Source organism: Triticum aestivum, chromosome 7B (assembly GCF_018294505.1).
Source record: "Triticum aestivum cultivar Chinese Spring chromosome 7B, IWGSC CS RefSeq v2.1, whole genome shotgun sequence".
In the NCBI taxonomy this organism is placed as follows: domain Eukaryota; kingdom Viridiplantae; phylum Streptophyta; class Magnoliopsida; order Poales; family Poaceae; genus Triticum; species Triticum aestivum.
The window spans coordinates 444,068,016-444,356,373 of NC_057813.1; the positions used below are offsets into that span (position 1 = coordinate 444,068,016).

The 288,358-nt window shown below is 45.9% G+C and overlaps 1 protein-coding gene and 1 long non-coding RNA gene across 2 annotated transcripts; both read left to right on the forward strand.

Annotated features, from left to right (window-relative positions):
* Positions 1-190,768: 190,768 nt before the first annotated feature.
* On the forward strand, positions 190,769-194,364 carry LOC123157117 (GDSL esterase/lipase At5g45910). The gene is made up of 5 exons (XM_044575365.1): positions 190,769-191,114; positions 191,777-191,992; positions 192,078-192,226; positions 193,454-193,730; positions 193,844-194,364. Exons 1-5 carry the CDS (start codon positions 190,865-190,867, stop codon positions 194,059-194,061), a joined length of 1,110 nt encoding a protein of 369 aa, XP_044431300.1. The 5' UTR covers positions 190,769-190,864; the 3' UTR covers positions 194,062-194,364.
* A 32,450-nt stretch (positions 194,365-226,814) lies between these two features.
* Positions 226,815-228,893, forward strand: LOC123160484 (uncharacterized). The gene is made up of 2 exons (XR_006480238.1): positions 226,815-227,157; positions 227,917-228,893. It is a non-coding gene; the product is annotated as an uncharacterized lncRNA (long non-coding RNA).
* The last annotated feature ends 59,465 nt before the right edge of the window (positions 228,894-288,358 follow it).

Below are 288,358 nucleotides of genomic sequence, written 5' to 3' on the forward strand. Positions count from 1 at the left end.
CGGATTATACGCACTCTCACCCTTCCACCATTCCTAGCCTCTCTAGTACCGCGCAACTTTCGCCGGTACCATACACCCACCATATACCTTCCTCAAAAAAGCCACCATACCTACCTATTATGGCATTTCCATAACCATTCCGAGATATATTGCCATGCAACTTTCCACCTTTCCGTTTATTATGACACGCTCCATCATTGTCATATTGCTAGCATGATCATGTAGTTGGCATCGTATTTGTGGCAAAGCCACCATTCATAATTTTTCATACATGTCACTATTGAATCATTACACATCCCAGTACACCACCGGAGGCATTCACATAGAGTCATATTTTGTTCTAAGTATCGAGTTGTAATTCTTGAGTTGTAAGTAAATAAAAGTGTGATGATCTTCATTATTAGAGCATTATCCCAATGAGGAAAGGATGATGGAGACTATGATTCCCCCACAAGTCGGGATGAGACTCCGTACTAAATAAAAAAAGAGGCCACAAAAAAAGAGAAAAGGCCCAAATAAAAATGAGAGAAAAAGAGAGAAGGGACAATGCTACTATCCTTTTACCACACTTGTGCTTCAAAGTAGCAACATGATCTTCATGATGAGAGTCTCCTATGTTGTCACTTTCATATACTAGTGGGAATTTTTCATTATAAAACTTGGCTTGTATATTCCAATGATGGGCTTCCTCAAAAGTGCCCTAGGTCTTTATGAGCAAGCAAGTTGGATGCACACCCACTTAGTTTTCTTGTTGAGCTTTCATACACTTATAGCTCTAGTGAATCCATTGCATGGAAATCCCTACTCACTCACATTGATAACTATTGATGGGCATCTCCATAGCCCATTGATAGGCCTAGTTGATGTGAGACTATCTTCTCCTCTTTTTTTCTCCACAACCACCATTCTATTCCACATATAGTGCTATGTCCATGGCTCACGCTCATGTATTGCGTGAAGATTGGAAAAGTTTGAGAACATCAAAAGTATGAAACAATTGCTTGGCTTGTCATCGGGGTTTTGCATGATTAAATACTTTGTGTGATGAAGATAGAGCATAACCAGACTATATGATTTTGTAGGGATAACTTTCTTTGGCCATGTTATTTTGAGAAGACATGATTGCTTTGTTAGTATGCTTGAAGTATTATTATTTTTATGTCAATATTAAACTTTTGTCTTGAATCTTTCGGATTTGAACATTCATGCCACAATAAAGAAAATTACTGTTAGGACCCCGACTCAATGCCACATCGATCTAGCATGTAACACCTCATATCACTTTGCAGCCTCACGCACGGTATTTCCACGGGTGTCGCCTTACCTTTGCCCGGGACCATTTGCGCCTTTTGGCACACGTATATGATAGTGTCGCTAGCATCCATATGATAAGGAGCCCGGGCTAACATGGCTAGTCGTAAACCCAAAGTGGCACAAACTTACAGGGACAGGCATCCATGACCCAGCATTGAACGTGTCGGTCATCAGCGAGTGAATCCAGGCTGTAGCACTGGGCTAGCAGGACTCCGGTGAACCGGGTTGTAGCGGGCTAACAGGACTCCGGTATTCATCGCGTGACATTTCCCCAAGGAGACAGACACAGGAACAAAGAAGGACACATGCCGGCCAGCCTAAGTGTTCCGGAGCAGTAGCAAGCTACCATGGCTCAGTGGAAGCACTAGGAGACATTTCCCGGTAAGAGAGGCTACTAAGGATAAACAACTAGATAGTCAGATCCCACACATACCAAGCATTTCAATAACATACACACAATATGCTCGATATGTGCAAATACAACATGGCATCACAACATGACTCTACAACTCAAGTATTTATTCAATAGGCTCCAAGGAGCGAGATATTACAAACATGGGTCTCTCGACCCAGCATTCAGAGCATACCAGTCAAAGCACAAGCAGAAGCTTAAGATGTCTGAGTACAGACAACTATAAATGAAAAAGGTTGAGAAGCCTGACTATCTACCAGATCCTGTCGAGGGCACAAGATCGTAGCTGAGGTAACAAGCTAAACGTCGAAGTCCAAGCGGAACTACTAGCGAGACTGAAGTCTCTCTGCAAAAACATAAAATAGGCAAACGTGAGTACAAATGTACCCAGCAAGACTTACATCATAACTAGCTACATATGCATCATTATCAACAAAGGGATGGTGGGGTTTAACTGCAGCAAGCCAGCTTTGACTCATGGCTATCCTGAACTACGACTGCAATGTAACTCTTTTGAGGTGGCGCACACGAGTCCACATATTCACCATATCAATACACCACTATGGATCCGCTCCCATCTCCCTACGAGAACGCCATCCATAGCACTCACGCTTATCTTGCGCATTTTAGAGTATCCACTTTCACTTGTCTATGAACTGTATAGGCAACCCAGAAGTCCTTTTCCGCGGACACGGCTATTCGAATAGATCATATTAACCCTGCAGGGGTGTACTTCTTCACACACACGCTCTCGCCACTTACCGCCATGTACACCTCGTGTATCTCGGCAACCTTCAAGCGGAAGCCTGGCGAGGGAGTCGGCCACGACCTGACTAACCACACAAGTCTCTCGTATAGGTTTATCGCCTATTCGGGTTCCGTCCGCAAGGAGATCCGGTCGGGGTGTCGCTCACGGCCCCAAACGATGTGAGCAGGGTTCCCAAGCCCACCATCTGGGTGCGACTTGGTACACCGTGCCACTGTGCCTAGTCTGTCCCAAGCCCACCTGTACCGGGTGCCACTTGGTAGACTACTAACACTACCTACAAACACCAGAAACTAGTTGCAACTCCTGGACAGAGATCAGGTTGATTAATAAGTCAAGAGAGCTTGGAGCGCCCGGAGCCCAATGTGAGGTAGTAACTGTTCATGGATCACAAACACAGAACTCAGTTCCTGAGGACGGCTGCAATGAGACAACCCACCATGTACTCCTACATGGCCTCTCACCGCTACCTTTACCAAATCGTGTTCACACACTTAGCTCTCAACAGTAGGACATGTTCACCACATTCCAATTCATTCTCGATGAATCAGACCTGACTCAACTCTAAGAAGTAGCAGGCATGACAAACAAGCATGAATGAGTAGGCACATCAGGGCTCAAACAACTCCTACTCATGCTAGTGGGTTTCATCTATTTACTGTGGCAATGATAGGTCATGCAAAGGAAAGGGGTTCAACTACCGCAGCATGTAACAGTTGATTCGTTGTTGTCCTAATGCAGTAAAAGAGAGCAGGAGCGAGAGAGTGGGATTGTATCAGAATGAACAAGGGGGTTTTGCTTGCCTGGCACTTCTGAAGATGATATAGCTCTTCATCGGTGTCATCGAGCTCATCGTCGAAACCACGTTTATCGAGAGGGGACAATTATCGGCAACGGAGAAGGAAGCACAATCAATGCAATGCACAATATGATGCATGATCATGACATGGTAAAATGAGTGTGTTGGGCTAATGCAACTAAAACCAGGTGGGTTTGAGTCATTTTGAACCAATGGTTCAACCCCAAACTCATCTTATGAATTTATATAGTGCTTATCATGTTTTGCACTAAACAGCAAGGTTAATTTGTTTAAACATGCATGAAACTAGCACAGATGGATAGATTGGATTTTTCTGATCATTTTTCATATATAAATTATTTCATTCTAAGCTACGGTTGATTTTCTATGATTTTTAGAAGTTTGGGACATTTTCTGGAATTTCCTGAATAAACTTAAATCCAAAAAATGCTTTATTGCGTCAGGGTGACGTCACTGTGATGTCAGCAGTCAACAGGGTTGACCCAGGTCAAACCTGACCAGTGGGACCCACTGGTCAGTTACTTAGTTAGTTAACTGAGTTAATTAGAGTTAAGCTAATCCTAACTAAATGTCAGCAGGGATGGGCCCACATGTCAGTGGCTTAATTAATTAACTAAATTAATTAGTGTTAACTAATCTAACACCTAAGTAAACAGTGCCTAGCCCACACGTCAGAGAGACAGAGCGGGTCAAAGTGCGGTCAAACCCGGGTCAAACTCGCCGGAGTTGACCCGCGGCTCGTCGCCGGCGACGCCAGCGACAGCGGAGGGCGTCGGAAATGCTCCTCAGACGACCAAATCAGCGGCTGAGGGGCTCTATGCGTTGCTGGTGCTCTTACGCATCCAACTGGACTGGAGTTAGCGGCAGGGGTGGCCGGAGTGGAGCGCGGCATCGACCTCGGCGGCGGTCGGAGTCCGGACGAGACGCGAGCGAGAGCTAGGGGGCACGGGAAGGCGAGCTGGGACGTGCTACGGGCTCGTGGGGAGGCACTGAGTGAAGTGGTGTGATCTATTGCGAGCTTCAGCAGCCTTAGCCACGGCGGCGACATGGCCGGCAGCGAAGAGCTCTTGGGCTCGTTGCGAACGGCGGCTAGAGAGGGAGGTAGAGCACGGGGAGAGGGGGGAACGATGGCGGAGCTCACAGCGGTTGCAGAGGTGGCCTCGGCATGCTCGGGGAAGCACCGGAGCGAGCGGGGCAGCGAGAGGGATCTCCGGCAACCCGAGAAGGAAGAAAGAGTCGGGGACATCATCATGGAGCTCCTGGCGGCGCCTGGCTTGGTGCAGAGGATGCAGGGGTCGAGGCAGAGCTCGTGGCATATCCGGAAGGGCGTGGGGAGGTCGGTGGTAGCGGCGAACGATGACGGTGGCGGCGGCTCCGTTCGGTGGTTGCGCGCAGGAGAGGCAGAGGAGGGGAAGAGAGAGCAACGAGTGAGGGAGAGGGACAGGGGCTTCGAGGTGTCTCCGTGGCGCTCTCAGAAGAGTCGGGGCGTCGCGGTGGAAGCAGGATCTGGTGCGCGCGCGGCGACCACACTCCCTGCCTACTGGCGCGGGGAGGAAGACGACAGAGGGGTTGCGGTGGTGGGCTGGGCCAGTTGGCTGGGCCGGCCAGCTGCGGTGCTGGGCCGCACAGGTAGGTGGGCTGCTCAGGTGAGGCCAGGTAAGCTCTCCCTCTCTTCTGTTTTCTAATTTGTTTTTGTTTTCTAATTATTTGCCTCTGTTTTGAGCTTAGGAAAAATACCAAGGCATTTCCTAAAATCCTGAAAATATTCATGGACACTTGCTGAATTATTTCAGTGGCCCAAAAATAGTTCCAACATTATTTGAACATTTAAATTATTTATAGTATTTAAATGCCCAAAGTCAAATACAATAAGATTCAATTCAAAAATCCAGAATGGCCTAGAAATATGTGCATCATTTTTGGCAGAGGTTTTCACCTTTAACAAAAATCATGAACTTTTCTAAAGGGCATTTGGGTTCATTGAAAATTATTTCAGGTTGAACCTATTTGAATTCCTTTTGATGCTAGGGTTTGAACATCCCCATTTCAAATTTCCATGAAAGTTAAACATGATGCAAGCAAGATGCAAACACTAGGCAGCAGCAGAAGCTAGGGATGTGACAACTACATTGATAAATATGCTAGGTAGCATTCCACATCAAAAATTCTGCTTTTATCATTTACCTACTCGAGGACGAGCAGGAATTAAGCTTGGGGATGTTTGATACGTCTCCAATGTATCTATAATTTTTGATTGTCCCATGCTATTATATTATCTGTTTTGGATGTTTAATGGGCTTTCATATGCTCTTTTATATTATTTTTGGGACTAACCTATTAACCGGAGGCCCAGTGCCAGTTTCTGTTTTGTGCCTATTTTAGTGTTTTACAGAAAAGGAATACCAAACGGAGTCCAAACGGAATGAAACCTTCGCGAGGATCTTTATTGGACCAAAAGCAATCCAGAAGACTTGGAGTTGAAGTCTGGGACTCTACATGGAGGCCACGAGGCAGGAGGGCACGCCCAGGGGGGTAGGCGCGCCCCCACCCTCGTGGGCCCCTCGTAGCTCCACCGACGTACTTCTTTCGCCTATATATACTCGTATACCCTAGAAACATCAGGGGCAGCCACGAAACCACTTTTCCACCGCCGTAACCTTCTGTACTCGTGAGATCCCATCTTGGGGCCTTTTTTGGCAATCTGCCAGAGGGGGAATCGATCACGGAGGGCTTCTACATCAACACCATTGCCTCTTCAATGAAACGTTAGTAGTTTACCACAGACCTTCGGGTCCATAGTTATTAGCTAGATGGCTTCTTCTCTCTCTTTGATTCTCAATACCATGTTCTCCTCGATGTTCTTGGAGATCTATTCGATGTAATATTCTTTTGCGGTGTGTTTATCAAGATCCGATGAATTGTGGATTTATGAACAAGATTATCTATGAATATTATTTGGTTCTTCTCTGAATTCTTATATGCATGATTTGATATCTTTGCAAGTCTCTTCGAATTATAGATTTAGTTTGGCCTACTAGATTGATCTTTCTTGCAATGGGAGAAGTGCTTAGCTTTGGGTTCAATCTTGCGGTGTCCTTTCCCAGTGACAGTAGGGGCAGCAAGGGGTTTATATGTCATCTTGCTTAATGCGTTACTCCGTTATTATGAACTTAATACTCTAGATGCATGCTGGATAGCAGTCGATGTGTGGAGTTATAGTAGTAGATGCAGAATCGTTTCGGTCTACTTGACACGGACGTGATGCCTATGTTCCTGATCATTGCCTTAGATGTCTTCATAATTATGTGCTATTCCATCAATTGCTCGGCAGTAATTTGTTTCACCCACCGTAATCCATGCTATCTTGAGAGAAGCCACTAGTGAAACCTATGGCCCCCGGGTCTCTTTCTTATTATATTACATCTCTTTTATTTACATCGCATCTCGTTTACTATTTTGCAATCTTTACTTTCCAATCTATACAACAAAAATACCAAAAATATTTACTTTATTATCTCTATCAGATCTCACTTTTGCAAGTGATCGTGAAGGGATTGACAACCCTTTATCACGTTGGTTGCAAGGTTCTTGATTGTTTGTGCAGGTACTAGGTGACTTGTGTGTCATCTCCTACTTGATTGATACCTTGGTTCTCAAACAGAGGGAAATACTTATGCTACTTTGCTGCATCACCCTTTCCTCTTAAGGGAAAACCAACGCATGATCAAGAGGTAGCAGTACCGTCTATGATGCTAATTTTGAAAGGTTCTAGATGTTGCATGTGAAACTTGGTGCTAGTGCAGTTGTGTAATGGGGTAGCTGAGTGCTGGAGATATATATCATGTTGTACTCTGATGTATTTCAATTATGAAATCCTGCTTCCTTAATATGGAAATGAAATATATTATGTGCTTAATATGAATGTCAATTAGATTAATAAATGGATTATTAATAATAAGGCAATTATCCTGCTAATGGCGAATTAGCCTGCTAATTGGATTTTGCTATTGCAAACAGTTATTGAGAAAATACCGTGGGCGATGACCTCAGGCAATGCACGTAGTTTCTAGGAATAAATCATGTTGGACCAATGAACAGTCACACACGACATTCTCTTGAAAACTGTTTGCGTTAGGCCACCTTGCGGAAACGTTTACCACATAAAAACTGTGTGTGATGGACAACTTTTGCCACACAGTTTGTTCTACGCACCGTGTGTGATGCATTCAATAACGCAAACGATAAAATTGTTAATATTGTGTGCAATGGCAACGCTATCACAAATGATTTAATGGGGAAAATTGTGTATGATATACCTGCGAACGGAAATGTTTTCCTTGGACCGACTGTGTGGGATGTATATACAAACGGAAACGTTTAGCGGGGACTGACTGTGTGGGATGTACCTACGACCGGAAACGATTTCTCCTGTATAATTGTATTTTTTTAGCACTATTGTACGTATAACCGTATTTGATCGCTCGCTGGTCACACATGACCTCATTTTGTCGAAGATGTGTGCCAGGAGGGCATATCCCCGACTGCTTCTGGGTCATGTGGGAAGGACCCCCTATTGCAGTCACTCACTAGGTGACGGTTCAGAACGCCGTCGCGGAAAGGGGTTAAAACCGTTTGTATAGCATCTGTTGTACCAGTGCCACCTCGATCTCGAAGATGTCTCCGGATCCTAGAATCTTGAAACTGTTCGGGACCGGGTACTTAGAGCGGGTTCCGGACAGTGTTCGGTGAAATTGATACAACTTCAAGTAGAATGAAGGAATGAAAGAACTCGTCTCAAAAGCCGATGATGTGAAGATTCCAGAACACAATCCCTGACGTTGGAGGCAAGTTCGGGGGCTACTGAGGGAGTCATGGACTAAGGGGTCCTCAGCGCGACGGCCCATTGTACGTGGGCTGGACTGTTGGAGCCACATATTGACAGGAGATCTATGAAGCCGTGGTGTGCCCCCCGAGTCAAGAAGGCGCAGGATCTCTTTAAACCCTTGTTGTAATCTATCTTCGGGAACCCTAACCCCACCGGTGTCTATATAAACCAAGGGTTTTTAGCCTTTGGGGGGAGATCTACATTCATCACCTCATAGCCTTAGGGTTTAGTTCATGCTAATATCGAGGTAGATCTAATCTGTAAACCATGTTAAACATTCAATACAATCAAGCAGGACATAGGTTTTTACCTCTTCGAGAGGGCCCGAACCTGGGTAAACACAGTGTTTGTCGTCCCTTGTTAACCCATTGATCCTAGATCTACAACTCGGGATCCCCTACCCCGAGGTCTGCCGGTTTTGACACCGACGATGGTGGAATGTTCATAGGACCTTAGAAACACAAGAAGGTTAATTTGTACGGGGATACTAACTCGCACGCATGTGGATGAAACAATTCTAATTACGGTGGAAGACAAACATACTGAAACAATAAGGATTCCATGCAAAGACAGTGCCACGAGTGGTGGCAGCAAACACAAGATGCTCGTATTAAATTGCATCAGAGTACTCATCCATGTACAAAAATTGATTTTTGAGCAATATCCATCGAGGCATGGAAGTAAGGACGGCAACAAGCTTGTCGAAGATAGCAACAACATGATAGTTCGTGTAATCCCAAGAGAGGTTGGTAACTCGACAAATTGCTATCTTCTGTAGAAGACAGTCACCATGATCGTATTTGAACATATGTAGATCATTTGTGTGCTCAACCGCAGGGCACTTTGAGATTTTTGTAAGTGGAACTCGGTGACGAGTGTACACATTCACAAGTTCCCACTTGCAATTGTACCCAATATAAACAACCCAATCTCCATTTGCACCTGCCCAAGCCTTACCCTTAAGCGATGGCATCTTAACATTACACGTATAATTATCAAGCGGCATCAACTTGCACAAGGCAAGGCTTCCATCGTCCCCGCGCCAGCGAGCAGGGTGATGGCGAAGAAGATAGGGGAGATCAAACCGCTCCTGAACCCTTGGGTTCTTTGTAATTATGTTACTTGTTGAGTCGAGAATGCTCTTGAACGAACCTGCCATGCTAGCTGAGGGGAAGATGTCACACCGATCAATGAGTTCCTCCACCATGTCATCTTTCAGATCGGGGCAAGAATAACAGGGTCGTTTTCGTCCTTTCCCTCCATGGAGAAGACGATCAAACAATGGCAGAAGGAAGGGTGAAGGCAAATGGAGGGAGGAAGAGCATGTGGCAGCAGTTCCAAATCAAGAGGGAAAGGCGGAGAGGCGGTGGACGGTTGCCACGGTACAGGAAGAGGCGCCCCAGCCTACATAGACGCCCGTTCAGAAATTGTACAGAAGGACTCGCCGTTGTCTCACTGACATGTTGGAACGGGGCCACATGTCAATGAAACATGGTGTGTAATTTCTCGTGCAAAATGCGATCTGGCCGTGTTGGCCCATGGTGCCGCATTATTTCTCTACTTTATTGTTTTAATGGTGTGTCGTTCGGTTTTGAAGCACAACTAATCGGTACTGTATGTAGAGAAATATAAACTACTCTACCACTGCTCCACCTCTAGTACTAGTATCAAAAAAGATATATAGGCTGGAGCTTCAGCGCTTGCTTGCTAAGTGCTGCCCACTTGCTTCTCACACTATCACCCTCTCTCCAGATCTCAAGAGACGGCGATGGCCCCTCTCTCTCCCTCCTCACCGGTGGTCACAGATCCGCTAGGATCCCGTCCATTGGGGAAGAAAAGGACGTGCAGCATTGACGCACTTGTCGCCGGCGAGCGAGGTCACACATTGACGATAAGGCCGTCCTCTCATACCTAGCGCCCGCGCGGGATGGGCTCCGTCCCCAAGCTCGCTGTCGTAGTGTGTGCGGAGGACGACGACCACGAGGGAAGCCACTTCCCGCCGACCCTCAGGTATGCTACCTCTTTTCGAACCATACCCTTGTTCTATTACTCCATCTGCCACGTTGCTCCATGTGGATATTTTTCCACTCCACCATCTCCCCAATCTGCTATCCTCTGCTCTGCTGGTCACGCAGACGAAAACCTTAAATTGCACTATTAAAGGAAACCCTACTTCATGCAGACTAATACATGCCTGGGTTGAATAACGAAAGGAAAGGAGAAAGTAATGTCGAAGAGAATAGGTATCGAACCCGCATCTAGGTTGAAAAGGGGAAAATCAGTAGCTAAGGAACGAGTCTCGTGTCTCTTCGTTGAAAAAGGGTAGAAAGGCATGGCAACACAACAGAAAATAACCAGGTCGATCAGTTTGTTGTCCTCACTTATGAAAAAGGTGGCTAAAGAGAACAAAAATGGGACGTAATCCACATATGCTGCCTGGATATTGGTTGCTCTGGGAAACCATCCCTCCCTCACCACTCTATGCGTCTGTGGAGGTACATCGCACCGGTGCGCCCACTGTCCGAATGGGCCTCCCATGCTCTTATTGCCACTTTTTTGTTGTTAGTATAACTCCACCGGTAAAGTCAAGCAATGCTACTGCTAAAGTGATGCCACATTTAACTAATGCCGCACTCAGTCTAATGCCATTGATAAATTTAAGCAATGTCATTTAATGTCACTGGATTATTTCAGGGTAGCTGTTGATTGTGGATGTATTAAAGATTTTTCAGCTAAGGCATTCTAATGCTGTTGCACAGCCAGTATACCAATGATGAAACTTGTTACTACCTTTAGATTTTTGCACTGATGATGCTTATAGATTACATACCTCACTTTCATGAGATAAGTCAAAAAAAATTCTAAAGTGTCACCAAAATGCCAAGGCGCTGATGTCATTTTATTTCGGTTAAACTGCATAAAAAATTATGAAGAGAAGAGGAAAGGTCAAGAGTGGGAACCTCCTGCTCCGGTTGTTTTCTTGATTCGTTTGATCAAGTTTTTATGTTTGATCGATTATCAAGATTGAGATAGAATTTTTTAGGTCCCCTCGAGTTCGAAATGATATTTACCTTGAAGGTACATGGTTTGCAAAAAAAATTATACTTTCATTAGTTAATAATGCTAGTTACCATCAGACTTTTGTATTTGGTTTAATGTTGTTGCACATCTAGTATACCAATGTTGAAACTTGTTACCTTTACATTTTGTATAGTTAACGCTTATAGAAATCTTCTAGTGCTAGCTTATGGAAATTTGTTCAGTAAAACCATTGTACTATACCCCATAATAAAAAAAACTACTCTACTGTTGCACTAGCCACTGGATTAGTTTATATTTCTACTATTTGAATGGTGTTGCATTAGCATATGGACATATATAAGGTGTGGCAAGCTTTCCCAGATATGTGCTCAAGAAAACTACTACTTGTTTTTCTAAATACTAGACATTTGGGTACTTTAAATTGAACTAGGAAAACGTCTTATATTAAGGAACAGAGGGTGTAGAGTTCACTCAAAGTATGACGGTAAGTCTAGTCACACCTTTGTTAAAATTAATGTTCATTATGTTATCGGAGAAGGTCTGCATGTTTGTCTCTAATGCCTGTCGATTACATACCTGACATCATGATGTAATGGTAAGTCATTTCTTTTTGTAGAGTGTGACTGAATTGTCAAGGCAGTGATGGCATTTTATTTTAGTTGAACTGCACAAAATATGCTTAGAAGAAGAGGAAAGGTCAGGAATGGTTCAATCTTTCAGAAAATACTATGTATGCCTTCCTGACATCAGCCACTGTTGCCTTATTTATTCCTTCAAACAGGTGGTTAGAAATAGTCTTGCTATCTTTTCCCATTAAGAAATTGGAATGCATATGTTTGTGAGTCTATGCTTTAAATAGTGCCACTTTTATAGTAATCACACTTTCAATATCTGTGCAAACAGGGATGCTCGATTTAGTGGAACTGCACAAAAAGTCCAAATGGTTCAACATTATGAGCATGTTTTTGTCGGATTTCGGGTTCCGGCAGAACCTCGAGGTTCGAACTCTGGGGTGCACGCGGAAATCACACCTCCTGCCTACCCACATCTCGTCGCCTCGCAAGGATCTAAACTACATGAAGAACAACACAAGGGACACGAGATTTATACTGGTTCAGGCCACCATTGTGGTGTAATACCCTACTCCAGTTTGTGGTGTGGTGGATTGCCTCAGGGGCTAATGGTGAATAGTACAAGGAAGAACGGCCTCGCGAGGGGTTGTTCTTGGCTGGTGCGATGAACTGCTTGGGTTAGTTCGGTCGCCTTTCTCTCTCCCTTGTCTACCCAAAATCTCCCCCCCCCCTGCTCTGCGTTGGCTAGCTCTATTTATAGAGGGAGGCCCTGGGCCTCTTCCCAAATATTGAGCGGGAAGGGCGCCAACAATTGGCCAGTTTGAAGGGGAACATCTAGTACACTTATCCTGACTAAAGTCGGTCCTCGCCTGCCAAAGACCCTGACGGTGACGCCGGCTCGGGCTCCATGATGACCTCCATCCTGCCGTCCTGCTGGTCTTGGTCTTGTTGCACCGAAATGGTTGCCTTTGCTTGATGCTCTTGCCTGTGCTTGCCCCCTTTGCACCAAAGAGGAAACAAGGACTCTGCGCAGGCCGGCGCCCGCCTGGACTCGGTCGTCATGGCTTGCGTCATGGGCACCTCGTGAGGTACCCCGCCTTGATCTCTTCGCCTCCTCGCGAGCCAGCTTGACGAGGTTGTGCCTGAGGAAGCCTCCTGTCGTCCGTCCCGCGAGGCTTGGCCCCTCGCGAGGGTCTTGAGCATGTGTTGATGAATATGTGCCATACTGGGCCACTCCCTGGGCCACGCCGCAGGCCGCAGGCAGGCAAGTCAGGTTACCCCCGTTCCCAGAACGCTGACAGTAGCCCCTGGGCCCAAGGCGCGCCCAGACTTGGCTTAGCAGAGAAGCGAAGGGGTAAGTGTGAAGCGCCGCGGGCCCCATCAGCCTGTGGCCTTGGGCGCTGCGTGGCGGTTGATTGGACGTGGGCATCCTGGCTCCCCCACGACGCCTCGGTAACTGCACGATTTGACAAGTCCCTGCACGCAAAACGGGTCATGATTACCTGTGATCATGGTGGCCGGCGGTTGGCCTCCCTTGGCTATATGCATGGGACGGCGTGAGCCCTTCCAGTTCATCCCATCTTGCTACTCCCCTTCTCCTTCTTGGCTGCTCGCCATCCCCATGGTCCCGCTGAAGAGGTTCTCGGCCGTGGAGAAAGGAAAGGCTCGCCAGGAAGGGCTCGGCTCTCCTCCGGCCAAGCGTGGCCGGGGCCACCCTCGCAAGCACCCTATGGCCCCTGCTGCGGCCTCCCGTGGCCGCGGAAATAGCCCTCTGCGCGGCGGTGGGCGTTCGGCTGCCAACGAGAGGTATGCTGGAGCTGCACGACCCCCAAGGCCGCGCTTTCGCTCGGCGGAGGTGCTGCAGGAGTTCGTCGTGTGGTCGATGGACCCGACCGGCACCTGGCTCCAGCTCCCCCGCTTATTTATAGGTGAACTTCCGGCTGGTGCCCCGGGCGTCCTTTGGCTTCAGGTAGTTGGTTGGTGCAGCAGGGCCTCCTGGGCTACTCTGGAGGTCTCCACCACCGGGGAGGCGGCCATGACCCGCGGCTGGCAAATGTTTGCCCGCGCGCGCGACCTGAGCCAACGATTCACTCTACACTTTAAGTTCAACGGCGATGCCACCCTCTACGTGAGGGTGTTCGAGGGAAGATGGCCGCCACGCCGGATGCTGCCCCGAAGATGATGACCGCGGCCGCACGCCCAGCCCCGGCATTGGTCGGGATGAAGGTGGCGGGAGGTGCGCGGGCAGCGGTGCCCGAGGCCCGCCAAGCTCTGGTGACTCCCCCTCGGATGGCAGCTCCTCCAGTGGCGGTCGCGACCAGCCCCCTCGTCGTCGCGCTCGCCTGGGAGAGGGCAGCAGGTCGGCCCGACACCGCGCTCCGGTGAAGCGGGAGGCGGAATCCAGCTGAGCTCTGGAGGCAGTACGAGCCTTTGCCGAGAGTTGGCGTCGGGCAAGTCGTGCCCCCTTTTGCTTTCCTTTTTCTCCTGCGCAAAAAGAATGTAATCTGGTGCCCCACGGGGCGTGTTGAACTGTCGCTGTTTAATTGGTGCACTGTTTCTACTGTTTCTACACTATGTTTTCGTTCTGCGTGTTTATGCGTGGAAATCACTTATCTTGGGGGGAAAGCTCGTTGCGGTCCTCCCCTCCCGAGGCTAGGGCCTCTTCGTGCACCTTGTGTCCTGCAGGGTTTAGTCGGTAGGGGTAGTCTCCTGCCTTGGTAGCGAGGACAACCAACCCAAGCCCCGTGATCGTGTCGCGATGCCCGTGGGGCACGGAATAGGAGGGGTGCTCCTGCAGCGGACTCGGACAGGGAAGTTCCAAACCACCGGGCAGAAAAACACTCGCGAGGGTGCCCATGTTCCTCCCTCATGAGACTTCGCGCGAGAGAAAACGAAACAAGCAAGTGAAATGGACGAAGGGTCGCGAGCTCGAAAGTAACAGCCTCAGAAAAACTTCAAATAGAAACAAACAAGCCAACTGCGGAAAGCAAATGAAAGAAGCCGCGTTCGGCACCTAGTCTAGTCTTCGACGTCTTCTCACCAGCGCGGAGCTAAGTGCTGCCACTGGGCGTGGGCGGGAGCCCCGAGGCCCGAGGGCGTCTCTCTGGAGACTCCGGGGCGTGTACAGCCCCACTCATTATTACGTGAGAGTGTCACGGGCGGCGAGCTTCACAGGCGTTTGCCTTCTTCATAAGCACCGGGCCTTTTCCAAAACGCGGGTACTTCACAGGCATTCGCCTTCTTCACAGGCACCGGGCCTTTTCCAAAACGCGGCTACTTCACAGGCATTCGCCTTCTTCACAGGCACCGCGCCTTTTCCAAAACGCGGCTACTTCACAGGCATTCGCCTTCTTCACAGGCACCGGGCCTTTTTCAGGGGTAAAATCTTCGGAGATGTTGGATGTTCCACGTGTTCTGGAGGGGCACCCCCTCCTGGGTCTCCAAGCGTGCGGAGCCGGGCCTGGAAACATGAACAACCTTAAACGGGCCCTCCCACATGGGAGAGAGCTTGTGCAGTCCCTCCCTGGAGAGAACCCGCCTGAGCACGAGATCCCCTACCTCAAGAGTCCTGGGGCGGATGTTGCGGCAGTGGTATCGCCGCAGTGCTTGTTGGCACCTTGCTGCTCGCAGTGCGGCTTCTCGGCGATGCTCCTCCCCCAGCACGAGATCCACCCCCCGCATGGCGTCCTGCTACACTTTGTCGAACGCCAGGACCTGTGTGGAACGACGTCTGACCTCGTGAGGGAGAACGGCTTTAGCTCCATAAACTAGAAAGAACGGGGTCTCGCCAGTCGGCTTGGTTGTGGTCGTGCGGATAGACCACAGCACAGACTGGAGCTCGTCGTACCAGCCCCTGCCGCAGGCCTCCAGCTTCTTCATGAAGGTCCTGGTTTTGGGGCCCCTCAGGACCTCTGCGTTGGCTCGCTCGGCCTGACCGTTGCTCCGCGGGTGCGCCACCGAAGCGTAGCATATCTGCGTTCCAAGGTTAGCACAGTATGTTTTGAAGAGGTTACTGGTGAACTGCGAACCGTTGTCGGTGATGATGCGGTTCGGCACACCAAATCGGCTCACGAGGCCCTTGATGAACTTGACCGCGGAGCCTGCGGGGATGGTGCGGACATCTTCCACCTCGGCCCACTTGGTGAACTTGTCCACGGTGACGTAGAGCTAGCGGTAGCCTCCTGGCACCCGAGGGAACGGACCCAGGATATCCAGTCCCCAGACTACGAATGGCCATGAGAGGGGTATAGTCTGCAGACCTCCCGCCGGCTGATGGATCTGCTTGGCATGGAACGGATAGGCCTCGCAAGCTTTCACCAGTTCCACAGCGTCATTGAGTGTCGTGGTCCAATAGAACCCGCTGCAGAACGCCTTGCCAACGAGAGTCCGTGACGACGAGTGATGCCCACAGTCTCCACCGCGTATGTCTGCCAGTAGCTCTTTCCCTTGCTCCCTGGAAATGCAACGTAAGGACACATCATTCGGTCGTCTCCGGTAGAGTTCTCCATCCTTGAGGCAGTATGTCGTGTCCTGCCGTGCCACACGCTCCGCTTCCTCCTCCTTTTCCGGCAAGGTGCCTCGTGTCAGGTAGCTCCTGAGCTCTGTGATCCAGCACCCTTCCTGAGGCTCCAGCGCCAGGAGCAGGCGCGCTCCTGAGGTCAGGCCGCAGACCGGGGCTCCCGAGGCAGGTGGCTGGGGGAGCTCCTCCCAAGGCTGCGCTGTGCTTAACAGTGATGGCGTCGTCGAGGGCTTGAAGAGCCGCTCCTCGAAGACGCCAGGCTCCTGAGGTAGCCGCTTGGATGCCCTTTTGGCGATGTCATCAGCCTCTTGATTGATGCCGCGAGGCACATGCTACAACTCCAGCCCCCAGAACTGCTTCTCCATCCTGCGGACTTCCGCGAGGTAGGCTTCCCTGTGCTCGTCCTTCGGCTCATATACTTTGTTAGAGAAGTTGACGAGGAGCTGCGAATCACCCTTGATGGTGAGGCGCTTCACCCCCAGGGCGACTGCGGCTTTCAGGCCTGCTATCAAGCCTTCGTATTCTGCTATGTTGTTGGAGACCTTTTCTCCGTGCTGGAAACAGAGTTGCACGGCGTAGTAAAGCTTGTCTTGAGTGGGAGATACGAGCACCGCACCAGCCCCCGCGCCATGTCGGGAGAACGCCCCGTCGAAGTACATGACCCAACCGTCCGGTGCCTCGCTTCTTAGGGAGAGTGATCGATCCTCGCCAGCCTCAAGGCCTAGTGCTTCTGCCCACTCCGCCATGAAGTCCGCAAGCGCGGCCCCCTTGATGACTCTGGTTGTGCTAAATTCTATCTGAAACACTTGCAGCTCGATGTTCCACTCAGCGACTCTTCCAGCTGAGTTGGGGCTCCTGAGCACCCTTTCCAAGGGATATGCTGAGACGACCTTGATGGGATGGCCTTGGAAATAGTGTCGCAGCTTGCGCGAGCCTACCAATAGCGCGAGGAGGAGTTTCTGAGGCATGGGGTACCACGCCCTCGCGTCCCACAACACCGTGCTGACGAAGTACACAGGGTGCTCAACGAGGTGGGGAGTGCTGGCGCTGCTAGCGCCCTCCGGAGGCTGGGCACCTCCCGAGACAATGGAGCCCCCAGTGGCTGGTCGCTCAGAGGAGGAGCCTCTTCTGTCCTGGGTGTGCTTCCCTGCAGCGGCTGGTCCTTCTCGGCTGCAGTCGCGGTCTTTGTGAGGCCCTCTTGGTCCTGCTTTGCTTTGACCCGGACGGTTGCTGCAGCCTTGGTCCTACGCTCCTCCCTAACAGCCACCAGGGCTGCGCTGGCAGAGTAGGGGGTGGCCGCAAGGTAGAGCACCACCTCTTGAGGACGCGGAGCCACCATCACCGGAGGGCTGGTTAAGTACCTTTTGAGATCCTAGAACGCCTTATCGGCCTCTTCAGTCCATTCAAAGGGGCCCTTCTTCTTCATCAGCTTGAAGAAGGGCAGCGCTCGTTCCCCTAGCTTGGAGATGAAATGCCCTAGTGCGGTCACGCGCCCGGTGAGCTTCTGCATCTCTCTGAGGGTCTTCGGCGGGCTCATGTCCTCGACTGCTTTTATCTTTTCTGGGTTGGCCTCGATACCCCGGTGGGATACGAGGAAGCCCAGGAGCTTGCCCGAGGGGACTCCAAACACACACTTCTCTGGGTTGAGCTGCAGGTCCACTTCGTTAAGGCTCGCGAAGGTTTCCTCCAAGTCGTGTATCAGGGTTTTTGCCTCCCGAGACTTCACCACAATGTCATCAACGTAAGCCTCAGCATTCCTCCCGAGCTGCCGACCCAAGGCGATGTGCATCAGCCGCTGAAAGGTCGCACCTACATTGCGCAGCCCGAACGGCATGCATGTATAGCAGTACACTCCACACGGGGTCAGGAAAGTCGTCTTTTCTACATATTCTACTGCCATCTTGATCTGGTGATAGCCGGAGAAGGCATCCAGGAAGCACAACAAGTCGCACTCAGTGGTGGAGTCGACGATCTGGTCGATGCAAGGGAGTGGGAATGGATCCTGCGGGCAGGCCATGTTGAAGTTGGTGAAGTCGACACACATGCGTTCCTTTCCCCCCTTCTTTGGCACGACAACTGGGTTAGCCAACCAATCTGGGTAGCGGACCTCGCAAATGACCCCTGTCGTCTCCAACTTGCGGGTCTCTTGGATGATGAAAGCTTGCTTCTCCGTGGACTGCCGCCTCGCCTTCTGCTTCACGGGACGCACGTTGGGGCACACGTTGAGGCGATGCTCAATTACGCCCCTCGGGACCCCTGCTAGCTGATCAGGTTCCCACGCGAATACCTTCTTGTTCGCGCGTAGGAACTTCACCAAGGCCTCTTCCTACTCGGGCTCGAGGTTGGCGCCTATGGTGAAGGTGGCGCTAGTAGATCCGTCCTCGTCGACCAGTACCTGCTTGGATTCCGCCTTGTCTTGGGTGAATAGCTGCTTCTTCTTGGCCGGTGCAGCCCCCTTGGGCTCAGGGGCATCTGAGCCAGCGGGGTGCGCCACCGCCGCGGCCTTGAAGGTAAGCTTGAGCGCTTGCAACACATCCCCGGTGTCTCCAGGCACGGTGAGGACGCCGCTACTCCCGAGCATCTTCATGAGGTTGTACGCTGGGTGAGTTGCGGCCATGAACCGGGCTAGTGCCGGGTAGCCGAGGATGGCGTTGTATGGGAGGCCGATGGGGGCGATGTCAAAGTCGATTAGCTCCGTGCAGAAGTTGTCGTAGGTGCCGAAGGTCACCGGAAGGCGGATCTGCCCCAGGGAGCCGGTGGAGCCGCCTCCGATGCCCAAGAAGGGCTTGCTGGGCTGCAGCCGCTCCGGCGGTACGTGGAGGAGGCTGAAGGCCTCCACCGAGAGCACGCTGAGGCCAGCACCACCATCGATGAGGGTCCTGGTGACGGCCACCTGACAGATGGTGGGGTTGCACAGCATTGGGAGCGCGCCCGAGTAGGCTGAGTTGGATGGGTGATCATCTGAGCTGAAGGCCAGATCGGCTTTAGGCGCCGCCCAGCCCGGAGGAGACCCATGCAGCGCGGAAGCAGCGACGATCTAGCGGACGAATGACTTGATGTGGCGGAATGAAGGTGGTGCCTGCGACCACCTAGGAGAGCTGCGACGACCGGGTGCGCCAGTGCTGCGTACTAGGCGAGGAAGAGGCCGCGCAGCCCCCCCCCCCCCAAGAGGCCACGGAAGCCGTCAGCAGGTGAAGCAGCCACATGCACGGGACGCCGGTGAGGGCCATGAGAAACCAGTTAGCCATGACCCTGTCGTCGCCCCCGGCCTCGAGGACGGCCTCCTCGTATGCCAGCAGGAAAGCCAGCGGATCGGCCGTGCCGTTGTAGCGCGGTGGCATCTCCGGCTTGAACTTGTTCGGCCATCGCACCTGTCGTAGGGCGGGGGACAAGGCTCGGAGCCCCCTGGCCCCCGTGTTGGCGTTGGCGACCGGAGCGGGCGGCGCGTTGCCCATCATGAGGGCGAACCGCGGTGTTGGCGGAGAGCGGGTCGGTGGAAGGGAAAGCTCCGGCGCACCCCTACCTGGCGCGCCAAATGTCGGATTTCGGGTTTCGGCAGACCCTCGAGGTTCAAACTCTGGGGTGCACGCGGAAATCACACCTCCTGCCTACCCACGTCTCGCCGCCTCGCAAGGATCTAAACTACACGAAGAACAACACAAGGGACATGAGATTTATACTGGTTCAGGCCACCATTGTGGTGTAATACCCTACTCCAGTTTGTGGTGTGGTGGATTGCCTCAGGGGCTGATGGTGAATAGTACAAGGAAGAACAGCCTCGCGAGGGGCTGTTCTTGGCTAGTGCGATGAACTGCTTGGGTGAGTTCGGTCGCCTTTCTCTCTCCCTTGTCTACCCAAAATCTCCCCCCCCCCTGCTCTGCGTTGGCTAGCTCTATTTATAGAGGGAGGCCCTGGGCCTCTTCCCAAATATTGAGCGGGAAGGGCGCCAACAATTGGCAATTTTGAAGGGGAACATCTAGTACACTTATCCTGACTAAAGTCGGTCCTCGCCTGCCAAAGACCCTGACGATGACGCCGGCTCGGGCTCCACGATGACCTCCATCCTGCCGTCCTGCTGGTCTTGGTCTTGTTGCACCGAAATGCTTGCCTTTGCTTGATGCTCTTGCCTGTGCTTGCCCCCTTTGCACCAAAGAGGAAACAAGGACTCTGCGCAGGCCGGCGCCCGCCTGGCGCCCACCTGGCCTCGGTCCTCTTGGCCTGCATCATGGGCACCTCGTGAGGTACCCCGCCTTGATCTCTCCGCCTCCTCGCGAGCTAGCCTGACGAGGTTGTGCCTGAGGAAGCCTCCTATCGTCCGCCCCGCGAGGCTTGGCCCCTCGCGAGGGTCTTGAGCATGTGTTGATGAAGATGGGCCGTACTGGGCCACTCCTTGGGCCACGCCGCAGGCCGCAGGCAGGCAAGTCTGGGTACCCCCGTTCCTAGAATGCTGACAGTTCTTCCAAACCGTTATATCCGATTGGTGGCACTATGATTTGTTCATTACGAAAGTACATGGTTTGCTACTATATTGCTACTCTTTTTGAACTATCATTAGATAGTAATATTAGTGGTTTGCATGTGAATTTATTAGCAGGGTGGACCTACATTGGAGGTGCAGGACATGATTCAATGATTGGATGCTCAATTTTGGTTGTATCAATTTCACCTCTTCCATCACTACGAACATGGATATCCTTGGTCTGATGAAGAATAGGCGCTATATTTCTTCTCTGTACCAGCAAATCAATTCCGTACGAAATTGTCCAGGGAAAAACATGGCAGTATCAAATTGAGTACAAAACATGACAGATGCTAAGCGGAAACGACTAGCAGAGATGTGTTTAAACTGAAAATACAAGGTGGGGTATATGTTTACTAGCTGCTTGATATTTGTGCAAATAGTGTCTGCCCATTGCTATTTGGCAAACAAACAAAGTGGCCTCAATTTTGGTGGAACTGAACAAGGGAATAGTATAGTCACTGCATGCAGTGCCATTTGAAAATAGACATAGAAAGATTGGATAGTCACTTCATGGACTGCACAAAAGTAGTATTGTACTATTTATTGGCCAACACTAGGTGCTTCATTACTTTGGTCTGATTATACAATGGGCATCATTTTTCCTAAGTTAAAGTTTGTATTTCAAAAATAGTCTCACCGTGTGATCGAGAGAAGACCAATTCATATTGTAGTGGATGTTCCTCCATCATCTGTGGTTCATTCTTATGGTTCCAGCTGTTGCTGAAACCACTTACGTTTGCAAGAGAAAATGTAGACTTCACAAACAAATTTGTCTTTCACTCTATACTAAATGTTGTCCCAGAGAAGCATCCATGTTAGTATCAAGAACAGATATTTTTTCTAGATCTTTGCTTTAGGAGCTACATATTTGTATAGGATCTGTGAATCATTGAGATGCATTAACATGTTGATCTTATGTATGGGAATTGTATTAGTTGGTTGTGAATTTGGGCTACTAACGTGAACATATTACAATGCCAGGCTTGTGAGTCTCGTGTGAACATTTCGAACGGATCGACTCTTACTACTGTGCACAGCATGATCCTTATTTCTGTGTGCTCAGTGTTTACAAGTTACTAGCAATTCCTTATTTCTATTCACTCAGTGTTTACAAGTTACTGATCGATCACTAGCTAGCCTACTAATACGCTCCTGGCAGTTTCAGTTGCGACGCAAGATCTGAAGGTGGCAGGTTTTTTGAATAAAAATGCCTACCTCTAAAAAAACTAACATGATGTTCTGAAGAAAACTCCATGCGAATCTGAAGAAACTGCTAGCAAAAACGTTTGCAAATGCCTTATCTCCCAGCGAACGTTCATCAGGTATTGTGATCCTATACACCTACACTATCCGACCGACTCGATCCTACGCGAATAACCAATGAATCATGCATGTACCTCATCAGGATGAATCTAGTGCACTCGTTTGACCATCATGCCGATGTGTGACCCAACACGGATGGGACACACCACTGACGGGACGGGACGGCACAGTCATAATTTCAATTTTTCTAATTTTCCACGGCATTGAATTTTGATGACCGTGATGATCGTCACGTTTCTGTGACACACTGGTTCACCTACCTTCCGCCTATAATTACTGGTTCCCGGCGTTCTCCGGTGGCACCATCACCCAACTCGCCCTATACTCATAAGCCCCCACCGGCCCGATGTTGCTTGCCACTTGCCCTCGCTCTCGCCACGTCTGTCATGCCCCCGGCCATCCGCAATAGGCGATGCCGGAGGCGGTCACCGCCGGAACTAGTGTTTGGTTTTTCACCTGAAGGCCGACGGAGGGAGGAGGCATTCTATCGGTTTTTAGATGGCAATGAAGAGTATGAGGACTTGTTAGAGCGTGATCGCCTGGCGGAGGAGCAGCGTATCGCCGATTTGTGCCGCCAGTAGGGCATGGAGCACCAGCGCAAAGACGCTCTGAGTCGCAAGCAGAGCGCCCGCAAGTGGGCCGACTACATGGAGGCCGACGCCCGGCAAATAGACCTGGAGGTTGTCGGGCACACACGCGTTCACGATGCCAAATTTTACTACCAGTTCGTCAACTGGATTTCCCGTTTAGAAGTCGAAGCTTCGTTGGACCACGCCGGCATGGAAAGGGCCAACGCGAGCGAGCAACGCACCCTATCACACCTCTTGCAAGTCTGAGGTGAGGAGGAGGACGTCGGTGCCGGCGTTTATTGTGTACCGCAGATAGTGGCTGAAATCGTCTAGTTAGCTAAGAGTAAGTTAGTAGTTGTACACTAGAGTATTAGTTGGAGTAGATAGTTAACTTGGCTATGATGGGTGTCAACGTGGAAGTTTAGTACTCTATATCTGGATCAGACCTGTTACTTTGCTCTGAATGTTGAACTTTCTGTTTGAACGCCTGGAATGGGCTGTTATTTTTTTAAATGGATGTATTTGTCCGCCACGGGTTTAGAGGTTGACTTGTGGGCCTACTAGATTGACGCGTACACAATCAGGAGATGATTGTACATGGAGAGGATGACAATAGGGACCCACCAAGGTCATGGCAATACGCAAGCAAGTGCCTCCTTATTTCAAGCAAAAAATGGTTCCTCCTAATGAATTTCTGACATCTGAGTCCCATGCAATTGTCAACGTAGTCAATAAACGAGAGGATTGCACAACGAGTGGCTGACACCAGGGACCCAGCAGCTCGCCCAGTTCTATTTGTTTTTGAGATGGAGCAGGGTGTCAACTGGGTTGTGCGGGGCACTCCGGCCTGTCCAGCCAACCTTTTATTTTATGTTTACCAAAAGACCAGTACAGTAGCTTTCTGAAAATGGCTAGCCCGGTTTTTTTTGTTCTTTTGCAGAATACCCAACCGAGGCCTACTTGCTTTCGTCAGCCCTACTGGGCTGTAAATCTTTCAAGACGAGGAGTGTTTTATTAGGCTTGCCCAGAAAATGGGCTATCAGTAATGAGAAATGGGTTGTACATTTTTAAAACACAACAAACCAACAATTAATTTCAATTTTTTTTCATTGCTACATTTTAAATTCCATTGATTTTTATGCGTGGACAATTATTTGGATTTTATATTGATATAAATTTACTTTTCAACTTAATTTGAACGTGGCTCGGAATTTCGGGATTAAAAACAGTTCGGACCACACCGAAATATGCAAAATTTCATAAAAAATTTTAACTGTGGCCGCAATATGGGCTGTGATGCTAACAAAAAGAATATGGGCTTCAAAATAATCCTTAAGAATTAGCAAATGGGTTGTAAATTATTAGAAATAATGGCAGATGGGTTGTATGTTGTTTTCCACATATTTAAGGTTGACTTGTGCGCCTACTATAGGTTGACGCGTACGCTTTCCTAAAAAAGGTTGACGTGTAAGCAAGGTTGTGCCAACTTAGTCAACACAAGATAGCAATGACCGTTGGATGTCCATCCAACGGCTGTCGTGCTTCTTCAATCTCTGATCTTCCTGCTCCACCTACCCAAGCCAGCACCGGCAGGACTGCCTGCTCCCTCCTCCCATGACCGGCTATGCTATCGTGCAAGCCTCACCGGCCGACCCTACTGCCACCGCTAGTCAGGCCATCCCTCTACCCACCCGCACCTCCTGTTATTTTCCGGTAGCGCCAGCCTCACCCCGCAGCCGAACCAGTCATAGCCCTCGTACTCCCCTCAGCATGGGCATCCACTACTGTGGCTTCGCCGGCTCCGGGTTGTTCCCTTCCTAGGCCTCTCCGTCATGCACCGCGTTGATGCTCTCGGCGCAGCGTGGTCAACGTGGTCAACAAACGACAGCCATCGAAAGAGGGATGTAAGTGAAGATCCTGATAGTAGGGACCCACGTGGTCCATGGCCGCACGCAAGCAAGTGCCACCTTATTATGCGAAAAAATGAATCCCCCCTGACAGTTGGGACCCACCAGCTATATCTTTGCATGCAAGAAAGTGCTTCCTTATTAAGTGAAAAATAACGATTGCTCCCATTGACAACTGGGGGCCATCCCTACTCAATTGACGTGTATGCAGGGTTTGTCAACTTAATCAACAAATGATTCTAACAGCAGTGACCGTTGGATATTAATCCAAACATCCAACAGTTGTTCTGTTTCTTCAACCTTTGATTTTCTTGATGTAGCCACCTAAACCAGCGCCGGCGGTACCGCGTGCTCTGGCCTCCCGTGGCCAGCTGTACTGCTGCCCAGGCCTCACTGCCCCCTCCTACTCCAACTGCTGGTCATGCCATCCCTCTACTCACCCACAACCCCTATTATTCTGCGGCGACGCCAGCCTCACACTGCAGCCGAAGCAGTCAACCCTCGTACTCCCCTCTGTGTGGGCATCCACTGCCGCGTCTTCCCCGGCTCCGCGTCGTTCCCTTCCTAGGCCTCGCCGTCTTCCATCGCCTTGCTGCTCTCGGCGCGGTGTGGTCAACGTGGTCAACAAATGACAGCCATCGGAAGACGACTGTACGCGGTGACGCTGAGAGTTGGACCCACCAGCTACATCTCCGGACGCAAGGAAGTGCCTCCATATTACGCACAAAAAATTGATTCCTCTCGCTGACAGCTGGGACCCACGAGCTATATCTTCACACACAAAGAAGTGCCTCCTTATCCTCCCTGACTGTTGCGACCCACCCGGTCGAAACGTACGTAGCGTTGTTTGGCTGGTCGCCAACATGTACGTACATACTGGCCGATCGGTGTCTCTGCAACGATGACCCGTGGCGGAGCAAGCAGCGACACGTGTGGTAGTAGAGCCCCCGACGTAGCAGTTCAGGCAGTCCAGTGTAAACCATGTACAGGTACGTACAATCAGATGCCAAAAATACGGCCAAGTACATACATACGGGCGGGGTCTCGAACGCCTACTCGCGCATACGTACGGTCAGGGCTCGTGTACATGGAGAGGCAGCGGACAGCAGAAATGGTGTCTTGTTCATCGATAGGCAACCGGCTGGATTGGAACAGAGAAACTGCGTCGCGTTCATTGGGAGGCAACGAAATGTGTCGTGTTCATCCGGAGCCAACCGGCTTGGACAGAACAGCCGAAACGAGGCCTGGCGTACCGTAGAACGGAGGAAACGGAGTTGTGTTCGAGCTCCTATGGTCGAAACGGGGTGTTGTTGATTGGGAGGGGTGCGGCGTACCGCAAAACGGAGGAAACGGGCTTGTGTTGGAGCGCCTACGGTCGAGACGGGGTCCTGGTCATCGGGAGGGGTGTGGCGTACCGCAAAACGTGACTCAACGGGATACTGTTCATCCACCATCTACTGCCTCGCTCCAGCCTCCACGGGCTACTCTTCATCCACTGTCGACTTTCTCCAGCCTCCACCTGCTACTGTTCATCCACCGCGTCTTTCTCCTGCCTCGAACAGCTACTGTTCATCCGCTCAGAACTAAAAATGTCACCTAAAAGTTCGTGTGTGCCACCCTCCCTGGCGAAAGTTCGCCGGTTATCAGCGTCAAAAGAAAAAAAACTGCAAGCTGGCTTGTTTAATCACCACCTGGCCTTGTGAAACATTCGTTGCTAGTGGAGCGCCTAAAATGTTCGTGTGTGTCACCCTCCCTGGCGAACGTTCGCCGGTTATCAGTGTCAAAAAGAAAAAAAAACCGCAAGCTGCTTGTTTAATAACCACCTGGCCTTGTTAAACATTCGTTGCTAGTGGAGCGTTGCACAGATTTGACCTTTGGGAGTCTAGTCCGACGGATCTGGCCTTTGGAAAGTCTAGTCCGGCCATACATGTCTATCCACTCATGCAGCTGGATCAACCGATAGGCTCAAATCCTCTTTGCCGCATATATATCTGACCACGCTGACGCGACAAGAGAGCTCTTTTCTTGTCGTCTTATCAACACATCCCACGTAGACGTCGCATCATCATGCATGAAAAGTGCCTAACGGCCGGATTTATGCCTACTAAATCGAATCGAAGAAATCAATATCAGATGCCCACCACCATGCATCCGTACGACGGAGATCATGCGTTAGTTAAGCCAGCTGAACCAACAGGGGTTTCTTTTTCTTTTTTTGCTGGGGGAACCAACAGGGGGTTCGCTATGCCCATGTTGCCAGCTGGTTATTCGACCGAAAATCTCCGCTCCAAACTACTCCCTCCGTCCGGAAATACTTGTATCAAAATGAATATAAGGCCTAGTTTTTATTTATTTTTAAGAAGCTACAAGGCTTTTTTTATATATATAAAAGAGAGCTCCCTCTCCAATCTCGTTTAACAGAAATCGCAGTGTCTTGCGATTACAAACTAAGCAAGGAAAACAAAAGAAACCCCAAAAGCATGCTACGATGCACACGACCACTGAGAAACAAAGGACCCATCCCTCCCTCCCTCCCTCCCTCCCTCCCTTCCATGGGAGGCGGCTCCTCTACCATGCCCCTGAGCACGGCACGTCTGCCGTGCCTTCTTCGACGCTCGCGGATGCATTGATATGAAATTTAGTAACAACTAATCAGCTCAGCCAACTGTTAGATGTACACACGCCTGAACTAATTAACTATGCTCTTGTCTTGAAAAAAATTATGCTCAGCCAACAGTTAACTACAATTTGTTTGTAAATATAAGACAGAGATTTCAATGCAGACTACATACAAATGTATATAAACATATTTTAAAGTATAGATTCACTCATTTTGCTTCGTATATAGTCTATATTGGAATATTTAAAAAGACTTATAGTATTTAGGAACGGAGGGAGTATAATTAATACATGACCAATACTATAAAATGAAAATGATCTAGGCATGCACTGGGCCCTTAGCGAGGATCGCCACGCTGGATCCCTCCGTGGTCAAGAACCGTTCTAAATCCCTTTTCGGCCTCCATCATCTTCACCAACGCCCTCATCGAGCAAGGGATTCCTACATCATGTGATGTTTAACTGTAGTTAAGTACGACCAATGAACATGCAATTTTTGTAGGGTTGCAAGCGGACGGCGTCCGCATGTCTACGACCGTCCACGAAGCAAAAATGCACTAATCTTTGTTCCTTTAATAACCGCGTCAGATTAGTTTTGTTATGTTCTTGGACCGTCGCGGACTTGTGGACATCGTCTGCTTACATCTCTACCATGGATGGACGTACCACTGTAGTTGGGCACGGTAGAGATGCAAGCAGACGGTACGGTGTCTGCATGTCCGCGATGGTCCATGAACAGAAAGTAAACAAACTAACATGGTTATTAAAATAATAAAAATTAGTGCATTTTTTTCCTTCGTGGGCGGTCCCTGGACGAAGAGATCTAATGAGCGATCCTCACTCTGATGGCCCAATGCACGGCTGGGCTGATTAGTTTTGGCTAGTTTCTAGCCCATTCCAATGCGCCCGCGAGCGTCCGAAGAAGGCACGGCAGCCGTGCCGTGCTCAAAGGCACGGTAGAGGATCCGGCTCCCCTTCCATGATCGCAGAGGATCTGCCTCCAACACATCCAACAGAGGCGGTCCAAGCCATAGAGGGGTACACGCACACACCCTGTAACCCAGACTGGGACGCAGATCACCCCCAACAAACTGATATTAGGTTTTTAATACAGCAAAACACTGAAAGATAAAACAGGTCTAAGGACTTGAGCGAAGTAGGAAACATGCAGGAAACCAGTCTTCAGCAGTTGGGAACACGTCGGTGGGGGCTTTAGTTCAGCCTTTGAGTCTGCCAGCTCCAGATCTCCACACATGCATCGCCCTGAAGACCTCTCCTGCTACCTGCTCAGCCTACCTTACGTCCGCTGTCATTTGTCTTATTTTTTTCTTGGTTTGTCTACAAAACATTCCATTCGTGGAGCCATTTTAGAATCAGGTTTACCGGAACACAGTGGTGAATGACCCTGTCTTTATCAAAAACCAACTTATTTCTTAATTTCCACATGGTTCAAAAGACAGGAGATACCAACTGTCATCAGATCCCTATCACTTTTGTCAAATTTCGTAATCCAGGAACCAAATAAGTCTTTCACATTGTCAAGGATATTAAACAGATTGAAAGCACATTCATAACATTCCATAAAAGTCTAGCAACCCGACAGTGAAAAAACAAATGATTAATATTTTCCTCTCCGCCACAGAAGAACATTTGCTATACCAAGACCACCCCCCAGGGGCGGAGACAGGGGGGGTGCGAGCAGGGGTCAGACACTCCCCATCGCCTCGCCCCCCCTGTGATTTTTCGTAGGTACTAGCGTATCAGTCCAAAGGCCCAGCACTTATATGAATGGCCCGACGTTCCAGTCCAAAGGCCCAATACTACAGAATCGGTAAGTTGTACGCACCACGAAAATAGGAATTCCTAATGTGCAGCCGTTCAGATTTAGTAGCTTCGTCCAGATTGACGGTTTCCTTTCGTTCGTGGCTTCGTGCATCCTTTTTCGCCGCCTCACGGCTCTGCCTGCTCCTCTCGTTCAAATTGAAAACCACTCCGACGATCGAATCCGCGGCAGGTCAGCTGCTTCACGGATCAATCTTGGAATCATACATTCATACCTCCACTTCAAGGTATGCCATCATACAACCGCAAGCTACTAATTTATCAGATTGTTTTTTTACCTTTCTTTTCTAGTTTGTAGTCTGGGAGTCGGTGGCTGCTAGATGGCCTAGTTTGTTATATTTCCTGTCACTTTGGATCTTTGTTTGCTTGGAGATTTACCTCGCCTGAGCTGGATGATGTTCTCTATTCGTGTTTGGTCAATATATGAAATCAGACGGGAAACCCCTCTTTTGCTCAAAGAACAAGTTATCAGATCGATTACACATTAGAGATTATAGGACCATTTTTCTTAGTGAATTGGTATCATTGCTACAAGTCAAAGGTTCGATTCACTAATTAGATGCAATAAGATTTCAAATTGTACATCCAATTTCACCTTTCGTTTAGTGTTTGCACGTCTTCTCTATTTCTGAGAGCCCTTATCAACCATACACGATAGCATCACCGACTCCAATATACGAGTGTTTATTTTTCATCCGATTGGATAATCAACATGTTCGACCATGGTTCTTGTAGAGCAAAATTTGAACTAAAAGAAATGTATATATTTCTTTACATTACAGAAATATATGGCAGGACATTCATATAAGTGCCATATTTTCAGACTATATTCTTGTGACGCGTCTCTTGAGCGATCATTATTTTTCTCGCCCCCCTCATGTTCAAATCCTGGCTCCGCCCCTGCCACCCCCTACATATCAAGCTATCTTTAGTAAGAATGCTATTTTTTAGAGCGAGCCACATAAAAACTTTGACCCATGGAGGCATTTTGACCTTCCACAAGAATTTGTGTGGATATTAATTTGTATCCAGATTGAATCAACAACCTATAGCAAGATTTGACTGAACATATCCCATTGCTAGTCAAAGACCATCTAAGAGCAACTCTAGCAGACCCCGTAAAAGACGTGAAACCGTAAAATTCCGGCGAGTAGGCGGGTTCGGCCCAATTTTTCGGTCAGAACAGAGCTCGCCCGGCCCGTAAAAAAATTTGCCGCAGCCCACAAACCGCACGTCCCGACCACTATATCTACGGTTCCACGGCGCGTTTCCGGGTCGAAACCCTATCCCCCGCCGCCGCCGAGCCACGCAATCCCCCCCCCCCCTTCTCCACATTTCTCGCCGCCGGCGACCACCTTCCCGCCTCCAGCTGCCATGTGGGGCCGCATGTGGAGCTCCAGACGCGGCTCCGGCAACAGATCTGGCGGCGGAAGCGACCCCGAGTGCGAGGAGCCCAAGGAGCTCGGCCGCCGCGGCGTCGTCGGGCCGGAGGATTACGTCGCCGACGTCGACGCGGTTGCGGCCGCCATTGCCGAGCGGAGCGTGCGCGAGGAGGCGGAGCGCCGGCGCCACGCCGAGGAGCTCGAAGACCTCCAGTGGCGGCAGGCGGTCGCGGCCAACCGCGCCACCAAGGAGAAGGACGATGAGTGGCGGCGCATCCGCGAGGAGCAGAGGGCGAAGTACATCGACCTCTGCAGCTCCGGCGAGGAGGATTGAGCTCCTCCACGGCGCCGTCCATGGCTGCGAGCTCGCCGCCGTTAGATCCCCAGCCCCCTAGTACTAATACTGATGTAGTATGTAGTATGAACTGGTGTTTGCAGTGCTTGATCATGTAGTATGTAGTATGAACTTCCCGCGAAACTATATTTTCAAATTATGCAGTTTCATCTACAGTTTCTGTTCGGCTGCGCTAGTTTTCGACCCGGAAACGAGATCTTTGTGAAACTGCAAACGTGTTTTGCGGGTCAAGATTTTGCGGGGTCTGCTAGAGTTGCTCTAATCACATCTTTTTTCTCATTCAAGCTCACATTCTCACAAGCATTTTTACTATGTTCCGAGAGCTCCAAGGATTCTCCATGCAAGGTTCTTCTGAACCTGACATTGTGTAATCCTTGCTCAAGAGTTGTTGCCACAGATTTATTTTTGTCAAAACAAATGTGTACAACCTGGGGAACCATTTTTGTAATGAATTAGGACCAATCCACCAATCTTCCCAATATCTAAATTTTTTCCATCTCCCACCACAAACTTGCACAAAGAAAAGAAAAATCCCACAAGGCTTTGTTTGGATGTCCAAGTTTACTATTTGATGATAAAACTTTTGTAAAGGAAGTATTTAGTTGATGGTTACACAGTTATAATCATATGGAAGTGCTTTCAAAAGAATATTTTTTGATAAAGAGCAAGTTTATAAACTCAAAATGTAGGATCAAGAATGCTTTTATAGAGACGGTCAAATAATACATTCTGTGTCATACAAACTACATGGTATTGTCAAAGTATGAATATTGACGGTCAAACTAAACGGCCGTGGTAGTATATATATATATATATGGTCTGCTAACGGTGCATGGTGCTCAGCTGATTTAACAAGAAGAGTGCATACATTTTTCGTACTCCTCATTCAACCGAGACTGATCAATCGACTGAAGAAATCAAATCAAGTTCCCTATGTCTAAGTAATCTTTGGCGGACTGTTCACATTGCGTTTAATATTACTCCTCCGAATAATATCAACACGTTATTTGGGACGTGGCTGGATGGGATAGAGACCCAAACAACTAAACACATTCTTGTAGGAGTATGTGCTTTACTTTGGGCAGTCTGGAACTGCAGGAATGATTTGGTTTTAACAGAACAACAACTACTCATTTTTTGCAGGTCATCTTCCGGGCTACCACGTTGATCCGTTTGTGGTCGCTACTCACTCAGACGGAGGCCAGGGAGCATTTGGTTACTGGATCTGCCCGATGGGAGATGATAGCTCGGGCTATATTCAGCCGATTTGGATGGCAGTCATGTAATAGGATAGGCAATTAGTTTTCCTATCGTTATGTTGCATGCCGGATGTGGCTTCTATTTTGATGCTCTTTGTGAGCCCTTTGCGGACTAGTATGTAACGGAGTTACAGATCTTTGTTGGACCTATTTGCTTTTAATAAATGTGGTCGTATGCATCTTTCTGATGCAGAGGCCGGGGTTGCGCCCCTTTTCCAAAAAAATGTCTAAGTAATCTTCTTGTCTCATGGTGTGTGCTCTGATTTGTTTTTTTCAACCAACTACCAGTATAAATAAAAGCATGAGTAAGAAAATCTGCACACTTACCATCCAAGAATCCGAAATCATTGAACCGGTTTCATAATTCACACATATCTTGGTCATTCATCTACTGAGTCTCATGGTTATAATTATTCCTGCTAATAACTCGCCTATTTTTGACATACATGATTGTATATTCGTAACTTGAGCACCTATTCTTACAAATTTTCCAAAATTGTTTAGCAATTAAGATGAAATTATACATATTTATGTGCAGTTCTGAAATTATCTGCCCGTTAGTAAATACTTTTTCCTTTCTAAACTAAGACTCTATGAACATGCATGATTAATTATTTTCTATGGCCGTCTTCCAATTATGAAGGTAAGAAAACATACACAAATAAGATGTAACCCCCCCCCCCCCCCCCCCCGTCTGTAAATACATGTTATTTCCAGAGGTCTCCAATATATATATATATATATATATATATATATATATATATATATACACCCTACGTTACTTTTCATGTGTACATGTTAGTAAAAGAACATAAAAATAATTAATATATATATAAGTATATTTTATGACAAACCTAAAAATATTATTTTACCTTTCTTATATGTACTTCAAAAATATTTTTACAGTCAAAGTTACATAAGTTTGACGATACATTCTTTGACGACATGCATTTACGAAATTTCGAACATATGCAGTAAATTTTAAGAAAACTGTTTTTGGTTTAATATTTGTTAATTGGACTTGCTTTGCATGTGCATGATTAATAAATACAAAGTTGTACTCCCTCCGTCCTACATACAATATAAGACATTTTTGCAAACTATGTACATATCATTGTGAACGAAGATACTTCTTTTACGCAGTGATCCCACTACAACCAAGGTTAAATAATTAAAAAACTGAGAGAAAGTTACAACAGTTGTTACCGTACATATTAGCACCACACAAATAGGCCCCACTGGATTTATGGATTTATTACAGGCGAGCTGTGTAGTTGTGCTTTCTATGACAGGAAGTGTCAATATGCTGCTGCTCCTAATTAACTGATTACACTCTGTTCAACCAGAACCATGCAATTCTCTGGCTCAATCTTTGTGAGGTGCTCATAGAGGTAGAGCATTGGTACGTGTGCGTTTATAGGGGTGCGTGTAAATGTGTATGTATGAGCGTCCGTGTATTTACTGTAAGAAGCACTATTCCAAGATCCACTGGCTAGTCAAAGGTGGTGTAAAGCCGTAGTACACAGTCAGACTATCCGAATCAGAGTCATTTTGTACCTGTATTGCTGGCTCACATTATGCTTTGGTGACATCACACATGACACATCTCACTCACTGTCACATCTACCTAGCTAGCAAAGCCTGGCTTTGGCCTCCATAAGCAAACAAGGGTTCGACAGAGTATCAGGTTGCGCTGCACTAGCAGGGTACTAAACTAATGCTTTCAGGGTGCACGCCCACGATTAACCGCCAGCTCTGGATTTATCTGAATGCACGATCGGGGTCGTTGCTATGCCGAAGCGACCCCCACTACCTTTCTCGCATGTATGCCCTCTCCCTCCCTCTAAAAGATCGTCGCATTTTCGATCCGCCTACGGATGCTTGATCTGTTTTGCTTTGAATGTTTTGCTGAGTATTTAAGCCACGATTAGTTAACGTCGCCATCGGTCCAACCGACTGGTGTTTCCTCACCTGGACCGGCCCGCGTGTATATATAAGGGTTTCCAAGTGCATCCTTGGCCCATCACTCGCTTCCTTCCTTCATCATAGGATAAGACAAATATCTCAGGGATTGATAGCAATCGAGTGGCAGGCTCGCGGCTTAATTTGTCAAGTAAGGTTTTCTGTTCGTTCATGGCTTCTTCGAGGGTGGCCGTGCTGTTGTTCTTGGTTTGCACTCTCGGTGTCGCTAGGAAGATGGAAGCGGCAAGGATGATGCACAAAGGTGAGGTTGTGCTGGGTAATGGAGGAGGCGGTGGCGGTGGCGGTAATGCGCTGCAGCACGGGCTCGTCGACGGCCACCGGCCAAGGCATGTTGCGTCGTTCACGACGGGGGACGACGTCGTCGAGGCGCCGTCGAGCCAGGCCGCTGGCGGAGACGGCGCGAAGAGGGAGGTGCCAGGCGGGCCTGACCCGATACACCACCATGGCAGCGTGCCGCCAACTTCGGTCGCTCCATAGAGGCATGCAGTCAGAGAGACTCTGCGTGAGGGAGAGATGGTCAATGAATGATGACGTCACGTCTTCGTGCATGCATGTTATCCGGCGAAAGTGTACGTACGTGCCCGCGTACGTACGTCCAGTTGATCGCAACGCCACTAGTAGTACGTCCGAGTAAATTTGTTGTAGTAAAATGCATGCATGGTTATTACGTTAATTTGAATTTGTGTGTGGAGCGGACGTGGCCGTCTGCAGGTGTGCTGTCATCGGTGTGATGACAACCACAAGTTAGTTGGGTTGAGATTTTACATATGATGAAGTATTTAAATCCCATGATATTTTGTACTCTCCAAGTATTTAATTTCCAGCGATACATACCGTGGCTGCAAGGGATGCGTGGCTAACAATAAAAAAAAGGACCGTCTATACATCAGGTAACTAAAAAAACCATCAAACAATTTTCTAGGCCGTTGGATCACCGTCCAACGACCACTATCCTCCCACACATGTCCATCTTCAAGGTTTCAACCACTCTCATCTTCTTCCTCCCGAAAACCCTCGGCCTACCCCGTTCCATCCACCTGTTACACGTCGCATGGCTGGCAGCTGGCAGGCACTGCCACACGCTGCCTCGTCGCCTCGCCCTCCCCTCAACCTCAACCTCCTTCACTGTCATTGTTTGCCATCGCTGCGACCATCCCTCCAAGCGACCCGCACCCGTCAACCTGCTTCCTCGCATCTTCCTGGGACGCGCATCATCATTTCCATCTTGGATTAGGTCTTGGCTTGTCCTCGAGCAAAGCAAAAATTCAGCGACGCTCGGAAAAAATAAATTCAGGCAAACAGGCATACAATGATTAGCAAGCGCGAAGAAACTAGCAGGCACAAAAGACTTTCATGAAAGATCGACTCACTCTTTTTTTTTTTACAGTATGCTCGTTTTGTTTAAGTGACCGGTATATCCGGTTTGTACGTACATACGTGTTTGGGTGATAATGGCACGTCATTGCGTCCATGCATGCACGATGCCTGTCGCCAAACAGATAAAGGGGCGGTAAGGTCACTGACCGAGTGCACTCTCAATAAACTAGTTGGAAATTTTGCTTTTGGGTATGTTCTCAAAAAGAAGTTGACATGCACATGCCTGTCTTGGACAGACTAAAATGAAAAAACAAAAACAAGAACCAGCAAAGGTTTGGGGGAGCTCCTATTGGATGCACTCGCGTCAAACGATAGTTGTGTCGCACAGGGCGTGCCCAACTGGGCCACCATCACTCCGGGCGTACTGTACTGATTCGACCGGTACAGCAACGACTCGGACAGTACTATAGCGACTCAACATGTCCTGTAGCTTCATGACTTAAAAAACACACTTTTTAAATAAAAACTATGATTATTTATAAAATTTTCAACCTTTTAGATAAAAATAAGGGCATTTGTGAAAAATAAGAACATTTCTTAAGAACAAAAACATTATTAAAGATTTAATATTTTTGGAAACTATGAACAAGTTTTTAAATATTTATTGGAGAAGGCACACTTTTTTTATTTTGAGGATTTTACGAACTTCCGATCAAGTTTCCAAATTTTGAAACATTTTGTTGAGATTTGCTGATAATTCCAAAATAAATGATGAGCATTTGTAAAAGCTTATAAATTTTTTTTGAAATTCCTTAAAAAATAAAATTATGGAAAGAAGAAAAGAAATACATGAAAAAACAAAAAAATATACAATATAATTCTAGAAGGTTTCTGAAACCTAGTATACAAGATAATTATACAAGAACCTACCAAAAGGCTCCTAACACCGAAATCATGTTGAGTACGTATGCTGGCAAAAAACTGTAGGGCCATCTGAGGGCTAGCTTTTGCTTCATCTTTGTGAAACGCCGGAATTTGCCGTTCAAAGCTTAAAAAAAGTATCTTCGAAAAGAAATATTCATATTTCCTTGAAGAGATGTTCATGTTTAAAAAATAAACATTCAGCTCTACCAAAAAACATTGTGAATAAGGTTCATGTGTTTTCTGAATATTCTTTTATTCTGAATCTTCGGGTATTGTACAGAAGAAAGTCAGATTCTAAAAATATGTTCATGTTTCTCAAAATTATATTCATGTAATTTGTAGAATTAAATATTCATCAATGGCAATGAAATAATAAGGACAAAAGAAATTCTAAATAAACATTAAACACAAAAAATAAACAGAGAAAATAGAAACGGAAAAGAATCAAAAAACAAATAGGAGAAAGTAAATAAACAAAAACGAGAAACGAAAATAAAGGAAGATAAAAAAACTAAAAACCGTCTTCCTAGGTTGCGGCCCATGTTCGAGCGCGTGTAGGCCAACCGAATCCAATTTTGCCGTTTACCTACTACCTGGGCGCTCCTGTGTCTCACATATAGCGAGATATAGGGAACCCTCGCGTGAAGGCGAGTGCCAGGTCGGCCTAGGCGCACAGGAGGCCACAACCTCGTTTTATTCTCTTTTTTTCATGCTTTTTAGTTTCATGTTATGCTTTCTTTTACTTTAGAAAAAAAACACTCTACATAAAGAATTTAAAAATGTTAGACAAGCATTTGACAAATATCAAAAAACATTGTACACAAAAATTACAATGTTTATGAAAAATTTGATCATGTAATTTAAAAAATGCAAATGAAGCATTTGAAAAGCTGTTGAAAATTATTTGAAAAATGTTGATCAACCATTTAAAAAATGTTAAATGTGTATAGGAAAAAGGGTTGACCATTTATTTAAAAATGTTAATCTTGTATTAAAAAAAGTAGGTCACGCATTTGAAAAAAGGTTTAAGACAATTAGAAAAAATATTGCCCATATCCTAAGAAAATGTCAATCTTGTATTTCAAAGATGTTAACCAAGCATTTTGAAAATATTCAAAATCTGCATAGAGAAAATGTGGAATATGTATAAAAAATGTTAAAATTTTATTTGAAAACGTTAAATGTATGTTAGACAAATTTATTGAATATATAGCAAGAAAGTACAATGCCCATCGAAAAAAGTAGACATAAAAAATATAGGATTTCAAAAATGTTAATAATGTATTTCAAAATTGTAAACCGGTATATAATTTTTTCCTGATGTATACGAAAAACGTTGAATGTGTATTAAAAACCGAGAAAAACTAGAAAAAGAAAAGGAAACAAAGAAACAAGAGAAGCCAAAGAAAACAAAGAAAGATATAAAATACTAAAGAAAAGAAACAAAGGAAAACAATGAAAACATAAAAATAAAAATAAAGCCGAAGATAACAAATGCAAATGAATGAAAAATAGGGAAACGACGAAAAACGAAGAATACTGATGAAAACCAAGATAGAAACAAAGAAACCCAAAGAAATAATGAAGAAACTAAGAAAGGCAAGAAAATCAATGAAAACCAGGAAAGAAACAAAAAAAGGAAGTGAACAGAAAAAACCAGTTGAAATCGATAAACAAACGAAGAAAATCAGTGAAAACAAAGAAAATATGAGAAGACTGGAAAAGAAACAAATAAAACTTAAGAAAACATAGAAACAAAACAAAAAGAAAAAAAAAAGTGAACGAAACCAGCGATGCGAGCGAGCAAACTAACAATACTAGCGGTCTGGGAAAAGCTTCATACAAGGACAGCCTATATCTCGCTTACATATCTTACTATAAGCGAGATATAACTTCCGTGCTACTAGCCCCTTGTGTCGAGACCAAATGAAATGTTAGTTGCCTAAATTGACTAGCCCAACTATGCATCGTTGTATCAATCTCTTTGGAAAAAAAATGTTGATCACTCTTATTTATCACGTGGACTGCGGGATGGCGAGCAAACGCGCCATCCCTATGTGGCACTATAGTGCTACATATAGTGTTATTCATACATGGGACTCATCTCCCTAGTGCAAGTCAGTAGTGATGAGCATGCCCATCTAAAGTGGTCGCAGCTTGCATTTACATACGCTCCCACCAACCGCTTTTCGGAAGCTTTTGTTCGGTTTTTTCTTAGGTTTTATTAATTTTATGTTCAATTTTTTCCTTTTTATTTTTTCTTTTTCTTTTCTAGGATATTTTGGTTAACGTGTTTTTCAAATGTGTGAACTTTTACAAGTACATGATTTTTTAGTTTGTGAACTTTTAAATATTTTAATATTTTTCCAAATTTATGAACCTTTTCAAAATCCACAAAACATTTTAAAAACTTATGATGTTTTCCAAATTTATGATTCTTTATAATTCATGGCTATTTTCAAACTAATGATTTTTTTTAAAATTTTGTGATCCTTCTTCAAATTCCAAAAGTTTTTTCTAAATCCGTGAACATTTTTTAAATGCGTGAACTTTTCTCAAATTCATGAATACTCCCTCCGTCCGAAAACGTTTGTCCCTCAATGGTTAGTGCTAGATACATCCACTTCAGAGACAAGATTTTCCAAACGGAGAGAGTATTTTGTAAACTTGTAATTCTGATTATTTTTTAATATTTTCTAAGCTTTTTAAGTCAATAGAAAACGGCCCACCGAAGGGTCAATTATCGAAGTCAATAGTCATGGTCAACCAACATCGTTTCCCCGCTTAGAAAAAAAGCATGAACTTTAATAAAAGAAACAGAACTAGGAAACAGGGGGAACGAGCGACCCGACCGACCAGCAGACCGAGCGCGACCAACAAGGGAACCGTTATTTTGCCACAGCACATTTGACGCTGCACGAGCGCTAGTTGACAAAGAAGCGCTCTAAGCGCCGTATTGGAGCTCCAAGCAAACATATACCCCCAACAAATCAGTAAGCGACGGACATTTTGTAAATAATAGTAAAAATTGAATTAAAGAAATTTTTGGAAATCATGAATTTTTTTTAATTTGTTAACAGTTTTTTAATACACTAACATTTTTTTAATTCGTGAATATTTTTTAAATGACGAACATTTTTTGAATTCCAGAACCATTTTTTTTAATTCACAAACATTTATTGAAATCATGAACATTATTCACTTTGTAAGACATTTTTTGTATTCCCACATATTATTTCGAATTCAGAAACATTTTTTCAAATCATTCACATTTTTTTATTGACAAACCATTTCTGAAATCACGAGTTTATTTATGAATTCTTGAAAATAATTCGAGACAATAGGCATTTCTTTTGAATCCTTGAACGTGTTTTGAATCTATGAACAATCCTAAAATTCATAAAAAATGGAATCCATGATCATTATTTGAAATCATAAATACTTTTTCAATTCACAAACCACAATTTTTGTTTTCGTGAATATTTTTAGAATTTTCTATATTTTTTGGAAATAGCAAATATTTTTCAGATTCACGAACAAGTTTCGAAAGCAAGAAGAATTTTTTCATAATTGCGAACATTCTGTTGAATTCACAAACATTTTTTAGTATTTGCTAACATCTTTGGAATACACAAATGTTTTTTTTCAAATTCAGGGATATCATGAGAACCATGAATATATTTTTTGAATTCATTGATATTTAAAACGACATGAACATTATTTTTTTTCATGTACATTTTTTCAAGTTCACCAATATATTTTAATATTTGCAAATTTTTCTTTAAATTTTGTTGAAAATAAGAAGGAAAAAAGTGGGGAAAAACATAAACAACAAAATTAAGGGAAAAGGAGATGCCCCCTGCGCTGGGCCGGACCACAGTGCGCGGGTTGTGCATGCGTTTGCTCCCTTTCCACTGCATTGGTCGGGAAATAGGAGCTCCCATCATTGTTCAATGAAGTGCGACGAAGTTTTCACTAAAAAAATAACTGTGCATCGTAAGTTCTAAAAAAAACACTACGCATCACAAAGACGAGGCAGGCAATGACAGCAATCCGACGACATACACAATCATGTACTCCCTCTGTTCCTAAATGTAAGTCTTTGTAGAGATTCCACTAGGTGGACTATATACGAAGCAAAATGAGTGAATGCACACTTAAAATGCATCTATATACATTCGTATGTAGTTCATAATGAAAATCTCCACAAAGACTTATACTTAGGAACAGAGGGAGTACTATCTAACCTTTAGCCTCTCATGGTACTCGACAAATATCGCGAACTTTTCTATTCCGTTGGGCTATTTGTTTTAGTCTACAGACATACAAACCAGCTCTTCCAACTTTGATTAGAACCAACTAAGGGCCATAACGAAAATGTCTCTATTAGTTATACTAGACGTTTTGTGAACCTACGTCCATGGGATTTTTTCCCTACTTTGAATATTCGTTTCCCTCTCTCAAGGCGACTAGGAAAAAGTTTTTCTTCCCACGATCTCCGCCGACGAGCTCATGGATTCAGCCCCTCTGCTTGCTGCTTCGACGACCTATGGCTCGAAGGGAAGTCCTAGTGTCTCGGTTCCGGGTAGTAGATACATTAGGCTTTCAGTCCTTGCGGGGAGGCACTCAGAGGAATGCTAATGCTTCTTCTTTGAATCTTCTGGGCTCTGGTCCTCCTTAAGTTCCTTCATCGGGACGGAGTGGAATTCCCGTGCAGATTGTTGTCGGCTTCTCAAGGCGGCAAGATTAGGGTTTCTTGTAGTGCATACACAACATGGTGTTGGTTTTTCAAATCAATTCAAAGGTTCAACTTCGAGGGCTATGGCCCCAAGATCATGGTCCTTAGAGGTACGTGCATAAAGAGTTCTTGGTTGCTATCGACAAGATCAGGTCAACTCTGGTATAAGAGCGGCAACAACAACGTGTCGACGGCCCGTTCGGACGGCAAAAGAGGTAGTTCGATGGTTTAAGGACCTCCGTGTAACTTTTGTTATGTTGTTAGGTGCATTTTAATTCTAGTGAGCTTTTTAAACCAGCTTTTTAAAAAAATCTACTGTTAAATGCCTGCGCTTGCCATTGGTCTAGACTACACCCTCTATTTGGTCTTACATTTTAGAACCGAGGTAGTAGCTCTTAACATCATGTTATTACTTTGCATCTAGGCATTAAGTTAACAAAAATATACCCACTAAAAAGACTTAATAGTATACTACTCCCTCGGTCTCATAATGTAAGACTTTTTTTTGGAAGAATGTAAGGCATTTTTTACACGAGAGTAATATATTACCCGTGATAAGAGAAATGATGCACGTGTACACTCCTGTGCACCGACACCGCATGCAGCGGCAGAATTTCACCCGCGACTTTCTTTCCCGGGAGGTGTAGAGGGGCCGGCGCGTCACGTGAGTTTCAGTCATTTGTCGACACAAAATAACATTCAAACCACAAGGCGGTCAGCACAGCAGCGGTGCAGTAGTATATTCACGGGCGTGCCAGGAAAACCAGCATGGCCCGGCCCGAGCTCCATGGTCCCGTGTAGCAGCTCCCCGTTCCCACCGTCCCGTCCGGACCCAATCGATTTATTGAGGTTGGTTCGATGCCCAGATGCAGGTGGATGGATGCTTCCTGAAGAGCTTTATCGCGCTCGCTGGTAGTGCTAGTGCACGGATGGCCCCAGCAAGCAACAGAACCACCGGACCGGGGAGAGATACATGGTAGATCTCCGTTTTGGGCTCCGCCCATGCTGTTGCATCTGCTCGTCGCGCTGGGGCACCACAGCTTTCAACGAAAATTTTCACGTTCCCTTTCGCTCTCACGCCCGGGCTCGGCCGACGACCGTGGACCATGGTTTGCTTGGCTGGAAGCTGAGTTACCAGTTTCCACGCAGGTGAGTGCGTGCCTGCGTGCGCAAGTGCTGGCATAGTGCCATTGTCTGCTGCGTTTGGACGTACGCGCTGAGGCTTGAGCAGGCTGGTCGGAGTTCTAGAAGAGCTAGGCCTACTCACTTGGCACAAGTGCCGACTTAATCAGCTACTGCTGGTAGTCTGATTGTACTAGTAACGAGTAGTAGGAGGTCATTACACAAGCTGCATTCTGCAACGACCAAGAGCGGTTGTTTATCACACGGTATATACTCGGAATTCATGTTTTTTCCTGACGTGGCAAGGATATTCTGAGAGTAAAATGTTCCTACGAGAGCTAGAAAGCACAAGACACATGCAAAACAGAGACATTGACAACATGCATGCTCCACTGACAGCATTTCCAGCGGCGCACCTCAAAGGTTTGGACAGGACGGACTGGAAAAAAAAACACCCGGACGCCCCCAACCGTCCTCAAAGGTCTGTCTGTCCGGCGTCCCACATATTCAGCCCGTCGGGTCGGACGCGCCCGGGCACGTCCGCCGCGTCAGCCCGGCCCACCGTCAACCCCAGTCCATCCCCACGAAATACTCCAAATCGGAAACCATACGCTCATTACGCTCCGCTCAAGCTTCGTTTCTTCTCCTACCCTTCTCCGGCTCGATTCAATCTAGTCTCCGGCGAGCATGTCGAGCTCTGGCAGCCGCTCCGACGATGATGGCATCGATGTGGATGAGGAGCTAGCCCTCCGCATTGCGCTGGAGCGGTCGCGAGTGGATACCGGGGGGGGGGGGAGTTTCTAGGTTTGCTCCATCGCCGCTCGCCTATCGATGCAGCGTGTCGGAGCTAGCCCCTCCCGGGCTGCGCGCAGCTCCGCGAGGGCTGCTCAATCCGCACCGCCCCTCCGTTGTTCACCTCCCCTGCTGGCCGCTGCTCCGCAAGGGCAGCGGTGGGTTCTAGTGCATGCTCTGCCTGCCCCGCAGACGCGCATGCCGAAATCGGAGGCGCACGCCGTCCGCAGAGGGAGGCGGTGGAGCAATCCTTTCGCCACCGCTGCGGGTTGTCGGCCGAGCCCGGTGAGGAGGAGTGGCTCCTTTCTTGGGTCTATATCCGTCACGTACGACGGCGGAAACGGGGGCTTGCCGGCTCCAGAGGAAGAGTGCCAAGGTTCTCCGGCTAGCCATTGAGCAGTCCGATCGCAAGGCGGCGGAGGTAGGACCAAGGATGGCCAAGCTCGAGCAGTAGCCAAACCGGGCTGTCCGGAGGATGAAGGGTTTGATCATCAACCACGGCTTCGACTCTGACGATCCACCACCTACCGCGGACGCCTACAGCCATGTCGGCGACAGGAAGTGCAAAGGGTCGGCGAGGAAGTGGTGAAGCTCCATCGTCTTCTTCTCTATTTTCAAGGTTTAACTAATCTAGTTAAAAGAGTCTGTCATTTATGTGGATATGTGAACTTTGGCTACCTTTTGGAGATCCGTTGGTGATCTTTTGGTGATCGAAATGTGCATTATATGTTCGATTCTATCTCCGTTTGAAATCTATGTTGTTTATGAAGGAAATATGCCCTAGAGGCAATAATAAAGTTATTATTTATTTCCTTATATCATGATAAATGTTTATTATTCATGCTAGAATTGTATTAATCGGAAACATGATACATGTGTGAATACATAGACAAACTTAATGTCACTAGTATGCCTCTACTTGACTAGCTCATTAATCAAAGATGGTTATCTTTCCTAACCATAGACATGAGTTGTCATTTGATTAACAGGATCACATCATTAGGAGAATGATGTGATTGACTTGACCCATTCCGTTAGCTTAGCAGTTGATCGTTTAGTATGTTGTTGTTGCTTTCTTCATGACTTATACATGTTCCTACAACTATGAGATTATGCAACTCCCGTTTACCGGAGGAACACTTTGTGTGCTACCAAACGTCACAACGTAACTGGGTGATTATAAAGGAGCTCTACAGGTGTCTCCAAAGGGACATGTTGAGTTGGCATGTTTCGAGATTAGGTTTTGTCACTCCGATTGTCGGAGAGGTATCTCTGGGCCCTCTCGGTAATGCACATCACTATAAACCTTGCAAGCAATGTAGCTAATGAGTTAGTTACGGAATGATGCGTTACATAACGAGTAAGAGACTTGCCGGAAACGAGATTGAACTAGGTATTGAGATAGCGACGATCGAATCTCGGGCAAGTAACATACCCATGACAAAGGGAACAATGTATGTTGTTATGCGGTTTGACCGATAAAGATCTTCGTAGAATATGTAGGAGCCAATATGAGCATCCAGGTTCTGCTATTGGTTATTGACCGGAAATGTGTCTCGGTCATGTCTACATAGTTCTCGAACCCGTAGGATCCGCACGCTTAAAGTTTCGATGACAGTTATACTATGAGTTTATGAGTTTTGATGTACCGAAGGTTGTTCGGAGTCCCGGATGTGATCACGGACATGACGAGGAGTCTCGAAATGGTTGAGACATGAAGGTTGATATATTGGATGCCTATATTTGGATATCGGAAGTGTTCCGGGTGAAATCGGGATTTTACCGGAGTACCAAGGGGTTACCGGACCCCCCCGGAGGCTTAATGGGCCATAGTGGGCCTTAGTGGAGAAGAGGAGAGGCGGCCAGGGCTGGGCCGCGCGCCCCTCCCCCTAGTCCGAATAGGACAAGGAGAGGGGGGTAGCGCCCCCCTTTTCCTTCCTCTCTCTCCCTCCTCTTTTCCCCCTTCTCCAAGTCCAACAAGGAAAGGAGGGAGTCCTACTCCCCCTCGCCCCTTGCTCCTTTATATACGGGGGCAGGGGGCACCTCTTGAGACCACAACAGATCATTGATCTCTTAGCCGTGTGCGGTGCCCCCCTCCACCATAGTCCTCCTCGATAATATTGTAGCGGTGCTTAGGCGAAGCCCTGCGACGGTAGAACATCAACATCGTCACCACGCCATCATGCTGACGGAACTCTCCCTCGACACTCGGCTGGATCGGAGTTCGAGGGACGTCATCGAGCTGAACGTGTGCTAGAACTCGGAGGTGCCGTTGAGGGAGTCCTGGATTAGGGGGTGTCCGGATGGCCGGACTATCATCGTTGGCCAGACTCCTAGACTATGAAGATACAAGATTGAAGACTCCATCCCGTGTCCGGATGGGACTTTTCCTGGCGTGGAAGGCAAGCTTGGCAATACGGATATGTAGATCTCCTACCATTGTAACCGACTCTGTGTAGCCCTAGCCCTCTCCGGTTTCTATATAAACCGGAGAGTTTTAGTCCGTAGGACGAACAACAATCATACCATAGGCTAGCTTCTAGGGTTTAGCCTCTTTGATCTCATGGTAGATCTACTCTTGTACTACCCATATCATCAATATTAATCAAGCAGGAGTAGGGTTTTACCTCCACCGAGAGGGCCCGAACCTGGGTAAAAACATCGTGTCCCTTGTCTCCTGTTACCATCCGCCTAGACGCATAGTTCGGGACCCCCTACCCGAGATCCGCCAGTTTTGACACCGACAGTCGTGCTTTCGGTGCTTGATCGGTCGGGCCGTAAAGACGTACGACTACATCAACCGCGTTGTTCTAACGCTTCCGCTTTCGGTCTACGAGGGTACATGGACAACACTCTCCCCTCTCGTTGCTATGCATCACCATGATCTTGCGTGTGCGTAGGAATTTTTTTGAAATTACTACGTTCCCCAACAGTTTAGTTCTATGTTGCATGCATTAGTATGTATATAGGGTACCGGATATGAGATACACGGATGTGGAGGACGGAAATTGAGGAGCGCTCTGTCAGTGTCTGCAAATGCGTCGGCGTCCACAAGCGTCTGATGGGCGGGATTTGATGACCACGCATGTAGATGCTCTGACGTGCACTTGATATCGTCATAGAAAGGGCCTTCAAACTGTGACATTTTTCTTTGTCAAAATATACTTCAGATAGCATGCTTTCTTCCTGCTTTATGGATAAACTTACATAGTTGAGTGATATCAGTTATTGAAAATCCTCTTACAAAATAGTATATCAAAGAAAACACAGACAAACAGAAACAACAACAACGCAAAACGGTGCACAAGGAATGCATCATTGTACGCCATCAACTCATGTCGCACATGAGTATATGAGTTGTCGAATTAGGACAAGAAGTTGAAATGACGTGTTTGGTTATCTGCACCATTTTTTGTCTCTTTGCATGTGTGTCTTAGATGGGGTAAAACAAGCCAAAAATCATCATCCTCACATAGTCACTATATAAAAATACTTCCATGATGATACATGTTTGCTAGAGTTGGTCATTTTTTCTGTCACATATGTACATCTGTGACGATTTTTTGACAGAATCAAAAAAGTCATACATGTGTTGTTGATTTGTTGTAAAAAAGTTCCATGACAATACTCAATTTATTGTCACGGAAGTGTTCACTTCGGTGACGATAAAATGCGTCATGGAAGTGATTTCGTCAAGGGTAACCGATATATGGCAGTCAGCGTAATTAGTCACTGTTAAGCTATCAGCGCCGGTTTTGGATCTGGTACCCGTTAACAGCCCCAACTAATGACGATTTTCTATATGTCATCATCTCATTTGCCAGTGGAACCACGTGTTAGCTCTACGTTGTGACAGATGTCATCCATCCAATGGACAAGATGCGCCTATGAAACATCGACATGTGACATGGCCCAACAGTGGCCCGTTTACATAAAAAAGCCCGGTCCAGTCAAAATTAGCGGGCCGGTCCATTTAGTGCCTACTTATGTCTCGCCTATTTACAACCACGACCCATATGAATCCTGCCAATTCGGCACATCAATTGCCCGTTAATGATTTTGTATCATTGTGGCCCATCGTTAGTTCGGGCTCATTAACACCCCGCTATGTCTTCCGGCTAATTTGCGGCCTGAGGTTCTTTCATCCTCTTAGAGCATCTCCAGCCATTCGCCCCCTAGGGCGCCGAAAAAGAGCGTCCTGGGGGTGCGCCGGCGATAAAATCGGCGCTGGGGGCGGTTCAGCACCCAGCCGTTGCCCCCAGGTCGCCCCCAGGCGCCGAATTCAACCCAGCTTCCGGCCCAAATATGTCCAGAAACGGCCCGATAACTGCGCGAATCGGCCCATATTCGGCGCGGTTCGGCGGGTTTCGGCGCCTATTTTCGCAAACAAATAGGAATCAATTAGCTCCTCACATAGTTCGGCGTGTTTTCGGCTTGTTTCAATACATAAATCAAAATAGTTCAATACAAATTATATCTTTTAACAAATCAAAACTCAAGTTTCATCTCCATTCCCGGCCTCACCCTTGAGCCTTCATAGGTGCTCCACCAGATCATGTTGAAGTTCTTGATGCACCTGTGGGTCTCGGATCTCCTGACGCATATTGAGGTAGTCAGTCCAGTTCACCGGTAGCTGGTGATCAACTTGGGAAAGAGGACCCTGCAAGTAATATGGTTCAGTGTCAAACACTGGCTCTTCCTGCTCGCTCTCAATGATCATGTTGTGCAAGATGATACGACAAGTCCTGATCTCCCACATTTGATCTTTCGACCAGGTATGAGCAGGGTACCAGACAACAGCAAATCGAGATTGGAGCACACCAAATGCCCGCTCGACATCCTTCCTGCAAGCCTCCTGAATCTTCGCAAACCAGACGTTCTGCCTCCTGGCACAGGGTTTGATATGGTCTTCACAAATGTCGACCATCTCGGATAGATGCCATCAGCTAGATAGTACCCCTTGTTGTACTGCCGCCCATTGACCTCGAAGTTCACCGGAGGAGAATGACCTTCAACAAGCTTGGCAAAGACTGGGGAGCACTGCAGGACGTTGATGTCATTGTGAGTTCCTGGCATCCCAAAGAAAGAGTGCCAAATCCAGAGGTCCTGTGTGGCCACTGCCTCAAGCACCACACTGCAACCGCCTTTGGTGCCTTTGTACAACCCCTGCCAAGCAAATGGACAGTTCTTCCATTTTCTAATGCATGCATTCGATGCTTCCAAGCATCCCAGGAAATCCTCTTGCTTCCTTCTGTGCTAGGATCCGAGCAGTATCTTCCGCATTGGGTGTTCGCAAGTACTGCGGTCCAAACACTGCCACCACTGTTGGAAATATGCCCTAGAGGCAATAATAAAAGGGTTATTATTATATTTCCTTGTTCATGATAATTGTCTTTTATTCATGCTATAACTGTATTATCCGGAAATCGTAATACACGTGTGAATACATAGACCATAACATGTCGCTAGTGAGCCTCTAGTTGACTAGCTCGTTGGTCAACAGATAGTCATGGTTTCCTGACTATGGACATCAGATGTCATTGACAACGGGATCACATCATTAGGAGAATGATGTGATGGACAAGACCCAATCCTAAGCATAGCACAAGATCGTGTAGTTCGTTTTGCTAGAGCTTTTCCAATGTCAAGTATCTCTTCCTTAGACCATGAGATCGTGTAACTCCCGGATACCGTAGGAGTGCTTTGGGTGTACCAAACGTCACAACGTAACTGGGTGACTATAAAGGTGCACTACAGGTATCTCTGAAAGTGTCTGTTGGGTTGACACGGATCGAGACTGGGATTTGTCACTCCGTATGACGGAGAGGTATCTCTGGGCCCACTCGGTAATGCATCATCATAATGAGCTCAAAGTGACCAAGTGTTTGGTCACGGGATCATGCATTACGGTACGAGTAAAGTGACTTGCCGGTAACGAGACTGAACGAGGTATTGGGATACCGACGATCGAGTCTCGGGCATGTAACGTACCGATTGACAAAGGGAATAGTATACGGGGTTGCTTGAATCCTTGACATCGTGGTTCATCCGATGACATCATTGAGGAGAAACTGGGAGCCAACATGGGTATCTAGATCCCGCTATTGGTTATTGACCGGAGAGCCGTCTCGGTCATGTCTGCGTGTCTCCCGAACCCGTAGGGTCTACACACTTAAGGTTCGGTGACGCTAGGGTTATTAGGAAGACTTGTAAGTGATTACCGAATGTTGTTCGGAGTCCCGGATGAGATCCCGGACGTCATGAGGAGTCCCGGAATGGTCCGGAGGTAAAGATTTATATATGGGAAGTTGTCATGCGGACACCGGAAAGTTTCGGGGCATATCGGTATTGTACCGGGGCCACCGGAGGGGTTCCGGGGGTCCACCAGGAGGGGCCACCCCTCTTGGTGGGCCACATGGGCCGCATGGGGCAGGGAACCAGCCCCTGGAGGGCTGGGCGCCCCCCCTTTGGGCCCATGCGGCTAGGGTTGGGGGGGAACCCTAAGGGGGCGCACCCCCTTTGCTTGGGGGGCAAGCCCCCTCCCTGGCCCCCGCCCCCCCTCTAGATCTCATCTAGAGGGGGCCAGCCCCCTTTCCCCTTCCCCTATAAATAGAGGGGCGAGGGGAGGGCTGAATACCTGATCCAAGGCGCAGCCCCTCCCCTCCCCAACACCTCTCCTCCTCCGTTGTGCGCTTGGCGAAGCCCTGTCGGAGTACTGCCTCTCCACCATCATCACGCGGTCATGCTGCTGCTGGAGCCTTCTTCCTCAACCTCTCCTTCCTCCTTGCTGGATCAAGTCGGAGGATACATCGTCCGTCCCGTACGTGTGTTGAACGCGGAGGTGCTGTCCGTTCAGCACTTGGTCATCGGTGATCTGAATCACGGCGAGTACGACTCCATCATCACCATCCCCTTGAACGCTTCCGCACGCGATCTACAAGTGGTATGTAGATGCAATCTATCTTCCTTGACTCGTTGCTTAGGTGAACTCATAGATGGATCTTGGTGAAACCGTAGGAAATTTTTTAATTTTCTGCAACGTTCCCCAACAGTGGCATCATGAGCTAGGTCTATGCGTAGTTCTCTATTCCACGAGTAGAACACAATTTGGTTGTGGGTGTAGATCTTGTCAACTTGCTTGCCGCTACTAGTCTTATCTTGCTTCAGCGGTATTGTGGGATGAAGCGGCCCGGACCAACCTTACACATACGCTTACGTGAGACCGGTTCCACCGACTGACATGCACTAGTTGCATAAGGTGGCTGGCGGGTGTCTGTCTCTCCCACTTTAGTTGGAGCGGATTCGATGAAAAGGGTCCTTATGAAGGGTAAATAGAAGTTGACAAAATCACGTTGTGGTTATTCGTAGGTAAGAAAACGTTCTTGCTAGAACCCAATTGCAGCCACGTAAAAGATGCAACAACAATTAGAGGACGTCTAACTTGTTTTTGCAGCAATTGTCATGTGATGTGATATGGCCAGAAGTTGTGATGAATGATGAATGATATATTGTGATGTATGAGATCATGTTCTTGTAATAGTAATCACGACTTGCATGTCGATGAGTATGACAACCGACAGGAGCCATAGGAGTTGTCTTTATTTTTTGTATGGCATGCGTGTCATTGAAGAACGCCATGTAAATTACTTTACTTTATTGCTAAACGCGTTAGCCATAGAAGTAGAAGTAGTCGTTGGCGTGACAACTTCATGAAGACACGATGATGGAGATCATGATGATGGAGATCATGGTGTCATGCCGGTGACAAGATGATCATGGAGCCCCGAAGATGGAGATCAATGGAGCTATATGATATTGGCCATATCATGTCACTACTATATAATTGCATGTGATGTTTATTATGTTTATGCATCTTGTTCACTTAGAACGACGGTAGTAAATAAGATGATCCCTTACAAAAATTTCAAGAAGTGTTATCCCCTAACTGTGCACCGTTGTTAAAGTTCGTCGTTTCGAAGCGCCACGTGATGATCGGGTGTGATAGATCCTTACGTTCACATACAACGGGTGTAAGACAGTTTTACACATGCAAAACACTTAGGGTTAACTTGAAGAGCCTAGCATGTACAGACATGGCCTCAGAACACGGAGACCAAAAGGTCAAACACGAATCATATGGAAGATACGATCAACATGAGAATGTTCGCCGACGATGACTAGTCCGTCTCACGTGATGATCGGACACGGCCTAGTCGACTCGGATCGTGTAACACTTAGATGACTAGAGGGATGTCTAATCTGAGTGGGAGTTCATTATAATAATTTGATTAGATGAACTTAATTATCATGAACTTAGTCTAAAAACCTTTGCAAATATGTCTTGTAGATCAAATGGCCAACGCTCATGTCAACATGAACTTCAACGTGTTCCTAGAGAAAACCAAGCTGAAAGATGATGGCAGCAACTATACGGACTGGGTCCGGAACCTGAGGATCATCCTCATAGCAGCCAAGAAAGCATATGTCCTAGATGAACCGCTAGGTGAAGCACCCATCCCACAGAACCAAGACGTTATGAATGTTTGGCAGACACGTGCTGATGATTACTCCCTCGTTCAGTGCGGCATGCTTTATAGCTTACAACCGGGGCTCCAAAAGCGTTTTGAGCATCACGGAGCATATGAGATGTTCGAGGAGCTGAAACTAGTTTTTCAAGCTCACGCCCGGGTCGAGAGATTTGACATCTCCGACAAGTTCTATAGTTGTAAGATGGAGGAAAATAGTTCTGTCAGTGAGCACATACTCAAAATGTCTGGGTTGCACAACCGCCTGTCCCAGCTGGACATTATCCTCCCGGACGAGGCGGTCATTGACAGAATCCTTCAGTCGCTCCCACCAAGCTACAAGAGCTTTGTGATGAACTACAATATGCAAGGGATGGTGAAGACCATTCATGAAGTATTTTCAACGCTGAAGTCAGCAGAGGTTGAAATCAAGAAAGAACATCAAGTGTTGATGGTCAATAAGACCACTAAGTTTAAAAAGGGCAAGGGTAAGAAGAACTTCAAGAAGGACGGCAAAGATGTTGTCGCGCCCGGTAAGCCAGTTACCGGGAAGAAGTCAAAGAATGGACCCAAGCCTGAGACTGAGTGCTTTTATTGCAAGGGGAAGGGTCACTGGAAGCGGAACTGCCCCAAATACTTAGCGGATAAGAAGGCCGGCAACACTAAAGGTATATTTGATATACATGTAATTGATGTGTACCTTACCACTACTCATAGTAACTCCTGGGTATTTGATACCGGTGCCGTTGCTCATATTTGTAACTCACAGCAGGAGCTGCGGAATAAGCGGAGACTGGCGAAGGACGAGGTGACGATGCGCGTCGGGAATGGTTCCAAGGTCGATGTGATCACCGTTGGCACGCTACCTCTACATTTACCTACGGGATTAGTTTTAAACCTTAATAATTGTTATTTGGTGCCAAGTTTGAGCATGAACATTGTATCTAGATCTCGTTTAATATGAGATGGCTACTCATTTAAATCCGAGAATAATGGTTGTTCTATTTATATGAGAGATATGTTTTATGGTCATGCCCCAATGGTTAATGGTTTATTCTTAATGAATCTCGAGCGTAATGTTACACATATTCATAGCGTGAATACCAAAAGATGTAAAGTTGATAACGATAGTCCCACATACTTGTGGCACTGTCGCCTTGGTCACATTGGTGTAAAGCGCATGAAGAAGCTCCATGCTGATGGACTTTTGGAGTCTCTCGATTATGAATCATTTGACACATGCGAACCATGCCTCATGGGCAAGATGACCAAGACTCCGTTCTCCGGAACAATGGAGCGAGCAACCAACTTGTTGGAAATCATACATACCGATGTGTGCGGTCCAATGAGCGTTGAGGCTCGCGGAGGATATCGTTATGTTCTCACTCTCACTGATGACTTGAGTAGATATGGGTATGTCTACTTAATGAAACACAAGTCTGAGACTTTTGAAAAGTTCAAAGAGTTTCAGAATGAGGTAGAGAATCAACGTGACCGAAAGATAAAATTCCTACGATCAGATCGTGGAGGAGAATACTTAAGTCACGAATTTGGTACACGCTTAAGGAAATGTGGAATCGTTTCACAACTCACGCCGCCTGGAACACCTCAGCGTAACGGTGTGTCCGAACGTCGTAATCGCACTCTATTGTATATGGTGCGGTCTATGATGTCTCTTACCGATTTACCGCTATCATTTTTGGGATACGCTCTAGAGACAGCTACATTCACTTTAAATAGGGCACCGTCTAAATCCGTTGAGACGACACCGTATGAATTATGGTTTGGGAAGAAACCTAAGCTGTCGTTTCTAAAAGTTTGGGGATGCGATGCTTATGTCAAGAAACTTCAACCTGAAAAGCTCGAACCCAAGTCGGAAAAATGCGTCTTCATAGGATACCCTAAGGAAACCGTTGGGTATACCTTCTACTTAAGATCCGAGGGCAAGATCTTTGTTGCCAAGAATGGATCCTTTCTGGAAAAAGAGTTTCTCTCGAAAGAAGCAAGTGGGAGGAAAGTAGAACTCGATGAAGTACTACCTCTTGAACGGGAAAGTAGTGCAGCTCAGGAAAATGTTCCTGTGATGCCTACACCAACTGAAGAGGAAAATAATGATGATGATCAAGGTACTTCGGATCAAGTTGCTACTGAACTTCGTAGGTCCACAAGGACACGTTCCGCACCAGAGTGGTACGGCAACCCTGTCCTGGAAATCATGTTGTTAGACAACGGTGAACCTTCAAACTATGAAGAAGCGATGGCGGGCCCAGATTCCAACAAATGACTTGAAGCCATGAAACCCGAGATAGAATCCATGTATGAAAACAAAGTATGGACTTTGACAGACTTGCCCGATGAACAGCGAGCGATAGAAAACAAATGGATCTTTAAGAAGAAGACGGACGCGAATGGTAATATTACCGTCTATAAAGCTCGACTTGTCGCTAAGGGTTATCGACAAGTTCAAGGGGTTGACTACGACGAGACATTCTCTCCCGTAGCGAAGCTGAAGTCCGTCCGAATCATGTTAGAAATTGCCACATACTATGATTATGAGATATGGCAGATGGACGTCAAAACGGCATTCCTTAACGGACATCTTAAGGAAGAACTGTATATGATGCAGCCGGAAGGTTTTGTCGATCCTAAGAACGCTAACAAAGCATGCAAGCTCCAGCGATCCATTTATGGGCTGGTGCAAGCATATCGGAGTTGGAACATTCGCTTTGATGAGATGATCAAAGCGTTTGGGTTTATGCAGACTTATGGAGAAGCCTGCGTTTACAAGAAAGTGAGTGGGAGCTCTGTAGCATTTCTCATATTATATGTAGATGACATACTCTTGATGGGAAATGATATAGAACTTTTGGACAGAATTAAGGCCTACTTGAATAAGTGTTTTTCAATGAAGGACCTTGGAGAAGCTGCTTATATATTAGGCATTAAGATCTATAGAGATAGATCGAGACGCCTCATAGGTCTTTCACAAAGCACATACCTTGATAAGATTTTGAAGAAGTTCAAAATGGATCAGTCCAAGAAGGGGTTCTTGCTTGTATTGCAAGGTGTGAGATTGAGCTCGGCTCAATGCCCGACCACGACAAAAGATAAAGAAGAGATGAGTGTCATCCCCTATGCTTCAGCCATAGGATCTACTATGTATGCCATGCTGTGTACCAGACCTGATGTAAACCTTGCAGTAAGTTTGGTAGGAAGGTACCAAAGTAATCCCGGCAAGGAACACTGGACAGCGGTCAAGAATATCCTAAAGTACCCGAAAAGGACAAAGGACATGTTTCTCGTTTATGGAGGTGACGAAGAGCTCGTCGTAAAGGGTTACGTCGACGCTAGCTTCGACACAGATCTGGATGACTCTAAGTCACAAACCGGATACGTGTATATGTTGAATGGTGGAGCAGTAAGCTGGTGCAGCTGCAAGCAGAGCATCGTGGCGGGATCTACATGTGAAGCGGAGTACATGGCAGCCTCGGAGGTAGCGCATGAAGCTATTTGGGTGAAGGAGTTCATCACCGACCTAGGAGTCATACCCAATGCGTCGGGGCCGATCAAACTCTTCTGTGACAACACTGGAGCTATTGCCCTTGCCAAGGAGCCCAGGTTTCACAAGAAGACCAGGCACATCAAGCATCGTTTCAACTCCATCCGTGAAAATGTTCAAGATGGAGACATAGATATTTGCAAAGTACATACGGATCTGAATGTTGCAGATCCATTGACTAAACGTCTCTCGCGAGCAAAACATGATCAACACCAGAACTCTATGGGTGTTCGATTCATCACAATGTAACTAGATTATTGACTCTAGTGCAAGTGGGAGACTGTTGGAAATATGCCCTAGAGGCAATAATAAAAGGGTTATTATTACATTTCCTTGTTCATGATAATTGTCTTTTATTCTTGCTATAACTGTATTATCCAGAAATCGTAATACACGTGTGAATACATAGACCATAACATGTCCCTAGTGAGCCTCTAGTTGACTAGCTCGTTGGTCAACAGATAGTCATGGTTTCCTGACTATGGACATCAGATGTCATTGACAACGGGATCACATCATTAGGAGAATGATGTGATGGACAAGACCCAATCCTAAGCATAGCACAAGATCGTGTAGTTCGTTTTGCTAGAGCTTTTCCAATGTCAAGTATCTCTTCCTTAGACCATGAGATCGTGTAACTCCCGGATACCGTAGGAGTGCTTTGGGTGTACCAAACGTCACAACGTAACTGGGTGACTATAAAGGTGCACTACAGGTATCTCCGAAAGTGTCTGTTGGGTTGACACGGATCGAGACTGGGATTTGTCACTCCGTATGATGGAGAGGTATCTCTGGGCCCACTCGGTAATGCATCATCATAATGAGCTCAAAGTGACCAAGTGTTTGGTCACGGGATCATGCATTACGGTACGAGTAAAGTGACTTGCCGATAACGAGACTGAACGAGGTATTGGGATACCGACGATCGAGTCTCGGGCATGTAACGTACCGATTGACAAAGGGAATAGTATACGGGGTTGCTTGAATCCTCGACATCGTGGTTCATCCGATGACATCATCGAGGAGCATGTGGGAGCCAACATGGGTATCCATATCCCGCTGTTGGTTATTGACCGGAGAGCCGTCTCGGTCATGTCTGCGTGTCTCCCGAACCCGTAGGGTCTACACACTTAAGGTTCGGTGACGCTAGGGTTATTAGGAAGACTTGTAAGTGATTACCGAATGTTGTTTGGAGTTCCGGATGAGATCCCGGACGTCACGAGGAGTTCCGGAATGGTCCGGAGGTAAAGATTTATATATGGGAAGTTGTCATGCGGACACCGGAAAGTTTCGGGGCATATCGGTATTGTACCGGGGCCACCAGAGGGGTTTCGGGGGTCCACCGGGAGGGGCCACCCCTCTTGGTGGGCCACATGGGCCGCGTGAGGCAGGGCCCCAGCCCCTGGAGGTCTGGGCGCCCCCCCCCCTTTGGGCCCATGCGGCTAGGGTTGGGGGGGGAACCCTAAGGGGGCGCACCCCCTTTGCTTGGGGGGCAAGCCCCCTCCCTGCCCCCCCTCTAGATCTCATCTAGAGGGGGCTGGCCCCCTTTCTCCTTCCCCTATAAATAGAGGGGCGAGGGGAGGGCTGAATACCTGATCCAAGGCGCAGCCCCTCCCCTCCCCAAAACCTCTCCTCCTCCGTTGTGCGCTTGGCGAAGCCCTATCGGAGTACTACCTCTCCACCATCATCACGCCGTCGTGCTGCTGCTGGAGCCTTCTTCCTCAACCTCTCCTTCCTCCTTGCTGGATCAAGACGGAGGAGACGTCGTCCGTCCCGTACGTGTGTTGAACGCGGAGGTGTTGTCCGTTCAGCACTTGGTCATGGGTGATCTGAATCACGGCGAGTACGACTCCATCATCACCATCCCCTTGAACGCTTCCGCACGCGATCTACAAGTGGTATGTAGATGCAATCTCTCTCCCTTGACTCGTTGCTTAGATGAACTCATAGATGGATCTTGGTGAAACCGTAGGAATATTTTTAATTTTCTACAACGTTCCCCAACAACCACTGCCCTGCAGAACTTGTAGAAACACTCAATGATGGTGGACTCGGCCATGCGCCCATAGTCGTCGAGTGAATCACCGGGACCTCCGTATGCAAGCATCCTCATAGCTGTCGTGCACTTCTGGATCGAGGTGAATCCAAGTGTGCCGGTGCAATCCTTCTTGCACTTGAAGTAGCTGTCGAACTCCCGGATAGAATTCACAATCCAAAGGAAAAGATTTCGGCTCATCCGATAATGGCGCCAAAATGTTTTCTCACCGTGCAATGGAGCGTCGGCGAAGTAGTCCGAGTAGAGCATGCAGTAGCCTTTCAGACGATGTCGGTTCTTTTCTTTCACCCGCCTAAGCGCCGAGCCACCTCGCCGCGGCTTCTTTTTTTGAAAGAAAAGATAGATAGCTTCCTACCTTATGCATTCAAAACGGGCAAAAAAACCGAGAGGCCAGAGGCCGATTACATGAAGGTGGTGTAAACATGCACTGAGAGTGCATCAGGCCACCACCAATCCTGTGGAAGGAAGTTACATGAGTTGGGGGGGGGGAGAGGGGGGAGTAGTGGTGATGTTTCTACGAAGCTAGTAGGTGATCGGCCTGGCTTCTAATCGTAGAGCGATCTTCCGTTGATTTGGTACGCGAGCTCCATAATGTAAGAAGATCGAAGACCTCATGGAGCGCTCTTGTAGCATGCCAGCACTCATTATTGAAAACCCGAGCGTTCCTCGCTTTCCATAGTCCAACTGCTACTGCTGCGAGCAGTACGTTCTAGAGTTTCCCATAATTGGCAGTTGGCGGGTTGCTGCACAGGAAGTCCTGCAGGGAAGGCGCTGCCATGGCCGATGCAAGCAGTCCTGTCTTGCTCCACACCTTGTCAGCTTGCATGTCACACCCTAGCTAGTCATGCATTAGAGTGTTGCATCATGTTTACTCATTCATCAGAAACTTGAATTGGGGATGACAGAACCCCCAGTCCCCTCTGAAACCAACTAGGGTTTACTAAAATAATTTTCAATGAACCTGAAATGCCCTTCTAAAATGCCCATCATTTTTGCCTTGGTTCAGAACCTCTGCCAAAAATGGTGCACACTTTTCTAGGCCATCCTAGGGTTCTTGAGTTAAATCATAACTATTTGAATTTGGGCATTTAAAATAATATAAAATATTTAAATGCTCAAATATCTCCAAACCAAAATGTTTCATGTTGGAAATAATCCAACCATGAGCCAGGAGTAGTTTGGTGATTTTTGGAATTGCCTAGGTATTTTATTTAATTCAACAAAGTTGCAGTTATATTAAATAAAACAGAAAACAGAAAAAAACTAAAAGGGAGAAGCTTACCTGGGCTCCTCCCTGTTCAGCCCAGCCAGCTGGCCGGCCCAGCCAGCAGCCGGCCCAGCCCACCTCCCTCCTCTGTCGTCTTCGTCCCGACAGAGGGAGGGGAGTGTGGCCGGCGCGCGCGCACGGCCACCGCGCCACGCCACCTGCTCGCCTGCTTGCCTGCCCTCCCCTCCTCGCTCGACGCCCTGGACGACGCCACGCCTCTCCCCCTGCCCCCTCTCACTCTCCCCCGTTTCTCCCTCGCTCTCTCTCGCTCTCGGCCGAAGCACACCGTCGCCGCCGTTCGCCTTAGCCACTGTCTCCGGCCACCCCTCGCTCCCCCGAGTAGCTCAGAAGCTCCGCCTCGACTTCCTCTTCCTCCCCACCGCTCCACGAGTCCCCGGAAGCCCTGCATCGCCGGCACGTCGCCGTTCCCCTCTTCGGACTCCGACCACCGTCGCCGTCAAATTCGCCGTCTCCGACGCGTCCCCGAGCCCGCTTCGACGCCCACTGCAACCGCGGTGAGCCCCCGAGTCGTTTCCCCCTCTCCTTCCCCTCGTTCCCTCACCGTAGCTGCATCTCCACCACGGCCGAACCTCCGCCGTCGCCGAGCTCGCCGTCGACACAGCTCCGGTGACCATTTGGTCACCCCGGCGAGTCCAACACGTTCGCAAGAACCAGTAGAGCATCCCTAGCGCCTCACTTTGCTCGACTTCGAGCTCCAGCACCACTCCCGTGCACGACCGAACCCCGGTGGCCGCAGCCGAGCTCGCCGCCGTCGACTCCGGCCACCCCGACCCCAACTGACTCCGCCAAGAGCCGCGGGTCGTCCTCAGCTTCACTCCGGTGGTCGCCGCGTTCCATTTGGTGGTCGAAACGACCAAAACCACTATCGCCGCCGCACTGTTGGTCGCCGCCGGCCAGAACTCCGGCGAGCTGACGTGGCCCAGCTAATTAGCCACTAATCCACCACCTACTGACGCTGACAAGTGGGCCCCAGGGCTTAGTCAAAGCTAACCAGCCCCGGGTCAACGCGGGATTAGCCCCTGTGACACTGACGTGTGGACCCCACACGTCAGGTTTGACCCGAGCCAGCCCTGTTGACCTGCTGATGTCACTGTGACGTCAGGCTGACGCAGTAAATGATATTTCTGGATTTAAATTAAATCAGGAAATTCCAGAATATTATTTAAACTTCAAAAATTCATAACTTTTATTCTGTAACTCCAAATTGGACAAATTATATATGAAAAATGATCAGAAAAATCCAATCTATCCATCTGTACTATTTTCATGCATGATCAAACAAGTTAAATTGATGTTTTAATCAGAACAAGGAAAAGCACTTTAAAAGGCCATATTTGAATTTGGAATTTGAATCCTTGATTCAAATTTGCTCAAACCCTACTGGCTTTAGTTGCATTAGCCCAACACACTCATATTGCCATGTTTCATGCATGCATCATATTGTTGCATATTGTTTGGTAATGTTGTGTATCGGTGCTCTCTGCGGCAGGTTCCGTCCCCGAAGAGTACCGTGATTACCCTAACGAGGAATCGTATCCGTGCAACGAATCATCAGGCAAGCAACCAACCATTTGATCATATCGATACAATCCCATGTTCTCGCTCCTGCTCTATTTTACTGCATTAAGACAACGCGATTCAAACTGCTGTGTGCTACGGTAGTTGAACCCATTTCCTCTGCATGACCTGTCATTGCCACAGTAACTAGATGAAACCCACTAGCATGTGTAGGAGTTGATTGAGCCATATGTATGTGTTGTTCCTACCTTGCTATGCCTGCTATGCTTAGAGTCGTGTCAGGTCTGGTTCATCTGGGTGATGGGCTAGAGTGAAATGATTATGTCGGTAATGAGAGTGGTGTGGTGAACACGATTTGGTAAAGGTATCGATGAGAGGCCATGTAGGAGTACATGGTGGGTTGTTTCATTGAAGCCGACCTTAAGCACTGAGATCTGTATGTGTGATTTAAGAATCAGCTACTACCATGCATTGGGCCCGAAACCAATGGACCCTCTCGACTTCTTATTCACCCTAGTTCTCCGTCCAGGAGTTGCAAGTAGTTTCTGGTGTTTGTAGCCTACTGGAGGCCATGGACAGCGCTGACCGTAGGGGTGGGCTGTGATGCGGTAGGTACGTGGCCGGGTGTACCGAATACCCGTTAGGTATCTCGGGAACCCTGTTCACATCGTTCGGGGCCGTATGGGAAACCTCGGCCGGACTCCCTGCGGATGGAACCTGAATAGGCGATAAACCTGGACTGGAGGCTTAGGTGATTAGGTAGGTCGTGGCCGACACCCACGTTGGGCTTCCGCTTGAAGGTTGCCGAGTACATGTCGTGTAAACGACAGTAAGTGGTGAGAGCGTGTATGAAGAAGTACCCCCTGCAGGGTTAACATGATCTATTCGAATAGCCGCGTCCGCGGAAAAGGACTACTTGGTTGCCTATACAGTTCATAGACAAGTAAATGGAAACTATTAAAAGCCTCAAGATAAGTGTGAGTGCCGAGGATGGCTCTTCCGTAGGAAGACGGAGGTGAATCCTCGGTAGTGTATTGAAGTGGTGAATAGTGGACTCGTGTGCGCTAAACTGTTTCAAATGGAGTATCGTAGGATAGTCTAGCCAAGAGTCAAAGCTGGCTTGCTGCAATAACTCCACCAACCCTTCTTGATACTATGCATGTATGTAGGATCTGATGTAAGTCTTGCTGAGTACCTTTGTACTCATGTTGCTATAATCTACGTTTTACAGAAGACGCTGCAACCCCTTCTGATGGGTTCTATGTAGACGTTGACATCAACGAGTAGGCTAAAGACCCAGGTGGTGACCCTGAGCTTGTGAAGGACCACATAGTATAGCCAGGCTTTCCAAGCCTCTTTTATTTTACTAGTTGTCTGTACTCAGACAAGTTACTTCCGCTGTTGGCTTGTATGATTGTATGACTTGTATGTTGGGTCGTGAGACCCGTACCTTTGTGTGTATGTTATGTATGGCTCACTGAGCCTTAAATAAAGTACTTGTGTCGTAGAGTCATGTTGTGATGCTTCGTTGTATTTGCACATATCGAGCATATTGTGTGTATGATTGAAATGCTTGGTATGTGTGGGATCTGACTATCTAGTTGTTTATCTTTAGTAGCCTCTCTTACCGGGAAATGTCTCCTAGTGTTACCGCTGAGCCATGGTAGCTTGCTACTGCTCTGGAACACTTAGGCTGGCCGGCATGTGTCCTTCTTCGTTCCTGTGTCTGTCCCTTCGGGGAAATGTCACGCATTGAGTACCGGAGTCCTGTTAGCCCGCTACAGCCCGGTTTACCGGAGTCCTGCTAGCCCAGTGCTACAGCCCGGACCCACTTGCTGATGACCGACACGTTCGAAGCTGGGTCATGGATGCCTGTCCCTGTAAGTCTGTGCCACTTTGGGTTTACGACTAGTCATGTCAGCCCGGGCTCTTTATCATATGGATGCTAGCGACACTATCATATACGTGAGCCAAAAGGCGCAAACGGTCCCGGGAAAAGGTAAGACGACACCCGTGGGGATACCGTGCGTGAGGCCGCAAAGTGATATGAGGTGTTACCAGCTAGATCGATGTGACATCGAGTCGGGGTCCTGACAGCGTTGGCATCAGAGCCGGACTGCCTGTAGGTTCTCCAAGCCAAACTGGTCGATGTTGAGTCTAGAAATTCTTTAGTTATATGTAGGGGAATTGTTTGTGGGATGGAACGTAAGGCTCTTTTTACTCCTTATACCTTATGACATTCTGATCTGAGTCAGTCCATTCTTCCACCGGGGGTTAGGGAATTAGGATCTGTTCTCTCTATCAGGATCACGTGTTACTAATCAGTAGTACCTTATGAGTTTGATGGTTATCAGCCTAGTTCAGTTCTACTACCACATTATGTTGTAGGAATGGTTTCAAGACTTGATACGATGATGTTGAGTGTGTACGAAATCCTTTGTTAAATGTCTCAATATCCTTTTTGAGCATTTACAGCTGTTATGCTGCCGAAATTTTGCTAGAAATTCTAATGCCTTTGCATTATGATTATGCTTTCAGATGGCCACTCGCGACCTCAATCAAGTGGTTCGCCTGACTCGATGCCTAGATGTACCCGGCCATACTGCTAAGTTGGTCAGGGTAATGACTGAGGCTGGATACCGCTGGTATCCTGAGTACACGGTCGAAGAGCAATTCCGAGACTTCAACCAAAGCCAGTATCTCTGCACTGTCAGGATATTTCCATCTTATCCTGGATCCACTGAGCCTCTTCACTGCTCCTATGGACTCGGGGTTACTATCGAGATGGCTGTGCAGGATGCCGCCTACTCTATGATGACCATTATGCGAGTCAGATCTGGTCTATTTCGGGACTCTGACTTCCGGTATATGCCAGGATCACTTCCGGGAGCACAAGGGTATCTCCAGGCTATCTATGCTGACTCCACTCAGGAGGATTCACGGACTCGCACCACTGCTGAGATGCTCGAGGATAAGGACCGTGAAAATCGGGCCTTAAGGCTAGAGCTCTTCAATACCCATGCCGACCACTGGGCCACTTTGACTCGGTTCGCACCGGCGATGCAAGCTGGATTTTCAGATATGCGCGATCTCTATCCAGTGAGATCTGCTCTGCCAGACGTGATGGTTTGGCGTGATGTAGGAGGCATCACCCCACCTCGCGGTCCCCGCAGGCCACCGTTTGTTGGTCCACGACCTCATCCTAGCCCCTATGGTCCACAAGCTCCGCGAGATCGTCTGTTTCCGGATGATCATGTTGAACTTCCGGGCTATGGAGGTGACTTCTACGAGGACTACTACGGATCGGTCTGAGTTAGTAGTAGTATCACTAGTTCGCACTAGCTGTGTCATCTATCGTCCCGCGTGACTCGTGGGTTATGACCTAGTTTGTACTCTTCTGGAGATGTAGAAAAATAATGTATAGGAGCTTGGAATGCCTCCGATGAGATGTAATCCTTTTCTCACCGTAATAGTACTTTGTTTGGTCTTGTACTAAACCTTGTATGGTGTGTATGACGATGGAATAAAGAAGCAGTTTCTGTATCTACCATGTCATACGGATGATCATCTTGCATTCCGAGTTATTCTTACATTATGTATTCCATGTCGGAATTTCATCATTCTGACTAAATCGTTGTCTTGTTTACCTAGGATGGTCAACACGCGCGCTAATCCTGCTTCCCAAGAGCAGGCCGAAGGCAGTGAAGCCAGGAATGAAAATCTGCCTCATCCTCCTTCTCTAGCCGAAGTAATGATGGAAGCTGAGAGAAACAAGCGGGAGACAAACCGGTTGTTGGAGCGTATTGAACAGAACACAGCACACCATCAGAGGGTTAACGTGGTGTCACTCAGCGATTTTATCAAATTGCATCCACCCACGTTCCACCACTCCGTCGAGCCTCTCGACGCTGATGACTGGCTTCGCAGTATCTCTCACAAGCTGCGTTCTGCGTTGGTAGCGGAGGCTGACAAGGTCACCTTTGCTGCATATCATCTTGAAGGCCCCGCCAGTTTATGGTGGGAGAATTATGGAGCCATGCGCCCAGCGGGCCATGTCACAACTTGGGCTGAATTCAGCGACGCTTTCCGTGAACATCACATTCCGGAGGGTCTCATGGACCGTAAGCGTGAAGAATTTTGCAATTTCACCCAAGGCCGACTTTCTGTGGATGTCTATAGCAGGGAGTTTGGTAATCTTGCACGATATGCAACCGAGGAAGTTTCTACTGACGCCAAGAAGCAAGCAAGGTTCCGCAAGGGCCTTAGTCCTGAGCTTCGCCGCGACCTCCGTCTGCATGAGTGCACATCTTTCTCGAAACTTGTCAACAAAGCCATCAGTGCTGAAACTGGTCAGACTGACTATGACGCAACACGCAAGCATGGACGTGACACGGGTTCCTCATCCGGTGCTGGTCCTCAGAAGCGCCGCGTGTGGGTACCCAACACCGCCCTGCCACCCAGGTTCACACCGAGGCCATCTTTCCAGGCGCCTCGCCCTGTTCAACAGTCTGCACCAGCCAAGCCCTATGGGGGTCCAACCAATAATGCTCCTTCACGTACCAGTTCCGTGACTTGTTTCAAGTGTGGGGAATCTGGTCACTATATGCGTGAGTGTCCCCAGACCAACCCCAATCAATCTGCTAAAGCTGTTGGCCGTGGCAAGCCGACAGGGAAGGTGTTCCATGCCAAACCGGTCACCGCTTCACGTGGCCAGGTCAACTGTATCTCTGCCGAAGAAGCTCAAGAAGATCCCAACGTCGTTCTCGGTACGCTTCTTGTTAATTGCCACCCGGCATCTGTTCTTTTCGATACAGGAGCCTCTCATTCTTTTGTATCTGAAAGTTATGCTCGTTTGCATAACGTTGCATTCTGTGCCTTGCCATCCACTATGGAAATCTCTACCCCTGGGTCTAGATGGCAGACCTCTAGGGTAAGTAATGGAAATGAGATCCAAGTCGACAGACTTGTTTTCCTTGCATCTTTGATAGCCCTTAAATCTTCAGATATTAATATCATTTTGGGTATGGACTGGATGTCAGCTCATCATGCCAAAATTGATTGCTTCTCTAGGACTGTTCAACTCACCCATCCTTCGGGGAAGATAGTCAATGTCTTGACCCGAATAGCCAAGCGACAGTTATATTCTCTTAACGCCAGCCCTTTGCCAGACCTTGAGGACGTTCCGGTAGTCCGTGACTTTCCGGATGTCTTTCCAGAGGAATTGCCAGGTGTTCCACCTGACAGGGATGTTGAGTTCGTAATAGACCTCATTCCAGGAACCGTTCCGATTGCTAGAAGACCTTACAAAATGGCACCCCTAGAACTAGCCGAGCTTAAGAAACAACTCGATGAATCCTTGAAAAAGGGTTTCATCCGACCTAGCTCATCTCCGTGGGCTTGCCCCGTCCTATTCGTCAAGAAGAAAGATGGTACGGACCGGATGGTTGTAGATTACCGACCTGTCAACTTGGTCACAATCAAGAACAAATACCCGCTTCCCAGGATCAACGATCTGTACGATCAGCTCGCTGGATCCTCAGTCTTCTCCAAGATGGATTTGAGGTTGGGCTACCATCAAATCAAAATCAGAAACGGGGACATTCCTAAAACGGCCTTTGTTACTCGTTATGGCCAATACGAGTACACCGTCATGTCCTTCGGATTAACCAACGCTCCAGCCACCTTTTCTCGGTTAATGAACTCAATCTTCATGGAGTATTTGGATAAATTCGTCGTAGTTTATCTCGATGATATACTCATCTACTCCAAGAACGAGGAAGAACATGCCGAACATCTAAGGCTAGTGTTGAAGAAACTTCGAGAGCATCGCCTTTATGCCAAATTTTCAAAATGTGAATTCTGGTTGTCAGAAGTGACCTATCTGGGTCATGTAATATCTGGTAAAGGTATTGCTGTTAACCCTGAGCGAGTTCAAGCCGTCCTTGATTGGACTCCACCCGAATCGGTCAAGCAAGTTCGGAGTTTTCTAGGCTTAGCGAGCTATTGCCGTCGCTTTGTCGAGAACTTCTCCAAAGTTGCTAAACCCCTAACCGAACTCCTCAAGAAAGATAAGAAGTTCGAATGGACTCCACAATGTGAGCACAGCTTTCAGGAACTGAAAAGACGCCTGACTTCTGCTCCCGTACTGGTACCGCCAGACTTCTCCAAGGACTTTGTTATCTACTGCGACGCCTCGCGACAAGGACTAGGTTGCATTCTTATGCAAGATCGACACGTAATTGCTTACGCTTCACGGCAATTGCACCCACATGAGGAGAATTATCCTACTCATGATCTAGAACTTGCAGCCGTAGTCTATGCACTTAAGACCTGGCGACATTACCTCCTCGGTAATCGTTGCGAAATATTCACTGATCACCAAAGTCTGAAGTATATTTTCACCCAACCGGATTTGAATCTCAGGCAGAGACGTTGGGTTGAATTGATCACTGACTTCGACTTAGGAATAACCTATACCCCAGGGAAAGCCAACGTCATGGCTGATGCGCTAAGTCGTAAATCTTATTGTAACAACCTGATGTTACAACAAAGTCAACCGCTTCTCCATGAGGAATTTCGGAAGCTTAACCTTCACATTGTACCTCAAGGTTTTCTCTCCACCTTGGTGGCAAAACCTACCCTTACGGATCAAATTATCAAAGCACAGAAGGTAGATCCGGGAATCTCCCGCATCAAGAGGAACATTCAGAAAGGAATTGCGAATTGTTTCTCCGTTAATGATCAAGGAGTCGTATACTTCGGGAATCGACTAGTAGTTCCCAAAGTGCGCAACCTAAGGCGATTAATCCTTAAGGAAGCTCATGAATCTCCTCTCACCATTCATCCCGGTAGCACTAAGATGTATCAGGACCTACGCCAGAGGTTCTGGTGGACTAGGATGAAGAGAGAAATTGCTCAGTATATTGCCAATTGCGACGTCTGTCGTCGTGTAAAAGCAGAGCATCAACGGCCTGCTGGCACCCTTCAACCATTAGCTATTCCTGAATGGAAATGGGATAAAATTAGTATGGATTTCATTACCGGTTTTCCCAGGACCAAAAGAGGGAATAATGCTATTTTCGTCGTGGTCGATCGTCTTTCCAAAGTAGCTCATTTCTTACCTGTTCGTGAGAGTATAACCGCTAGCCAACTGGCAGATTTATACATCTCCCGAATAGTGTCCCTCCATGGTGTTCCTTTGGAAATCAATTCGGATCGAGGAAGTCTTTTCACCTCTCGATTTTGGGAAAGTTTCCAAAATGCTATGGGAACCCGTCTCTCCTTTAGCACTGCTTTCCACCCTCAGTCAAGTGGTCAAGTGGAACGCGTCAACCAAATTCTAGAAGACATGCTTCGAGCCTCCGTTATCTCTTTCGGAATGGACTGGGAGAAGTGCCTTCCATTTGCCGAATTCGCTTACAACAACAGCTATCAATCTAGCTTGGGTAAAGCCCCTTTTGAAGTTCTCTATGGACGACGATGTCGAACACCCCTTAACTGGTCAGAGACCGGGGAAAGACAATTCTTTGGCCCGGATATGATTCAGGAAGCAGAAGAACAAGTTCGTATCGTTCGTGAAAAGTTGAAAACAGCCCAATCCCGTCAAAAGAGTCAATATGACCGAAAACATAAGGCTATGACTTTCGAGGTTGACGAGAAGGCTTACCTTCGGGTCACCCCTCTGAAGGGAACCCATCGTTTCGGTATCAAAGGCAAATTGGCTCCTTGTTACATTGGACCTTTTCGCATTCTTGCCAAACGAGGAGAAGTTGCCTACCAATTGGAACTACCTCCGCACCTCTCCAGAGTTCACGATGTCTTCCACGTTTCTCAACTCAGGCGTTGCTTCTCGGATCCTATCCGTGAAGTGGACCACGAAACGCTTGATCTCCAAGATAATCTTACATATCGGGAGTACCCCATTCGTATCCTTGATCAAGCCGAGCGTACCACGCGACGTCATAATATCAAGTTTCTCAAGGTTCAATGGTCGCACCATTCTGAAGATGAAGCAACTTGGGAAAGGGAGGATCGTCTTCGACTTGAGTATCCCGCCTTCTTCTCGGAGGAACCCAAATCTCGGGACGAGATTCTTTTGAGTGGGGGTGAGTTGTCACACCCTAGCTAGTCATGCATTAGAGTGTTGCATCATGTTTACTCATTCATCAGAAACTTGAAATGGGGATGACAGAACCCCCAGTCCCCTCTGAAACCAACTAGGGTTTACTAAAATAATTTTCAATGAACCTGAAATGCCCTTCTAAAATGCCCATCATTTTTGCCTTGGTTCAGAACCTCTGCCAAAAATGGTGCACACTTTTCTAGGCCATCCTAGGGTTCTTGAGTTAAATCATAACTATTTGAATTTGGGCATTTAAAATAATATAAAATATTTAAATGCTCAAATATCTCCAAACCAAAATGTTTCATGTTGGAAATAATCCAACCATGAGCCAGGAGTAGTTTGGTGATTTTTGGAATTGCCTAGGTATTTTATTTAATTCAACAAAGTTGCAGTTATATTAAATAAAACAGAAAACAGAAAAAAACTAAAAGGGAGAAGCTTACCTGGGCTCCTCCCTGTTCAGCCCAGCCAGCTGGCCGGCCCAGCCAGCAGCCGGCCCAGCCCACCTCCCTCCGCTGTCGTCTTCGTCCCGACAGAGGGAGGGGAGTGTGGCCGGCGCGCGCGCACGGCCACCGCGCCACGCCACCTGCTCGCCTGCTTGCCTGCCCTCCCCTCCTCGCTCGACGCCCTGGACGACGCTACGCCTCTCCCCCTGCCCCCTCTCACTCTCCCCCGTTTCTCCCTCGCTCTCTCTCGCTCTCGGCCGAAGCACACCGTCGCCGCCGTTCGCCTTAGCCACTGTCTCCGGCCACCCCTCGCTCCCCCGAGTAGCTCAGAAGCTCCGCCTCGACTTCCTCTTCCTCCCCACCGCTCCACGAGTCCCCGGAAGCCCTGCATCGCCGGCACGTCGCCGTTCCCCTCTTCGGACTCCGACCACCGTCGCCGTCAAATTCGCCGTCTCCGACGCGTCCCCGAGCCCGCTTCGACGCCCACTGCAACCGCGGTGAGCCCCCGAGTCGTTTCCCCCTCTCCTTCCCCTCGTTCCCTCACCGTAGCTGCATCTCCACCACGGCCGAACCTCCGCCGTCGCCGAGCTCGCCGTCGACACAGCTCCGGTGACCATTTGGTCACCCCTGCGAGTCCAACACGTTCGCAAGAACGAGTAGAGCATCCCTAGCGCCTCACTTTGCTCGACTTCGAGCTCCAGCACCACTCCCGTGCACGACCGAACCCCGGCGGCCGCAGCCGAGCTCGCCGCCGTCGACTCCGGCCACCCCGACCCCAACTGACTCCGCCAAGAGCCGCGGGTCGTCCTCAGCTTCACTCCGGTGGTCGCCGCGTTCCATTTGGTGGTCGAAACGACCAAAACCACTATCGCCGCCGCACTGTTGGTCGCCGCCGGCCAGAACTCCGGCGAGCTGACGTGGCCCAGCTAATTAGCCACTAATCCACCACCTACTGACGCTGACAAGTGGGCCCCAGGGCTTAGTCAAAGCTAACCAGCCCCGGGTCAACGCGGGATTAGCCCCTGTGACACTGACGTGTGGACCCCACACGTCAGGTTTGACCCGAGCCAGCCCTGTTGACCTGCTGATGTCACTGTGACGTCAGGCTGACGCAGTAAATGATATTTCTGGATTTAAATTAAATCAGGAAATTCCAGAATATTATTTAAACTTCAAAAATTCATAACTTTTATTCTGTAACTCCAAATTGGACAAATTATATATGAAAAATGATCAGAAAAATCCAATCTATCCATCTGTACTATTTTCATGCATGATCAAGCAAGTTAAATTGATGTTTTAATCAGAACAAGGAAAAGCACTTTAAAAGGCCATATTTGAATTTGGAATTTGAATCCTTGATTCAAATTTGCTCAAACCCTACTGGCTTTAGTTGCATTAGCCCAACACACTCATATTGCCATGTTTCATGCATGCATCATATTGTTGCATATTGTTTGGTAATGTTGTGTATCGGTGCTCTCTGCGGCAGGTTCCGTCCCCGAAGAGTAACGTGATTACCCTAACGAGGAATCGTATCCGTGCAACGAATCATCAGGCAAGCAACCAACCATTTGATCATATCGATACAATCCCATGTTCTCGCTCCTGCTCTATTTTACTGCATTAAGACAACGCGATTCAAACTGCTGTGTGCTACGGTAGTTGAACCCATTTCCTCTGCATGACCTGTCATTGCCACAGTAACTAGATGAAACCCACTAGCATGTGTAGGAGTTGATTGAGCCATATGTATGTGTTGTTCCTACCTTGCTATGCCTGCTATGCTTAGAGTCGTGTCAGGTCTGGTTCATCTGGGTGATGGGCTAGAGTGAAATGATTATGTCGGTAATGAGAGTGGTGTGGTGAACACGATTTGGTAAAGGTATCGATGAGAGGCCATGTAGGAGTACATGGTGGGTTGTTTCATTGAAGCCGACCTTAAGCACTGAGATCTGTATGTGTGATTTAAGAATCAGCTACTACCATGCATTGGGCCCGAAACCAATGGACCCTCTCGACTTCTTATTCACCCTAGTTCTCCGTCCAGGAGTTGTAAGTAGTTTCTGGTGTTTGTAGCCTACTGGAGGCCGTGGACAGCGCTGACCGTAGGGGTGGGCTGTGATGCGGTAGGTACGTGGCCGGGTGTACCGAATACCCGTTAGGTATCTCGGGAACCCTGTTCACATCGTTCGGGGCCGTATGGGAAACCTCGGCCGGACTCCCTGCGGATGGAACCTGAATAGGCGATAAACCTGGACTGGAGGCTTAGGTGATTAGGTAGGTCGTGGCCGACACCCACGTTGGGCTTCCGCTTGAAGGTTGCCGAGTACATGTCGTGTAAACGACGGTAAGTGGTGAGAGCGTGTATGAAGAAGTACCCCCTGCAGGGTTAACATGATCTATTCGAATAGCCGCGTCCGCGGAAAAGGACTACTTGGTTGCCTATACAGTTCATAGACAAGTAAATGGAAACTATTAAAAGCCTCAAGATAAGTGTGAGTGCCGAGGATGGCTCTTCCGTAGGAAGACGGAGGTGAATCCTCGGTAGTGTATTGAAGTGGTGAATAGTGGACTCGTGTGCGCTAAACTGTTTCAAATGGAGTATCGTAGGATAGTCTAGCCAAGAGTCAAAGCTGGCTTGCTGCAATAACTCCACCAACCCTTCTTGATACTATGCATGTATGTAGGATCTGATGTAAGTCTTGCTGAGTACCTTTGTACTCATGTTGCTATAATCTACGTTTTACAAAAGACGCTGCAACCCCTTCTGATGGGTTCTATGTAGACGTTGACATCAACGAGTAGGCTAAAGACCCAGGTGGTGACCCTGAGCTTGTGAAGGACCACATAGTATAGCCAGGCTTTCCAAGCCTCTTTTATTTTACTAGTTGTCTGTACTCAGACAAGTTACTTCCGCTGTTGGCTTGTATGATTGTATGACTTGTATGTTGGGTCGTGAGACCCGTACCTTTGTGTGTATGTTATGTATGGCTCACTGAGCCTTAAATAAAGTACTTGTGTCGTAGAGTCATGTTGTGATGCTTCGTTGTATTTGCACATATCGAGCATATTGTGTGTATGATTGAAATGCTTGGTATGTGTGGGATCTGACTATCTAGTTGTTTATCTTTAGTAGCCTCTCTTACCGGGAAATGTCTCCTAGTGTTACCGCTGAGCCATGGTAGCTTGCTACTGCTCTGGAACACTTAGGCTGGCCGACATGTGTCCTTCTTCGTTCCTGTGTCTGTCCCTTCGGGGAAATGTCACGCATTGAGTACCGGAGTCCTGTTAGCCCGCTACAGCCCGGTTTACCGGAGTCCTGCTAGCCCAGTGCTACAGCCCGGACCCACTTGCTGATGACCGACACGTTCGAAGCTGGGTCATGGATGCCTGTCCCTGTAAGTCTGTGCCACTTTGGGTTTACGACTAGTCATGTCAGCCCGGGCTCCTTATCATATGGATGCTAGCGACACTATCATATACGTGAGCCAAAAGGCGCAAACGGTCCCGGGCAAAGGTAAGGCGACACCCGTGGGGATACCGTGCGTGAGGCCGCAAAGTGATATGAGGTGTTACCGGCTAGATCGATGTGACATCGAGTCGGGGTCCTGACAGCGTTGGTATCAATAGGCGATAAACCTGGACTGGAGGCTTAGGTGATTAGGTAGGTCGTGGCCGACACCCACGTTGGGCTTCCGCTTGAAGGATGCCGAGTACATGTCGTGTAAACGACGGTAAGTGGTGAGAGCGTGTATGAAGAAGTACCCCCTGCAGGGTTAACATGATCTATTCGAATAGCCGCGTCCGCGGTAAAGGACTACTTGGTTGCCTATACAGTTCATAGACAAGTAAATGGAAACTATTAAAAGCCTCAAGCTAAGTGTGAGTGCCGAGGATGGCTCTTCCGTAGGAAGACGGAGGTGGATCCTCGGTAGTGTATTGAAGTGGTGAGTAGTGGACTCGTGTGCGCAAAACTATTTCAAGTTGGAGTATCGTAGGATAGTCTAGCCAAGAGTCAAAGCTGGCTTGCTGCAATAACTCCACCAACCCTTCTTGATACTATGCATGTATGTAGGATCTGATGTAAGTCTTGCTGAGTACCTTTGTACTCATGTTGCTATAATCTACATTTTTACAGAAGACGCTGCAACCCCTTCTGATGGGTTCTATGTAGACGTTGACATCAACGAGTAGGCTAAGGACCCAGGTGGTGACCCTGAGCTTGTGAAGGACCGCGTAGTATAGTAGGCTGTCCAAGCCTCTTTTATGTTACTAGTTGTCTGTACTCAGACAAGTTACTTCCGCTGTTGGCTTGTATGACTGTATGGCTTGTATGTTGGGTCGTGAGACCCGTACCTTTGTGTGTATGATATGTATGGCTCCCTGAGCCTTAAATAAAGTACTTGTGTCGTAGAGTCATGTTGTGATGCTTCGTTGTATCTGCACATATCGAGCATATTGTGTGTATGATTGAAATGCTTGGTATGTGTGGGATCTGACTATCTAGTTGTTTATCTTTAGTAGCCTCTCTTACCGGGAAATGTCTCCTAGTGTTACCGCTGAGCCATGGTAGCTTGCTACTGCTCTGGAACACTTAGGCTGGCCGGCATGTGTCCTTCTTCGTTCCTGTGTCTGTCCCTTCGGGGAAATGTCACGCATTGAGTACCGGAGTCCTGTTAGCCCGCTACAGCCCGGTTTACCGGAGTCCTGCTAGCCCAGTGCTACAGCCCGGACCCACTTGCTGATGACCGACACGTTCGAAGCTGGGTCATGGATGCCTGTCCCTGTAAGTCTGTGCCACTTTGGGTTTACGACTAGTCATGTCAGCCCGGGCTCTTTATCATATGGATGCTAGCGACACTATCATATACGTGAGCCAAAAGGCGCAAACGGTCCCGGGAAAAGGTAAGACGACACCCGTGGGGATACCGTGCGTGAGGCCGCAAAGTGATATGAGGTGTTACCAGCTAGATCGATGTGACATCGAGTCGGGGTCCTGACATTGCATCTTAGGACGATACGGTCAATGATCTCCACTGCTGGACATATGTCGCACCCATTATGTTTGGCGATGTTCGTCCAGTGCTTGTTTATCATGTTGTCCTTGGTGTTCAATCTCGCTCTCAGTGCTAGCCAAAGGAAGACCATGTGCTTCTTTGGAATGATATGATCCCATATGCTTGGTGCAAGAGGGCAGTCCACCCCTCGAAGGGATAACAAGCCTGAGAAGTACTTGGTGGAGAGCTTGCCATTCACTGCCGTTGGTACCCTGATATCCCCCCGGGACGGGTGCAGTTGCTCCGAACTCAGAAAACCAAGCAAGGTTTGGAGCTCGTTCGTGGCCGAGTTGGATAAATTGGGGTATAGATGCAGTGCCCATTGGCCCTCACTGTATTGCGAGGCCACCGTGCAATTTTTTGACGAAGCAAAGGAGAACAGCACAGGGAAAGCAAACTGTAGCCTTCCACATGGTAGCCAAGAATCGAACCAGAAGGAAATCCGTGTGCCATCTCCGAGTTTGCACTGTGTTAAATGAAGAAAGAGATGCAGCGAGGATTTCAGGCATTTCCACATGGTGGTATCTCCGATGTGTTTAAGGAATGAGATCTCCTTTTGGTAATATTGTGAGACAAACCAGTTGAAGCATGGGACTTCACCGTGCTGCAAAATATTAGCCATTAGCTTGCATATCATTGCCATGTTGTGAGCTCTGAGGTCTCTGATGCCCAAACCGCCATTATTCTTGGGTGTGATCATTGTTTCCCATGCAACCAAGCACTGTCCGCCCGTAGCTGAATTTTTACCCTGCCAAAGGAAGCCTCTCAAAATTTGCTCCAGCTTGTCCATTGATTTCGCTGGCCATAAAAAGCAGGCCATGAAATAATTGGGAATGGCCGCCAAGACCGAGTTTATGAGGGTAACTCGGCCTCCCCAGGATAGAAAAGTAGCCAGCCATCCTGACAAGCGTTTGTCTACCTTGTGTATGACAGGGATCAGAAGACCATGTGAGATTTTGTGGAACGATAACGGTTTGTCCGCGGCTTCTCACTGCTCGCGAGCAGGCCAGCGAGCACCATGAGATGTTCCTGCTCCTGGACGTCGACTTCGGCTTCCTCATCCAGCAACGCCGTGAGCGCCTCCTCATCTTCGGAGTCCATCATCGGGCCGGGCAATTCAACGAACACCTTGTGGTGAGGTGGGCGCAAGCCGGCCGGCGTACAGGCCCTGCGCGGCCGGAGCGCCGGAAAAGGTGCCGGGGCGGCGGCGAAGAGGCTGCCTCGGCGACGCTCCTTCTTTTTCTAGACTGGAGACGGTCTACCTGGCTGCGGCGGGCTGTGGTCGGCGCCGGGATCGGCAGGGTGGCGGCCGAGCGCGGGGGGCAGGAGGGCGAATCTGGGCGGGTGGATTGACTTTTCGCCTGTCAATGTGGCCCTAGGAACACTTTTCTCTTGCGCCGGAGCCCCCGAGCGCCCCCAGTGCGCCGGGTTCGGCCTGCGAGCGCCGGGCACAAAAACGGCCCGAGCCGGCGAAATTCGCGTCCTGGAGGCTCGACTGGACCGTTTTTTCGGCACCGACGCAAATAAATCGCTTGGGGAGGCCTTCCTGGAGGCGCGGCTGAAGATGCTCTTAGCGGCCCATTCTAGAGATGGGCCAATTTCCGGGCCGTACCCCTTCGGGCCTTTTAGCAGCACATTCTAGAGTTGGGCCAATTGCCAGCTCGGTGTGTCTTTCGGCTTGTTAACGGCACACACCAGAGTTGGACCATAGGTGTTTTTTTTTCTCAAATTCTTTTTTAAAATATTTGTGCAAAATATTACATCCAAAAAGCATTTTATGATATTTAACGAGAACTACAAACCCCGTAAGCACCGGCCAAACTACCAATCCAACAAAAAGTACCACGCAACACTGCCTCCAGAAATAAATAAATGAATGAAAATCCGCTATTTGGCATCTAACCTTCTCCTAGATCCCAATTATTTTCTCTTTTCCAACATTTTGGAAGTTTCCAATGGTCCAAGAAAAAGACTGCAGGCTGATAGATCGGGCTCACCCACTGCTACCGCTGAATGTAGTATTGTGCAGTATGCACTGAGCATTATTCACATCTTTTTTGCTGGCGATCGATCGATCAAGGCCCACACGAACGCACATGGGAAAAAGGACTCCCATTTGTTATCGCTGCTGTACGTAGGAAACTAGGAATCGATTCTGTTCCAGGCTGGTGGCTGCATGAATGGTTCTTCGGGTAAACCCCAATCAAAGCGCTGAGCATCTGCAACTACTAAACCTTGCTAATTTTAGCCTAGTGCTAGCCAGTAAAGATGCGCACTAGCCGTTGAGTTTCTGACAATAGTGTCCTCCGTTCAGTAAACAGCTGGCTAATCCAAACTGTATCTTCCACGGGCCACTGCAAATAAATACTAAAATGGATGACATGATCTCGAGTTTCGTGATGGTGTCAGTACGATTTGCAGCCAAACCGTGCGTGCATGTTCTATTGAGTAAATTGCACAGAAGTACCACAATTGGGGCATTGGAAACAGATTGGTATCAAGATTGGTAACTTTTACGTGTCAGTACCAAGATTGGGGCGAGCCATTGCAAAAAAGACTAAAAGTGTGTTTTATACGTATTGACAGAAAAGCTGACCGGTTGGGCCCGCCCGTCAGGCGACACGCTGGCCAGTGCGCGCGTGCCCGCGCGCTGACTGGGACGAGGCCGTCTCCCTTTTAGGGCGCGGCTGGTGCGGTCGAGCCACACCCCGCTCACTCCCCCCGCTCTGCTCTGCGTTCTTCTTCCTTCTCTCTGCCTCGCCGGCGGCTGCGCCCGCCCCCGCCGGCCGCCACACGACGCTGCCGCAGCCATGGTTTTTGAAGACGAGAACAGCGACGAGAACTCAAGCCCCCCGTACATGCACTCCGAAACCTCCACCGATGGGCTCAACCAGGTCAGTTACTCCATTGGAGCTAGGGTTAGGGCTAGGTTTAGGAAAAATTGGGGATTTTTCTGTCTAGGTGGTCTTTGCTGTGAGGATTTCGTTTGATTTGCTTTGTCCTCGTCCTCTGCACATGATGCTAACTTGGATTTTGCTTGGGCAGGTGCCTTTCTCTCTTCAGGACCCGGATTACAATGGTCTTGAGCTAGATCTGATAGTGCTGTGCGAGAAGCATGGGAAGCCATCAGAGAGGCTTGTTGCATTTGAAGGAACAATGACTGGGAGAAGGTTCTTAGCATGTGCAGAGCCGGTATTTTTCTTGCCTTATTGATTATGCACAGGATATGTTCATTTGGAAGTCACATAGTCTTGTTTGCCAATTGTGATTCAGTTATGTGATTGGTAATTTTGTTAGTCATATATGCCATACTGTAGTGCTCATTGTAGGAATGGTGAATATTATGGTCAGTGGAGTGCATTTAGGCTAAATATAGGCTCAAGCATGCTCTGCTGTGTGCACATGAATGCTCTGTTTGTATGCAATGTTGCTTAGTACTCACATTAGCCCATTAGCTGATGTGTGACTCTTAATAAGTAACTGTTGCTTACTGCTGACAGTAGGTACTGTCATTAGCTAGTTTGTTATGCAGGCTAATGTAGTGTATTTAGCTAGGCTAATGTAGGATTCCATTATATTAATGGACAATTGTAAGTTGGTTATTATGCAAAGTTGAATGTAGTGTTACTCTGCTAATTATATACTGATCACCCTCTTGCTTAGCACATGGATGTGCAAATTCAGTGTTGGTCAGTACCAACATTAGCTACTGGCATGAACTAACTGTTGCTTACTACTATTAGTAGTTGTATTGTACTAAATTTTGCCTTGTTATTTTTCCAGGAAGGTCAGAACTGTGGGTTTGTTCAGTGGGTTGATGAGCAGTGGCCCCCAACAATGGAGAACGCATTGCTGAAGCTTTGGTCAATGGTTGAACAGAGCAAGTTGAAGGAAATATGCCCTAGAGGCAATAATAAAGTTATTATTTATTTCCTTATTTCATGATAAATGTTTATTATTCATGCTAGAATTGTATTAACCGGAAACATGATACATGTGTGAATACATAGACAAACATATAGTCACTAGTATGCCTCTACTTGACTAGCTCATTAATCAAAGATGGTTATGTTTCCTAACCATAAACATGTGTTGTCATTTGATTAATGGGATCACATCATTAGGAGAATGATGTGATTGACATGACCCATTGCGTTAGCCTAGCACTTGATCGTTTAGTATGTTGCTATTGCTTTCTTCATGACTTATACATGTTCCTGTAACTATGAGATTATGCAACTCCCGTTTACCGGAGGAACACTTTGGGTGCTACCAAACGTCACAACGTAACTGGGTGATTATAAAGGAGTACTACAGGTGTCTCCAAAGGTACATGTTGGGTTGGCGTATTTCGAGATTAGGTTTTGTCACTCCAATTGTCGGAGAGGTATCTCTGGGCCCTCTCGGTAATGCACATCACTATAAGCCTTGCAAGCAATGTGACCAATGAGTTGGTTACGGGATGATGCATTACGTAACGAGTAAAGAGACTTGCCGGTAACGAGATTGAACTAGGTATTGGATACCGACGATCAAATCTCGGGCAAGTAACATACCGATGACAAAGGGAACAACGTATGTTGTTATGCGGTTTGACCGATAAAGATCTTCGTAGAATATGTAGGAACCAATATGGGCATCCAGGTTCCGCTATTGGTTATTGACCGAGAATAGTTCTAGGTCATGTCTACATAGTTCTCGAACCCGTAGGGTCCGCACGCTTAACATTACGATGACAGTTTTATTATGAGTTTATAAGTTTTGATGTACCGAAGTTTGTTCGGAGTCCCGGATGTGATCACGGACATGACGAGGAGTCTCTAAATGGTCGAGACATAAAGATTGATATATTGGAAGCCTATGTTTGGACATCGGAATAGTTCTGGGTGAAATCGGGATTTTACCGGAACACCGGGGGGTTACCGGAACCCTCCCGGGGGTTAATGGGCCTTAGTGGGCCATGAGGGAGAAGAGGAGGGCCGGCCAGGGCAGGCCGCGCGCCCCCTCCCCCCTAGTCCGAATAGGACAAGGAAGGGGGGGGGGGCGGCGCCCCCCTTTCCTCTTTCCCCTCCCCCCTTTTCCTTCTCCACCAAGGCAAGAGGGGGAGTCCTACTCCCGGTGGGAGTAGGATTCCTCCAGGTGCACCCCTAGGGGGCCGGCCGCACCTCCCCCCTCCCTTCTTTATATACGGGGGCAGGGGGGCACCCCATGAGACACAAGTTGATCTACGGATCGTTCCCTAGCCGTGTGCGGTGCCCCCCTCCACCATATTCCACCTCGGTCATATCGTTGCAGAGTTTAGGCGAAGCCCTACGCTGGTAGAACATCATCATCGTCACCACGCCGTCGTGCTGACGGAACTCATCCCCGAAGCTTTGCTAGATCGGGGCCCGGGGATCATCATCGAGCTGAACGTGTGCTGAACTCGGAGGTGCCGTACGTTCGGTACTTGGATCGGTCGGATCATGAAGACGTACGACTACATCAACCGCGTTGTCATAACGCTTCCGCTAACGGTCTACGAGCGTACGTGGACATACACTCTTCCCTCTCGTTGCTATGCCATCACCATGATCTTGCGTGTGCGTAGGAATTTTTTGAAATTACTACGTTCCCCAACAGTGGTATCAGAGCCTAGGTTTTATGCGTTGATGTTATATGCACGAGTGGAACACAAGTGAGTTGTGGGCGATACAAGTCATACTGCTTACCAGCATGTCATACTTTGGTTCGGCGGTATTGTGAGATGAAGCGGCCCGGACCGACATTACGCGTACGCTTACGCGAAACTGGTTTCACCGTTACGAGCACTCGTGCTTAAAGGTGGCTGGCGGGTGTCTGTCTCTCTCACTTTAGCTGAATCGAGTGTGGCTACGCCCGGTCCTTGCGAAGGTTAAAACAGCACTAACTTGACGAACTATCGTTGTGGTTTTTGATGCGTAGGTAAGAATGGTTCTTGCTCAGCCCGTAGCAGCCACGTAAAATTTGCAACAACAAAGTAGAGGACGTCTAACTTGTTTTTGCATGGCATGTTGTGATGTGATATGGTCAAGACGTGATGCTATATTTTATTGTATGAGATGATCATGTTTTGTAACCGAAGTTATCGGCAACTGGCAGGAGCCATATGGTTGTCGCTTTATTGTATGAAATGCAAATGCCCTGTAATTGCTTTACTTTATCACTAAGCGGTAGCGATAGTCGTAGAAGCAATAGATGGCATAACGACAACGATGCTACATGGAGATCAAGGTGTCGCGCCGGTGACGATGGTGATCATGACGGTGCTTCGAAGATGGAGATCACAAGCACAAGATGATGATGGCCATATCATATCACTTATATTGATTGCATGTGATGTTTATCCTTTATGCATCTTATCTTGCTTTGATTGACGGTAGCATTTAAGATGATCTCTCACTAATAATCAAGAAGTGTTCTCCCTGGGTATGCACCGTTGCGAAAGTTCTTCGTGATGAGACACCACGTGATGATCGGGTGTGATAGGCTCTATGTTCAAATACAACGGGTGCAAAACAGTTGCGCACGCAGAATACTCAGGTCATACTTGACGAGCCTAGCATATACAGATATGGCCTCGGAACACGGAGACCGAAAGGTCGAGTGTGAATCATATAGTAGATATGATCAACATAGTGATGTTCACCATTGAAACTACTCCATCTCACGTGATGATCGGACATGGTTTAATTGATTTGGGTCACGTGATCACTTAGATGACTAGAGAGATGTCTGTCTAAGTGGGAGTTCTTAAGTAATATGATTAATTGAACTTTAATTTATCATGAACTTAGTCCTGGTAGTATTTTGCAAATTATGTTGTAGATCAATAGCTTGCGTTGTTGCTTTCATATGTTTATTTTGATATGTTCCTAGAGAAAATTGTGTTGAAAGATGTTAGTAGCAATGATGCGGATTGGATCCGTGATCTGAGGTTTATCCTCATTGCTGCACAGAAGAATTATGTCCTTAATGCACCGCTAGGTGACAGACCTATTGCAGGAGCAGATACAGACGTTATGAACGTTTGGCTAGCTCAATATGATGACTACTTGATAGTTTTGTGCACCATGCTTTATGGCTTAGAATCGGGACTTCAAAAACATTTTGAACGTCATGGACCATATGAGATGTTCCAGGAGTTGAAGTTAATATTTCAAGCAAATACCCGAGTTGAGAGATATGAAGTCTCCAACAAGTTCTATAGCTAAAAGATGGAGGAGAATCGCTCAACTAGTGAGCATGTGCTCAGATTGTCTGGGTACTACAATCGCTTGAATCAAGTGGGAGTTAATCTTCCAGATAAGATAGTGATTGACAGAATTCTCTAGTCACCACCACCAAGTTAGTAGAACTTCGTGATGAACTATAATGCAAGGGATGATGAAAACGATTCCCGAGCTCTTCGTGATGCTGAAATTGACGAAGGTAGAAATCAAGAAAGAGCATCAAGTGTTGATGATTGACAAGACCACTAGTTTCAAGAAAAGGGCAAAGGGAAAGAAAGGGAACTTCAAGCATAATGGCAAGCAAGTTGTCACTCCCGCGAAGAAACCCAAAGCTGGACCAAAGCCTGAAACCGAGTGATTATACTGCAAAGGAAATGGTCACTAGAAGCGGAAATGCCTTGAATATTTGGTGGATAAGAAGGATGGCAAAGTGAACAAGGGTATATTTGATATACATGTTATTGATATGTGCCTTACTAGTGTTTATAGTAACCCCTGAGTATTTGATACTTGTTCGGTTGCTAAGATTAGTAACTCGAAACAGGAGTTACAGAATAAACGGAGACTAGTTGAAGGGGAAGTGACGATGAGTGTTGGAAGTAGTTCCAAGATTGATATGATCATCATCGCACACTCCCTATATTTTCGAGATTAGTGTTAAACCTAAATAAATGTTATTTAGCGTTTGCGTTAAGCATGAATATGATTTGATCATGTTTATTGCGATACAGTTATTCATTTGAAGTTAAAGAATAATTGTTATTCTGTTTACATGAATAAGACCTTCGATGGTTATACACCCAATGAAAATAGTTTGTTGGATCTCGATCGTAGTGATACACATATTCATAATATTGATGCCAAAAGATGCAAAGTTAATAATGATAGTGCAAATTATTTGTGGCACTGCCGTTTGGGTCATATCGGTGTAAAGCGCATGAAGGAACTCCATAAAGATGGATTTTCGGAATCACTTGGTTATGAATCATTTGATGATTGCGAACTGTGCCTTTTGGGCAAGATGACTAAAACTCCATTCTCCGGAACAATGGAACAAGCTACTCACTTATTGGAAATAATACATACCGATGTATGCGATCCAATGAGTGTTGATGCTCGTGGCAAAGTATCGTTATTTTCTGACCTTCACAAGATGATTTGAGCAGATATGGGTATATCTACTTAATGAAACATAAGTCTGAAATAGTTGAAAGGTTCAAAGAATTTCAGAGTGAAGTGGAAAAATCATCGTAACAGGAAAATAAAATTTCTGCGATCTGATCGCGGAGACGAATATTTGAGTTACGAGTTTGGTCTTCAATTAAAATAATGTGGAATAGTTTCACACCTCACGCCATCTGGAACACCACAACGTTATGGTGTGTCTGAACGTCGTAACCGCACTTTATTGGATATGGTGCTATCTATGATGTCTCTTATTCCGTTAGCCTAGCTCATATAGTCACTAGTATGCCTCTACTTGACTAGCTCATTAATCAAAGATGGTTATGTTTCCTAACCATAGACATGTGTTGTCATTTGATTAATGGGATCACATCATCAGGAGAATGATGTGATTGACATGACCCATTCCGTTAGCCTAGCACTTGATCGTTTAGTATGTTGCTATTGCTTTCTTCATGACTTATACATGTTCCTGTAACTATGAGATTATGCAACTCCCGTTTACCGGAGGAACACTTTGGGTGCTACCAAATGTCACAACGTAACTGGGTGATTATAAAGGAGTACTACGGGTGTCTCCAAAGGTACATGTTGGGTTGGCGTATTTCGAGATTAGGTTTTGTCACTCCGATTGTCGGAGAGGTATCTCTGGGCCCTCTCGGTAATGCACATCACTATAAGCCTTGCAAGCAATGTGACCAATGAGTTGGTTATGGGATGATGCATTACGTAACGAGTAAAGAGACTTGCTGGTAACGAGATTGAACTAGGTATTGGATACCGACGATCAAATCTCGGGCAAGTAACATACCGATGACAAAGGGAACAACGTATGTTGTTATGCGGTTTGACCGATAAAGATCTTCGTAGAATATGTAGGAACCAATATGGGCATCCAGGTTCCGCTATTGGTTATTGACCGAGAATAGTTCTAGGTCATGTCTACATAGTTCTCGAACCCGTAGGGTCCGCACGCTTAACGTTACGATGACAGTTTTATTATGAGTTTATAAGTTTTGATGTACCGAAGTTTGTTCGGAGTCCCGGATGTGATCACGGACATGACGAGGAGTCTCGAAATGGTCGAGACATAAAGATTGATATATTGGAAGCCTATGTTTGGACATCGGAATAGTTCTGGGTGAAATCGGGATTTTACCGGAACACCGGGGGGTTACCGGAACCCTCCCGGGGGTTAATGGGCCTTAGTGGGCCATGAGGGAGAAGAGGAGGGCCGGCCAGGGCAGGCCGCACGCCCCCTCCCCCCTAGTCCGAATAGGACAAGGAAGGGGGGGGCGCCCCCCTTTCCTCTTTCCCCTCCCCCCTTTTCCTTCTCCACCAAGGCAAGAGGGGGGAGTCCTACTCCCGGTGGGAGTAGGATTCCTCCAGGCGCACCCCTAGGGGGCCGGTCGCACCTCCCCCCTCCCTCCTTTATATACGGGGGCAGGGGGCACCCCATGAGACACAAGTTGATCTACGGATCGTTCCCTAGCCGTGTGCGTGCCCCCCTCCACCATATTCCACCTCGGTCATATCGTTGCAGAGTTTGGGCGAAGCCCTGCGCCGGTAGAACATCATCATCGTCACCACGCCGTCGTGTTGACTGAACTCATCCCCGAAGCTTTGCTGGATCGGAGCCCGGGGATCGTCATCGAGCTGAACGTGTGTTGAACTCGGAGGTGTCGTACATTCGGTACTTGGATCGGTCGGATCGTGAAGACGTACGACTACATCAACCGCGTTGTCATAACGCTTCCGCTAACGGTCTACGAGGGTACGTGGACATACACTCTCCCTCTCGTTGCTATGCCATCACCATGATCTTGCGTGTGCGTAGGAATTTTTTTGAAATTACTACGTTCCCCAACACAAGTCTGCTAGGGTGGATGATAATCTTCAAAGTTCTTTAACTATTCACCATTTGACAGAAGAAAAGAAGAAGCTGGATGCAGAATATGACAAGTTAGTGAAAGATGTGCATAAACTTGTGGACTTTCAGCAGGATAGGGTTGTGGATTTCAGTTATCTGCAGTCAGCAGTCACATATCAGCACCAATGCAGAGCTGAATTGGTGGCTGGTATGAATGCAGAAATGGCAAAGAAAGATGCATCTCTAGAGAAGCTTCAACAGAAGTTTGAAATCCTGTGCAACCTGACAAGTGCTCAAGCAACTGCCATCCAAAACCTCAAGTTGAAGAATATGAAAGAGAAGCAATTGAGGAGTGAGGCTCAAGAGAATTTGGAGCTGAAGAATGCAGAGTTCACAAAGTTTGAGGAGAAGCTCACCCAAGAGAAGCTAGAGTTGAAGTTCCAGGTTGCTGATCTGCTGAAGCTCAAGGAAAACCATAATGAAGAGAAGCAGATGCAAGAGTTTAAGATTACTGAGCTCATGAAGGCAGAGGAGAAGCTGAAGGAGAAGATCAAGGGGATCCAGGCCATCTTGGAGAACTGAACAAGATGAATTAAGATTAGTGGGCATTGTAGACCTTTTGGGAAGGATGGCTGTGCAATGGCCTAGTAACTTAGAATTATGGTAGTGTAATGTATGGTTCTAGAACTAATTGTGATCTCTGGCTGTTTATGTACCTAGTGATATGCTATTCATCCTTTTGTGAGAAAAGGATGGATTGTGCATTTGAACTCCACTATGTAATGTGAACAATGGTTGTGTATTCCTATAATGTGTTGAACTCCAGTTAGTATCATTTGCTTTCAATGTTAGACTGAAAATGATGACATAGTGATGCTTATGTTAGACTGAAAATGATGGTTAAATGCATTTGAGGAATAGTTACATATGTTAGAGTGATGCTTAAATGTTTAAATGCATTTGCAAAAGGAATAGTTTGTTATGGTACAGTGATGCTTTAGGTGGTTCCGTCGACCCCGAGACACCCTAGACCCTAGTTGATGGCTTTAGGTGGTTCCGTCGACCCCGAGCCACCAAAACCCAAAATGATGGCTTTAGGTGGTTCCGTTGACCCCGAGACACCCTAGACCCTAGTTGATGGCTTTAGGTGGTTCCGTCGACCCCGAGCCACCAAAACCCAAAATGATGACTTTAGGTGGTTCCGTCGACCCCGAGACACCCTAGACCCTAATTGATGGCTTTAGGTGGTTCCGTCGACCCCGAGCCACCAAAACCCAAAATGATGGCTTTAGGTGGTTCCGTCAACCCCGAGACACCCTAGACCCTAGTTGATGGCTTTAGGTGGTTCCGTCGACCGCGAGCCACCCAAACCCAAAATGATGGCTTTAGGTGGTTCCGTCGACCCCGAGACACCCTAGACCCTAGTTGATGGCTTTAGGTGTTTCCGTCGACCCCGAGCCACCAAAATATAGACAACATAAAAAGGACCATTTTGAGCATAGACAACATATCAATAATAAAAAGAACCATTTTTATCATAGACAACATATCAATCATAAAAAGAACCATCCAAGCTTGCATAATCAATAACTCCAGCATATCAAGATAGTCCATTCCACGCATTCACTCATAAGTTGCATCCACATCAACAAAAGCCATATATGGCATTGATTCTTAAAGTACACCACCAAAGCAAAGATGACATTGTACACCACCACATGAAGTATCTAGTTACCACTTGCATAGAAGTACCTCCCCCATCCAGTATGTCTACCACCAGCACCTCTCCCAGCAGCAGATGTGGAGGGAGCAATAGATGTGGAGGGACCAGATTGTCTTGGGGCAGAGAATGCACCTCTCCCTCTCCCAACACCTCTTGCAGCACCTGGTGCAGCACCTCTTCCAGCAGCTTGAGCTGCTGCAGCACCTCTCCCAGCAGCTGCAGCTGCAGCACCTCTCCCAGCACCTCTCCCATCACCTGCAGCTGCAGCACCTCTCCCAGCTCCTCTCCCAGCTGTTGGTGTTGTTGTAGGAGCTGCATGAGAGGTTGTTGCTGCTGGTGTAGTAGCAGCACCACCACCATTGGAATTCCTTGCAAGAGGCTTGCATAAACAAGAAGGAAAATGAGTTAGTACTTAAAAAAATGGAATGTACAAGAAGGAAAACCACTTCTAAGAGGATTACCACATGTTTGTTCTTCCTCAAAGTCAGCTCAGGCTTCAACTGCTTGAGGCAGCTTGTGTACCTATGTCCTTGCAATCCACAATTGCCATATGTAATAGTCCCCATTCTTGATGTGTCCTTAGGCTTTGGAACTTCAAATTTCCCCTTGATCCTCTTCCCTTTCTTTCTTCCTCTCTTCACTTTAAATGCAGGTGGGTCAATGTCTGGACTAGGGGTCTTTGTCCAGTCATGCTCATCAGGAACTGGATAGATCATTGGTTCATAAGCTGCCACATAAAATTCTTTCTTGAAGAACTTGCTGACATAATCCTCTGGTTTTCTTTTGCCCTTGTTGATTGGTGAGATGACATGGTTACATGGGATGCCACTGAGGTCCCATTTTCTGCACCCACATGTGTGCACTTGCAAGTTAACAGCATGGGTTTGCTGCCCACTTGTAACCTGCCACAAGTTCACACCAGCTTGAATTGCTTTGCAATATTTGGCCCTCTCCTTCTCAACCTCTAGCTTCTCACTATAATGGGGTGTTATGTCCCATCTAGCTGTCTTTGCACTCTCCCTATTCCTATGCCACCTCATCATCTGTTTATCCTTTATTCCATCACACATTGTCCTAATTGGTTTCTTCCTAACATCTAGGACATACTTGTTGAACACCTCAGACAAATTGTTAACTACAAGGTCAGTCTTGCAGTTTGTGTCAAATGCATGCCTTGCCCATGTTTTCTTGGGTATTTGACAAAGCCACTCCCAAGCTTCCTGACATTCAGCTCTAAGGTCATTCATTGCAATGTTAAATTTGTGTTCACTATATGCATAGGCAGCATTATCCATACACTTCTTCAGATCTTCCCCCCTAAACCCATCATTTTGGAAGTTTGCATAGATATGCCTAAGGCAGAACCTTTGGTTGCACTTAGGAAAGACAACATTCACTGCATTTAGTAGGCCCTGGGACACACAATTAAACTAGCTAAGCTACTATCTAGCACAAAACAACCATATAGGAACAAGGACATAAGATGCACGCACATACCTTTTGTCTATCTGACATTATTGTATATGGACCAAACTGTCCCTCTTCTCCTCCTAGGCAGATTTTAAGTTGGTGTAGAAACCAATACCAGTTAGGTGTGTCCTCTTGCCCAACAATACCAAATGCTAGTGGGTATATATTGTTGTTGCCATCTCTACCAGTGGCAGCAAGTAGTTGAGCACCAGTAGTTAACTTAATGAAGCACCCATCAACACCTGAATGAGCAAGCAAATTCAATGTTTAGAACATTCAAATGCATTTCAAGATGAAACAATATGCAACTAATGCACAAGGTGAACAAACTAACCAATGAATGGTCTGCACCCCTTGAGAAACCCCTCCCTTGCTCCATTGATGCTATAGAACATAGCATGGAATCTTGGACCTGGATGGGGGATTTTTTCAGTGGGTGTTGGAGTTACAGTAGTGACTACTACTCTACTCCTAGGGTTTGTATCCATCACTGTCTGAGCATAGTCTTTCAACCTAGGGTATTGCTTCTTGTGGTCTCCTAGCACAGCATCAATAGCTATGTTCTTTGCTCTATATGCCATTGACTTGGGCACATCCACACCATACTTCTCCATGCAAGCATCAATCAAAGTCTGAATGCCAGTTGTTAGATCAGATCTGAACAGTGACTCATACTTCTGTGCAAGCCACTTGGCACTTACCCTTGTTGTCTCTATACTAGTAGGGCAAGTGTGCTTAATTCTCATCTTCTTAATTACAAAAGTAGTTTCACCTTTTATAACTGCTGCCACCATAAAGAAGTTGCAATGTTTTTGGTTGCATTCTACAATTATTCTTTGATCTGAGTTCCTATGATACCTGAAGTTTCTTTCTTGAGTGATGTGTAGGTTCAACAAAGCCTCTCTGAATTGATGTTGATCCAAGAAACACATGTGTAGACATAATTGCTCATGTGGTGCCTCCATTTTCTCATTGTACCATTTTCTAGGAGGCCTCTGCTTTGCCCTGCTCTTCCTTTTCTTTGGCAGCACAAATGACAATGGCTCAAAACCATCATCATCAGCCTCCTTCAACAATCCTTTCTCTTCTTCATCAGATGAAGGTTTGAAATCAGGTTCCTCCTCTGGTACTACACTTGAATGTGACCTTGTTGTAGGCCCTCTCCTAACTGGAAGCTTTTGTTTCTTCTTCTTCTTCTTCTTCTCTTCATGTACAATTACAGTTTCTTCATCCTGTGAAACAACTTTGTCATCTTCATCCATTTGAAAAGGTTCCTCAACCTCTGTGTCACCCTCATAATGCACCACTTCTTCCTCCTCAGATTCTTCATCATCTGTTTCTTCCTCTTCCATTTCATCATACTCTTTCTGTTTCTTTCCCTCAGCCATCTCTATGTCATCAGCATCACCCATATAAAAAGGTGCTACATCAATGTCCTCTTCACCTTCACAATCAGAACCACCACTGCCAACATATCCCTCTTCTTCTTCTATTTCCATAACAGCTTTTAGTTTTCCTTTTACATTCTTGCTCTCTTGTGTGCAAACACCAGTACCATGAGCTACACTGCACCTGCTACTCTGACTTTCAAATGCAACTCCTTCTTCATTAACAGCATAGATGGGTGGCTCACTGAGATCATATAACACAGGCTCTTCATACACAACAGTGGATAATTCTTGCCTCTCAAACTGGCTGCAAGGAGGTGGACATGCCCTCACTAGCAAATTTAAGACCTTAGACTCCTCAACCTGCTTCTTTACTAATTGCAACTCAGCATTACACTCTACCATCTGCAATCCTTTCTTCCCTAATTGTGGATTCTCAATGTGAAACAGCAGATCATATTCACTAAATCCTTGGGTTTCCATCACTGCAATCATATTCAGGTATGTTACATCTGAACTGCAGAGCTTCAGCTCAAACATTTCTGAAGCATCAAAATAGAACCTAACATCCAAAATGTCATCATACAAACTGCAAAATGAAATAACAGAAAAAATGATTAATAAACAATTTTACTTAACAGATAGGCTAACATATAAACAAAGCTTTGTTTAAGTTAACATATAAACAAGTTAACATATAAACATAGTTTGGTTTAAGTTAACATATAAACTAAACAATTACTAAAAAATCAAACAATGTAAACAATTATTACAGAGTGGGTACTTAACTGACAGCAAACTGATGGTTTGTATCTTCAGATAAGTAGTTAACAGAATTATCCACTAATGGTGCTCTGCTCTAGTTAGGAATGATTTAATCCACTATGCTTCTCTGCTCTGCTCTGCTCTAACTAGGTAACACCTAATGCTGCTCTGACAATTTGGACTAAGAAATAACAATGTAATCCACTAATGTTGCTCTGCTCTGCTCTAGTTAGGACTCATGTAATCCACTATACTTCTCTGCTCTACTTAGGAACTAGCAATTAGAGTGCTAAACATGCAGACAGTAAACCAGGCAGTAAACCCTAACCCTAATCCCCAATTTCAGTTTGCAAAGATGGAACAGTGGAACACTTACAGAACACCACCGAAGCCATGAGTCCACTGATGGGCGGTGCTAGGGTTGGCCACCCAAATTCGCGCCATCTTCAACCTCTGCTCCATCGACAACGCCGGCTCCGCAAAATCTTCGTCCTCGCTACTGTACTCCGAGCTGGAGTAGCCGCCACTCCCATCGAGGCCTAAGCGGGGGAGGTTGCCGCCGCTCGCATCACCCCGACCATCGTCGCCTGCCGGAGTAGCCGAGGCCATCGTCGCCTAGGGCACAGCAACCGCGGGGGAGAGGAGGGCGCGAGGGACGAGCAGCCGCGGGGGAGGTGACAGCGCCTAAGCAGTTCGATCCATGACTACGGTGGCATGGTGTGGCGGGCGGCGGGGCGGGCGGGGAGGCAGCCGCCGGCGAGGAGGGGAAGGAAGAGGGCAGAGCGGGGTCGGGGTCTGGCTCGGTCGCACCAGCGAGACCTAAACGGTGCGAGCCGGCCTCGTCCCAGTCAGCGCCCAGTCAGCGCGCGGGCGCGCGCGCACTGGCCAGCGTGTCGCCTGACGGGCGGGCCCAACCGGTCAGCTTTTCTGTCAATACGTATAAAATACACTTTTAGTCTTTTTTGCAACGGCTCGCCCCAATCTTGGTACTGACATGTAAAAATTACCAATCTTGGTACCAATCTGCTTCCAATGCCCCAATTGTGATATTTCTGAGCAATTTACTTGTTCTATCCTCCGCGCATTGATCAGCATGCGAGTTTGGTTGACCTCACATGCACGGCTAGTTAACAGCATGCTGCCAGTGTGCAAAAGTTAGATAACTCCTCTGATTTCCAAGCCCCTTTTTATTCTGGTACGTACAAGAACGTGGCAGTGAATGTAGGCAAGAGATGTGCATCGCCTTCAACTCTTTGGCCCCGTCCCGCGTGTCCCATCAGAGCATGAATTCTCCTTCACTGGATTTCATTAACTCTGCGTAGGTTAGGCCATCATTAGGCTCAACAAACAAGATGTCACGAGAATAATTTGCGAACCACGCATAATAAACACACCCTACTACCCTAGTAACGTCGCCAAGGAGACAGAGGTGCCGTACGGTGGCCCGGACCGGCCATGAGCTTGATGTGTACGTATGTATTATTAAAGCTCAGTACTTTCTGTTCTTTTGGTTACCCTCCTGTGTAACTCTACTCGAGCAAGGCGCAATCTATCTTCGCACACAATTTCGTCGAGTGCTTTCCTCCCGTATAACATTCTTTTATGAGGTCACAAGGAAGAGGAAAAGGTACGTACGTAGGTGGGTGTACGTGTGGCAGCCATGTGCATGGGTCTTCAAAGCCGTGTGATGGTTAGACAAGGATCCACCGCCACAATCGGCGTCACATGATCGCCGCGGATGGATCTTTATTTATGCTAGGGTCTGCAAGAAAATACTACTTAATGATTTGCATCTAGCAGCCAGTGCATGCGTCCTACTCCTCCAAGCATTGCGTTTGACGTAGTACTAGAAGCCGAAGCTGCACAGCAGAAAGGTGACAATACATGCTGGGTTACCACATTACAGTACATTTTCTTTTCCGCGTGAAATAATAAAAATTCATAACCTGCGTTTGCCCTTGAGAGTGGCGCGCGTGCACACCTGCTACCAAGTGTTTGTTACCTTCCATTCCCTCCCAGACGCAAAGCCATGGTCGCATGTCAGGGTGCAAGCGGCGCGGGCTGCCCGCCAATCCCGCAACGCCGCCCCGCTAAACACATCATAAGTGGGCTCCCGCTGCTGTGCGCAAAAATCAAGCGGGTTTATGCGGATGTCCGGTGGCGTCTGCAATTTGCCCGCGTACATACACATTTATACGTATGCGCTATTGTTTCCGTATATTTGCACGCGTGATCTTGCCCCAGCACCAGCTCGTGGCTCATGCGGTCCCCTCGCCTGAACTTGGCCACGTAGATGATGATGATCTGGCCCAGCGCGATCCGCTTCGCCACGGTGCCCGGCGACTCCGGCAGCGCCACCGCGAACGTGCTCAGCGCCACCACGACCGACGTGACCAGCACCGACTCGGTGGCGCCCGTGCGGTGCGCCAGCCACAACGCTAGGACGGAGGGGGTGGCGCCCATGACGGTGGCGTGGAGTGCGCACAGGGCGGTGCCGACGGTGGCGTCCGTGACGATGATGACCGTCACGCCGTAGGAGAAGACGGGGAAGGTGAGGTGGCGGTTGAGGGCCGGCGGCGCGTAGACGGACACGACGCCCATGATGGTGCAGGGCAGGGCGGCGCGGAGCCCGACGAGAGGGACGGCCGCCAGCGACGACGGCGCCACCGCGCTCACGTTGTTGTTGTCGTTGTTGTTGGCTGCGGCCTATGGTCGTCGACTCGATCACGCGTGCAAATAGCCCGCGTACAAATACCAAATATTGCTCACGCATGCATGTGTATCAGCTCGCATCAATGGCGATTTTTTGTTTTTTGAGGGTGTTTGCAAAAATCTTTGATACATGCATATAGTTGGCGGGTTGGCGGCGTCGCGGCGGCCTGCGTATCCCGCGTACCACGACCCGCGTCTCCCGCGTGGCCGCTCGCGGGTTAAAGCGCGGGATGCGGGCTACCCGCAACTCGTCCCACTTGCACCCTGAGTCGCATGTGTGGAGTGGAGTGTGGCCACTGGCCACTGCATGCATGGGGAGGGAGGATACACTTGCAGGGCAGCTTGGCGCTGCGATCAACTCTAACAGTTATGGCTCAACAACCGCGTAGCGCCCTTTTATCAGTGGCTGCCATTGTGCTTGTCCGGATGAGGTGAGATGAGCTGTGTCCCGTGGGCGCATTAGGGCAGGCAATGGCAAACCATGGGGCCAGATGCTGGATGCATGGAGTTGGCGCAAGGCAACTGTTGTTGACTTTGATTGAATGCCTTTTGTGAGGTTTATCTAGGGCTCACTTATAGCCAAAACAGAACAACCAAGTAGGGTTCTACGGTAGGGTGCGTCAACTGCAAATTAAAATTTGCTACGCGCAGAACAACCAAGAACATGCTATGGGGGATGGATCACAGTTCGTTACTAGAAGCGCAGTGCCGAGCAGAGGAAGAAGAGTTGGGGCAGCGCGTCCACATGGATCGTCTCCTTCTCGTCCGATCTCCCTCGAACAGCCAATCATCGGTTCCCACGTACAGGTTCGCCGGAGCGGCGGAAGTGCACCGCCTCTAATGGTATCCGCGCGTGCAGGAGGAACGTCGTGCGGCGGACTACTAGGTCTGATCACACAACCGGCGGCGAGTGGAGGTGTCTATTCGCAACACATGCAAACCCTAGTGACAGTGCCGAAGCGATCAATCGCATGAGTGTGCGGCACCTCCACTTTATATAGGCGTCCGTCGCGGGCTCAACACTTGGGCCTCGCACGGATCCTAAAGCCCATAAGTCTACTCGGCCACAATCCGAATACAGCTCGGATCACATTCGACCAGTGTCCTCGGATCCGACCTTGTAGGTTCCTTCCCTTAAGCGCGCGACCCCTTAGGTTCAAGCCGGCTTGGTCGCAGTTCGGATCACCTCCGAACTGCATGGTTGGTAGCGGCCCATAGCAAGGCATGCCGAACACCAAGCAGACTATGAAGCTGATTAGGTGAATCTATACATCATACTTCCATTCCTTTTGCCACACGATATACGTTGTCTTGCTCAAGGCGAGTCTGTCATCCTTGTGATAGCCCAACCTCTTTCTTGTTCCAGTGATGTGGACCACAAACCGGATTATCTCATAATCCTTGTCGCATGGCCATGCTTATCCTGGTCGGATCACACGAGGGGCCCAGAGTATATATCTCCTGGTCGGAGGGGCAAATCCCATCTTGCTCGACCATGTCTTGCAGCATGGGTCTGGACAAGCCCGAAACCTACCTTTGTAACTACCCAATCATGGAGTAGCGTTTGGTTGGCCCAAAGCAAGTCTGTCACCATCCCGAGTACATGCGCCAACTTAGGTCTTAGGACATAGAACATATGTTGTACTAGAGACTCACAGATGACATATCGCTGTGTCTCATGGTTGGGTCTGTCCGACTCGGATCCGACTACGTCGAATCCGACCAGATCCTTCCGAGTCCATATTACCCGGTTAGCATCTAATGCCCCATGGCTAGTGAGACCAAGTCATCGACCGTGTCATATGCTAGTCTAGTCGGCTGCGCGTCCACACAGCCCTTTCGACTAGGGACCTTTTAGGACAGTCATCATACAACGCATAGTCCCACAAACAAGTCACGTACTTGCCGATACACATCATTGATAATGTCCAAGGACTATCTTTATTCATAAACACATAGGAAATATCATCATACATGATTGCCTCTAGGGCATATCTCCAACATTTTGCACTTAGCCCCCCGCTTTTCCCCTTATCAACCCGCAGGCAACACAATGTGGCACCTGAATAAATGTTGTCCCCCCTGGTCAATGATTAACTCCCGTTCCTCTTTGCCTTCGATTCTCCGACCACGCGAGCTGCTGCCGCTGGAGCTGGAGCCGCGGGCTGACGTCAGCCATCATGGCGACATCGCCGAAGCTCACCGGTGGTGTGCAGCCGCCTCCTTCCGTCCATCAAGTTAGGCCGCACGGTGTCTTCCCCCTGATTACGGTGTGTTTTCTTCATCTGCTCTGTTCGTCCTCCTCTGCTTTGCTTCTCCTCCTTTGTCGCACGTAGCACCGGGGGATCGGTCTGTTTTGAGAGTGATTCTTGTACATCCAGTGGTACTTGTTGCCTATTGTTCTTCCAATGGCGTAAAGAACTGATTTTGACCATAGTTTTCAGTCTAGGGTTTAGGTATTTCTATTTTTGGTAAAGGTTTAGGGTTCATGTGCTGCTGTGTATTTGGTAAGCAAGGTAGCCATTGCAAAGTGTGTGGAATAACTAATAGATCATGGCTGTAACATAAATATCCAATCTAATTGTTGACTAGATTTGTTCAGTTAATCTGCAAGATGCAGTTAACTGAACATTTCTTCAGTTAACTATATTGCTGCACTTGAAGATGCAGTAACTGATATTTCTTCAGTTAACTATATTGCTGCACTTGATTTTGATCTTTCAAGGGGTGCATATCTTTGTTGTACTGGACTTGTTCTCCTAAATCTGTAAGAGGTAGTTAACTAAATGTTTCAGTTAACTAACTGCATTTAGAAGATGAGTTAACTGAATTTGTGCTTATATTCTACTCTATACTTGTTATGTTGATGTTTATGCTTATATTCTGCTCTATGTGGGTGAAATGTGTGATTCAGCAATGGGACAGAGTGTGGATACTCCTTTCTTTACACTAGAACTTGAGCATGGTGGAATTTTCTGTGGAGCAACAAATAGCATGGAGTATTACAATCCATCTGTGGAGGCGATTGATTATGTTGATGCTGGGTCATTCTCATGTGCAGTCATTGAAGAGCATCTAAAATGGCTGGGATATCCTGTCAATGAGCACATAATTTACTGGCCAAGACCTAGAAAACCAATTTCATATGGGATGGTGAGAATTAGAGGTGATGAGGATGTGCAGCAAATGATCAGAGAAAGTGCTAAGCATAAAGTGCTTGTAATCATGGTGGACCATTCAAATTTCATCAGTAACTTTAGGGAAGATTTGATAGTGCCATCTTTCCAGAGCCCTGACACAATGGCCATCTCAAATGTTGTTGTAGCCAGTGCAACATCATCTCACAACCTCATTTCAGTCAATGTTGAATGTCCCCTTTCAGAGATTGCAGCAGATTTGCAGTCTGAAGATAATTTGCTTAGTTATGGTGCACAGTCTTAAGATACAGTGCTGTCAGATTCAGATTTCAGTGACAGTGATTATGACATAGATGATGGTGATGATGATCTTTATGAAGAGAACATTGACTTTGATGTTAATGAAGAAGCTCAGGTAAAGGAGGAAGAGGTTGAGCCTGACTATCTACTTGAAGATGAAGATCTTGACATCTCCACTGAAGAACAGGAGTAACTTAAGTACAAGTTCAAAGCTTTCAATTCCAAGGTGGACATGAAATCCCCTGTGTTTAAAGTGGGCATGGTCTTTGCTAATGTGGTTGAGCTGAGGAAAGCTCTTACTACATATTCAATAAGGAACAGAGTGCAGATCAAGAAGCTGAAGAATGATAAGAGAAGATTGGAGGCAGTGTGTACTGCAGGCCGCCCTTGGCTGCTTAAGGCTAACTATGACAATAGGACTGGAGGATTTGTCATAAAGGCTCAGAGCATGTTTGCCAGAAGAAATGGAAAATAAAAGATTTGACTGCTAAATTCTTGTGCAACTTTTTCATAGATGAGTTCAGAGATGACCAAAAGAAAAATCACTAGTGAATTCAATGTTGAAAGTGAGTTAAGTCGACTAGAGGGGGGTGAATAGGTGATTTTTTATGAATTCTTCACTGAGAAATTTCAGGGTGAGGAAATTCCTAAGAAAAGAACTACTAGCAGCAGAATGAGTACTTAGACGCAAGCATAACAGAACAACAGCACAGTCATCATGAAGAAATACGGAAAGCGTAAATACAAGATAAGCAGGCTAAAGATAAACTGACTGAAGAAACTGAACTGAGGAAATTGAGAAAGTCTTCAGTCAAAGTCTTCAAATAGTAACGATCAAGTAAATAGCACAGTAATGATGAAACGGAAGGGTTGAGGAAATAGAACCAATTAGCTCGGTGAAGACAGTGATTTGGTAGACCAGTTCCAACTGCTGTGACAGTTCTATGTCTGGTTGGAGCGACTAGGTATTTAAACCTGAGGACACACAGTCCTCATCGTTTCTCCTTGAGCTAAGGTCACATAGACCTCGCCAATTCACTCGTGGTAAGTCTTCAGGTGACTTCCAAACCTTCACAAACTTGGTCACTCGGCGATCCACAATTTCCTCTTGGATACTCTAGACCTTGACGCCTAACCGTCTGGAGGATGCACAATCCTTAAAGGTAACAAGCGTCGGTTCCACATAGAAACAATCTCTTCAGTGATGCTCAATCACTTTGGGTTTGTAGGTGTTTGGGTTTGGGTTTTCCTCACTTGATGATTTTCGCTCAAAGTCCTCGGAGGCTGGGATGCTCTCAATGAACAGTGTCCGTTTCTCTCGGAGCAGCCAACCAACTAGTGGTTGTAGGGGGCGGCTATTTATAGCCCAGGGAGCAGCCCAACATGATAAGACATAAATGCCCTTCAATGATATGACCGGTAGGTGGGTAGATATTTTGGGACAGCTGGCGCGTAGCACAACAATGGTCGGAAATTTGAGGTTCAACTTCCTCAGGGCTATCATGTTCCTCACTTGTAGGCAATCCACACTGGCGAATTTCTAACTACTCAGTCAGAACAAATTCCTCAGAGACCAGAAGAACTTTGTCTCTATCACTGAATAAATTGACTGAACTGTATGAGATTTCCAATGACTTCACTCGAAGAGATTCATAGGTGTAGGATTTTGAGATGATCATCACTTGGAAACTTTTCCTTAGTTTTTCCTCGACCCCCTTTAACAGTACGGTATTTCCTATGACTCAAGAAAGAGAAAATGAAACTACGAAAACAAAAGTCTTCACACTTCATGTTCCTCGCATGAATATCAAGTCTTCACGGTCACACCAATTTCTTCACTTTCAAAGTCTTCAGAAAGCCAAAGTCTTCAGTTGAAGACATTCATTTTTAGGGGTCGACTTTTTGTGTAAATATCAAACTCCTCATAGACTTATAGACCTGTGTACACTCACAAACGCATTAGTCCCTTAACCTATAAGTCTTCAATACACCAAAATCACTAAGGGGCACTGGATGCACTTACAATCTCCCCCTTTTTGGTGATTGATGACAATATAGGTTAAGTTACGGGGATAAACATATGAAGTGTAAATACTGATAATGAGGAATTTGATTGCAAGATATAGAAGAACTCCCCCTGAAGATGTGCATATGTGAGGAATTTGCTTTTGAAGCAATGCACATTGAAGAGTAGAATCATGGGGATCTCCCCCTATATCTTGTAATTCATACACGCATTTAACATATAATATGAAGAATTTGAAATGCATGATGAAATATGGTGACTGATGTAATTCAACATGCATGCATTAACATATATGAGGAAATAGCATGCAGAAGAACATAGCGAAAGTATCAGACCACCATCGGAGTTAAGATTACAACTCGATCTAACATGTTTTCAAAAGAACGAGAGTTGTAACTTAGCCAAAAAAAACGCCAATATATGTAGACCCATTTGAAGACTAACTCAAATTTCTCCCTCTTTGTCATCAAATGGCCAAGAGGGACGAAAAGTGAGGACTAAGGCCCCTGAAGAAGATCATCACGAAGTCGATGGAGGAGCGCCCGCGTTGCCAGGGTTGGATGTTGAAGTAGGGCCTGCTGCTGTGTCGTCCAAATCTTCATGCTCATAAGTCTCGCCCGATGAAGAATAAGAGCTGGCCACCAATTGAGGAACTTTGACCTTCTTGAATTTCTTCGAAGGTGGCTGAGACCAGTCAAAGTCCTGCTTGAAGCCCATCTGTTTTAGATCTTCTTCACCATAGAGATGAGATAGAACAGTCCAGGTGCGATCAAATACTTCATGGAGGTAGTAGTGGTTCTTCTTTACTGAATTCTGAGTGATGGTCATGTTCTGAAGAATTGAACCAAACTGTCTCCTAACCCATTTGTGATTGCGATCGACCTTCTGGTGAAGACTGAGGAGAAGCTCACGATCAGTCATCACCCTTGGAGCTGTGCCTTGAGGATTTTGCTTTGAAGCATTGGCCGCAGAGTCATGAGTGACAGAGTCATCATTGGTGGAGTAAGATGCAACTTTCCAGAACTGACTATCCAATGGACGAATGCCTTCATCGAAAATCATAGTTACCTTGCCCTTCTCATCAGCTGAGGAATATGTCCGCTTGAGAACTTCAATAGGGGCAAGTAGCTGAGATGATTTTGAAAGTCAGCCTTGTAATTGATTGAATACCTTGATTTTAATCTCATAATCCAAGGAGCATAAGGCTTCAACTCAAAAGGTGACAATGCAACATTTGCTAGAGTCCTCATGAAGAAATCATGGTAGTTGATAGGAATGCCATGAATAATGTTGAATAACAAATTCTTCATGATGCCAACGACTTCTTCTTCATTAGAGTCATGGCCTTTGATTGGACTCAGTGTCTTGGTCAAAATGCGATAGACAGTCCATGGCATATACAACAATTCCTTCACGAGGAATTTGGTCCTTGAGGCTTGACCAGGCTTCATCAAAACTTGCATGTAGTGATCAGAGAGCTCAGGTTCATGATAGATGAAACGCGCACCTTCAAGGGGAGGACTGACAGGCAGGGCATGAAGCAATTCAGAGGCCGGTGCTTTGAAGTGTGTATTTTCTGTCATCCAGTCCAACACCCAAGAATTCACATCTTTAGCATTGCCGGTGATGTGTAGCATCGCGTAGAACTGAAGAATTAGCTCTTCATTCCAATCACATATGTCATTGCAGAAGTTGAGCAGCCCAGCATCATGAAGAACACCGAGGACTGGGGTGAAGCAAGGCAGCGATTCCATGTCCACATGAGGAATATGCTCATGGTCAAAGATCTTGTACTTATCAAATAGCAGTGAAGAGTAGAAGTTTGCTTGGCTAGCTGTCCAGAAACACTTCCTTTGTAGACGAGCAGAGTCATACGGGTTGTAGTCAGTGAAGAATACATGCTCGTGAAAGAAGTCATCAGCCTTGAATTTTTGCTTCTTGGAGAAGGGATTCTTCGGCTTGGGCTGAGGAGTATCAGTCACTGTCTTCACAGCCTCAGGGATCACAATCTCAAGAACCACAGGATGAGGAATTTCAGTTTTTGCATCAATAGCAACCTGGGTCTTCATCTCTTCAGCAATATTAACATCAGCACTAGTGGCTGGAATTTCTTCAGGAATGGAAGGAGGTGTGGCTTGAGGTTCGTCAGAGCCCATTTGAACTTCTTCAGTCTGAACTGGGGACTGAGGAATCTGTTGCAGTGGCGTGACATGGGAGAGTTGGGGTGATGACATTCCCAATAGTCATCGTTCAGAACAGGAGTGGTGCTCCCAATGTCCACATCTTCATCTTCTTCATTAATTTCTTCAATGCCTGCCTCTTCACCTTTGAACTCTTCGTCCAACTGCCCTGAAGAAACAACAAAAGGAATATCTTCATCAGATCCTCCTGGGATCTCATAATCTTCACCAAAAGGACCGATTTCCTTTGATGGCATACTTGAGACAGGAATAGCATCAATGGGATTCTCAAAGGAGCTGGTAAATGTCTTCATCTTCTTCGGTGCTGATGAATCTGATGAAGCAAATGCTTTCCTTTTCTTTACTGTTGCTCGCTCCGCGGCCTTGGTTTTCTTTGCTTCGGATGCAGAAGGAAGAACTGGACTTGGCATTGGGGCAGGAGGAGCAGAGGAAATTGGTTCAGTTACCTCAGGCACAACTGATGCAGTTGCCTTGGTTGTTTCAGTTTCTTCAGGCACAACAATTGATGCTTCAGCTGACCTGGCTTGATCTTCAGATGCGACACTAGTGGTTGCCCTGGCAATGTCATCAGCGGCTGGAATAGCTTCATCATCCCTAGAAATATCAGTTTCATCAGCAGCCAGATTTTCATCAACAGTGCTGGCATGTTCTTCAGTGGGCTGAGCTGATGCTTCAGCCTGAGGAGATTCATGTTGCGATGATGCAGCAACATTTGAAGTGAAATTTTCAGCCAACTTGACAAATCTGACCTTGGCTCCAAGCCAATATGCACGATAGACATCAAATTTCATCACTGAGTCCTTTGATCTTAGCTTGTGCAGCTACAAGTTCATGAGTTGTCATTTTGACAACGTTCTTCTTCAGATAACGCTCCTTCTTGTACTGAGCTTTCTTCAGCTGCCTGGCCTTCAAATTTCCATTTTTCTTCACCTATTAAGGCGGTCAGCATGTGACTTTGGCCAGGTGTGAGCTTGAAATCAGGCATCGGAGTATTAAGATCCTTGTGCCAGAGATCTATGAAGTCAAGGATCAGCTTGGGATCCAATAGTAGAGGAACATTCGTTCCTTTGGCTCTAGTGTCCCGATGTTGCCTATCTCTGATGATTTCAGCAAGTTCTTCATCATCAGCTTCGTCTTCACTGGACGGTACATGAAAGGCAACCTGCTTCTTGTAAGGACTTGGTCTTGAACCTCGTCTAGCAGTAACCTTATTCTTCAGCAGAGTGGGGCCAGTTGAGGATTGCGGAGGAGCAGAAAAACTTGCATAGGCTCCTGAGGCAATTGAGATGCCAGTTTTCCTTTGACATGAGGCGAGATGCACAAGTGCTGAGGACTTTTCCGGAGGAGCTGAGGACTTTGCAACTTGAGGAACAAAGGCAGCTTGAGGAATTGGCTGTGAGGGCATAAAAGAGTTTGGCCGTGAGGGCATTGCTGAAGGACTGGGCTTGTGAGCAGGCTTCTTTTGCATCGACTTCCTGGGCTTGCTAGCAGAAGCCTCAACAGCAGCAGTAGTGTCTTCATTGAATTTCCTCACTGCCTCTTTTGCCACTTTGGCCAGTTTAGCTTGACGCTTGGCCCATTTAGCGAGAAATTCCTCACCTCTTCTGATGCTTGAGGGATCAACCACTTGGCCTGGTGCCAAAGGAGGTCTTGGGCCTGGAGGGTGTACAACGAATTTCTTCATGTACTTGGGAGTGACATAGTAATATTCCCTCCATTCTCTGGCTCATCTCCTCTCAATCTTATGAATGCACACTTTGCACGCATTCTTTGTTTCTTGAGGAGGTGTGCAATACCCTGCATAAATGTCTTCAGGTATTTCAAAAGCAGTGTTGACTTCCAATTTTTCCCTCCCTTCTGAGGTTTCTTGCCATCAGCCATTTTCTTCAGCTGAGGACTTTGAACAATTGATTTCTCTGACGAGGTATGCAACTTTTCTTCGAGGAACGCTGCAAATGAGTTAAGTTGATGAGAACCTAGTGATTCAGTAGTGGACATGTGTACCTGTGAACAGAGTATATGTGCGAAGAATTTGGAGAGGTCATATGCGTTCTCAGAAGTTTTTGAAAAAAAGTTTGAGGAATTTGACCAGAGGTGTCTTAAGAAATTTCACTAAGCGTTCTTTGACTTAGGTTCCAGAGTTGTATAGATTGAAAATCCACACAATTGAGGAATCTTGAAGAAAAATGTTTTTTAGAGAAACGAATCAAAAAATGTTGTTTGTGTGAGGTGTTTAGAGTGTGGGAATTGAAGAATAAACACCTTTCGAAGATTTTGTAGAAATCAACAGAATCAACAAGGGTAGTAAAAGTAACTTTTAATTACCCTTGACGAAGAACATGACGAACTGGGAATAGTATATTGGAAGTTCGTCAGTCCAGATCTTCCATGCCCTAACTTGGCAGAGGAAGACAGCTACGACGACGGCGGAGTGAAGAGGTTCGCGGCCGGCGCAAGTACAACGACGACGAGGTCGAGACAATGAAGCTCTTCCTCACCGGCGACGATGAAGGTAGTGGCGGCGCTAGGTCTTGAGAGTTCGAGCGAGGGAGTGAGGTTGAGCGGGGTAAATGAAGTCTGAGGAGGGTGAGGGGTATATATAGCCGAGGTGAAAAACCGCTCGCCCGAATAAATTGGACGAACGTGCCCCTGACTCTTCTCAACCTAGCAACATGTATCACCCACGTACAAAGAGGTGGAGATTGTGTGAGATCATGGGTGAATAGGATAATCATATCGTGGAATGTGGAACGGTTTGAGCGGCAAAAGCAAAAAATTCAGATGGGAAAATTTTATTGTTTCGTTCGCAAATTCTTCACCTGACGAGGACACAGTGAAGATTTTGAATGAGTTTCAAATAGAACACACATGAAGAATTTGTGAACAGATTGGTTGAGTATAGCATAGAGGGGGAAGGGTCCGATCACATTCACTTAGCAAAAAAATGACTTGAAGAAATAACAATAAGTGAATGCTGTAGAGGATTTAAACTCATATATAGTCAATGAAGAACAACGGCGAAAAGAGTGAAGACAATGCAAAGTTGAAGAAATTGAACAACTAAGGAATTTCAAAACTGAAGAAAAACTCAAATTGAAGATTTTCAACTTTTGTTGGTGGCGTAACCCACCGTATAAGAATGATGATTTTAGATACCACGTACAATTGTCATAGGGCTCTGAGAATCAAATTCTTCGTTAATTTCTTCACACTTAGAGGATTAGTCTTCATTGATTGAAGAAAAACGTTACTTCGTGTGTTGCACATCTAAGTCATCGATTTTGCATAAGTGTTAGGATGTGTGTCCTTTTCAAAGGACATTCGAAGATTCTAAGATATTTAGCTCACACCACAACTTGCTAAATCTCTTCTCATCCAAGGGCTTTGTAAAGATATCGGCTAACTGTTCTTCAGTCTTCATGTGCTCGATAGAGATGTTGCCCTTCAACACATGATCACGAAGAAAATGATGACGAATCTGAATGTGCTTTGTCTTCGTGCTGAACTGGGTTATGAGCAATCTTGATGGCACTCTCATTGTCACAGTAGAGAGGCACATTGTTCACATTGATGCCGTAGTCCTTGAGGGTTTGCTTCATCCATAGTAATTGAGCACAACATGAACCCACAGCAATGTACTCAGCTTCAGCAGTAGAAAGTGATGCACAGTTTCGTTTCTTCGAGGACCAACATACCAAGGATCGTCCAAGGAAATGACATGTGCCTGATGTTGACTTGCGGTCCACACGATCACCAGCATAGTCAGAGTCTGAATATCCAATGAGATCAAAAGCCGAGCCCTTGGGATACCATAATCCAAGTGTTGGAGTGTGATCTAGATATCAAAGAATATGCTTCACAGCCTTATGGTGTGAATCCTTCGGTGTAGCTTGAAATCGGGCACACATGCAAACACTAAGCATAATACCTGGCCTAGATGTACATAAATACAATAAAGAGCCAATCATGGAGCGGTATACCTTTTGATCAAAGTCAATACCATTTTCATCAGTGCATAGATGGCCATTTGTGGGCATAGGGATTTTGACTCCTTTGCAATCTTTGTCGGGGGTGTCGTGCGACATATGCCAAAGGATGGCTTATCATGGAGGGGGATAATAAGACGTCGCCGGTGCTAGTAAACGGGATGAGGCGACATGCACGCCGGTGAATCTTACCCAGGTTCGGGGCTCTCCTAGGAGATAACACCCCTAGTCCTGCTCTGCGGGGTCTCTGCATGATCACTCAAGCAACAATGGTGGCTACAAGATTGCTCATTGAGCTGTTTCTCTAGAGCAGGAAGAAGAACAAGGCTAGCCCTAGCTTCCTCTCTCTATAGGTGTGTGTGGATGAACTAGAGTCTGAACCCTTTGCATGGGTGCCTGGGGGGTTTATATAGGACTACCCCCCAAGGGTACAAAGGTAATCTGGCCGGGTGTAGGACCTGGCTGTCAGTGTCTCTGCTCGCCAGCTTCTCCGCTGGCTGATGGGGCCCGCCGCCTGATGGGCCCCGCCGGCTGTCTCATTCTTGGCCGACAGGCCGTGCCCACCGCTCGCGTGTCTTGCTGGCTGCTCAGCACTGTAGCGATGCTCGCAATGGTGCGTGCTTTGTCGGGGAGGCGTGGCTACAGTACCACCGCCTGGCGGGCGGTCACTGTAGCCATTCTCCATTTCTCCTGATTAATGGCGCACGGACTTTGAGGGAGGGGGAGGGCCGCCTGCTAGGAGTCGGACTCTCCTCATGCCGACTGGTCCATGGTTGCCGCTTTCTGGCTTCTCACTGATAGGTAAGGCCTACCGCCTGTGGGCCGCACCGACAGCCCGTAGTGGAGGCATGGCCTTCTCTACCATAGGTGACGTCATGCACAGAGTGGCAACAATGTCGTACGGGGCACTATGGCCACGCTTGGCCCTCGATTTGGGGTGGCAGGGCGTGCTGTAGCCACGCGTTGTCTCATCGTATTTATGTGGGCACATACTCTGAGGATACTTGGGGCCCCTGCTTGGAGCCGGCCTCTCTGGAGGCCGCCTGCTAGGAGCCAGCCCACCTCGTGTCCGCCTACTGAGCCTTGCCGTCTTCTGGCAGCCGGCCGCTTGGACCAGTCGGCTATGAGAAGGCGGCGCTTTGGTATTTGGTTCTTGAGGGGCGCAGCTGGCCCCGATGTCTTGAAGCGTCATGGGGGGGGGGGGCGATGAGGCTACCTATGGCCAATTACTCCGACAGTAGTCCCCGAAGCTGATGAGGCTCCGCGGCTGGTGAAAGGAAGGAGCCTCGGCAGCTTCCTACTCCGAGTGCTTCATTTGGTCTTGCTCCGTCCGTCTTCTGGTGCGCCGACTGCCAGGAGCCGGACACAACCAGGCGGGCCACCTGGTGGTTTTTGAAACGTCATGGCAGAAGCTAGGTGGCGCGCTAGCCAGGCACCAGGCTTGCCGCCAGCTATCTGCGCGCCACATGGCACCAGTCGGCCAGGCCGCCTCCCAGCCCACGCGCGCAATAGGACATCACCGCAGGCCGGGGCCCACCACTTCCGAGCCTCGGCACGCGCGCGGATCCGCTGTGGCCGAGGCAAACGGTTGGGATTCTATGGCGTGATTACTCCATGTTGTTACTGCGCGGTTAATGCGGGGTCGTGGGGTCGTGGGCACAGTTAAACCCACGATGCCCACGCCCCGACCCCTCGGCTTCACAGCCCAGGGCTATAAGTAGGGGAGGAGGGGGCGGCAATAGCTCGCGCGCCCTCCTCTCCCTTTGCCTTGCTCTTCCTCTTCTCTTTTCTGCCGCCGCCACACTTCCATGTCGAGCCGAAGCGTTGCCATGGTCTGTTGTTGCCGAGCTTTCTCCCCCGCGGCGCTGCTTCCCCACCGGGGGTCCCCTCCTCCTCCGCCGCGCGGTGCCTCCACCGATTTCCAGGCACTTATGGCGCGCGACAAGGCAAACTCCAGCGCATGGGACGGCTCCAACGTCCACAAGGACCACCTCGACTTCTTGCGCGACACGAGGTGGCTGCCCGGCGCGGGTTTTGTCGAGACGCGCGTCCCACCAGAGAAAGAGATCACGCCAATGCCGAAGGACGGCGAACGCGTTGTCTTTCGGTCACACTTCCTCCGCGGTTTCGGCCTGCCAGTCAGCGGTTTTCTCCGTTCCTTCCTCCAATTCTATCACCTCCAGCCGCACCACCTCACACCAAACACGGTGGTGCTGCTGTCGGCCATCGTCACGCTGTGCGAAGGCTACCTCAGCATTCTCCCCACTCTCGAGCTGTGGGGAGAGTTCTTCTACACCAAGCTCGGTGTCTCCACCAAGGACGAGGCGGCTCAGTGCGGCGCCTTTGTTGCGGTGCGGCGCCCGGGAGCCGGAAACTGCTTCCCGCCCATCACATTGTCCCAGTCCGTCAAGCTGTGGCAGAAGTCGTACTTCTATGTGAAGAACGTCAACCCGGCGCTGGACTTCATCAACCTGCCAACCTACGAAGCCGGCCCTCCGGCTGAGCCGCGCACCAACTGGACCTTCAAGCCGAAGCACCTGTCGCCCGCCTCTACCGCCGCCGTCGCCAGGCTTAATAGATGACGGACTTGGAGGGCCTCCAGGCGTCCGACTTGCTAACCACCTTTGTGGTGCGCTAGGTTCTCCCTCTCCAGGGCCGGCCTCACATGATCGGTGAGATGAGTGGGCACCAGGACCCATGCCCGCTGTCTACCTAGGAGATGCCGGCCATGGAGGTGGCCCGCATGGTGAACGAGATCGCGAACCTCAAGCTCTCGGAGTCGGACTGGCAGTTCGGCAAGCAGCCGTACTCCTGTGCGCATCCGCCTCCTGCCATAAGCTTCCGACTCTCCTTTCTTTCTTGGTTGTTTCTTCTTCTGCCGAGTTCTGCTTTGCCGACTGATCAGTCGGACGTGCCGCAGTTCCTCACGACCCAGCAGGCAGCCGACGCCCTGGCACAAGGCCAGGAGTACCTGCCGGACTGAGCGGTGAGCAACGCGGACCACCCCGACTTGGGCGGCGTCCGCCTTGGAAGACGACACCACAGGTGGTGGCGACGGGACAGGTGGCTCCGATGGAGGAGGCGGCATTGAGATGTGGCCGGATGATGATGAGGAGGAGGCTGGGCCGCACCGCCAGCCGGTTGGCAACAAGGCGGGGGCGAGCTGCTTCGCGGCGCCACCCGCATCAGCCGGCGCACCGAAGCGCCGAGCCGGTGCGCAGCTACAAGGCGGACGGTCGAAGAAGCCCAAGGGTTTGGCCGCAGCGACCAGGTGGGAGGAGGCTACCGCGAAGGCGACCCGGTTCCAGAGGGCCCTGAAGCAGCTGCCGATGGTGTCCGCGTAAGTGCTTGTTCTTTCTTTGTGTTTCCTTTGTCCTTTCTGTGTCTTTTTCCTAAACTTTCTCTGAATTCTTTTTGTCTTGTGTGAACAGAGCCCCGCTCCCTCTTGAGCGGTCGACCTCCGCCTCCATCATTGGGGGGATGGAGGGCTCCTCCAACACCCGCCGCATAGACCTGCTAGCCAACCTCCGGGAGGCGACGGAGAAGAACGCACGGGAGGCGCGCGAGGAGAAGGAGCGGGCGGAGACGGCGAAGGCGGACGCAGCCAAGGCAGCGTAGGAGGAGGTGGACGCGGTGGCCAAGGCCCGGGCCGATGCCGCAGCCAAAGTCCTGCAGGAGGAGGCAATCAGGGCCCAGGCGGACGCGGCCGCCAAGGCGCTAACTCGAAGAGCCACGGGTGGCCAGGCTCCATAGCTGGTCATTCTGCTGTGCTCCATGCCACTATCAACAGAGATCCCGGCGCCGACTAGAGGAGCCAGCAACGACCACCCGGTCATGGAGAGGGAGGGAGGCGACGCCGCCATCTCGAGGATGGAGGTGTCCTAGCAGACGCCGGCTGCCGAGGCTCGGGGCAGTCGGCCTGATGCGCTGTCAGTGCCTTGGGTCAGCGGTGAGCTGGTGGTGGGGGCGAGTCCCGTCGTCCGCACTCCGATGCGCCGGCACGTGGCGAAGGCGACTTCAGTGCCGCGGCCTCAGGAAGTCGGAGCCTCGAGCTCGTCGGCCCCAGTGACGGAGGCCACTAGTGCCGTCCCGCGGGAGTGGACGTCTGGGGGCGGGATGGGCGTCCTGAACAACGTCGCGCAGGAAATCCACTCCCTGCTTCAAGCCCAGGGCGACGCCCTCCAGGACTACACAAAGAAGTTCTTGGCGTCGCGAGCCGCCGCCCGGGTATGCTCCTTGTTCTCTTGCTTTCAATCTTTGCAATCCTCTGTGGGGGCGCGCCAGCGCACCCACTGGGTGTAGCCATCGAGTTCCGGGCCGGCTGCTGAGCAGGCGGCTCGGAACTTAAAGGCAAGTTCCAAGTGCTGACCCTTTCTTCTCTTTTGTTGATTCTGTTGCAGGACTACCACAACATTCAAGCGGCCGCCTACAACTCCCACGTCCAGGAGCTGGACAAGCGGACCACCAAGCTGACAGACAGCCGGAGTAAGCACTCCATTTCTTCATTCTCACGGGGGCGCGCCAGTGCACCCGTGGGGTGTAGCCCCCGAGATTCGGGCCGACTGCTGAGCAGTCGGGTCGGATCTTCTGGCAACCACCTTTTCTTGTTTCTTTGAATTGCTCAATCCTTAGTCTCACAGGGGCGCGCCAGCGCACCCGCGGGGTGTAGCCCCCGAGAATCGGGCCGACTGCTGAGCAGTCAGGTCGGATCTTCCGGCAACTACTTCTTTCCTTGTTGATTTGCTGACCTCTTCTCACCCTTGTCTTCTGCAGGAGCCAATGCCGCCTTGCGGCAGCAAATGGGTGAAGCTCAACCCGCGCTGCACGCCAGGGAGGAGGAGCGCCTCAAGATGGAGCAGGAGCAAGACCGTCTGGCCAAGCTGCTGGCTGACCAGGCGGACAAGCACTAGAAGGAGCTGCAGAAGCTCAAGGACGCAGAGGAGGCCCTTCAGGCCGAGTTTGAGACTCAGCGCTCGAACTGAGAAGGAGAGGACATGCTCGATGGTAAGTTGCTCTTTTCCTTCTTCTTCATCCCGGTTTGTCCTGCAAGCCGGCCTCCGACTTCTCAGTTTTTTATTCTTTCCTTGAGCAAAGTATCTCCCTGGCTACTCCGTTACCGCCAGTCAAGCTGTCGAGGCTCATCACGATGAGCGAAGGCTGGCTGGGGCGACAATCGCGCCCAACGCCCCTCAGACCTTTTTCGAGCAGATGCTTGCCATCCAAGCTCGTCTCCAGCCGGCGCATCGGGCTCTCCACCGTCTTCAGCACGTTGGAGCCCAGGTGATCTCCACCCTCTGTCCGGGCACTCCCATTCTGCGCATCGCCAGCCGAACCTCCGAATAGTTGGAGGTGGCCATTGGATGATTTGAGGCGTGGAAGGGCTCCTCCGCCCAGGCAGGTGCACGACGAGCCCTGGAGTTCATCAAGGGGTGGTACCCTGGGCTGAACTTAGACTAGCTAGCCACTCTCCGTGCCGAGGCCGGCGAGGAGTTGGAAGCGGTGGCGCCCCAGCTCTGTCACCGCGCCGCGATGATCGCCAAGTACACGGACACCAGCATCTTCCTCCCCGAGCTGGACGAAGCGGGCGCCGAGGTGCCGCCTAACAGGTTCGGGCTGAACCCAGAAGGCGGCAAGGACTCGGTGGAGGAGATCGCCCAAGTGACGAAGGCGGGGAGGATGAAGATCAGGACGAGTACGGCGAAGATCATGCGCCGGACAGTGTAGACGGCAGCCGACCTCATCCTGACTAGGTTTGGACCAACGGACGGCACGCCGGCGAGCCGACTGCTGCCGATGCCGACCAAGATGAGACCAACCAGACGGCCATTCCACCGCCCAGAGCCTCGACCTCTGCCGACCCTTCTGATCCGGTTGCTGCTCCTCTGGCCTAGGCGGCCAAGTTATCTTTCTTTCCTATTTTGTAATCTCTTCGAACAAATTTGTTAGAATTGCGCAGTTCCACCCGCAGGGGGTGTATTCAAACTCTGTTGAATGCCGGCCAAGGGCCTTATGCTGTAAAAAATTGCCTTTGCCGATTTCCGACTTGTCTTGCTTTTTTACTCTCTTGGCCTTTTCCTTTGCCGCCTTCCCTTGGCTGCCGTCTTGCCAGCCGGACAGCCGCTCTGTGGACTGTGGCTGGGTCAAGTACTTGGCCGCTTTGGGAAGGCAAGTACTTTAGCCATTTGGTAGAGTGTAGCCATTAAAGTTAGAAACCGGCCGGCCGGCTGCTCAGCAGTCGGTTGGCGAGGCGAGGAGCCGGCTCGGCCTATGAAAAGTGCTTTAGTCCTTAGCCATTTTTCATGTGGGCACCGTTTCCTGCCTTTAACTCTTGCCGGCCGGACAGTTGCTCTGCGAGCTGCAGCTTGTGGCAAGAGGGGGCTTAGGTGCCGGCACACTACTTGTCTGACTGCAGGTAGCATTCACATAGTACAAGGCGGCAAGCCCCCGGGCCGACTGGTCAAACCCGGTGCCAGGCAGAATAAGGAAATAACGTATTCATAGGCATAGAACTTATCATATAGATAAAAGGGGTAGCCCCCGAGCACTCCTCGAGGGCCCTGATGTCTTGTACTTAATACAAAAGGTAGCATGGTACGTATTGAATCAACTGTAAAATCTTCGGAGAAGATTTGTGTTCCATGGGCGTTCTGATTCCTTGCCTGAATCATCTCGCTTGCGTGCCTTGGGCTTCTGTGCATCGATGAGGTAGTAGGAGTAGTTGCCCAATGCTTTGCTGATGATAAAGGGGCCTTCCCAAGGGGCCAAGAGCTTATGTTAGCCGGATGTTCGCTGGATCAGCCGGAGCACAAGGTCTCCCTCTTGGAAGGATCTTGGCTTGACCTTCCGACTGTGGTAACGGCGCAGAATCTGCTGGTAGATGGCGGACCGGCTGGGTGCCAACAACCGACCCTCTTCCAGCATATCGACACTGTCTTCTTGTGCCTCTTTCGCGTCCTCCTCCGTGTACATGGTGACGCGAGGTGAGTCAAACTTGATGTCAGTTGGGATGATGGCCTCGGCACCATACACGAGGAAGAATGGAGTGAAGTCGGTTGATTTGTTCGGAGTGGTGCGGAGGCTCCAAAGGATGGATGGCAGCTCGTCAATCCAGCAGCCGGCCGACCGCTCCAGTGGCTCGACCAGTCGGGGCTTGATGCAGGAGAGGATGAGGCCGTTTGCTCATTCGACTTGGCCGTTTTACTGTGGGTGAGCAACGGACGCTAAGTCCAGTCGGATGCCCTGCGTCACGCAGAAACAGGCCAAGGCTCCTTTGGCAAAATTTGTGCCATTGTCGGTGATGATGCTGTGCAGTACTCCGTACCGGGTGGTGATGTCTGCAATGAAGGTCACAACAGTCGGACCATTCAACTTCTTGATTGGCTTTGCATCAATCCACTTGGTGAACTGGTCCACGACAACGAGCAGATGGGTCATGCCGCCGCGTGCTGTCTTGAATGGTCCCACCATATCCAACTCCCAGACGGCAAAGGGCCAAGCCAAGGGGATGGTTTTGAGTGCAGAAGCTGGTAGATGTTGCTGGGAGCTGAACTTCTGACACCCTTTGCAATCTTTGGCCAATTCCTTGGCATCTTCTAATGCAGTCGGCCAAAAGAAACCATGGTGGAAAGCTTTGGCAACAAGGGATCTGGAGGCCGGCCGCATGGTGGCCGCACTCGCCTTGGTGGATATCTTTGAGGATTGCTTGGCCTTTCTCTGATTCTTCGCAGCGCTGGAAGACTCCAGTCACTATGTGCCTGACGAGCTCTCTGTTTACCTTCGTGTAGGCTCCTGCTCGGCGTTGTACTTGCCGGGCCGAGATCTCATCGGCCGGCAGCTCTCTATTCACCAGAAACTTGAGGATGGGCTCTGCCCATGACGGTGCTTGAATTTCTTCTACTGCCACTACGGCCACTTGTACAAGGGCGGTTGGGTTGGGAGGCGGCGGGTTGGAATGGATTGATGCTTGCTGCGTTGCTGAAGTCCCCGGGCCGACTGCCGCAGCCCCCGGGCCGGGTTGTGAAGTCCCCGGGCCGGGTGCGACCGCTGCAGTCCCCGAGCCGCTTGGTGAAGTCCCCGGGCCAACTGTAGCAGCCCCCGGGCCGGGTTGTGAAGTCCTCGGGCTGGGTGCGACTGCCGCAGTCCCTGTGCAACCTACTGAAGTCCCCGAGCCGGCTGCTGCATGCCCTAAGTCGGATCCGACTGCTTCTGGAGGAGCCGGCACAAAGATGGACTCAGATTCTGGAGAAGGCTTGATTGATGGCTTGCGGAGGCACTGAAGGGAAACGCCGGCTTGTATTGCTTGACGGGTGGAGCCGATCCGTGCCAAGGCATCTGCCTGCTCGTTGTCGTTTCGTGGTACGTGAAGGAACTCACATCATTCAAAGTACCTGCTGAGTTGCTGGACGAGGAAGCGGTAGCTTGCCATGTTTGCATCCTTGGCGTCCCAGACACCAGACGACTGCTGGACCACCAAGTCGAAGTCACCGTAGCACAGGATCCGGCGGATGCCGATCTCTTTGGCCAACCGGAGGCCGTGTATTAGTGCTCCATATTTGGCTACATTGTTGGAGGTGGAGAAATGGATTTGTAGTGTGTATCTGAGCTTGTCGGCTTTGGGAGAAGTGAGAACAATGCCGGCTCCCAAGACGGTGCGCATCTTGGAGCCATCAAAGTGCATCCGCCAATGAGTGGAGTTTGGAGCTAGCGGCAGGTACTGGGTCTCGGCCCAGTCAACAAGGAAGTCGGCCAGTGCTTGGGACTTGATGGCGGTGTGCGGCTGGTAGAAGATGGTGTAGGGGGCCAACTCGATGGCCCATTTGGCCACTTGGCCAGATGTATCTCTGTTGCCAATGATCTCAGCAAGTGGGGCAGTGCAGACAACCATATGGCTCCTGGCAGTTGCCGATAACTCCGTTGCAAAACATGATCATCTCATACAATAAAATATAGCATCATGCCTTGACCATATCACATCACAACATGCCCTGCAAAAGCAAGTTAGACGTCCTCTACTTTGTTGTTGCAAGTTTTACGTGGTTGCTACGGGCTGAGCAAGAACCGTTCTTAACTACGCATCAAAACCACAACGATAGTTTGTCAAGTTAGTGATGTTTTAACCTTCACAAGGACCGGCCGTAGCCACTCGATTCAACTAAAGTTGGAGAAACTGACACTCGCTAGCCACCTGTGTGCGAAGCACGTCGGTAGAACCAATCTAGCGTAAGCGTACGCATAATGTCGGTCCGGGCCGCTTCATCCAACAATACCGCCAAATCAAAGTATGACATGCTGGTAAGCAGTATGACTTGTATCGCCCACAACTCACTTGTGTTCTACTCGTGCATATAACATCTACGCATAAACCTGGCTCGGATGCCACAGTTGGGGAATGTAGTAATTTCAAAAAAATTCCCACGCACATGCAAGATCATGGTGATGCATAGCAATGAGAGGGGAGAGTGTGTCCACGTACCCTCGTAGACCAATAGCGGAAGCGTTATGACAATGCGGTTGATGTAGTCGTACGTCTTCACGATCGACCGATCTTCAGTACCGAATGTACAGAACCTCCATGTTCTGCACACGTTCAGTTCGAAGACGTCCCACGAACTCACGATCTAGTAGAGCTTCGCCGGAGAGTTTCATCAGCACAACGGTTGATGACGGTGATGATGATGCTACCGACACAGGGCTTCGCCTAAGCACGCTTACGATATTACCGAGATAAATTATGGTGGAGGGGGGCACCGCACACGGCTAAGAGATCAATGATCAATTGTTGTGTCTCCAAGGGGTGCCCCCTCCCCGTATATAAAGGAGTGGAGGAGGGGGAGGGGCTGGCCTCGTATGGCGCGCCCCATGAGGAGTCCTACTCCCACCGGGAGTAGGTCTCCCCCCTTCCAAGTAGGAGTAGGAGAGGAGAAGGAAGGGAGAGAAGGAGAGAAGGAAAGGGGGGCGCCCCCCTCCTTGTCCAATTCAGACTAGAGGGGGAGGGGGCGCACGGCTGCCCTGGTCGCCCCTCCTCTTCTCCCACTAGGGCCCATTAGGCCCAATATACTCCTCGGGGGGTTCCTGTAACCCCCCGGTACTTTGGTATATGTCCGAAACCTCCCGAAACACTTTTGGTGTCCGAACATAGTCGTCCAATATATCGATCTTTACTTCTCGACCATTTCGAGACTCCTCGTCATGTCCCCGATCTCATCCGGGATTCCGAACTACCTTCGGTACGTCAAAACACATAAACTCATAATACAAATCATCACCGAACGTTAAGCGTGCGGACCCTACGGGTTCGAGAGCTATGTAGACATGACCGAGACTCATCTCCAGTCAATAACCAATAGCGGAACCTGGATGCTCATATTGGCTCCTACATATTCTACGAAGATCTTTATCGGTCAAACCGCATAACAACATACGTTGTTCCCTTTGTCATCGGTATGTTACTTGCCCGAGATTCGATTGTCGGTATCTCAATACCTAGTTCAATCTCATTACTGGCAAGTCTCTTTACTCGTTCCGTAATGCACCATCCCGCAACTAACTCATTAGTCACATTGCTTGCAAGGCTTATAGTGATGTGCATTACCGAGAGGGCCTAGAGATACCTCTCCGACAATCGGAGTGACAAATCCTAATCTTGATCTATGCCAACTCAACAAGTACCATCGGAGACACCTGTAGAGCACCTTTATAATCACCCGGTTATTTTGTGACATTTGGTAGCACACAAAGTGTTCCTCCGGTATTTGGGAGTTGCATAATCTCATAGTCATAGGAACATGTATAAGTCATGATGAAAGCAATAGCAATATACTAAACGATCGAAAGCTAAGCTAACGGAATGGGTCAAGTCAATCACATCATTCTCTAATGATGTGATCCCGTTAATCAAATGACAACTCATGTCTATGGCTAGGAAACTTAACCTTCTTTGATTCAACGAGCTAGTCAAGTAGAGGCATACTAGTGACACTCTGTTTGTTCATGTATTCACACATGTACTAAGTTTCCTGTTAATACAATTCTAGCATGAATAATAAACATTTATCATGAAATAAGGAAATAAATAATAACTTTATTATTGCCTCTAGGGCATATTTCCTTCAGTCTCCCACTTGCACTAGAGTCAATAATCTAGTTCACATCGCCATGTGATTTTACACCAATAATTCACATCACCATGTGATGAACGCCCATAGTTCACATCTCCGTGTGACCAAAACTCAAAGGGTTTACTAGAGTTAGTATTCTTAGTTCACATCGCCATGTGATTAACACCCAAAGAGTACTAAGGTGTGATCATGTGTTGCTTGTGAGAGAAGTTTAGTCAACGGGTCTGCCATATTCAAATCCGTATGTATTTTGCAAATTTCTGTGTCAAGAATGCTCTGCACAGAGCTACTCTAGCTAATTGCTCCCACTTTCAATATGTATCCAGATTGAGACTTAGAGTCATCTGGATCAGTGTCAAAACTTGCATCGACGTAACCCTTTACGACGAACCTTTTGTCACCTCCATAATCAAGAAACATATCCTTATTCCACTAAGGATAATTTTGGCCGATGTCCAATGATCTACTCCTAGATCACTATTGTACTCCATTGCCAAACTCAGTGTAGGGTATACAATAGATCTGGTGCACAGTATGGCATACTTTATAGAACCTATGGCTGAGGCATAGGGAATGACCTTCATTCTCTTTCTATCTTCTGCCGTGGTCGGGCTTTGAGTCTTACTCAATTTCACACCTTGCAACATAGGCAAGAACTCTTTCTTTGATTGTTCCATTTTGAACTACTTCAAAATATTGTCAAGGTATGTACTCATTGAAAAAAAACTTATCAAGCGTCTTGATCTATCTCTATAGATCTTGATGCCCAATATATAAGCAGCTTCACCGAGGTCTTTCATTGAAAAACTCTTGTTCAAGTATCCTTTTATGCTATCCAAAAATTCTATATCATTTCCAATCAACAATATGTCATCTACATATAATATTAGAAATGCTACAGAGCTCCCACTCACTTTCTTGTAAATACAAGCTTCGCCAAAAGTCTATATAAAACCATATGCTTTGATCACACTATCAAAACATTTATTCCAACTCCGAGATGCTTGCACCAGTCCATAGATGGATTGCTGGAGCTTGCACACTTTGTTAGAATCCTTTGGATCGATAAAACCTTCAGGTTGCATCATATACAACTCTTCTTCCAAAAATCCATTCAGGAATGCAGTCTTTACATCCATTTGCCAAATTTCATAATCATAAAATGCCGCAATTGCTAACATGATTCAGATAGACTTTAAGAATAGATACGAGTGAGAAACTTTCATCGTAGTCAACACTTTGAACTTGTTGAAAACCTTTTGCGAGAATTCTAGCTTTGTAGATAGTAATACTACTATCAGCGCCTGTCTTCCTCTTGAAGATCCATTTAATCTCAATGGCTTGCCGATCAATGGGCAATTCAATCAAAGTCCACACTTCATTCTCATACATGGATCCCATCTCAGATTTCATGGCCTCAAGCCATTTCGCGGAATCTGGGCTCATCATCGCTTCCTCATAGTTCATAGGTTCATCATGGTCAAGTAACATGACCTCCAGAACAGGATTACCGTACCACTCTGGTGCGGACCTTACTCTGGCTGACCTACGAGGTTCGGTAGTAACTTGATCTGAAGTTTCATGATCATCATCATTAACTTCCTCACTAATTGGTGTAGGCATCACTAGAACTGATTTCTGTGATGAACTTCTTTCCAATTCGGGAGCAGGTAGAATTACCTCGTCAAGTTCTACTTTCCTCCCACTCACTTCTTTCGAGAGAAACTCCTTCTCTAGAAAGGATCCATTCTTAGCAACGAATGTCTTGCCTTCGGATCTGTGATAGAAGGTGTACCCAACTATCTCCTTTGGGTATCCTATGAAGACACATTTCTCTAATTTGGGTTTGAGCTTATCAGGATGAAGCTTTTTCATATAAGCATCGCAACCCCAAACTTTAAGAAACGGCAATTTGGGTTTCTTACCAAAACACAGTTCGTAAGGTGTCGTCCCAACGGATTTAGATGGTGCCCTATTTAACGTGAATGTAGCTGTCTCTAATGCATAACCCCAAAACGATAGTGGTAAATCGGTAAGAGACATCATAGATTGCACTATATCCAATAAAGTACGGTTATGACATTCGGACACACCATTATGTTGTAGTGTTCCAGGTGGCATGAGTTTGTGAAACTATTCCACATTGTTTTAATTGAATGTCAAACTCGTAACTCAAAATTCATCTTCGTGATCAAATCGTAGAAACTTTATTTTCTTGTTACGATGATTTTCCACTTAACTCTGAAATTCTTTAAACTTTTCAAATGTTTCAGACTTATGTTTCATCAAGTAGATATACCCATATCTGCTCAAATCATCTGTGAAGGTCAGAAAATAATGATACACGCCGCGAGCCTCAACACTCATCGGACTGCATACATCAGTATGTATTATTTCCAATAAGTCAGTTGCTCGCTCCATTGTTCCCAAGAACGGAGTCTTTAGTCATCTTGCCCATGAGGCATGGTTCGCAAGCATCAGGTGATTCATAATCAAGTGATTCCAAAATCCCATCAACATGGAGTTTCTTCATGCGCTTTACACCAATATGACCTAAACGACAATGCCACAAATAAGTTGCACTATCATTATTAACTTCGCATCTTTTGGCTTCAATATTATGAATATGTGTATCATTACGATCGAGATCCAACAAACCATTTTCATTGGGTGTATGACCATAGAAGGTTTTATTCATGTAAACAGAACAACAATTATGCTCTAACTTAAATGAATAACCGTATTGCAATAAACATGATCAAATCATATTCATGCTCAACGCAAACACCAAATAACACTTATTTAGGTTCAACACTAATACCGAAAGTATAGGGAGTGTGCGATGATGATCATATCAATCTTGGAACTACTTCCAACACACACGTCACATCACCTTTAACTAGTTTCTGTTTATTCTGCAACTCCCATTTTGAGTTACTACTCTTAGCAACAAAACCAGTATCAAATACTGAGGGTTTGCTATAAACACTAGTAAAGTACACATCAATAACATGTGTATCAAATATACTTTTGTTCAATTTGCCATTTTTCTTATCCGCTAATTATTTGGGGTAGTTCTGCTTCTAGTGATTAATCCCTTGCAGTAGAGGCACTCAGTTTCAGGCTTAAGTCTAGCTTTGGTTTTCTTCATGGGAGTGACAACGTGCTTGTCATTCTTCTTGAAGTTCCCTTTCTATCCCTTTGACCTTTTATTGAAACTAGTGGTCTTGTCAACCATCAACACTTGATGCTTTTCTTGATTTCTACCTTCATCGATTTCAGCATCACGAAGTGCTTGGGAATCGTTTCCTTTATCCCTTGCATATTATAGTTCATCATGAAGTTCTAGGAACTTGGTGATAGTGACTAGAGAACTCTGTCAATCACTATCTTATCTCGAAGATTAACTCCCACTTAATTCAAGTGATTGTAGTACTCAGACATTCTGAGCACATGCTCACTAGCTGAGCTATTCTCCTCCAACTTGTAGGCAAAGTACTTGTCAAAGGTCTCATACCTTTCGACATGGGCATGAGTCTGAAATACTAATTTCAACTCTTGGAACATCTCATATGCTCCATGGCGTTTCAGAAACGTCTTTGAAGCCTCGATTCTAAGCCGTAAAGCATGGTGCACTTAACTATCAAGTAGTCATCATGTCGAGCTTGCCAAATGTTCATAACGTCTGCATTTGCTCCTGCAATTAGTCTGTCACCTAGCGGTGCATCAAGGACATAATTCTTCAGTGCAGCAATGAGGATAATCCTTAGATCACAGATCCAATCCGCACCATTGCTACTAACAACTTTCAACTTAGTTTTCTCTAGGAACATATAAAAAATAAAACAGGGGAGCTAAACGTGAGCTATTGATCTACAACATAGATATGCCAATACTACCAGGACTAAGTTCATGATAAATTGAAGTTCAATTAATCAAATTACTTAATAAATCTCACTTAGATAGACATCCCTCTAATCATCTAAGTGATCACGTGATCCATATCAACTAAACCATGTCCGATCATCACGTGAGATGGAGTAGTTTTCAATGGTGAACATCACTATGTTGATCATATCTACTATATGATTCACGCTCGACCTTTCGGTCTCATTGTTCCGAGGCCATATCTGCATATGCTAGGCTCGTCAAGTTTAACTCGAGTATGTCTGTGTGTGCAAAACTGGCTTGCACCCATTGTATGTGAACGTAGAGATGATCACACCCGATCATCACGTGGTGTCTCGGTAGGACGAACTTTGGCAACGGTGCGCACTCAGGGAGAACACTTGTACCTTGAAATTTAGTGAGAGATCATCTTATAATGCTACCGTCAATCAAAGCAGAATAAGTTGCATAAAGGATAAACATCACATGCAATCAATATAAGTGATATGATATGGCCATCATCATCTTGTGCCTTTGATCTCCATCTCCAAAGCACCGTCATGATCGCCATCATTACCGGCGCGACACCTTGATCTCCATCTTAGCATCGTTGTCGTCTCGCCAACTATTGCTTCTACCACTATCGCTACCTCTTAGTGATAAAGTAAAGCAATTACAGGGTAATTGCATTGCATACAATAAAGCGACAACCATATGGCTCCTGCCAGTTGCCAATAACTCCGTTACAAAACATGATCATCTCATACAATAAAATATAGCATCATGCCTTGACCATATCACACCACAACATGCCCTGCAAAAACAAGTTAGACGTCCTCTACATTGTTGTTGTAAGTTTTACGTGGCTGCTACGGGCTGAGCAAGAACCGTTCTTACCTATGCATCAAAACCACAACGATAGTTCGTCAAGTTAGTGATGTTTTAACCTTCACAAGGACCGGGGAAGCCACACTCGATTCAACTAAAGTTGGACAAACTGACACTCGCCAGCCACCTGTGTGCGAAGCACATCGGTAGAACCAGTCTTGCGTAAGCGTACGTGTAAAGTCGGTCCGGGCCGCTTCATCCAACAATACCGCTGAATCAAAGTATGACATGCTGGTAAGCAGTATGACTTGTATCGCCCACAACTCACTTGTGTTCTACTCGTGCATATAACATCTACGCATAAACCTGGCTCGGATTGAACTATTGGGGAACGTAGTAATTTCAAAAAAAATCCTACGCGCATGCAAGATCATGGTGATGCATAGCAACGAGAGGGGAGAGTGTGTCCACGTACCCTCGTAGACCGATAGCGGAAGCGTTATGGCAACGCGGTTGATGTAGTCGTACGTCTTCACGATTGACTGATCTTCAGTACCGAGCGTACGCCACCTCCGTGTTCTACACACATTCAGCTCGGAGACGTCCCGCGAACTCACGATCCAGTAGAGCTTGACCGGAGAGTTTTGTCAGCACGACGGCGTGATGATGGTGATGAGATGCTACCGACGCAGGGCTTCGCCTAAGCACACCTACGATATTACCGAGGTAGATTATGGTGGAGGGGGGCACTGCACACGGCTAAGAGATCAATGATCAATTGTTGTGTCTCCAAGGGGTGCGCCCCTCCCCGTATATAAAGGAGTGGAGGAGGGGGAGGGGGCCGGCCTCCTATGGCGCGCCCCATGAGGAGTCCTACTCCCACCGGGAGTAGGACTCCCCCCTTCCAAGTAGGAGTAGGAGAGGAGAAGGAAGGGAGAGAAGGAGAGAAGGAAAGGGGGGCGCCGCCCCCCTCCTTTTCCAATTCAAACTAGAGGGGGAGGGGGTGCGCGGCTGCCCTGGTCGCCATCCTCTTCTCCCACTAGGGCCCATTAGACCCAATATACTCCCTGGGGGGGGTTCCGGTAACCCCCCGGTACTCCAGTATATGTCCGAAACCTCCCGAAACACTTTCGGTGTCCGAACATAGTCGTCCAATATATCGACCTTCACGTCTCGACCATTTTGAGACTCCTCGTCATGTCCCCGATCTCATCCGGGACTTCGAACTACCTTCGGTACATCAAAACACATAAACTCATAATACAAATCGTCACCGAACGTTAAGCGTGCGGACCCTACGGGTTCGAGAACTATGTAGACATGACCGAGACTCATCTCCGGTCAATAACCAATAGCGGGACCTGGATGCTCATATTGGCTCCTACATATTCTACAAAGATCTTTATTGGTCAAACCGTATAACAACATGCGTTGTTCCCTTTGTCATCGGTATGTTACTTGCCCGAGATTCGATCGTCAGTATCTCAATACGTAGTTCAATCTCGTTACTGGCAAGTATCTTTACTCGTTCTGTAATGCACCATCCCGCAACTAACTCATTAGTCACATTGCTTGCAAGGCTTATAGTGATGTGCATTACCGAGAGGGCCCGGAGATACCTCTCCGACAATCGGAGTGACAAATCCTAATCTTGATCTATGGCAATTCAACAAGTACCATCAGAGACACTAGTAGAGCACCTTTATAATCACCCAGTTACGTTGTGACGTTTGGTAGCACACAAAGTGTTCCTCCGGTATTTGGGAGTTGCATAATCTCATAGTCATGAAGAAAACAATAGCAATATACTAAACGATCGAATGCTAAGCTAACGGAATGGGTCAAGTCAATCACATCATTCTCTAATGATGTGATCCCGTTAATCAAATGACAACTCATGTCTATGGGTAGGAAACTTAACCATCTTTGATTCAACGAGCTAGTCAAGTAAAGGCATACTAGTGACACTCTGTTTGTTTATGTATTCACACATGTACTAAGTTTCTGGTTAATACAATTCTAGCATGAATAATAAACACTTATCATGAAATAGGAAATAAATAATAACTTTATTATTGCCTCTAGGGCATATTTCCTTCACTATCACGATCCGGGAGAAACGAGCAGCTCGCCTCTCCGTTGCAAGGGTAGCATCCAACACCAGGGCATAGGTACCCGGAGAAGGCATCACTTCCGGGTGGTCGGCTCGGCTCCAGGTGATGGGTCTCTCAGACCAGTGCATGAACTCTGGGGCTGCCGTAGTGACGGTGTTTACTTCATGGTGCTGCTGACGCCGGCTGTGTCGGTCATTGGCGAGGCTGGTGAAGACAACGTAAGCACCATGCTATTCAGGGTAACCATCTTGGATTGCCCCGACTGTTGGGTGGGCGGGCGGCTGCCGGGGAGGCGGAGGCGGCGGGCCAGCAGGCGGAGATGGCAGTGTTTCTCCCTTGGCGATGCGGACAAGCGAGTGGCATTTCCGAGTTCTATGGTTGAACGGCTTCGCACAGCTGTGGAATTTGCAGGGGGCATCGAGGGTCTGCTCAAAGGAGAAAGCAGGCAACCAAGCCGGCTTGCCGCCTTTCTGACGCTTGGGGGGTGGCTGCCCTTCAGGTTGTTGATCTTCGACTGTCGCCACCTGCCAGCTGGTGGAAGCCGGCTGGGGGGCTTTGCGCTTGTTGTCGTTCGGCTGCTGGCGCTGGCTGTTGTCTCTAGCAGGCGTTCGAGGAGACGGAGGGAGCACCTTCCTAGAAGCATCCACTCGAAGCTCCGACTTCATGGAGGAGTCGTAAGCGGCGTACTAATGACCCACAAGTGTAGGGGATCTATCGTAGTCCTTTCGATAAGTAAGAGTGTCGAACCCAACGAGGAGCAGAAGGAAATGACAAGTGGTTTTGAGTAAGGTTTTCTCTGCAAGCACTGAAATTGTAGGTGATAGATAGTTTTGTGATAAGATAAATTGTAACGAGTAACAAGTAAATAAAGTAAATAAAGTGCAGCAAGGTGGCCCAATCCTTTGTGTAGCAAAGGATAAGCCTGGACAATTTCTAATAATGAGAAAGGAGCTCCCGAGGACACATGGGAATTATCGTCAAGCTAGTTTTCATCACGTTCATATGATTCACGTTCGGTACTTTGATAATTTGATATGTGGGTGGACCGGTGCTTGGGTACTGCCCTTACTTGGACAAGCATCCCACTTATGATTAACCCCTATTGCAAGCCTCCGCAACTACAAAAGAAGTATTAACGTAAACCTAACCACAACATTAAACATATGGATCCAAACCAGCCCCTAACGAAGCAACGCATAAACTAAGGTTTAAGCTTCTATCACTCTAGCAACCCATCATCTACTTATTACTTCCAATTGCCTTCCTGTAGGCCCAAATAATGGTGAAGTGTCATGTAGTCGATGTTCACATAACACCACTAGAGGAAAAGACAACATACATCTCATCAAAATATCAAACGAATACCAAATTCACATGACTACTAATAACAAGACTTCACTCATGTCCTCAGGAACAAACGTAACTACTCACAAAGCATATTCATGTTCATAATCAGAGGAGTAATAATATGCATTAAGGATCTGAACATATGATCTTCCACCAAGTAAACCAATTAGCATCAACTACAAGGAGTAATCAACACTACTAGCAACCCACATGTACCAATTTGTGGTTTTGATACAAGATTGGATACAAGAGATGAACTAGGGTTTTGAGAGGAGATGGTGCTGGTGAAGATGTTGATGGAGATTGACCCCCTCCCGATGAGAGGATCGTTGGTGATGACATTGGTGATGATCTCCCCCTCCCGGAGGGAAGTGTCCCCGGCAGAACAGCTCCGCCAGAGCCCTAGATTGGTTCCGCCAAGGTTCTGCCTCGTGGCGGCGGAGTTCCGTCCCGTAAGCTTGCCCATGATTTTTTCCAGGGTAAAAGCTCTCATATAGCAGAAGATGGACACCGGAGGCCCACGAGGGGGACCATGAGACAGGGGGGCGCGCCCAGTAGGGGGGGCGCGCCCAGTAGGGGGGGCGCCCCCCACTCTCCTGGCCAAGGTGTGGGCCCCCTGATGTATTTCTTTCGCTCAATAATTCTTATTAATTCCAAAAACATGTTTCGTGGAGTTTCAGGATTTTTGGAGCAGTGCAGAATAGATTTCCAATGTTTGCTCCTTTTCCAGCCAGAATTCCAGCTGCCAGCATTCCCCCTCTTCATGGTAAACCTTGTAAAATAAGATAGAATAGCCATAAGTATTGAGATATAATGTGTAATAACAGCCCATAATGCAATAAATATTGATATAAAAGCATGATGCAAAATGGACGTATCAACTCCCCCAAGCTCAGACCTCGCTTGTCCTCAAGCGGAAGCCGATATCGAAAAATATGTCCACATGTCTAGAGATAGAGGTGTCGATAAAAATTATACGGACATGAGGGCATCATGATCATTCTTATAATAGCAACATATATAGATTTTATCATATGATTTCTTATGCTCAAGTAACAATCAATTCACAATGTCAAGTATGGTTCAAAAACTTCACTGAGAACTAACAAACAATAATCTCAGTCATTGGAGTTGCAATTTATCATAACATCAGAAAGAGTCAACAATAGAGCTTTTCAGCAAGTCCACATACTCAACTATCATGTAGTCTTCTATAATTGCTAACACTCACGCAATACTTGTGGTTATGGAGTTTCAGCTGGACACTGAGAAAGATAGCGGCTTATTGTGTTGCCTCCCAACGTATTCACCTTTATATGATGTCAACAATAATAGCCCATGCTAACTTACATCCAATTGGATATATATATCATGATCTTCCGAACACGAGGAGCTTGCCAAAGGATAAAATGAAAAAGGGAAAGGTGAGGATCACCTTGACTCAAGCATAAAGTAAAAACATAAAGTAAAAGATAGGCCCTTCACAAAGGGAAGTAGAGGTTGTCATGTGCGTTTAGGGATGATGCACAAAATCTTAATGCAAAAAAACGTCACTTTATATTGCCCCTTGTATGTGAACCTTTATTATGTAGTCTGTCGCTTTTATTACTTCCACAACAAGATCATACAAAGCTTATTTTCTCTGCACTAATAAGTCATACATATTTAGATAGCAATTTTTATTGCTTGCAACATGACAACTTACTTGAAGGATCTTACTCAATCCATAGGTAGGTATGGTGGACTCTCATGGCAAAACTGGGTTTAAGGATATTTGGAAGCACAAGTAGTATCTCTACTTGGTGCAAGGAATTTGGCTAGCATGAGGGGGAAAGGCAAGCTCAACATGTTTGGAACGTCAATGACAATATACTTTAACTGAGATGTGCGAAAACATAAACCATTATGTTGTCTTCCTTGTCCAACGTCAACTCTTTTAGCATGTCATACTTAATGAGTGCTCCTAATTATAAAAGGTGTCCAAGATAATATATTTATATGTGAACCCCTGTTTCCTTATCACTTCCTATTAATTGCAACGATAACCAAAACTACGTTTATCAACTCTCAACAACTTTTATGCCTCATACTTTCTATATGTGAAGTCATCACTAGCCATAAGATCAATATGAATTATTTTATTCTTTCTACTTTCTCAAGATCATAGCAACATAGCCAAGCCCTTAACTCAACACTAATCTTTATTATAGATAGCTCACGAACTCGTTTACAAAAAGAAATCACAAAGCAAAACTCAAAACTACTTGATATCAAAACTTCAATCTACTAGATCAAGATACTACTAAAAGGATCGAACTAAATAAAATGGTAAAGATAGAAGTGTGATGGTGATACGATACCGGGGCACCTCCCCCAAGCTTGGCAGTTGCCAAGGGGAGTGCCCATACCCATGTGATTATGTCCTCGTGGGTGATGAATGTGGTGATGATGATGGTGGATAATCGCACATTGAGCGTAAAAGCTCCTCCAACTTGCGGATAATGCCCTTGAGTCCGGCAATATGATCCTACAATAGGATATTCTCCTGTGTGAGATACTTGTTCTGTATGCGGGCTAACTCAATCATCTTGAAAGCTTCAATCTCTGTTGGAGTAAAGAGGTTAGGTAAAGGTTGAGGGATGTCTTCTTCTTTCACCGCCGGAGCATGAACCTCCATGGCCTTCTTGATCCCTTCATCTGTGTTGATCTCTTCCGGTTCTTCTCTTTTCAGCTCTATCTTCAATAGCCAAGCATCCTTGTCTTCGTTGTTGGAGGAGGGCGACGTCATAGTGCTCTAGATCTGAAACAGAAACAACTCGAAACGAAAATAGAGGATATTTGCATGATACGGTAGTCAAAACCTTCAGGAGTATATATAATGAATTTTTACCGACCAAAATACGTAACGTGCAAGAAAACAGAGTCCGGGAGGTACACGAGGTGTCCACAAGATAGGGGGCGCGCCCAGTAGAGGGGGGGGGCACCCTCCACTCTCGTGGGGGCCTTGTGTCCCTTTAGGACTACTTCTTTCTTCCTAAAATTCTTAAATATTCCAAAACTGATAAAAATTGCCATTGGAGTTGTTTTGGAGTCGGTTTACTTACCGTACCACATACCTATTCCTTTTCGGAGTTCTGAACATTCTGGAAAGTGTCCCTTATGTATTCCTCCAGGGTTACGGTTTCAATAATATTAGTTTCAACATTGATAGGATTACCTGAAATATAATGTTTAATTCTTTGACCGTTTACCACCCTCGGACTTGTGCCTTCAAAGTTGTTGATTTTTATGGCACCAGAACGATAGACCTCCTCGATAACGTAAGGACCTTCCCATTTAGAGAGAAGTTTTCCTGCAAAAAATCTTAAACGATAGTTGAATAATAATACATAATCTCCTACGTTAAACTCACGCTTTCGTATCCTTTTATCATGCCAGCGTTTGACTTTTTCTTTGAATAGCTTGGCATTCTCATATGCTTGGGTTCTCCATTCAATAAGTGAGCTAATATCAAACAACCTCTTCTCACCGGCAAGTTTGAAGTCATAGTTGAGCTCTTTAATAGCCCAATATGCTTTATGTCCAAGTTCAAGAGGTAAATGACACGCTTTTCCATAAACCATCTTATATGGAGACATACCCATAGGATTTTTGTATGCAGTTCCAATGGCCCATAATGTATCATCAAGTTTTTTGGACCAATTCTTTCTAGAGCTATTCACAGTCTTTTGCAAAATTAATTTGAGCTCTCCATTGCTCAACTCTACTTGACCACTAGACTGCGGATGATAAGGAGATGCGATTCTATGATTAACATCATACTTAGCAAGCATCTTACAGAAAGCACCATGAATGAAATGTGAACCACCATCAGTCATAAGATATCTAGGGACTCCAAACCTCAGAAAAATAACTTCTTTAAGCATTTTAATAGAAGTGTTATGATCAGCACTACTAGTTGGAATAGCTTCTACCCACTTAGTAACGTAATCAACAGCAACTAAAATATGTGTATAACCATTAGAGGCAGGAAAAGGTCCCATATAATCAAAGCCCCAAACGTCAAACGGTTCAATAACAAGAGAATAATTCATAGGCATTTCTTGATGTCTACTAATGTTACCTATTCTTTGACATCCATCACAATATAAGACAAACTTACGAGCATCTTTGAAGAGAGTAGGCCAATAAAAACCAGATTGTAGTACCTTGCATGCAGTTCTATCTCCAGCGTGGTTTCCTCCATAGGATTCAGAGTGACACTTGCGTAGGATCTGTTCCTGTTCATGCTCAGGTACACAACGTCTAATAACACCATCTACTCCTTCTTTATAAAGGTGTGGGTCATCCCAGAAGTAATATCTTAAATCATAAAAGAACCTTTTCTTTTGCTGGTATGTGAAACTAGGAGGTATAAATTTAGCAACAATGTAATTAGCATAATCAGCATACTAAGGAGTAGTACGAGAAGCATTAATGACCGCTAATTGTTCATCAGGAAAGCTATCATCAATAGGCAGTGGGTCATCAAGAACATTCTCTAACCTAGACAAGTTGTCTGCAACGGGGTTCTCAGCTCCCTTTCTATCAATAATATGCAAATCAAATTCTTGGAGCAGGAGAATCCATCTAATAAGCCTAGGCTTAGAATCTTTCTTTTCCATAAGATATTTAATAGCAGCATGATCAGTGTGAATAGTAACTTTGGAATCAACAATATAAGGTCTAAACTTATCACATGCAAACACAACTGCTAAGAATTCTTTTTCAGTAGTAGCATAATTTCTCTGGGCAGTATCAAGAGTCTTACTAGCATACTGGATAACTTTCAATTTCTTATCAACTCTTTATCCTAGAACAACACCTACAGCATAATCACTAGCATCACACATAATTTCAAAAGGTAAATTCCAATCAGGTGGCTGAACAATAGGTGCAGTGATCAAAGCTTTCTTAAGTATTTCAAATGCTTCTACACAATCATCATCAAAGACAAAAGGAATATCTTTTTGTAGTAAATTAGTCAGAGGCCTAGAGATTTTAGAAAAGTCCTTAATGAACCTCTTATAAAAACCGGCATGACCAAGGAAACCTCTTATACCTTCTATGTCTGTGGGACATGGCATCTTTTCAATAGCATCAACTTTGGCTTTGTCAACTTCAATACCTCTGTCGGCTATCTTATGCCCCAAGACAATGCCTTCGTTAACCATAAAGTGACACTTCTCCCAATTCAGGACGAGACTAGTGTCTTCGCATCTCTGCAAAACTCAATCAAGGTTGCTCAAACAATCATCAAAAGAGGATCCATAAATAGAAAAGTCATCCATGAATACCTCACAAATCTTTTCACAAAAATCAGAGAATATAGCCATCATGCATCTTTGAAAGGTAGCAGGTGCATTACATAAACCAAAAGGCATACGTCTATAAGCAAAAGTACCAAAAGGGCAAGTAAAAGTAGTTTTAGATTGATCCTTCGCTGATACAGGTATTTGAGAGAAACCAGAATAACCATCTAGAAAGCAAAAATGTGTTTGTTTGGATAGTCTTTCTAGCATTTGATCAGTAAAAGGTAAAGGGTAATGATGTTTCTTAGTAGCTTTATTTAACTTACGGAAATCAATTACCATCCTATAACCTGCAATAATTCTTTGCGAAATCAATTCATCTTTATCATTAGGAACAATGGTAATACCTCCCTTTTTAGGAACACAATGGACGGGGCTTACCCATTCACTATCAGCAACAGGATAAATTTACCTGCCTCAAGGAGCTTTAGTATCTCCTTTCTTACCACTTCCTTCATCTTGGGATTTAGTCGTCTTTGAGGATCTCTAACTGGTTTGGCATCTTTTTCCACTGTAATTTTGTGTTGGCATAATGTGGGACTAATGCCCTTAAGATCATCCATAGTATATCCAATAGCTGCTTGGTGCTTCTTCAGAGTTTTCAATAATCTTTCTTCTTCTTGCTCTGAAAGGTTAGCACTAATAATAACATGATATATTTTCTTTTCATCAAGATAAGCATACTTAAGATCAATGTTGAGGATATCGCTTATCGTTGTCGTCTCGGTCAGCTAGAGATTAGAGATTAATCGGAAATCGTCCTATTAATCGATTTTATCGGTCGACTATTAATCGGATATTTTTTTGCAAATCTTAGGTTCCCAACACTAAAATACGCTATATTCAACACCAAAACAATATTTGGCAGAAGTGTTACCTTGATTTGTAGCCTTTGAATCCTCGTATAATGACAAACAAAATAGGACAATAGTTCATATTCCGTAACAAGGTCCACAAAACATAAATAAACATAGTTTTCGCAAACATAGTGCTATGAATAGGTCTGATTTATCGGTAGATTCCTGATAAATCGCTTGTCAGAGTGATAAGTCGGTCCAAAAGATAAACGACAAAGATAAGGCATAATGTTATCGGCCACCCCACGATTAGCGATAAATTGGAAGATTGATCGTTGAATCAGAAGATTTCTTGAACAGTGCTTAAGATTATCAGGTAATGGTTTGAGTTCAAACACGGGATCACCCTTGGGTGGAGGGAGGTCCCCAAGAATTTCAACGGGAAGGTTATGTTTCAGCATAGGTTCCTGTTTAAGGAACACTTCATCTATTTCCCTTCTTTCCTTCATAAACATATCGTTTTCATGGTCTAGCAAATATTGTTCTAACGGATCAGTAGGAGGCATGGCAATGGAAGCAAGACCAATAATATCATCCTTACTAGGTGGTTCCCTATCACGAGGTTGTCTACGAAACTTAGCAAAATTAAACTCAAGAGACATACCATCTAAGCCAACGGTGACAGTATCTTTTTCACAATCAATCCTAGCATTGGCTGTATTTATGAAGGGTCTGCCAAAAATAATGGGACAAAAATCATCTTGTGGGGAGCCAAGAACAAGAAAATCAGCAGGGTATTTAACCATCCCACACAAAACTTCAACATCTCTAACAATCCCAACTGGTTTAATGGTATCCCTATTAGCAAGCTTAATGGTGACATCAATGTCTTCTAATTCAATGGGTGCGATGTCATGCATAATTTCTTTATATAGATCATAGGGTATCGCACTAGCACTAGCACCCATATCACATAAGCCATGATAACAATGATCTCCTATTTTAACAGAAATAACAGGCATGCCTACGACAGGTCTATGTATCTTAGTATCTGGTCTAGCAATATTAGCAGATTAATTACAGAAATAAATAACATGCCCATCTAAATCGTCATCCAAGAGATCTTTAACAATAGCAATACTAGGTTCAACATTGATTTGTTCAGGAGGTGTATAAGTCCTAGTATTACTCTTACGAACAACAGTTGAAGTTTTAGCATGATCCCTTATCCTAACAAGAAAAGGAGGTTTCTCACCATAAGTAGTAGGAACAATAGGATCACTATAGGTGATAGCCTTTTCTTCAACTTTAATAGGTGCTACTACTTTCACTTAAACATGAGGATTATATTTAAACCACTTCTCTTTAGGGAGATCAACGTGAGTAGCAAAATATTCACAGAAAGAAGCTACTATCTCAGAATCAAGTCCATACTTAGCGCTAAATCCACGAAAAGCATCGGTATCCATAAAAGATTTAACACAATCGAACTTAGGTGTCATACCTAACTCCTTACCATCGTCTGAACCCCAATCTTCAGAGTTGCATTTAATTCTTTCCAATAAGCCCCATTTGAAATCAATAGTCTTCAGCATATATGAACCACCACAGGAAGTATCGAGCAGGTTGTGATTATCAAGAGAAAGCCGAGCATAAAAGTTTTGAATAATCATTTCCCGGGAGAGCTCATGATTGGGGCATGAATATAACATTGACTTAAGCCTCCCCCAAGCTTGAACAATGCTTTCTCCTTCACGAGGCTAGAAATTATATATGTAATTACGATCACGATGAACAAGATGCATAGGATGGAACTTCTGGTGAAATTCCAACTTCAATCGCTTATAATTCCGGGATCTCATATCATCACATAGGCTATACCATGTAAATGCATCTCCCTTCAAAGATAAAGGGAAGACCTTCCTTTTGACAACATCATCGGGAATACCTACAAGCTTAAATAGTCCACAGACTTCATCCACAAAGATAAGGTGTAAATCGGGATGCAATGTTCCATCTCCTGCAAATGGATTAGCTAGCAGTTTCTCTATCATACCCGAAGGGATCTCAAAGTAAATATTTTCATAAAGTTCAGTAGGTTGAGTTGCAACTCTTTGCTCTTATGGTCGGGGTGAAGATACGTCGAACAAGCCCCTCAAAGGATTAGTTTCCATAGTGACAAGTAACAGAAAATTTCAGCACAAAATATAAATGTTTCCTTACCAAGTTCCACTCACCAAAAGCGCTTCACTCCCCGGCAATGGTGTCAGAAAAGAGTCTTGATGACCCACAAGTGTAGGGGATCTGTCGTAGTCCTTTTGATAAGTAAGAGTGTCAAACCCAACGAGGAGCAGAAGGAAATGACAAGCGGTTTTCAGTAAGGTTTTCTCTGCAAGCACTGAATTTGTAGGTGATAGATAGTTTTGTGATAAGATAAATCGTAACGAGTAACAAGTAAATAAAGTAAATAAAGTGCAGCAAGGTGGACCAATCCTTTATGTAGCAAAGGATAAGCCTGGACAATTTCTAATAATGAGAAAGGAGCTCCCGAGGACTCATGGGAATTATCGTCAAGCTAGTTTTCATCACGTTCATATGATTCGCGTTCGGTACTTTGATAATTTGATATGTGGGTGGACCGGTGCTTGGGTACTGCCCTTACTTGGACAAGCATCCCACTTATGATTAACCCCTATTGCAAGCGTCCACAACTACAGAAGAAGTATTAAGATAAACCTAACCACAACATTAAACATATGGATCCAAATCAGCCCCTAATGAAGCAACGCATAAACTAGGGTTTAAGCTTCTGTCACTCTAGCAACCCATCATCTACTTATTACTTCCCAATGCCTTCCTCTAGGCCCAAATAATGGTGAAGTGTCATGTAGTCACCGTTCACATAACACCACTAGAGGAAAAGACAACATACATCTCATCAAAATATCGAACGAATACCAAATTCACATGACTACTAATAGCAAGACTTCACCCATGTTCTCAGGAACAAATGTAACTACTCACAAAGCATATTCATGTTCATAATCAGAGGAGTAATAATATGCATTAAGGATCTGAACATATGATCTTCCACCAAGTAAACCAATTAGCATCAACTACAAGGAGTAATCAACACTACTAGCAACCCACAGGTACCAATTTGTGGTTTTGATACAAGATTGGATACAAGAGATGAACTAGGGTTTTGAGAGGAGATGGTGCTGGTGAAGATGTTGATGGAGATTGACCCCCTCCCAATGAGAGGATCGTTGTTGATGACGTTGGTGATGATTTCCCCCTCCCGGAGGGAAGTGTCCCCGGCAGAACAGCTCCGCCGGAGCCCTAGATTGGTTCCGCCAAGGTTCCGCCTCGTGGCGGCGGAGTTTCGTCCCGTAAGCTTGCCCACGATTTTTTCCAGGGTAAAAGCTCTCATATAGCAGAAGATGGACACCGGAGGCCCACCAGGGGGCCCAGGAGAAAAGGGGGGCGCCCCCCACTCTCCTAACCAAGGTGTGGGCCCCCTGATGTATTTCTTTCGCTCAATAATTCTTATTAATTCCAAAAACATGTTTCATGGAGTTTCAGGATTTTTGGAGCAGTGCAAAATAGATTTCCAATGTTTGCTCCTTTTCCAGCCAGAATTCTAGCTGCCGGCATTCCCCCTCTTCATGGTAAACCTTGTAAAATAAGAGAGAATAGCCATAAGTATTGAGATATAATGTGTAATAACGGCCCATAATGCAATAAATATTTATATAAAAGCATGATGCAAAATGGACGTATCATGTACTTGTCTGCTATGATCCGCAGTTCGTCGAGTGTGGCTGGCTCGTCGTAGAGGAGTTGGTGTTTGATTAAGGTGCCCTCTCGGCACCCGACAGTGAAGTATTCGATGGCTTGGACCTTGTGCACCCCTTCACAGGAGATGAGCAGCTCGGCCCACCGCGTCGGGTAGTCGCGGGTGGACTCGTTGGGGCCTTGGACGCACAACGACAGCTGGCGTGGCTTGGGAGGCCGCTTGTAGGTGCTAGTGAAGTTGCGGAAGAAGACCTTGGTGAAATCTACCCAGTTGGTGATGCTGCGGGGCTTCAGGATGTTCAACCATGTCCGGGCCGTGCCCTGGAGCATAAGCGGAACGTACTTTACGGCAACGCGCTTGTTGCCGTTCACTATGCTGACGGCCGTGTAGTCGACCAGCCAGTCCTCCGGCTTCACGGAGCCGTTTTACTTGGGCATATCTCATGGGAGTGTGAAACCCTTGGGAAAGGGCTCGTAGCGGATGTGGGGGCCGAAACAAGGCGGCCCCAACGCGTCTTCTTCTTCTAGCGCCAGGGATCGATTGAGACGGTTGATCCGGTGGCCCAGCCGGTCGCCAAGAGTTGGGTGGTCAACAGGCGGCGGGGAAGTACGCCTCTCCCTCCGAGAAGGAGGAGGAGGTGGACAATCGTCCCGTCGTTCCACTGCTCGTGGTTGGCCATCTTGGTCGCGCTTTATGGTGATGCGCATGCGGCTGCGGCTAGCAGTCGGCTCTTTGTCTCCTCTGTCGCGGACGCCACCAATCGGCGTCCGGGAGATCGCGCCTTGATCCCGGCGAGGGGGAGGGTTATCGACCCGCTGGTCGGGTCCTTCTGCGCGGCAGCTGGCTTCTTGCTGCGCGGCAGCCGCGTCAATGAGCTGCTGGACGCGCTCCGTCATGTAGCGACGCTCGTCGCCCTCCAGGTTGTCCAGCTCATCTACTGCCGCCTGGGCAGCTCGTATGTTCTCCGTGGGTGTGGCATAGATATGGCGGTCTGCCCCGAACATGCTGGCAATGGCAGCGCCACGCTGCTGGACTGTGCCAACTCGGCTAGGCCCGCCAGCGGCCGGCGTGCCACCAACAGCACGGTCGATCTTGTGCTGGTAGGCCTCTAAGAGGCGTCTCATGGTGGCCAACTTCTTGGCGCTCTCGATGAGCAAGACGCGGCGTGCTTCCAGCGTCTCGGCATTGGCATCTTCTTCAATGGGTGCCGACAGGTCTTGCAGCGCCGCCTCAAGCGGGTCTTGGGCGCCGCCACCAGAAGTTCCATCGTGGCTGACGACGAGCACCTCCATGACGGTGCTGCCGCCGTTGTCGGTGCAAGGGAGAGGGTCGTCGATGGCCATCACGTTGGTGGGGAAAGCATCAAGGGACGTGGGGTCGGAATTGACAAGCATCAGGTCGGTGGAGCCGATCGACTCCAGGTCGGAGGCGGGCTCGTTGGCGATGTCGAGCTTGCCAAGGAGATCGATGAGGCAGCTCTCGGAACTAGCTGCACCCGTGCCTGGTGCGGGTTTGTCGGAGTGGCGGATCTCGCCAACAAGGTCAGCGAGGCCAGCTGCTGCGCAGTCAAGCTCTGCGCCATGCAGCGTGTCGGTGCTAACGTCATCGGGCGTGCCGGGCTGGCTGCGCTCGCTGGGGAGGAAGAGGGTCCCGTCTAGAATAGATCTCCGGACGACGGTGCACCTAGCCCCACGGTGGGCGCCAAATGTCGGGGGTGTCGTGCGACATATGCCAAAGGATGGCTTATCATGGAGGGGGCTAATAAGACGTTGTCGGTGCCAGGAAACGGGATGAGGCGAAGACATGCATGCCGACGAATCTTACCCAGGTTCGGGGCTCTCCTAGGAGATAACACCCCTAGTCCTGCTCTACGGGGTCTCCGCATGATCACTCAAGCAACAATGGTGGCTATAAGATTGCTCCTTGAGATATTTCTCTAGAGGAAGAAGAACAAGGATAGCCCTAGCTTCCTCTCTCTATAGGTGTGTGTGGATGAACTAGAGTCTGAACCCTTTGCATGGGTGCCCTGGGAGGGTTTACATAGGCCTAACCCCCAGGGGTACAAAGGTAATCTGGCCGGGTGTACGACCGGGCTGTCAGTGTCTCTGGTCGCCGGCTCCTCTGCTGGCTGATGGGGCCCGCCACCTGGTGGGCCCCGCCGGCTGTCTCGTTCTTGGCCGACAGGCCGCGCCCGCCGCTCGCGGGTCTTGCTGGCTGCTCAGCACTGTAGCGATGCTCGTAATGGTGCATGCTTTGTTTGGGAGGCATGGCTACAGTACCGCCGCCTGGCGGGCGGTCACTGTAGCCATTCTCCCTTTCTCCTGATTAATGGCGCACGGACTTTGAGGGAGGGGGAGGGCCGCCTGCTAGGAGTAGGCCTCTCCTGATGTCGACTGGTTCGTGCTTGCCGCCTTTTGGCTTCTCACTGACAGGTAAGGCCCACCGCCTGTGAGCCGCACCGACATCCCGTAGTGGAGGCATGGCCTTCTCTGCCATAGGTGACGTCGTGGATGGAGTGGCAACAGTGTCGCGCCGGATGGGAGATCTTCATCTGGTATGGGGCACTATGGCCACGCTTGGCCCTGGATTTGGGGGTGGCAGGGCGCGCTGTAGCCACGCCCTGTCTCATCGTATTTATGTGGGCGCAGGCTCTGAGGACGCTTGGGGCCACCTAATGTTGGAAATATGCCCTAGAGGCAATAATAAAATGGTTATTATTATATTTCTTTGTTCATGATAATTGTCTATTGTTCATGCTATAATTGTATTATCCAGAAATCGTAATACATGTGTGAATACATAGACCACAACAAGTCCCTAGTGAGCCTCTAGTTGACTAGCTCGTTGATCAATAGATAGTCATGGTTTCCTGACTATGGACATTGGATGTCATTGATAACGGGATCACATCATTAGAAGAATGATGTGATGGACAAGACCCAGTCATAAGCATAGCACAAAGATCGTGTAGTTCGTTTCGCTAGAGCTTTTCCAAATGTCAAGTATCATTTCCTTAGACCATGAGATTGTGCAACTCCCGGATACCGTAGGAGTGCTTTGGGTGTGCCAAATGTCACAACGTAACTGGGTGACTATAAAGGTGCACTACGGGTATCTCCGAAAGTGTCTGTTGGGTTGGCACAAATCGAGACTGGGATTTGTCACTCCGTATGACGGAGAGGTATCTCTGGGCCCACTCAGTAATGCATCATCATAGTGAGCTCAAGGTGACCAAGTGCCTGGTCACGGGATCATGCATTACGGTACGAGTAAAGTGACTTGCCGATAACAAGATTGAACGAGGTATTGGGATACCGACGATCGAGTCTCGGACAAGTAACGTACCGATTGACAAAGGGAATTGTATACGGGATTGATTGAATCCTCGACATCGTGGTTCATCCTATGAGATCATCGAGGAGCATGTGGGATCCAACATGGGTATCCAGATCCCACTGTTGGTTATTGACCGGAGAGGTGTCTCGGTCATGTCTGCATGTCTCCCGAACCCGTAGGGTCTACACACTTAAGGTTCGGTGACGCTAGGGTTGTAGAGATATGAGTATGCAGTAACCCGAAAGTTGTTTGGAGTCCCGGATGAGATCCCGGACGTCACGAGGAGTTCCGGAATGGTCCGAAGGTGAAGAATTATATATAGGAAGTGCAGTTTCGGCCATCGGGAAAGTTTCGGGGGTCACCGGTATTGTACCGGGACCACGGGAAGGGTCCCGGGGGTCCACCGAGTGGGGCCACCTATCCCGGATGGCCCTGTGGGCTGAAGTGGGGAGGGGAACCAGCCCCCGGTGGGCAGGTGCGCCCCCCCTTCGGCCCCACTACGCCTAGGGTTGGAAACCCTAGGGTGGGGGGCGCCTCCACTTGCCTTGGGGGGCAAGCCACCCCCTTGGCCGCCGCCCCCCCTTGGAGATCCCATCTCCTAGGCCCCCCCAGGGGGCCTATATAAAGGAGGGGGGAGGGAGGGCAGCCGCACCCAAGTCCCTGGCGCCTCCCTCTCCCCACGCACCACCTCTCCCTCTCGCAGAAGCTTGGCGAAGCCCTGCCGTGATCGCTGTTGCATCCACCACCACGCCGTCGTGCTGCTGGATCTTCACCAACCTCTCCTTCCACCTTGCAGGATCAAGAAGGAGGAGACGTCTTCCCAACCGTACGTGTGTTGAACGCGGAGGTGCCGTCCGTTCGGCGCTAGGATCTCCGGTGATTTGGATCACGACGAGTACGACTCCCTCAACCCCGTTCTCTTGAACGCTTCTGCACGCGATCTACAAGGGTATGTAGATGCACTCCTCTCTCTCGTTGCTAGATGACTCCATAGATTGATCTTGGTGAATGTAGGAATTTTTTTATTTTATGCAACGTTCCCCAACAGTGGCATCATGAGCTAGGTCTATGCGTAGTTACTATGCACGAGTAGAACACAAAGCAGTTGTGGGCGTAGATGTTGCCAATTTTCTTGCCACTACTAGTCTTATCTTGCTTCGGCGGCATCGTGGGATGAAGCGGCCCAGACCGACCTTACACGTACGCTTACGTGAGACAGGTTCCACCGACTGACATGCACTAGTTGCATAAGGTGGCTAGCGGGTGTCTGTCTCTCCCACTTTAGTTGGAGCGGATTCGATGAAAAGGGTCCTTATGAAGGGTAAATAGAAATTGGCATATGACGTTGTGGTTTTACGTAGGTAAGAAACGGTCTTGCTAGAAACCTATAGACGCCACGTAAAAACTTGCAACAACAATTAGAGGATGTCTAACTTGTTTTTGCAGCAAGTGCTTTGTGATGTGATATGGCCAAAAGATGTGATGAATGATATATGTGATATATGAGATGATCATGTTCTTGTAATAGGAATCACGACTTGCATGTCGATGAGTATGACAACCGGCAGGAGCCATAGGAGTTGTCTTTATTTTTGTATGACATGTGTGTCATTGAAGAACGCCATGTAAATTACTTTACTTTATTGCTAAACGCGTTAGCCATAGAAGTAGAAGTAGTCGTTGGCGTGAAAACTTCATGAAGACACGATGATGGAGATCATGATGATGGAGATCATGGTGTCATGCCGGTGACGAAGATGATCATGGCGCCCCGAAGATGGAGGTCAAAGGAGCAATATAATATTGCCCATATCATGTCACTATTTGATTGCATGTGATGTTTATCATGTTTTACATCTTATTTGCTTAGAAGGACGGTAGCTTAAATAAGATGATCCCTCGAAATAATTTCAAGAAAAGTGTTCCCCCTAACTGCGCACCGTTGCGAAGGTTCATTGTTTCGAAGCACCACGTGATGATCGGGTGTGATAGATCCTAATGTTCGAATACAACGGGTGTAAGCCAGATTTACACACGCAATACACTTAGGTCGACTTGACGAGCCTAGCATGTACAGACATGGCCTCGGAACATGGAAGACCGAAAGGTCGAGCATGAGTCGTATAGAAGATACGATCAACATGAAGATGTTCACCGATGTTAACTAGTCCGTCTCACGTGATGATCGGACACGGCCTAGTTGACTCGGATCATGTTTCACTTAGCTGACTAGAGGGATGTCTGTCTAAGTGGGAGTTCATTGTATAATTTGATTAGATGAATTTAATTATCATGAACTTAGTCTAAAAACCTTTGCAAAATGTCTTGTAGATCAAATGGCCAACGCTCATGTCCAACTCAACTTCAACGCGTTCCTAGAGAAAACCAAGCTAAAAGATGATGGCAGCAACTATACGGACTGGGTCCGGAACCTGAGGATCATCCTCATAGCTGCCAAGAAAGATTATGTCCTAGATGCGCCGCTAGGTGAAGCACCAATCCCAGAGAACCAAGACGTTATGAACGCTTGGCAGGCTCGTGCTGATGATTACTCCCTCGTTCAGTGCGGCATGCTTTACAGCTTAGAACCGGGGCTCCAAAAGCGTTTTGAGCACCACGGAGCATATGAGATGTTCGAAGAGCTGAAAATGGTTTTCCAAGCTCATGCCCGGGTCGAGAGATATGAAGTCTCTGACAAATTCTTCAGCTGTAAGATGGAGGAAAATAGTTTTGTTAGTGAGCACATACTCAAGATGTCTGGGTTGCACAATCACCTGACTCGGCTGGGAGTTAATCTCCCGGATGACGCGGTCATTGACAGAATCCTTCAGTCGCTCCCACCAAGCTATAAGATCTTTGTGATGAACTTCAATATGCAGGGGATGGAAAAGACCATTCATGAGGTATATTCAATGCTGAAATCAGCGGAGGTAGAGATCAAAAAGGAACATCAAGTGTTGATGGTGAATAAAACCACTAAGTTCAAGAAAGGCAAGGGTAAGAAGAACTTCAAGAAGGACGGCAAGGGAGTTGCCGCGCCCGGTAAGCCAGTTGCCGGGAAGAAGTCAAACAATGGACCCAAGCCTGAGACTGAGTGCTTTTATTGCAAGGGAAGTGGTCACTGGAAGCGGAATTGCCCCAAGTACTTAGCGGACAAGAAGGCCGGCAAAACCAAAGGTATATGTGATATACATGTAATTGATGTGTACCTTACCAGTGCTCGTAGTAGCTCCTGGATATTTGATACCGGTGCGGTTACTCATATTTGTAACTCAAAGCAGGAGCTGCGGAATAAGCGGAGACTGGCGAAGGACGAGGTGACGATGCGCGTCGGGAATGGTTCCAAGGTCGATGTGATCGCCGTCGGCACGCTACCTCTACATTTACCTACGGGATTAGTTTTAAACCTCAATAATTGTTATTTAGTACCAGCTTTGAGCATGAACATTGTATCAGGATCTCGTTTTATTTGAGATGGCTACTCATTTAAATCCGAGAATAATGGTTGTTCTATTTATATGAGAGATATGTTTTATGGTCATGCCCTGTTGGTGAATGGTTTATTCTTAATGAATCTCGAGCATAATGTTACACATATTCATAGTGTGAATACCAAAAGATATAAAGTTGATAACGATAGTCCCACATACTTGTGGCACTACCGCCTTGGTCACATTGGTGTCAAGCGCATGAAGAAGCTCCATGTTGATGGACTTTTAGAGTCTCTAGATTATGAATCGTTTGACACATGCGAACCATGCCTTATGGGCAAAATGACCAAGACTCCGTTCTCTGGAACAATGGAGCGAGCAACCAACTTATTGGAAATCATACATACTGATGTGTGCGGTCCAATGAGCGTTGAGGCTCGCAGAGGATATCGTTATGTTCTCACTCTCACTGATGACTTGAGTAGATATGGGTATGTCTATTTGATGAAACAGAAGTCTGAGACCTTTGAAAAGATCAAGGAATTTCAGAATGAGGTAGAGAATCAACGTGACCGAAAGATAAAGTTCTTACGATCAGATCGTGGAGGAGAATATTTAAGTACGAATTTGGTACACACTTGGAAATGTGGAAACGTTTCACAACTCACGCCGCCTGGAACACCTCAGCATAATGGTGTGTCCGAATGTCGTAATCGCACTCTATTGGATATGGTGCGATCTATGATGTCACTAACGATTTACCGCTATCATTTTGGGGATATGCTCTAGAGACAGCTACATTCACTTTAAATAGGGCACCGTCTAAATCCGTTGAGACGACACCGTACGAATTATGGTTTGGGAAGAAACCTAAGCTGTCGTTTCTAAAAGTTTGGGGATGCGATGCTTATGTCAAGAAACTTCAACCTGAAAAGCTCGAACCCAAGTCGGAAAAATGCGTCTTCATAGGATACCCTAAGGAAACTATTGGGTATACCTTCTACTTAAGATCCGAGGGCAAGATCTTTGTTGCTAAGAACGGGTCCTTTCTGGAGAAAGAGTTTCTCTCGAAAGAATTAAGTGGGAGGAAAGTGGAACTTGATGAAGTACTACCTCTTGAACCGATAAGTAGCGCAGCTCACGAAGATGTTCCTGTGGTGCCTGCACCAACAAGAGAGGAAACTAATGATGATGATCAAGGTACTTCCGATCAAGTTACTACTGAACTTCGTAGGTCCGCAAGGACACGTTCCACACCAGAGTGGTATGGCAACCCTGTCCTAGAAATCATGTTGTTAGAGAATGGTGAACCTTCGAACTACGAAGAAGCAATGGCAGGCCCAGATTCCAACAAATGGCTTGAAGCCATGCAATCCGAGATAGGATCCATGTATGAAAACAAAGTATGGACTTTGACAGACTTGCCCGATGATCAGCGAGCGATAGAAAACAAATGGATCTTTAAGAAGAAGGCGGACGCGGATGGTAATGTTACCATCTATAAAGCTCGACTTGTCGCTAAGGGTTATCGACAAGTTCAAGGGATTGACTATGATGAGACATTCTCTCCCGTAGCGAAGTTGAAGTCCGTCCAAATCATGTTAGCAATTGCCGCATACTATGATTATGAGATATGGCAAATGGACGTCAAAACGGCATTCCTTAACGGACATATTAAGGAAGAACTGTATATGATGCAGCCGGAAGGTTTTGTCGACCCTAAGAATGCTAACAAGGTATGCAAGCTCCAGCGCTCCATCTATGGGCTGGTGCAAGCATCTCAGAGTTGGAACATTCGCTTTAATGAGATGATCAAAGCGTTTGGGTTTATGCAGACTTATGGAGAAGCCTGCGTTTACAAGAAAGTGAGTGGGAGCTCTGTAGCATTTCTCATATTATATGTGGATGACATACTTTTGATGGGAAATGATATAGAACTTTTGGACAACATTAAGGCCTACTTGAATAAGTGTTTTTCAATGAAGGACCTTGGAGAAGCTGCTTACATATTAGGCATCAAGATCTATAGAGATAGATCAAGACGCCTCATAGGTATTTCACAAAGCACATACCTTGATAAGATATTGAAGAAGTTCAATATGGATCAGTCCAAGAAGGGGTTCTTGCCTGTGTTGCAAGGTGTGAAATTGAGCTCGGCTCAATGTCCGACCACGGCAGAAGATAGAGAAAAGATGAGTGTCGTCCCCTATGCCTCAGCCATAGGGTCTATCATGTATGCCATGACCTGTACCAGACCTGATATAAACCTTGCCGTAAGTTTGGTAGGAAGGTACCAAAGTAATCCCGGCATGGAACACTAGACAGCGGTCAAGAACATCCTTAAGTACTTGAAAAGGACTAAGGATATGTTTCTCGTCTATGGAGGTGACGAAGATCTCGTCGTAAAGGGTTACGTCGATGCTAGCTTCGACACAGATCTGGATGACTCTAAGTCACAAACCGGATACGTGTATATTTTGAATGGTGGGGCAGTAAGCTGGTGCAGTTGCAAGCAGAGCGTCGTGGCGGGATCTACATGTGAAGCGGAGTACATGGCAGACTCAGAGGCAGTGCAAGAAGCTATCTGGGTGAAGGAGTTATCACCGACCTAGGAGTCATACCCAATGCGTCGGGGCCGATCACACTCTTCTGTGACAACACTGGAGCTATTGCACTTGCCAAGGAGCCCAGGTTTCACAAGAAGACCAGGCACATCAAGCGTCGCTTCAACTCCATTCGTGAAAATGTTCAAGATGGAGACATAGATATTTGTAAAGTACATACGGACCTGAATGTAGCAGATCCGTGGACTAAACCTCTCCCTAGAGCAAAACATGATCAACACCAGAACGCAACGGGTGTTCGATACATCACAATGTAACTAGATTATTAACTCTAGTGCAAGTGGGAGACTGTTGGAAATATGCCCTAGAGGCAATAATAAAATGGTTATTATTATATTTCTTTGTTCATGATAATTGTCTATTATTCATGCTATAATTGTATTATCCGGAAATTGTAATACATGTGTGAATACATAGACCACAACAAGTCCCTAGTGAGCCTCTAGTTGACTAGCTCGTTGATCAATAGATAATCATGGTTTCCTGACTATGGACATTGGATGTCATTGATAACGGGATCACATCATTAGGATAATGATGTGATGGACAAGACCCAATCATAAGCATAGCACAGAGATCGTGTAGTTCGTTTCGCTAGAGCTTTTCCAAATGTAAAGTACCATTTCCTTAGGAGAATCACACGGTACCCCGGGATTTCCAAAAATACAGGCAACACTGGCTTCCCCAGGTACCTCAATCCACCCAAATGTGAATTTAAGTTGCCACCTTAAGTAAACCATTAAATAACAATCTCACATCTATCATGGATACACTCACCCAATCCACGTCTACTAGCATAGCATAGCAATTTAAGCAAACGTAGAAGTAACTCCCAAAGGTTTGATAATAAAACAGGTAATAGGTACTACCTCATCTACTTCCTAAAACCCACATATTAATTAGATCCTAACCATGCAATTGTTTGAGGATTGATCTAATGCAATAAAACTTGGTAGTAAAGAGGTATGATCAAAGTGCTACTTGCCTTGCTGATGATCCGTGAAACCTAGAGATTCGAAGTAGCAAGCAGCGCACTCCGGGTACTCTATTGCAAACAAACAAGCATACAATAAGCACTCATCTAATGCACAGGTAAAACTCAAATAAGAGATCTAACCAGAAATTTCAACTTAAGAACTCCAGTTTGCAAAAAGAATCAAATCAAACGAAGTTACGAAAGTCAAACGGCGAAAGAAACAAGCTTCGTTTACTAATATGGACCTAAGTCAAATTTTACAGTAGCAAAAACTTGTTTGAGTTGGTTAAACAGAAAGAGGGTTTCGAGACGAAACTCTACGCGCTTGAATCGCTTGATTCTGATAAACAAGCGAAAAGTTATACTAGAACGAAAATCGGATGAGGAATCGCGATCAGAAATAATCGCGGAAAATCCGAGAAAAAGAAAAACGGACGAACGGGCTAACGGACGAACGTTTGCTGTCTGCGCCTAAAAGACGAAAACCGTTCGTTAAAACGAACGTACGGACGAACGACCACTAAATAAACTAAACCGAAAAAAACCGATCTATAAAAAATAAACCGGGTTCCAAAAAAATGGGCGGTTTTCTAGAGAAAACCGCCGGCGACGGAAACTGCCTCCGGCGAGGTCCGGAGAGGCGGCTTCGGTGGGGCGGGACGGGCGGCGGCGGCGGCTGGCGGCGGGGTCGGCGGCGGCGGCTGGCGGCGGGGTCGGCGGCGGCGGCTGGCGGCGTGGGGTGCGGCGGCGGCGGCGGATACGGCGGCGGCGGCGGCGGCGGCTGGCGGCTGGATCGGCTGGGGCGGGGCTAGGGTTTAGAGGCAGCTCGGGCCTCCGCTTAAAAAGGCCAGCCGGGCAAAGTCCTAGTCGGGCACGGCCCGGCTAGGTCGGTTTGTTTTTTCGTTTTTTTAAATAATTTCGCGCAGAAAAACAAATAAAATAAATACTAAATGGACTCCAAAAATTCCGAAATAAATTTTTCCCGTCCTCTAAAATCAAGCCGGACAAGATGAGCATTTATTTGGGGCCTAAATGCAATCTTGAAAAACGCACATTTTTTCCCTAATTCAAATAAAATAGCGATAAAACACCGAAATAAAATCTTATTTGATTTTAATATTAAATCCTGAATATTTCTTTATTTTTGGGAAAGTCATTTTGTTCCCTCTCTCATATTTTTATAATAAAATAATTGGAGATAAAATAATTAAAATCAAATGATCCTATTTTCGAAATTTGAGAAAACTCAAATATGAAAATAACGAAATCCCAAACTCTCTCCGTGTGCCCTTGAGTTGCGTAGAATTTCTAGGATCAAGCCAAAATGCAATAAAATATGATATGCAATGATGATCTAATGTATAACATTCCAAATTGAAAATTTGGGATGTTACAAACCTACCCCCCTTGAGATGAATCTCGCCCTCGAGATTCGGGTTGGCTAGAAAATAGGTGAGGGTGGTCCTTCAGTAGATCTTCCTCTCGCTCCCAGGTGGCTTCATCTTCGGTATGGTGGCTCCACTGAATCTTGCAAAACTTGATAACCTTGCTGCGGGTGACTCGGCTGGCATATTCGAGAATCTTGACAAGTTTCTCCTCGTAGGTCAAATCACTATCCAACTGAATCGCTTCCAGTGGCACAGTATCTCTCAGCGGTATATCAGCCATCTCTGCGTGGCACTTTTTCAACTGGGAAACGTGGAACACATCGTGAACTCCTGACAATCCTTTGGGCAATTCCAACTTGTAAGCAACCTCTCCCATACGCTCCAAAACTTTGTGTGGTCCGACAAAACGTGGCGCTAACTTTCCCTTAACTCCAAAGCGCTTAACTCCTCGAAGTGGAGATACACGAAGATAAACTCTGTGTCCGACTTCATAAGCTGTCTCCTTGCGTTTAGAATTTGCGTAGCTCTTCTGCCTGGACTGGGCTACCTTGAGCCTATCACGAATCAACTTCACCTTCTGTTCAGACTCCTTAATCAAATCAGGTCCAAACAACTGACGATCTCCAACTTCATCCCACAACAATGGTGTCTTGCACCTCCTTCCGTACAGAGCTTCGAAAGGGGCCATCTTCAAACTGGATTGATAACTGTTGTTGTAAGAGAACTCCGCATATGGCAAATTCTCTTCCCAACTAGATCCATAATCTAGCGCACAAGCTCTCAGCATGTCCTCCAGAATCTGATTGACTCTCTCGGTCTGCCCATCTGTCTGCGGATGAAAAGTTGTACTGAACTCTAGCCTGGTACCCAAAGTTTCGTGCAACTGATTCCATAACTTTGAGGTAAACTGGGTTCCTCTACCTGATACAATGCTCCTCAGAACTCCATGCAGACATACGATCCTGGTCATGTATATCTTTTCCAACTTAGCACTGGTGTAAGTGGTCTTCACTGGGATGAACTGAGCTACCTTCGTCAAACGATCGACTACAACCCATATCAAGTCATAGCCTGAACGAGTCCTGGGCAATCCTGTGATAAAATCCATGTCTAGCTTATCCCACTTCCATTCGGGTATTGGCAACGGTTGTAGCAATCCCGCTGGCTTCTGATGCTCTGCCTTCACTCTCTGACATACATCACATACTGCTACATACTCCGCAATATCCTTCTTCATTCCGGTCCACCAAAAAATGTCCTTCAAATCCAAATACATCTTGGTATTTCCTGGGTGAATCGAATACGGCGAATCATGGGCCTCTTGCAGAATCAACTTCCTGATCTCCGGGTCATTAGGCACATAAACGCGGTCCTCAAACCATAAGGTATCGTGCTCATCCTCACAAAATCCCTTAGCTTTTCCTTTGCTCATCTTCTCTTTTATCTCGGCAATCTCCTTTTCTGCCTGCTGAGCTTCTCTGATATTATCCATCAAAGTAGACTGAATCTCCAATGCTTCTACATAGCCTCTCGGAACTATCTCCAAACATAGCTCGCGAAGATCCATAGCTAACTCCTTCGGTAACTCTCCGGTCATGAGTGTGTTGACATGGCTCTTGCGGCTCAACGCATCGGCTACTACGTTAGCCTTTCCGGTGTGATAATTTAATCTCATATCATAATCCTTGATGAGCTCCAACCATCTCCTTTGCCTGAGATTTAACTCCTTCTGTGTGAAAATGTACTTCAAACTCTTATGATTAGTGTACACTTCACAATGGTTTCCAATGAGAAAATGTCTCCATGTCTTCAATGCATGCACTACGGCTGCTAACTCCAAATCATGTGTAGCATAATTCAACTCATGGGGTTTAAGCTGTCGTGAGGCATACGAAACAACTCTTCTCTCCTGCATAAGCACTGCTCCAAGTCCTCGACGAGAAGCGTCGCAATATACTTCATAATCCTTGCGCTGATCCGGCAGAATCAACACTTGTGATGTAACCAAACGTTTCTTCAACTCCTGGAAACTGGCCTCACATTCCTCAATCCAATTGAACTTGGTGTCCTTCTTCAACAACTCCGTTATGGGCTTTGCTATCTTTGATAAATTCTCAATGAACCTCCGGTAGTATCCTGCGAGTCCAAGGAAACTCCGGATCTCTCCAACTATTGTTGGGGCTTCCCAATTTGTCACAGTGACAACTTTGGTGGGGTCTACTACTATTCCTTCTCCGGATATAACATGTCTGAGGAATCCGACTTCCTTCAACCAAAGTTCGCATTTGCTGAACTTGGCATATAACTGATGTTCTCTCAGCTTCCCAAGTACCAAATGCTATTGCTCCTTATGCTCCTCTACATTCTTTGAGTAGACCAAAATGTCATCAATGAACACCACGACGAACTTATCCAGAAACTCCATAAACACCTTGTTCATCATGTTCATGAAATAGGTAGGTGCGTTAGTCAGACCAAATGACATAACGGTATACTCATATAGCCCGTACCTAGTGGTAAAAGCCGTCTTAAGTATATCCTGCTCTTGAATCTTCAACTGGTGCTATCCTGATCGCAGATCGATCTTGGAAATACCTTAGCTCCTTGCAACTGGTCAAACAAGTCATTGATCATTGGCAGTGGGTACTTGTTCTTGATTGTCACTTCATTCAATCCTCGGTAATCAACAACCATCCTCAATGATCCGTCCTTCTTCTCCACTAGAAGCACTGGAGATCCCCAAGGTGAAGAACTTGGGCGAATATAGCCTTTATCTAGTAGCTCCTTTATTTGCTTCTTAATTTCCTCCAAATCTTTTGCGGGCATCCTGGATGGTCTCTTTGATATTGCTCCTGTGCCTGGCAAAAGCTCAATCAAAAACTCAATGTCCCTATCCGGTGGCATGCCTGGCAACTCCTCTGGAAATACATCAGGGAAATCCTTCACCACTGGTACTTCCTCCTGTACAACTCCTGATAAGGAATTTACTTGAGTCCTCTTCGGCACATGCCGGGATACATACTTGATCCTTCTTCCTTCTGGAGTGGTAAGCAAAATTGACTTACTGGCGCATTCAATGTTCCCTCCATACTTCGATAACCAATCCATGCCTAATATCACATCCAGTCCTTGCGATTCCAATACTATTAGGTCTGAGGGAAACACATAGTTACCAATCCTTAATGGTAACCGATGACACCATAGACTAGCCATATACTCTGCTCCTGGCGAGGTTACTAACATGGGTGACCTAAGGGCTTGGGTTGGCAGTTTATACTTATCCACAAATCCCCTTGATATGTATGAATGCGATGCACCAGTATCAAAAAGAACGATTGCAGTAAATGAATTAACCAAAAAGTTACCTATTATTGCATCTGGCTGGGCTTCAACCTCCTCCATGCTAACGTGGTTCACCTGTCCTTTGTTGAAAGGATTGGGCTTCTTCCCAGAGCTTCCATTTCCATTTCCATTCTTCGCTTCAGGACATTCAGTGGCATAATGTCCAGTCTTCTGGCACTTGAAACAGGTAATGTGGCTTAGATCCCTCTTGGCTGGTGTTGATGGGTTGGTACGGTTCTGTCCGTTGCTTCCTCCATTCCCATTACCATTCCTGGGGCCACTATGGTTGTGCGAACTTCCTCCTCCATGGGTATGCTAAAAATGTCCTCCCGAGTTCGGGGTAAAATGAGGCTTCTGCTGAGCTCCAGAATTGTACTTCCCTTGTCCATACTTCCTCTTGCGGTTGTCAATCTGCTGCTGCTTTCCTTCAATCATGAGAGCTATATCTACCAACTCCTGGTAATTGTTGAAGGTTGCTACCATCAACTACATGCTCAACTCATCATTCAGTCCTTCCAGAAATTTCTCCTGCTTAGCTGCATCCGTACCAACGTCATTTGGGGCATAACATGCTAGCTTACTAAAGTCATCCACATACTAGCCAATAGTACGTCCTCCTTGGCGCAAGTTGCGAAACTCACGCTTCTTCATGGCCATAGCTCCTGCTGAAACATGAGCAGTACAGAAAGCCTGCTGAAAATGATCCCATGTGACAGTGTCGATGGGATAAGTGGTTGTGAAATTCTCCCACCATGATGTTGCGGTTCCATCAAGCTGATGTGCGGCAAAACGCACCTTCTCCGCATCTGTGCATCCTGCAGTGGTCAACTCCCTTCCCATCTCGCGGAGCCAATCATCTGCAACTATCGGCTCGGTGCTACTGGAGCACACCGGCGGATTCAGCCTCAAGAAACGGGCTAAGTGATCAACATGTGGTGGTGGTGGGTTGTTGTTGTTATTGTTCCCCTGATTCTGATTCTGGACTAGCATCTGCATCAATGCATTCTGCTGCTGGATCAACTGGGTGAGCTCCGGTGGGAAAGCAAATCCATTGTCACGTCTCAGAGGCATCTGAGGGTTTAGAAAAGATGAGATTATAGAATAGAATGAGGTCTAGAGAGAAAACACTACCGATATGCACATGAGACAAAACACAATCAATATCACTTCAATCAATTCAAACATGGGGGAATACTACTACTGTTATGGTGGTCGACAAGAAAAATTTATCGGTCGAAGACTCCATGATATCTGCTCCAGCTTCATCCACAAAGTCATCATCGCTATCGTCTAGGTCCGAGTCGGTGTCGTCGATGATGATGTAGTTCTCCGGGAAAGTGCAATCACCGTCTTCTCCTCCCGTCGCGGGGAATCCCATAAATAGTTTTAGCTTCTTCTTCAGATCATCATTCTTCTCCACGAGTGTCGTCATTTCCTCCTCATAACCATCGCGTGTAGACTTGAGTTCTTCCTCCAGCTCCGTGATCTTGGTCATAGCCTTCTTCAGATCTATCATGCCTGTGCACATCTGGTTCTCCTAGCGACGAATGTGCTGGTTTAACTCCTGGATGAAAGCCGCCATTGATCTATCCTTCCTGGTGCTGATCATCTCCCATTGCTCATCTCGACGCCCACAAATCTGGTAAATAGTATCCATGAGATCCTTGTGGTAAACTTCTCCAATGCGTCCCATGGTGATGTGGGCTGCCATGCTCTTTCCTAGACTCCAGGTTGGTGCATCAAAGGAAAACTCTATGGGCTCAGTGACGGGCATGAACGTCCTTCCTGGAACTTGAACTTGAATCATCCAACGCTCCTCTTCTGGTAAAGTGGCAATGTAGGTGCCGATGAAGCTTGGTACTCCGATGTTCAGGTATCTAGTGACTTCCTTCAAGTGGCGTCCGAAGGGTGTATCTTCATCCGGTTGCGTGAACTTGTTCCTTGCATCCGCCATCCTAAAAGAGTAGAAAAGATGAGGGTCCGAAATGAGAAGAGAGTAGTGATCTAGGGCTTTAGCTTAGTGGTCGTGTCCTATAGTCAGCGTGTGCTCTGATACCATCTTGTAGCGACCAGACCTCAAACGGTCTGATCTCTATGCATCAGTGTCATCCCTGGATCGGTAATGCTGACACGCACAATACTCAAAGGATTTATAACAGAGTAGCAATCACACACTTATTACAATCGAATGTCTCGAAAGAGAACTTATTACAATAAATATGGCATAAGGCCTTCTAAAATCGATAACAACGGAAGGCTTGGAAGATAAGCGAGTCCATCAACTCCAACGGCATCACTGAGTATAAGATCACGACCTAAGGCACCTTACTCGTCGTCTGAAAAGTCTGCAACATAAACGTTGCAGCCCGAAAACGGGTCAGCACATGGAATATGCTGGCAATGTAACACATAGAGAGTAATGAACAGAATAAAGCTATCACTACATGCATATATGGCTGGTGGAAAGCTCTATGGTTATAGTTTTGCATAAAGCCAATTTTCCCCTACAATAAAGGAATACATTTTATTTAACTATCATGGTGGTTGTTAAACATTGAGAGGGTTCCTCCAACTCAATCCCAATTAAGCATTATCATTAACCCAAAAAATTAAATTAAGTAACATGATGTGATTCACATGATAATCCAGGTACTAGATACTCAAAACGTCCATAACCGGGGACACGGCTAACCATGATTAGTTTATACACTCTGCAGAGGTTTGAGCACTTTTCCCCGCAAGACTCGATCTCCTCCGCTTGATTTCTCAAACTACATGGTGTTGGAGAAACGGATGACCGAGACACAGTCTTTCAGAAGCATTAACTCCTTACTTTGGGTAGACAGTACCAACCTACATCCCCTACATCTGCTAGTCTACCACTGAAAGAGGTCACATAACATACTCAACTATGCTAGAGCCCATAGTAGCTTGCGGCTGCACGCAGAAGTTTCTAGCATGAATAATCTCATGATCCCTTTGAGCCTAGGTGGCGGTCCATAGGAGAATCACACGGTACCCCGGGATTTCCAAAAATACAGGCAACACTGGGTTCCCCAGGTGCCTCAATCCACCCAGATGTGAATTTAAGTTGCCACCTTAAGTAAACCATTAAATAACAATCTCACATCTGTCATGGATACATTCACCCAATCCACGTCTACTAGCATAGCATAGTAATTTAAGCAAACGTAGAAGTAACTCCCAAAGGTTTGATAATAAAACAGGTAATAGGTACTACCTCATCTACTTCCCAAAACCCACATATTAATCAGATCCTAACCATGCAATTGTTTGAGGATTGATCTAATGCAATAAAAGTGGGTAGTAAAGAGGTATGATCAAAGTGTTACTTGCCTTGCTGATGATCCGTGAAACCTAGAGATTCGAAGTAGCAAGCGGCGCACTCCGGGTACTCTATCGCAAACAAACAAGCATACAATAAGCAATCATCTAATGCACAGGTAAAACTCAAATAAGAGATCTAACCAGAAATTTCAACTTAAGAACTCCGGTTTGCAAAAAGAATCAAATCAAACGAAGCTACGAAAGTCAAACGGCGAAAGAAACAAGCTTCATTTACTAATCTGGACCTAAGTCAAATTTTGCAGTAGCAAAAACTTGTTTGAGTTGGTTAAACAGAAAGAGGGTTTCGAGACGAAACTCTAGGCGCTTGAATCGCGTGATTCTGATAAACGAGCAAAAAGTTATACTAGAACGAAAATCGGATCAGAAATCGCGATCAGAAATAATCGCGGAAAATCCGAGAAAAAGAAAAATGGACGAACAGGCTAACGAAGAACGTTCGCTGTCTGCGGCTAAAAGACGAAAACCATTTGTTAAAACGAACGTACGGACAAACATCCGCTAAATAAACTAAATCGAAAAAATGATCTATAAAAAAATAAACCAGGTTCCACAAAAAAATCGGGCGGTTTTCTAGAGAAAACCGCCGGCGACGGAAACTACCTCCGGCGAGGTCCGGCGAGGCGGCTCCGGCAGGGCGGGACGGGCGGCGGCGGCGACGACTCCGCGGGGCGGCGGCGGTGGCTGGCGGCGGCAGGTGGCGTGGGGCGCGGCGGCGGATCCGGCGGCGGCGGCTGGTTCGGCTGGGGCGGGGATACGGTTTGGGGGCGGCTCGGGCCTTCGCTTAAAAAGGCCGGTCGGGCAAAGTCCTAGTCGGGCACGGCCCGGCTAGGTCGGTTCGTTTTTTTTTCTTTTTTCTTAATAATTTCGCGCAGAAAAACAAATAAAATAAATACTAAAGGGACTTCAAAAATCCTGAAATAAATTTTCCCTGTCCTCTAAAATCAAGTCGGACAAGACGAACATTTATTTGGGGCCTAAATGCAATTTTGAAAAACGCGCATTTCTTCCTAATTCAAATAAAATAGCGATAAAACTCCGAAATAAAATCTTATTTGATTTTAATATTAAATCCTCAATATTTCTTTATTTTTTGGAAAGTCATTTTATTCCCTCTCTCATATTTTTATAATAGAAATAATTGGAGATAAAATAATTAAAATCAAATGATCCTATTTTCAAAATTTGAAAAAACTCAAATATGAAAATAACGAAATCCCAAACTCTCTCTGTGTGTCCTTAAGTTGCGTAGAATTTCTAGGATCAAGCCAAAATGCAATAAAATATGATATGCGATGATGATCTAATGTATAACATTCCAAATTGAAAATTTGGGATGTTACATTCACTCACCATATAGGCAAATTCATCACTGTAACATTGGTCAGTACAACCAAAAATGATATCATCAACATATATTTGGCACACGAATAATTCATCAGCATAAATTCTGGTGAAAAGAGTTGGGTCAAGTGAACCGGGTTTGAAGCCTTTCTTCATGAGGAATTCCTTGAAAGTATCATACCACACCCGAGGGGCCTGCTTGAGGCCATAGAGGGCCTTAGTGAATCTGAAGACTTTTTCAGGATGCTTTGGATCTTCAAAACCTGGGAGTTGAGCAACATATACTTCTTCCTCAAGCTTACCATTCAGGAATGCACTTTTCACATCCATTTGATATAAGATGACATTATGATGGTTAGCATAAGCAAGTAATATGCGAATAGCCTCAAGTCTAGCAACAGGTGTGAAAGTTTCATCGAAATCAATTCCTTCAACCTGTGTGTAGCCTTGAGCTACAAGTCGTGCCTTATTCCTCACCACAATGCCATTTTCATCTTGCTTGTTCTGGCAGATCCATTTTGTGCCGATGATATTGTGCTTGCAAGGGTCTGGTCGCTTGACAAGTTCCCAAACATTGTTGAGCTCGAACTGATGTCATTCCTCTTGCATAGCTTGAATCCACTCAGGCTCCAGAAATGCTTCATCTACCTTAGTGGGCTCTGTGATAGAGACAAAAGCAAAGTGCCCACAAAAGTTAGACAAATGTGAACCTTTTGAGCATGTGAGAGGACCTGGTGCGTTGATGTCGCTGATGATTTTCTCAATTTGCACTTCATTTGCAACGCGAGGATGTGCTGGTTGACGACGTGGAATTTGATCAGCATTTTCTTCAGAGCCATTTTCTTCAGGTGCACCAGCATGATGATCTTCACGATCCGGAATTACTTCTTCAGTAGGAATGAGATCCTCAGTAGCCTTGAACTTGATGGTTTCCTTGGGTGATTTTTCATCTAGCACATGAGGTAGGTGCTCTCTTTGCGAGCCATTAGTTTCATCGGACTGCACATCTACAGTTTCAACAACCTTGTGGTGAAAGTTGTTGAAGACTTTGTAGGTGTGTGAGTCCTTTCCGTAACCAAGCATAAAACCTTCATGTGCTTTCGATGCAAATTTAGAATTGTGATGAGGATCTCTAATCCAACATTTAGCACCGAAGACTTTGAAATAACTCACATTGGGTTTCTTGTCAGTGAGGAGTTCATATGCGGTCTTTTTGAAGAATTTGTGAAGATATACCCTGTCGATGATGTGGCACGCAGTGTCAATTGCCTCAATCTAGAAGTGATGAGGCGTCTTGTATTCGTAAAGCATAGTGTGAGCCATTTCAAGAAGAGTTCGATTCTTGCACTCCACGACGCCATTCTACTGAGGAGTATAAGGAGCAGATAACTCATGACTAATACCAAGTTCATCAAGATAGTCATCAAGACCAGTGTTCTTGAACTCAGTTCCATTGTCACTTCTGATGTGCTTGATCTTCACGCCAAAATTGGTTGAAGCCCTCGAGGAAAATCGTTTTAAGACTTCCTGCACTTCACGTTTGTAAGTGACGATATGCACCCATGTGTATCGAGAGTAATCATCAACAATAACAAAGCCATATAGAGATGCTTCATTAGTGAATGCAGAATAGTGATTAGGACCAAAGAGATCCATGTGAAGGAGTTCAAATGGATGAGTGGTAGTCATGATAGTCTTCGCGGGATGCTTGGCCTTGGTCATCTTTCCAGCTTCACTCGCTCCGCACAGGTGATCCTTGAGGAATTTGACATTCTCAATGCCAATGACGTGCTTTTTCTTCGCGAGCGTGTGAAAATTCCTCATGCCAGCATGACCGAGTCGTCGATGCCATAGCCAGCCTTCTGAAGCTTTTGCAAGTAGACATATAGCAGGTTGTGGTCCTGTAGAGAAATCAAAAATATACAGATCTCCTCTCCTAAAACGTTCGAAGACTTTGGAATGGTCAGCTTCCATGATCACAACACAACGATACTTGCCAAAGATAACAACCATATCAAGATCACAAAGCATTGAGACTGACATGAGGTTGAATCCTAAGGACTCGACAAGCATGACTTTGTCCATGTGTCGATCCTTTGAGATCGCAACCTTACCTAGACCCAATACCTTGCTTTTGCCTTTGTCAGCGTAGGTGATATGCTTTAGATGCGATGTAGACAAGGGAGCGTCCATCAATAAGTTCCTATCACCAGTCATGTGAGTTGTACATCCACTATCGAGGACCCACTCAGTGGCTTTGGGTTGATCATCTTGCAGATGAATTAGTGCAGCTTACGGACTCATATACTTCATCAGTGAAGGACATGACATGAAATTCGTCAGATCAATTTCATCAAGCAAGAGAACAGGTAAAGCAGTATGAGGACGTGAGAAATGAAAATTCATTTCTTCATGAGTAGCTTGTGTCCTGTCAAGCATATTCAGGTCTCCAGCAAATTCTTCAGATGTTTAAGTTCGTCTGGAGACCTGATGCTGCATAAGATATTAGTTCGTTTTCTTCACCACCCACATCTGGAGGGGTGGCAAGGAGTTCATCATTCTACGAGCTCCATAAGTGAAAGGTGGCATAGATGCCAATCCACTTCGTTTCACATAAGAGGGGTTAGGGTAAGCATATGAATAAGCAGAGAAATTCTTCGAGGATTTATGAACATAGTGATTTGAATAATAATGCACATATTCATAACCCTTAGTCTTTCCCTGCGAAATAGAAGTGTTAGCATGATGATGTTCATATGACGATTTTGATCCATATGAGGAATTTGATCCACGTGAGAAATGTGGTCTGTATGAGGACTTGGATCCATATGAAGACTTGGGTCCATATGAAGAATGTGATCTAGGGTTCCTATTCTTCATAGGTGGTGTCATGTTGACATTCACCTGAAGACTTTCAAGGCACCTTTTGGGAACCCAGATTTTCTTCATAGGGGGACCATTCCTGCAGTTAGTGCCAACATATCTAGCAAATACTTCACCCTTCTGAGTTTTGAACAACTTATAGTTGGAGTCAAATGACTCATTAGTAGAATAAGGAGATTCACATGTAAAGCCAGATAGAGTAGATGGATCTACAAGAGGTCCCTTTGCAGCAACCGATGAGGTTTTGGGATACTGCTCGGGCTTCCAGTATGTTCCATCAGCATTGCATTTCCTCTCAAAGGCAATGCCCTCTTTCCCAGGGTTCTTGTTGAGGATCTGCTTTTTAAGCACATCACAAAGAGCCTGATGCCCTTTGAGGATTTTGTACATGCCTATCATATACAATTCCTATAGCCCTGCATTGTCAGTGATACTAGCAATGTCCTCAGATGAGGAATCAGTAATAACAGAGACAAGTCAAGAATTTCCAGCAATAGAAGCATTTGAACTTTTAGGTGAAGAATTAGCAGATTCACGTTCAATGCACTTCAAACATGGAGGAATGAATTCTTCCTGAGCAGCGCTGATTTGTTGAGCAAGTAATGAATCACACTCATTCTGAAGATCTTCATAACTCACTCTTAGCTTCTCAAGATCTTTCTTTCTTTGAAGAAATTCATAAGAAAGCTTCTAATGATTAGATAAGAGAGTGTTATGATGACTCTGAAGATTGTCAAACTTGGACTGAAGTCTCTGAAGATTTTCAGTCAAAGTCTTAGTGCGATCCATTTCTTCACCCGACATATCATCGGTCTTGTCTAGCATGTTTTGAACCTTTTCAAAAGCCTTTTGTTGTTTTACAGCAATCTTAGCAAGTTTAGAATAGCTAGGCTTGAGGTTTTCATCAGATTCATCCTCACTTGATTTAAAGGAGGGATATTTGAGTACCTTCGAACCCTTTGCCATGAAGTAATAGGTGGGAGCGTAACCATCATCACCATCATCAGCCATGTTGGAGAAGTCATTCTCCTCAGAGTTGAAGATGGACTTGTTGACGAATGCAGTAGCGAGGGCTAGGCTCGCCACACCAGATTCAGACTCCTCAGATGCCTCCTCTTCCTCATTTTCTTCGGATTCAGCCTCAGAGTCCATTTCCTTGCCAATGGATGCCCGAGCCTTCTTGGAGCTTCTCTTCTTGTGAGATGAAGACTTTGAGGATTTTGATGATGAGGACTTTGAAGATTTTTTCTTATTCTTTGAGTCATCAGAACTGTAATCCTTGTACTTCTTATTCTTTGATTCCTTTCCCACTGAGGACAATCTTGAATGTAGTGATCGGGTTTCTTGCATTTGTGGCACAGTCTCTTCTTGTAGTCATGAGATGAGGAATCAGATCTTATATCATCACTTCTTGAGGATTTTCCAAAGCGACCACATCTTGAGAACTTCTGGAATTTCCTCACGAGCATTGCCAGCTCTAGGCTCAGTTCTTCAGGATCACCAAGGCTGCTACCAGAATCCTCACCTTCAGATTCATACACTGCCTTGGCCTTCAGAGCGCGTGATCTGCCATAGCTCGGTCCATAGAGATCTCTCTTCTCAGCAAGCTGGAACTCATGAATGTTTAGCCTCTCGAGGATATCAGCGGGATCAAGTGACTTGTAATCACCACGTTCTTGTATTATCAGTGCAAGGGTGTCGAATGAGGAATCAAGAGATCTCAGCAATTTCTTCACCACCTCATGGTCGGTGATGTCAGTGGCACCAAGTGCTTGAAGCTCATTTGAAATGCCAGTGAGGCGATCTAAGGTTTGCTGAACATTTTCATTGTCGAGTCTTTTGAAGCGGTTGAAGAGATTACGAAGAACGTCAACTCGAGAGTTACGCTGTGTTGAGACTCCTTCATTGACCTTGGAAAGTCTATCCCAGATAAGCTTTGCAGTCTCCAAAGCACTCACTCTGCCATACTACCCTTTCCTCAGATGGCCACATATGATGTTCTTCGCTTGAGAGTCGAGTTGCTTGAATCCCTTCACATCAGCAGCATTGATGGTAGGAGTGACAGAGGGAACTCCATTATCCACAACATACCAGAGATCGTTATCAGTTGCCTCAAGATGCATTTGCATCTTATTCTTCCAGTAGGGGTAGTCCGTCCCATTGAAGGTAGGACACCTAGCAGAGACCTTGATCATACCTGCAGTCGACATAACTAACACTCCAGGCGGTTAAACCAAAATCACACATAACAAGGGAGTACCTTGCTCTGATACCAATTGAAAGTGCGTTAAGTCGACCAGAGGGGGGTGAATAGGCGATTTCATGAATTCTTCACTAAGGAATTTCAGGGTGAGGAAATTCCTAAGCAAAGACTACTAGCAGCGGAATGAGTACTTAGATGCAAGCATAACAGAACAACAGCACAGTCATCATGAAGAAATGAAAACAAGCACAGAGTATGGAAAGTTAAACACAGGATAAGCAGGCTGAAGATAAATTGACTGAAGAAATTGAACTGAGGAAATTGAGAAAGTCTTCAGTCAAAGTCTTCAAACAACAACGATAAAGTACACAACACAGTAATGAGGAAATGGAAGGGTTGAGGAAATAGAACCAGTTAGCTAGGTGAAGATGGTGATTTGGTAGACCAGTTCCAACTACTATGACAGTTGTACGTTTGGTTGAAGCGGCTAGGTATTTAAACCTAAGGACACACAGTCCTCATCGTATTCTCCTTGAGCTAAGGTCACACATACCTCGCCTAATCACTCGTGGTAAGTCTTCAGGTGACTTCCAAACCTTCACGAACTCGGTCACTCGGCGATCCACAATTTCTTCTTGGATGCTCTAGACCTTGATGCCTAACCATCTAGAGGATGCACAGTCCTTAAAGGTAACAAGCGTCGGTTCCACACAGGAACAATCTCTTCAGTGATTCTCAATCACTTTAGGTTTGTAGGTGTTTGGGTTTGGGTTTTCCTCACTTGATGATTTTCTCTCAAAGTCCTTGGAGGATAGGATGCTCTCAATGACAAGTGTTAGTTTCTCTCAGAGCAGCCAACCAGCTAGTGGTTTTAGGGGGAGGCTATTTATAGCCTAGGGAGCATCCCAACATGATAATACATAAATTCCCTTCAATGATATGACCGTTAGGTGGGTAGATATTTTGGGACAACTGGCGCGTAGCACAGCAACGGTCTGAAATTTGAGGTTCAAATTCCTCAGGGCTATCATGTTCATCACTTGTAGGCAATCCGCACTAGCGAATTCCTAACTCCTCAGTCAGAACAAATTCCTCAGAGACCAGAAGAACTTCGTCTCTGACACTGAGGAAATTGACTGAACTGTATGAGATTTCCAATGGCTTCACTCGAAGGGATTGGTAGGTGTAGGATTTGAGATGAGAATCACTTGGAAACGTTTCCTTAGTTTTTCCTCGACCCCCTTTAACAGTATGGTGTTTCCTATGACTCAAGAAAGAGAAAATGAAACTAAGAAAACAAAAGTCTTCATGCTTCATGTTCCTCGCATGAATATCAAGTCTTCACGGTCACACCAATTTCTTCACTTTCAAAGTCTTCAGAAAGCCAAAGTCTTCAGTTGAAGACATTCATTTTTAGGGGTCGACTTTCTCTATAAATATCAAACTCCATATAGACTTAGAGACATGTGTACACTCACAAACACATTAGTCCCTTAACCTATAAGTCTTCAATACACCAAAATCACTAAGGGGCACTAGATGCACTTACAAATGTTACTCCTAACAGATGGAAGCTAGAAAGGGCTAGAAAGCATGCACTTAATCATATCCATGGTGATGAGAAGGAGCAGTTCAGCAGGTTATGGGATTATGGGCATGAATTAAAGACCAAAAATCATGGGTCTACATTTCTGGTTACTACGGAACTTGTCAAGGATACCAAGTTTCCATTGGGAAGGAAGTGTTTGAAAACATTGTATTGGTCTTATGATCCATGCAAAAGAGGGTGGCTAAAGGGCAGAATGCCAATTATATTCATTGATGGCTGTCATATGAAAACAAGGTTCAAAGGAGTGCTGCTTAGTGTTGTAGGTATTGATCCTAATGACTGCATTTTCCCAATTGCAATGGGTTGGGTGGAAGTAGAATGCACTAGTTCATGGGAGTGGTTTCTGACCAGTTTGAAAGATGGTCTAAACACCATTAACACTGCTCCCTACACAATTATGAGTGACAAGCATAAATGTTTAATAAATGTTGTGCATAAAGTTTGGCCTGATTCAGAACACAGGTTTTATGTGAGGCACATTTACCAGAACTTCAATCAGAAGCACAAAGGGGAGGTTCTGAAGGAAGACCTATGGGCCATTGCAAGATCACCTAACAAAGTCAAGTAGAGAGAAAATTGTAAGAAGATGGATGATCACTGCCCAGCTGCATTTCATTGGACTAAAAGGCTGGAGCTACAGACTTGGTGCAAAGCATATTTCAGTGAATTTCCCAAATGTGATATTCTGCTCAACAATAACTCTGAAGTGTTTAACAGGTGAATTAGTTGTTAAAATTGGTTCTTTAACTCTGTGCTTTCAACATATCAGTAGTACTGCTATGCACATCGTACATAACTGAATTCTTCCACTCTTTGTGCAGCTACATCCTTGATGGCAGAGAGATGCTAGTGCTTAGTATGCTTGAATACATTTTTTACAAGATTATGCATAGGCTAGTGAGTAAGTAGAGAGAAGCTATAGAAGTGGACTCACCAGAGGATATGCCCTAAGATCAAGAATAAATCGGACAAGAATACTGAGTCTGCTGCAAATTGCCAGGTATCAGAAGCTGGCCAGCAGATCTTCAAAGTTCAGTTAGGTAATTCTAGCTACACAGTGAACCTGTGCTTGCACACTTGTGATTACAGGAGATGGCAGTTGGGGGAGTACCGTGTGGGTGTGTTTGTCAGGACCCCGACTCAATGCCACATCGATCTAGCATGTAACACCTCATATCACTTTGCGGCCTCACGCACGGTATCCCCACGGGTGTCGCCTTACCTTTGCCCGGGACCGTTTGCGCCTTTTGGCACACGTATATGATAGTGTCGCTAGCATCCATATGATAAGGAGCCCGGGATGACATGGCTAGTCGTAAACCCAAAGTGGCACAAACTTACAGGGACATGCATCCATGACCCAGCATCGAACGTGTCGGTCATCAGCGAGTGAATCCAGGCTGTAGCACTGGGCTAGCAGGACTCCGGTGAACCGGGCTGTAGCGGGCTAACAGGACTCCGGTATTCATCACGTGACATTTCCCCGAAGGGACAGACACAGGAACGAAGAAGGACACATGCCGGCCAGCCTAAGTGTTCCGTAGCAGCAGCAAGCTACCATGGCTCAGTGGAAGCACTAGGAGACATTTCCCGATAAGAGAGGCTACTAAGGATAAACAACTAGATAGTCAGATCCCACACATACCAAGCATTTCAATAACATACACACAATATGCTCGATATGTGCAAATACAACATGGCATCACAACATGACTCTATAACTCAAGTATTATATTCAATGGGCTCCGAGGAGCGAGATATTACAAACATGGGTCTCATGACCCAACATTCAGAGCACACAAATCAAAGCACAAGCGGAAGTTTAACATGTCTGAGTACAGACATCTAGAAATGAAAAGGGCTGAGAAACCTGACTATCTACCCGATCCTGCCAAGGGCACAAGATCGTAGCTGAGGTAACAAGCTAAACGTCGAAGTCCACGTGGAACTACTAGCGAGACTGAAGTCTCTCTGCAAAAACATAAATTAAGCAACGTGAGTACAAATGTACCCAGCAAGACTTACATCAGAACTAACTACATATGCATCATTATCAACAAAGGGGGTGGTGGGGTTTAACTGCAGCAAGCCAGCTTTGACTCAGTGGCTATCCTAAACTACGACTGCAAGACACTCTTTTGAGGTGGCGCACACGAGTCCACATATTCACCATATCAATACACCACTACGGATCCGCTCCCGTCTCCCTATGAGAACGCCATCCATAGCACACACTTATCTTGCGCATTTTAGAGTATCCACTTTCACTTTTCTATGAACTGTACAGGCAACCCAGAAGTCCTTTTCCGCGGACACGGCTATTCGAATAGATCATATTAACCCTGCAAGGGTGTACTTCTTCACACACGCTCTCGCCACTTACCTCCATGTACACGTCATGTATCTCGGCAACCTTCAAGCGGAAGCCTGGCGAGGGTGTCGGCCACGACCTGACTAACCACACAAGTCTCTAGTCCAGGTTTATCGCCTATTCGGGTTCCATCCGCAAGGAGATCCGGCTGGGGTGTCGCTCACGACCCCAAACGATGTGTGCAGGGTTCCCAAGCCACCATCCGGGTGCCACTTGGTACACCGGGCCACTGTGCCTAGTCTATCCCAAGCCCACCTGTACCGGGTGCCACTTGGTAGACTACTAACACTACCTACAAACACCAGAAACTAGTTGCAACTCCTGGACAGAGATCGGGTTGATTAATAAGTCGAGAGGGGCACTTAAGCATTCCAATGCGTGGTAGTAGTTGTTCATGGATCACAAACACAGAACTCAGTTCTTGAGGACGGCTTCAATGAGACAACCCACCATGTACTCCTACATGGCCTCTCACCGCTACCTTTACCAAATCGTGTTCACACACTTAGCTCACACTCAGTAGGACATGTTAACACACTTCCAATTCATCCCCGATGAATCAGACTTGACTCAACTCTAAGCAGTAGCAGGCATGGCAAACAAGCATGAATGAGTAGGCACATCAGGGCTCAAACAACTCCTACTCATGCTAGTGGGTTTGATCTATTTACTGTGGCAATGACAGGTCATGCAGAGGATAAAGGGGTTCAACTACCGCAACAAGTAACAGTTGTATCGTTTTTGTCCTATTGCAGTAAAATAGAGCAGGAGCGAGAGATTGGGTTTGTATCGGAATGAACAAGGGTTTTTTGCTTGCCTGGCACTTCTGAAGATGATATAGTTCTTCATTGGTGTCATCGAACTCATCGTCGGAACCACGTCTATCGGGAGGGGAAAACACCGGCAAACAAGGAAGAACACAATCAATGCAATGCACAATATGATGCATGATCATGACATGGCAATATGATGTGGTTTGAGCTAATGCAACTAGCAACAGATTAAATGAAGTTGGTTTGAATACAAGATTCAAATTCAAACTCCATATGTGATTATTCAAATGCCATTTAATTGAATTGTCCTAAACAGTAGTAATAAGTTGTTCTAACATGCATGAAAATGGTACAGATGGATAGATTGGATTTTTCTGATCATTTTTCATATATAATTTATTTCATTTGGAGTTACGGTTGAATTTCTATGATTTTTAGAAGTGTGTGGTATTTTCTGGAATTTCCTGTATAAAAATAAATCCAGAAAATACTTATTGCGTCAGCATTGCGTCACTATGACGTCAGCAGTCAACGAGGCCGGTCCAGGTCAGACCTGACCAGTGGGATCCAGTGGTCAGTCACACAGTGCTGTCTGGGTCACTGACAGGTGGGGTTAGGTCAACAGCCACGTCAGCAGGTCAGCACTGACGTGTGGGGTCGGTCAACGTGTGACGTGGCCGGGTCAAACTGACCTGTGGGGCTGGTGTGGTTAGTTTAATCTAAACAAAAGCTAAACCAGTGTTAATTAAGCAGCGGGGCCCACATGTCTGTGAGTCTGTGATCATTAGCTTAACACTAATTAGTTGTTAGGCCGGCGTTTAGCCGTCGGCGACGAGCAGAGGCGACAGCGAGGCTCGGGTTTCGCCTACAGACTGCGGTTTGAGCCGCGGTTGGTCTCTACGGCTAGCAGGAGCTCACGCACATCTATCGGTGGAAGTGGGAGGGCGCGAGGTGGCCGGAGTTGAGCACGGCGTCAACCTCGGCGGCGGCCGGAGTTCGGTGGTTGCGGCTGGGGTGGCTAGTGCACACGGGCAAGCAAGGAGAGCAGTGACGCGGCAACTAGGGTGCTCCAGGAGCACGGTGGATAGCAGCAGGGCTCGAGGAAGGCTCGGCAGCAGCAGGTCCAACGGCCATGGCGGACGGTGAGCTATGGCCATGGCGGCGCAGCTAGCTAGGGGATGGACCAGAGAGGGAGAGGTGAGGGGAAACACATCAGGGCTCACAGAGAGGTCAAAGATTAGACCAGCGGCTCGGGGGACGCTCTGGAGACGACGGAGCGACGACGGCGATCTCGAACGGCCGCGGCTGAAGATGACGATGGCGAGGTTGAAGCAGGGCGCCCCCGGTTGCGTGGCTTGACGAAGATGAAGCAGGCGACGGGGCGGAGCACTAGAATACATCGAAGAGGTGAGGGGGAGGCTGTGGACGCGTCGGATGGTGATGGCGGCGGCGATGGCGCTCGGCCGTGGGGGATGACGTGAGCCAGGGGAGGGGAGAGGGAGCAGCGAGTGAGGGAGAGGGGATAGGGGTCCAGAGTGGCAACGAGGGAAGGATCTGAGCTCCCAGGTGGAAGCAGGAGGTGGCCGAAGCCCCACACGCACGCGCCACACCTCTCCTCTGCCTACTGGCTGAAGGAAGAAGACGGGCATGCCCCTGTGGGCTGGCCAACAGTGTTGGACCGTCCAGGCGGGCTTCGGTGAGCGCCAGGTAAGATTCCAGGTAAGTGCTTTCCTTTTTATTTATTTCTGTTTTCTATTTTTGCAATTTGTTTTGATTTAGTTTATAAACCAAATCATTTTTATAAATCCTGAAAATATTTGTGGGCAGTAACTGAATTGTTTCAGAGGCCCTCAGTAAGTTTCAGAATATTTGGAGCTACCAAATATTTATAGGAATTAATAGCTCCAATTCAAATACAGTATGAGTTAATTCAATAATCCATTAATGACCCAGAAAAGTGTGCACCATTTTTGGCAGAGGTTCTAACCCAGGGCAAAAATGATGAACATTTTAGAAGGGCATTCCAGGTTCATTGAAAATGATTTTATGTTGAACCTATTTGATTTGATCTGGTGCTAGGGTTTGATCAGTCCCCATTTCAATTTCAAAAGAATTTAAACATGATGCATCACCAAGGGCTAACACTAGTGCATTGCCAGAAGCTAGGGATGTGACAACTCACCCCCACTAAACAGGAATCTCGTCCCGAGATTCAAGACGTGAGGTAAGAGGACAAAGGGGACACAAACTAACACAATCTTCATGATCCAAGTTGCACTTCAAATGAGCATTGATTCAATCACCATATTTGTCTCGTTGTCTTGCTCTGGGAACTCCAACCAACATGACAACGAGAGGAAAAGGAACACTCTAGAAGGATCGATCTTCTCGAAGATGGAACAACTCAGGATCAACTCACAGAATGAGACATAGCAACATCTCTCGAGCTGAGACACGAAGCACACATCTAGAGGGATGGAGTGGAACAGATGACGAGGGTTCACTAGGTAGACAACAATTTCACACTTAAAAAGGTGGTGAACAATTGACAACGTAGCGAGGAGTTGGATTGCCATGATACCATAACGAGACATCTTAGAGAAGGTGACTCGTAGAATCATCCCTTAAGTGGAAAAAAGAATTACCTTTGATTCAAAGATCATTGAAACTCTTTATACCAGCTTAAGGCAAATTACAATCGATCATTTGGAGAAGTTTGAAAGAATGGCATACCCGGATTAGAATGGATGATGTGGATTACCTTGTTGAAGACAACACAAGGGATGATTTTGCTTGCGCGTGCTCTCAAGAACTTGAGCATTTCCATATTCATCAAGGTTTTACCAACATCCGTGTCAAGGATCCTGGCAACACAATGTTCTACCATGATGAACAGCGATGGACGATGCAGATACAAAGGAAGATAACCTTCTCAGATTTCACCTTAGCAAGGCCAAGGAAACAAAATATGGATGATCGACCGAGGGACATTTAGCACTCCGCTTCTAATGTTCTCCTTGATGTGCTAGCGTAACCCATTCATAGATATGGTTTGATATCTAGAACATCAAGTAAAAGGTCGGACTTCGGAAACACAAAATCCATAAGGAATAACTATGGAGGTAAATCCTACGAAATCCTCATGGGAAGGTGGCTAACTTACTCAATCAAGATACTACAACATTGGGTCTTCCGGTTGGGTGTGTTGGCCACGACATCCACTTTACCGGGTTACGGAGAGACCACTATTATAGTTCTTGGGAAACGTTCCAACCATCATATCTGCCTGAGATTCATATCTGGTTGGTGTCAGGATAATCCAGACTTGTCAAGTCTAGAAAGAAAATGAAAGTTTGCAACACAAATCGACGAGATGACGTTGCGAGATTCTCGGGAAATGAACTACGATAGCAAGCTCCAAAACATGAGCTAGTTCTGCTACACACATGTGAACACGTTGTCCCAGACAAACATGACCACATGGTAGTCTTACAACAAAACACTACCGAGTTCAGGTTGGGAACCATCATTGGGGATATCGAAGTCCTTACATAAGTCATATGATTAGCTCTTATGAAGAAACTTCTTCTCCTTGAACAAATCAGTCAGTGGCTTGGTGTGCTAGGGAATACATATGGAGTGGAGGTAATTAATCTACCAAACCATAGAATACATTCACACATGCATAACTGACTTGGGATGGTACCAGAGAAAACAAAAACAATCTTTCTCGAACTCACGGCAGCAACTTGCACCAAATGCACGTGAATCAGAGGAAGTCGCTACTTTCATCCAAACATATGCTTCATGAACGAAACATGAAGGCATTGTTTATAAAGTTTCCAACACTAGCTTAATGTTTAACACGAATCATGGGGGAGACAAGATGCTGCTGATGGGCTCAACAGCAACTCATCGGAATTTCCATATCACTGGACTTCCACCACTATGTGAACAATGTGATAGTATTGGTCAGACCAAAATATGTAATGGTGTATGCTCGAGGAATCAACCACGAGTAAGACAACATTACGAATATCGTTGGTTCTGATTTGATTTAGGGATAGCCCACACTCAAATCAAGGTTTGGACAAGACGATAAGTTCAACAACTAATCACGAGGACCAATCGATGAAGAAATCATCTTTCTACAACACACATACAAGATATCCCTTAAGATGAACTAAATCGGACAAGCTTCCATCTTCCAACTCTCCAAGTTGTTGTTTAGCTTGACCAACCAACTCAGGGGTATGCAACACAGATTCTTGGAGAATGGCTAGTTTACAAGAAACCAACTTGATCACGAACTCAACATAGCGGTCAGGCAACAACTTGGTGATACTTCCGTGAAGATATCCGGAAAATCACGAACCACCGATATGTTACTAAGCTCGAGAACAATCTTGCTTTTTGAGGCAAGACAATATGATCAATAGAGTGAAGATTTGAAATAATACTAACTCATCGATCGAAGAGTGCACCGGGAATAAGGACTAGGTAGCACAATCAGTGTTAGAATGATGATTCAATAGCCAACACGCTAAGAATGAAAATTTTGTCCTTTGACTACCAAGCAACAGAGTTGCTAGGTGTATTGATTTCACACATCACGATTCACTTGTCGGCATTCCGATTACAAGAACACGGAACAGAGGAATGAGCAATGATGGCAAGAAGTATCACTGTATCAAGAGTTCATAGGATGGTGTGCAGTTCCCATGGCATTCTTGATGTAAAGATGGTAATACTCCAAGGTAGAACAGAACAAAATCTGGAATTGCAGTTTGATCTGCGGAGTACAACTACTTTGACCCAATCCTGGATATGGATGAGGTACTGGAGTTTGTTTCTCCTAGTCATCCTGGAATAGAATGGCTTGACGGACCACAAGAGTAATAGGCATCGATGAACGAATGCACGCATACTCTTGACTATCAATTGATAGACGAGGGTCGGAAGACAATTAAAATGGGACAACTCAAAGGAACATACGGTTTTCTGAGTAGTGGATGCATAGGTTAGTATGTCGAAACAAGTTCAACAAGTTTCTTCCGGATAACCCATGCAGAAAAGTAGAACTGGCAGAGTCGCAATATAGGATGGAGAACTCATCGAGGGCACTCCTGTTGTGATCTTTTGACCCAACAAACTTCTGCCATAAGGTGGTTCATAGTATGTGGAAGAAGGAAATACCACGAACTTCGAGGACTATTGCAAAGGTTACTAATTTCCTAAAGGAATTAGCAAACACTAACAACATGAAGTAGGTAGAGTGAATCTCGGGTCAGAAGCCCAGGAATAGAAAAAACTACCAACTAAATGGCATCACGGGATGCTTTTGAGAATAATGGCCAGAATCATCACACTAGGAACGCAAAACATGGTTCGATTACTAGGTGGAACTCTAAGACACCTAGGGTCATAATAATAACTCCAACATATATTTCAAGGCAACAGAGTACCTCAACTCACTGATTAGTGTGGTTAATCTGGCCCAAAGGGACATCAAAACGGCAGGAAGGGATGTTGCAAATGCTTCAGATTATTTAGAAACCTGGGATGAGTCGGACAGCATAACGGCTGTAAATGCTAGAAAGGATTGGAGACATGCTACAAAAATGGTGGCATAGCCACTCATAAGCACAATATCAAGGTTTCGAGATCAACAGTTAACATACGGAAGTAGTAGGAACTGAACTGAGACTTAAATCCAACAATCTTATAAGTCTACAGATTAGTAACACGTGATCCTGATAGAAAGAAGAGAAGGCCTAGTTCCTTAACCCCGTAGGAAAGATAAGATGACTCGGATCAGAAGGGCATAAGGTAAAGGAGTAAAAAGAGCCTTACATTCCCATCCCAAAATCAATTCCCCTACATATAACTAAAGCATTTCAAGACTCAACTTCGACCAGTTTGGCTTGGTAATCCTACAGGCAGTCAAGCTCTGATACCAAAGCTGTCAGGACCCCGACTCAATGCCACATCGATCTAGCATGTAACACCTCATATCACTTTGCGGCCTCACGCACGGTATCCCCACGGGTGTCGCCTTACCTTTGCCCGGGACTGTTTGCGTCTTTTAGCACACGTATATGATAGTGTCGCTAGCATCCATATGATAAGGAGCCCGAGCTGACATGGCTAGTCGTAAACCCAAAGTGGCACAAACTTACAGGGACAGGCATCCATGACCCAGCATCGAACGTGTCAGTCATCAGCGAGTGAATCCAGGCTGTAGCACCGGGCTAGCAGGACTCCGGTGAACCGGGCTGTAGCGGGCTAACAGGACTCCGGTATTCATCGCGTGACATTTCCCCGAAGGGACAGACACAGGAACAAAGAAGGACACATGCCGACCAGCCTAAGTGTTCCGGAGCAGCAGCAAGCTACCATGGCTCAGTGGAAGCACTAGGAGACATTTCCCGATAAGAGAGGCTACTAAGGATAAACAACTAGATAGTCAGATCCCACACATACCAAGCATTTCAATAACATACACACAATATGCTCGATATGTGCAAATACAACATGGCATCACAACATGACTCTACAACTCAAGTATTATATTCAATGGGCTCCGAGGAGCGAGATATTACAAACATGGGTCTCATGACCCAACATTCAGAGCACACAAATCAAAGCACAAGCGGAAGTTTAACATGTCTGAGTACAGACATCTAGAAATGAAAAGGGCTGAGAAGCCTAACTATCTACCCGATCCTGCCAAGGGCACAAGATCGTAGCTGAGGTAACAAGCTAAACGTCGAAGTCCACGTGGAACTACTAGCGAGACTGAAGTCTCTCTGCAAAAACATAAATTAAGCAACGTGAGTACAAATGTACCCAGCAAGACTTACATCAGAACTAACTACATATGCATCATTATCAACAAAGGGGGTGGTGGGGTTTAACTGCAGCAAGCCAGCTTTGACTCAGTGGCTATCCTAAACTACGACTGCAAGACACTCTTTTGAGGTGGCGCACACGAGTCCACATATTCACCATATCAATACACCACTATGGATCCGCTCCCGTCTCCCTACGAGAACGCCATCCATAGCACTCACACTTATCTTGCGCATTTTAGAGTATCCACTTTCACTTTTCTATGAACTGTACAGGCAACCCAGAAGTCCTTTTCCGCGGACATGGCTATTCGAATAGATCATATTAACCCTGCAGGGGTGTATTTCTTCACACACGCTCTCGCCACTTACCGCCATGTACACGTCATGTATCTTGGCAACCTTCAAGCGGAAGCCTAGCGAGGGTGTCGGCCATGACCTGACTAACCACACAAGTCTCTAGTCCAGGTTTATCGCCTATTCGGGTTTCATCCGCAAGGAGATCCGGCCGGGGTGTCACTCACGGCCCCAAACGATGTGTGCAGGGTTCCCAAGCCACCATCCGGGTGCCACTTGGTACACCGGGCCACTGGTGCCTAGTCTGTCCCAAGCCCACCTGTACCGGGTGCCACTTGGTAGACTACTAACACTACCTACAAACACCAGAAACTAGTTGCAACTCCTGGAGAGAGATCAGGTTGATTAATAAGTCGAGAGGGGCACTTAAGCATTCCAATGCGTGGTAGTAGCTGTTCATGGATCACAAACACAGAACTCAGTTCCTGAGGATGGCTTCAATGAGACAACCCACCATGTACTCCTACATGGCCTCTCACCGCTACCTTTACCAAATCATGTTCACACACTTAGCTCACACTTAGTAGGACATGTTAACACACTTCCAATTCATCCCCGATGAATCAGACCTGACTCAAATCTAAGCAGTAGCAGGCATGGCAAACAAGCATGAATGAGTAGGCACATCAGGGCTCAAACAACTCCTACTCATGCTAGTGGGTTTCATCTATTTACTGTGGCAATGACAGGTCATGCAGAGGATAAAGGGGTTCAACTACCGCAACAAGTAACAGTTGAATTGTTGTTGTCCTAATGTAGTAAAATAGAGCAGGAGCAAGAGATTGGGTTTGTATCGGAATGAACAAGGGGGGTTTGCTTGCCTGGCACTTCTGAAGATGATATAGTTCTTCATTGGTGTCATCGAACTCATCGTCGGAACCTGTATAAAAATAAATCCAGAAAATACTTATTGCGTCAGCATTGCGTCACTATGACGTCAGCAATCAATGAGGCCGGTCCAGGTTAAACCTGACCAGTGGGATCCACTGGTCAGTCACACAGTGCTGTCTGGGTCACTGACAGGTGGGGTTAGGTCAACAGCCACGTCAGCAAGTCAGCACTGACGTGTGGGGTCGGTCAACGTGTGACGTGGCTGGGTCAAACTGACCTGTGGGGCCGGTGTGGTTAGTTTAATCTAAACAAAAGCAAAACCAGAGTTAATTAAGCAGCAGGGCCCACATGTCTGTGAGTCTGTGATCATTAGCTTAATACTAATTAGTTGTTAGGCCGGCGTTTAGCCGCCGGCGACGAGCAGAGGCGGCGGCGAGGCTCGGGTTTCGCCTACAGACTGCGGTTTGAGCCGCGGTTGGTCTCTACGGCTAGCTGGAGCTCGCGCGCATCTATCGGTGGCAGTGGGAGGGCGCGAGGTGGCCGGAGTTGAGCACGGCGTCAACCTCGGCGGCGGCCGGAGTTCGGTGGTTGCGGCTGGGGTGGCTAGTGCATGCGGGCAAGCAAGGAGAGCAGTGGAGCGGCAACTAGGGTGCCCCAGGAGCACGGCGGATAGCAGCAGGGCTCGAGGAAGGCTCGGCAGCAGCAGGTCCAGCGGCCATGGCGGACGGTGAGCTATGGCCATGGCGGCGCAGCTAGCTAGGGGATGGACCAGAGAGGGAGAGGTGAGGGGAAACACATCGGGGCTCACAGAGAGGTCGAAGATTAGACCAGCGGCTCGGGGGAGGCTCTGGAGACGACGGAGCGAGGACGGCGATCTCGAACGACCGCGGCTGAAGATGACGGTGGCGAGGTTGAAGCAGGGCGCCCCCGGTTGCGTGGCTTGACGAAGATGAAGCAGGCGACGGGGCGGAGCACTAGAACACATCGGAGAGGTGAGGGGGAGGCTGTGGACGCGTCGGATGGCGATGGCGGCGGCGATGGCGCTCGGCCGTGGGGTATGACGTGAGCCAGGGGAGGGGAGAGGGAGCAGCGAGTGAGGGAGAGGGGATAGGGGTCCAGAGTGGCAGCGAGGGAAGGATCGGGGCTCCCATGTGGAAGCAGGAGGTGGCCGAAGCCCCACGCGCGCGCTCCACGCCTCTCCTCTGCCTACTGGCTGAAGGAAGAAGACGGGCATGCCCCTGTGGGCTGGCCAACAGTGTTGGACCGTCCAGGTGGGCTTCGGTGAGCGCCAGGTAAGTTTCCAGGTAAGTGATTTCCTTTTTATTTATTTCTGTTTTCTATTTTTGCAATTTGTTTTGATTTAGTTTATAAACCAAATCATTTTTATAAATCCTGAAAATATTTGTGGGCAGTAACTGAATTGTTTCAGAGGCCCTCAGTAAGTTTCAGAATATTTGGAGCTACCAAATATTTATAGGAATTAATAGCTCCAATTCAAATACAGTATGAGTTAATTCAAAAATCCATTAATGACCCAGAAAAGTGTGCACCATTTTTGGCAGAGGTTCTAACCCAGGGCAAAAATGATGAACATTTTAGAGTGGCATTTCAGGTTCATTGAAAATGATTTTATGTTGAACCTATTTGATTTGATCTGGTGCTAGGGTTTGATCAGTCCCCATTTCAATTTCAAAAGAATTTAAACATGATGCATCACCAAGGGCTAACACTAGTGCATTGCCAGAAGCTAGGGATGTGACAGTGTTGTAGGTTGTTGCATGGAGGAGAGAATTGATCCTGAGACAATGGTTCATGAATGATATACTGTTCAAACATATCTCAAGGCATATGGGTACACTCTAGTCCCTCTAGGAGACCCAAAGGAGTGGGAGAAACAAAATGGATATAAGGTATTTCCACCTGTCTCCACTAAACAGTTGGGGAGTCCCAAGAAGAACAGGAAGCAGAGACCAGAGGAGAAGATCAAGAATGGTGTCAGGGTTTTGAACAGAAAAGGTCTTACAATGCACTCCTCAATTTGTGGTAGAGCTGATCACAATAGAAAAGGTCACTACAGATGGCAGGAAACTATCATTCAGGAGGGTGTAGAAGAGGTTGATGAAAACTATAATGACCCAACTTTTCTCCAGGTAATTTTAGTGTTCTACTTTAACTGAATTTAAATGAACTTAACTGGATTTAAATGAACTAACTAAACTTAACTGAATTTAAATGAAGTTAAATGAACTTAACTGAATTTAAATGAACTAACTGAATTTAAACGAAGTTAAATGAACTTCACTGAATTTAAATGAATTTAACTGAACTTATTTAACTGAACTTAACTGAATTAAACTTAACTTAATCGAACTTAACTGAAGTTAACTAAATTAAACTTAGCTTAACTGAATTTCACTAAGTTTTGTGCTTTGCAGAACATCTTCCCTAACCAGCCAGATCCTAGGTTGGACCCAACTGAGTCACCAACCAGTATGGTGTTCAACATGTCTCAAAGAGAGATTGCAAGAAGAGGTGCTGAAAGGGTTCATCTGCCACTGCCTGAGCTTTCTTCATTTGTTGCTGCTGGTGGTGCTGCAATACCTCAGCCAAGAGTGACTACAGAAATGCACATAGGGAGGCAAACAAGGGCAAGCACACAAGATGAAAACAATGCAACTGCAGTAGTAGGGCAAGAGGAAGGAAAAGATCAAGAAATTCAGATGCAACTGCAGCTGGAGGAAGAGGAGCAAGTGCAACTGCAGGGAGAGGCGGAGGAGCAAATGCAACTGCAGGGGGAGGAAGAGGGGCAAATGCAACTTTAGGGAGAGGAAGAGGAGCAAATGCAACTTTAGGGCGAGGAAGAGGAGCAAATGAAACTGTAAGGAGAGGAAGAGGAGCAAATGAGACTTCAGGGAGAGGAAGAGGAGCACATGAAGATGACCTAGTTCCATTTGTAGGGAGAGGAGTGAGGGAGTCCTGGACTAAGGGGTCCTCGGGCGTCCGGCCTGTTAGCCATGGGCCGGACTGATGGGCTGTGAAGATACGAAGACCGAAGACTGCACCCGTGTCCGGATGAAACTCTCCTTGGCGTGGAAGGCAAGCTTGGCGCCCAAATATGTAGATTCTTTTCCTTTGTAACCGACCTTGTGTAACCCTAGATCCTCCCGGTGCATATATAAACCGGAGGACTTAGTCCGGAAAGCACAGAGACTCATTACCTTAGTCATATAGGCTAGACTTCTAGGGTTCAGCCATTACGATCTCGTGGTAGATCAACTCTTGTAATACTCATATTCATCAAGATCAATCAAGCAGGAAGTAGGGTATTACCTCCATAGAGAGGGCCCGAACCTGGGTAAACATCATGTCCCCTGTCTCCTGTTACCATCGACCTTAGACGCACAGTTCGGGACCCCCTACCCGAGATCCGCCGGTTTTGACACCGACAAGGAGGAGCACCAAATGCAAATGCATATGTTTGGAGAGGAGGAGCAGCAAATGCAAATGCAACTGCTTGGACATGAGGACCAGCATATGAAAATGCAAATGCTTGGACAGGAGGAGCAGCAGATGCAAATGCTTGGATAGGAGGAGAAGTTCCATCTGCAGGGAGAGGAAGAGCAAATGTTCCATATGCAGGATGGAGATGGCTTCTGTTTGGAGATCAGAGGACAATTCCTGATCTCAATGCTCCTGCTAATGATTTCATGGCACCACATCAGTGATTTGGTGGCAGTGATTGCCTGCCATTATTTTTTGATCAGCAAATAGTGACTTAAATTTCTTGTTTTTTGATAAGCAAATAGTGGCTTAAATTGCCTTTTTTTATGGCAAACAGTGGCTCACAATGGCATTCATTGCCCTTTTTGTAACTAACTTTTATGATGCATTACAGTGATTTAGTTTCATGGATGTAGTATTAGTGATTGTGTTAGCTTATTTAGTGAACTGAAGATGCAGTTAACTGAAGATGGAGATAACTGCACATGCAGTTAACAGAAATGCAGATAACTACACATGCAGTTAACTGAAGATGCAGATAACTGCACATGCTCTTAACTAAAGATGCAGTTATCTAAACACACAGATAATTAGTAGTATATATATACTTCATTGAGAATGAAACAAATTTAAAAAATTAGTAACAAAAATGAGTGTGGAACACTGTGTTTTGCCAAATCTACTAAAATTAGGTAAAAAATCAATTTTAAAAAAAATGGTGTGCCTGGGGCTCGAATCCAGGACCTATTGTTACAATCGATGAGATCAATGCCAATAGAATAGTAGTAGTGATTTCTTAGGTTATAGGTAACTATGTAGTTATTATAGGTCGTGGTTTTGTCTGCCCATTCGGTTTCCAGCCCTTTAAGACCACCCACCGCTCTAGTAGCCCACTCAACCAGCTCCACTCCCGTGCCCAGTCCACCCACGTCTCTTCGGTCTCGCTGCTCCACCAACTTCCATGCGCTCACATAGAAAACCCTGGCTCACCGCCGAGCTCAATGCCGCCGCCGACGCCATGGACAACAACCCAACGTGGCAGAGAGCGATCGATGATCTAGCCGACGATGACCAGGAGGCCCGCGCGGATCTAAGGGAGATCGCGCGCTGGTCCCCTAGCATCGGCATGATGCACCACCAGGCCCGCAGCCTCATCAAGATCATGACGGACGATGAGAAGCGGCGAGCAATGCCTCCCGGGCCAGGGGTTGCGCCTCCGCTGATCCTCCAGTTTGCAATGCTGGAGACGCACTCCGACGACCCGCGACAGCGCGCGAGGTGGTGGATGTATCGATCCGCCATCACGCCCTCGCCACACCCGGATCCATTTCGCATCGCGTGCAGGGCGCACAGCATGCACGACGTCGTCCTAGCTATCCCCGCGCTGGTGAACACCGCGTACTGGGATAGATTCCAGCTCGAGCTCCTCATCCACGATGACATCTCTGACACAGAGTCGTCTGACGACGACGATTCCGAGTACTGCAAGGTCGACTCCGACAATGACTCTGGTACAGGGGGGACGCTGGCACGTCTGATGAGGAGGAGATAGAGGTCGTCATCCTGTCGGACAACGAGATGGAGATCCAGATGGTGGTGCCTATCAACGCCAGGGAGGGTGGTCACAGGGCTCGTCCAATTGAAGTGGACCTGCTTCCAGACGTGCCAGACATCGTCAAGCAGGAGCTGGTGGAGGAGGCAGCGCAGGACGCGGTGGCGGAGCCGGCAAGGATCGGCAAGAAGGCTGTGAAGAGGTCTTCTGCAGGGGAGGTGCGCCGCTCCGATTGTCTCAAGCACCCGAAGATGTGAAGACGGTCTGAAGAAGGACTGAAGAAGAAGGTGAAGTAGTTAGGTATGCTGCTTATAAGTTCAGCCTATAAGTTAGAAGTATTTTGCATTTAGTTAAGTTAGGTGTGCTGCTTATAGGTTCAACACATAAGTTATTTGTAATCTGCTATGGGAACTGCTACAAGGTTATGGTTGAACTGCTGCAATGTTTGCTGAACTTATGTTATGATGATCAAGTGATGCTATGCTGCAATGTTGCTATGGTTGCTATTTTGTTGTATTGCTTAATCTTGGTTACAATGCTGCTGTTGTTGTGTTTGCCATGCTGCTGGTGCTGTGTTTGCCATGTTGCTGTACAAATGAGGTGTGTACTACTATAGATAGCATGTGTTGTTCTGTCCAAAAATAGCATGAATTTAGTACTGTAGATTCATCAAGTACTTTATCTCCACTAGTTTATCTCTATTTAGTTCCAATTCAGTACACTTTGACCTCCACCTACTAGTATATGCGAGACAAATTCAGTCCACAATTCATTACAGTGCCAATTCATTTAAATTCATAAAACATTCAGTTCAGTGAAACAAATACAGTTAACTCATCTTCAGTTAACTCATAATCCATTTAGCTCGACATGCAAAGAGAGACAAAATCAGTTAACTTAATCTTCAGTTAACTGATCTTGCAATTCACTGAATCTTTAGTGAACTGGATATTCAGTTAACTGAAGATTAAGTTAGCTGAATCTTCATTAACTGAAAGTGCAACTATCCCTAGGTGGTTTTGGTAATTCATAACAACATATAGCTCATTGAGTTAATGCTATTCAAAGACTATTATTTCAGGAAAGCTCAATGAATGGCATGGCATGGATGATGAAAGTGGATCCCTCAAAATACTAAGGACAAAGGATTGGCTCAAGCTCAAAAGCTCAAGACTCTTCATTTTATATTTTAGTGATCCAAGATCACATTGAGTCTATAGGAAAAGCCAATACTATCAAGGAGGGATGAGGTGTTGCTTAATGAGCCTCTTGCTTCATGTGCTTAGTGATATGCTCCAAATACCCTCAACTACTTTCTCACATCCACATATGAGCTAAACCCAAAGTCAAAATCGGTCCCACCGATTCTTTCTATCCGGCGCCACCGAGTTCAAATGTCATAGCCACTGCCACAAACTCTAGGCAAATCGGTCTTACCGATAGGGATCTCGGTCTCACCGAGATGGGGTTGTAATCTCTCTGTTTCCCTTCGTAACGTTTCGGTCTAACCGAAGTGAGCGATCGGTCCCACCGAGATTGCAATGTAAACTCCCTGTTTCCCTTTCGTAACATTTCGGTCTCACCGAAATGAGCGAATCGGTCCCACGAGTTTACCTGACCAACTCTCTGGAAAGCTTATTACCAAAATCGGTCTCACCGAGTTTGTGTAATCGGTCTTACCGAGATTACGTTATGCCCTAACCCTAACCATATCGGTCCTACCGAGTTGCATGTCGGTCCCACCGAAAATCCTAACGGTCACTAGGTTTACTAAATCGGTCTGACCGAGTCTGTTGAATCGGTCCCACCGAGTTTGGTAAATTGTGTGTAACGGTTAGATTTTGTGTGGAGGCTATATATACCCCTCCACCTCCTCTTCATTCGTGGAGAGAGCCATCAGAACAAACCTACACTTCCAACTTACCATTTCTGAGAGAGAACCACCTACTCATGTGTTGAGGCCAAGATATTCCATTCCTACCATATGAATCTTGATCTCTAGCCTTCCCCAAGTTGCTTTCCACTCAAATCTTCTTTCCACCAGATCCAAATCCTATGAGAGAGAGTTGAGTGTTGGGGAGACTATCATTTGAAGCACAAGAGCAAGGAGTTCATCATCAACGCACCATTTGTTACTTCTTGGAGAGTGGTGTCTCCTAGATTGGCTAGGTGTCACTTGGGAGCCTCCGACAAGATTGTGGAGTTGAACCAAGGAGTTTGTAAGGGCAAGGAGATCGCCTACTTCGTGAAGATCTACCGCTAGTGAGGCAAGTCCTTCGTGGGCGACGGCCATGGTGGGATAGACAAGGTTGCTTCTTCGTGGACCCTTCGTGGGTGGAGCCCTCCGTGGACTCGCGCAACCGTTACCCTTCGTGGGTTGAAGTCTCCATCAACGTGGATGTACGATAGCACCACCTATCGGAACCACGCCAAAAACATCCGTGTCTCCAATTGCGTTTGAATCCTCCAAACCCTTCCCTTTACTTTCTTGCAAGTTGCATGCTTTAATTTCCGCTGCTCATATACTCTTTGCATGCTTGCTTGAATTGTGTGATGATTGCTTGACTTGTCCAAAGATAGCTAAAATCTGCCAAACTCTAAAATTGGGAAAAGGTTAAGTTTTTAATTGGTCAAGTAGTCTAATCACCCCCCCTCTAGACATACTTCAAGGTCCTACAAGTGGTATCAGAGCTTTGGTCTCCATTTGCTTTGATTTCCATAGCTTTTGGTGGTCATAGCCTTGGTTTCACAACCTAGGAGAGTATGGCGTCTAGCGAGGGAAATTATCACCGTAGAGGTCCTTACTTTGATGGTACTAATTTTGCTAGTTGGAAGCATAAGATGAAAATGCATATTCTTGGACATAACCCCGCCGTTTGGGCTATTGTGTGTATTGGCTTGCAAGGTGAATTCTTTGATGGGAGAGAGCCAAACCGTGAAGCTAGCGCGGAAGAGTTGAAGATGCTGCAATACAACGCTCAAGCTTGTGATATCCTCTTCAACGGATTGTGCCCCGAGGAATTCAACAAAATCAGCCGTCTTGAGAATGCAAAGGAAATTTGGGATACTTTGATTGATATGCATGAAGGTACCGACTCCGTCAAGGAATCCAAGTTGGATGTGCTCCAAAGTCAGCTTGACAAGTTCAAAATGAAGGATGGTGAAGGTGTCGCTGAAATGTACTCTAGGCTTGCTCTTATCACAAATGAGATTGCCGGCTTAGGGAGTGAAGAGATGACCGACAGATTCATCATCAAGAAGATCCTAAGAGCATTGGATGGAAAGTATGATACCGTGTGCACATTGATCCAAATGATGCCAAACTACAAAGATCTCAAGCCAACGGAAGTCATTGGAAGAATTGTTGCTCATGAGATGTCACTCAAGGATAAGGAGGAACTTCACAACAAGTCAAGTGGTGCTTACAAAGCCTCATGTGAAGCCCCCACATCATCAAGTGAGAAACAAACCTTCAATGAAGAATTGAGCTTAATGGTGAAGAACTTCAACAAATTCTACAAGAGTAGAAGCAAAGAAAGAAGCTCTAAGTCAAGGTCCTACAATGACAAAAGATCTTCTAGTCGAGAGCGCAATTGCTACAATTGTGGGAGACCCGGACACTATTCCAATGAGTGTACGGCACCCTACAAAAGAAGAGAAGATTCTCCAAAAAGAAGAAGCAAAAGAGAAGAATCACCACCAAGAGAGAGGAGGAGTAGAGATGATCGTTATGAACGAAGACCCTCACGGAGAAGCAAGGATTCGGAAAGGAAGGACAAGTCATCAAGGAGCTACACAAAACGAAGACATCAAGCTCATGTTGGTGAATGGGTATCCGGCTCCGACTCCGACAATCACTCCGAGAGAAGCTATCACTCCGACTCCGAATATACTCAAGATGAAGGTGTTGCCGGTCTAGCACTTGTGTCAACCAACTCCTACGACATATTTGACTCACCAAATGAAGGAATTGGAAGATGCTTCATGGCCAAAGGTCCAAAGGTAACACATCCCGAGTATGTTGATTTCAATAGTGATGAAGATGACTTGCTAGTTGATGATGATTTACTTGTTGACAACTCTAGTGATGAATACTATGATGAAACGTCAATTAATCATGCTAATCAAGATAAAACGAATGACAATGATAAGGAGAAGATTGAGCTTCTAACTAAAGAACTAAACACTCTTAAGTTAGCTCATGAAACTATCTTCGAAGATCATCGAGAACTTTTAAGGGCTCATGAGAAGTTACGCTTTGAAAAGCTCAATCTTGAGCAAGAGCATGAGTTCTTAAAAGCAATCAATGATGATCTCCGTAAGAAAAGTTCTTCTTACATTGCCAAGCGTTTACTCTTATCTACTTACATGCCTCAAGTCAAGTCTAGTAACAAGTACAAGAAAGATCCTTCCTCTAGTAGTAACAATAATAATGCCAAATCCAATATTGTTGCTTCTAGTAGTTCTCTTGATTCCACTAATGATTCTCTTAGCCAAGTTACACTTGAGCAAGAAAATAGCTTATTGAAGGGAATTATAGAGAAAGGTGTTTACAAGAGCCTTGCCGGGAGTAAGCAATTCGAGGAAATTGTACGCAAGCAAGGAAGGCACCGGAAGAATCAAGGTGTTGGTTTTGAACGAAAGTTCAATGCCAATGGAGTTGAGTGGGAAGAAGATCAATACCCCAAGACGAAGTTTGTTCCTCAACAAGAGAAGTATGATCCTACTTCCTTCAAGGGAACACAAGCACAAGATGATCTTCCACCACAAGACCACAAGAACAAAGGCAAGGACAAGCTTCAAGAGGAGATTGATGCATTTGAAGAAGCACCTAAGGCCTCGGTCAAGTGGGTTCCCAAGACTACGTCAAGTTCTACTTCATCAAGTACAACTACAACTCCAAGGATTCCCATCAAGATGATGTGGATCCCGAAGAAGAAGAACTAGAGAGTTCTTGAGGGTGACTCCGCCAACATTCTTCACTCATATCATTATGGCAAGGACAAGTGCAATCAACTTCCACATCTTGCACTAGTTCAAGGAGTCACAAACCCTCATGTTGGTAAGGCAAGGGACAAGGTAACCTAATGATTTCATGGACATCATCTTGTGTGTGCATCACTCTATGTCTATGGATATTCTTGTTTGTTCCTTGTGGGACTAACCCATGTAGGTATGTTGAAAGTGCAACTCACTCCAAAGGATTGCTCCAAATGATCTACATCAACATTGAGCACCCACATCTTCAACACCTACATGAAGTCATCATCGACAAAACCCAAGGTTAGTTCATCCCTCTAAAAGGGGATCTCACATCTAGGGGGAGCTTAACTCTAAGAATTGAGTCAAAGCAACTCTAATGGTGTGAACACATCAATGCATTATGTAAAAGTGGTAACCCCACTTGAGCTTAAACGATGAGTATGACCTATGATCAAATGTTCTCATTTGACTCCTAAGTCAATATACTCATATATAGATGACCTAGTCATCGCCAATTGTTTGATAGATGCTAGTATTGGTTGTGCATGCTTTGCCACATATTTCATTTGCCATCTTATTGTGTGAGCATGTTGGTTGCATATTTTACTCATTCGAGGACATCCACTTGTTGCTTTGATTGTTTGGGTTCTTTTTCTTTTGCCAAGTGGATGGACAAGAATGCCTAAGAACCTTCTCTAGCTATCTATGCTTTTCTCGTCTCAAACTCTATTCATGCTACATCACAAAATTTGATCAAGTCAGATTCGAACCACTCTGTGTGAGGAGCACTCGGAGTCCCCGATTCGTCATAGACTTAAACTTCCAAAACTTCTTTGTGATTCTCGGTCTGACCGATTCCTCCATTTCGGTCCTACCGAGATCACTAAGTCGATCTAGGTTTTCAATCTCGGTGCAACCGATTTGAACTTTTCGGTCACACTGAGTTGCAGTAACTGTATACAGTTATGCATCTCGATGCCATCGAGTTGTTCCACTCGGTCACACCGACAGGGTCGGGCTATATATACTCACGGGCAAAAATTTGGAAATTTCTCCGAACCTCTTCGCCCGCGCAATAGCTCGCTCTGCCTCCAGGGTCTCCGGATCGTCTCCTCGTCGCCAGCCGCCTCCTATCGCTGGTCTCCGCCGCCATCAACGGAATTCACCCCCGCCGTTGCCGCCGTAGCGAGTTCATCGCCAAGCTAGGGTATGGACTCGATCACAGTGCTATCCTCGTCCGATTCCTAGCACATTGTGTTCATTATGATTCTTGCCACGATTGAGACACTCCTATCCAGTCAATACAATCCTTAGATTAGATGCGATTTGAAAATTTAGGGTTAGGTTTCCGCCGAAACCATCTCGGACCCACCGAGTTGAAAAACTCGGTCCCACCGATTTGGCTAACGCCATTGCACTAGTAACTCTCGGTCTGACCAAGAATTGCTAATCGGTGTGACCGATTTGAGGACTTTGTGAAACCCTAGCAGTCTCGGTGCCACCGAACTGTGACTCGGTCCGACCGAGTTCACCAGTTTAGGTTCCAAAACTGCTTCGGTATCACCGAGTTTGAAAATCGGTTGATCCGAAATGCTTTCTGTGGAAAACTAAAACTGAATTTTTGAATCATTCTTTTGCAAAAATCTCTGCATTTTGTGATGCTCATCCATTCTATCTCATCTATAACTATTCACAGGGTCAGCAGTCAGTGATTTGCAGCATGTCAGACCAAAGTGATAGTCAGAACAAGTCAGAAGAGCACAATCACATGAGTGAGGGCACTAGTCCCTCTAGCACTTCAGATGATGGCAGCAGGAGCACCCCAAGCAATCTGCCTAAAGCTGCCACCAGGACAAGGAAGAAGAGAACCTCAGAATCTGAAGGATGAGGATTATATGGCAGAAGAAGATGAGGCTACCTCCAAGAAGGTAGTGCTCAAAAAGGAGTATGCCTCAGCAAAGAACACAAAGCCTGGACTCAATAGGAAGGTTCCTGCCAAGAGGACACCTATGCTGAAGGTCAGAGGATCAACTCAAGTGCCTGAAAAGACTGAACCCAAAGAGGCACCTGCAAGAAGAGTCACAACTTCCAAACCCAAGAAAGTTACCACTGGAGAAACTATGAAGTTTACCATTGAATCAGAAGATGAAGTTGCTGGTCAAGATAAGAAGAAGAAGAGAGCCAGAACCACTACTGCCCAGGTTCTTGGAAATCCCTCTATGAGGAGAGACTCTGAAGAGGAAGAAGAGGTTGCTGCACCAGCACCCAAGGCACAAAAGCTAATGGGTGATGCTATTAAGTCAGGGGCTGCAACATCAAAGCCCAAGGAAGCACCCAAAGCTGCCCCCAAGCCCAAGCTTGCACCAAAGAGGAATACCAGGAGTATTCCAGCTGCTGAGAAGAACAAGGCCCCGGTGCCTGAAGTTGCTGATGAGGAAGATGAAGAAGGACAAGTCCTGAGGAAGCTAAAGCCCAAGATTACAGACCACAATGATGCTCATCCTGTGGCTGAGAATATGAAGTTGAGAAAGGATGCAGGACTCAGATTGTGGAGGCTGACAGATCCATATGCCACCAGGAGAAGAACTGTTGTTGATTACAGGTTCCACACTAAGGAACAGCAGGACTTTTATGAGACAATATTGTTGGACAAGAAGCCCATAGTGTGTGATATGAGGTGGGTCGAATGGACCTACATGAAGGAAAATGAGGAACACTATCCTGGAGTGCAAGACATCTTTGTTGCTTGTGGAGTTGCAGAATTTGTTGGGCAGAAGCTCACAAAGTGGAATGATGAGCTCATTATGCAATTCTACTCCACAGCGCACTTCTATCCAGATGGCAGGATAGTTTGGATGTCTGAAGGTACAAGGTACCAGTCAACAATTGAAGAATGGGCCAGTCTGATCAATGCCCCAAAGGAGAGTGAAGATGACTTGGATGTCTATGCCAAGAAGAAGATGGACCACAATACCATGTATCACATGTACAAGGAGATCCCAAACAAAGCTCTTGAGACTTTCAAATTTGGATCAGTCCACTTTTTTCTGTCAGGGCTGCCAACAATCAACTGGATCCTAAGGCACACTCTGTTGCCCAAGTCAGGTGACCACAACATGATTAGAGGGCATGCTATCAACTTGCTGCACTTGTTTGATGTGCCACAAAAATTCAAGGTCATGAGCCTCATTGTTGAGACCATTAAGAGGACAGCAGCAGATCAGAAGAGGAGTTGTGGGTATGCCCCACAGATTCAGGAGTTGATTAACTCAAAGATGGGCACAGGAACTTACTTGCTGGATAAGGAACATTTTGCTATCTATCCAGACTTTGAGGACAATCAGGTTGTCATGAATGAGAATGAACCATCATCAGTGCAAGCTCAAGAGCAGAAGGAGAAGGCAAAGAAAGAGAAGGCTGCCAAGATGCCAACTCAAGAGGAGGCATCTGAGTACTTCTTGAAGAACAAGCAGGAGCAGCTTGGTTACTTGATAGCATCAACACTAAGGATTGAGAAGGGGTTGGCCACCCTAACTCAAAACCAGGAGAGCCTGGAAAGAATCATGGAACAAAATTCTATGATCTAGATATCAAAGTAACTGAGATTCAGTCAGTTGTGGAGCAGCTTCAGGATGACATGCAGGAGAGGAAGGGCAAGACAACCACTGGTGCATTTGCCAGAGTGCCTAGAGCTCATAGGTCAGCTGCAGTGCCTGTGACAGACTCCAGAGCCACATCATCCGCACCAGCTACAGCTCCTACAGCTCCAGTGCAACCAGCTCCAGCACCAACTCCTCCAGCTCCATCCACTTCAACTGAAGCCTTCGTCCAAGGAGCCATCTCTACACCACCACCTGAAGATCAAGCCTGAGAGTCGATCTAGCACTATGCATTTTCTATGAACTTTTTGGTAACTTGTTGCCAAAGGGGGAGAAAAATGTATAAATCATAGGCTTCGAGAGAGAGAGAGTGTGTTGCTTTTGTTCTCTCTTGCTTTGGTGGTTAAACTTTGATTGCTTGAGATTCTATGCTATTATCTGTGAGACATTGATGATCATGTGTTTGATCATAAGCTACACTTATGCTTGTTGATGATATTATCTTACCTATCCTTATGTGATCATTCACTTTGCTTGGTGATGAGTGCATGTATTCAATCTTTATCATTTTTAGCGCTCCACCAAGATGTATGTGACATGGAAGAGTAACCCATGAGCCTAATTCCTTGTGCATTTGCAGTCCAAAGCAAATTTTAAACGACGCACAAATTTAGGGGGAGCTCTTGCTTATCACATACTTCTCAAAGCGACGTTGTTTTTCAAATCTTATTATCATGTGTCGAAGCTTTGATCTATATGTTGTCATCAATTACCAAAAAGGGGGAGATTGAAAGTGCAACTATCCATAGGTGGTTTTGGTAATTCATAACAACATATAGCTCATTGAGCTAATGCTATTCCAAGACTATTATTTTAGGAAAGCTCAATGAATGGCATGGCATGGATGATGAAAGTGGATCCCTCAAATACTAAGGACAAAGGATTGGCTCAAGATCAAAAGCTCAAGATTCTTCATTTTATATTTTAGTGATCCAAGATCACATTGAGTCTATAGGAAAAGCCAATACTATCAAGGAGGGATGAGGTGTTGCTTAATGAGCCTCTTGCTTCATGTGCTTAGTGATATGCTCCAAATACCCTCAACTACTTTCTCACATCCACATATGACCTAAACCCAAAGTCAAAATCGGTCCCACCGATTCTTTCTATCCGGCGCCACCGAGTTCAAATGTCATAGCCACTGCCACAAACCCTAGGCAAATCGGTCTTACCGATAGGGATCTCGGTCTCACCGAGATGGGATTGTAATCTCTCTGTTTCCCTTCGTAACGTTTCGGTCTAACCGAAGTGAGCGATCGGTCCCACCGAGATTGCAATGTAAACTCCCTGTTTCCCTTTCGTAACATTTCGGTCTCACCGAAATGAGCGAATCGGTCCCACCGAGTTTACCTGACCAACTCTCTGGAAAGCTTATTACCAAAATCGGTCTCACTGAGTTTGTGTAATCGGTCTTACCGAGATTATGTTATGCCCTAACCCTAACCATATCGGTCCTACCGAGTTGCATGTCGGTCCCAGCGAAAATCCTAACGGTCACTAGGTTTACTAAATCGGTCCGACCGAGTCTGTTGAATCGGTCCCACCGAGTTTGGTAAATTGTGTGTAACGGTTAGATTTTGTGTGGAGGCTATATATACCCCTCCACCTCCTCTTCATTCGTGGAGAGAGCCATCAGAACAAACCTACACTTCCAACTTACCATTTCTGAGAGAGAACCACCTACTCATGTGTTGAGGCCAAGATATTCCATTCCTACCATATGAATCTTGATCTCTAGCCTTCCCCAAGTTGCTTTCCACTCAAATCTTCTTTCCACCAGATCCAAATCCTATGAGAGAGAGTTGAGTGTTGGGGAGACTATCATTTGAAGCACAAGAGCAAGGAGTTCATCATCAACGCACCATTTGTTACTTCTTGGAGAGTGGTGTCTCCTAGATTGGCTAGGTGTCACTTGGGAGCCTCCGACAAGATTGTGGAGTTGAACCAAGGAGTTTGTAAGGGCAAGGAGATCGCCTACTTCGTGAAGATCTACCGCTAGTGAGGCAAGTCCTTCGTGGGCGACGAACATGGTGGGATAGACAAGGTTGCTTCTTCGTGGACCCTTCGTGGGTGGAGCCCTTCGTGGACTCGCGCAACCGTTACCCTTCGTGGGTTGAAGTCTCCATCAACGTGGATGTACGATAGCACCACCTATCGGAACCACGCCAAAAACATCCGTGTATCCAATTGCGTTTGAATCCTCCAAACTCTTCCCTTTACTTTCTTGTAAGTTGCATGCTTTAATTTCCGCTGCTCATATACTCTTTGCATGCTTAGTTGAATTGTGTGATGATTGCTTGACTTATCCAAAGATAGCTAAAATCTGCCAAACTCTAAAATTGGGAAAAGGTTAAGTTTTTAATTGCTCAAGTAGTCTAATCACCCCCCCCCTCTAGACATACTTCAAGGTCCTACATTAACATAAACATGCAGTTCACTGGATCTTAGGGTTAACTTTATCTTCAATGCACGAACACTGTCAATAACTCAGTTATCTAGTAACACCTTGCAACAACATAACTTGGGCAGTCATAGAAATTTAGTTAACTAAAAGCAGTCATACAAATTCAGTACATTACATAATACCGGCATACACATTAACCAAGTTCACTAATGGAGTACAATAATTAATAGCTCCAACTTAAGGCAGCATTACACAGCATTACACCAACAATGAATTACTCAAATTCATCTAAGGTCTCCTTCACCCTCCTTATCTTGCTCTTGGTCTCCTCCTTGAGCCTGAATAAATCACCAATCATGTACTCTAGTTTCTTCTTCTCCTTCTTCAACTCATCCCTCGCTGACACCACTTTGTCCATCTCTTCCTTCATGTTGTCCATCTGTTGCTTCATCTCATCCCTCTCTTTCTCTGCCTTAGCCCTCACAACCTGATGAATGCTAGTGGTAGATTTATTAGACATCTTCTTCTTCTCAAGCTCTTGCTTTAGGTCAGAAAGAGCAAGTTTTGCATTGCCCGATTCAGTAATTGCCTGCTCCTTGTCAGCCACCATCTTAGCAAAATCTAGTTTAAAAAACTTCAGATCTTTTTCCATCTTTTCCTTCTCTCTCACAACCCTAACATTTTCTTCAGCATTAACTACATTCTCCCTGAGCCTAAGCTTGTTCTCATCTTCATACATGCCCCAAACCCTAGCTAAACTCATCTTCAGATTGGCAGGCCATTCAGGGTCAATCCACTCCACATAGTTGCATTTAGGTATTTCCTACCAAATAAGAAAGAAAACAATTTTAGATAAATGAGCTTGGAGCACCATTGATCTACTCTTACAACATAACTTGGGGAAAAACTTAATTAATTGCACTGTCAATCCTTCAATAGAGTTACAACACTATGGCACAACAACATAATATCAATTCTTAGCATAACCAAAACTTCTGTAGAAAACAAGATGCAGTTAACTGAAAATTTCAGTTAATTAACTGCAGTTTCCTTCAGTTAACTGAATTTTCGTCAGTTAACTATATTGCTGCACCCATCCACAGTTAAATGCTACACTCTAAGCTTATACAGATCACAGAAAGATGACAGATTCCAAGTTTGGATTTAACTGTAGATCTACTAACCTTTTGTGCACAAGCAAGATACCTCCTTCCACTGTCAACTGATTCAAAGGACATAAACTTCTCACAGACACAATGGTGTTCACATCTAGCTGCAAGATCTAGAGCAAGACCTCTCCACTCAGAGCAGAAAATGGTGGCAGGAGCAGGAGCCTACAACCTATTCTAGTCAGCAAAATTCCCCATTCTTGCCGTAACCCTAACTGTGAGAGGCATAGTGACGAACTAACCTCTCTTGTGACAGAGTAGCCGTCGGACGACGAGCTGGATCCTTCACTCCAAGATACCATGACGGCAAGCTGGCGGCGGCGGTGAGCTGGAGCAGGGAAGGAAGCGAGGGAGCAGAGAGATGAGCTGCTGACAGGAAAGAATATTCCAAAGAATATACCAACACAGGTGCCACATTGTGTTGCACTGCGGTTGATAAGGGGAAAAGGCAGGGGGCTAAGTGCAAAATACCGCGCGCTGACCATCCAGTCCACTTGTCATTTAGTTGGCGAGCTGTGATTGGTCTTGAACTAAAATTGCACCTTCATGACAAGTTCAAGGATTAAATAATCTGCTTTGCAACTACAAGGACTAAGAGCATCTCCAGCCGCGCCCCCAACAAGGCCCCCCAGGCGACTTTTCGGCCGTCGACGCCAAAAAATCGGCCCAGTCGCGCCCCCAAGGGCCCAGTTTTCGCCGGCACGGGCCGAAATTGGTGCCGGCGGACCCAACCGAACCCGGCGCGCTGGGGGCAGTTGGGGGCGCCGGGCGAATCGTTTTTGGCATGAAAGAGCCGCGAGCCCTCCTTGCCAGCGACTCGTCTCTCTTCTCGCTGCTTCGTCGTCCTCATCGCCTCGTTTCTCGCGGCGAATCAATGCCAAAGCTGTCGCGCGCTGCCGCTCCGGTCAGCCTCCATTGTTGCCTCACGGGCGGCGCAGTGAAGACCGGACGATGCGCGTCCCCTCGCCCGCCACGCGTACGCGGCGCCTCCGCCTATATAAGCCGACCCCCCAGCGCGCCGGAGACACGCACAGAGCCTCCACCGCTGACGCGCCATTTCTCCCCCTTCCTCCCTCTCCTCTCGCCGTCTCAAGTTGAAAGCATGGCCGAGCGCTTCCCAGGCGACTGCGCGGCGGCGAACGGCTTCAGCCGCCGCCATCTTCACGAGGACGAAGCTCGGCTCCTCTTCGAGGTCGAGTACCCGGTCCCGCCGGACATGCGGGTGCCCGGGGCGTGGAGAATCAGCGCCGCGGCGTCCCTGTGCCACCACCGCCCACCGGGGCGGCGCGCCGTGCGGAGATCGAGCGTATCCGCGCCTCCCTGCCGCGGGCGGCGAGGGAAGGACCGCGGTATGTCCCCGACGGCCCGCTCTGGGAGCCATACTTCCGCCGCCGCCACGCCGAACAGCTCGAGGCCACGAACGGCGGCGACTACATGCGGTTCTACAGCCTCCTCGGCATGTAGAACTGCAAGGGCGGCGGGCGGCGAGGAGCGGCAAGGGAGACGGCGAGGAGCAGCCTAGTAGTTTTTTTTCTTTTTTATAAAATATGTTTAAATCTAAACGAACTCGCCGAAGTTTGGTTGAATTTGCGCCGTGTTTGTGCCATAATTAAAATTTTCAAAAAAACGTGGGTGCCGCGACTGGGGGAGGGGGGGGGGGGTCAAGCCCCCAGCGCGCGGTTTAGCGCCGGTGCGCCCCAGGGGGCGGTTTTTAGCGCCTCCTGAGGGGCCAACGGCTGAAGATGCTCTAAACCATCACATGTTGTGCAAGTACAAGGACGTGGGGTGCTATTACCTCATAACTGTAGAAGACGTTCGTTACCCGTAGTGACAAATGCATCGGACATGCATGTGCCGACTTGCTCTGATAGATCACTCACTCGCTCTGTGAGATTTGGGTGCTGAGTGCAGACCTGGTTGGACCAAAGTGTCGTTGGCGTCACGGCGAGGATGGAGTGTCATAAGCCAACTATAAACGGCATTTAAAAACTAATGAGGCACGCATGAAAGCTTATTTTTGGATGCATGTTCCAATCGAACGGCCGGAATCAGGTCCAAGCCGATCGGACGGCGGAGGCCGCGAGTCAGGAATCACCGAAACGTATGTTATTACCATGCGCAGACACTGGACAGCGGACACAGGGGCAAAGACGACAAAGCCTCCGCAATTCAGGGAAACCACGAGGGCGCCGAGTCGAAAGCCAATTAATGGGCAGTTCAACAAGAAACGGGCGCGGAAGGGAACCTGGATGCTATTAAGACGACGACAGGGATCGGTGCTGTCGAAAAAATAAAAAAGACGACATGGATGGGAGCTCCATTTTCCCCCGAACGTGAAGAGCCGTGCCCGTGTGAGCGAGCTTGGACACCTGCCTGCGCACAGATCCGGTTAATTATGGTGGAATGGTGGAGGATCACAGCCACAGGGAGCGAAGGATAGGGTAGTGGCATCTCATTATGGCCTGTGAACCTATGATCAACACCAGGAATGAAGAAAAACTCGTCAGTACCGGGTCCCGGGCTGCAGGGGGGGAGAGTTATGGTGGAGTTACTTTGGTTGGTACGAGCACCCGTCTTTACGGTGGTGGTAGCCCAAGTAAAGAAAGTCCACTTCTCAGCAGTGTCCGCTACAACTACTACCGTCTCTGTTCATCTCAGACTGGCAAGTAGAGTAGGATAGGAGTAATTCATGGCGCGTAACTTGGTCCTGCACATTTGGCATGATGCATGAGAGACGAGGCCTGCACCTGCACGGATGCACATTGAGCAGGATTTGCCGCGTTTTTTTGGGTTGCGGTACTGTATGGCGCGGTTGGTTATGGTTAAATCAGTTGGACCGCGCGAGAGCTCGCATCATCCGGTGGTCGGTCATGCCCAACAGTGCCACCCGCGCACCCCGCAACAGGCCAGCGGCAGCGGCAGCGGCTCACACTTCACTCCACCTCACCTCACCTCACTTCCCCGCAGTGACGCTGCTCAGCAGTTATAAAGCAGGCGCCACACAAGTAAAGGATCCCATCTTTCCCCCTCTCTCTCTCTCCCGCAGCACATGCGCGTCGCCCGCCGACACCCGCACCCACAGCAGCCAGAGCAGCAATGGAGCATCGGGGCCTGCTTCTCGTCCTCGTCGCCGCGCTGTGCCTCGCGGGCGGCGCCGACGCCAGGCACGCCAAGAAGTCGTACCAGGCCGTCTTCAGCTTCGGGGACTCGCTCTCCGACGCCGGCAACCTCATCGTCGACGGCATCCCCAAGTCCCTCACCACCGCGCGCGCGCCCTACGGCATGACCTTCTTCGGCCGCCCCACCGGCCGCTGCTCCAACGGCCGCGTCGTCGTCGACTTCCTCGGTACGCACCATCCTCTCCTCTCCCTCTCTCGCCGCCTGCGCCGTCCCGGATGGATAGACGGATGGCATCCTTTCCATCCTAGTCCTAGCTTCTCACCGCGCCGTCCTTTTCCTCTCCTCTTCTTCTTTTGCTGCAGTGCTTATTTTATGGGCTTTGCGTTGCGATATCCCATAGAAATGTCTCTGTTTTTCGCCTGCTGGAGTGTTTGACCATGCTCTGACCTTGGTCATGATGAAATTGACTCTTGTTTGGTGTGCTGCTCCTACTCAACCAGCGTCTCATGTTTAGTGGGCTGCTCCTACTCAACCAGCTAGAGTGTTCAAAAAATTTCTTGTGATGCAAAGCTAATCAGGTAGAATAATAAAAAGGCCAGAGTTCTCCTTTCAGAAAAGAAGATAGAATCGAGTGGTAAAATAAGCTGGTAAAAAGAGCTGCTGCTTTGCAACAGTGAAAATTATTGCTGCCTCCATTCTGCCAGAGCAAAGGATTGATTCGAATTAAAGCTCCTTTTTCTTTTCCCTCTGTAAAGATATAAAGCAGACAGGATTTTTTTTTACTGCTGCAACCGATTGACTACGCCATTGCATTGCTAGACTGTGAATCCCTATGTATGCCGTGTAAATTTTTCTTTTTGTTGATGGGGATCTTTCATCTATTTGCAGCCGAGCATTTCGGGCTGCCCCTGCCGCCAGCGTCCCAGGCGCATGGCAAGGGCTTCAAGAAGGGGGCCAACTTCGCCATCACCGGCGCCACGGCGCTGGAGTACTCCTTCTTCAAGGCGCATGGCATCGACCAGCGCATTTGGAACACCGGCTCCATCAACACCCAGATCGGCTGGCTCCAGAAGATGAAGCCGTCGCTTTGCAAATCGGAGAAAGGTCCGGCACCGAGTCTCTTAACCCTTATCGAAATGTGATACAGTGGACTCAAGTTGAGATTTTCATTTTGTTGTGCTGACTGCAGAGTGCAGGGACTACTTCAGCAAGTCCCTGTTTGTGGTGGGAGAGTTTGGGGGGAACGACTACAACGCTCCTCTCTTCTCCGGCGTCGCCTTCTCCGATGTGAAGACCTACGTGCCGCTGGTCGCCAAAGCCATCGCCAACGGCGTCGAGGTATGAAACCCAAGAGTAGAAATGTAAGAGTAGGGTGACCTTTGCATTGCATCATATAGCAACCGTAGAAAATCCAACGGGATGCACACACACACATGGCAAAAAGTATAAAAGCAGCGCAAGTGTGCAACGTACTTGGAGATTCCAGGGGATCATGCAAGTGTGTCATGGGTGCAAATTTCGGGCAAGCAAACATCTGTCATACCTGGATGTTTGCTGGCAAGGTCAAGGTGGAATGCATGACAAACGCATGAGCGGCAGAAAAACCGGTGTGGAGATGATCAAGGCGCACGGATTCGGGCCCGTGCTCTGGAATTGCCTTGAGACCCTATGAATTTCGGTTCTACTCCCTCGGTACCAAAATATATGACGTTTTTGTAGGCTAGTTTAGCCTAAAAAACGTCTTACATTTTTTTCCGGGTAGTAGTTTAGTTAGTAGGTAGGCACAGTGTCACTACCTAAGCTCATGGGGGGTGGCTGCACTGTGGTGTGGTGTGGTGGTAGACGAGTGATAGACTGATAGGGCCAATACACATTTGATTGGATTGGATCTAGGGATCTCAGTATGATGTTTACAGGGTTACCAACATTTGCAGACATTAAAATAGGGGCGGTGCCATGTGACACTTTTGGTATCTTTCTCACCAGTAGAGAATCTTCTGACTAGGCGATTAACATGAAACTGCTATTGTTATACTGGTTTGGAAAAAGGGATTTTTTTTTTCGCCGGCGTAAATCACACCAGATACATATTCGTGATGCCATGGGGTCTGTACTTTGGTCCCCGAATAGAGTTGCTCCACAGTACATCAGATTGTTGCTTAGTGTAGCGGCCCATGTGATGTCCCGATAGGGAATTCGTGTCAATCTGACATGATTGCACAATGAAGAGAATGGGCATGGAAAAGGTATGGCTGGCTGGTAAAGAAGATGAGGAATCATCTGTTTTGTGCATGGCCATCATGAAACGGCTGTCACATGACATGACACTATAAAATTGGTTAGTTTAGTTTGCACACACTTCAGTGAGTGTCAACAGATCTTCAAAGATTATGGCACTGTCAGTGTTGCATTACTGTAGCTTATTAGTACTTCTCTGCTGAACTGTTATGGGACGGAGGGAGTACTTTAAGTGGTTTTGCTCATTTCGTGAATGCAAACCCAAAAGTGCATTAGCATATGGGAATTTTGATGGTCTTATGCTCATTTTTTTTGGTTTTATTTCAGAAATTGATCGAGCTTGGCGCGACAGACCTGTTGGTGCCTGGAATTCTTCCGATCGGATGCTTCCCATTGTACCTGACTCTCTACAACAGCAGCAAGAAGTCGGACTACAACGCGCGCACCGGGTGCCTCCGGAGATACAACCGCCTGGCCTTCCACCACAACAGAGAGCTGAAGCAGCAGCTTGACCAGCTTCAGAAGAAGTACCCAAAGACGAAAATCATGTACGGCGATTACTTCAAAGCTGCAATGCAATTTGTCGTCAGCCCCGGAAAATTCGGTATGTGAAGATGGATCCAAAGTCGCACGCATCATAGTTTATTCATGACAAGACCGATCTAATGTGTTCGGTATGTGGCGTGATCTAACTGAAGAACCTGACGGCCATGGCAGGTTTCAGCACGGCATTGCAGGCGTGCTGCGGCGCCGGAGGGTCGGGCGCCTACAACTTCAACCTGAAGAAGAAGTGCGGCGAGGCGGGCGCGAGCGTGTGCTCCAACCCGTCGGCGTACGTGAGCTGGGACGGCATCCACATGACCGAGGCCGCCTACCGCATGGTCGCCAACGGCTGGCTGAATGGCCCCTACGCCTCTCCACCGATCATGAAGTGAGAATCCAGATGGTTAGCCATGTGTATGTAATGTCGCCGCCGCCGCCGCCGCAGCTGCTGGTGATGATGGAGGGATCGACGGATATGCAGAGCGCTGAAGATATTTAAGTTATGATGAGTAAAATTGCTTAGTCTGTTCGTTGAGAGGCTGTATAAACCGTGCCGGTATAGATATGTTCTTCCAACTGAAAAGCTCTAGTAGTACACATGTACGTACCTTGTATGACATGCGACCTGATTCTTATTCATTTACCAAGACTTGCATAAGAATAAATTATTAAATATTATGGAGACAAGAGGATCATAATTGTGCATCTGCGCTTCCTGAACCGCGCGCTTTGCCTGTACTGCTGTTTTCCCTCGTGGCCTCCATTTGCACGGAACAATGTATGGCTGTAATGACTCTCTGCATGATGCACATACAGAATTAAGCGTCTTACCCTCGTTGGAAGGGCCGCGTACGCACAAGAAAGATCCGAGAGAGATATCTACGGAGTACAATTGAAACCGAACCAGCTAGGCAACATCCTGAGATCCATTAGCACGTGATAAACCTTCTGGAAGCCATATGTTGATATGTACGATATTGGTGTGTGGGCAATGTTGATATGTTGATATGTCCTGAGATCCTCCCTTAATCACAACTTTGCCAGGATGAACTTACGCTTGAATTATTGTAAACTTCTTGTGGGCAATGTCTTAGTGAAGCCATCAACCTGATCTTTAAAACACAAATCTATTTTTCAGTTGTTTGTTACCAACTCTTTCTCCAACAAAATAAAAATATATTAAAAAAAATATACTTTTCATCCATGAACTTTTGGCGTACTCTAGGTTTAGCCCTTTAACTTCAAAACCAAACAACCTACACCCATAACTCTTAAAACCGGACAAATTTAGTCCTTGAGGTTGTTCCCGTGCCGACTCAACTCGGTTTTGAGCAGTCATAGGTCAAACACGACATCCACCTCATCATCATCTTCTTACCGGTGTCAGGCATTTCATCAAACACTTTGTAGGCAGACGATGCCTATGGTGCTCGTCATCTCGTCCATCCCGCCGGTCATGTTGGCCTGCGTGACATGGATAAGGCGGTGGAACGGCGGGACGGCCCCATACAGCAGCCAAAACCACACAGTCGTCACGGGCGCACCCAAATCAGCAATAGAAGTTTCTGTTAAAATTGTGTCGAATATTTTATACAAGGTAGGTTACAGTTGGACTCTGAGTCGTACAGTGTGTAGACACACAACCTCTTACAGGGAATTGTGTCCAAGTAAAACTCCTGTATCCTAGACCTCTTATATAATGAGGGGTAGACACACGATGTAAAATATGCCAACATAATAGCACAGGCACGCGGGGGAGCTGGCGGCGTGTACGTGCGCCCAGGCGGCCAGGGTGCGGTATTGTGACAGTGTCACGGGGAGGAGCGCCCGTAGTCAGGCCTCGAGGATGTAGCCATTTTGATGAACACCGTTAATAAATCTCGGTGTCGTGCTCGTCTGATTGCCTGGTCCTCGGTAGATTGACTATGTGCCTCGGTTTTATTCTAACAAACAGTATCATGAGCTAGGTTGTCTAGAGGCTGCGGATTATTGATTTAGAGGAGGAAGAATATATCGACAAAGTTCTGTGAGAGATGATCACAGTCGCTGGAGTGGTAGCACTGGGCGAGTCGTCGCTGACGAGTTGCAACCTGGAGCGAGCAAGCGATCTAGAAGCAGATACACTGGGTCATGGTTATTCTTCGAGAAGTCTTTAATGTCTGCTCAGTCTCTCGAAGATGCTCATGGGATAGAGTATGTGTGTGTGTCTGAGTGTATGCGCGCATGTATTCATAAATCCTAAGATGGTATGCCGGCTCAGTCTCTCGAATGTGCTCATAGGGGAGGGTATGCGTGCGTGCCTGAGTTTATGCACGCATGTATTCGTAAATCTCAAGATGATATGCCGGCTCTCCCTCGAAGGTGCTCATAAGGATATTGTATGCGTGTGTTTGCATCTGTACTATATTAAAAAAAAGTGTAGCGTGCAGCGACAAGGGTCTCGAGCATGGGCGCGTACAGTGCAGCCACGTGCGGCCGGTGCATATAGCAGCAGGCTACAGGTAGCGGCCCAAAGGAGCCCAAGCAGGAGGTGGCCCAGATGGGCGTAGTTTCAAGAGCCATGAGGTCCTGTACGGCGTTTTAAGCGCCGGTTCAGGGGGAAAACCCTATTGAACGCTTGCTGCGTCGAGTTGTCGAGGCTTTCCATAGAGAGGCGAGCGACTAGCGATCAAGATGGGCCAGCCAGTTAGGAGAGAGCGCAGGCGCTACAGCGTCCCGGTTTTGTGAACCTTCTGGAGGGTTCCTGAACGGTTTTGGGAACCTTCTAGAAGGTTCTTGAACCGGGTTTTCACTGGTTTTTTCTGTTTGCTTTTTTTTTCTTCCTTCATTTTCCCGTTTCTTTATTCCATCTTTCAATTCCTTTTTCTTCTCTTTTTATTTTCTTTTTGTTCATGTTTCAAATTATGTTTGGGAGTTTCAAAAAATCTTCCAATTTCAAATTTTCTTCACCAAATTCAAAAAATTGTTCATGTTTTCAAATTTTGTTGCGAGTTTCCATAAATGTTTCCATTTAAAGAATTGATCGCAAATTGTAAAAAATGTTCATGCTTTAATTTTTGTTCGGGAGTTTCAAAAAAATGTACACAAGTTTTAGAAACTGTTCATCTGTTCAAGTTTTGTTCGGGAGTTTCAAAAAATGTTCCCAATTTTAAAAAATGTTCAAGTATCCAAAAATTGTTTTCTTATTTGAAAAATGTTCGGGTTTTGGGAGATTTTACAAAAATGTTCCCATTTCCAAAAATTGTTTGCATTTTTTGAATGAGTTTTCACAAATTTTGTTCACAATTTCTAAAAGTGTCGCTGTTTCATACAACCTTCACGTTTTTTTCTCAAAATATCGTTTCCCAAAAATGTTCGCGCTTCCAAATTTGTTCGGAATTTTTCAAAATTGTTCTCCGTTTCAAAATATGTTCTCAAGAAACAAAAAATGTTCGAGCTTCCAAATTTGTTCATGGTTTTTCAAAATTGTTCTTCATTTCAAAATTTGTTCTGAAGATTCAAAAAATGTTTGTGCTTCAAAAAATAGTCCGCGCTTCCAAATTTTTCTCAAGATTCAAAAATCGTTCATGCTTCAAAAAATTGTTTTCAAATACCAAAAATGTTCAAGTTTCCAAAAAATGTTTGGGAAATTCAAAAAAAATCGTTTTCATAAAATTTGTTCACATGTTCAAAAAATGTTTATGTTTCAAAATTTGTTCAAAAATTAAAAAAATTGTCCACATGTTTAATTGTTTTATCTAATTCAAAAAATTGTTCATGTTTCCGAAATATGTTCACATATTCCAAAAAGTACTGCAGTTTTGGAAATTTGTTCGCAATTTAGAAGAAAAATCATGTTTTGGAAATCCATTTCCCAAATTCAAAAAATGCTCAATTCTTGTAAAAATAGTTAAATTTTGAAAAATGTTCAGTTTTCCAATTTTGTTATTGTTTTCAAAATATGTTTTGCGTTTATGAAAAGTAGTTCATAATTTATATATATTCATGTATTCAATTTTTTGTTCCTGTTTTGTTTTAAAAAAATTGAGTCCCCTAATAATGTTTGCGTTTCAAAAAGTGCTTCTTGTATATAAAATTATGCTTCAAATTTTAAAACAAGTTTTCAAATGCCGCAGATTATAGTTCATATACTCCGGGCTGCCATTGTACATACTAAACCTCAGTTACTACAGTGGTTACGTACTCGCTTCTCTGGCGGGAGGACTTGAGTAGGATCCCTTTCCGGCAAGTTTTATTTTTTGGTATTTGGCGGACTGGTTTTTAATTTTTCGCCGCCGCTGGCCGTTTCTTTAAGCGTGGTGCTGCAATGTTGCAGAGTAACTCGCCTGACGTGGTGGCTAGCCCATAGCGCATCTCTACTCCTAATGGACGAATTGGTTGAATAGTCCCCCCCACTTTCAACCGGTTTATTTTGAACCGGTTTTTCTTCGTCCCACTTCCCACCAGCCCTCCCACCGGTTTTTCTCTTTTCTCGTTTGACCGGCAATACCCAACGTATTTATGGTAATCAATCATAATTAATCCACGTATAGTAATAAATCAATCCAGGTATGATAAGGTCATAACTGAGGAAATTTTGAATTTGGCAATTATATGGTAATAAATTTAAATTACCCCAAAGGCTATCAATCCAGATATGGTAAGGCCATAACTCGGGAAATATCGAATATGGTAATAAATTTAAATTACCACCAGGTATGGTAAGGCTATCCACGTATAGTAATAAATCATATAGTAATAAATCATAATTAATCCACGTATAGTAATAAATCAATCCAGGTATGGTAAGGTCATAACTCAGGAAATTTTGAATATGGTAATAAATTTAAATTACCCCAAAGGCTATCAATCCAGGTATGGTAAGGCCATAAATCGGGAAATATCGAATATGGTAATAAATTTAAATTACCCCAAAGGCTATCAATCCAGGTATGGTAAGGCCATAACTCGGGAAATATCGAATATGGTAATAAATTTAAATTACCACTAGGTATGGTAAGGCTATCCACGTATAGTAATAAATCATATAGTAATAAATCATAATTAATCCACGTATAGTAATAAATCAATCCAGGTATGGTAAGGTCATAACTCAGGAAATTTTGAATATGGTAATTATATGGTAATAAATTTAAATTACCCCAAAGGCTATCAATCCAGGTATGGTAAGGCCATAACTCGGGAAATATCGAATATGGTAATAAATTTAAATTACCACCAGGTATGGTAAGGCTATCGATCCAGGTATGGCACGCCCTCACCTGATCACCTATCACAATCTCCAGCCCCACGCACGCACCAAAGAACCCACCCGGCACCAAACGCAGCTCCTCTCGACCCCCTCGAGTAAACGCCGCCACCGTCGTGCGATCTTCCTGACACAGACGCCGTCGCCGCCTCCTTCCCACCTACGGCGTCCCCCACGTCCATGGTGACGGCGCTCGCGTCCTACACTGACCCTCCGCCTCATATAGGTTGGTCGTTGATGGAGTGGGATGTGCCGCTGCGGTTTGGGGAGGCGCAATCACGATCTGGTTGGGATCTCAGTGTGGACTCATTCTCTACGATGAAGGATGGCGCTGCCTCCCTGGCAAATGGGATCGGAGGAAGGGGCTCTACGTCGTGAATGTCGGCGAGGCAGCGGCCGAAGGCGAGCCCGACGGTGAGCACGGGTGTTCGTCCCATGAAATAGGCGGCCACGGAGGGCGGATCTGAGGCCACCCCAATCGCCGGTGGCCCTTCCTCCCATCGCTCATCGCCTCCATTCTCTCTCTCCTCTAAATCTTTGTCGCCCCTGCCTGATTCTGGCCGATGCCATCCGGCTCTCGCATCGACCACCACCAGCACGGCTGCGGACGAGGCGCAATCGCAGACGCCGCCGCCGCCATCCTCATCCACCTCCTCCACCATCCTTCCCAGCCGTCGTCAGGGGCACCCGCCATCTGCGCTCTAGCCCACCCGCTCCCTCCTATCCCCTCCCCCTGCCTGCCAGCCCCGTGATCCATCGCACAGATGGCAGGTACTACAGCGACCTCCTCCCCAGCGGATCCGGCCTCCTCCGATGGAGATCCATCCTGGGCACCGCCTTATTCTCATGCGTGCACGTCTATATCAACGTCTCATTCCACCTCACCTCACCTGAGCCTTTACCTTCCCACCTCTGCTTCAGATCCACATCACTTTGCAAGGTATGTGCTTGATTGTTCCGAACTGGATCAATGGATTATGCAAGGTACTTTGGGTGTCGTCATTGACGGCAATTGTCATGCCATGCTACCATCGGAGGGGTCCCTCATCGATGATTAGGGTCTTCCGAACTGCACGAGCTCCATTGAGAAGGATGTTTTTAATTCTGGTTTGCCTACATGCTTTCTTTGCCTGTATCTACTTAGCTAATGTCTTCTTATAGATAGTAGCTGCTGAAGTGGTGATCAAAGTTGTTCACTATAAGGAAACAACCATGATAACAAAAGTGTATATTCCCTGACCTTTGACCTGAAGTACTTTTTCATTAGAAACTTGCAACAGCTAGGCATTGAAATTAGCAACAGCTTCATACGTACTGAACTAATTTGCAGCAACACGTACTGAACTAAGTTAGGTTATGCTCATCGTTCCAACATGCTTAGTGATAACCACCTAGCAAGCTGATCAAACATGAAAAAATTGAAGTGCTACTGCTAATCGTACTATTCTGAATGTGAAAATCTATTTAATTGGCTCTTCTCTAATTGTACACTTGCATAAATCTCAGATCTTGCAAATTACAGTATAACCATAAAAGTCATGCTTTGACTCCTATAGGGCCTTTTGCACTTTAATATGACTAATAATTTGCCTTAATATCACATATTGTATTACTACCTTTCTAAGTGAATGACATTCAAGAAGGTCATTAAATAAAACCAAGAAATCCTTCTGGTATTGGAGTGTAGGAAAGTTGAGACTATAAAACCAAAAGGTTATATTTACGTTTATTAGAGAAGGTTCTTTACTTTTTATAGGAAAACACAAAATGTTGCGATGTAGAGTCTAGGTGGTGGGCCTCCTTGATCCACTTGGTGGATGAGGGCGACTCCGGTCCTGGCACCCATAGTGCCAGTGATCCAAAAATCATAGGGCCTGGATATAGCTCTAGCAGACGTATGCGGCTTGCGCATCGAGCTTGGTCGTCTCGAGCATGGAGATAGGCGAGTTGTAGACCAAGAGCTGGTACAGAGATAGGCGAGTTGTAGACAAGAGCTGGTGGGCAACAAGAAACGCATGCACACCAAAGAACAAATCTGAGTCACATGCCTACTTCTATTGGTTTCTACAAAGAGCGGCTAGCTTAGATCTTAGACCAGTCGGTCACTGTCGAGGTCGCCAAGGTGATCTTACAGCACCGCCGTGGGGATTTCTCATGATTTTATGTAGGCAAGCCGCAAGCGGTGGTGGTGATTGGCTGGGTGGTGTCGCTGCCTTGGGAAGATACGAAGTGATGGTAAAAGTAAGCAGGATCCGATGATTCTTCCGTGGGGATAGCCAAAGTCAAGATGTCGACTACAGACTCGTCGCAGACTTGCAGTGAACCTGGATGCGGCAAGCCTGATTTGTGGATCGATGGCGGGTCTTGACTTTGTTAGGCCGGGATTGGATGGTTGCGGAGGGTGGTGTGCTTGATTGGGTTCCCATGGAAGAATGTGGCCTCCTCGTGGATCTGGTCATGCCCATCCTAGAGAACATTGTGTCCCTAGCTCCCTCGAGGAGCAAGGACAATGCAAGCGGCAGCAGGGGGTAGGGGTAGATGTGGGGGGGGGGATGTCGGCGGCTGCTCGAGGTCATCATGATGAAACCCTTGACGTCCCATCTTTATCAATGGAAGTGGAAGAGCACAAAGTCGAGATTGGATAGGAGTTTGAGTTCTTTTTGGCACCGATCGGTTCCCCACTTTAGAGATGTATTTTTTTTGCGTGCAAGCAAACAGTGGGTTGATTCTAAAAGGGATAGGCACTTTTCAACAGAAGTGCATGACAGACCAAAAATATGACCTCATTTTATTTGTTTGATAGATATCGTATTATTCGTTGTTGTTCGTTCGGTGAAATTTCCTAATATTTAATTGTTGTGTTTCTAATTAGAGCACCCCATAATCACCCAATATGAGGGGATGATAAATGAAAGATACTGATTATAAATTTTAAAGAGCCCGTGGCAACGCACGGGCGTTATACTAGTATATGTAGCAGGTCGCGGGTTGTCGGTAGCACAATTTTCTTTTGTGAATTTTACCTTCCCGCGAGACAGCGAATGGGCCGACCCAGTCGCGCGCCTCTTGGGTCGCGTGAGCTATTCGCTGCAAAATGCGGCGTATAGGAGCTCTCGGTTCAGGGAACGGGCGCTCGCAGCCGCAGCTCGGTTGGCGTTAGGCAGGAGCGGGAGAGGACAAGTTGGGCTGCACGAGCAGGGCTGACACAATTAGTGCTAAAGTCCAGGGGCATTGCGTAATAGTAGATGCTGTGTGTGATTTGTTTGGTAAAAAGAAAAGGCGGACAATCTGCACATGGTACAGTATGCTCGTTGCATGGGATAGCTACAAAAGGAAAATAGAGCGTTGGGAAGTGTGGGGTACATGCTGGTGCACCCACGGAAGCTATCAGGAGGTAATTTTTTCTTTTAGGATTGTTGTTAATTGCACGTGAGGTTCTACTGGTACATTGTCAGGTTGGTGACGAAGCGCATAAGGCACACAAAAGCATGGAATGCGCCGTGAAGGATCATCCATACGCAGGACGTGAACCAATGCACGAAGATGTGCGGGGGAACACGATCCAGGGTGGAGCATGGTTTCAGTCGGACAAATTCGGTTGGATCGAACTATAAAGTCTGATGGATCGACAGGGGATGTCGGTCAAAGTAGAAGACGGCGATGATTTCAACGACAACGACATAGGAGCGTGATGCTGATGGTGGCCGACTTCTGGGCCGTAGAAATACATGGCGCAGGCCTGGGGGCTTGTGTGGTTTCGACAAGACAATGACGTAGGGTTGATTCATGGTTGTGTACACATGAGAACTTGAAGTTAACAGGGTGCGGGGGTGGCACGTACAACCACCATAGAGTCATGTTGAAGGTGGAGCTGGAGTCTAACGGAAGACTTCACTCTGTGCTGATGGAGAGGTTAGGACGGAAGTGCACAGAGAATCGCAACCTATTTCAGCGGGATTGCGAGAGACACGTGGATCGGACTGGGCCCAGTGGTCTGATGGAGACGTGATACTCGGCATCGGTCGGTGATGATCGATAATTCTCTGCAGTGGGGTTTGAGGAGTGTAGGCTAGCTACCTGGGAGACTCGACCAGGACAGCAGAGGCTTGACGCAGTGATAGCGGCGAGGCATGCGGTAAGCACGTGACACAACGACACACTGATGACCCACAAGCATATGGGATCAGTAGCAGTCCTTTCGATAAGTAAGAGTCGAACCCAACCAGGAGCAGAAGGAAATGATAAGCGATTTTCAGCAAGGTATTTTCTGCAAGCACTGAAATTATCGGTAACAGGTAGTTTAATAGTAAGATAATTTGTAACAAGCAAGTAATAGTAACGGTAACAAAAGTGCAACAAAGTAGCCCGATCCTTTTATGGCAAAGGACAGGCCAAAACGATCTCTTATAATAAGCAAAGCGTTTTTGAGAACACACATGAATTTCATCTCGTCACTTCATCAAGTTGGTTTGATTCGCGTTCGCTACTTTGATAATATGGTATGTGGGTGGACCGGTGCTTGGGTGTTGTTCTTACTTGAACAAGCCTCCCACTTATGATTAACTCCCTCGCAAGCATCCGCAACTACGAGAAAAGTATTAAGATAAAATCTAACCATAACACTAAACATATGGATCCAAATCACTCCCTTACGAAATAGCACATAAACTAGGGTTTAAATTTCTGTCACTCTAGCAACCCATCATCTAATAACTACTCCACAATGATTTCCCTTAGGCCCAAATATGGTGCAGTGTGATGTAGTCGATGTCCACATAACACCACTAAGGAAATCACAACATACATGCCATCAAAATATCAACCGAATATCAAATTCACATGATTACTTGCAATATGACTTCTCCCGTGGCCTCAAGAACAAAAGTAACTACTCACAAATAATAATCATGCTCAAAATCAAAGGGGTATTAAGTGGCATAATGGATCTGAACATATAATATTCCACCAAATAAACCATATAGCAATCAACTACAAGATGTAATCAACACCCACAGGTACCAATCTGAGATTCCGGTACAAAGATTGAACACAAGAGATGAACTAGGGTTTCGAGATGAGATGGTGCTGTTGAAGATTGGCCTCCCAAAGATGAGAGGATAAATTGTTGGTGATGACGATGGCTTCGGTTTCCCCCTCCGGGAGGGAAGTTTTCCCAGCGGAATCGCTCCACCGGAGGGCGCTCCTGCCCAAGTTCCACCTCGAGACAGCGGCGCTGCATCCCAATAGTCCTCTCTTTATTTTTCTATGTAAAAAGACCTTATATATATCAGAAGATGGGCTCCAGAGGTGGGCCAGGCTGCCCACCACCCACTAGAGCGCGCCCTGGTGTCTTGTGGGAACCTGGCAGCCCTCCTCTGGTAGTTCTTTTCCAATATTTATTATTTATTCCAAAATAATTCTCCGTAAAATTTCAGCTCATTTGGAGATGTGCAGAATAGGTATCTCTGCATAGCTTTTTCAGGTCCAGAATTCCATCTGCCGACATTGTCCCTCTTTGTGTAAACCTTGCATATTAAGAGAGAAAATACATTAGAATTACTCCATAAAGTGTTATTATGCATGAAAACATTATAAATAACAATAGGAAAACATGATGCAAAATGGACATATCAACTCCCCCAAGCTTAGACCTCGCCTGTCCTCAAGCGAAAGCCGATATCGGAAATCATGTCCACATGTTTAGAGAGAAGTGTCGATAAAAACAAAATACAGACATAGTAGCATCATGCTTATTATTATAACTACAACAAACTTCATCATAAAGCTTTATCATATAACTTCTTATGAATGAGTAACAAGTCATCACAACATCGAAGTACAAAGTATAAACTTTATTGAAAACTAACAAACATGTTCTCAGTCAACTTCGCAACTATAATTCATCATATTTTCAGGAAGGGTCTCGTATCGGAGCCTTTTAGCAAGTCCACATACTCAACCATCATTTGATCTTCTATGATTGGTAACACTCACATCATACATATGAGAAAAAAGTTTCAACCAAACACATAGAAAGATAGGGGATTATAGTTTCACCACCCAACTTATTCACCTCAAGGGTGATGTCAACAATAATAACTCATGATCACTCACACTCAACTGGATATATGTGCCTAGATCTTTCTCCACCACATGATGCTTTCCAAAGAGAAAATAAAAAGGAATAGAGGAAAAATACTTTGACTCTTGCATAAAAGTAAATACACAAAAATAAAAGATAGACCCTTCCCAGAGGGAAGCAGAGGTTGTCATGCGCTTTTTGGTTTTGTATGCACAATCTCTTAATGTAAAAGAACATCACGTTATATTGCCCCTTATGATAGCAACCTTTATTATGTAGTCCGTTGCTTTTATTACTTTGCCATCACAAGTTTGTACAACGCTTATTTTCCCTTACACTAAAGGATCAAACACATTTAGGAGAAATTTTTATTTCCCTTTTTTTGCACCGATGACAACTTACTTGAAGGATCTTATTCAATCCGTAGGTAGATATAGTGGGATCTGAAAACATGGATTTGGGATTAAGGTTTTTGGATCCACAAGTAGTATCTCTACTTAGTGCGGATTTTTGGCTAGCAAAGATGTTGAGCAAGCACCACATGTTGAAAGATCTATGACAATATAAATTCCATTTAAATATGAACAAATATAAATCATTATGTTGTCTTCCTTGTCCAACGTCAACAGTTTTGGCATATAATATTTAATGGGGGCTCACAATCATAAAAGATGTCCAAGATAGTGTATTTGCATGTGAATCTTCTCTTCCTTTATTAATTCTTTCATGAGTTGCATCATTGGCCAATACTATGTTTGTCAACCTTCAATAAATTTTACCACTTATACTTTTCCTTCTATGATGTCACTACTTACCATAAGATTAACATATGATATTTTTCATTAATTTCCTTTATTTTGATTGAAACATAAAAGGAAAGAGGCAAAACTCAAACTAAACTTTATTATATAGTCTCACTCAATTGCATAGATAGATAGATCATGAAACTAGCACTCGAAAATAGAGCATAATAAACTTTTATTAACTAAATCATAAAATAAACTAAGGATCGAACTAAGATAGGTAAAGGTAATAGAAGTGATGGTGATACGATATCGGGGCATCTCGCCCAAGCTTGGCACAAGCCAAGAGGAGTGCCCATACCCGTGTACTCAAGTCTCCTTCTTTGGTAATGATGATGATGGTGGTGGTGGTGAGGTAGAGGCAAACTTGTCCTCCGACTTCCATGGCAGCAGTTCACCATCATAAGAGGAAGCACGAGTCTCTTGAGTCCTGCAACTGGCATCTAAACTCATACCTTTAAATCTTGCCTCATACTCAAAAACTTGGTTTTAAAGATCGTAGATTTGGCTTTGCAAAATATTGATTTGCTCGTTGAAGGTGAAGACGATGTCCTTCATAGACCGGCCATCCACCTTGTGAACACGGGTGAATTCTGTAATCATGAGGTGATTGGCACTGAGTCCACGCTCCACCATCCCTTGACACTTGAAGATCTCCTCCTGCTGCACAGCCTCGAGCCTGGCCTCCACGATTCCCATCTTCTTAGGCCCTTGAACATCCGGGATGTGGAGCACCCCCTAACGCATCTCAAAGGCTTTGAGGGTGCTTCATCACGTCTGACAAGTAGGGATTGATTACCCTCTCGAAGAACTTGTCCTTGGAGGAGCTTGATGCGGCCATGGCGATCTAGATCTGTTAGAAAAATAACAGGAAACAAGAACAGAGGGTTTCTCCATGATACGGAGGGCAAATCGTCCGGGGGGTACATATAAAGATTTTTTTTATCTTGGGAAACAAGCATCTAGAAGGAAATTGGAGTCGGGAAGGTGCCTGGGGGGGCCACCACCCACCAGGGCGCGCCAGGTGGGGCAGACGCACGCTGGTGTCTTGTGTGCACCTAGTTGCCTTCTTGATTATTTCTTATTTTTCTAGTTTTTCTAATATTCCAAAATTGATAGAAAATATTTTTGAGGATTTTTCGGAATCCGTTTACTTACTGTATCACGTACCTCTCCCTTTTAGGGTACTGGAGTGTTCTGGAAGGTCTTTTTTATGTGTTCCTCCAGTGTCATGGTTTGAATAATATTGGTTTCAACATTAATGGGCGTACTTGAGATATAGTGTTTAATTCTTTGTCCATTGACCACCTTCGGGTTAGTGCCTTCGGTGTTATTGATCTTAATAGCTCCAAAGTGATAAAGTTCTTCAATGATATATGGTTCTTCCCATTTGGAAAGAAGTTTTCCTGCAAAAAATCTAAAATGAGAGTTGTACAATAGAAAATTTTCACCTACTTGGAATTCTCGTTTTTTGATTCTTTTGTCATCCATCTTTTAACTTTTTCTTTGAATAGTTTGGCATTTTCATAAGCCTGTGTTCTCCACTCATCTAGTGAGCTAATATCAAATAACCTCTTCTCACCGGTAAGTTTGAAGTCATAATTGAGTTCTTTAATTGCCCAATATGCTTTATGTTCGAACTCAAGAGGCAAATGATAAGCTTTTCCATAAACCATTTTGTATGGAGACATGCCCATAGGCTTTTTATAAGCTGTTCTATAAGCCCAAAGTGAATCATCCAATTTCTTAGACCAATTCCTTCAGGACCTATTGACAATTTTTTGTAATATTAATTTTATTTCTCTATTGCTAAGTTCAACTTGACAACTAGATTGAGGATGATAGGGTGATGCAATTCTATGGTTAACATCATATTTAGCAAGCATTTTACAGAAAGCACCGTGAATAAAGTGTGAACCACCATCAGTCATTAAATTTATAGGGACTCCAAACCTCAGGAAGATAATTTCTTTAAGCATTTTAATGGATGTGTTATGATCAACACTGCTGGTTGGAATAGCTTCTACCCACTTAGTGACATAATCAACAACAACCAAAATATGTGTGTACCCATTAGAGGAAGAAAAATGTCCCATATAATCAAAATCCCAAACATCAAATGATTCAACGACAAGTGAATAATTCATAGGCATTTCCTGACGCTTACCGATATTACCAATTCTTTGGCGAAGTGTACAACCTCTTTGGCGAAGCCACATAGATCTCAGCATCATTGGGTTTGTCCCTGAGGATGCTGCGGCTGATGTGGCTGTCGGAGGAGGGGAAGAAGATCTTAGGTGTCTGGAGATGGAGCCGAGGGTACTGCTCCACTGTAATGGAGGGTTTCATCATTGGAACGGCTCCGGTGAGTTGTACGACGGCGAGGCTAAAGCAGGACAAGAGAGACAACGTTAACCTGAGTGGAATTCTAATAACATCTCTGATAGATGATGTAAAATACATAACCACAAAGTGCTAGATGTAAAATACAACAGTCTCTCATCTCTGAACTTAAATGGTGAAACTGAATTTATATGTCGAAACTGAATTTAACTGTCGAGACTGAATTTTACTGTTGAAACTGAATTTTGCTGTCAAAACTGAATTTTCTGTCAAAACTGAATGCACTAGTAGCAGAAAAGCAGTGCACTAATAGTTTTGGCCGCTCGAGCACTAATGGAAGTGTAGCAGTGATCTAAATCGATAGCAGCTCCGGCAGGGAACATAGTACCAGAGAGCATCCGGGGCAGTTGTGAAGGAAATATACCCTAGAGGCAATAATAAAGTTATTATTTATTTCCTCATATCATGATAAATGTTTATTATTCATGCTAGAATTGTATTAACCGGAAACATGATACATGTGTGAATACATAGACAAACATAGTGTCACTAGTATGCCTCTACTTGACTAGCTCATTGATCAAAGATGGTTATGTTTCCTAACCATAGGCATGTGTTGTCATTTGATTAATGGGATCACATCATTAGGAGAATGATGTGATTGACTTGACCCATTCCGTTAGATTAGCACTTGATCGTTTAGTATGTTGCTATTGCTTTCTTCATGACTTATACAAAGTTCCTGCAACTATGAGATTGTGCAACTCCTGTTTACCGGAGGAACACTTTGTGTGCTACCAAACGTCACAACGTAGATGGGTGATTATAAAGGTGCTATACAGGTGTCTCCAAAGGTACATGTTGAGTTGGCATAATTCGAGATTAGGTTTTGTCACTCCGATTGTCGGAGAGGTATCTCTGGGCCTTCTCAGTAATACTCATCACCTAAGCCTTGCAAGCATTGTAACTAATGAATTAGTTATGAAATGATGTATTACGGAACGAGTAAAGAGAGTTGCCGGTAACGAGATTGAACTAGGTATTGGATACCGACGATCGAATCTCGGGCAAGTAACATACCGATGACAAAGGGAACAATGTATATTGTTATGCGGTTTGACCGATAAAGATCTTCGTAGAATATGTAGGAACCAATATGAACATCCAGGTTCCACTATTGGTTATTGACCGAGAATAGTTCTAGGTCATGTCTACATAGTTCTCAAACCCGTAGGGTCCGCACGCTTAACGTTATGATGATAGTTTTATTATGAGTTTATAAGTTTTGATGTACCGAAGTTTGTTCGGAGTCCCGGATGTGATCACGGACATGACGAGGAGTCTCGAAATGGTCGAGACATAAAGATTGATATATTGGACGACTATATTCGGACACCGGAATTGTTCTGGGTGATTTCGGAGAAAACCGGAGTGCCGGGGGGGTTACCGGAACCCCCGGGGAGAGTTAATGGGCCACATGGGCCTTGGTGGGAAGAGAGAGGGGCGGCCAGGGTGGGCCGTGCGCCCCCTCTCCCTCTGGTCCAAATTGGACTAGGAGGGGGGGGGGGGGGCGGCGCCCCCCTTTCCTTCCCCCCTCTCCCCCTTCCTTCCCCTCCTAGTAGGAGTAGGAAAGGAGGAGTCCTACTCCTACTAGGAGGAGGATTCCTCCTCCTTGGCGCGCCCCAAGGGGACGGCCGGCCTCCCCCTTGCTCCTTTATATACGGGGGCGGGGGGGGCGGGGGGCACCCCATAGACACACAAGTTGATCTACGGATCCTTCCTTAGCCGTGTGCGGTGCCCCCCTCCACCATATTCCACCTCGGTCATATCGTCGCGGAGTTTAGGCGAAGCCTGAAGGAAATATGCCCTAGAGGCAATAATAAAGTTATTATTTATTTCCTCATATCATGATAAATGTTTATTATTCATGCTAGAATTGTATTAACCGGAAACATGATACATGTGTGAATACATAGACAAACATATAGACACTAGTATGCCTCTACTTGACTAGCTCATTAATCAAAGATGGTTATGTTTCCTAACCATAGACATGTGTTGTCATTTGATTAGTGGGATCACATCATTAGGAGAATGATGTGATTGACATGACCCATTCCGTTAGCCTAGCACTTGATCGTTTAGTATATTGCTATTGCTTTCTTCATGACTTATACATGTTCCTGTAACTATGAGAATTATGCAACTCCCCTTTACCGAAGGAACACTTTGGGTACTACCAAACGTCACAACGTAACTGGGTGATTATAAAGGAGTACTACAGGTGTCTCCGAAGGTACATGTTGAGTTGGCGTATTTCGAGATTAGGTTTTGTCACTCCGATCGTCGGAGAGGTATCTCTGGGCCCTCTCGGTAATGCACATCACTATAAGCCTTGCAAGCAATGTGACCAATGAGTTGGTTACGGGATGATGCATTACGTAACGAGTAAAGAGACTTGCCGATAACGAGATTGAACTAGGTATTGGATACCGGCGATCAAATCTCGGGCAAGTAACATACCGATGACAAAGGGAACAACGTATGTTGTTATGCGGTTTGACCGATAAAGATCTTCATAGAATATGTAGGAACCAATATGGGCATCCAGGTTCCGCTATTGGTTATTGACCGAGAATAGTTCTAGGTCATGTCTACATAGTTCTCGAACCCGTAGGGTCCGCACGCTTAACGTTACGATGACAGTTTTATTATGAGTTTAAAAGTTTTGATGTATCGAAGTTTGTTAGGAGTCCCGGATGTGATCGCGGACATGACGAGGAGTCTCGAAATGGTCGAGACATAAAGATTGATATATTGGACGACTATATTCGGACACCGGAAGTGTTCCGGATGATTTCGGAGAAAACCGGAGTGCCGGAGGGGTTACCGGAACCCCCCGGGAGAGTTAATGGGCCACATGGGCCTTGGTGCAAAGAGAGAGGGGCGGCCAGGGTGGGCCGCGTGCCCCCTCTCCCTCTGGTCCGAATTGGACTAGGAGGGGGGGCGGAGCCCCCCCTTACCTTCCCCCCTCTCTCCTTCCTTCCCCTCCTAGTAGGAGTAGGAAAGGAGGAGTCCTACTCCTACTAGGAGGAGGACTCCTCCTCCTGGCGCGCCCCCCTTGGGCCGGCCGGCCTCCCCCCTTTCTCCTTTATATACGGGGCCAGGGGGGCACCCCATAACACACAAGTTGATCTACGGATCGTTCCTTAGCCGTGTGCGGTGCCCCCCTCCACCATATTCCACCTCGGTCATATCGTCGCGGAGTTTAGGCGAAGCCCTGCGCTGGTAGAACATCATCATCGTCACCACGCCGTCGTGCTGACGGAGCTCATCCCCGAAGCTTTGCTGGATTGGAGCCCGAGGATCGTCATCGAGCTGAACGTGTGCTGAACTCGGAGGTGCCGTACGTTCGGTACTTGGATCGGTCGGATCGTGAAGACGTACGACTACATCAACCGCGTTGTCATAATGCTTCCGCTTACGGTCTACGAGGGTACGTGGACAAACACTCTCCCCTCTCGTTGCTATGCCATCACCATGATCTTGCGTGTGTGTAGGATTTTTTTTGAAATTACTATGTTCCCCATCAGTGGCATCCGAGCCTAGGTTTTGTTCGTTGATGTTATATGCACGAGTAGAACACAAGTGAGTTGTGGGCGATACAAGTCATACTGCTTACCAGCATGTCATACTTTGGTTCGACGGTATTGTGAGATGAAGCGGCCCGGACCGACATTACGCATACGCTTACGCGAGACTGGTTTCACCGTTACGAGCACTCGTGCTTAAAGGTGGCTGGCGGGTGTCTGTCTCTCTCACTTTAGCTGAATCGAGTGTGGCTACGCCCAGTCCTTGCGAAGGTTAAAACAGCACCAACTTGACGAACTATCGTTGTGGTTTTTGATGCGTAGGTAAGAACGGTTCTTGCTCAGCCCGTAGCAGCCACGTAAAATTTGCAACAACAAAGTAGAGGACGTCTAACTTGTTTTTGCAGGGCATGTTGTGATGTGATATGGTCAAGACGTGATGCTATATTTTATTGTATGAGATGATCATGTTTTGTAACTGAAGTTATCGGCAACTGGCAGGAGCCATATGGTTGTCGCTTTATTGTATGAAATGCAAACACCCTGTAATTGCTTTACTTTATCACTAAGCGGTAGCGATAGTCGTAGAAGCAATAGATGGCGTAACGACAACAATGCTATGATGGAGATCAAGGTGTCGCGCCGGTGACGATGGTGATCATGATGATGCTTCGAAGATGGAGATCACAAGCACAAGATGATGATGGCCATATGATATCACTTATATTGATTGCATGTGATGTTTATCCTTTATGCATCTTATCTTGCTTTGATTGACGGTAGCATTTTAAGATGATCTCTCACTAAAAATTACCAAGAAGTGTTCTTCCTGAGTATGCACCATTGCCAAAGTTCGTCGTGCCTAGACACCACGTGATGATCGGGTGTGATAAGCTCTACGTCCATCTACAACGGGTGCAAGCCAGTTTTGCACACGCAGAATACTCAGGTTAAACTTGACGAGCCTAGCATATACAGATATGGCCTCGGAACACGGAGACCGAAAGGTTGAGCGTGAATCATATAGTAGATATGATCAACATAGAGATGTTCACCATTGAAAACTACTCCATCTCACGTGATGATCGGTTATGGTTTAGTTGATTTGGATCACGTGATCACTTAGATGACTAGAGAGATGTCTGTCTAAGTGGGAGTTCTTAAGTAATATGATTAATTGAACTTAAATTTATCATGAACTTAGTACCTGATAGTATTTTGCTTGTCTATGTTTGTTGTAGATAGATGGCTCGTGTTGTTGTTCCGTTGAATTTTAATGCGTTCCTTGAGAAAGCAAAGTTAAAAGATGATGGTAGCAATTACACGGACTGGGTCCGTAACTTGAGGATTACCCTCATTGTTGTACAGAAGAATTATGTCCTGGAAGCACCGCTGGGTGCCAGGCCTGCTGCAGGAGCAACACCAGATGTTGTGAACGCCTGGCAGAGCAAAGCTGATGACTACTCTATAGTTCAGTGTGCCATGCTTTACGGCTTAGAACCGGGTCTTCAACGACGTTTTGAATGTCATGGAGCATATGAGATGTTCCAAGAGTTGAAGTTAATATTTCAAGCAAATGCCCGGATTGAGAGATATGAAGTCTCCAATAAGTTCTACAACTGCAAGATGGAGGAGAATAGTTCTCTCAGTGAGCATATACTCAAAATGTCTGGGTATAATAATCACTTGATTCAACTGGGAGTTAATCTTCCGGATGATAGCGTCATTGACAGAATTCTCCAATCACTGCCACCAAGCTACAAGAGCTTTGTGATGAACTATAATATGCAAGGGATGAACAATACAATTCCCGAGCTCTTCGCAATGCTAAAGGCTGCGGAGGTAGAAATCAAGAAGGAGCATCAAGTGTTGATGGTCAACAAGACCACTAGTTTCAAGAAAAAGGGCAAAGGGAAGAAGAAGGGGAACTTCAAGAAAAACAGCAAGCAAGTTGTTGCTCAAGACAAGAAGCCCAAGTCTGGACCTAAGCCTGAAACTGAGTGCTTCTTCTACAAGCAGACTGGTCACTGGAAGCGGAACTGCCCCAAGTATTTGGCGGATAAGAAGGATGGCAAAGTGAACAAAGGTATATGTGATATACATGTTATTGATGTGTACCTAACTAGAGCTCGTAGTAGCACCTGGGTATTTGATACTGGTTCTGTTGCTAATATTTGCAACTCGAAACAGGGACTACGGAATAAGCGAGCACTGGCCAAGGACGAGGTGACGATGCGCGTGGGAAACGGTTCCAAAGTCGATGTGATCGCGGTCGGCACTCTACCTCTACATCTACCTTCGGGATTAGTTTTAGACCTAAATAATTGTTATTTGGTGCCAGCGTTGAGCATGAACATTATATCTGGATCTTGTTTGATGCGAGACGGTTATTCATTTAAATCAGAGAATAATGGTTGTTCTATTTATATGAGTAATATCTTTTATGGTCATGCACCCTTGAAGAGTGGTCTATTTTTATTGAATCTCGATAGTAGTGATACACATATTCATAATGTTGAAGCCAAAAGATGCAGAGTTGATAATGATAGTGCAACTTATTTGTGGCACTGCCGTTTAGGTCATATCGGTGTAAAGCGCATGAAGAAACTCCATACTGATGGACTTTTGGAATCACTTGATTATGAAGCACTTGGTACTTGCGAATCGTGCCTCATGGGCAAGATGACTAAAACACCATTCTCCGGTAATATGGAGAGAGCAACAGATTTGTTGGAAATCATACATACAAATGTATGTGGTCCGATGATTGTTGAAGCTCGTGGCGGATATCGTTATTTTCTCACCTTCACAGATGATTTGAGCAGATATGGGTATATCTACTTAATGAAACACAAGTCTGAAACATTTGAAAAGTTCAAAGAATTTCAGAGTGAAGTGGAAAATCATCGTAACAAGAAAATAAAGTTTCTACGATCTGATCGTGGAGGAGAATATTTGAGTTATGAGTTTGGTTTACATTTGAAACAATGTGGAATAGTTTCACAACTCACGCCACCTGGAACACCACAAAGAAATGGTGTGTCCGAACGTCGTAATCGTACTTTACTAGATATGGTGTGATCTATGATGTCTCTTACTGATTTACCGCTATCATTTTGGGGTTATGCTTTAGAGACGGCTGCATTCACATTAAATAGGGCACCATCTAAATCCGTTGAGAAGACGCCTTATGAACTGTGGTTTGGCAAGAAACCAAAGTTGTCGTTTCTTAAAGTTTGGGGCTGCGATGCTTATGTGAAGAAACTTCAACCAGATAAGCTCGAACCCAAATCGGAGAAATGTGTCTTCATAGGATACCCAAAAGCGACTGTTGGGTACACCTTCTATCACAGATCCGAAGGCAAAACATTCGTTGCTAAGAATGGATCCTTTCTAGAGAAGGAGTTTCTCTCGAAAGAAGTGAGTGGGAGGAAAGTAGAACTTGATGAGGTAACGGTACCTGCTCCCTTATTGGAAAGTAGTTCATCACAGAAATCGGTTCCTGTGACAAATACACCAATTAGTGAGGAAGCTAATGATATTGATCATGAAACTTCAGATCAAGTATCTACTGAACCTTGTAGGTCTACCAGAGTAAGATCCGCACCAGAGTGGTACAGTAATCTAATTCTGGAAGTCATGTTACTTGACCATGATGAACCTACGAACTATGAGGAAGCGATGATGAGCCCAGATTCCGCAAAATGGCTAGAGGCCATGAAATCTGAGATGGGATCCATGTATGAGAACAAAGTATGGACTTTGGTTGACTTGCCCGATGATCGGCAAGCCATTGAGAATAAATGGATCTTTAAGAAGAAGACTGACGCTGACGGTAATGTAACTGTCTATAAAGCTCGACTTGTTGCGAAAGGTTTTCGACAAGTTCAAGGGGTTGACTACGATGAGACTTTCTCACCCGTGGCGATGCTTAAGTCTGTCCGAATCATGTTAGCGATTGCCGCATTTTATGATTATGAAATTTGGCAGATGGATGTCAAAACTGCATTCCTGAATGGATTTCTAGAAGAAGAGTTGTATATGATGCAACCGGAAGGTTTTGTCGATCCTAAAGGAGCTAACAAAGTGTGCAAGCTCCAGCGATCAATCTATGGTCTGGTGCAAGCCTCTCGGAGTTGGAATAAACGCTTTGATAGTGTGATCAAAGCATATGGTTTTATACAGACTTTTGGAGAAGCCTGTATTTACAAGAAAGTGAGTGGGAGCTCTGTAGCATTTCTAATATTATATGTGGATGACATATTTTGATTGGAAATGATATAGAATTTCTGGATAGCATAAAAGTATACTTGAATAAAAGTTTTTCAATGAAAGACCTCGGTGAAGCTACTTACATATTGGGCATTAATATCTATAGAGATAGATCAAGACGCTTGATTGGACTTTCACAAAGCACGTACCTTGATAAAGTATTGAAAAGGTTCAATATGGAACAGGCGAAGAAAGGGTTCTTGCCTGTATTACAAAGTATAAACTTGAGTCAGACTCAATGCCCGACCACTGCAGAAGATAGAGAGAAAATGAAAGGAGTTCCCTATGCTTCAGCCATAGGCTCTATCATGTATGCAATGCTGTGTACCAGACCTGATGTATGCCTTATTATAAGTTTGGCAGGGAGGTACCAAAGTAATCCAGGAGTGGGTCACTGGACAGCGGTCAAGAACATCCTGAAATACCTGAAAAGGACTAAGGATATGTTTCTCGTATATGTAGGTGATAAAGAGCTAGTCGTAAATGGTGACATCGATGCAAGCTTTGACACTGATCCGGACGATTCTAAATCGCAAACCAGATACGTTTTTTATTAAACGGTGGAGCTGTATGTTGGTGCAGTTTTAAACAAAGCGTCGTGGCGGGATCTACATGTGAAGCGGAGTACATAGCTGCTTCAGAAGCAGCAAATGAAGGAGTCTGGATGAAGGAGTTCATTTCCGATCTAGGTGTTGTACCTAGTGCATCGGGACCAATGAAGATCTTCTGTGACAATACTGGTGCAATTGCCTTGGCAAAGGAATCCAGATTTCACAAGAGGACCAAGCACATCAAGAGACGCTTCAATTCCTTTCGGGACCAAGTCCAAGTGGGAGACATAGAGATTTGCAAGATACATACGGATCTGAATGTTGCAGACCCGTTGACTAAGCCTCTCTCACGAGCAAAACATGATCATCACCAAGACTCCATGGGTGTTAGAATCATTACTATGTAATCTAGATTATTGACTCTAGTGCAAGTGGGAAGGAAATATGCCCTAGAGGCAATAATAAAGTTATTATTTATTTCCTCATATCAATATTAACCGGAAACATGATACATGTGTGAATACATAGACAAACATAGTGTCACTACTATGCCTCTACTTGACTAGCTCATTGATCAAAAATGGTTATGTTTCCTAACCATAGGCATGTGTTGTCATTTGATTAATGGGATCACATCATTAGGAGAATGATGTGATTGACTTGACCCATTCCGTTAGCTTAGCACTTGATCGTTTAGTATGTTGCTATTGCTTTCTTCATGACTTATACAAAGTTCCTGCAACTATGAGATTGTGCAACTCCCGTTTACCGGAGGAACACTTTGTGTGCTACCAAACGTCACAACGTAACTGGGTGATTATAAAGGTACTCTACAAGTGTCTCCAAAGGTACATGTTGAGTTGGCATAATTCGAGATTAGGTTTTGTCACTCCGATTGTCGGAGAGGTATCTCTGGGCCTTCTTGGTAATACTCATCACCTAAGCCTTGCAAGCATTGTAACTAATGAGTTAGTTATGAAATGATGTATTACGGAACGAGTAAAGAGACTTGCCGGTAACGAGATTGAACTAGGTATTGGATACCGACGATCGAATCTCACGCAAGTAACATACCGATGACAAAGGGAACAACGTATGTTGTTATGCGGTTTGACCGATAAAGATCTTCGTAGAATATGTAGGAACCAATATGAACATCCAGGTTCCACTATTGGTTATTGACCGAGAATAGTTCTAGGTCATGTCTACATAGTTCTCTAACCCGTAGGGTCCGCACGCTTAACGTTACGATGATAGTTTTATTATGAGTTTATAAGTTTTGATGTACCAAAGTTTGTTCGGAGTCCCGGATGTGATCACGGACATGACGAGGAGTCTCGAAATGGTCGAGACATAAAGATTGATATATTGGACAACTATATCCGGACACCGGAATTGTTCCGGGTGATTTCGGAGAAAACCGGAGTGCCGGGGGGGTTACCGGAACCCCCGGGGAGAGTTAATGGGCCACATGGGCCTTGGTGGGAAGAGAGAGGGGCGGCCAGGGTGGGCCGCGCACCCCCTCTCTCTCTGGTCCAAATTGGACTAGGAGGGGGGGGCGGCGCCCCCCTTTCCTTCCCCCCTCTCCCCCTTCCTTCCCCTCCTAGTAGGAGTAGGAAAGGAGGAGTCCTATTCCTACTAGGAGGAGGATTCCTCCTCCTTGGCGCGCCCCAAGGGGCCGGCCGGCCTCCCCCTTGCTCCTTTATATATGGGGGCGGGGGGCACCCCATAGACACACAAGTTGATCTACGGATCGTTCCTTAGCCGTGTGCGGTGCCCCCCTCAACCATATTCCACCTCGGTCATATCGTCGCGGAGTTTAGGCGAAGCCTTGCGCTGGTAGAACATCATCATCGTCACCACGCCGTCGTGCTGACGGAACTCATCCCCGACGCTTCGCTGGATTGGAGCCCGGGGGACGTCATCGAGCTGGACGTGTGCTGAACACGGAGGTGCCGTACGTTCAGTGCTTGGATCGGTCGAATCGTGAAGACGTACGACTACATCAACCGCGTTGTCATAACGCTTCCGCTTGACGGTCTACGAGGGTACCTAGACAACACTCTCCCCTCTCGTTGCTATGTCATCACCATGATCTTGCGCGTGCGTAGGAATTTTTTTGAAATTACTACATTCCCCCAACAAGTTGGTCATGCAGCAACAGCGCGTGCGAGAGCCTGGGCAGCTAGTCATGTAGCAGCATCTCGGGTAGCAGCAGCAGGAGCTCGAGTGAGAGCCGGAGCTGCTGCTCATGCAGCAGTAGCACGAGCAAGAGTAGAGCAGCAACGCAAGCAAGAGCAGCAGCGCGAGCATGAGCAAGAGCAGACCAGGAAGGGGACCGAGAGCAAGAGCAGAGGAGCAGCGCGGGCGAGAGCCGAAGCAGTAGCAGCAGCAGGGCCAACGAGAGCCAGAGCAGCAACAACAACTCCTACTGATGTGGACGTCGCCGCCGAGGGAGCGACACCGTGGAGGAAGTGGCCGGCGATGCCACCGTAGATGGAGCCGCGCCATGGCGGCTCGGGACCGTTTGCCGGCAGCACCATGAGATTGAATCAAGAAGGAAATGCAGCGATTAGTGTAGAACCTCTTTGGTGGCGCTTATTAGGCCTCAACTTCATCCGAGGAATCGGTGATGGTGCTGCTCTTCCGGTGGTGCAGGTGAAGATGTCGGTGTGGGAATGGAGGTGGCATGATAGACGAGGCGAATGTCAGGGCAGCTCCTTGGAGGTGGAGGACGGAGTGGCTGAACCAGCGGGACGATGAGATCAACGATGGATCCTCATCTGGTGCGGTGGATGAGGGACATCGAGCTGTTGCGGTGGACGATGCCGTCCGGGAAGATGTTCCGGCTGGGTCGTGGACGGAGAAGGGTGTGGGGCTTCGCGGGTTTTCGCGGCCTTGGTGTATGAATGGGGCAGAGGGGATGGGTGGGGGACCATGGCTTAGGGACGCGCTTGTCCGAAATGTGTGGTAAGTTATGAAAGTACCTCCATCGATTTTAACTAGGCGGTTCTTTTGGTTCAGGGGTATCACAGAAATTTCACGTGTCGGGATTTCGCAGGAGGTGGGAGTTTTCGTGCGCGTTGTAATTTTGGGATAGCAGGGCGCAGTTTGAGATGAAGGGAGTTTTGAAGCACAACGAGATAAAAAGATATTTTAAAATTTCGAATAACAAGGCAACAAGGCACGAGTTGAAGAGGCGGGAGTTTCACAGCACGATAGACATAGGAGGATCTTTTTTCTCCTGGGGGCATGTGCGCACGGGAACGCATGGGGAGCATGTTTTTCCTTTTTTTGGTTGCCAGCTTACGAGAGGAGGGGACCCACTACCTTATTGTTTAGCAATCGGGGACACTAACGAGAGTACATGTTTGATCGCTAGTCGCGTCCTTATTGTTTTCACATTGCGTTTTCTTTCAAAACTGTTTCTCTACTGGCCTATGCACAACGCGTTAGATTTGCTCGTGTTTCTTGATCGGCGAGCATTTTCTCCCTTTTTTGCGTTTGTCCATGGATTAAGTGGCTAGTGTTTTTCTCCCTTTTCGAACATCGTATTCCACAAGCAAACGGTGTGGTTCATTAAATATTCGTGTACCATGTTTGATCACATAAATTGCTTTCCTTAAATTGCTTTTCTTGGAACATGCGGGCCTTAATGGATCAGTCTATATTCCCTAAAATGGGTCGAACGTATAGTCTTCTGTTTCAGTTTACAAGTCCTACACGTATAGTTAGGTTGTCAATTTTATCACCCTAATATAAGCTATATAACACAAAAATTATACCTTTTGAAAATAGAACATCTCAAGTTTATATTGGTATATTTTTTGTAATATGTGACTTGTATTAGGTTGGTCAAATTGATAATTTAAGGATACGCGCACACCCTGTAAACTGAAAAAGAGGAAGTACTTACGCTGAATGTGACAAGCCATTCCCTTGCTTCTGTGGGTCACTCGCAAGAATTTACTGCCTTCTGACCTGGTAACTCCTCTATGGAGATAGCTAGCATAGTTGACTGATTGTAATCACATGCTTGATTAATGAAAGTTTCTTTCCCGCAAAGAAAACAATATGATCCTACAGATGCTTCGTTTGGTTAGATTATCTTTCCATGTACATGATACTCATTTACCTTAAAATATTTCTTTTGCATTTGACCACTCCATTTTTTCAAAGTCTCGCTTGTATATTTTTGCACACCTAGAAATGGTATGTCATCTTACTACCTCATGATTTATGTAATATGAAAATATAACAATTCTTAAACAACCCTGTAGACAAAAAAGAAGTTTCGCGTTAATCATCTCAGGTGGCAAATTTTGTTCTAATGCACATGTGTTGAAAAACTAACTATGGCAAACTAAAATGCGGTTAGATGGTTAGAAGAACAGTGATATCCTTAGCTCATCAGAGTTTAAGTCCTAGACTTGACATTGGTGCTCACACTATTTTTGAATTTATTTCAAACTTTCGACCATGTATTTTTTGGGAAAGGTCATCATGGTTCGCTTTATTGAATTAAAACACGGACACATCATCTATGAGTTTACTGAACACAGAGCCAGGAGCTGGTTTAACCAACTAAAAAAAGACATATTACAATAGGCCAATAGATATGATTTGCTAGCAGATGAGCCACTTGATTACAAGAGTGAAGATAATGCTGGAAAGTGACCTTCCCTATCATAGTATTTTTTTTCGAAAAAACTTCAACTCTATTCATCTTCAATCATGGCAATATAACGAACACCAGAAATAATAAAATTATATCCAGATCCGTAGAGCACCTAGTGACGACTACAAAAACTGAAGCGAGCCGAAGGCGCGACGCCATCATCGCTCCTCCCACGCCGGAGCCGGGCAAAACATGTTATAGTAGACAATCGAGAAGTTGTCGTGCTAAGGCCCCGTAGGTCCAGCGCAGCGTAACAGGAACCGCCGCCAATGAAGAGTAGCGTAGATCAGAAGGATCCAACCTGAAGAAACACAAACATAGACGAACTACGACGAGATCCGAGCAAATCCACCAACCACAGATCTGCCGAGACACACCTTCACACGCCCACTGACAATGCTAGACACAACAACGGAACGAGGGCTAGACGGGGAGAACCTTATTCCATCTTTAGGGAGTCGTTGTCGCTCGTCTTACTGAGCAGGACACAAACCCTAACAAAACTTGAAGAAGCATGTAACAACAGAGCCTTCCCGTCGGTAAGGGCCGGAATCCACTGCGCCGCCATGGTCCTAAGGCCATCGGAGATGAGGCGGAGCAACGATGGAGCCGGCGGGAGGCAGATGAACACTAAGCTTTTCTTGGGGAGGAGGCGTATATTCTCCCGATCATAGTACGTATATCCACACATTCTGCAAATAAAGCTGCTGCTTCATCCCATCATCTCGTGTAACCAGTACAGAAGTTAATAACTTCATGTGAATCTGATTCCGTCTCGATCCGGTTAAAACCGAGAGAATTTGCAAATGTCCAACCGTCTCACATAGGCTTCCGGCGATGTTTAGGCCCTGTTTGGTTCATAAGTGACTTTTTTTAGTCTCAACTTATAAGTTATAAGTCCCTAAAAAGTCCCTATCTGTTTGGTTCCTGAGACTTAACATGGACTAAAAGACCATATTACAACTATAAGTCCCTATAAGAATCTTCTTAAGAGTCTTATTTTTATAAGTCCCAAATGCCCACTTTAAGTCCCTATATCATAAGATCGTCAGTGCCGCAGGGGGCTCTCCTACGCCGTCCCATCATCTCACGTCCGTCCGTCCTGTTTGATTTAGATGGGACTTTAAAAGACTTTTTTAAGTTCCTACACCAGTAAGTCCCTGTAACCAAACACCCTCTTATTCAGTGGGATGAGATGTTTCTGCCGACCGCGAGACACATGTGACGACTATGTAAAATCTCAAGATACTATGTCCGTTTAGTCTTTCGAAGTTGCTCGGGAGTAGGATGTATACATCTTTGTGTTTACTGAGGTGAGTGTATGTTCGTGTAAATTTCTATTGTTGTGAATTAAAAAATAACTACGATCAGTCACATCCCATGGTGAGTATTCAGGACGAAATCACTGTTTTGACCCTTTCAGTAAACTTTGTCACAAAATGAACTCGACATGAAAGTATTTCACGATCTGACCCTTTTTAGCAACGCCATAGCCCACGGCGTTTTTGCCCAACATAGCAACACCGAGGTAGCTAGCGCTTCTGTCCAACAAGAAACGCCGAGGTAGCTCGCGTTTTGGACCATGTAAGAAACGCCATAGGCCTTGACGTTTCTGACCAAGAAACAAACGCCATATGTTTTGGCGTTGTGGCCCTGGTTATCGAGTAGTTTCTTACCTTGGCGTTTCTAAGAAGGCCGGAAACGCCGCTAGCCTTGGTGTTTCTGGCCCGGCGTCTCTGGCAGCTGAGGAGGAAGACCCTGACGAGGCGGCGAGTGGGTTGGGTGCTAGCGAAGAAACGCCAAGGCCTATGGCGTTTCTCATCTGGTCCGAAACGCTAGCTACCTCGGCGTTGGTATGTTGGGCTTGGTATGTTGGGCAGAAACGCCGTGGGCTATGACGTTTCTAATAGGGTTAGATCGTGAAATACTTTCATGTCGAGTTCACTTTGTGACAAAATTTGCTGAAAGAGTCAAAATAGTGATTTCGGCCGAGTATTCAGTGCTCGCAATCATAATACTCTGAGACAGAGTGCTGATTAGATGTGTCGTGCTATAGCTTGGATAAGGACAGACGGGCCGGGCAGGCTGCCACTCGACATGCAGCTGCCAGCCAAGACCCTGCGCCCCTCAAAAACAAAAAAAGAACGGATTTGCTATTTTACAGTCGAGTGTTTTTCAATTCGTCGTCATTCAAATCTATGTTTGTCCGTTTTCGTGCGGAGATTCGCGCTAGGTTCTGTTTAGTTCGGGTTGGTTTTATTGTCGGGCGCGGTTTTGTGTCTCAGCCCGTTACCGTCGCCCCGGCCCGGCACTATTGATTTTTTTTCCTTTTTGTATTTGGGAGTGGGTGTCGTTTCCTCTTTCATTTGGTGGCTCTGTTTAGATAATGCCGAGGGGAGAGAGAGAGAGAGAGTTTGAGAGGCGGAGCAGAGGAGGCAATTCCTTCTGTTCATGTCGATTCCGAGATATTCTACCGCTCGATCTTGATTTCTCTTCCCTTTCTCTTCGATCCCTGGCTGCCGCCCGGTTGTTCTTGTCTCTCGCCCTCCCCGGTATTATTTTGCTTGTGTTGTGGTTGTGTCATGAAAATCTAGGCTGAGTTTCTTGTTTGGATCCGTGGCAGGTGCATGTTGCGGCCATGTTGTAGTCCGCCATTTTGCTTCCCTTCTACTTGCCTGAGATGGGTGATTTGTTCTGTTAGTCATCGGGTGTTCTAGGTCATCTGGTCGTTGTGGTTGTTTTCACCCCTGCTGATTTGTTTCCTCTGCTGTAGATGTAGAGGTAGGCGAAGTTGTAGTTCTAGTGGTGGATTCCCCTGTCGATTTTATTTCTGCTGGCCTGGGTGTCTATTCCGCCTGCATTTTTATTGGTAGATGTAGTTGTAGATGGCTTACATTGTAGTATACCATAGTTTTACACTATAATTTATATGGTTCGACGTTGTATTTGTTGTAGGTATTTGCGAGGTAGATTACAGTGGATTTTACCTTTGAATTGGAGGGCTTACACTGTAATTTACTGCAGATTTACACTGTAATTTGAATGCTTCAACACTGTAATTGTTGTAGGGCTTACAACGTATTTGTCAGATAGATCACAGTTGATTTACCTCTGATTTTGCAGTGTAATTAGCATGCTTTTAGGACTACAATTCATGTATTTTCCTGCTTTTTTATTTTCTTCTTTTCTTGTGCCAGTGTGTCTCCGTTGCAGTAGTATTGAGCAGAGGTCTTGTTTTAGGTTGACGATTGTTTTTGTGTTCTTTCTAGATTTGTCTAGTAAATAGCGTTGCATTAGCTGTTCATGTGTATTCTTTAATGAAGTGTATGGAGATTTGTTCTACTATTTTACTTATTTTCTTTTCCTCCTTCATGTATTCTGTTTATATGTTTTAGTTTAATGAGTAGGCTACGGAAAGTCTCTCATCTGGACGTTTGGTTAGTATCATCTCTTGACAATGCAGATTCTGTGGGTGAACCTATTGTACCTAACGACTGTGCGGAAGATGGTTCTTATCCTATGTCTACGGCAGTTATTTCTTTCTTCTTATCTATCTTTATTTTATTGTTCTTAGTTATTGAGGTTGTTTTATTTAATTTTAGTCTGTCGACTTTTTAATATATTTTTGCAGGAACTATCTGGTGATGAAGGAGGGTTTGACAAATCTCTTTTGAAGTTCTATTTGAATCAAGTGTGTTTTCCTTTTCTTGTACTATTTTGATTTTGTTTTGGGTATTTTCTTTGGGTGGCCCATGTGTTTTTGTCATTTCAGAAAGTAAAATGCTTGAAAGGAAATTATCATCTGCGTCCATGTTCATAGGCCCATCTCCTGAGTGTACCTGCAAGCAAAAGGGCAATTTGTTTTCTATAGTTGTGCTTTTCTCAGATTGGTAGCTCTGTGGTATTTGAATTTTGCTTTTACCATGAATATAATATCGGAATGTAGAAGCGCGGTGATAGAAAATGTGTCCTGCGGCATATTTGTTGTGAGCTTTTATTATTATTTATGTATTTAGAATGTTCCTATAGTGTCTTTCAACATATTCTGAAACAAATGTGTAACTCACATTTAGAATGAGTTCTTCCTGTGACAATCTCAATAGATCATCTTCAGTTGTTGTCTTTAACTCTTTATCATGCTCCTCATCTGGCATATTTGAACAAAAAATGCCAGTATCAACATAATATTGAGCAACAAACCGTTTAGATATTGATGAATTTTGCTGGGTACTTAAACAGTGTACTTTATGTATTTTTGCTTCCAATAGTTGGGGTATTCCAAGTGTATCCTCGGAACATGCACTGTAAATTATAGTGAAGTAGCTCTGAAGTTTTATTGTAATTCATTGGGTTTTTACCGCATAGCTTCATCACTGCAAATCCCTGCATAATTTCATTCTAATTCCCTTTGTATTTTTTCTGTATTCTTTGAGGGTATTGCACTGTAAGCACTTTCACCGTAAAGCTTGGGTATTACAGTGTAAGCCATGGGTACTTGCTGTGTAATTACATTGTATGTATATTGTATTTTATAGAGGTTTTACAATGTAATTCTTGGTCACTTGCACTGTAATTACAAGCTTTGGATTCTTGGGTTTCACAATGTAATTCCTGCTCACTTACACTGTAATTTTGTGTAATCTCATCAGTTTTTACAGGTGTAATTCCTTGTGTGCTTGCAATGTAATTACTGTGTATGTACTATGTAATTTATAGGGGGATTTACACTGTAAATCTTGGTCACTTTCAGTGTAACTCTTGGGTATTTTTAGTGTCATCCATTTTTACTTGCATTGTCATTAGTTTCTGCTACTGAATGTTTCTGAAAATTACCCTAGATTTTACATTGGAACTACCTCACTATTTTAGAGTAATTTCCTGCTACATGTAGCATGCGAAGGTTATGTAATTTCCCAGATTTACAGATGTTGTTGATATGTCTTCTATTTACACTGTTTTTACCCGCTTACATGTAAACCATGTCAGAATTTTAGTGTAATTTCCATGTTCATGTCATTTTAATTGCTACATGTAGCTTGCAAAGTTCATATAGTTTCCCAAATTTACAGTTTGCTATTGATCTGTCTCTTTTGTAGATGAAGAAAGATCCTCCTAATTTGCTCATGCAAGAGGTAAAGAGAGCGAACAATTGGAGTAGGAGTCTTTTTTTTAATGAATTGGAATAGGAGTATTGCTGACCTGTGGATCGTCCTATTTCAATTGGAGTAGGAGAGCTGCGTGCAGGCGAACCGGGTCAGAGATTAGCCCGAACCGTTTTCTTTCAAATACAAAACATACAGTTGTAGGGGTGGAAGGTTTTGGACATACAGGTGTTAGTTGTTTATTTGTCCGGAAATTTGAATGTTCTCGAATTAAAAAACAGTCAAATGCTAAATAGACAGTCCCAGCCATGACCCAGTGTTTCCTGCCCTCACCCCGCACTACCCCGCAGATATCGCGAAACGCAAACGTCCACGATTCACGTTGGGAATCCCAACGGGCCACGGCGGTAAAACCGCGCCGTAATAATTGGAAACAGATCGATAGCCTTCCCTTCCCACCGTGCGGCAGCCGTCGCAATCCTTCTTCTGCTTGGGCGTTCCGTTTCCTGATTCTTTTCCAATCCGGTCTCCTGCCTCCCCACGCGTCGTTGGCCAGCGCCTATAAGTACAAGGGCCGCGCCGTGCCTCCGTTCGCACAACCAGCTTTTCTCTCTCTGTTTCGTTCTCTCCAGCCCCAGCCGTCGCCCTCCTCTGCTTCGCGTTGGGGTTTCGCTAGGGCTTCCCTAGCGGCGAGAGGCGAGTTCGTCCGTCATATCAAGTTCTTGGGTGGAGGAGTTGCAGATTCTCATCTCGAGGAGAGGAGTTGGGCGTGCAAGAGTCGATCTCAGCTCCTTCATCGCCGGTGCAGACGGCCGTCAGGTAATGCGTCTGTTTTCTACTTCCGATCTGTTCTTTTCTAGAGCTACGGTTGTATGATGTGTTCATGTTCTTTTCTAGAGCTATGGTTCCCGCAAAAAAAAAAATGATGTGTTCATGTTCTTGCTGCTATTCGAAATCAGCGCGTTTGTTTGGTTGTGCGTGTGCTCTGTTTTAGTTGAGCTTGAAAGGGTAATTGTCCGAGATTTCTTAGTCGATCTAGGTTCCGCTTACGCATGTGGCCGTCTGAGCATTGTGATTGCTCATATTGTGTCAAACAGATTCAATTTGGTAGAAATAGGCCGTGAATACAGATGTCTCTTTTTTTTCCTAAAGTACAGTAGATGTTTTTTTTTGCAGAAATACAGTAGATGGTTTCTTATGCCATATGGCATACGTGTATGCCATGACGGGTTTTGATTACTCTTGGATGGTGTTCAAAATCAACCATCATCACAAAAAGATAGAAAACCAACCGTAGATTCCAGTTGCGTACCAAATCTAAAATTTCCACATACTCTGATTCTTTTTACTCTGCACATATAAACTCTCCTCATACAAAGGAGGGCATTGGTTTGGTTTTCTGGGACTAATATGCCCCTGCGCATGAGTATTGGGAGTAAGGGCGTGTTCGGTAGCTCTCCACAGCCCAAAAATCCTCATCGCCAGCTTCCGTCGCCAGCTTCCAACTCCGCGTACAAAAAACCAGAAGTAGCGTTTCGTTCGGCACCGTAGCTTCTTGATTCGGTCGTTTTCCTCCAGGTTCAAAGCCCATTTAGCATTTTGTGGCCCAGTCGGCAATAGTTGTTGGGCTGCTAGCTGTAGGCCTGGGAAAAAGGCTGGGACGTGAACCCGTTTTTGAGGTCATCGAGGCAAAGCTCAAGCTCGGGAGAGGATTAGATAGCGAACCGGTACGCTAGCTTTTCACTTGGCGGTGGCATCCCCATGTAAATTCAGTCAACTCTAACTTCTTTATTTTCTGAGATTTGGGAAAGACCAACTCCTCAACTCCTCGCTTTTTACACTACGACGCTCGCCAGCTTCTCGATTGCTACTCTGCGGAGTCGGGGCGTTCGGCCCAGCTCCACTCGTGGAGTCGACGAAGCCAGGATCTGGAGAGCTACTGAACACGCCCTAAATATACCTGGTTTTGCTACGGTTGGTTCCCCAACGCCCTCAACCCACATGCTGTTTTGTGCTCCCTTTTTTGTTGGAAACTTACCCAATTTAATGGGGCAGAAGCACATGGGTGGTGCCTAAAGAAACCCTAAAAATAGCGAACGTGAAGACTATTTGAAAGTAGGGATGAATGGCTGGACACCTCATGTTGGTTAGCTTTATTTGCCATTGATCCGGCGAAACATGAATTTGTACCTACATTGTCACTCATCACCGGGCAGCATTTTTTGAGATCTGTGCATGTGAAGCCATCCCGTTAAAAGAATGCCAGCCTACGAGCAAGCTGTCCAAGATTGAACTGACCATGGATTTAGATGGACAATGGTCTTGAGTCTCTCCTCAACATGAATTACTTTTAATTTTAAATGCTCTACGAGTGGCTTGTATTTTATTTTTGTTAGGAAAATATTAGGGTAAAACCCCATTGCAGTTTTTATAAATAATTAGAATAACAAAGGTTATTACAAGGCTAAGCCAAAAAAGGAAAATAAAATGGCTTAAAACTAGCTCTTAATCGTCTTGGCTGATTTAGCTCATCGAAAAAAAATCCTTCCACTTCAGTTCATTAGCATGCTTGAATTTTTTTTGTTTTGCATGATCCAAATGGCCAAAGCAAATAAAATTATCATTTCCCTAATGAAGGACATTAGTTACTTATAGTTGGGTAGTAGTTCCAACACTAGCGTTATGTTTTTTATGAGTAGATATAGTATTGAGTGCAATTATTTTGAATCCTCCAAATTTGACATGCCTTAATTCAAAACAATTGAGATCGGCATTAGTTAAGAAGTGAATCTACTTTCGTAGAAAGTTAGTACATATTCATTGTTTTGCTAGGTGAATCTTTTCATTCTTGTATCGCTTCAATCAATACTAAGGTGCCTTGCATGTAATCCAGTACATCCATCGTTTGTTTAGTTTAGTTTACCCATAATCTATGCCAATTTGTCTCTCTTTCGTTGTGTGCGGGAGGCTAGATTCATGGCAACAGTCGGTGGCGTGGAAACTACAACTTGGTTCATAGTTGTGAAGTACTCCCTCCGTTCCTAAATATTTGTCTTAGTGATTTTAACAAGTGACTACATACGGAGCAAAATGAGTGAATCTAACTCTAAAATATGTCTATATATATCCGTATGTGGTAGTTCATTTGTAATCTCTAAAAAGACAAATATTTAGGAATAGAGGGAGTAGTGACGGGTCGTTCATAACATTGGCCGAAGTGTTTACGGCTTGACCTCGGCCGTCGCCGAACACTAACAGGGGGCTACTTGCGGGCCTCCCAACTTTAAGCTCCTATGACTAAGTGAAAGTTATAAAGCCCGCATATTTGATTGCCTCGTTTCCGCCAACATAACCGCCTTCGGGCATCGAGACGTCGGCTAAGGTTGTTTTGTTGTTTCGAAAACACCCTGCATAGCATCTACAAGGGGGTAGAAGCCGACGATGGGCCACTTTTAGATTATAAATGGTCACAACGGAAGTGAAAATTTGGGTTCATTTAGACCATAGAGTTTGGAAGCTTTCACCGAACTATTTCCTCAGTATTTTCCTCCCACATTGATCGGAGCTGAGGTTTCATGATCATGCTTAGCATGACAACCCAAAGAAAGGAACCGATAGCGGGACTATTTTCTTTGGGCGATGTTTCTTATGTTAAACAATAATATAACATGTCTCTCTGCGTACCTTTATTTATAAAACCATATGACCGGATTGCCTTGTTTGCCGTAAATCTTTGCCCTCATAAAGGCTTTATAAAGTAGGACAAACACTCCTCACCTACTGGCCGAGGAGGTTGAAGCCGATGGTCGGTCAACAAAGTTTTGTATAATGCGGATCCGAGCATTAATGATTTTAAGTACTTGGATACATAGAGTCATTACACATAATTTGTGATTTTACTATGAATATCAATCCTTAATTCGGCCTCCCGTGCCCGCATTAAGACTCGGGGGCTACTAGTCATTATTAGAGCATTGCCCCCAAAAAAGGAGAAAGGCCAAAAAAAGGCCAAAAAAAAGAAAGGCCCCAAAAAAATAAAAAAATAAAAAGGCCAATGCTACTATCTCTTTTTCCACACTTGTGCTTCAAAGTAGCACCTTGTTCTTCATGTAGTGAGTCTCATATATTGTGCTTCAAAGTAGCACCATATTTTTCATATAGCGAGTCTCATAAGTTATCTTGTTCACACTAGTGAGAATTTTTCATTATAGAACTTGGCTTGTATATTCCTACGATGAGTTTCCTCAAATGCCCTAGGTCTTCGTGAGCAAGCGAGTTGGATGCACACCCACTAATTTTCTTTTGTTGAGCATTTATAGCTCTAGTGCATCCGTTGCATGGCAATCCCTACTCACTCACATTGATATCTATTGATGGGCATCTCCATAGCCTGTTCATACGCCTAGTTGATGTGAGACTTTCTCCTTTTTTGTCTTCTCCACACAATCCCCACCATCATATTCTATGCCACCCATAGTGCTATATCCATGGCTCATGCTCATGTATTGCGTGAATGTTGAAAAAGTTTGAGATTATTTAAGTATGAAACAATTGCTTGGCTTGTCATCGGGGGTATAGAAGTTGGGAATATCTTTGTGTGACGAAAATGAAGCATAGCCTAACTATATGATTTTGTAAGGATGAACTTTCTTTTGCCATGATATTTTGATAAGACATGATTGTTTTGATTAGTATACTTGAAGTATTATTATTTTTGTGTCAATATGAACTTTTCTCTTGAATCTTTCGGATCTGAATATTCATATCACAATTAAGAAGATTTACATTGAAATTATGCCAAAGTATCACTCCGCATCAAAAATTCTTTTTTATCATTTACCTCCTCGGGGACGAGCAGGAATTAAGCTTGGGGATGCTTGATACGTCTTCAACGTATCTATAATTTTTGATTGCTCCATGCTACTTTATCTACTGTTTTAGGCAATATTGGGCTTTATTATCCATTTTTATATTATTTTTGGGACTAACCTATTAACCGGAGGCCCAGCCCAGATTTGCTGTTTTATGCCTATTTCAGTGTTTCGAGGAAAAGGAATATCAGACGAAGTCAAAACGGAACGAAATCAATTGGAGAAGTTATTTTTGGAAGGAAACCCACCTGATGGACTTGGACTCCACGTCAGAAGATACGGGAGGTGCTCACGAGGGTGGGGGGCGTGCCCACCCCCCCTGGGCGCGCCCCCTACCTCGTGGGGCCCCCGTAGCTCCACCGACGCACCCCCTGCACCCATATATACTCTTATATCCTAAAACTTCCAAAACAGAACATAGATCGAGAGTTCCGCCGCCGCAAGCCTCTGTAGCCACCAAAAACCAATCGGGACCCTGTTCGGGCACCCTGCCGGAGGGGGATCTCATCACCAGATGCCATCTTCATCATCTCGGCGCTATCCATGACGAGGAGGGAGTAGTTCACCCTCGGGGCTGAGGGTATGTACCAGTAGCTATGTGTTTGATCTTTCTCTCTCTCGTGTTCTCTCTCGTGTTCTTCTATGGCATGATCTTGATGTATCCCGAGCTTTGGTATTGTAGTTGGATCTTATGATGTTTCTCCCCCTCTACTCTCTTGTGATGAATTGAGTTTCCCTTTTGAAGTTTTCTTATCGGATTGAGTCTTTATGAGAACACTTGATGTATGTCTTGCCGTGATTATCTGTGGTGACAATGAGATATCATGTGCCACTTGATGCATGTTTTGGTGATCAACTTGCGGGTTTCGTGACTTTGAGAACCTATGCATAGGGGTTGGCACACGTTTTTGACTCTCTGGTAGAAACTTTGGGGCACTCTTTGAAGTACTTTTATGTTGGTTGGATGAATCTGAGATTGTGTGATGCATATCATATAATCATGCCCACGGATACTTGAGGTGACAATGGAGTATCTAGGTGACATTAGGGTTTTGGTTGATTTGTATCTTAAGGTGTTATTCTAGTACGAACTCTTTTATAGATCGATCCGAATGAATAACTTTTGAGGTGGTTTCGTATCCTATCATAATCTCTACGTTTGTTCTCCGCTATTAGTGGCTTCGGAGTGACTCTTTGTTGCATGTTGAGGGCTTGTTATATTATCTATCTATATTATTATTGTTGAGAGAATTTGCACTAGTGAAAGTATGAACCTAGGCCTTGTTTCCTATCATTGCAATACCGTTTACGCTCACTTTTATCATTAGTTACCTTGCTGTTTTTATATTTTCAGATTACAAAAACCTATATCTATTATCTATTTTGCACTTGTATCACCATCTCTTCGCCGAACTAGTGCACCTATACAATTTACCATTGTATTGGGTGTGTTGGGACACAAGAGACTTTTTGTTATTTGTTTGCAGGGTTGCTTGAGAGAGACCATCTTCATCCTACGCCTCCTACGGATTGGTAAACCTTAGGTCATCCACTTGAGGGAAATTTGCTACTGTCCTACAAACATGTGCACTTGTAGCCCAACAACGTCTACAAGAAGAAGGTTGTGTAGTAGACATCAAGCTCTTTTCTGGCGCCGTTGCCGGGGAGGCTAGGTAAGTGAAGATATATCTTTAGATCTTGCAATCGAATCTTAGCACTAGTCTAGTTTATAAAAGAAAACTACAAAAAAATGGAGTTGAGTTTGTCTCATATGCTTCATCTTTTTAATATCTTTCGTGAGTATGATGGAAAGGATAATTGTGCTCAAGTGCTAGAAGAAGAAATCTTTAAAATGTTTGGCACTAAATATGTGAATGATGAGCATGATTGCAATGTTGTTAGTATGAATTCCTTGAATATCCATGATGCTAATGATATGCAAAGCCACAAGCTTGGGGAAACTATGTTTGATGAAGATGATATTTTTTGTCCCCCAAGCTTTGATGAGCAAATTTACTATGATGAAAGCATGCCTCCTATCTATGATGATTATTGTGATGACACGTATGCTTTAAAGAATAATGATAACCATGAAACGTGTCATCTTGATCTTAATTTTCAATCACATGATAGTTATTTTGTTGAGTTTGCTCCCACTACTATTCATGAGAAGAAATTTGCTTATGTTGAGAGTAGTAAATTTTTTATGCTTGTAGATCATGAAAAGACTGCTTTAGGTGCTGGTTATATTGTTGAATTCATTTATGATGCTACTGAAAATTATTATGAGAGAGGAACATATGCTTGTAGGAATTGCGATAATATCAAGTTTCCTCTGTATGTGCTTAAATTCTTAAAGCTATGCTTGTGTTACCTTCCTATGCTTGTTGATTATTGTTTCCATAAGTTATTTGTTCACAAAATCCTTATGCATAGGAAGTGGGTTAGACTTAAATGTGCTAGTCATATGCTTCATGATGCTCCCGTTATGTTTTAATTCCTATCATTTATGTGAGCATCATTGAAATCATAATGCCTAGCTAGGGGCGTTAAACGATAGCGCTTGTTGGGAGGCAACCCAATTTTATTTTAGTTTCTTGCTTTTTGGTTCTATTAAGGAATAAATAATCCATCTAGCTTCTGTTTAGATGTGGTTTTATGTTTTATTTAGTGTTTGTGCCAAGTAGAACCTTTGGGAAGACTTGGGTGAAGTCTTTATGATCATCTTGTAAAAAAACAGAAACTTTAGCGCTCATGAGATTAGCTAGAACTTTTTACTGGAGAGTGCTATTTAGTTTATTATTTTTGCAGATAATTACTAGACAAATTACTCAGGTCCACCAATTTATTTTAGAATTTTTGGAGTTCCAGAAGTTTGCGTTAGTTATAGATTACTACAGACTGTTCTGTTTTTGACAGATTCTGTTTTCATTGTGTCATTTGCTTATTTTGATGAATATATGGCTAGTAAAATAGTTTATAAACCATAGAGAAGTTGGAATACAGTAGGTTTAACACTAATATAAATAAAGAATGAGTTCATTACAGTACCTTGAAGTGGTGTTTTGTTTTCTTTCGCTAACGGAGCTCACGAGTTTTCTGTTAAGTTTTGTGTGGTTGAAGTTTTCAAGTTTTGGGTAAAGATTCGATGGACTATGGAATAAGGAGTGGCAAGAGCCTAAGCTTGGGGATGCCCAAGGCACCCCAAGGTAATATTAAAGGACAACCAAGCAACTAAGCTTGCGGATGCCCCGGAAGGCATCCCCTCTTTCGTCTTCGTTCATCGGTAACTTTACTTAGAGCTATATTTTTATTCACCACATGATATGTGTTTTGCTTGGAGCGTCATTTTTTTTTGTTATTTTTTTCTTTTTGTTAGTTAGAATTGTGTTTTGCCTCTTTAGTTTTAATAAAAAAGTCAAGGATAGCCTTTGCCATGCTTATTTTGCTTGTTTGCATGTTGCTGTTTGAAAACAGAAAGTTTAGCGCTGTTGCAAAAATTCCCTAGAAAAGTAAGAGCATGGTCTAACGTTGAATGTTTTTGCATATTGAGCTCTGATAAATTTATTACAGTGGGAATTTTAGTTAATAATTTTTGGAGTCAGGTAAGTATTGATACTCTTGCATTGTTTACAGACTGTACTGTTTTGACAGATTGCTGTTATGGTTGCATTGTTTGCATATGTTTGCTTGTTTAATGATTCTATTTGAAGATAGGAGTATTAAATATGCAGAGGCATTTAGTATGCAATGTTGAATAATAATTTTAGTGATTTGTTACAGTAGAAGATGATAAGGTTTTGCATTGGTTTATACTAACCTATCTCACGAGTTCTTGTTGAGTTTGTTGTGAATGAAGCCTTTTGAGAAAAAGAGAAACCATGATATGAGAGGAATTAAGGAGACACAAAAGCTCAAGCTTGGGGATGCCCAAGGCACCCCAAGATAATATTTCAAGAAGTCTCAAGCATCTAAGCTTGGGGATGTCCCGGTAGGCATCCCACCTTTCTTCTTCAACAACTATCGGTTAGTATCGGTTGAGCCTAAGTTTTTGCTTCTTCACATGAGTTGTGCTATCCTTGCAATGTAGTTTTCTTTAGCTTTGCTTGCTGTTTGAATAAAGTATCAAGATCTGAAATTCTTTAATGAGAGAGGCATACATGAATTGGAATTTGTTAGAATACTCTTTGTGCTTCACTTATATCTTTTGAGCTTGAAAGTTTTTGCTCATAGTGCTTCACTTATATCTTTTGAGCGTGATAATTTTTGCTCTAGTGCTTCACTTATATCTTTTAGAGCATGGTGGTGGATTTGTTTTAAAGAAACTATTGATCTCTCATGCTTCACTTAAATTATTTTGAAGTCGTCAATAGCATGGTAATTTGCTTAATATTAATATACTTGGTATTCAAGATATGTGAAACTTTCTTATGAGTGAATTGAATACTAAGATAAGTTTGATGCTTGATAATTGTTTTGAGATATGGAGGTGATAATATCAAAGTCGTGCTAGTTGGGTAATTGTGAATTTGAGAAATGCTTGTGTTGAAGTTTGCAAGTCTCGTAGCATGCACGTATGCTTAAAGTTGTGTAACAAATTTGAAACATGAAGTGTACCTGGCTTGTGCATCCTTATGAGTGGCGGTCGGGGATGAGCGATGGTCTTTTCCTACCAATTTATCCCCCTAGGAGCATGCGCGTAGTACTTGATTTTTGATGGCTTCTAAATTTTTGCAGTAAGTATATGAGTTCTTTTGACTAATGTTGAGTCCATGGATTATACGCACTCTCACCTTTCCACCTTTGCTAGCCTCTTCGGTACCGTGCATTGCCCTTTCTCACCTTGAGAGTTGGTGCAAACTTCGCCGGTGCATCCAAACCCCGTGATACGATACGCTCTATCACACATAAACCTCCTTATATCTTCCTCAAAACAGCCGCCATACCTACCTATCATGGCATTTCCATAGCCATTCCGAGATATATTGCCATGCAACTTCCATCATCATCATCATGACATACACTACTTTTGTCATATTGCCATTGCATGATCATGTAGTTGACATCGTATTTGTGGCAAAGCCACCATGCATTATTTTCCATACATGTCACTCTTGATTCATTGCACCATCCCGGTACACCGCCGGAGGCATTCATATAGAGTCATATCTTGTTCTAGTTTCGAGTTGTAATCCTTATTTTGTAATCAATAGAAGTGTGATGATCATCATTATTAGAGCATTGGCCCAAAAAAAGAGAAAGGCCAAAAAAGGCCCAAAAAAAGAAAGGCCCCCAAAAAATAAAAAAATAAAAAGGCCAATGCTACTATCTCTTTTTCCACACTTGTTCTTCAAAGTAGCACCTTGTTCTTCATGTAGTGAGTCTCATATATTGTGCTTCAAAGTAGCACCATGTTTTTCATATAGCGAGTCTCATAAGTTGTCTTGTTCATACTAGTGGGAATTTTTCATTATAGAACTTGGCTTGTATATTCCTACGATGGGTTTCCTCAAATACCCTAGGTCTTCGTGAGCAAGCGAGTTGGATGCACACCCACTAGTTTTCTTTTGTTGAGCATTCATAGCTCTAGTGCATCCGTTGCATGGCAATCCCTACCCACTCACATCGATATCTATTGATGGGCATCTCCATAGCCCGTTCATACGCCTAGTTGATGTGAGACTTTCTCCTTTTTTGTCTTCTCCACACAATCCCCACCATCATATTCTATTCCACCCATAGTGCTATATCCATGGCTCATGCTCATGTATTGCGTGAAGGTTGAAAAAGTTTGAGATTATTTAAGTATGAAACAATTGCTTGGCTTGTCATCGGGGGTATAGAAGTTGGGAACATCTTTGTGTGACGAAAATGAAGCATAGCCTAACTATATGATTTTGTAGGGATGAACTTTCTTTTGCCATGATATTTTGAGAAGACATGATTGCTTTGATTAGTATGCTTGAAGTATTATTATTTTTGTGTCAATATGAACTTTTGTCTTGAATCCTTCGGATCTGAATATTCATATCACAATTAAGAAGATTTACATTAAAATTATGCCAAAGTATCACTCCGCATCAATTTTTTTTTATCATTTACCTACTCGGGGACGAGCAGGAATTAAGCTTGAGGATGCTTGATACGTCTCCAACGTATCTATAATTTTTGATTGCTCCATGCTACTTTATCTACTGTTTTAGGCAATATTGGGCTTTATTATCCACTTTTATATTATTTTTGGGACTAACCTATTAACCGGAGGCCCAGCCCAGATTTGCTGTTTTATGCCTATTTCAGTGTTTCGAGGAAAAGGAATATCAGACAAAGTCAAAACGGAACGAAATCAACTGGAGAAGTTATTTTTGGAAGAAAACCCGCCTGATGGACTTGGACTCCACGTCAGAAGATACGGGAGGTGCTCACGAGGGTGGGGGGCGCGCCCACCCCCCTGGGGGCGCCCCCTACCTCGTGGGGCCCTCGTAGCTCCACCGACGTACCCCCTGCACCCATATATACTCTTATACCCTAAAACTTCCAGAACAGAACATAGATCGAGAGTTCCGCCGCCGCAAGCCTCTGTAGCCACCAAAAACCAATCGGGACCCTGTTCCGGCACCCTGTCGGAGGGGGATCCCATCACCAGAGGCCATCTTCATCATCTCGGCGCTATCCATGACGAGGAGGGAGTAGTTCACCCTCGGGGCTGAGGGTATGTACCAGTAGCTATGTGTTTGATCTCTCTCTCTCTCGTGTTCTCTCTCGTGTTCCTCTATGGCATGATCTTGATGTATCCCGAGCTTTGCTATTGTAGTTGGATCTTATGATGTTTCTCCCCCTCTACTCTCTTGTGATGAATTGAGTTTCCCCTTTGAAGTTTTCTTATCGGATTGAGTCTTTGTGAGAACACTTGATGTATGTCTTGCCGTGATTATCTGTGGTGACAATGGGATATCATGTGCCACTTGATGCATGTTTTGGTGATCAACTTGCGGGTTTCATGACATTGAGAACCTATGCATAGGGGTTGGCACACGTTCTTGACTCTCCGGTAGAAACTTTGGGGCACTCTTTGAAGTACTTTTATGTTGGTTGGATGAATCTGAGATTGTGTGATGCATATTGTATAATCATGCCCACGGATACTTGAGGTGACAATGGAGTATCTAGGTGACATTAGGGTTTTGGTTGATTTGTATCTTAAGGTGTTATTCTAGTACGAACTCTTTTATAGATCGATCCGAACGAATAACTTTGAGGTCGTTTTGTACCCTACCATAATCTCTATGTTTGTTCTCCGCTATTAGTGGCTTCGGAGTGACTCTTTGTTGCATGTTGAGGGCTTGTTATATTATCTATCTATGTTATTATTGTTGAGAGGACTTGCACTAGTGAAAGTATGAACCCTAGGCCTTGTTTCCTATCAGTGCAATACCGTTTACGCTCACTTTTATCATTAGTTACCTTGCTGTTTTTATATTTTCAGATTACAAAAACCTATATCTACTATCTATTTTGCACTTGTATCACCATCTCTTTGCCGAACTAGTGCACCTATATAATTTACCATTGTATTGGGTGTCTTGGGGACACAAGAGACTTTTTGTTATTTGTTTGCAGGGTTGCTTGAGAGAGACCATCTTCATCCAACGCCTCCTACGGATTGATAAACCTTAGGTCATCCATTTGAGGAAAATTGGCTACTGTCCTACAAACCTGTGCACTTGCAGGCCCAACAACGTCTACAAGAAGAAGGTTGTGTAGTAGACATCAATTGCCGAGCTGGAAATTGATCCTCAGGCTAATTTTATGAATCGGCCTGAGTCTCAGGGGCTACTAGGGTCAGCGGTTTGATTTTTTCCTTCAGGTGCATCCCGGATATTAGGCCAACACGCACCTTGAGGGCTACTGGCTATACATCTCGATAGAGATTACATTGCATAATTCGGAATTAAATTCATAAAAATCAGCCCATGGATGAGGTGGTGCACCACCTCGGATACAGTCCGGTGTTGGAGATTGGATACAGTCCGACGTTGGAGCTTGGACATAGTCCGGTGTTGGAGCTCGGATACAGTCCGGTGTTAGAGCTTGGACATAGTCCGGCGTTGGAGCTTGGACATAGTCCGGCGTTGGAGCTCGGATGCATTCTGGCGTTGGAGCTCGGAAGCGGTCCGGTGTTGGTGCTTGGCTGTTAAAGATACCTCCAATGCAGTCCGGCGTTGGAGCTCGGGTGCAAGAGGACGTTGCCGCTCGGGAACAACTTCAAACCCGAGGTATGGCATAAAAATAACAAGGCATCGATAAAGGCCGGAAACTTAAAGGGGCTCCTCGGATACCCGACGTGTAAACTCTTCGGAGTCACCTCGGCAATCCTCAAGATCAAAGACGAGAAGATTTGTTGAACCAATTTTCAAGACCAACGATCGAAGATGAAGAACAGTTCGGAAGAATCGAGGAGCGTCCCCAACTTGAAGACCGGTTCAGGGGGCTACTGACGGTGTCCTGGGCTAGGGGGTACTCACCACGCCATCTCCCGATCAGTTGGATTGGGCCGAGGACCCCCATGGCCGTATACTCATGGGCCAGTTCGGACAACCCCTACCGCATACAAGGAAGACTCCACAAGACTTGGCGCCCAAGACAACTTATTTAAACCGAGGCCATGCTAGACAATAGACAATCTCATATTCATTACTACAATCTCGTGGTAGATACATGTACTCTGTACTACACCCATATGAATACAATCAAAAGCAGCATGTAGGGTATTATCTCATCAAGAGAGCCCGAAGCTGGGTAAAACCCCGTGTCCATGTTACCATCACTCCAACACGCCTAGCTTAGGACCCCTACCACGAGATACGCCGGATATTGAACCGACAACGGTAGCCCGTGGAGGCTGGAGGAGGTCGATGGTGGAGATGAACAGTATCTTGTGGAGTCTCATTTTGCGGTACGCCACACCCCTCCCAATGAACATGATCCCCGTTTCGACCGTAGCGCTCCAACACAAGTCCGTTTCGTCCGTTTTGCGGTACGCCACACCCCTCCCGATCAACATGACCCCGTTTCGACCGTAGGAGGTCCGTTTCGTCCGTTTTGCGATTCGGCACACCCCTCCCGATCAACAGGGCCCTCGTTTCGACCGTAGGAGGTCCGTTTCCTCCGTTTTGTGGTACGCCAGACCCCTCCCGATCAACAGGACCCCCGTTTTGAACGTGGCCGGTCGAACACAAGGCCGTTTCCTCCATTCTGCGGTACGCCAGGCCTCGTTTCCATCGCCTGTTCCGTCCAAGCCCTCCCGATGAACACGATGACACATTCCGTTCCGACCCAACCAGTTGGCTCCCCATGAAGACAATGACGACGTTGTTTCTCCGTTCTGATCCAGCCATGTACACGAGCCCTGACCGTACGTATGCGAGAGTAGGCGTTCGAGACCCCGCCCGTATGTACACACACGTGGCCGTATTTTCTTTCTTGCACCCTGGCCGTCGTACGTACGTGTACATGCTACGTGCGCGCCTCTACTACAACACGTGCGCGCCTCTACAATGACCAGTATGTACGTACACGTTCGCGACCAGAATGATAACGCTACGTACGCTTCGACCAGGTGGGTCCCGACTGTCAGGCACTTCCTTGCATGCGAAGATGTAGCTAGTGGGTCCCAACAGTCAGGGGGGCGAATCTTTTTATTTGCCTGGTCGCACTTCCTTGCGTGTGAAGATGTAGCTGGTGGTTCCCAGCAGTCAGGGGGGAGAATCATTTTTTTTGCCCGGATGGACTTCCTTGCGTGTGAAGGTGTAGCTGGTGGGTCCCAACAGTCAGGGGGATTTTTTTTCACGAAGTACGGTGGCCCGTCCGGTGGGTCCCCGCTGTCAGGTGGAGGAATAATTATTTTGCGCATAATAAGGATGCACTTCCTTGCTGTGGCCGTGGACCCAACTGTCAGCCTCTCAACGTACAGTCCACGTCCGATGGAAGCCGTTCCTTGACCACGTTGACCACACCGCACCGAGAGCACCAGGGCAGTGGACAACGGCGAGGCCTAGGAAGGGGACGACGTGGAGCCAGGGAAGACGCGGCAGTGGATGCCCACACGTAGAGGAGTACGAGGGTTCACTTGTTCGCTGCGGTGTGAGGCTGTCGTCGCTGCAGAATAACAGGGGGTGTGGGTGAGTAGAGGGATGGCCTGGCCAGCGGTGGGAGTAGTAGGGGGCGGTGAGGCCTCCACCGCATCGCAACCGGCCACGGGAGGCAGGAGCACGAGGCACGACCGGCGCTGGTTTGGGCGGCTGGAGCAAGAAGACCAGAGGTTGAAGAAGCACTACGACCGTTGGATGGACATCGTACGGTCACTGGAGCTAGAATCGTGCATATTGACTAAGTTGACAAAGCCCTCCGTCCCTGTCAACTTAGTAGACCCACAAGTCAGCCTGCCACTATACTGGGTCCCAGCTAACAGGGGGACTATTCATTTTTTTGTGCGTAATAAGGAGGCACTTCCTTGCGTGCGAAGATATAGCTGGTGGGTCTAAGCTATCAGCGGCGGTAATGTTTTTTCACGAACTACAGAGGCCCTTTCGGTGGGTCGCCGATGTCAGGTGGAGGAATCATTATTTTGCGCGTAATAAGGAGGCATTTCCTTGCTGCGGCCGTGGACCCAGCTGTCGGCCTCTCCATGTATAGTCCACTTCAGATGCATGTCGGTTGTTGACCACGTTGACCAGGCCGCGCCGAGAGCACCAGGGCGGTGGACGATGGCGAGGCCTAGGAAGGGAACGACACGGAGGCAGGGAAGACTCGGCAGTTGTTTCCCACACGGAGGAGAGTATGACTGTACGAGGGTTTACTGGTTCGTCTGCTGTCGCCAGAGAATAACAGCCGGTGTGGGTGAGTAGAGGGATGGCTAGGCCAGCGATGGGAGTACGGTGGGGTGGTGAAGCCTGCGCGGCAGCACAGCCGGCCGCGGGGAGGAGGGAGTAGGCAGTCTCGCCGGCTCTTGTTTGAGCAGCTAGAGCAGGAAGAGCAGAGATTGAAGAAGCACGACGGCCGTTGGATGGACATCCAACAGTCACTGCTTGTGCGTCAACCTTTTTTTAGGAAAGCCTCAAATCTGTGGAAAACAGCATACAACCCATCTGCCATTATTTCTAATAATTTACAGCCCATTTACTAATTCTTCAGGTTTTTTTGGAGCCCATATTCTTTTTGTTAGCATTACAACCCATATTGTGGCCACGGTTAAAAAATTATACAAAATTTTGCATATTTCGGTGCGGTCCGAACTGTTTTTAATCCCGAAATTTCGACTCACATTCAAACTGATTTTAAAAATAAATGTATATCAATATAAAATCCAACAAATTCTCCACGCATAAAAATTAATGTAATTTAAAATCTCAAAATGAAAAAAAAGATATTTGAAACTAATTGTCGGTTTGATGTGTTTTAAAAATGTACAACCCATTTCTCATTACTGATAGTCCATTTTCTCGGCCAGCCGAATGAAGCTCTCCTCGTCTTGAAAGATTTGCAGCCCAACAGGCCTGACAAAGCGACTTACTTGGCAAATCACAAAAATACTGGGTTGTGGCCGTGGACCCAGCTGCGGCCGTGGACCCAGCCGTCAGTCTCTCCACGTACAGTACTCTTTCGATGGAAGTCGATCGTTGACCACATTGACCATGGCGCGCCGAGACCTGAGAGCACCAAGGCGGTGGACGACGGTGAGGCCTAGGAAGCGGATGACGCGGAGCCGGGGAAGACGCCGCAGTGGATGCCCACGCGGAGAGGAGTACGAGGGTTCACTGGTTCGGCTACGGCGTGAAGCTGCCGTCACCGCAGAATAACAGGGGGTGTGGGTGAGTAGAGGGATGCCCTGGGCCAGCGGTGGGAGTAGTAGGGGCGGTGAGGCCTCCGCGGCATCACAACCGGCCATGAGAGGCAGGAGCACGCGGCACGACTGGCGCTGCTTTGAACGGCTGGAGCAAGAAGACCAGAGGTTGAAGAAGCACTATGGCCGTTGGATGGACATCGTACGGTCACTGGAGCAAGAATCATTCATATTGACTAAGTTGACAAAGCCCTCCGTCCTCATCAAGTTAGTAGGCCCACAAGTCAGCCACCCACTATGGTGGGTCTAGCAGGGGGTATTCATTTTTTTGTGCGTCATAAGGAGGCACTTCCTTGTGTGCAAAGATATTGGTCGTGGGTCCGACCTGTCAGCGGGGGGAACGTTTTTTCGTGAAATACAGAAGCCCTTCCCACGTACAGTGCGTAATAAGGAGGAACTTTCCTTGCGTGCGACCATGGACCTCGTGGGTCCCAGCCGTCAGGCTCTTCACGTACACTCCTCTTCCGATGACTCTCGTATGTTGACCATGCCGCTCCGAGCGCACCAAGGTGGTGGACGACGGCGAGGCCCCAGACTAGAACGACCCGGAGATGGGGAAGATGCGGCAGTGGAGTCGCAGACGGAGAGGAGTGGGAAACTTGACTGGTTCGGGTGCGGGGTGGGCCTACACTCGGCGGAATAACAGGAGGTGCGGAGTGGAGGGATGGCCTGGCCGTCGGCGGGGTAGCATTTCACTGAGGAGCGCAAAATAACGCCGCTGGACGCCGAAGGAAGGAGCAGGCGGTTCCGGCAGCGCTGGGGAAAGAAGACAAGAGATTGAAGAAGAATGCCGGCCGTTGGATGTAAATCCAACGCCTTCTTAGGCTTCGACCTACTAGCCCACATGTCAGCCAGTCCATTTGTTTTTTAGTCCATTTGGTGGGCTGGGTGAAACAATGATGTAGCATCTAGGCAGCCCGTTTAAATCCCATTTGCATTTTTCTCGAAATTCACGGACTTGCTGGGCTGGGTGAAAATATCATGTTGGGCTGAGAAATGTTATAAAAACATAAACACATGATTGCACGTCTATTACTGCATTGGTCAGTAAAATCTTTGCAAGCTTATGTACGCAATCACTAGGAGTTAACTTGCCAAGTTATATATAAAAATTATTACTATTATTTTGTAAGAACTTTCAACTTATGAAATAAAATATCATTTTAATTTGATGAGTTAGTAGTACGTGGGGTATTATTTTTTAGGCTAGACGTGGGTAGTTGAGTTTGTTCTAGGGAAAAGTACTAGGAGAAAACTCAGTTTACATTGAAAAAGAAAGTGGGAGAAAATTCAGAGACCTGCTGGGTCCACCTGAGGAGGGGAATATGTTGGGAGGAAGGAGATTCAAAGCACGGCAGCCGAGTGAACTAGTTTTTTTAACGGACAAATGAACTTGTTATATATATAAGCAAATAGCCACTAAAAAGCAATCATGTTAATGGGTTCTTAAAGGAAATATTTTGGACAAAACAGATAATTACGACACATAGGCTAATGCATGAAACACTCAGCTGATAAAAGTGCTTATAAACAGATAAAGTACAACATCTAGACCTTCCTGGCATGCTTGATCATGACGTTGCGGCTGTCCGTGTACTCGTTGGTTACGGGAAGCAGACATGCCCTCATGTCCAAGATCTGCCTGTACATGTCGTAACATGCATATGCGTCCATGGCCGCGTAGGTTATGTAGGCTAGATTTAGAGGTACCTCCCATGTGTTCAGGTCGTCTTCTTTCATGTTGGCATATTAGGGGTCGATGATGGTCTCAGCGAGGTCAACCACGGAGTCCTTCTCCTGCCCGTTGCTGATGATCTTGTATTGCTTCTGGATGTCGACAAGCTTGTTGCACCAGATGGCCGAATCGTCACGTTCTTCCTTCTCTCCACTGTAGCAAAGGTGCAGTCGGTGCTGCCGATGAAACGGGCGAATGCTCTAGAACCTGGTGCAGCCATAGGACTGAGGCGAGGCAGAGCTTCACCGAATCCGTATCATTGGTGTACATCACATTCAACTTGGTGCAGCCATAGGACTGAACGGCAAACTCAAAGGGAAATCCTTGCTGAAGTCCATATCCAGCAGGCTCACCCCTCGGATCGCCATTGGAGTCTCTTCGAGTGAACGAGTGTGTAGGAGGCGGCAGCAGTTTGTTTTTCAGCTCTTGGGGAACTGGATTCAACAGTAAGCTGATTGTGTACAGGCGACAACAGTTACTACCCCTCCCTCGTCCGCTGCACGCCCGACAGAAGATGCACCTTCGGCGCATTCAAACGCCTCCATTAAGAAACCTACTCCGGCCACACGTCGGTTCATGAGCAGGTCTGTATTGGTACTGTAATAATAGGAGTTAGTGGTCACTTTACTTAAATTTAATTAGCTTTAATAGAAATTTATACTTAAAACAAGCAATGCATTGGCTCGTTCTATCAGTGCCACAGGATCAACATGCACAACAATTAGAATTATTATTCTCAGGACGCAGACGATCAGCACATTTGTCGCACTTTCACAAAGATAATACTACCAAGTTTGAACTGTTTGTTATGGTTGTTGTCCTCTTCATCATCATGCCGTGTTTCCCAGCTTGCAAGATTCAGAACCAACAAATAAGATCCAAATAATAAGTACAACAAAGATGCCTACACATCTCATTGATTCCCAGCTTGCAAGATTCAGAACCAACAAATAAGATCCAAATAATAAGTACAACAAAGATGCCTACACAACTCATTGATTCCCATCTTGCAAGATTCAAAACCAACAAATAAGATCCAAATAATAAGTACAACAAGGATGCCTACACATCTCACTGATTCCCAGCTTGCAAGATTCAGAACCAACCCATTAGAGCCTTTTGATAAAGTGAATATCGGGATTAAATCCATCTTGGCTAGCCATGTCATACAATCGAAGAACTTGGCGAATGCTCTTGACCGTCACAACATCTGTAGTTGAGTATTCCTGTTTGCACAACACAAACAAGGAGACAGGAGAGCATGATTTCGCTTTAATAGTGGCCTCCTTGAACTCAACCTACAGCTCCACTAGGATGAGGTCTGCCTGGAGTTCCATGATTCAATTCATGCGCCTTTTTCTGCAGTTCACCTGAAATGAAGCAAAGATTTCATCATTCAGCTAGCAAGAAGTACTTGCTCTTGTGAGCTGGCAGGTTCTTCTTTAGTAGTTGCACTAAAATTGAGGAACATTAAGGTTGGCTGTCCGGCTCATGTAAGGTGCAACTATAATTTTCTTATCCTTTTGTGCAGTTCCACTAAAATAAAGTGCCATTGTGGTGACAGTGACGGCTCCATCTTGCAAAGGCTAATAAAATGTTGCACGAGATTACCAGCAGAACTTGACGGAGATATTGGAAACTCCAATCACCATTTTGTGCAGTTCCACCAAAATTGACAGATGTTGCCCACTGCTACGTCTTGAGCTTGCGTTGGTTTTCCTTGAAGAGGAAAGGGTGATGCAGCAATAGTAGCGTAAGTATTTCCCTCAGTTTTTGAGAACCAAGGTATCAATCCAGTAGGAGGCTCCTCAAAAGTCCCACGCACCTACACAAACAAACAAAGAACTCGCAACCAACGCAATAAAGGGGTTGTCAATCCCTTCACGGCCACTTGCGAAAGTGAGATCTAATAGAGATAGTATGATAAGATAAATATATTTTTGGTGTTTTATAATATAGATGCAAAAAGTAAAGATGCAAATAAAAGTAGATTGGAAGCAAATATGATAAGGGATAGACCCGGGGGCCATAGGTTTCACTAGTGGCTTCTCTCAAGATAGCATAAGTATTACGGTGGGTGAACAAATTACTGTCGAGCAATTGATAGAAAAGCGAATAATTATGAAATTATCTAGGAATGATCATGTATATAGGCATCACGTCTGCAACAAGTAGACCGACTCCTGCCTGCATCTACTACTATTACTCCACACATCGACCGACTCCTGCCTGCATCTAGAGTATTAAGTTCATAAAGAACAGAGTAACGCATTAAGCAAGATGACATGATGTAGAGGGATAAACTCATGCAATATGATATAAACCCCATCTTTTTATCCTCGATGGCAACAATACAATACGTGCCTTGCAACCCTTTCTGTCACTGGGTAAGGACACCACAAGATTGAACCCAAAGCTAAGCACTTCTCCTATGGCAAGAAAGATCAATCTAGTAGGCCAAGCCAAACTGATAATTCGAAGAGACTTGCAAAGATAACTCAATCATACATAAAAGAATACAGAGGAGATTCAAATATTTCTCATAGATAAACTTGATCATAAACCCACAATTCAACGGATCTCGACAAACACACCACAAAAAGAGTTTACATCGAATAGGTCTCCACAAGAGAGGGGGAGAACATTGTATTGAGATCCAAAAAGAGAGAAGAAGCCATGTAGCTAATAACTATTTCCCCGAAGGTCTATGGTAAACTACTCACAACTCATCGGAGGGGCTATGGTGTTGATGTAGAAACCCTCCATGGTCAATTCCCCCTCCGGCGGAGCGCCGGCAAAGGCTCCAAGATGGGATCTCACGGATACAGAAGGTTACGGCGGTGGAAATTGTGTTTCGTTGGCTCCCTGGATGTTTTCGGGGTACGTAGGCTTATATAGGAGGAAGAAGTACGCCGGTGGCCGCCCGAGGGGCCCACGAGACAGGGGGTGCGCGCCCTATAGGGGGGGGGGCTACCCTCTCGTGGCCGCCTTGGCAGCTTCTTGACTTGCACTCCAAGTCCACTGGATCATATTCGTTCCAAAAATCACGCTCCCGAAGGTTTCATTCCGTTTGGACTCCGTTTGATATTCCTTTTCTTCGAAATACCGAAATAGGCAAAAAAACAGCAATACGGGCTGGGCCTCCAGTTAGTAGGTTAGTCCCAAAAATGATAAAATTGTGTAAAATAAAGCCCATAAACATCAGAAAGGGGTAATATAATAGCATGTAACAATCAAAAATTATAGATACGTTGGAGACGTATCAAGCATCCCCAAGCTTAATTCCTGCTCGTCCTCGAGTAGGTAAATGATAAAAAGGATTTTTTGATGTGGAATGCTACCTAGCATAATTCTCAATGTAATTTTCTTTATTGTGGCATGAATGTTCAGATCCAAATGATACAAAATAAAAGTTCATATTAACATGAAAATGGTGATACTTCAAGCATACTAATCAAAGTAATCATGTCTTCTCAAAATAACATGGCCAAAGAAAGTTATCCCTACAAAATCATATAGTCTGGTTGTTGCTCTATCTTCATCACACAAAGTATTTAATCATGCACAACCCCGATGACAAGCCAAGAAATTGTTTCATACTTTAATAATCTCAAACTCTTTCAACTTTCACGCAATACATGAGCGTGAGCCATGAACATAGCACTATATGTGGAATAGAATGGTGGTTGTGGAGAAGACAAAAAGGAGAAGATAGTCTCACATCAACTAGGCGTATCAACGGGCTATGGAGATGCCCATTAATAGATATCAATGTGAGTGAGTAGGGATTGCCATGCAACGGATGCACTAGAGCTATAAATATATGAAAGCTCAACAAAAGAAACTAAGTGGGTGTGCATCCAACTCGCTTGCTCACGAAGACCTAGGGCATTTTGAGGAAGCCCATCATTGGAATATACAAGCCAAGTTCTATAATGAAAAATTCCCACTAGTATATGAAAGTGACAACATATGAGACTCTCTATCATGAAGATCATGGTGCTACTTTGAAGCACAAGTGTGGAAAAAGAGATAGTAGCATTGTCCCTTCTCTCTTTTTCTCTCATTTTATTTTTTATTTTTTTTTCTCTTCTTTTTTTCTTTCTCTTTTTTTTCTTTGGCCTTCCTTTTTTTCTTTTGGGCCTTTCTCTTTTTTTTTGTAAAGTCTGAAGTCTCATCCTGACTTGTGGGGGAATCATAGTCTTCATCATCCTTTCCTCACTAGGACAATGCTCTAATAATGAAGATCATCACACTTTTATGGATTTACGACTCAAGAGTTACAACTCAAAGCTAGAACAAGGTATGACTCTATATGAATGCCTCCGGCGGTGTACTGGGATATGCAATGAATCAAGAGCGATATGTATGAAAATTATGAAGGTGGCCTTGCCACAAATACGATGTCAACTACATGATCATGCAAAGAGCAATATGACAAAAGTAATGCGTGTCATATGAACGGAACGGTGGAAATTTGCATGGCAATATATCTCGGAATGGCTATGGAAATGCCATAATAGGTAGGTATGGTGACTGTTTTGAGGAAGGTATATGGTGGGTGCATGGCACCGGTAAAAGTTGCGCGGCACAAGAGAGGCTAGCAATGGTGGAAGGGTGAGGTGCGTATAATCCATGGACTCAACATTAGTCAAAAGAACTCATATACTTATTGCAAAAATCTAGAAGTCATCAAAAACCAAAGCACTACGCGCATGCTCCTAGGGGGATAGATTGGTAGGAAAAGACCATCGCTCATCCCCGTCCGCCACTCATAAGGAAGATAATCAATAAATAAAATTGTGCTCCAACTTCACCACAAAGCGGTTCACCATACGTGCATGCTACGGGAATCACAACCCTCAACACAAGTATTTTTCATAATCACCTCAACTATCATGACTCTAATATCACTACCTCCATATCTCAAAACAATTATCAAGCATCAAATTCATCATAGCATCCAATTCTTTTCTATGATAGTTTTTATTATACCCAACTTGGATGCTCATCATTCTAGGACCAACTTTGTAACCATAGCAAATACCATGCTGTTCTCAAAGACTCTCAAAAAGATATAAGTTAAGCATGAGAGACTAGCAATTTCTTCAAAATTAAGTCACCGCCGTGCTCTAAAAGATATAAGTGAGGCACTAGAGCAAAAACTATCAAGCTCAAAAGATATAAGTGAAGCACATAGAGTATTCTAGCAAATTCTAATCAAGTAGGCTTATCCCAAAAGGTGTGTACAGCAAGGATGATTGTGGTAAACTAAAAAGCAAAGACTAATATAATACACGACGCTCCAAGAAAAACACATATCATGTGGCGAATAAAAATATAGCTCCAAGTAAAGTTACCAATGAACGTAGATGAGAGAGGGGATGCCTTCCCGGGGCATCCCCAAGCTTAGCCTTTTGGCTATCCTTGAATATCTTGGGGTGCCATGGGCATCCCCAAGTTTAGGCTCTTGCCACTCCTTATTCCATAGTCCATAAAAGCTTTACCCAAAACTTGAAAACTTCACAACACAAAACTCAACAGGAAATCTTATAAGCTCCATTAGTGAAAGAAAACAAAACCACCACATAAGGTACTGTAATGAACTCATTCTTTATTTATTTTGGTGTTAAACCTACTGTATTCCAACTTCTCTATGGTTTATAAACTATTTTACTAGCCATAGATGCATCAAAATAAGCAAACAACACACGGAAAACAGAATCTGTCAAAAACAGAACAGTCTGTAGCAATCTGTAACTAACGCGAACTTCTGGAACTCTAAAATCCTACCAAAATAGGAAGTCCTGGACAATTTGTCTATTGATCAGCAGCAAAAAGAATCAACGCAAAATCACATTTCTGTGATTTAACAAAACTAAATTCGTGCGTGCAAAGTTTCTGTTTTTCAGCAGAATCAAATCAACTATCATCATAGGTTATCCTATAGGTTCTACTTGGCACAAACACTAATTAAAAGATAAAAACACATCTAAACAGAGGGTAGATGCAAGATTTATTACTAAACGGGAACAAAAACAAAAAACACAAAGAAAATTGGGTTGCCTCCCAACTAGCGCTATCGTTTAACGCCCCTAGCTAGGCATAAAAGCGAAGATAGATCTAAGTAGTGCCATCTTTGGCACTAAATTCATAAGTAGCTCGCATGATAGATTCATAAGGTAATTTGACTTTCTTTCTTGGAAAGTGCTCCATGCCTTTCTTTAATGGAAATTGGAATCTAATATTCCCTTCCTTCATATCAATAATCGCGCCAATCGTTCTAAGGAAAGGTCTACCAAGAATAATAGGGCAAGAAAGATTGCAATCTATATCAAGAACGATAAAATCTACGGGCACCAAATTTCTATTTGCAACAATGAGAACATCATTGATCCTTCCCATTGGCTTTTTAATGGTGGAATCCGCAAGGTGCAAATTTAAAGAGCAATCATCAAGATCATGGAAACCTAGAATATCACATAAAGTTTTCGGAATCGTGGAAACACTAGCACCCAAATCACACAAAGCAAAACACTCATGATCTTTAATTCTAATCTTTATAGTAGGTTCCCACTCATCATTAAGTTTTCTAGGTATAGAAACTTCCAAATTAAGTTTTTCATCATAAGATTGCATCAAGGCATCAACGATATGTTTGGTAAAAGCTTTATTTTGACTATAAGCATGAGGAGAATTAACAACGGATTGCAACAAGGAAATACAACCTTCTAAAGAACAATTATCATAATCAAATTCCTTGAAATCCGAGATAGTGGGTTCAATGCTATTTAAAGTCATGACCTCTCCAATCCCACTTTTACCAAATTTAGCATCAAGATCTAAAAACTCCGAATTCTTGGGACGCCTTCTAGGTAAAGTTGACTCATCATCAGTCCCATAATTATCAAGATTCATATTGCAAAACAAAGATCTAATAGGAGACGCATCAATAACTTTAAGATCTTCATCATTATTTTCATGGAAACTAGAAGAACACGCCTTTATAAAGCTATCTTTCTTAGCACGCAATCTAGCGGTTCTTTCCTTGCACTCATCAATGGAAATTCTCATTGCTTTGAGAGACTCATTGATCATGCTTAGGGAGAAGATCTAAGTTTAAGAGAATCAACATCAAGCGAAAGTCTATCAACGTTCCTAGCCAAATCATCAACTTTGAGCAATTTTTCTTCAAGCAAAGCATTAAAATTCTTTTGAGAAATCATAAATTCTTTCACACTATTCTCAAAATCAGAGGGCATCTTATTAAAATTACCATAAGAATTATTGTAGGAATTTCCATAATTATTAGAGGAATTACTAGGGAACGGTCTAGCATTAAAGTTTCCTCTATAAGCATTGTTTCCAAAACTATTCCTACCAACAAAATTCACATCCATAGATTCATTATTATTCTCAATCAAAGTAGACAAAGGCATATCATTGGGATCAAGAGGAGTATTTTTAGTAGCAAACAATTTCATAAGTTCATCCATCTTTCCACTCAAAACATTGATTTCTTCTATAGCATGCACTTTTTTACTAGAAGATCTTTCGGTGTGCCATTGAGAATAATTAGCCATAATATTATCAAGAAGTTTTGTAGCATCTCCTAACGTGATTTCCATAAACGTGCCTCCCGCGGCCGAATCTAAGAGATTTCTAGAAGCAAAGTTCAAACCGGCATAAATTTTTGTATGACCATCCATAAATTCAAACCATGAGTAGGGCAATTGTGAATCATCAATTTCATTCTTTCCCAAGATTGGGCAACATGCTCATGATCAAGTTGTTTAAAATTCATAATATCGTTCCTAAGAGTGATGATCTTAGTGGGAGGAAAATACTTAGAGATAAAAGCATCTTTGCACTTGTTCCGAGAATCAATACTATTTTTTGGCAAAGACGAAAACCAAACTTTAGCACGATCTCTAAGTGAAAACGGAAATAACTTCAATTTAACAATATCGTTATCCGTATATTTCTTCTTTTGCATATCACACAAATCCATAAAGTTGTTTAGATGAGTAGCGGCATCTTCACTAGGAAGGCCGGCGAATTGATCTTTCATAACAAGATTCAGCAAAGCAGTATTGATTTCACAAGACTCAACATCATTAAGAGGAGCAATCGGAGTACTAAGGAAATCATTATTATTGGTATTCAAGAAATCACACAATTTCGTATTATCTTGCGCCATGGAAACAAGTAATCCAACACACAAGCAAGCAGAAAAAGGCAAGCAAAAGAGAGAGGAGGAGATTGGGAAAGAGAGGGCGAATAAAACGGCAAGGGTGAAGTGGGGGAGAGGGAAATGAGAGGCAAATGGCAAATAATGTAAATGCGAGGAAGATGAGTTTGTGATGGGTACTTGGTATGTCTTGACTTGAGCGAAGACCTCCCCGGCAACGGCGCCAGAAATCCTTCTTGCTACGTCTTGAGCTTGCATTCGTTTTCCTTGAAGAGGAAAGGGTGATGCAGCAATAGTAGCGTAAGTATTTCCCTCAGTTTTTGAGAACCAAGGTATCAATCCAGTAGGAGGCTCCTCAAAAGTCCCAAGCACCTACACAAACAAACAAAGAACTCGCAACCAACGCAATAAAGGGGTTGTCAATCCCTTCACGGCCACTTGCGAAAGTGAGATCTAATAGAGATAGTATGATAAGATAAATATATTTTTGGTGTTTTATAATATAGATGCAAAAAGTAAAGATGCAAATAAAAGTAGATTGGAAGCAAATATGATAAGAGATAGACCCGGGGGGCATAGGTTTCACTAGTGGCTTCTCTCAAGATAGCATAAGTATTACGGTGGGTGAACAAATTACTGTCGAGCAATTGATAGAAAAGCGAAAAATTATGAGATTATCTAGGCATGATCATGTATATAGGCATCACGTCCGCAACAAGTAGACCGACTCCTGCCTGCATCTACTACTATTACTCCACACATCGACCAACTCCTGCCTGCATCTAGAGTATTAAGTTCATAAAGAACAGGGTAACACATTAAGAAAGATGACATGATGTAGAGGGATAAACTCATGCAATATGATATAAACCCCATCTTTTTATCCTCGATGGCAACAATACAATACGTGCCTTGCAACCCTTTCTGTCACTGGGTAAGGACACCGCAAGATTGAACCCAAAGCTAAGCACTTCTCCCATGGCAAGAAAGATCAATCTAGTAGGCCAAACCAAACTGATAATTCGAAGAGACTTGCAAAGATAACTCAATCATACATTAAAGAATTCAGAGGAGATTCAAATATTTCTCATAGATAAACTTGATCATAAACCCACAATTCATCGGATCTCGACAAACACACCGCAAAAAGAGTTTACATCGAATAGATCTCCACAAGAGAGGGGGAGAACATTGTATTGAGATCCAAAAAGAGAGAAGAAGCCATCTAGCTAATAAATATGGACCCGAAGGTCTATGGTAAACTACTCACAACTCATCGGAGGGGCTATGGTGTTGATGTAGAAACCCTCCATGGTTGATTCCCCCTCCGACAGAGCACCAGCGAAGGCTCCAAGATGGGATCTCGCGGATACAGAAGGTTACGGCGGTGGAAATTGTGTTTTGTTGGCTCCCTGGATGTTTTCGGGGTACGTAGGCTTATATAGGAGGAAGAAGTACGTCAGTGGCCGCCCGAGGGGCCCACGAGACGTGCCCTATAGGGGGGGGGGCGCCCTACCCTCTCATGGCCGCCTCGGCAGCTTCTTGACTTGCACTCCAAGTCCACTGGATCACTTTCGTTCCAAAAATCACGCTCCCGAAGGTTTCATTCCGTTTGGACTCCGTTTGATATTCCTTTTCTTCAAAATACTGAAATAGGCAAAAAAACAGCAATACGGGCTGGGCCTCCGGTTAGTAGGTTAGTCCCAAAAATGATATAAATGTGTAAAATAAAGCCCATAAACATCCAAAAGGGGTAATATAATAGCATGTAACAATCAAAAATTATAGATACGTTGGAGACGTAGCACCCACGTGACATTTTAGTTGGACTGCACAAGACACTCATTCCAAAAAATAAGTGTTTTGTGCAGTTCACCAAAAGGTCACAATAGCAACAAGGTGAAATGGATATCCATATCTGCACAAAAAGATAGAAAGTAAACAGTTGCTGGTCAATAAGAATATACGAAACATATACAAAATGAAAAGAAGCATCTTAATTATGTTCATGGCAATCACGCAAGGACAATAGAAATTTTAAAACATCAGCAATGCTTCATGTTACCAGAAGCATTACAATCAACAATGAGATTCCTCCAATATGGGATTACTTTAATGTTGGCATTGCTTGTTTACCAGACACAGTAAATCAACAGCAGCTAAAGAGTTGGTTTAAGGGCATGGGACCGTGGGGACACCAGGACACTCGGCAGCGTAAAGGAGCAACTTACTTATCATACTGGGGAAAACAGTAGGAGTGCCATTTGTAACACAGTTTAATTGCATCTTATCACTGGAGGCATTAGATTAACAATAACACTGGTTAGACATGTCCCTAAGGTAACAGTGTGATCGCTTCATTTTACATGCACCCTAACATTAACAACAGCAAAAGATTGGTATAAGGACATGCGACAGTGGACGCATCAGCACAATGTACCTACTGTTGGGGAACGTTGCATAAAATAAATTTTTTCCTACATTCACCAAGATCAATCTATGGAGTCATCTAGCAATGAGAGAGGGGAGTGGATCTACATACCCTTGTAGATCGCGTGCAGAAGCGTTCAAGAGAATGGGGTTGAGGGAGTCGTACTCATCGTGATCCAAATCATCGATGATCCTAGTGCTGAATGGACAACACCTCCGCGTTCAACACACGTACGGTTGAGGAAGACGTCTCCTCCTTCTTGATCCAGCAAGGGGGAAGGAGAGGTTGACGGAGGTCCAGCAGCACGACGGCATGGTGGTGGATGCAGCAGAGATCTCAGCAGAGCTTCGCCGAGCTTCTACGAGAGGGAGAGGTGTAGCAAGGGGAGAGGGAGGTGCCAAGAGCATGGGTGCGGCTGCCCTCCGTCCCCCCCTTTATATAGGCCCCCTAAGGGGGGGGTCCCTAGGATATGCAATCTCCAAGGGGGAGGGCGGCCAGGGGGGAAACTTGCCCCCCAAGCCAGGTGGAGGCGCCCCCACCCCTAGGGTTTCCAACCCTAGGCGCAGGGGGGGCCCAAGGGGGGGCGCACCAGCCCACCAGGGGCTGGTTCCCTTCCCACTTCAGACCATGGGGCCCTCAGGGATAGGTGGCCCCACCCGGTGGACCCCGGGACCCTTCTAGTGGTCCCGGTACAATACCGGTGACCCCCGAAACTTTCCCGATAGCCGAAACCTGACTTCCTATATATAATTCTTCACCTCCGGACCATTCCGGAACTCCTCGTGACGTCCGGGATCTGATCCGGGACTCCGAACAACTTTCGGGTTACTGCATACTCATATCTCTACAACCCTAGAATCACCAAACCTTAAGTGTGTAGACCCTACGGGTTCGGGAGACATGCAGACATGACCGAGACGCCTCTCCGATCAATAACCAACAGCGGGATCTGGATACCCATGTTGGCTCCCACATGCTCCTCGATGATCTCATTGGATGAACCATGATGTCGAGGATTCAATCAATCCCGTATACAATTCCCTTTGTCAATCGGTACGTTACTTGCCCGAGACTCGATCATCGGTATCCCAATACCTCGTTCAATCTCGTTACCGGCAAGTCACTTTACTCGTACCGTAATGCATGATCCCGTGACCAGACACTTGGTCACATTGAGCTCATTATGATGATGCATTACTGAGTGGGCCCAGAGATACCTCTCCGTCATACGGAGTGACAAATCCCAGTCTCGATTCGTGCCAACCCAACAGACACTTTCGGAGATACCCGTAGTGCACCTTTATAGTCACCCAGTTACGTTGTGACGTTTGGCACACCCAAAGCACTCCTACGGTATCCGGGAGTTGCACAATCTCATGGTCTAAGGAAATGATACTTGACATTTGGAAAAGCTCTAGCGAAACGAACTACACGATCTTTGTGCTATGCTTATGATTGGGTCTTGTCCATCACATCATTCTCCTAATGATGTGATCCCGTTATCAATGACATCCAATGTCCATAGTCAGGAAACCATGACTATCTGTTGATCAACGAGCTAGTCAACTAGAGGCTCACTAGGGACTTGTTGTGGTCTATGTATTCACACATGTATTACGATTTCTGGATAATACAATTATAGCATGAACAATAGACAATTATCATGAACAAAGAAATATAATAATAAAAATTTTATTATTGCCTCTAGGGCATATTTCCAACAGTCTCCCACTTGCACTAGAGTCAATAATCTAGTTACATTGTGATGTATCGAACACCCATTGCGTTCTGGTGTTGATCATGTTTTGCTCTAGGGAGAGGTTTAGTCAACGGATCTGCTACATTCAGGTCCGTATGTACTTTACAAATATCTATGTCTCCATCTTGAACATTTTCACGAATGGAGTTGAAGCGACGCTTGATGTGCCTGGTCTTCTTGTGAAACCTGGGCTCCTTGGCAAGTGCAATAGCTCCAGTGTTGTCACAGAAGAGTGTGATCGGCCCCGACGCATTGGGTATGACTCCTAGGTCGGTGATGAACTCCTTCACCCAGATTGCTTCATGCGCTGCCTCCGAGGCTGCCATGTACTCCGCTTCACATGTAGATCCCGCCACGACGCTCTGCTTGCAACTGCACCAGCTTACTGCCCCACCATTCAAAATATACACGTATCCGGTTTGTGACTTAGAGTCATCCAGATCTGTGTCGAAGCTAGTGTCGACATAACCCTTTACGACGAGCTCTTCGTCACCTCCATATACGAGAAACATATCCTTAGTCCTTTTCAGGTACTTAAGGATGTTCTTGACCGCTGTCCAGTGTTCCATGCCGGGATTACTTTGGTACCTTCCTACCAAACTTACGGTAAGGTTTATATCAGGTCTGGTACAGGTCATGGCATACATGATAGACCCTATGGCTGAGACATAGGGGACGACACTCATCTTTTCTCTATCTTCTGCCGTGGTCGGGCATTGAGCCGAGCTCAATTTCACACCTTGCAACACAGGCAAGAACCCCTTCTTGGACTGATCCATATTGAACTTCTTCAATATCTTATCAAGGTATGTGCTTTGTGAAAGACCTATGAGGCGTCTTGATCTATCTCTATAGATCTTGATGCCTAATATGTAAGCAGCTTCTCCAAGGTCCTTCATTGAAAAACACTTATTCAAGTAGGCCTTAATGCTGTCCAAAAGTTCTATATCATTTCCCATCAAAAGTATGTCATCCACATATAATATGAGAAATGCTACAGAGCTCCCACTCACTTTCTTGTAAACGCAGGCTTCTCCATAAGTCTGCATAAACCCAAACGCTTTGATCATCTCATTAAAGCGAATGTTCCAACTCCGAGATGCTTGCACCAGCCCATAGATGGAGCGCTGGAGCTTGCATACCTTGTTAGCATTCTTAGGTTCGACAAAACCTTCCGGCTGCATCATATACAGTTCTTCCTTAAGGTGACCATTAAGGAATGCCGTTTTGACGTCCATTTGCCATATCTCATAATCATAGTATGCGGCAATTGCTAACATGATTCAGACGGACTTCAGCTTCGCTACGGGAGAGAATGTCTCATCGTAGTCAATCCCTTGAACTTGTCGATAACCCTTAGCGACAAGTCGAGCTTTATATATGGTAACATTACCATCCGCGTCCGTCTTCTTCTTAAAGATCCATTTGTTTTCTATTGCTCGCCGATCATCGGGCAAGTCTATCAAAGTCCATACTTTGTTTTCATACATGGATCCTATCTCGGATTGCATGGCTTCAAGCCATTTGTTGGAATCTGGGCCCGCCATCGCTTCTTCATAGTTCGAAGGTTCACCGTTGTCTAACAACATGATTTCCAAGACAGGGTTGCCGGACCACTCTGGTGCGGAACGTGTCCTTGTGGACCTTCGAAGTTCAGTAGGAGCTTGATCCGAAGTATCTTGATCATCATCATTAACCTCCTCTCTTGTTGGTGCAGGCACCATAGAAACATCTTCCTGAGTTGCGTTACTCACTGTTTCAAGAGGTAGTACTTCATCAAGCTCTACTTTCCTCCCACTTAATTCTTTCGAGAGAAACTCTTTCTCCAGAAAGGACCCGTTCTTCGCAACAAAGATCTTGCCCTCGGATCTTAAGTAGAAGTTATACCCAATGGTTTCCTTAGGGTATCCTATGAAGACGCATTTTTCTGACTTGGGTTTGAGCTTCTCAGGTTGAAGTTTCTTGACATAAGCATCGCATCCCCAAACTTTTAGAAATGACAACTTAGGTTTCTTCCCAAACCATAATTCATACGGTGTCGTCTCAACGTATTTAGACGGTGCCCTATTTAAAGTGAATGTAACTGTCTCTAGAGCATATCCCCAAAATGATAGCGGTAAATTGGTAAGTGACATCATAGATCGCACCATATCCAATAGAGTGTGATTACAACATTCGAACACACCGTTACGCTGAGGTGTTCCAGGAAGCGTGAGTTGTGAAACGATTCCACATTTCCTTAAGTGCATACCAAATTCATGACTTAAATATTCTCCCCCACGATCTGATCGTAAGAACTTTATCTTTCGGTCACGTTGATTCTCTACCTCATTCTGAAATTCCTTGAACTTTTCAAAGGTCTCAGACTTGTGTTTCATCAAGTAAACATACCCATATCTACTCAAGTCATCAGTGAGAGTGAGAACATAACGATATCCTCCGCGAGCCTCAATGCTCATTGGACCGCACACATCAGTATGTATGATTTCCAATAAGTTGGTTGCTCGCTCCATTGTTCCGGAGAACGGAGTCTTGGTCATTTTGCCCATGAGGCATGGTTCACATGTGTCAAACGATTCATAATCTAAAGACTCTAAAAGTCCATCAGCATGGAGCTTCTTCATGCGCTTGACACCAATGTGACCAAGGCGGCAGTGCCACAAGTATGTGGGACTATCGTTATCAACTTTACATCTTTTGGTATTCACACTATGAATATGTGTAACATTACGCTCGAGATTCATTAAGAATAAACCATTCACCAGCGGGGCATGACCATAAAACATATCTCTCATATAAATAGAACAACCATTATTCTTGGATTTAAATGAGTAGCCATCTCGAATTAAACGAGATCCTGATACAATGTTCATGCTCAAAGCTGGTACTAAATAACAATTATTGAGGTTTAAAACTAATCCCGTAGGTAAATGTAGAGGTAGCGTGCCGACAGCGATCACATCGACCTTGGAACCATTCCCGACGCGCATCGTCACCTCGTCCTTCACGAGTCTCCGCTTATTCCGCAGCTCCTGCTTTGAGTTACAAATATGAGCAACCGCACTGGTATCAAATACCCAGGAGCTACTACGAGCACTTGTAAGGTACACATCAATTACATGTATATCACATATACCTTTGGTTTTGCCGGCCTTCTTGTCCGCTAAGTACTTGGGGCAGTTCCGCTTCCAGTGACCACTTCCCTTGCAATAAAAGCACTCAGTCTCAGGCTTGGGTCCATTGTTTGACTTCTTCCCGGCAACTGGATTACCAGGCGCGGCAACTCCCTTGTCGTCCTTCTTGAAGTTCTTCTTACCCTTGCCTTTCTTGAACTTAGTGGTTTTATTCACCATCAACACTTGATGTTCCTTTTTGATCTCTACCTCTGCTGATTTCAGCATTGAATATACCTCAGGAATGGTCTTTTCCATCCCCTGCATATTGAAGTTCATCACAAAGCTCTTGTAGCTCGGTGGAAGCGACTGAAGGATTCTGTCAATGACCGCGTCATCCGAGAGATTAACTCCCAGCTGAGTCAAGCAGTTGTGCAACCCAGACATCTTGAGTATGTGCTCACTGACAGAACTATTTTCCTCCATCTTACAGCTGAAGAACTTGTCGGAGACTTCATATCTCTCGACCCGGGCATGAGCTTGGAAAACCATTTTCAGCTCTTCGAACATCTCATATGCTCCGTGTTGCTCAAAATGCTTTCGGAGCCCCGGTTCTAAGCTGTAAAGCATGCCGCACTGAACGAGGGAGTAATCATCAGCACAAGACTGCCAAGCGTTCATAACGTCTTGGTTCTCTGGGATTGGTGCTTCACCTAGCGGCGCTTCTAGGACATAATCTTTCTTGGCAGCTATGAGGATGATCCTCAGGTTCCGGACCCAGTCCATATAGTTGTTGCCATCATCTTTCAGCTTGGTTTTCTCTAGGAACGCGTTGAAGTTGAGGTGGACATGAGCATTCGCCATTTGATCTACAAGACATTTTGCAAAGGTTTTTAGACTAAGTTCATGATAATTAAGTTCATCTAATCAAATTATTCAATGAACTCCCACTTAGACAAACATTTCTCTAGTCATCTAACTGAAACATGATCCGAGTCAACTAGGTCGTGTCCGATCATCACGTGAGACGGACTAGTTATCATCGGTGAACATCTTCATGTTGATCGTATCTTCTATACGACTCATGCTCGACCTTTCGGTCCTCCGTGTTCCGAGGCCATGTCTGTACATTCTAGGCTCGTCAAGTCAACCTAAGTGTACTGCGTGTGTAAATCTGGCTTACACCTGTTGTATTCGAACGTTAGGATCTATCACACCCGATCATCACGTGGTGCTTCGAAACAACGAACCTTCGCAACGGTGCACAGTTAGGGGGAACACTTTTCTTGAAATTATTACGAGGCATCATCTTATTTAAGCTACTGTCGTTCTAAGAAAATAAGATGTAAAACATGATAAACATCACATGCAATCAAATAGTGACATGATATGGCCAATATGATATTGCTCCTTTGATCTCCATCTTCGGGGCGCCATGATCATCTTCGTCACCGGCATGACACCATGATCTCCATCATCATGATCTCCATCATCGTGTCTTCATGAAGTTGTCACGCCAACGACTACTTCTACTTCTATGGCTAACGCGTTTAGCAATAAAGTAAAGTAATTTACATGGCATTCTTCAATGACACGCAGGTCATACAAAAAATAAAGACAACTCCTATGGCTCCTGCCGGTTGTCATACTCATCAACATGCAAGTCATGATTCCTATTAGAAGAACATGATCATCTCATACATCACATATATCATTCATCACATCCTTTGGCCATATCACATCACAAAACATTTGCTGCAAAAACAAGTTAGACGTCCTCTAATTGTTGTTGCAAGTTTTTACATGGCTTCCATAGGTGTTCTAGCAAGAACATTTCTTACCTACGTAAAACCACAACGTGATATGCCAATTTCTATTTACCCTTCATAAGGACCCTTTTCATCGAATCCGCTCCAACTAAAGTGGGAGAGACAGACACCCGCTAGCCACCTTATGCAACTAGTGCATGTCAGTCGGTGGAACCTGTCTCACGTAAGCATACGTGTAAGGTCGGTCCGGGCCGCTTCATCCCACGATGCCGCCGAAGCAAGATAAGACTAGTAGTGGCAAGAAAATTAACAACATCTACACCCACAACTGCTTTGTGTTCTACTCGTGCATAGTAACTACGCATAGACCTAGCTCATGATGCCACTGTTGGGGAACGTTGCATAAAATAAAAAATTTCCTACGTTCACCAAGATCAATCTATGGAGTCATCTACCAATGATAGAGGGGAGTGGATCTACATACCCTTGTAGATCGTGTGCGGAAGCATTCAAGAGAACGGGGTTGAGGGAGTCGTACTCGCCGTGATCCAAATCACTGATGATCCTAGTGCTGAACGGATAGCACCTCCGCGTTCAACACACGTACAGTTGAGGAAGACGTCTCCTCCTTCTTGATCCAGCAAGGGGGGAGGAGAGGTTGATGGTGATCCAGCAGCACGACGACGTGGTGGTGGATGCAGCAGAGATCTCAGTAGAGCTTCGCCGAGCTTCTACGAGAGGGAGAGGTGTAGCAAGGGGAGAGGGAGGCGCCAAGAGCATGGGTGCGGCTGCCCTCCCTCCCCCCTTTATATAGGCCCCCTAAGGGGGGTGCCGGCCCTAGGAGATGCAATATCTAAGGGGGGCGGCGGCCAGGGGGGAAACTTGCCCCCCAAGCCAGGTGGAGGCGCCCCCACCCCTAGGGTTTCCAACCCTAGGCGCAGGGGGGCCCAAGGGGGGGGGCGTACCAGCCCACCAGGGGCTGGTTCCCCTCCCACTTCAGCCCCTGGGGCCCTCCGGGATAGGTGGCCCCACCCGGTGGACACCCGGGACCCTTCCGATGGTCCCGGTACAATACCGGTGACCCCCAAAACTTTCCCGACAGCCGAAACCTGACTTCCTATATATAATTCTTCACCTCCGGACCATTCCGGAACACCTCATGACATCCGGGATCTCATCCGGGACTCCGAACAACTTTCGGGTTACTGCATACTCATATCTCTACAACCCTAGCATCACCGAACCTTAAGTGTGTAGACCCTACGGGTTCGGGAGACATGCAGACATGACCGAGACGCCTCTCCGGTCAATAACCAACAGCGGGATCTGGATACCCATGTTGGCTCCCACATGCTCCTCGATGATCTCATGGGATGAACCATGATGTCGAGGATTCAATCAATCCCGTATACAATTCCCTTTGTCAATCGGTACGTTACTTGCCCGAGACTCGATCGTCGGTATCCCAATACCTCGTTCAATCTCGTTACCGGCAAGTCACTTTACTCGTACCGTAATGCATGATCCTGTGACTAGACACTTGGTCACATTGAGCCCATTATGATGATGCATTACCGAGTGGGCCCAGAGATACCTCTCCGTCATACGGAGTGACAAATCCCAGTCTCGATTCGTGCCAACCCAACAGACACTTTCGGAGATACCCGTAGTGCACCTTTATAGTCACCCAGTTATGTTGTGATGTTTGGCACACCCAAAGCACTCCTACGGTATCCGGGAGTTGCACAATCTCATGGTCTAAGGAAATGATACTTGACATTTCGAAAAGCTCTAGCGAAATGAACTACACGATCTTTGTGCTATGCTTAGGATTGGGTCTTGTCCATCACATCATTCTCCTAATGATGTGATCCTGTTATCAATGACATCCAATGTCCATAGTCAGGAAACCATGACTATCTATTGATCAACGAGCTAGTCAACTAGAGGCTCACTAGGGACTTGTTGTGGTCTATGCGTTCACACATGTATTAGAATTTCCGGATAATACAATTATAGCATGAACGATAGACAATTATCATGAACAAAGAAATATAATAATAACCATTTTATTATTGCCTCTAGGGCATATTTCCAACACCTACAAGGAGGCATAAAGTGGTGATGCCGAGTTTGTTCATGATATGTGAGGGCAGCAAACCTAATCCTGGAGACCTTGTACTATGTGAGGGCAGCAAATCTAATCCTGGAGATCTTTTACTATGTGAGGGCAGCAAATCTAATCCTGGAGACCTTTTACTATGTGAGGGCAGCAAATCTAATCCTGGAGACCTTTTACTATGTGAGGGCAGCAAATCTAATCCTGAGACCTTTTACTATGTGAGGACAGCAAATCTAATCCTAAGACCTTTTACTATGTGAGGGCAGCAAATCTAATCCTGAGACCTTTTACTATGTGAGGGCAGCAAATCTAATCCTGGAGACCTTTTACTATGTGATGGCAGCAAATCTAATCGTGGACATACTTTGTGGACTTGTCCACCAGCCGCCACTTTCTATCCTTTTTTGAACCAATAATAGATCTTTTCCTTATCCAGTTTGTACTGCGTTTTCCCATTATTTCCCTTTTCAACCAAGAGACCGATTGGGTATCCGGTCTCTACTACTTTCACTATATTATTTCCTCTTTGAATCAAGTCCTAGATTCATGCTACAACTTTCCCCCCTTTCTTCGTTGTTTGAACAAAGCCCTAGATTCGAATGCATGAAGTAGCTTTACCTCTAATAATACTAAAAATTTAGGTGGCTTTGGAAGAGCTGATGGGAGTAGACAAAGATGCACATGCAGACACGTGGGGAGCTGGGGTAGTAGAGAAAGGCTGCTTTGGAAGAACTTATACCTGAGGGTCGCCGTGATGTCGGTGGCGGTAGGTCGGATCTGCGGACAATACGGTAGGGAGGAAGAAGGGTCGGAGGACCTCCCGAGTAGGCGCTGTGTCGGAGAGAACGGCATGGGCAGAGGATCGGGCCCCTCCGGCAGCTGTGGGTTTCCTCCCTCGGCGGTGATGACCGCGTGAACGATGCACCTTTTTGTCCTCTACACACACCGGCCGAAGGGATCCGGCCGGATCTGTGACCAGTGGTGAGCAGAGAGAAAATGTCGCTACCGTTGTCTTGTTTATCTGAAGAGGATGAGAGAATGAAGAGAGCAACCCTAGTAAAGCAAGCGCTCAGGTCCCTGCGTCCATATATAGTGGAGTGATTATCTTTTTTCTCTCCACAACTAGCGTTTCAATTTGTGTACGTGGCATTAAAGAAAAGAAACTCTCTATTTAAGGTGACTACTGTACGACTCCTACTTACTACTAGTAATACTATAGTATTGTTCACTTGAGCTCCCCGTCCCTCCATTCATTCAACAACCCCACGGGTGAATAAACATATAGTAAGTACTGTATTTATATAGAACGAACAAGCTCGAACTATTTTCGCGTAGTTAAAAGTTGAGGGCGGGGCTTTTCCCGGGCAGTACGCGCGGCAGTTTTCGGGTAGGCGGTTTGACAGAGAGGCGAGGAGGGTGAGCGAGTGGCGGATTCTCAAACATACTACTGGAAAGGTCGGGCTGTGCGATTTGATGGCGCGTTACTGCTGGAAAGACTTGTGATATGACCACTCACTATAGTCATGAATTACTGGCGCTCCAACCGGGGTGATGCCCCCTTTCGTTCCGCGCTCTAATCTGGTGCATGACACGTCGACCCAGATGCTGGCTGAAAGATTGAGGATGTCGCCTAGAGGGGGGTGAATAGGCGTTTAAAATAATTACGGTTTAGGCTTGAACAAATGCGGAATAAACCTAACGGTTAATTTGTCAAGCACAAAACCTACAACAACTAGTCTCACCTATGTGCACCAACAACTTATGCTAAGCAAGGTAAGCAACTATGTGATAGCAAGATATATGACAAAGAACAATATGGCTATCACAAAGTAAAGTGCATAAGTAAAGGGCTCGGGTAAGAGATAACCGAGGCACGCAGAGACGATGATGTATCCCGAAGTTCACACCCTTGCGGATGCTAATCTCCGTTTGGAGCGGTGTGGAGGCACAATGCTCCCCAAGAAGCCACTAGGGCCACCGTAATCTCCTCACGCCCTCGCACAATGCAAGATGTCGTGATTCCACTAAGGGACCCTTGAGGGCGATGACCGAACCCGTACAAATGGCAACCCTTGGGGCGGTCACCGAACCCGTACACTTTGGCAACCCTTGGGGGCAGTCACCGGTACCCGTCAACTTGCTCGGGGCGATCTCCACAACCTAATTGGAGACCCCGACGCTTGCCCGGAGCTTTGCACCACTATGATTGAGCTCCGAACACCACCAACCGTCTAGGGCGCCAAGGCACCCAAGAGGAACAAGCTCTAGGGTGCTCAAACACCCAAGAGTAATAAGCTTCTCAAACTTCACTTCCACGTATCACCGAGGTGAACTCAAACCGATGCGCCAAATGCAATGGCAAGGGCACACGGAGTGCCCAAGTCTTTCTCTCCCAAATCCCACCAAATCAACTAATGCTAGGGAGGAAAATGAGAGGGAGAACGAAAGAAGAACATGAAGAACTCCAAGATCTAGATCCAAGGGGTTCCCCTCACTTAGAGGAGAAAGTGATTGGTGGAAACGTGGATCTAGATCTCCTCTCTCTTTTGCCTCAAAAACTAGCGAGAATCCATGGAGGGATTGAGAGTTAGCAAGCTCGAAGAAGGTCAACAATGGGGGAAGAACACGAGCTCCAGAGATAAGTCTCAATGGGGAAGAAGACCCCCTTTTATAGGTGGGGAGAAATCCAACCGTTATACCCCCACTCAGCCCGCACGACGCGGTACTACCGCACGGAGCTGCGGTACTACCGCGGTTGGCTGCGGTACTACCGCTGCAGGTTGCGGTACTACCGCATGTGCAACACTGGCCAGATGAAGGCCTGTTGCACAGGGCAATGAGCGGTACTACCGCGCGCCCCTACGGTACTACCGTAAGGCAGGCAACACTAGGCGCAGAGAAAGCACGGAAGTAAAAAATTACTCCCGTACCTACTTCCGCTGAGGGAGGACCTGCGCAAAACTTCGGCACGGTACTACCGCACACGAAGAGCGGTACTACCGCGTAGGGCGCGGATGAAAAAATTACATCCGCCCCTACTTCCGCTCATGCTGCTAAGCTTGGCCAGAGCCACGGTACTACCGCGCCCGCGGCGCGGTACTACTGCATAGGGCGCGAATGTAAAAAATTTACATCCGCCCCTACTACCGCTCGAGCAGCTGCGCCTGGCCTGAGGTCACGGTACTACCGCTCCCACAGAGCGGTACTACCGTGAGCACATGCAGTACTACCGCAGGGGACTGCGGTACTACCGCAAGGGCCTGCGGTACTACCGCTCCGGAGAGCAGTACTACCGCATGCCCCAGATCAGCAACACTAGGAATCCTTCATTTTGCAGAGAAGACAACAGAGGGAAACAATAAAACCAGAACTACCATAACTTCTGCGAAAGAGCTCCGAATTGAGCAAACTCAAGCTTGTTGGATACAAGACAACGAGTAGCATCAAAACAGCGACATCGAAAAGAGGAGAGGTATTCCTAATAAATAGAGGAGAGAAACCTCCAACAGAGAAGAACCGACAGAACCTCCAACATCGAAAACATCATAGAAGATGCATGTGAACTCCGTTTTTGATGAACTCGAGCTTGTCATCAAGATGACCATAAGCTCCAAAACTCACAAAGAGAACCAAACAAGAACCAAGAAAGAAGATGCAAGGATGCAATGGTTTGAGCTCTCTACTCATGATACGATAAAGCTACTCATCGAGAGCCCCCCTTGATAGTACGACAATCGATCCTAAAACCCGGTCTCCCAACTACCACCATGAGACCGGTAAAATAGAAAACCTATCAAGGGCAAACCTTTGCCTTGCACAAGGTACACTTGAGCTAGATGATGATGAACTTGTCCTCCTTAAGATGGACCACCTTTCTTGATCGTGTTGGGCCGATGAAGACTAGATGATTGCTCCCCCATACTCCACTATGGGTGAGCCACTCTTCGGCACATCTTCGCAAGTCCATTAACACCACAATGGACGGCAAGCTTCAAGCACTTGATATCTTTGTCATGATCCACTTGAACTTGCGCATTGCAATATTGATGACGATCACCACTTGATGTCAACCTCTCCATGGGTTGAGTGATATCTTCCTCTTGACACAAGCCCATGAACACGTACCTAACCCCACATAGAACTCTCACATAGACCATGGGTTAGTACACAAAGCACAATGGACAATGCTTACCATACCATGGGATCACTTGATCCCTCTTAGTACATCTTCTACGCTTTGTGAGTTGATCAACTTGATTCACTCTTGACTTAGTCTTGATCAACCTTGAAACTTTCCAACTCTCTTCATTTGGACGATGTCTTGAAGGTAAACATGAATGATCACACAATCTTCTTCTTCAAGACATGCTTGCAATAAGCACAACACTCACATAACCAATCTTTGGATAAATCCTTAATAGCACCTTGGTCAACACATAAACTCCTTAAAACCAACACATGGACTTCAAGAAGAGCATATGGACAAATCCTTCAAATATAACTCTATGCAACCATTAGTCCATAGAGAGTGTCATCAATTACCAAAACCACACATGGGGGCATAGAGAGTGTTATAGTAAGAAGAGGCAGGGAAGGTAGCTTAACAAACAAAGGAGTGAAACCTCCAACAGAGAAGAACCGGAATACCTTCCAACATCAAAAACATCATAGAAGAAGCATGTGAACTCCATTTTCGATGAACTCGAGCTTGTCATAGAAATGACCATAAGCTCCAAATCTCGCAAGGAGAAGAACCAAACAAGAACCAATAAAGATGATGCAAGGATGCAATGGTTTGAGCTCTCTATGAATGATACGATCAAGCAACTCATCGAGAGCCCCCCTTGATAGTACGACAATCGATCCTATAACCCGGTCTCCCACAACTACCATGAGACCGGTAAAATAGAAAACCTATCAAGAGAAAACCTTTGCCTTGCACAAAGTCCACTTGAGCTAGATGATGACGATCTACTCCTCCTCAAGATGGACCACCTTTCTTGATTGCGTTGGCTCGATGAAGACTAGTTGATTGCTCCCCCATACTCCACTATGGGTGAGCCACTCTTCCGCTCATCTTCACAAGTCCATTGTCACCACAATGGACGGCAAGCTTCAAGCACTTGATCTCTTCGTGATGCATCACTTGAACGTGCACACCGCAACCTAACCCCACAAAGAACTCTCACGCAGACCATGGGTTAGCACACAAAGCGTAATGGACAATGCTTACCATACCATGGGATCACTTGATCCCTCGGTACATCTTGTGCGCTTTGTGTGTTGAATCTTTCCAACTCTCTTCATTTGGATGACGTCTTGAAGGTAGACATGAATGATCACACAATCTTCTTCTTCAAGACATGCTTGCAATAAGCTCAACACTCACATGACCGATCTTTGGATAATTCCTTAATAGCACCATGGTCATCACAAACTCTCCTTGAAACCAACAAATGGACTCCAAGAAAAGCCTATGGACAAACCCTTCAAATATAACTCAAGGCAACCATTAGTCCATAGAGATTGTCATCAATTGCCAAAACCAAACATGGGGGCGCCGCATGTTCTTTCACTGGCTCTCCCACATGTCGGAGTAGTAAGAAGGAGCAAAGAATGATGCGGTATATACTAGTACTATACTACTCCCTCCGTTCCTAAATATAAGTCTTTGGAGAGATTTCACTATGGACCACATACGGAGAAAAATGAGTGAATCTACACATAAAATGCATCTATATAGATCCGTATGTGGTCCACAGTGAAATATCTACGAAGACTTATATTTAGGAACGGAGGGAGTACTACTTAGGTCGGAGGAGTGCGAACCACGGCAGCCCAGTGAACCAGCAGTGCAAACCACGGCAGCCCAGTGAACCAGCAGTGCGAACCACGGTAGCCCAGTGAACCAGCAGTAGAAAACAATGTGGTGATATGGCCATAAAAAACAATGTGCTACGGTCCACACTGTAGCATGTATAGTAACACTCCTCTTTGTTTGGATCTGTGAGTTAGAGCTAGTTTGGGTTGAAATAGCCTCAAATTATCGAAACAAGAGGGGTTAGTTTGAGCTAGTTTGCTCTAACCCAGCTAAAAAAACTAGCCCGGTGGAGAGGTTCTAATTTGGTTAGTTATCCTCGGGCCCACTAAAAGAGAACTAAAAAATCTCCCCTACCCGCACCAAATCGCTCCCCCCCTCTCGCACGACTCCTCTCTGTACCCCATAGGGCCGCCCGCCCAATCGCCGCTCGCCCTCTCTCTCCTCCGGTCGCCCTCTCCTTGCGGCCTCCGCCGCCCTACTCCGGCCGCCCTCTCCCTCCGGCCTTCGAAGGTCGCCCCGCTCCCCCTTCACTAGTCGTTTTTCTCCCTCTGTCATGCGCGGCGGCGGCACATCTACCAGGGAGGTTGTGAGAGGGGTGAGTTTGTTCGTTCCTTCTCTGTCTCACGGCCATATCATTGATCTTGCTTGCACTAGCGCTAATTCTGATTTGGAAAGTAGATCCTGATCAAATTTGGTATAGATTTGTGGTGCACGCATGGAATTGTTTGATGCTACTTGAGGAGGTAATAAATCTTTCTAGAGGCCCAAAGATTCAGTTCGCCTTTCTAGGTATTTCAATTTCAGGCTTGCATTATTTCTAGAGGCCCAAAGATTCAGTTCACCTTTCTAGGTATTTCAGTTTCAGGCTTGCATCATTTCTAGAGGCCCAAAGATACAATTCACCTTTCTAGGTATTTCAGTTTTAGGCTTGCATCATTTCTAGAAGCCCAAAGATTTAGTTCACCTTTCTAGGTATTTTAGTTTCAGGCTTGCATTATTTCTAGAGGCCCAAAGTTTCAGTTCACCTTTCTAGGTATTTTAGTTACAGGCTTGCATTATTTCTAGAGGCCGAAAGATTAAGTTCCCAGTCATCGGCAAGCGGCCCTGCTACCCATGCCGATGTTGACCTCAACTCGCAAGGGCCGGCATCGGAGGGGTTCCCGGGGCTTGGGCTCTACAGAGCCTTCCTCCAGAGCGACGATGGCGAGCTCCTCCCTCGATGCGTGAGGGGCTCCGGGCTCCCTCCCTATCGTGAATGACTTCCGTGATGCGTTAGCTCATGCTTTGTTTCATGAAGTGTTTTTTTATTTTGTGAAGCTTGATTGACGACTTGTATGTTTAAGGGGGGTATCTCATTTGTATGGACAATGTAAAAATTATCATGTTTTGCATGCTTGATTTGTATAGATGGTTCGTTTATGTCAATTGTGAGCGGGAGGAGGCCACAGAAGAGCCGGCCACACCAAATCCGACAGGAAATAGGGTCCAAAGTAGTCAAATGATTGAGAAAGAGCATTTATTGTCAATCTAACCTTGCCATCCATACACCTCTTTGGTTTAGAGTTAGTTCAGGGTTAGAATCTAACTCTAACCTCTAACTGAGTTAGAATTCTCCTCGTCTCAGTTCATCGCGATCATACTTTCCCCATTCCTGTGTTTTCAGTATCCTGCGAATCAAAGAGGCCCTTTTTTGCGGGAAAAATCAAAGAGGCCCTTAGACTGGTTTAGGTCCGGTCATTTTTTATAAACGTGTTATGTCCAAAATTTAATGAACGTGCTCCGGTTTCCACGAAAATAATCCAGTTTCATGTAGTAATTAATTCATTTATTCTTCTATGGGGGGTTTGCATGTAATTCCTGAGGTCTGAAATGTAAAGTACCCCGGCATATGCTCCGAGTTGTGCATGCACTACGACCTAGATGCTCTATGTCCCACATGTCGGCGAATGGGAGCATGTAGAAATAGCCTAGGAGTACATATAGGAGGATAAATGCGTGAAAAAATATGAACTGTAAAGCGTAGCCGCGGTTCGAAAAGGAGACCTAAAGTGATGACAGCTATAGGTCGCACGCACCCAACTAGTGGTACTAGACATACGACTAATTTTTCCCTCAAAAAAAGAGGCACGAGTGCTCAGTACTCCTATTCTATAAACACGAGTCCCATCTGAGAACAGCGTCCGTGCTATAGCTAGCTCTCCTCCCTCGTTTCTCTCTTCTAATTCTAAACTTGCCTGACGCCCGGTGGGCGGGGTGGGTTTGCTCAACTGCGGCCCCACCTCACAGTGAAAATGTTACGACTGGAATAAAAATGCCATATACTCCCTCCGTTCATAAATATAAGCCTTTTTAGATACTATTTCAAATGGAATACAGCATACAGATGTATGTAGACATAGTTTAGAGTGTAGATTCACTCATTTTGCTCCGTATGTAGTAGTCACTTGCTGGAATCTTTAGAAAGACTTATATTTGGGAACGGAGGGAGTACTATACTAATAAAACATTAAGGCCACGAGGCGATGCAGTGCTGGTTACAGGAGGCAAGAAGAAGAGATGCATCCATCGACGACGTCCATCTCCTCCACTCAGGGCGCCGACCCACCGAACGATGCCTAAGTAGCAGCGGCTTTCGTGGCCAGGTCGACGTGCTTCTGAACAATGGTGTCCAAAGATTCCAGCCGCTGGAAGAAGGCCAACGTCTTTCTATCCTCGCTTGCCTTGTAGTGGCCTATGTAGACGATTTCCTCGTACACTTGGATGTGCAGGTCGATGGTTTCTTGCATGGCGAGGTGCTGCTAGGCGAGCGCGGCCTCGAGGTGCACATTCTTCGTCGCGACCTCTGGCACCTGCAGGGACACCAGGGCTTGAAAGAGTTCGTCACCATGGAGGCCGATGAGGGTGGAGAGCAATGAGGAGCCTGGACGCGCGGGCTGGAGCAGTACGGCAAGGTCGTCCGCGCGCTTCTTGACGGTGATGAACTTGCGGATGGAGTTGACCATCATGTCGTCCATGCGAGAGGCGAAGCCGGCGTCGGCGAGGGCTACGATGCCTGCGGTCGCCAGCACCGTCTGGAAACGCTTCGCGGTGCGGGGCCGCAGGCCAGCGCCTTGGATGATTTGGCACAGCTGACTGCCGCTCGCGTCCATCACATCCATAGGTGCTTGTGGCTTCTGGTCACTTGGACTTGGATTGGAGTGAGAAGTGTTGCGCAGAGACTTGGGAGTAGATGGATTGGAGTGGTGGGGCGCCTTTATTATATGAGAGTCCAAACTCTATTGCATTCACATCGTGATGGCTCTATTCTGCTTCTCCAATTAATTCCCTCTGCGTGTAATTGAGGATGCATCATTGACCGTTCAACGTCTCGGGAACCGCTACCCTCTCCCTCCTTAGCATTCAAGCATCTATGGACCCGTCGATGACGAGGTGCCTATGGTGACTTCGTAAATTTCAAGATGATAGTGTCGTGCGTGTGTGCGTTCATAGGGGTGAGTGTATGCGCGTGTATATGAGTGCTTGCGTCTATACTGTGTCAAAAAAAACGTAAATGTGTGTTAAAAAGAGACTAGTCAGTATACTCAATATTGTGCACCTTGGAGAGGAAAACTAGTACGTGTTTATTTACGGTGCAGATTCACTCATTTTGCTCCATATGTACTCCGTCTCGGTGTAGTCTAGTCACTTGTTGAAAACTCTAGAAGGGCAAATACTCCTTTCTAGTTTACAGGGCTATACTAGCAAGTAGTTGTATGTACTAGTACAATAGTGGGCTCACATAGCAATTTTGTCTCATGCAAGAGGCTGGCTATATGTGTGCTCCAATGTTCGCAACTGCAATATTCAGTTTGCGCTTGGCTCTTCGCCTCTTCGAGAAGACGAACAATGATGTTACTACTACTGCTTCTACAGTGTCGAATCCATTGCTGCATGTACTCCCACTGCGAGCGGGACAGATAGCTTGTTGTAGAAGTACTACTAAGAAAAAGCCTGTCCTCGTTTGCGAGCAACCGCACGCATGGGTGAGGGAGAAGGCGTGTAGTAAAATCAAGCTTCTCCTTGTTGTACGAGTTGACGCGACACATCATAGCACTGGCCCCACATGCTTGCCTCTAAACTTGGCTGAAAGACCCACAGTGTACAAAATATATTTGCTGCAACCTCTAACATTTACCCACCACAAATTAAAATATATGTGGGCGTATGCATTGTTCTGATGCAGAGGCCGGGGAGTCCACCCTTTTCGAAAAAAAAACAAATTAAAATATATATTCCTGTCTTGACCAGATGAGCGTGCAAACTACAATCACCAGGGTGACAGGTAGGGCCAGAAGACTATTTTATTTTTTAAAAAAAAACTTTGAGACGGCCACATAGCATGGAGCCGACCCCAACGATTTTAAGCTTACAGGCACGGTACATGCTATCCTAGACTACTCTACACATGAAACTGCCACATGAGTGTCCGGGCTGCGCTTGGCTCTTCGCCTCTTCGGGAAGTCGAACAATGATGGAGTACTAATGCACTAGAGGAGTACTACAGTACGCTTCTGGCCATCTGACACCGATTGAACTGCCGCATGTCCACCGCGTGCAGGAGGGAGAGCGTGTAGTGAAAGCTTCTCCTAGTCTTGCCAGCCACCACGCTCATGGGCGAGGGAGGGATGCACCTGCCTTTGCGTGTATGATAGGTGGGCCTGACAGGTGTGTGGCCAACCTGCCATACATCCAAAGGCAGGTGCAGTTAAGTCCACGAGGGAGAGGATAATCAAACTTCTCGTTGATGTACGAGTTGACGCGACACATCAAAGCACTGCACTCGATATATTTCAATAATTTGCGTTTATCGATGCATTAATTACAACGCATGCATGCATGCCGTGACTCTCCTTTTGATACTTGCATGTTTTGATTTAGTGCACCTTGAAGTAGTATAAAATATGTGACGGTAAAGCTTTGTAATGCCCCGGCCCAAGTCGAGAGATGGTTGTGCACGAGGAGGGCGAGATCATGCAGACCAAATAGGACCCGATGATGGAGCTCTCTAAGGTCTCGATGGACCTCACCGTGCTCCACTGCCCCTTGTGCCTCCTCCCCTTGACGCCTCCAGTGTATGAGGTTCGAATACACCTCGTCCGTTCGGCTGATTGAGCAAGGTGCAGGTTTCTTGATTGATGTGTTGTTCGATTGATTTCTGGAGTGCAAGGGAGGGCACCTGGCCTGCGCGGACTGCCGCGTCGAGCACCCCGGGAACCAGCGGCAGTGCCAGAAGTGCAAAGCGGTGGTGGCTTCGACGTGCGGAACACGGCGGTGGACTCCGTCCTTTCGTCGGTGAGGGTGGAGTGCCCGCACGAAGGCTGTGGGCTCTACGTCACTTACCACAAGCTCGCCGATCACCAGGGCGTGTGTCCGCTCACGCCCTGCAAATGCACCGTGCCTGTCTGCGGCTACGAAGGCCCGCTGCTGGCGCTCTACCACCACATCAGCACCGCGCATCCCATGCCCATGCATAGGATCCAGTACGGCAAAATGCTCCAGCTGCAAGTGCCACTGTCGGAGCCACGGCTCTTGCTGTTCGTGGAGGAGGACGGCCGCGCGTTTTTCTTGGTCGGTGGCGTGCTCGACATCGGCGCGCCTATTGCCGTGTTGGTCGTCTGCATCAGAGCGGGGGCGTCCCCACTGCCGCACTACGTGGCCAAGCTGTGGGCGAATGACCCGCCGGGGGAGCCCAAAGGCATGACCGATGCCGTCAAGGTGGAAATGGAGGTGACAAGCAGCAAGGATCCCGGCGACGTCGACGTGCAGGAGCTGACCTTCTTGACAGTTCCACCCAAGCTGCTGGCTGGGGCTAAGCTGGTGTCCCTCCACATTCAGATTGACAAGCTCACGTCCTAAATGTTTCTACAGTGCCTTCTATTTATCTTAGTAATATGCTAATATAGGGATTACCTTGGTCTACTTTAGCTTAAGAAATGGTGGGTTTTGGTGGCGATGCAGCAATTACTTCGACATCAGATCAGTAATTTCCAATAGTCGAATGAATATTTTGTGTCTGTTGGATATAAAGTTCCTTTGGGTAAGAAGTACTCCCTCTGTCCCAAAATATAAGAACGTTTTTTACACTATACTAGTGTCAAAAACGTTCTTATATTATGGGACAGAGGGAGTACTACTTGTCATCAAAATGGATAAAAGGAGATGTATGTAGACGTATTTTAGTTCTAGATACGTCCCTTTTTATCGATTTTGATGACAAGCACTCCCTCCGTTCCACAATACATGCCTTCCATTTGTCAAAATATAGATGTATCTTGACATGTTTTAGTATATAGGTACATCCATGATAGAGCCAATTGGATGGTTGAGAACACTACAATTCATAGCTACAGATGCGTGTGTGACTCCCAGATGCAGAGGTCGGGGGTCATCATCCTCCTTTTCGAGAAAAAACAGACGCGTGTGTGAGAGGACGAGTGCGTGCGTGCACCTCTTCTCTTCTTGTATAACGTAGTACTAAACTCAGAGTACAAGTTTTTGTGGGTGGCACGATGGTGCGTGCGAGAAATCCCGAGAGATAGGTTTAATGCGTCTGAAAAAAGACTAGCCTAGAGCTCGCCACGCGGCTATTCCTGTCGAACGCCCCATTAACTGTAAGATATGTATACGACGGTGCCAGTTATTGCACGTACACAGCAGTACTCCCTCATTTCCGGTTTATGGGGCTTAATTCAAAAATCTCACCAACCAAGATGGTGAGTGGTGGAATATTTTTTGTAGTTTGCAAAAGCACCTAATTAATGCTCTTGTTTTTCTCAAAAAATTATGTTTATCAATGCATTAATTGCAATGCATGCATGCATAAAGTACATGCATTGGTCAATTTTCTCTTAATACTTGCATGCAATGATTTAATGCACCTTGGAATCTGAACATGTGTTGGGGAACAACCAAATTGAGCCTTATAAAATGGAAAAACTAAAATTTTGAGATAAGCCCTATAAAACCGAAAAGGAGGGAGTAGAAAAAGAACTACTCCATTCGGGAATAGTGCCGCACTTCGAAACTAGAACCGTTAATAAATTTTGAGCTTGCGTCTCGTCACATTCCAAATTACTCCACGCTATATTGAATTGCAAACCTGTTCACACCGATCACAACCTAAACGGTTTCCCACTTAGGAGCGTATTAGTACCACACTATATTGAATTGCAAACCTGTTCACACCGATCACAACCTAAACGGTTTCCCACTTAGGAGCGTATTAGTACTCGGTTATAAATACTAGTATGACAATATGACTGCACATTCCTCCTCAACTCCTCATCCACAAAAACAAACAAGTCATTCAGCATCCTTCCCTTGCGTCTGCCATGGCCAGCGTGAGTTCTGGGTCGAGAGATTGCCACCAGGGAGAAGCGAGCATGGAAGCGGAAGCACGAGAGATGTCCGGCCTCGCTGCGAGAGCAGCCGACATGTCCCACTGCGCGGAAGTAGCAGCACAGAGGTCCCGCCGCGCCGCTGAAGCAGCACGGAGGTCCCACCGCACCATCGATGCAGCAGACTGGTCCGGCCGCGCTGCGGAAGCAGCAGAGATGTCTTGCCGCGCCACGGAAGCCTGGGAAAAATTTTCGCAGGCAGGCGATGACTGTTATAGGCGCATGCATGCGATCGTCCATAGCCAGATGGATCAGATCTCCGGTTGGGCGAGGTTGCAGGACGACATGAAAGCCTCGTTTGAACAGGCTACCGGCGTCATCCGACAACTAAGGGAGGGCAATGAGAGGCTCCTGGCCGAGTGCGACCTGCTGAGGGAGAAGATCATCCGAAGTGCAGACCAGCAGGAGGAGACCAATGCCTTGTTGAAGAGGACCGGCGTCATCATCAAGAAACTTATGGACGAGAATGACATGCTCTGCAACGAGCGTCAAAGGCTGGTGGAGGAATCCGTGGATGTTCTCAAGCAGCGTCTTGAGGACACGAAAGAGCTCATCGCCGCTCGCCGCGGAGATTGTTCCCGCGGCCTGCAGCAACGCATCAAGAAAGTAGAGATCAGCGAGCCAGATCCTTGTCTTCCTTCTTCTTTTGCCCTTGTGTATTTTGGGCGTAGCCGCATGTCGATTTTTTAATTATCTTTCTAATAATGTAAGACAATTAATCGTCCTTATATATTCATCAGTCTTGCTATAAGCCGCAGTAGATGCTATATAGGTCTGTCGGATCTTACATCAAGATCCGTGCTTTCAGATTTTCTTTTTTCTCTCTTAAATCTCAGTCAAGTGAGACATAGCCACGCCATTAAACAGAGGCTCGGGCGCCATTAATGGAGACCTTGGGAGAGAGGTGGACGGCAGATGGAGGTCAAAGGGCTCTCCTCCTGATAAGCACGCACAGGGGTCTAATCGCACGCCTCTCGTACTCAAATAGCTACCCTGCATGGCGCCTCCTAGCTAATAAAAAATGGGGACGCGTGGCGGCACGTAAATGGTACTAGTAAGTAGAATGCCCACGGTTTCAATAATACTTGTATTTCTGATTGTAATGTGATAGCACTTGTTCCAAAATGACTTTGTTGATTGTTAATGTGTGCGCCTTCGCAAATCGAACTGCAAAATCACCACAGCATGTTGGTGCCATGTCATGGCACCAAGCCAAGTTTCATTATTTTCATGCATGTTTTGGATTTACAGGAATTAAAAAACTAAGTTTCTCCATGTTTCCAACTCAGCCACAACGCCCAGAATTTTGAATTTCATTCCCATTTCTTGCATGGAACCTAGAAATTTACCCGAGGACACACATGTGATTTTCCAACCAACTTTGGTGCACTGGAACATGTGCTTGTATTTCAAATTTGAATTATGCACACAAAGGTGACACGTTCCCTCCCGGAACCACGAGCCTTCTTGAGAGAAGCTCCGATTTGCAAGAAGCTTATACCAAAATTTGTTCCTATTCGGCCAATTTTTTTACCACGGCATGGTACTACCATGACATGACACCATGCCAAGTTTCATGATTTTAAAACCAAGTTTCTCAATGTTCTCGACCGAGCGACGATGCCCAGATGTTTGAATTTTATTCTCATTTTTTGCATGGGACCTAGAAATTCACCCAAGGACACAAATGTGATTTCTCAACCAACTTTGGTGCACGGGAGCATGTGCTTGTAGTTCAAATATGAATTATGCACATTAAATGACCAAAAACTCAATTAATGTGTAAATAAGGCCAAATGAAGCCGGAATAATTCCAAAATTTAACAGGGCACTATGTAGTTCTATGTTGCCTTTGTAAATAAACTCAAGGGGGACAGCGTATATCATTTCGCACTCAATGGTGGCACGTTCCCTCTCAGAACCACGAGCCTTCTTGAGAGAAGCTTCGGTTTGCAAGAAGCTTATACCAAAATTTGTTCCTATTCGGCCAATTTTTTACCACAGTGTACCATGACATGACATCCATGCCAAGTTTCATGATTTTCAGACGTGTTTTGGATTTACAAGAATTTTAAAACCAAGTTTCTCAATGTTCTCGGTCGAGCCACGATGCCCAGATGTTTTAATTTTATTCTCACTTCTTGCATGGGACCTAGAAATTCACCCGAAGACACAAATGCGATTTTTCAACCAACTTTGGTGCACGAGAGCATGTGCTTGTAGTTCAAATTTGACTTATGCACATTAAATGACCAGAAACTCAATTAATGTATAAAAAACAACAAACGAACCCGGAATAATCCCAAAATTTAACAGGGCACTAATGTAGTTCTATGTTGCCTTTGTTAAGAAACTCAAGGGGGGCAGCATATATCGTTTCACATTCAAAGGTGGCACGTTCCCTCTTAGAACCACGAGCTTCCAAATCGGCCCAATTTTTTACCACAACATGTTAGTGCCATGACATGACACCATGCCAAGTTTCATGATTTCCAGGCTAGTTTTGGATTTACATGAATTTAAAATCTAAGTTTCCTGATGTTCTCGGCCGAGTCATGACGCCCAGATGTTTGAATTTCATTCTTATTTCTTCCATGGGACCTACAAATTCAACCAAGGACACACATGTGATTTTTCAACCCACTTTGGTGCACCAGAGCATGTGCATGCAATTCATATTTAGATTATGCACATTAAAAGTCCAGAAACTCAATTAATGTATAAAAAGGCCAAATGAACCCGAAATAATTCCAAAATTTAATAGGGCACTCATATAGTTCTATGTTGCCTATGTAAATAAAATTAGGGGGGAGGCAGCGTATATTGTTTCGCACACAAAGGTGACACGTTCCCTCTCGGAACCACGAGGCTTGTTGAGAGAATCTCCGGTTTCGCAAGAAGCTTATACCAAAACTTGTCCCAATTCAGCCAAAAATTATACATATGAAAACAGGGTATAGATTATCCCGAACATCTCGCTACCTAGACCAATAATGTACTGTGATTTGAATTCAACATAAAATGGATACAAATATTTGAATTGGAGAGCGTATGGTACATGTAGTTCAGAGTGAAATATGATTACTGCTATATGCATGTTTTTTGTTATCAAGATAATATTTAAATTATTGTATAACTTGACAACAATCATATTCAAATAAGGAAAATTGATTCAAATTTAGTCCATATGGTAGACGACAATATATATGTTCACATGGTGGAGTAAAATGTCCATATATGATGGAAGATCAAAATGTACGACTACATCAATTATAAACTACAAGGTCACCTAACGATATATTCGAATTCAACATAACGTGGATTCAAAAATTGAAATTCAAGATCATGGCATCTGTAATCATATAAAAAGGGACATTACTCTTTCTTTGGTGGGAATTGATTTGTTTTTTGTTGTTGTTGACGGAAGTGCGAATCGATTTGGTACTGTGCAGGGTAATCTTGTTCTCCCGATTTTTTTTACATTTTTCTTGTAGTTTTTTCAATGGCATCTATAGCAATATAGTAAAAGGGGACATGACTCTCTTGTGCCTTGTATGAATTGTTTTTTTACACATTAAGTTTGTTCTGCCGAACAAGGTATCCGCACCTTGTTATCCCGAAATTTTCAAGCTCGAGTATCTTTTGTCTCACCTACTTTGAAACTCCCGCCTCTTCAACCCGCACCGCGCCTTGTTATCCCGAAATTTGGACGCGCGCGAGAACTCCCTCCTCATCCGAAATCGCTCTCGCAGCCCAGACATGCAAAATCCCCCTTCTACCCCTCAGCCGGAAATGAAGCTCCACGTCACGGTGTCAAAACCGATGGAGGTACACTGGTAACTTACCCTACATTTCGGACAAGCGCGTCCCTAAGCTTGGCTCCCCCTCCCCCTTTGCCCCCCCATTCATACACCGAGGACGCCAAAACCCGCGAAACCCCACGCTCCTCCGACGGCCTCCCGACCGTCGCCCAGCCGGAGACTCTTCCCCGACTACGTCGTCCACCGCAACAGCTCGATGTCCCTCGTCCACCGCACCGGATGAGGATCCGTTGTCGATCTCATCGTCCCGCCAGATCAGCCGTCCCGTCCTCCACCTCCAAGGATCTACCCCGACGTTCGCCTCGTCTATCACGCCACCTCAATCCCCACAGCGCCGTCTTGACCTACCCCACTAGAACCGCGACACCCTCACCAATTCCTCCGATGAAGCCGAGGCCAACTCGGCGCCACCAAGGAGGTTCTACACTCACCGCTGCATTTTATATTTTATTCGATCTTACGGGGCTGCTGGTGCTCGATACCGAGCAAACATGGCGTGTCTCCATCGACGGTGCCGTCGCCGGCCACATCATCCACGGCGTATCTCCCCCATGTAGTTGCTTCCTCGGCGGCGACTTCCACAACGGCACTAACTGCAGCTGCTCCGGCTCTCGCTCGCACTGCGGCTCTGTTCTTGCTGTCGGTCACGCTGCTGCACTGCTCCTGCTTTTGTTCGTGCTGCTGCTCTGCTCTTGCTCTCGATTGCGCTGCTTCTACTGCTGCACGACCTCTGGCAGCTACAGGAGTTGCTGCTTTAGCACTCGCTCACCCAATATGTAAGCAGCTTCACCGAGGCCTTTCATAGAAGAACTTTTCTTCAAGTATCCCTTTATGCTATCCAGAAATTCTATATCATTTCCAATTAATAATATGTCATCTACATATAATATCAGAAATGCTACAGAGCTCCCACTCACTTTCTTGTAAATACAGGCTTCTCCAAAAGTCTGTATAAAACCATATGCTTTGATCACACTATCAAAGCGCTTATTCCAACTCCGAGATGCTTGCACCAGTCCATAAATGGACCACTGGAGCTTGCATGCTTTGTTAGCACCTTTTGGATGGACAAAACCTTCTGGTTGCATCATATACAACTCTTCTTCCAGAAATCCATTCAAGAATGCAGTTTTGACATCCATTTACCAAATTTCATAATCATAAAATGCAGCAATTGCTAACATGATTCGGAAAGACTTAAGCATCGCTACGGGTGAGAAAGTCTCATCGTAGTCAACCCCTTGAACTTGTCGAAAACCTTTCGCAACAAGTCGAGCTTTATAGACAGTTACATTACCATCTGCGTCAGTCTTCTTCTTAAAGATCCATTTATTCTCAATGGCTTGCTGATCATCGGGCAAGTCAACCAAAGTTCATACTTTGTTCTCATACATGGATCCCATCTCAGATTTCATGGCTTCTAGCCATTTTGCAGAATCTGGGCTCATCATCGCTTCCTCATAGTTTGTAGGTTCGCCATGGTCAAGTAACATGACTTTCAGAATAGGATTACCGTACCACTCTGGTGCGGATCTTACTCTGGTAGACCTACGAGGTTCAGTAGAAACTTGATCTGAAGTTTCATGATCTATATCATTAGCTTCCTCACTAATTGGTGTAGTTGACACAGGAACCGGTTCTTGTGATGGACTACTTTCCAATAAGGGAGCAGGTACAGTTACCTCATCAAGTTCTACTTTCCTCCCACTCACTTCTTTCGAGAGAAACTCCTTCTCTAGAAAGGATCCGAATTTAGCAACGAAAATCTTGCCCTCAGATCTGTGATAGAAGGTGTACCCAACAGTCTCTTTTGGGTATCCTATGAAGACATATTTCTCTGATTTGGGTTCGAGCTTATCTGGTTGAAGTTTCTTCACATAAGCATCGCAGCCCCAAACTTTAAGAAACGACAACTTTGGTTTCTTGCCAAACCACAGTTCATGAGGCGTTGTCTCAACGGATTTTGATGGTGCCTTATTTAACGTGAATGCGGCCGTCTCTAAAGCATTACCCCAAAACAATAGCAGTAAATCAGTAAGAGACATCATAGATCGCACCATATCTAGTAAAGTACGATTACGACGTTTGGACACACCATTTCGTTGTGGTGTTCCGGGTGGCATGAGTTGCGAAACTATTCCGCATTGTTTCAGATGTAAACCAAACTTGTAACTCAAATATTCTCCTCCATGATCAGATCGTAGAAATTTTATTTTCTTGTTACGATGATTTTCCACTTCACTCTGAAATTCTTTGAACTTTTCAAATGTTTGAGACTTGTGTTTCATTAAGTAAATATACCCATATCTGCTCAAATCATCTGTGAAGATGAGAAAATAATGATACCCGCCGCGAGCCTCAATATTCATTGGACCACAAACATCAGTATGTATGATTTCCAACAAATTAGTTGCTCGCTCCATAGTTCCGGAGAACGGCGTTTTAGTCATCTTGCCTATGAGGCACTGTTCGCAAGTACCAAGTGATTCCAAAAGCCCATCAGTATGGAGTTTCTTCATGCGCTTTACACCGATATGACCTAAACGGCAGTGCCACAAATAAGTTGCACTATCGTTATCAACTCTGCTTGTTTTGGTTTCAACACTATGAATATGTGTATCACTACTATCGAGATTCAATAAAAATAGACCACTCTTCAAGGGTGCATGACCATAAAAGATATTACTCATATAAATAGAACAACCATTATTCTCTGATTTAAATGAATAACCGTCTCGCATCAAACAAGATCCAGATATAATGTTCATGCTCAACGCTGGCACCAAATAACAATTATTTAGGTCTAAAACTAATCCCGATGGTAGATGTAGAGGTAGCGTGCCGACCGCGATCACATCGACTTTGGAACCATTTCCCACGCGCATCGTCACCTCGTCCTTAGCCAATCTTCGCTTAATCCGTAGTCCCTGTTTCGAGTTGCAAATATTAGCAACAGAACCAGTATCAAATACCCAGGTACTACTGCGAGTATTAGTAAGGTACACATCAATAACATGTATATCACATATACCTTTGTTCACTTTGCCATCCTTCTTATCCGCCAAATACTTGGGGCAGTTCTGCTTCCAGTGTCCAGTCTGCTTGCAGTAGAAGCACTCAGTCTCAAGCTTAGGTCCAGACTTGGGTTTCTTCTCTTGAGCAGCAACTTGTTTGCTGTTCTTCTTGAAGTTCCCCTTCTTCTTTCCTTTGCCCTTTTTCTTGAAACTGGTGGTCTTGTTGACCATCAACACTTGATGCTCCTTCTTGATTTCTACCTCCGCGGCTTTTAGCATTGCGAAGAGCTCGGGAATAGTCTTGTCCATCCCTTGCATATTATAGTTCATCACGAAGCTCTTGTAGCTTTGTGGCAGTGATTGAAGAATTCTGTCAATGACACTATCATCAGGAAAATTAACTCCCAGTTGAATCAAGTGATTATTATACCCAGACATTTTGAGTATGTGTTCACTGACAGAACTATTCTCCTCCATCTTGCGGCTATAGAACTTATTGGAGACTTCATATCTCTCAATCCGGGCATTTGCTTGAAATATTAACTTCAACTCCTGGAACATCTCATATGCTCCATGACGTTCAAAACGTCGTTGAAGACCCGGTTCTAAGTCGTAAAGCATGGCACACTGAACTATCGAGTAGTCATTAGCTTTGCTATGCCAAACGTTCTTAATGTCGTCAGTTGCATCAGCAGCAGGCCTGGCACCCAGCGGTGCTTCCAGGACGTAATTCTTCTGTGCAGCAATGAGGATAATCCTCAGGTTACGGACCCAGTCCGTGTAATTGCTACCATCATCTTTCAACTTTGCTTTCTCAAGGAACGCATTATAATTCAACGGAACAACAGCACGAGCCATCTATCTACAACAAACATAGACAAGCAAACTACTATCAGGTACTAAGTTCATGATAAATTTAAGTTCAATTAATCATATTACTTAAGAACTCCCACTTAGACAGACATCTCTCTAGTCATCTAAGTGATCACGTGATCCAAATCAACTAAACCATGTCCGATCATCACGTGAGATGAAGTAGTTTCAATGGTGAACATCACTATGTTGATCATATCTACTATATGATTCACATTCGACCTTTCGGTCTCCGTGTTCCGAGGCCATATCTGTTATATGCTAGGCTCTTCAAGTTTAACCTGAGTATTCTGCGTGTGCAACTATTTTGCACCCGTTGTATTTGATCATAGAGCCTATCACACCCGATCATCACGTGGTGTCTCAGCACGAAGAACTTTCGCAATGGTGCATACTCAGGGAGAACACTTCTTGATAATTTTTAGTGAGAGATCATCTTAAAATGCTACCGTCAATCAAAGCAAGATAAGATGCATAAAGGATAAACATCACATGCAATCAATATAAGTGATATGATATGGCCATCATCATCTTGTGCTTGTGATCTCCATCTCCAAAGCACCGTCGTGATCACCATCGTCACCGGTGCGACACCTTGATCTCCATCGTAGCATCGTTGTCGTTACGCCATCTATTGCTTCTACGACTATCGCTACCGCTTAGTGATAAAGTAAAGCAATTACAGGGCGCTTGCATTTCATACAATAAAGCGACAACCATATGGCTCCTGCCAGTTGCCGATAACTTCGGTTACAAAACATGATCATCTCATACAATAAAATATAGCATCACGTCTTGACCATATCACATCACAACATGCCCTGCAAAAACAAGTTAGACATCCTCTACTTTGTTGTTGCAAATTTTACGTGGCTGCTACGGGCTGAGCAAGAACCGTTCTTACCTACGCATCAAAACCACAACGATAGTTCGTCAAGTTAGTGATGTTTTAACCTTCGCAAGGACCGGGCGTAGCCACACTCGGTTCAACTAAAGTTGGAGAAACAGACACCCGCTAGTCACCTGTGTGCAAAGCACGGCGGTAAAACCAGTCTCGCGTAAGCGTACGCGTAATGTCAGTCCGGGCCGCTTCATCCAACAATACCGCCGAACCAAAGTATGACATGCCGGTAAGCAGTATGACTTGTATCGCCCACAACTCACTTGTGTTCTACTCATGCATATAACATCAACGCATAAAACCTAGGCTCTGATACCACTATTGGGGAACGTAGTAATTTCAAAAAAATTCCTACGCACACGCAAGATCATGGTGATGCATAGCAACAAGATGGGGGAGTGTTGTACCCTCGTAGACCGTAAGTGGAAGCGTTATGACAACGCGGTTGATGTAGTCGTACGTCTTCACAATCTGACCGATTCAAGCACCGAACGTATGGCACCTCCGAGTTCAGCACACGTTCAACTCGATGACGATCCCCGGACTCCGATCCAGCAGGGTTTCGGGGATGAGTTCCGTCAGCACGACGGCGCGGTGACAATGATGATGTTCTACCGATGCAGGGCTTCGCCTAAGCACCGCAATGATATGACTGAGGTGGAATATGGTGGAGGGGGGCACCGCACACGGCTAAGGAACGATCACGAAGATCAACTTGTGTGTCTAGAGGTGCCCCCCTGCCCTGTATATAAAGGAGCCAAGGGGGAGGGGGCGTCCGGCCAAGGAGGGCGTGCCAAGGGGAGTCCTACTCCCACCGAGAGTAGGACTCCCTTCTTTCCTAGTTGGAGAAGGGGGAAGGAGAAGGAAGAGGGGAAGGAAAGGGGGGGCGCCGCCCCCCTCTCCTTGTCCTATTCGGACTAGGGAGGGGAGGGGGCGCAGCTTACCTCTTGCCTCCTCTCCTCTTCTCCCTTAGGGCCCATGAAGGCCCAATAACCCCCGGGAGGGTTCCGGTAACCCCCGGTGCTTCGGTAAAATCCCGATTTCACCCGGAACCATTCCGATATCCAAATATAGGCTTCCAATATATCAATCTTTATGTCTCGACCATTTAGAGACTCCTCGTCATGTCCGTGATCACATCCGGGACTCCGAACAACCTTCGGTGCATCAAAACTTATAAACTCATAATAAAACTGTCATCGTAACGTTAAGCGTGCGGACCCTACGGGTTCGAGAACTATGTAGACATGACCTAGAACTATTCTCGGTCAATAACCAATAGCGGAACCTGGATGCTCATATTGGCTCCTACATATTCTACGAAGATCTTTATCGGTCAAACCGCATAACAACATATGTTGTTCCCTTTCTCATCGGTATGTTACTTGCCCGAGATTTGATCGTCGGTATCCAATACCTAGTTCAATCTCGTTACCGGAAAGTCTCTTTACTCGTTACATAATGCATCATTCTGTAACTAACTCATTAGCTACATTGCTTGCAAGGCTTATAGTGATGTGCATTACCGAGAGGGCCCAGAGATACCTCTCCGACAATCGGAGTGACAAATCCTAATCTCGAAATACGCCAACCCAACATGTACCTTCAGAGACACCTGTAGAGCTCCTTTATAATCACCCAGTTACGTTGTGATGTTTGGTAGCACACAAAGTGTTCCTCCGGTAAACGGGAGTTGCATAATCTCATAGTTACAGGAACATGTATAAGTCATAAAGAAAGCAATAGCAACATACTAAACGATCAAGTGCTAGGCTAAGGGAATGGGTCATGTCAATCACATCATTCTCCTAATGATGTGATCCCGTTAATCAGACGACAACACATGTCTATGGTTAGGAAACATAACCATCTTTGATTAATGAGCTAGTCAAGTAGAGGCATACTAGTGACGTTATGTTTGTCTATGTATTCACACATGTATCATGTTTCCGGTTAATACAATTCTAGCATGAATAATAAACATTTATCATGATATGAGGAAATAAATAATAACTTTATTATTGCCTCTAGGGCATATTTCCTTCAGGTTAGTCCCAAAAGTAATATAAAAGTGGAAAATAAAGCCCAATATAGTCCAAAACAGTAGATAAAGTAGCATGGAGCAATCAAAAATTATAGATACGTTGGACACGTATCAGGCATCCCCAAGCTTAATTCCTGCTAGTCCTCGAGTAGGTAAATGATAAAAAAAGAATTTTTGATGCGGAGTGATACTTTGGCATAATTTCAATATAAATCTT

Coding starts and splice junctions, on each gene's coding strand:
- LOC123157117 (XM_044575365.1), top strand. CDS start 190,865: ATGGAGCATCGGGGCCTGCTTCTCGTCCTCGTCGCCGCGCTGTGCCTC. Junction 191,993..192,077: donor GCTTTGCAAATCGGAGAAAG/GTCCGGCACCGA, acceptor TGCTGACTGCAG/AGTGCAGGGACTACTTCAGC. Junction 192,227..193,453: donor CCATCGCCAACGGCGTCGAG/GTATGAAACCCA, acceptor GTTTTATTTCAG/AAATTGATCGAGCTTGGCGC.